This window comes from Leptidea sinapis, chromosome 43, assembly GCF_905404315.1.
Source record: "Leptidea sinapis chromosome 43, ilLepSina1.1, whole genome shotgun sequence".
Classification (NCBI taxonomy): Eukaryota; Metazoa; Arthropoda; class Insecta; order Lepidoptera; family Pieridae; genus Leptidea; species Leptidea sinapis.
In genome coordinates, this window is record NC_066307.1 from 5,408,928 (window position 1) to 5,668,381 (window position 259,454).

The following is a 259,454-nucleotide window of genomic DNA, read 5'->3' on the forward strand; positions in this document are numbered from 1 at the left end:
GAACGACCCGCCCCACGAATTTCCTATCACGTAGTTAAATGTTTCACAAAATAACACATCTTTATCTGTTTATCTTAAACATTTTTAAATCGTCAAAAATTTAAAGTACTCGAAACACTTTGTTATGTTTTTAAAGTGACAATCCTCACTTTTTTTTATATGAAAATAAGGGACGAGACGAGCAGGACTTTCAGCTGATGGTAATTGATACACCCTGCCCATTACAATGTAGTGCCGCTCAGGATTCTTGAAAAACCCCAAAAATTCTGAGTGACTCTTCAACTGCGCTCGTCACCTTGAGACATGAGATGTTAATGAGTCTCATTTGCCCAGAAATTTCACTAGCTACGGCGCCCTTCAGACCGATACACAGTAATGCTTATACATTTCTGCTTCACGGCAGAAATAAGCGCCGTTGTGGTACTCATAATCTAGCCGGCATCCTGTGCAAAGAAGCCTCCCACTGGTCAATCACTTCTGGGATTAATACACAAATAAAATTTGAAAACAAAATTTACATACAAAGCATACAAGATTTTATGACGATACGTCACTCGAACGGTTAGCTCAGTTAGATCAGTTGGAAGAGCACTCGCACGGAATACGAGAGGTCGTGGGTTCGACTCCCGCATCTATAATAAAATTTTGTTTTCATATTTTATTTGTGTAATAAAGTAATCGCTCAATCGAAAGTATAATGGACATGATTTCTGTTAGTTTCAACTTTCCTAGATTATCTCTAAACATCGACAGCTCAGCATGAGTTACGCGATATGGGTAATTCATATGCGGTATTCAAATGAACTAACAAAGAATATAAAACGGTTGTCAATACGATTGTTATTCATTACCAGTCTTTTTCCGTTTGTTCACTTTCTCGATCAGTTTGTGATAATGCAGCTCTTGGGTCTGTCCATCTTTGTGTTTATAGCATCTGCAAGCACAGGTATATTTTTATTAAAATAATATTTTTTGGTTTAATTTTGTGAAAAATATAAAAAATTGTGATAGTATGCGTAAAAACAAAATGTATTATTTTTAATTTACTTTCATGAAAAGTACCTTTAAAAATGGGTACACCGTTCTAAATTTAAAATCAAATATTTTTATCCAAAATAAGATTTTAAATCACTAATAGAAAGTCAAAAACTATCACTTCTTCGAAATAGGATGGCCGAAATTTAAACGTCCTGTGATTCCTGTGGTGCTGCAAGAGAATCTGGGCGACGGTGATCATTTTATACATAAAGAATAAAAATTAAGTAAAAATATAAATCTGAAAGTGATAAGTAGGAAGTGATGACATACGGTACGCAGACGTTGTCGCTAACTATAGGCCTTATGAGAAAGCTCATGGCCGCTCGGAGGGCAATGGAGAGGAGTTTCCCTGCGAAATAGCACAAATGATTGCGAAACTAAAGTGGCAGTGGGCAGGGTACATAGTTCGGCGAACAGATATCCGTTGGGGCAGTAAAGTCCTCGAATGGCGACCACGTACCGAAAGACGCAGTGTTGGACCGACGAGCTGGTCAAGATCGCAGGAATACGTTGGATGAGGGCAGCGCAGGACCGATCGTCGTGGAGATATTTGGGGCAGGTCTTTGTCCAGCAGTGGACGTCTTTTTTGTGGAGAATTTGTATTTGCAGTATCAAGGGTATGTTAATGTGTAGTTTTAGTTGCAGGCGATATCATTCTTTCGGAAAGAGTGCCAGTACATGGACCAGTCACTGAGAGTAGAGTTGATGTAGATAGCAGGATTGTGCAAGGACAGACTGCAGATATAGCTCATTATCCTCACCAGGTGTCATTTATCGTTAATAATTCCTATTTCTGTGGAGGTTTTATTGTTAGTGAGAACTACATACTAACAGCTGCGCATTGTGCACAAGAGTGAGTACTTTTTATGATCTTACAAAAAAAATGAAAGTGAAATTCTCGTGAATAAACTTTTTTTTTATGATAATAAGGGACGAGACGAGCAGGACCAGAAGCTGATGGGAATTGATACTCCCTTACCATTTCAATGCAGTGCCGCTCAGGATTCTTGAAAAACCCAAAAATCTGAGCGGCACTACAATTGCGCTCGTCACCTTTATACATAAGATGTCAAGTCTCATTTGCCCAGTAATTGTACTAGCTACAGCGCCCTTCAGACCGAAACACAATAACGCTTACCCATTACTGCTTCACGCCGTTGTGGTACCCATAATCCTGAGCAGCACTGCATTGTAATGGGCAGGGCGTATCAATTACCATCAGCTGCTCGTCTCGTCCCTAATTTTCATAAAAAAAATACATTCCGATAACATATACAACTAAACCAAACTGTATTTGTTATTTATTCTAAGTTATTAAATTCTGAAGCGAATATGCCCTTTATATAAGGCTTACGATTTTATAAGTAACTACAGTATGTAAATTAACACTTCTGTTTCTATTTCAGTGTTGATCCGAAAACCGTACTCCTACGAGCTGGAAGTTCTAATAGAAAGAACGGTACCATTATTGAAATTGCAGAAGTAACACCATTCCCAGACTACGATGACCCAGCTTTTGACAAAGACGTTGCTGTGATGAAGACAGCCAAACCCATCGTGTTTAATGAGTATATTCAGCCGATAGCTCTGCCTCCAGCAGGTAGACCAATGAAGGCTAACAGCATTTTCAAAGTGAGCGGCTGGGGAAGGACTAAGGTAGAGTTTCTTTCTTAAGTTTTAAATATTTTTTACCAACATGAACTAATTTTGAACGTTATAATTATTTTACTATTAAGTTTAAGTTTAGAAAGTTTAAGGAGTTTTATTGGATAGTTCAAATAAGTGATATAATGCAGAAAATAAATTGTATGATGCGCACGGACGAGTAAAAAAATAAGGACTCCGTGTCACCTCACATAACAGTGAGGCACCGAAACAAGCCGATAAACGTATAAATACATAGCCCCACGTGTTCACATACACTAATACAAGCCGATCAGCCGCTGTTATGAGATTTGCCATCGTCTGTGACAGATCAGTTTGCGTCGCAATAAAATATCGTGCGTTGTGAAAAAGTGTAAAAACAATACTATAAAAGTATTTGTGGATATATGATTATTTAAGTGAGAAAAAATTGTGTAACTAGTATACCCCGTAACCTCACACACACTAGCATAAAGGTGCTTCACTTGCTAATATCACGGCGCGGGGTCCTTTTTTTAGTAGTCCGTGTATGATGCGTTATTGAAAAATTTTGAAACCTTATAGCAAAAGATGATATTAGTTTAATAAAATATTTATAATGGTGTTAATGATTCGGTTAAGTTAAAGAAAGTTGAATAATATGAAATGGTCCAGTTTCTATATTTTTATTTTCTGTGAGCGACAATTAAAATGATATGTTTCTATTAATATTTACAGCAAGGAGCTTCTTCAATTCCAGAGACACTTATGCAAGTAGAACTACCTGTAGTGAGCCGTTATGCCTGTTTCTTGACATACCCGACTGTACTGACAAGCAACATGTTTTGTGGCGGCAACTTCTTCTTGGGAGGGGAAGGAACATGCCAGGTTAGTCAATAAAAATTATTTAAAAAAAGTATTTAAAGCCATAAATAATATTTTGTCTTTTCATGCACTGTCTGTGCCAATGCAATTGTAATTTTTACTAAATAACATTTCGTCTACTCGTTCTACTAAGATAAGTACTACACCAGAGTTTTTATATGAAACGAAAATACGTACCTTTTTCTTTGAAGACCAGCTGGATGAGGCGTCAGTGACCTTGGATCTAATAAATCCTAAAAAACTAGTGCAGAAGGCAAGGGGAAACCACTGCACTAGTTTCCCAAGAAATCAAAATAGAAAGTATGAAAGAGAACACTAACAAAAACTTTGAAATACCTTCAAAAATGATGAATGCGACTAAAGGGTCTTCCCGTTACGTTACAGCGAGCTGTTGTTTTCCATGCACGGCAACTGCATATAGAAGGGACAATATAAACTGAATTGAACCGCTTAATAAAACAAAATGAGGCAATCAAATTATAGAGCTGTTCTAATTTGCCTGTAATTTTGATCAATGTTGAAGTGAAAAATTGTTTAGCGGCATTGAGCAATTTTCTTGGGATGGATATAAAATGTTAAACTCGTGTTAGGACACGTGGCCTGGACCATTGTGATTGATTGATGATAATCACAATGATTTTTGAATCATTGTGATTGCAAAGCCGAAAAGCTGCGAGGTCGAGGGATTGAATGTCACCCGGAAATATTTATATAATTTACTAGCTGACCCAGCAAACGTTGTATTGCCACATAAGGTAATAAATAAAAAATTTAATCTAATTCTAGTTACGATTATTGTCATTTTTGGAATCGGTGTCCTTCCGCCGCGAATCGCTCTCGCCTTCTCACAACTCGAAGACTTCTCACCTATAACTATGTATATAGTTACAAACCTATCTTGGATGACACCGACTCCAAAAATTACAATAATCGTAACTAGAATTAGATTAATTAATTAGATTGTATAAAAATACGCAATTATTTATATACTTTTCAGTGCATATTATATCTATTGTTTTGAAATAGTGTTTGAGGTCGCTTGTTTTTTTGTTAAAAAAAAAAATATTTTATGATTTTTAGTAAATTTCAAGTACACTAACTAACAATTTGGCTAAATATGTGTAGATATACTAAATTTTTCAATGCAGCAATGAACGTAAGCGCTTTGCAATTTGATTACAGGCAGTTAGAAATTTTGCCACATATCGAACCCTTACTGTAAGTCGCTAAGGAGTCCCATTGATCATCATATTCGACTACGACAATTACTTGACCATAACTACGTTATGGTAGATGACTTAAATATCCGGATAGCATAAAAAAGATTCGGCCGAGTATCGTTAATTTGCTCCTAAGAATTGAAGAGTTCCGTTACTTTGTCATGGATTCCGTAATCAGAACCTAACCACACTCACCAAACTATCTTTGAAGTATATCCTTTCCAATAAAAAAAGAATCATCGAAATCGTTTGGCGCGATATTGAGTTATTCGTAAATTTATCATACACTTTACTATACGTATGCATAGCAAATTTAAGACTTTTATGGTTTTCTCATTGATGCCATTGTCAGATCTGGACCAAATTACAATGGGACTACAGGGCAAGCACCAGCTTTCAAATAAAAAAGAATTATCAAAATCAGTTCACCCAGTCGAAAGTTTTGAGGTCACAAACATAAAAAAAAAATACCGACGAATTGAGTACCTCTTCTTTTTTTGAAGTCGGCTAAAAATAGATTTAACTGATTTTTAGACTTTAACCAAATAAATCGTACTTCAGTTATTATATTTGATTGCCATCTTGCAACCCTAAAGCGGTTTTGTGGATGGAACAGTATAATATAAAAATCGCGAAACAAAAATAGTTGTAGATCGTAGAAGGGCGAAAATTTTAAGTTGTATGTATTTTTCAATGCTCAATGATAATAAAGTAAGTATGAAAAAATTGTCGCAAGAATTAAAAAAAAATATTAAGGGTGAACAACCCTTATCACTTAGGGGTATGAAAAATAGATAGTAGCCGATCCTCAGTCCAACTGAATATGCATATTAAATTTGGTAAAAATCAGTAAAGCCGTTCCGGAGGAGTAAGGTAACTAACATTGTGACACGAGAATTTTATATATAATATTATGGATGAATCTTGATTTTTCTGAGAGAGAAACTTTTTTAATCTAAAATAATTATAATAGTAAGAAGTGTTAAATATTTTATGTAATAAAATCGTCATATTTTATGTACGATAACGCAATAAATGAATATCGTATTTAACCACATAAATGCTAGTACTTTTATACTGATAAATAAAGCAATTGGTGCAAAATTATTCCCTAACCATTACAAAATATTTAAAAATGCACAACGTTAATATTCAAGTTTTCACTACTGACGGCACTTCCGGAGTGCAACCCGTATTTTTCTTTCATGGACGAAGTTATCGAGTATATAAGTGATGGAATTTCTGCCACCGTGCTTCTAACATTATATGCCTCAAAATTAGGGAGAGCATTAAGAACTAGGCACAATAACTAGAGAGTCAACATTATTTTTAACATTTCATAATGTTAACACGAGGAGCAAACATAATCTTGTTGTGCCTACTACTCGGTTGGGTCGAGTTAGTAAGTCTTTTGTTGGGCGATGTATATGCTTCTACAATAGGATCCCAGAAAATGTACAAAACAAATGTGTTACGAAATTTAAAAGAATTGTTAAAAAACGTTTGTGTGGGAAAGGTTATTATAGCATAAACGATTTTCTTAATGACACCACGGACTGGTTGGTGTGAAGGAAAGCGAACACCCTCAGGCTCTTTAATTATAAATGTTTATTGTACGATATTACATTGTAATCCATATTTTATATTAAAAAAAAAGCCCGCTGAGTTTCTTGCGCCCATTCTTCTCAGGTCTGAAGCAGTCTCTTTTGAATGGGTGGTAGATTTTGACGTTCAATAAGTGATTTTAAATCCTATTTTGAATAAAAATATTTGAATTTGAATTTGAATTAAATAATTGATATTTGTGCTTAACTATGAAAATCAGATGACCTCGCCAGAATATAATTATATTCTATTATTTTAGGTATTTATTTAGTTATGAACTACCAACAGAATTACATGTATTATTAACTTCCATTAACCTTAAACAAGTCTTAGATGCTAGCTAGGTTCCCTAGGTTCTAGTTTTCCTAGGGAAATACATAATTATATTTATAGGCAGTTACAGCATGTACCTACAAAAATACAAGTCGCACAAAAAGTTAAAATTGATAAAATAAGTAAAGGCTAAATAAAGTTATGTAAATGTTTAATTAAAAATTTAAAATACAAGAATAATAATAAAGAAAGAAATATTAACAATTTTAATATCTATGTGATATCTACGGCTGCAGAATCGAGTGTCTTAATAATTAGATACATTAAAAAGATTTTCCTCTTTCGGTTCTTTTCTGAAAAATGAGCGTAAGTTATTGTTATGACACTGAAAACGTTTGCAGAAAGTTTAAATTACTTGTTAAAGTGAGACTTTATCTAATAACCTTATTTGATTCGCTTGCATGGATTGCTCGCGTATTCTCCAGACAATTTTCTCGAAGAAATGAATTTCATTTCCTGATATAATATATTTCCGGAAACTTTCTTCAATATCAGTCGATCCGATTAGAATAATAATGTTATATTATTTCGTTTTCAATGGAAAATATTAGATATTATTGAAATAGATCTATTTTGCTTGTATCTTTAAAAAAGCTTTTTTTGATGTTTGTGAAAGCCTGTTTATTTACATACATACATACATACATAAAATCACGCCTCTTTCCCGTAGGGGTAGGCAGAGACCACTTCTTTCCACTTGCTACTATCCTTACATACTTCTTTCGCTTCGTCCACTTTCATTATTCCTTTCATACATGCTCTCCGGTTTAGGGTACTCTTGACCTAGCCTTTTTTCAAGACGTCCCTGATTTGATCTTGAAACATCCACCTAGGTCTACCCCTTCCAACACTTTCATTCACACTGGCCTTATACACTTTCTTCGTCAATCGTTCTTCATTCATTCTCTCGACATGTCCAAACCATCTCAGCATACCTTTCTCAATTTTTGTCACAGCATCTTCTTTCAGACCACAACGTTTTCTTATCTCACTATTTCTTATCCTGTCACTCAGTGTAACTCCTATCATACTTCTCAACGCTCTCATCTCAACTGCATTTATTCTGCTTTCATGTTTCTTCTGCCATACCCAACTTTCACTTCCGTACATGAGTGTTGGAACCAACACCCCCTCATGCACAGCCAAGCGAGCCTTATTAGACACCTTCTGACTGTCCATAAAGGAGTGCAAAGCTCCATTCACCATGTTTCCTGCATTCACTCTTCTTTCAATATCACTCTCATACTTTCCATCTCTTGTAAATTTAGAACCCAGATACACAAACTCATTCACCTGTTCAATTTTTTCATCTCCAATCACGATATTGCAGTCTGTCACTACCTCATCTCTTTCAAGCACCATCACTTTCGTCTTCTTTACATTCATCTTCATTCTCTTTCTACCAAAAGCTCCATTCATAGCAGTTACCATCTTTTGCAACTCCTCGGCTGTTTATTTAGTCCTTACAAATATAAGTTAAGTTCTATGAATAATGTCAATTACAATGAAAAGATTTCTATCTTTTGATGTAGGTAGCAATTTAATAGTCTTAGTATCAGAATGGTTGTCCTGCTCATTCATAAAAATCTAAATAAGAATGTACTAGAATAACCTCACAGTTGTCTAACAACGAGTAAGAAGTGATCTATCATTAATCGTAAAATAAGTACAAAATGTGACCTACGTCACACTAAAAGTTTTGCGTAACTTAAAAAACAACATGTTATAACCAAAATATGATATTTATTGCTTTACAAAATACTCTCCTTTTCATTGTAAACATTTTTTTTTAAGAGATCGAACCATTTTTTAAAACAGGAGGACCACATATCTGAAGACATGTTTTCTACGTGCTGATTGAACGCTATCACTGCCAATTCGAAATTGGTAAAAGTGAAACTTCTCATAAAATATTTGATTTTGGGGAAAATACAGAAATCACAGGGTGCTAGGTCCGTGTTGCACTTTATCGGAAGCTAAAAATGACTTAGTTTTGTTGGCCGTGTGTGAAGAAGCGTTGTCATGATGTAGGAGAACGCGGCTTTTTGGTCGTCTTTCGCGAAGTTACACCCTGGGTTAACAAATGGTAGAATACCACTCGGCATTAACAGTCTTTTGATCTTCAAGTTGAATTGTGCAGATATTTAAAAAAAATGCGATAATATTTTACCAACGTTTCTCGGCTGCCTCACTTTTGTTGGCCTGTTTCATTTTCAAACACCCATTCACAAGACTGCTGTTTTTTTTTCGAGTTCAAAACAATAAATCGAAGTGTCGTCTCATGTGACAATGTCAAAAATAGCATTAGAATGTCCGTGGTCGTACTTCATTAGCAGCTGTAAGCACCATTCCACGCGAGCCCGCTTCTTCTCCGCTGTCAGTTCATAAAGGATCCAACGACAACAAAGTTTCCGAACTTTCAATTCTTCGTGTAAAATTTTCTGAATTTGTCTAATACCAATCCCCAATAGTCTTAAAATTGTCTCATGGCTAATTTTATTCAATTAGCCGCTTAACAGTAGCCACATTATTTTCGTTGACGGCAGTTAAAGGCCGCCCTTCACCAAATTCGTCATGTAAAGAAACCCGACCTCTCTCAAATTCAGCAGACTATCGCCTCGCGGTGCTCAAGCAAGGTGCTTATCTCCCAAAAGCATTTTTAAGACGAGCGACACAGTCTTGCGGAGAGAGAGAACTTTTGAAATCATAAAAAATCATCCCTCCAAAATCTTTCCGACTTAATTCCATTTTCGTTGCGTACGTAGTACTTTCATGTGTGATAAAAAACAATTGACAAATGATTTCCCGCCTATTGATTTTTTTTATTCTCAGTAATAAGTAATAACGTTTCAAAAAATATAACATTCGAAATTCAAATAGTTCCGATTAGCTAGAAGTGCAAAACTTTTAATGTGCCCCATGTATATTTTTCAGACCGGAGAAGAGCGAGCGCAAGAATGTTACAATAAAATTGATTAGTTAAATACTTCTATAATTTATGCGTATCTAGAGCTAGAACCCCCTGCTATTTAATAAGCCAGGCACTATTACTATTTTTTATATTATTATACTTTAGTGTACATGACAGGTATGGCGGGTTTACACACGCGATACATCAGTCAGTTTCTTTAAGTGATCATGCGTTTGCTGAAACTAGTGGCAAAATTTTTTGGGATCTTGTTCTCAACCCAGTAGTAGGAGTAACAAGTTAATGTTTGTTCCTGGTGTTAACATTATGATTATCACAGTTCCTAGGAAATTTGCTAATGTGACAAACATTACAGTATTATCATTATAAATGAATAAAATCTAATATATAAAATTCTCGTGTCATGGTGTTAAACTTTGAACTGCTCCGAAACGACTTGACCGATTCTCATGAAATTTTGAGTGCATATTGGGTAGGTCTGAGAATCGGACAACATCTATTTTTCATCCCCCTAAGATGATAATATTAAGGATGATGGTCCACACGATTTTTATTTTTTTAATTTTTTTTTAATTTATTTGATTATGAGTCAGCATTAAAAAATACATACAACTTCAAATTTTCACCGATCTACGATCAACAGTTACTTTTGTATCGCGATTTTAATATCGGCAATACAACGTTTGCTGGGTCAGCTAGTTGTATATAAATATATAATTATATAAATTATATATTTACACTGGCAGCAAAAGCAACCAAACTTATTTTCATACATTTAATCATAAAAATTGATTCATATACATGTGAAAGGTACAATCATATTTCTTTTAAATAACAATTTAAATAATTGGTTGATACTCTCATGGGTTTACATTTGTAGAATATCTTTTTGTAATCCTATATACCGAATGTTCGACAGAACATCGTAGACGGAATGTATTGAATTCAATTTGTAAATTCCTTTATTGGATAAACTTCAACATTTACATTTGACACATTATTTCGATATCGCTGTTACGGACTGAATTCCCTTCCCATGCCATATGGAATTAAATGAAAATCGATGTTGGATGGTCAACTAGTAATTTGAATATGTATACATAAAATCTATTCTATAGTATAGAATGGATTTTGATTTTTTATGGAAAAGGAGGACAAACGAGCGTACGGGTCACCTGGTGTTAAGTGATCACCGCCGCCCACATTCTCTTGCAACACCAGAGGAATCACAGGAGCGTTGCCGGTATTATAGGAAGGTCTACGCGCTTTTTTTGAAGGTACCCATGTTGTAACGTCCTGGAAACACCGCACAAGGAAGTTCAATCCATAGCTTTGTAGTACGTGGAAAAAAGCTCCTTGAAAACCGTACTGTGGAGGACCGCCACACATCCAGATGGTGGGGATGATATCCTAACTTGTGGCGTGTCGTGCGAAGGTGAAATTCGGCGGCAGGAATCAGGTTAAGCAGCTCTTCGGAACACTCCCCGTGATAAATGCGGTAGAGGACACACAATTAATCGATGTCTCTACGCAACGCCAAGTGATCCAGCCGTTCACACAGCACTCGGTGCCCGACAATTCGAGCTGCTCTGCGTTTCACGCGGTCAAATGGATCGAGCTGATACTAGAGTGCGCCAGACCAGAGATGACAGCAATACTCCATATGTGGCTGGACCTGCGTTTTGTACAGCGCGAATGTGGGCCGGCTTGAAGTATTGCCGTGCTCAATTTATGACGCCCAGTTTCTTCGAAAGATACAGACTAGCAACTCATATATTATTATATAACATATTTTTTATTCAAAAAAGGGATTTAAAGTCACTTATTAGACATCAAAAACTAACATCCATTCGTAAAAGTGTACCACAGGCTTGAGAAGAACGGGAGCAAGAAACTCACTTGGCTTCTTTTTTAATTTATATAATTTCATCACAATAAACTTTATTGTTAAATAGCCTGAGGGTGGTGTCTCCATTGCAATATATACCTTGAAAGAATCACGTTACAGTAAAATTTAACACATAAACTTTTTTTTAACAATTTATTTGAATTAAGTAACACAATATACTTTTATTGCACATTTTCTGTGCTGTAATGTGCTGACGATGTAATGCTGTGAAAGCATTACATCGTCCAACAAAGTACTAACTAATCGATTTAACCGAGTAATAGGCATCACAAGTTTATGGTAGTTAGTTATAGATACTTTTACTTTCTTGTTTATACATTATTTTCCAATATCAGTGAAATTACGTTAGTCGTAACGCATATAATGAAATATAGGATATACTGCGATAATACTCCAAGCAATTAGACTGTAGCCATCACCGTGGGTCCTCAAGATGGAATGTTTCTTTTGTCTATTATTACTCTTGCTCCATTTTACACCTGAGTAGTGAGTGAGTTTTATCAAAAAACCTTTTTTTTTATTAAAAGCCATTTATATTTTGGAGGGTGTACCGACCCTTCCAAGTGTTTAAAATTTAGACCATCCGGAATTTACAGCCATAAAATATGATCTTTTTACTAATACAAAGTAATGCCCTAATATATTTAGTGAAATTCGAATTCGAATAAACTCATGTTATTCTGTAGTGACAAAGGTTCTTACCTTTTAAAAACAAAAAGTTTTAAACTTGGAATAACTTTAATTCGCGTTTATATATATCACAGATAATGTTGGGAAAAACTAGAGCTCGTGAAAAGAACTTACAAAAAAGTAAACCGCAACTCTTTTAAATCAATGAGAATTTTACAATAGTTGTAATATAATTACACTAGCCGTTCCAATTTTCGTTCGAATGTTCAAATTTCAAAAAGAAGGAACATTGGAATTCCATACCATCTAGGATAAATTTCGCATCGAATGGTGGTAGTTTCATGTCGATACGGTCAGTGGTGAAAAAGCCACAAGTAAGACCGTTTTCATTATATATATATATAGAGAATAAGAAATTAGTTTGTACGGTGTTGCATTCAATATTTGAATGATGTTCGGAGTTTAAAAGCGTTTTAAATATAAATCAAAAAGTAAGTGATAAAAATAAACTACATTAATAAAAATTATCCTATATATATCAACCTAGAGTAGTCTATGCGTAGCACCTTTATGGTATTAAAAGTATATAATTTTATTCTATGAAGGTATCCATTGCAAACGTAATAATATAAGGTCAGAATGAAAGAAGCACATTTGTGTTGACTTAAATGTGAGTGTGATTTTCCATATTAAGGCCAACGAGACGAGAAAAAGAATGTAAACAAACAGACCGTTATCGGCTATGGATAAATATGGCTGATCCGGACTCTTCCGCCGAATCTTTGTCTAATACCAGACGACAGCGATTAGAACATTCCTAGCACCACCCCGAAATCAACCCTTCACCAAAGAAGAATGGAGGCACTTACCTGTGGTCTTCTGCACAGCCTTCTTCACGTTTCGGGGCCCCGATTACGACTCCAGGCAGGCGAATTGTCCAAAATACGTCGTGTTTGGGACTGTAGCACTGTTATACGAATAAAACTAGCACCAAACCCACATTAATACACCAAAATTACTCAAATTGTATAATGTGCGTGTTTGCGTCTTAAACGTTCTTCAGAGATTTTAAGTGTCAAGTTTACACTCTAAACGTCATTGTCGAGTGACGTACGCGTGCGCGTCAACTTCAAATCAAAGTTCCTTTAAAGTTGGCTGAAGGCCTCCACTAAGGCTCAGGGAATCCTTCTTGAATTGTGTAAGTAAAACAAAATGGCCGAAACAATAGGGAATCCAAAATGATTATATAATTTATTCAAATAAAAATGTTTTGAACCCCAGCTGAAATCCCCATGCTTACATTATTTATCTTGTCTCGTTGGCCTGACTATAGATGTTAATTTGTTTCTACTGTTTAGGGTGACTCCGGCGGCGCGGCGACACAGGACAACATGGCGGTTGGCATCGTGTCGTTCGGACGCGGCTGTGGACAGGCGCTGTCTCCTTCTGTCTTCGCTGATATCGCGTCGCCACTGCTGCGAGACTTTATTACCGAAAAAACCGGACTATAGAGAGTTGTTATATTTTTACGAAACGTTTTCAAACATTCTACTAACATGCACGAAATATTAATATTATAAAAAGATATTGTAAAACTTTTTTTATTTATGTCGATTTGATTTCAGGTCCTGTTAGAAACGGACCCTAAATCTTACCAAGCTAAGATGCCAAATTATTATCAATTTTTTTATGATTAATTGACTTCATAAGATGCACCAGTATGCTGGCTAGGTGGAGGCACGGACGAGTAAACAATAAGGACTCCGTGTCACCTTACATATATAGTTGAATACACATACCATAGCTAATATTTAAGCACAATGTTGGGACTGTGGCCATAAATTCGTCTATCCGTTAATCGGATGGAAGATTAATTTAATTGAATGGCCTTTTTAAATAGATGATTATTTTGTTTTACAAAACTTACATGCTTCAAATACATATACGTACAGGACAGTTTTTAAGATATCTATATTTTTTTTTGACTGTACTCAAACGATTTTTGCATATTTTGAAAGATCAACTATTTGAGTATTCACCACCAAAATATCATAAATGTATATTTCATACTTACAAGTGTTTTAATAATAAAACGAAAAAAGGGATATATGGCCAAGGTACAACATTCCCTATGTACCTAGGCCAGTACTATGGTGTACCTAGTAATTGGGGGTAATTTATGGAAAATATGACTATTCATAACTAAAACTGTTTTATTCCTTTAAGTAACATATTTAAAAAAAAAGCTCATAAATTCTGAACAAAATCAAAATGATATTCATAGTTTCTTTTTTCTAATGTGACAAAGCTTTTTATATTTTATTAGGACTATTATACTTATTATGTGAATCTGAATTGATTAAAAAAAACATTCTCCTTGCCAATGTACAACATCCAAATGTACCTGGGCCACTGACCAACGTACAATTGATTGACAGTGACCGAGGTACAACACTACTCCAATTTCAACAAAACGGTGAATTTCAAATAATTTGGGGTTAATTATCTTGTAACTTACATACTTACGTAAATACTGGGCTCTGAAGGACATATTCAAAAGCAGCATGCCGATCAAAATTAAAACCAAAGTACTAAACACGTGCCTAATACCGTGCCTCACGTATGCTTGCCAAACATGGAAATTCAACAAATAAACAAAGGACGAAATAATTGCATGTCAGCGGGGTATAGAACGAAGTATGCTAAATATTAGAAAAATGCAAAAAAAATAAGGCACACCAAAATTAGAAACATAACCAAGGCAAGAGATGGATTAGAACACGCTCGGTCACTAAAATGGAGGTGGGCCGGACATGTGGCGCGTCTACGTGACAAGAGATGGACGAAAACGGTGACCACATGGGCGGGTCCACAGGGAAAAATAAAGAGAGGTAGACCTGTAGCTAGTTGGGAAGAACTGGATCCAAGTACCCCAATCTAGAGAGGACTGGCTATCTTTGGTGGAGACCTTCACCTTCAGAGGAGTTCTTACAGAATGAAGAATAATAATATAGGATTAAGGAAAAACTAACACAAGAAAATTTTAGGAACCAAATTTAATTACTAACAAAACTAATTATCGTATGTAGGTAAACTAACTTAATCTAATTAACTTAATTAACAGTGAGGCACCAAAACAAAGCCGGTTAACGTGTAAATACATAGCCCCACGCAAACACGTACACTAATACGGAAATACACGGTACAATAAGCCGATCGGTCGCCATTATGAGATTTGCCATCGTCTGTGACAGATCTGTTTGCGTCGCAATAAAATATTTTAAAAATGCCGTCGTGCGTTGTGAAAAAGTGTGAAAACAATATTATAAAAGTATTTGTGGATATATGATTATTTAAGGGAGAAAAAATTGTGTAACTGGTATACCCCGTAACCGCACACACTCTAGCATTAAGGTGGTTCACTTGCTAATATCACGGCGCGGAATCCTTCTTTTTATACTAGTCCGCGGGTGGAGGGTACCACAACTGCGTCATTTCTGCCGTTAGGCAGAATTGCTTTGTTTTGGTTTGAAGGATGTCAAAGCTAGTGAAATTACTGACATCTTGTGTCTCAAAGTTCGTCACTGCAATGTCACTTAGAATTGTGGCCTTTCCATGAATTGTGAGCGGCACTCTATTATCTCCGAATAAATCAATCATAATCAAAGTGCCTATTTGTAACCATTTTGCATATTCTTGGATTATTTTCAAGTATAACTTTATACCAAGTATATTTGTAAAGCCGTTTGTCTTTATCTTACCTTCGTCACTACAGAATTACATGACAGGGAGAAGTTATTTTAAACATGGAGTAACTTAACATTACATTTATTAATGAGACAGCATGAGGGTTACATATTATGTGTAGCAATAGTGCGTCAATAGAGGTTGGCCGAATAGAAATTGGCCGAATAGAGATTGGCCGAACAGAGATTGGCCAATAAAGATTGGCGGAATAGAGATTTCGGAGTGCTCTTTTTACAGGTCAGGTAAAAATAGCACTTCGGTATATTCCATTACATGTGAGGTTGTAGATGTTGTAGATTCATGTTTCAATAGGACAATCGGTACTTCAAAATCTGGCACATGTTATATCCAAAACTGTTGTGCCACTTATCAAAGATTATTATCATTTTATTAATATCAAATGAAATCCAAACATAGCGGTATATCTTATAAATATTTTATTATATACAAGTCAACTACAATCTAAATATCACAAGTTTTCCAAAAGCGTCATTATCGCGAACGTCACACCAGACACCATGGCTATTAACGAGAAGATAACAATTATTAAGTTCTTAATCAAGACCACATTATAACGTCCTAGGTCCTTGTCCCATTTCCATACGGTCTCTATGACTGCTGGTAACGTGAGCCCCATGACGGACAAACAGATAGCCCCCACCAGCTCCATGAAGAGTTCTAATTTTGGTATTGCGGACGCCAGACCAACTGCGAAAAATATATTTGTTTAGTATATTAGTACACAGGTTAAAAATATTAGTGACACCGAAATATTTAAATTGTCTTCTACCACTCATATTGTTTAGATTAGCAAGAGCGACATCTCAAGTCAATTTCCTAATATGTAAATATTGGGGTTAAGCAGGTTATCAACTGTAAAGTAGATCCTGTAGATGAAGCCACAACCTGAGAGTTGAACAAAGCAAACACAATTTTATATCAAGGTGGTACTCGAACGGTTAGCTCAGTTGGTTAGAGCAGCGGCACGGAACGCCGGAGGTCGTGAATTTTGTTTTTCAAATTTTATTTGAGAGCACAAAAATTTTAAAAGCAAACTTAGGCGCAATGTACGTTCCACGTTTGAATTTCGGAAGAAAAATCAACAAGACGGCGTTTATCATGTTATTTGAAGTCCATATATTACACCTTAGATCATTTATATGTCTAGATCCACTGTGAAAACGTTAAAAAAATTGAGGGTTACAGTTAACCTTTATTTTGAGTAATGGACGCACACTAACACAAAGTGATATACAAATCACGAGTGTAAGACGTAGCTTGTCACGCACGCTAAAGTAATATAAATTTACTTTTTCATCTGTTGTCTAGCAGGAAGAGGCTCTATTTAGACTGATAAATTATCTAAGTTTTATATATTACAAAAGAACATAATATTGCAAATGCGATGCGTAATTAAGGCGCGGTCATACCTCAATATCCACAAAAATTGGTTTCTTAGAGAGTCGATTACAATATAACGCAATGAAAATATTTTGACGCAAAAAATACAGTGCACAAAGAAGGACTTAAATAAAATTGTGAACCGAATAGAATATTTATACATAATTTGAAATATCCAATAAAAAATTCGAAGTTGCTTCCCAAAAATAAAGTCAAAAATCTCCGAATTTTCAGCTATAACAACATTCTATTTTTAAAGATTTTAATAGAATTAGTAATTTTCTAAAACTTAAACCGAACAATTTTTCAATTTAATATGTAAAGTTTGAATAAACAAAAGAAAATCAGTAAAATAAATGCCCATTTGCAGCTTAGCCACATGATCAACACAAATATTGTAGGGTTGGTTGTACCGTTTTCAATCCTAGTCAGTCCGCGCCTTAAATCAACTCGTACAGTTGAAGTAACTTTATTAATATGCTTGCTGTTTCGATACGAGGGTGAAAAGAACAGAAGTATATATAATAATTACCAGTTAATAGACATCCAATAAATCTCAAGAGAGCCAATGCCCACCGGTGTGAGCTCGAAGGGATTCTGTCGCTGATTCTTCTCCACGCGACATCCACCGGCACGTAGAAGATGAGCGCGTATGAGAGTATCATGACACAGGCCACCAATAACTTAGCTGCTTGGGCCAATCTGTAAGGATATATTAAAATTAGATTTAAAATTTTTTAATCAAAATAGGATATAATTTCACTTATTAAAAACTACCACCCCTTCGAATAAGTATGCCTCAGACCTAAGAAGAACGGGCGCAAGAAACTCAGCGGAATGGTTACAATGTAATTAATAATAAGAAAAGGTAACGAAACGTCGGATTAATAAAAATAATAATAAAAATGGTACTCGTCGCAAAAACTATTGTAGAATAGTGTTTTAATACTTTAAAAAGTGTTTTATATAAACTTGGGTTTCTTGGTGGTTGGGATCAAAAGCTATTCAGGTTCAAACATTTGCTACAAAGTAAAATCAGGTTTGTTCACCACAACGTACCAACTATGGCAGGAGACAAGGACCGACGAGCGGGTCGTCACTAGTTATGGAATAGTTCTGCTTCTTTTACCATGGGGAAGCTCCTTACCATGTCGGCTGGATGGGTATCACACTATATGTGTCTCGGTTTGAAGGGCGCCGAAGCTAGTTAAGTTACTGGAATACTCTTCATCCCAGTACTAATAAAAATTAACATCTTATATGTGAAAGTCGAGGGCAATGGCAGTGCCGGTGATATTTAGGGTTTTCCGAGAATCCTGCATCTCTATGCATTAAGCGTCAGGGCGTATCATTTACCCTCAGATTTTTTCTCATAAAAGGGAGATAAGTAGATACTCGGAAAAGATATGGAACATGTTTTAAGTGATTCAATTTATTCACTCGATGAATACACCGCTAAAATTGCGCTATATTCATTTCAGAGTTCCGTGATGCTTTTGTTGGGTAATGGAATGGATTTGTTTATATTTGTGTTGAGGAAATGAGCTATGGGAGCGATTCTTTGTTTAACCCCACAGGAGTTCGTTCGTAGTGAATAATATTAAATAATTAAACTTGATTGCGTGGACTTATTATGTAATTAAAAAACGGGTTATAGAAAGTGCTGTCAATCTACTGTTCGAAATATTTATATTTAAACTATTTTATTTTGTTCAATATCAAGTATTTTATTCAAACTAGATTATAAAATCGCTTATTCAGTATCAAGAACCAACCCAATCGAGAATTTATGGCTTAGATCGCCTAGGCTTCATAAAATAAGTAATTTGTTTCAAGTTGCGTCGTGTCCTTACATCTACCTAAATCGTGTACATTTCAATAAAATCTGTACGTTACACGAATGTTGATCGCAAAGGCTTTTTATTACACGCTTTTTATTAGCTTCACCTGTATGTATGTGTGTTTGTAACCGACTCATTATGGGCGCGATTTTGATCCACTTTAAACGGCCAGATTTGGTTCAAACTTCGTATATTTATCGAGGGCCGATGACAATATATTAATTTGATAAATTATTCCATTCTCAATTTGCAAAATAAGATTTTTGTTAATTTATATATATTTTTTTCATCTAACGTCGATAAGGCAGGAATCCATGTTCACTTTAGATTTCAGATATTATCTTTTCAAGCGTGTTTTTTAGTTTTTTCAAACTATTTTTATATTGTTGTAGATTATTGGAATTACAAGTGTAAATGTGTTCCTTCAGTCATATTAAGGAACTGAACGCCTGCCTGTTTACTATAAATAAAGTAAACAATTATGCATTTGAACGATCTTAACGTAACACAATAAAAGCCCAATAAGAGAAAAGAGAAGAAACAATTTGTTCATTTTTAAAGTGATAACCTACACTTCTGGGATTAATTACACAAATTAAATTTGAAGACAAGATTTATTAAAGATGCACGACTCGAACCCACGACCACTCGCGTTCCGTGCGAGTCCACTTCCACTGAGCCAATCGTTCGAGTGATGTATCCCAGATAAGTCTGCGCATAACGCGAGAGGTCGCGAGTCCTGCATCGTAAATAAAGTTTGTTTTCCAATGTACTTTGTGTAAAAAGAAGAAACATAGTTAGCATGGTATGTTATGTATGTATAGGTAAATGTTATGATGTAATAATATTTTTACCATATCATTTGGTGCATACTTACATTTCATCACGAGGTAAGTTGAGTGTGAGACTTCCTCTGACGTCCTCTCCGAAGCTCAGGTAGCCACTGAAGCCCACAAAGCCGTACAACGCGACGACAGCAGTCATCGCTGTATTAAGAACTCCAGGACAACCCAGAAACTTATGTGGTTTTATCATCTCATTCTCTATTGGCATCACAACGCCAATCCCCTCCATAGCAAACAGACTCGTGCTGAAATATATGAAGATTAAAAAATAAAATATTAACTTAGTGCGGGATTATAAAAATAAATTATCCTGGGCCTCTCAATTGAGGGTTTTTTTATAGAAAAGGAGGACAAACGAGCATTTGGGTCACCTGGTGTTAAGTGATCACCGCAGGCCATACATTCTTGTTACACCAGAGGAATCTCGAAAAAGGGGGCTCAATGGTGAGAGTCAACGGTTCAACAGACGCTTTCTTTCAATCCAGGGATCCACCCTTTCCACAAGGAAAGCAGAAAATAATTAAAAGTTTGCTAGGCACGTGGGTCTTGATGTCTAGCAACAAAATTCTATAATTGGAATCATTGGCATTTCCATAAACGATCTATAGAATGTTTTGGTGACATCTTTTTTCATGAGGAGGGGTATTGGTATTTTTGCTAGGTATTTGTATAAATGTGACCGATTATTGTTTTCTATTCTTTATAGATTTGGAAAACAACATTGACAAATTGAAATGTAGATTCAGAATCGACGGGTCACATATAATTAAATCTTAAGTAATCTTAAGTATTCGTTATTTATATAACTACTTTAATAGATCGGGTATTGAAATCCATAAGAGTGTCATTAATTTGATCAAAAAATTCTTTTTTGTCTCGAAATTGTTTTATAATTTCTATATTTTGCGTCTCTTATAATTTTTTTGACATTTCATATTTGTAATTATAAGTAAAAAATATATTTGGATACTCTTATCTCTTATGTGAGGTAACTCGAAGTTTAAAATTACTTCTCCGAATCATGTAATTCTGTAGAGACAAAGGTAAAATGAAGACCAAAAGTTTTAAATTTGGAATAACTTCATATCGCGTTTATCAATAACACAGTTAAGTTAATAAGTGTAAATAAATTATAAGTACCTTATAAAGCTAGGAATGCCCGATATGGATGTTGCAAGGCTTCTACTAGAAACTGGAGGGGGATCTCTCAGGCAGTAATATACAGAGATACATATAGAAGCTAGCCAGACGAAGTTCGCGAGGGCAGAGAAGGGCACCAGGTACTTCAGCTTTGTGATCTGGGTCAAGGGAAGGAGGATCACGAGCGTCAAGCCGCAGTATATAGTCACAGACCATGATGGACCGCCGTAGTAGTCCGAAACCTGCAAAGAGATATTGTAATAATAACAACTATGCGTATGCAAAGTGATGCCAAAAGATTAGAACCAGTGGGAGGCTCCTTTGCACAGGATGCCGGCTAGATTATGGGTACCACAACGGCGCCTATTTCTGCCGTGAAGTAGTAATGTGTAAGCATTACTGTGTTTCGGAATGAAGGGCGCCGTAGCTAGTGAAATTAGTGAGCAAATGAGACTTAACATCTTATGCCTCAAGGTGACGAGCGCAATTGTAGTGCCGCTTAGAATTTTTTAGGTGTTTCAAGAATCCTGAGCGGCACTGCATTGTAATGGGCAGGGCGTATCAATTACCATCAGCTGAACGTCCTGCTCGTCTCGTCCCTTATTATCATAAAAAAAATCGTGAACGTTTCGACTTCCTTGAAGCGAAAAAAGAAACAAATAATAATAAATTAAAACAAACTGTAAATTTATATGAAACCTTTAATTGCTGACAAAAGCAGAGTTGACCTCAAAGAGTGATATAAATCACTGACCTCTACTATATACCACTGTACTGGCGGCTGTCATAGTGCTTTTGTGCCTGTTTGATATTCGCCATTTTGGCGCTGTTGGCCATGTAGCTAAGAGTCTGCGGTACTAAAACTAGTAATGACAACCTCAGCAAACATCGATAGATGGTGGAAAACTATTTACAAAAAAAAAATATGTACTTTATAACGTTGATTCTTAAAGTATATATAACACGGAAAACGGAGGAAATTAATTCAAAATGCAAAAATACTTTAGAGTTTTTTTTTATGAAAATAAGGGACGAGACGAGCAGGACAATCAGCTGATGGTAATTGATACGCCCTACCCATTACAATGCAGTGACGTTCAGGATTCTTGAAAAACCTTAAAAAATTCTGAGCGGCACTACAATTGCCCTCGTCACCATATGACATTAGATGTTTAGTCTCATTTGCCCAGTAATTTCACTAGCTACGGCGCCTTTCAGACTGAAACACAGTAATGTTTAGACAATACTGCTTCACGGCATAAATAGGCGCCGTTGTGGTACCCATAATCTAGCCGACTGCCTGTGCAAAGGAGCTGGTACTGGTAAAAAGAGTACTGTACGTTCCTTCGTAGCCATTTGTATTATACTTCAAAATTAGTTCTCTAGACGCTCGCGAGTGGCGCTTCAAATAGGCACAAAGTTTGGTGTCAAACATATGGAACAGCCAGTCCAGTATTTATATCAGTGGATATTAATACTTAAGGAAGTTGACATGACATAACAGGATCACTTCAAGAATCGATAGCTGATGTCATTAGACCAAGAAATAAGTATAAGATACTAACATAGAAGGTATGTTTTCCAAAATATGATTTACTGACCTGTTTAAACGATTCGGCTACAACAACGATATAGACACAACAGGCGCCAATGTGAGTCACCGCTAAAGCCCAATCTGCCAGCTCCCTGAAAAAGGAACAATATGATCTTTATATTCATATATCTTTATTACGCTCTAACAATAGACAAATCACGTCATATAAAACTTCCCAGCGAATACTCCCAAAGAAGTGCCGCTTGCGCCTCTCTTCCCCAAGAGATGGTCGCCTCCGATGTAGGCTTAGAGGGCACACTGCACATAGCCAACCTCAGGTGGTGTTTAGTTTAGGCACTTAGATTCTTATGTGAGTCCCAAATAACCAACGCAGACTTAGGCTGCGTTGGTATGCATGAGCAATGACCACCTCCCTCCCGTCGTTATCGCGGAGGGTAGCCCTTTCCCATTAGTCTGGTAGGTAGTCTGAGCGCAAAAAAAAAGTCATATAAAAACAAAGCCGAAATATGGAATACACCACAAGTGACATCATAATAAGCTTCGATTCCTATATCTATACATTGTCGCATTTACTCCAGTTGTCTAAAATATTCTTGGCCTTATTGGCAGCAATGCAAAACATTTACTCAGTTAGGTTTTGATTCGGACAGTGACAGTTGACACACGACTAACGGCCGTTCCCAATATACTATCTACAGATAGAGATAAATTACTACCTTCTACTGTAAGTAATTAGCAGTCAATAATCTGAAGCTGTCCCAATATACCCGATACGTAATTCTTATCGCCTTATTTTGGGCCGCGTGATTTGCAATTTCCATACAAACTTCTATCGCTGGTAAGCTATACGTCCTCGCATAGACAGACAGTGTACGGATAAGGTAAGTTTATTGGAACAGAAAAGTCAACGTTAATTACGATTTTTATCTCATGTAGGCCACAACCGGAGATAGACTGAATATTGGGAACGGCCGTAAGGAGAAAAGTATGCTTTAATTGTCTTTAAGCACACTTTTGCCGTTCCGCTATCAAACTGCAAATGATATGTCCTTATAGGTGTATAGAATGTCATTGCACAGTAATGATTAAAATATAGCATATGAAATCATATTTAACACCGTACAGCACCATATAAACAAATTGCTTTTTACAAATACTATTCATATTTAAATCTTTTTCTTATAAAAAATTAAATTGTTATATTAAAGAACATACATACATACATACATAAACTCACGCATTGTTCCTGTCTGGGTAGGCGGAGACAATAGAATGCCATTTGCTTCTATCCTTACAAACCTCAGGCCCTTCCTCTACATTCATTACACTTTTCATACATGCTCGCCGGTTGCGGGTGCTTCGGACCTCACCTTTTCTCAAAACGTCCCCAATTTGGTCGACGAATGTTCTATGAGGTCTCCCGCGACCGACTTGCCTACACACACTTGCCTTATATATTTGATGCGTCATTCTTTCTTCACTCCCAAACACCTCACAAACCATTTCGGCAGATATTAAAGAACTTAATAAGATTAGACGTTGTAGAATTTTTGTAAAAGATATGTTTTTAGTTTTTGGATGAATAGATGGATTTTGGGTTCTGAATCGATTGAATCTTTCATTGTATAGAATCATGGTCGATGTGGATAGAGTGTGGGCGAGACAATTTTTACTTGTGTTAATAAATATGAATTTTCACGAACGAATTTTCAATTTTGTGTTAGCTTAAATTTGAATTCGTAAGTAGAATATTTGATATTCTATTCTCCTCCACTCCGCTAAGGTAAGAAATAACATTAGTTTGAAATAAAATATTCACATTTTAATAGATATTTCTTAATTCTTATGGCGCGTTTGGAAAACATGATGAGCGTTTCATTTGCATCTCAAGATATTCTTGATAATGTTTTTTATGTGTAGAAGCACATTAATGAATTTCGTAGACACTAGATTTGTAACAATTACAATGTTAACACGAGGAATAAACTGAAACTTCTTATGCCTACTACTCGATCTTTTACAACATGATTGTAGAAAATGCACAAAACAAAGGTGTTGCCAAATTCAAATGAAAATTCTCACCCGCGGATAGTGACAATCGAGGGTGGCAATGTCCTACTTATGTCACGTGATGCGTATACGATTTATTTTCCCACCTCGATGAAAAGCAGTCTTTTACTCCCTGGTACGAGGGACAAAAGTGGTCGATTCTCTCCCGGCAAGACGACTTTTATCCCTCGTACCAGGGACTAAAAGCGAGCTTCTCATCCAGTTGGGAAAATAAATCGTATACGCACCACGTGAGATAAGTAGGACATTGCCACCCTCGATTGTCACTATCCGCGGGTGAGAATGACCTACTTTTCTCCCTAGGTGCGCAATATACTATGATACCACAGACTTTCCCGACACCATTATAATAAGAACGACTGATAAGAAAAAACCGCCAGATATGGGAGTCGGCAACACTGGAGATTTAAAAGATGCCTTCAGGGTTCTCTGAGAATATACTCTTATATTGATGGTCGTTACAAAACTTATATCGGTTAGGGAGTACTGTAGCAATTATAGATAAAAAAGTCGCTTAAATTTCACCTGGATGCCTTTAATAAACAACCTTTAACAGGACCGCGATAAAGGGAGTAAAGCAGGGGAGGCTTTTACCCAGCAGTGGGATCAGATAGGCTTATAAAAAAAAAGTTTCAACGACTAATATCAAGTTTACCCGGGTTTTGCCATCGTCTGTTGTTTTTTAAAAAATAAGGGACGAGACGAGCAAGGCGTTCAGTTGATGGTAATTTATACGCCCTGCCAATTACAATGCAGTGCCGCTCAGGATTATTGAAAAACCCAAAAATTCTGACGGGACTACAATTGCGCTCGTCACCTTGAGACATAAGATGTTAATTCTCATTTGCCCAGTAATTGTAATAGCTACGGCGTTCTGTGCAAAGGAGCCTCCTACTGGTTAAACTTGTGAAGTGAAAGTGAAAACTCCGTGAAGCCTGAAAGACCTTTGACAATGTTTTTTGGACGTTCGTGTCGTACGTTATCCATTTTCATGACCAATTTTCAATCAATCATCAGATTTTCAATCTCTTCAAAAATAGTTCAATTCCATTACGTCAACAATCACAAATGAGTACATTAGGATTCTTTCAGTGAGCTCGTGTCTCACGTAAATATCGAGTTTTTTGTGTATCTATCTTTTTTCAAGTGGGTAGAAACTGTTTTCTGATAAATGTAAAGTTCTTCTTTGTCGTAACTACTGATATGCCGATCTTGCTCCAGATTATCGAAAATGGCGTCGATAATATCTGTAAAAGGGTCAGGATAAGACCAGATCGAGTGTTCCTTTAACTTCAAAATCGATATCAAATGTCTTGAGTTTTATATAAAGTATTTTTTAGCATAAAAAAGATTCGGCCTAGTATCGTAAATTAGCTCTGAAAAAAAAGAGAAGAAAAGAAAAAAATAACCAACGTAATCGAACTACACGGGAAGCACCAGCTTTCAAATAAAAAAAAATCAAATTCAGTTCACCCAATAGAAAGTTCTGAGGTAACAAACATAAAATGAAACCGACGAAATTTGAACCTCCTTTTTTGAAGACGGTTGAAAATACGATGATTAATACTTGTTTACAATAAACTAAATGTCAATAACGAAACTCACCGAACAAATGGTGCCAATCTTCGCACTGATTTGGGTCCGTTTTGAAATACAAGGTCACACGTATCTGCATAGCCCAAACAAGGTTTTTTGACCTCAGCGCAAAGTTGTTGCGACGTCTTGACCTGTAATAAAATATTTTATTAGGTGACTCAGTAGCTCCAAAACAGGTAACAAGATCTTTATTTTTTATCTTTGGCTGCTTATAAAAATATATGGTTATGTTTACAAAAGGCATAAAAGGCATTTATTTTCTCAAAATTGATTCCTTTAGAATTGTTTTTGATGTCATTTCTAATATACTAGATACAACTACCGCTTAGGAAACAAAAGGCGCTCTGAGAGAGAAGAAGCGGCGCAAGAAACTCTCCCAGCATTCTTTTTTTGCGCTCTTTTCAATAAAAATATACAACATTGTATAGTCATTTTTATTGCTATAAAATAATCATAATCTAGTCCCAGGCTGTCCGATCACTTAGATATTCAGCTGTAGTAATAGGAGTTACGACAGAGCCATTTTTTTACAAAACGTTTAAATTTATTTATTTATAATGCCTGAACAGTCTGGGACTTTCTTATAAAATGTATACATTTACCCTTAAAGCTATTATGTATCTGATGATAAATATGTAATCTATACTAATATTATAAAGCTGCAGTGTTTGTTTGTTTGTTTGTTTGAACGCGCTAATCTCTGGTACTACTGGTTTGAATGATTCTTTCAGTGTTGGGTAGTCCATTTATCGAGGAAGGCTATAGGCTATGTTTTTTTTTTCAAAATTAGGGATCCGTAATAAAATTGCTATTTTGTAACACAAGGTGTAAAATCGAAAACCTATTTTTGCGTGCGCTGCAAAAAATATTGACAATAGAACAAAATGATGATGGCTATAATATAGGCAATATTTTATTACTTATAAAACTATCGCGTGAATTATACTTTATATGGCAAAACAACGTTTGCCGGGTCAGCTAGTTATTTATATATGATTTAGACGATTGATCTATTAGGCGAAAATCTAACAGAATTATGAGATTAATGAATTAAAAAGACCTCTATTTTTACTCCTTATACCTGCTCGATTTCCGAAACTACAAGTCCTATGAAAAAAGGTTAAATACTAAAGTTGTAGGTAGTAAAAATATCTACAACTTTTGTATTAATTTTCATTTCACAAAACCACAAAATTTATGAGAAAAATTCAAATAACCGAGTTTTTGGTTTTTGTTTTCATGGAAAAGGAGGACAAACGAGCGTACCTGGTGTTAAGTAATCATTTCCGCATTTATTATATATATCACATCACTGCATTATTTTTACAAAAAAATATTTGCACGAAATTAGGTTCATCACTCGTTTTAAATAACCAAAAAAGGCCGACCATTGTAAAATTTGCTTTTTCACTGTAGAGTAACATACAAAACAGAATTATAACATTTATAACTACTTATTCGAAATTCCTGCCTAAAATTGTAGATGTTATAAGTAATACATACTGCTTTTTTTTTGACATGGCCTATTGACGTTTTTGTTCATTAATGTCTTCAGTAATGATTACCGATAAACTTGTTTTTTTTTTTTAAATATATTTCATGCGGATGGAATTCCGGTAGTCAGATAGTATTCATATTCATTCATTCATATTCATATTTATTTATTTGCTTTTAAATAGGTGGTACAAATTTGGCCTTACAATAGCTTAAAGTATCTCCTTTTTAGCCATTACCAATAGCATGCAAACTTGGTCTTGGGTAAAAATTGTATTACAATATAAATTAACTTATTTTATATAACACAAAATTATAATTTGATACAATACAAAAAAATATATTGAAGTCAAGATAAGAATAATTCACTTAGAATGCAATCTCAAAATCCTTTACTCTTTGTGTTCAAAAACTCTTCTATAGAATAAAATGTGTTTTGAAGAAGCCAACTGTGTAAGGATACCTTAAATCTTGAAAAAGGTAACGGAAGGGATCTTATTGAAAATTTTCATGCCCATCCAGAATCAATTTTTCTGAAATAAAGTGCTATGTGGAACGACTCTAGTCACTAATCTATCAGCTTTCCTAAGTATCTAGTACTGTTACATATTTACATATCCAAAAACTATACTACTTATTCTCTATAATTATTTGGTAGTATAGAATCTAAAATCTAAAATACCTCCTGTTACTGTTATATTTAGTAACAATTTTTAAGATTGTACATATATTATATTGTTGACACTAGTAACGTGATGAAACGGTGTGAAAATGAAAGTTTTTGTTCAGAAGATTATAATATGAAAATTATGCATTGTTGACACTCGGTGAAAGTATAATTTGTGATCAATAAGCATAAATGCGACATACTGACTACTGATGCTATCTATATTAAAATGAACTCAAGCTCCTTATGATAAAGTCGAAATTCTGTTGAATCCACTTGAGGAATACTTTATGCAAAAATATATTAACACAATGTAAATGTCAAAATGTGTTGTTACGTTGTTATGTAACAGTTTATTCAATATTTGTCTTAATTTACAAAATATTGTATTATAACTGTTTTTACATATATCGTTTCTTTTTAAAGTGAAACTTTTATTACATCGTCTCAAACTTTTTACACGAATCAAGTAAACCCAAGATCTGAATTCTAAATATTATATGCTATTATAGTTATTTCTAATCATAGTGATAATTATAAAAAATAAAATGTAATAGGTTCTAGTAATTACTAAAACAGAAATGTAGTTAAATAAATGTAATTCTTAAAATTGGGATATTTTTTGGCAGTCCATGTCGTTGGTAGCGCTTGTTAACACATCAACTAATAAATATAATAATATTGCTTACAATGTAATATTTTTTATGGAAGAGGAGGACAAACGACCGTACGGACGTACGACGTTTCGCGAGCGGTATTTTAGAAAAGTATACAAGCTTTTTTGAAGGTACTCATGTCGTATCGTCCAGAAAACACAGCACAAGAAAGCTTATTCAACAGCTTGGTTGTACGTGAACTGCCACACAGAAAGCTTTTCTTGTATATTTGTGTCTTTGAGCGATAAAATTGAAAGGTTAATGTGATCTAAGAATCATTTATGATAAAAAAAAAAAAAATTTTCGAATTGAAATTTTCAGCACAAAAATGCAACACATTTAAAGTGAAACTTTTATTTAATTTTAAAAAAAGTTTCACTTGCATCGTGGTTTCATAAAACCCCACAATTGCTTTTTTAGCAATAATTCCTTAGAAGCAATGAGCCATTTAATTGAATTTTAGATAAATTTGTTGGTGGCAGTATTTATATGCAGTGAAGTGCTGATTGGAACTTTATATTTAATGGCATGAAGTCAGAAGTTGAATACGTAATAAATTATGCAGCATAAACTGTGTTATATGATATCTTTAGTGTTTTTATATTGTCAACCATTCTGGGTATCATAACATAGAAGCAATACACTTTACATGTAGACTGTAAATAAGATAATATGGTTGAAATACTAAATCTTAGTATCTACTTTATTCTTTTGATATACTCATAAATGGGGCACACTAAAAGTTTTGCACTTCTAGCTAATTGGGAGTATTTGAATTTCGAATGTTATTTTTTTTGAAACGTGCAACCTTCTTAGTAATATAAAAAAACAATTGGCGGGAAATCATTTGTCAATTGTTTTTTATCACACATCAAAGTTCTATGTACGTAACGAAAAAATAGAATTAAGTCGAAAAGATTTTAGTGCTGTGACGCTACTGACCGACTGTGCCGTCTTCAAAATGCTTCTGGGAGAGAAGCACCTTGCTTTAGCACCGTGAGGGTTTCTTTGCATGACCATTTTCGTGAAAGGCGGCCTTTAGCTGCCGTCAACGAAAATAATGTAGCTTCTGTTAAGCGGAGATTTCTGTTTTCTGGAAGAAAACCCGCGGATTCCTATGAGACAATTCAAGGACTATTGAGGATTGGTATGAACCAAATTCAGAAGAAATTAAAGTTCGGAAACTTTGTTGTCTTTGGATACCTCATCAACTAACAGCAGAGCTGAAGCGGGCTCGCGTGGAATGGTGCTCACAGATGCTAATGGAGTACGACACGACCACGGACATTCTAATGCTGTTTATGACATTGTCACAGGAGACGAAACTTGGATTTATTATTTTGAACCCGAAAAAGCAACAATCTTGTGAATGGGTGTTTGAAAATGAGAACAGGCCAACGAAAGTGATGGAGGCGAGAAAAGTTGGTAAATAAATGATCGCATTTTTTTTCTCAGCTACGGTTCCCATCTGCACAATTTCGCTTGAAGATCAAAAGAGTGTTAATACCGAGTGGTACTCTACGATTTGTTTATCCAGGGTGTTAAAAAAAGTTCGCGAAAAACGACCAAAAAGCCGCGAGAGTATTTTGAAAAGCAATAAACATAATATTTTGGTTATAACATGTTGTTTTTTTACGTTACGCAAAACTTTTAGTGTGACCTACGTATTAGTGTTATTTTACGTGATTGTATATAGTTCCAAACCCAAATCATTAAAATTAATCATTATCATTACTATAGTGATAGATATGACCAGTTGGAGGCTCCATTGCACAAGATGCCGGCTAGATTATGGTAGTATAAGAATTATTGTGTGTCGGACTGAAGGGAGCCGTAGCTAGTGAAATTACTGGGCAAATGAGACTTAACATCTTACGTCTCAAGGTAACGAGGGCTATGTTATTGCTGCTCAGAATTTTCGTGTTTTTCAAGAACCCTGAGCGGCACTGCATTGTAATGGGCATGGCGTATAAATTACCACCGCGAAAAATCATCACATTAAGGAAAAAGACACATATTTGTCAGTTGGCGTTTCCATCTATTCGTTGAAAGATGGTAAGAAAGAAGAACGGCGCCATTCCATCGCCGCGGCAAACAATCGCCGCGGCGATGGAATGGTTTTCATACTGAATAATATTTTCATTTTTATTCCTATGATATTCTTAAGCATTTCGCTACCGTTGCTACGGTTAAAAATATTCATTTCAAATTAAACAATAAAATATTACCTTACTCTGAGCACTCGGTCTGCAAATACTTTCCAGTATACCTTAGTTAGATGTAATTTTAAGTAAACTCTACGCGAGAAAAGACCATTGAAAAATAGCGTTCCAACAGGAATATCGACAATTTACAGTCTCGACAGTTTTCAGTGTTAACCTTACTAAGCAAGAAGTTATTGGGACTATATTTGAGAAGAGTTGTTATATTGGAATTAAAATTTATAAATCCAGCTGTAGGATGTCGGTACTACGAATTTAAGCGTCTGCTTGTTAAAAAATCTTGGGAACGGTCCCAATATACTGTTTACAGATAGCGATAAATTACTTACTTCTGCTGTCAGTAATTAGCTGTCAATAATCTGAAGCTGTTGCAATATACCCGATAAGGCATTCTTATCGCCCTATATTGGGACGTATGAATTGCAATTTCCATACAAACTTCTATCCCTGGTAAGCTATACGGCTTCCCATTGACAGACATGTAAGGTGAGTTACCGTCGATAAGTTTATTGGGACAGAAAAGTCAACGATTATTAACCGTAGATAGACTGAATATTGGGAACGGCTGTAAATTTATTGTGCCCAATTTTAAACAGATCAATTCAATTATTTTTATATTATATTTACAAATGTGGTCCTAGTTCTATTAAAAGCCTTAATCACATTTCATTATCGGTCACTTTCGTTCTCAGTATTTGACTTCTGAATATTTTCCTTGAATAAAACTTGTAAATTACAATTACTCTTCGAGAGATAAGTTGCACCTTAAAATATGCAAATAAATTATCTTTTCAAATGTTAATAGTATAGTTAAAAGGTTACTTACCAAAATGTGTATGGTGTGTGCACAAATGAATCCAATTACAATAGTACCGATGCTTCCGACCAATAGACCGGCGTTTTTGAATGCGAGAGGCATCGCCAGCACTCCGGACCCCAGAGAGGCTTTTAGTAGATGTGCCAGCGCTCCCAGACTTCTATAATTTATAACAAATATATTGTAAATAATACATTGAAAGATTGGATTATTTTGTACGTTACAGAGTAAAAGTTAAAAACTACAAAATATAATAAAAATAATAAATTCTTTATTCTATTGTGAAGACTCCAACATTCATTAGCCAGAGTTTTGACATTATTTTTTCTTTCACTAGCATCAGATTATTCATATCATACATACATACATATAATCACGCCTCTTTCCCGTAGGGGTAGGCAGAGACCACTTCTTTCCACTTGTTACGATCCTTACATACTTGTTTCGCTTCATCCTCTTACATTATTCCTTTCACACATGTTCTTCGGTTTAGGGTACTCTTGACCTGGCCTATTTTCAAGATGTCCCTGATTTGGTCTAGCAACGTCCGCCTAGGTTCGTTTAGTTTAATGTTAATTTCATCAACGCCTACCTAAGAAATAGATTCTTGACAGACTTGAGATAATATGCTTCTAGAATTTGATTTGATTTTGAGTTCCGAACCCTAAAAATATATTGAAAAAATTGCTTACGAAGTACTGGTCTCAACTGGTCTGTGTTTGGCTGGTTCGTATGGATCTAAATCTTCTCGGGAGCCATTGCAAGCCAGTTCGATTCTGAAACATAAATAAAGTTGTCAGTCATAAAACCGTCACAATTAGTAAATTTAATCATAAAATCATTTTAATCATTAAAACTTTTTCTATAAATCAATATTGTTACTGCTATTTCAATATAAGAAACTAGAAAATAAAAACACTCGCGATGAAATAAAAGCAGTGTGGCATTAGGAAACAAATTATATAACATTTTTATTTTCATATTTAAATAATATTTTCTCTGAAATTAGCCCGTTAGTGTTACGTCAAAGGATAATTTTACTAGTAATAGTACAAGAGCATACCATTATAAAATATAAATACTCTTGTTTACAGATTGATACTTAATTACAGCCCGTACAAATTCGTGCATGTTTTCCTATGCGCTCACACTTACCTAAAGTGAGAATCGTTTATGGAAATATAGAATCATTAAGGAATTGAAAATAAATCAAAAAAAAATTGAAATTAAATAGTCTTTCGTCACGCATTTTTAAATTTGGACCGAAAATTGTTGTTTTAATTTCGAGAAATGATCAGTGTTTAATCGTTTTTATAAAACAGAAGAAAAAATTAAATTTAAATCGATACAATATTTCTTTTAAATAAATATTATGATGTTAGGAAATTTTGGCAATTTTTTTATAGGCAACCTACCGCTTATACTCCCTCAGTATTTAAATTAAGTATCATTTATAAGTATTAATAAAATAAGTATTATATATATCAAAATTATTTTTATCAAAAAACAGATAGCTGTAGAATCGAGCAGTGGGATCTTAAGGCTATTATAAAATGTACTAAACAAAATTTTAAAATTTAATTCTTTATTAAGAGAACAATTACGTGGCCATAAGATAAATTGATCTTTTTATGATTTTCTATCTTTTAAGAATACTTGATTATGACCTGGATTTATCTTTGAAGCAACTTACTCATTTTGGCAAATATTGGACAACGTTACCGCCATTGGCAAACAATTTATTTTTGGTTTATAATTTACTTGGAAATCTTATGACATGTCATGAAACACATCAATCCACACGTCAAATTATGCATTTGTGTTAAATCATGACTCTTATTATACAAATATATTGGCGTTCAATCAAATTGATCCCAATTTAACATCTTAAGTGATGAAATAGGTGTTTTTCATTGCATCATCTGTATATAGCAACTAAGAAGGGCTTTACTACGTAGTAGTGACTATATGAGAAATAAATTAACCCACATTTAATGCACAAACAATAGTATTATAGATTGAAATCAATGTAGCTCATATCTTTCATTTAAAAATAAAGTTACTCCTTTCTAAAAATGGAAAATTTGTAGGATCTTTATATTTACTTATCCATTGAGATAGCGTCAGTGAAATAAATGTCATAATTTATTATTTTTAAGGTAGAATGTTTCCATTGTGTACTAGATCTCGAGTTATTTAATAAATTACGTCTTGTAATTTCATATTCATGTCAACTACGTGACAGTAAACTATTTAAACTAAATGTGAATATTTTAATATTAGAATCTTATCTGTAGGAATGTAGTATGATGTTATATAATTTGATATGCTAATGTGGTTTTATAGCCGGTGAAATTTAGATATAAATTGTTATGAACGTTAGTATTTTTCTTCATAAGTTGGAATGCCTAAGATGTTGTTTTAGTTACTTTACAGTTTAAATATCGACCGATCGTCCTGGAGATCTTCGGGGGAGGCATTTGTCCAGTAGTAGATGTCTTTCGGCTGATGATGATGATGAATTATTTACATGATTTTATGATAAGAGATGATGAGATGATCAGTATTCTTGAAAAATCCAAAATTTGCTAAGATTATGGTATGGCGAAGTCCGAAATTCTTAAATACACATATCATTACAGTAATGAGCTGGAAGTAGAGCGCAAAGATATGCCACCATTCGTAAAACCTAAACTGTTTCAGTCAACTCGGCAAATACATTAATCGTATTCAAATATAGTTGGATTAGCAGGATAATAATTTTCATAGACATCTGTTAACCGATATTGAAGTTGTTATATAATATAATTTTCATAGACATCTGTTAACCGATATTAAAGTGCCACCTGAGGGATGTGCAAAATACATAAACTTGCAAATTTTCAACGTTGAACGTTGATCGTTCACTTCACGTTTTCTGCAGCCCCACGTGGCGAAGATCAACAAAATAGAGAATAGCAAGAAACCCTCCCAAAAGATAAACGAATTTAGATCCCAATTTTCATTTCGATCAGCTTGACGGTGTTGGAGTGCAACGAACATATTCTTAATATTGTATTATATTAATTAATAAAAAATGTGCCCATAAAATTACAATGTTGAGTAAAAATTTTAAAACAATCACAGAGGAATTCTAGGAGATTTGTGATTTGGAACAATTGAATATTTGATTTTGTATATGGATAACAAAACACAAAACCATAAAAATTTATAATCGCGTTCTTTGTCGCGTCGTGCATATAAATTTATTGAATATATAATTGTGCAGTTTATTGCATGTTTCGTTCAGGGACATCATGTAAAAGGAATTATATAGCTGCTTGCCTCGATCTAGCCTTTGTCAGAGTAGATTTATATGTTTTGCTGTAAATGTTACTGATGGTAACACAAAATTGGTAGAACTTTAGAATGAATTTGATTCTAGATGCTTTTTCTTCTTCTTCTTCTAGAAGTGCCATCTCCTACCGGAGGTCGGCTATCATTAGTGCTGTTTTTATCTTTGATACAGCAGCTCGGAACAGGGATTCTGTGCTAAGGTGTGTGAACCATGTGCGGAGATTCTTAAGCCACGAAGTACGCCTTCTTCCGGGTGGATGCTTTCCCTGGATTTTCCCTTGCATGTTGAGTTGGATCAGGTCATATTTAACATTACGCATTATGTGACCAAAGTAGTTATAATTTTCCTAAATAATAGAATGGACATTACCCTGTGACGTCAACATGGACGTGTTATTAGAGCGAACACGTGTACATATCGATGTATTTTCATCGAAATTTTTTTTGATCATGAACATATTGTAGGCCTGGATATTGATGAAGATTTTTATGGAGGGGTTTATGTTGTAATGTTGCTTGGCTTTCGCTTCCCTAAGATTTGGTGAGAGAAGCGATAGCTGATGTATGCTGATGAACGGGAGCTGCTTGGGTTGTCTGAAAGATCCTGTCATTGCGGACGATGGGTTGATATTATAACGGTACTCATATTCTGTTGACCTATTTTCTTGGTTTATTATCTTTACGTCCGTTACCAATGCGAGTATGAAACATATCAATATACCAAATTTGAAATGAATTGTAACGCGTATATTTGCTGCAAACAGCATTTCTTAAGTTACCTAATATAACATTTTTTACTCAAGAAATCCTCAAGAAAAGGTTTTCTTATTTTTGTTGCATCACATTGCTTAGATAATATACCTGCGATTTAAATATTTATTAGTTCTTCGTATGACTTTTTGATGTATAGATTATTTTCAAAACCAGTTCTAAGAGATGCTGATGATGCATTACGTTTTTTTTATAAGGAAAAATTACCACACGAACAAGAGGTGTACCTTATAGTATGTGATAATCATCGTCCATTTAATGCAGTGCCACTAAGGATTTGATTGGACCAAAATTCTAAGAAGCATCGCAATTATGTTCGTCATTTGATCTTAGCGAGCCATAATAATGCTTGCACATTACTGCTTCACTACACAAATGCCCTGTCCAAAGAAGCCATCAACTGGCAATTATGCGAATATAATCCTAATCATTGTCTAACTTGGTTTTGCATAAAAAGGCATAAAAGGCATTTATTTTCTCAAAATTTATTCCTTTAGAATTCTTTTTGATGTCATTTCTAATATACTAGATACTACTACCGCTTCGGAAACAAATGGCGCTCTGAGAGAGAAGAAGCGGCGCAAGAAACTCTCCCAGCATTCTTTTTTTGCGCTCTTTTCAATAAAAATATACAATATTGTACAGTCATTTCTATCGCTATAAAATAATCACAATCTAGTCCCAGGCTGTCCGATCATTTAGATATTCAGCTGTGGAGTAATAGCATTTACGATAGAGCCATTTTTTATAAAACATTTAAATTAATTTATATATAATGCCTGAACAGTGGCTGTTACTTTATTATAAAAGTGTATACATTTACCCTTATGCAGTTTCCTATCTCTACCTAGTTTCGATAAGCCGCAATTAGCTCAAAGACGTTCATTGTTATTATGTTAGTATTAACCAGTATTATCTTGTAACATGAATTAGATCCAGATATGATTACTTGTTTATTGTGATTACTTTACGAGGCTAAATCACTTATATTATATCCCTAAAGAAATTACTTTCCGTCGTGTTAATAGGTTCCGCTGCGCTCTTATTGTTATTTATTGTTAGTGTAACCAAAAAAATGGGACCTAAGTACCGAAAAATGTTAGTGTAAACATTGTTATAATGAAATAGTTATTTGAACAGACTTTAAAAATATGATAAAACTGAATATTTTAAGTAAATTCATATTGGTTAAAAAGTTTATTTTTATTCTTATTTTGTTAATAATATAATTCTATTTCTTAATGGGATTAATAGTTTAGCCCACGCTATTTTCCATGTATGGCATATTTTATTAAGGAAAGTATTATCAACCCAAATGCGTATTAATAAATCATTTGTCGATGGAAGCATTCTGATTCTGCTAACTATAAAGTACGTTTTAATAGTCAAATACCTCGATTTTGTTTACACTAACATTTTTCAGTACTCAGATCTCATTATTTTGTTTACACTAACATTTTTCAGTATTCAGATCTCATTATTATGTTTACATTAACATTTTTCAGTACATAGGTCTCAATATTTAGTTTACACTAACATTTTTCAGTACTCAGATCTCATTATTTTGTTTACACTAACATTTTTCAGTATTCAGATCTCATTATTATGTTTACATTAACATTTTTCAGTACATAGGTCTCAATATTTAGTTTACACTAACATTTTTCAGTACTTAGGTCTCATTCACTGATTTACTTACTTTGAACTGTATGGGTCTACCGCAGGCGGTCGCATCTTTTCCTGTCCTAATGTAAATTTCTCCATACTGCTGGTAGTAAAGGTTGGAAAATAATTTGAATCTTTTTATTTTCTTATTCGCATCGCCACCGATGTGTTCTGAAACAATATATAAATAAGTGTAAAAAAAGTTGCCAAGAATGTTCGTACACCCAAATACTCTACAGCAGGGGTGCTCAAGCTTGAACTGCCGGCAATCTACCTCAAAATTGTTAGACTACGATCGATCGGCTCTGAGAGACTTGAACTATGTGTGATGATGGATTGTCGTCTAGGTATAGTGTCACGATGACAAAGATATTAGTTTTGCGCAAAATATGCATTTTTTAGTCAAGGTAAGTGTAGGTCTGCTCTAAAATGTCAATGAAAAAACTCATAATTATTATTTAAAATTGCGAGTTTATTGGTTTTTACAAAACAAACGCGTTCTAAAATTCTAAGCATGACTAAAGAGCGACTTTGGATGTTGAATCTGCATGACACTGCATGTCCTGATTTTAGTTTATTTATGTTTAGACTCAAAAAGCACTCGCGATCGACCAGTCGATCCCGATCGACCGTTTGAGCACCCCTGCTCTACCGTCAATGTATTACTATGCTATGACTCACTGAGCACAAATTCAAGAAATATATTAAAGTGTCTTTGACAGAGAAGGCTTACTATAGTATAGTAGATTATGTAGAGGAAAATTATGCCTGATTCTTGTCTAGTTCAGCGCAGGCCACCTAAAACTGTACAATGTGATATTAAATAGGCTATGTTGTTATATGATTTAAAAGATGGGCTGGGAGTTTCTCATCAGTTCTTCTCCTATGTCATAGCTGTAGCTTCATGACGTTTAGCGAGTGTTGTTGCAATATGTATACACTTTTATTATAAATGTATACACTTTTATAATAAATGTATACACTTTTATAATAAAGTCCCAGCCACTGTTCAGGCATTATCTATCAATAAATTTAAATGTTTTATTAAAAATGGTTCTGTTGTAAATCCTATTACTCCATCGATGAATATCTTAGTGATCGGACAGCCTGGAACTAGATTTTGAATTATTTTATAGCGATAGAAATTACTGTACAATATTGTATACTTTTATTGAAGAGAGCGAAAAAAAAACGAATGCTGGGAGAGTGTCTTGCGCCGCCTCTTCGCTCTTAGAGCGCCATTTGTTTCCGAAGCGGTATTAGTATCTAGTATATTAGAAATGACATCAAAAAGAATTCTAAAGGAATCAATTTTGAGAAAATAAATGCCTTTTTATGTGATTGTCACTCCCTATGGTAAATAAATATATTTCTATCATAAATATACATTTTTGAAACTTAATATACTCTTTCTATTTTGATATTGCAACAAATAAGTCATTTAGACTGTCACTGGAATTGGAATAATATTTCTATAATCTCTATATTTTTTATTTAATATAAAGACAGACGAAAATACGAGTATATTTTGATGAATTTGTTTTATTTATTCCAATTCTAATGCGTCTTCACAATTAATCTTCGAAATCGTCAAACCAATTCGATTTACCACGGACCTAATCTTCCATTAATATTTCTAAGGGTTACAACAAAATTCAACCGCATTTGCTGGCGACCGAATGCTAAAGAGTTCTTCCTGTCATAATACCAATCTGCTTAAACTCCCGAAGACAGCAAACATCGCTAATATGTTGGTCTCAGTGAGTCTCTTACATACTTGTGCCGTTTGGTGACGACACACTTGGCACGTGGGGCCCAGAGGCGAGGAGAATGTACGAAGTACTATCTACACGCCTCAATAGGGCTACTAGCAAACCAACCGCTGGCAGCTATTTCGGTCAACGGATCAGCCTAGCTATCCAACGTGGAACTGCTTCCAGTGTTCTTGGTACGCTTCCCCGTAATGATAGTTTTTTTTTAATGTAATTATAGTATTCTAAATATAGCTATTTAAGATTTGTTTTGTTTAGGAAAATATACTATTTAATAGTATATTTTGGGCGGATTATATAGCAATAATGATCTATTAAGGTTTCCTTACTTTGTGATGAATTGAATGAAGTAACTACTTTGAAGAGGTTATTAAAAAAACCATAAGAAGTAACAGAAATATGAATGGTTTTACAATGTATTGAGTTATCATTTCACAAATGGTAATTAGATTTTACTACACATTTATTAACTTAATGACTTCTAATAACGTTTGCAGAAAATCACTTTTACAAAGATTATCTGCGACAGAATACAATTAATAGCACTGTCTTTTTCCTTCCATTCCATGTGTAGCGAATTTTTTAATACATTGAGCCCATTCAGCTGAATAATTGGCAATGTTAGTAAAAAATATTCTAAGACCACAGTATCTTCTTTCTTCCTAAAAACTTTAGGTGAGGTAGGTAGGATAGGAAAGTGACTGAGAATTTATTTCTATTAAAATGAGAAAAAAACCTTAAAAAAAATCCCAACGCGGCTAAAGAAGTTTATTTAAAAAAAAAAACTGGATACAGACACTGAAATGCGATATGCGACAGTTTTGCGATTGTTGTGATGCGATCGTAGAACATCGATATCATATAAAATTATTATGAACACGAGTATGTCGTATTTAAGGAGTAGCTTCTCGGAAATATTGTTTTTAACACCTGAGTAAATTGCTGTCAATGTGTTTTATTTAAATGTTACACAAACAATTAAAATTTGAATTGTTTTTTCATTTCAGTTAATTCATCACAGTTAAAGCGGAACTAATTAAATAAATTTGTATTGGAAATAAATAGTGTTTCAAGTTCGTTTTCATATTTTTGAATATTAATTTGTATTTGTCAAGCTCCCTGGCATTATTTTGCTAGTAGCATGACGAATGAAAATTAAACAAATAAAATTTGAAAAACAAAATTTTATGAGCGATGCGGGACTTGAACCCACGACCTCCGGCGTTCCGTGCTGGTGCTATAACCAACTGAGCCAACCGTTCGAGTAACGTATCGTCACAAGAACTTGTATGTTTGTTCAACTCTCAGATCGTGGCTTCATCTACAAACAATCATACAAGATTTTATGACGATACTTTACTCGAACGGTTGGCTCCGTTGGTTAGAGCACCAGCACGGAACACCGGAGGTCGTGGGTTTGAGTCCCGCATCGTTCATAAAATTTTGTTTTTCAAATTTTATTTGTGTATTAATCCTAGAACTGAGGGTTATCACTTTAAAAACATAACATATTGTGATAAAATTAATTAAATTATATTTAAAATTGAAATTCGTAAGCAAAATTTATGAACGATGTGGGACTCGAACCCGCGACCTCTCGAGCGCCTTCCAACTAAGCCAACCGTTCGAGCGACGTATGGTTCGTAAATTTTTGGTTATACATTTAATTTAATTAATAAAATTTGTGTGTATGTATATATCACTTTAAAAAACCGTTGAGTAAAGGCAAGAGATAGCTCTTACAAACATCAATAATTACCGGAAATACAATTGAATGACAGAATACGATCCAGGATATTGAATTTGTTACACGAAAATTCTGGTAATTTTGTTTTCACCTCTCCAACACGAAAAGGGCGCTAATACTACGTGAAAACTCGCAGAAAAAACCATTTTTGCTGCGAGCGTGAGGCAGTGATATAAATTTCGAACCCCACGTGACCATACATCCGGGAATTACTCCGCGTTAAAAAAATAAACAATGCGATCTGGTGTGTTCCGAAACTCATTTAAGCCTGGGGTATTATCACATTGTCACAAAAATTTATATGTTACTTATCGAAATTTAGATTTGTAAATTTTACTATTGCCTTTTTAAAGACTTAATATTTAAAATAGTAATGAACATTGTTAAATATTATCTTAATTGTTTCTCTCACTATATATAACCTATAACACTTATCTCACTAGTCGAGGTGAAAAGTTGTATGTTTCACACAAGAGCAAATTTTTTTTGTCTCGTGCATTTAATTAAATTATTCTGATCTAGTCTCAATTTAAATACTAAATTCTACAATTGCTCACTGACTAAAGTCTGTATTAATGTGAGGAAAATAAAATTACCCTTTCCGGCTTCTTTATTAGTGTAATAATATTAATATTAATTATTTTGTATTCCTTTAGGCAAACCCTTTCGTTTGATGCTCATATCATGAGAGTTCATTAATAATCTCTATGATTTCAACCGTTGCGGTGTTACTTTGAAACGAGCCTACCTTCAGCGAAAACCGTTCGTACAATTTCGTATTTAAGCTGATGAGTAATCCTGAAGCTGCTAAAATACAGATGTGTTTGTCGTTATGATGCATAATGAGTTAAAACCAAACATGTGTGGAAAATTTTAACTCCATCTGTGAATATATACAGACATCCGGCTCAAAACTGAGTTGAAAATTTGTCACACACGTAATTACGAACGAACTAGTTAACACGGCATGAAAGGCATTAAGCCTACCCAGAGACAGGGCTTAATTGAGAGATAAATGCGTCTGTTGGCTCCCTTTCTGTAGCTTTATTATTCAAGCTCTGGTAACTTATGAAATTGATTAACAAGATAGTTGAAAGATTCACACAATAAAAAACGTTCAAGATATGCTGGAAGATTTGCCTCGCCCTGGTAAGAAATCAACGTCTTCAACTGAAGCTAATATTTTAAAACTGAAGGAAATAGTGACTCATTCAAGTTTGAGAGAGATAGCTTCTGAATTTTCTCTGTCTCTCGAGTCAATTCGTATCATTTTACATGATCCCTTGGGTATGAAACATGTTGCCGCTGAGCTAGTTCTAAAAGACCTGAATTTTCTCAAAAAACTAAGACGCATGAGAGTCACTGAGGACATGCTAGAACGAATCAATTCCGGCCAAACATTGATGAAACGTCTTGTTTTTAGTGCTTAGACATGGGCTTACGAGTTTGACATGAAGACTTGTCAATAAGCTTATGAGCGGCGCCTTCCAACTCAACCGAAACCGAAAACCACGCCAAAGTCGATGAAAAGCCAAATTATGTTGGCTGTTTTATTTTATATCGCGGTGTTCTGCACTCGACATCTTTAGCGAAACGTCAAACGGTAAATAAAGTATATTATTTGAGCATTATAGGCCATTTAAGAGAGCAATTTCAACGAAAAAGGCCAGATTTGTGGAAAGAAAATTCGAGCGCCCTCACACAAGAGCATTTACTTGAATTAATAATTTACTTTGTATTACTTTTCTTGATTATGATTTTGGATCAAACATTAATTTAAATCTTCTTTCTTTGGGAATTATCGTTATAGAAAATATAAAACGGATTATTTAATATAATTTCTCTTCGATTACACACGAGGTGTACTTTTCTAGTTTAATAAGTCACATTGATATAATTTACTAATCACATTGAAAACACAAATAAAACTAAAAACAAAATTTTACGAACGATGCGGGACTTGAACCCGCGACCTCTCGCGTTCCGTGCGAGCGCTCTTTCCAACTGAGCCAACCGTTCGAGTGACGTCTCTTCATAAAATCTTGTATGCTTTGTTCAACTTTAAGGGGGTAAAATAGATCCTGAAGATGATGCCACAACGCGTGGCACGGGGTCGCGAGTTCGAGTCCCGTATCGTTCATAAAATTTGGTTTTCAGTTTTATTTGTGTAATTAATCCCAGAAGTGAGGGTTATCACTTTAAAAACATAACAAATCATCACATTGATTTTCATTCATACTTTTATCGAAGACAAAAGATATTTAACTTTAGCGTCCATTTTAAATAGCAAATTGCACGACACTTTCCAGAAAATTTAAAACGTTTCGTATTAAAATTAGCGGTTCATATTTACTCATACACACACAGACTTACGTTACTTACTTACTTACGGTCTCAAAGAGTTAAGATTACAAAGTAAATTTAATATTTTAAGTATAAAAGACATGATTATTGTTATGACAATAAATACATACAAAAAATCTATAAGGACAGTTGTTCCACTTGCTAATTTTTGCATACAAAATTTAATCTGATGTATTTAGTTACAAAGGCACAATTAATCACACAAATCACTCACCTTCTTTACTAATGATGTGTACTGAAGTGTGTGTTATCAACAAGGTATCTCTTATCAATTGTCAACACGCCTCATCAAATCTCTACTTAAAGATTATTAAAGTGTAAAGAACACGGGAGGTTAATAAAATGAGGTTCTTCAACAAACAAACAGCCTAAAATCTTAAGATAAAAAAATACAAAACATATGTATAGTATTATTGATAGTAACATTATTGTTTAATATAAATGGGAAAGTCAAAGTCAAAGTAAAATAAACTTTATTCAATTCGGCTTAAATTTAGAGGTTTTGAATATACATAGTCACTTTACGTAAGTCTTTTAAATTACTGAATCTACGTGTGAAGTGATGACAATGTCTATGTTTTATACCTAGAGTTGGTTCAGAAGTAAAAGATCTGTTTTACAAAACTGTTTGCACAAAATGTATAATAATAATGGTCTGATAGAAATGAACAATTGATAAATGTGGCAAGTAAGATTTGTCATTGAATTGTTTATAATTTGAGCCCTACAAAGATTAGTAATATAATGTATTTTATATATGTCTGGAATCGTGCGTTCACCTCAGAATTGTCACCGCAATGAACAAAATCGAATTGGTATTTGCACAGGATTAGCTTAAAATGTAACGAACTTAAATACGTACTATTAATGCCTACACAGATCTCTCATCTCATCATCATCCCTGATTAGTTAAATAAACAATTTCTATTAGAACAAATAATTAATATTCGTATGAAATTTAAATTAGAGGAAATTATTTAACATAAAGCAAATGTTCAAAAAATTTAAAAAATTATAAATTGACAAAATCTTTCAAATACATATCCTGTATATTTTTGTGGTTCACTTAATTCTTTGAAAAACATGCTTTCAGAAAAAAGTAAAATATCGTAAGATTTTACCTTTCTTTTGATTTTGACTTGACTAACAGCCATTCCCAATATACTATCTACTGATAGAAATAAATTACTAACTTCTGCTGTCAGTAATTAGCTGTCAATAATCGGAAGCGGTCCCAATATAGATAAGTCACTCTTATCGCCTTATATTGGGACCCGTGAATGTCAATTTCTATACAAACTTTATATCGCTGGTAAGTTATACATCGTCCCATTGACAGACAGCGTGCACGGATAAGGTGAGTTACCCTCGATAAGTTCATTGGGACAGAAAAGTCAACGATAGTTGCGATTTTTGTCTCAAGTAAGAGGTAGACTGAATATTGGGAATGGCCGTTAGTGAGTTGACTACAGCTGTCAACTCGTGTTACAATCAAGGTGAGATATCTAATCTAGCACGTTGAACATATTACCATAAAGGTGATGATCACAAATAAATAATTAGTAGTCGAAAAAGAGTCTTTTGCGCATATTTTTGTTTGGATAGTAAGCCAAAACAAATAATCGTTTAGTGTACGATACTGTTCAAAGTAACTTCAAGCATATAGTATCATTATCAAACAATCTATCATTAAAATTTTAAAATAGAATGCTTACATCAGTGGTTTTAATTTGAATGAATATTGATATAAACTAAAATAGTTTTTAATTTATATTAGGTTTTGAGTGACTTATTGAATGTCTGTCAATTTAAAAGGATGGTTAATCAAATCTCTTTTCATAAAAATATACTGTTTTAGATTCTAGCATAAGAAAATATAATTAAAATTGACTATGAGTAGTAGATGGAAAGAGCGACAAAGGAAACGTTGAGAAGATGAAGTCACAACAGTCGTTGGGCTTAAATGGATTCTAATAGTGAAATACAGAGAAGGCCTTGTACGAGAGATGAGTTTTACAAAACAAACCGACTCTATTTCAGCCGCAAGACGTCCACTGCACGGCCTCCCCCAAAGTTCGCCATGACGGTCAGTCATGCGCTGCCCTTATACAACGTATTCCGGCGATCCCATCCAGATTGCTGGTCTATCTTGGGGGCCTATCAACACAACGTCTTCCGGTACGTGGTCGCCATTCGAGGACTTTACTGCCACAACGTCCATCTGTCCGTTGAGCTATGTACCCTGCCTACTGCCACTCCAGTTTGGGCTATGTTAGTAACTTTGGTTCTCCCACGGATCTCCTCATTTCGTAGTCGATCTCGCAGTGAAACTCCGAGCATACCCCTCTCCATTGCTCTCAAAGGAAATAAACCAACCACCCGTAGATAATTTTAATGAAACACAGAGAAGGCCTTTTACGAGAGACGAGTTTTACAATACAAACTGACTAATCACTAATCGTAATTTAAATGTAGATTTAATTTTATGTCAAAACATAATACAACATTTTATTATTTTATATTCTACAAAGAGAGATAAAATGACAAACACACTTTGGCTCGATTTTTATCTTACTCCGCAATACAGAACATGCAGCATATTTTTAACGATTCTAGATTAAGTATTTACTTGAAGATTTGAGAGACAGTTCATCGATGCGTCACAGTTCTCGGATCTGCACAAGTTCACGTGATCTTTGGGGAAAACTGTCGCAGCATGTCAGCTACCTTGACGCGTTAAACCTTGACCTTATATCTACACTCCGTTGAAAATATTATAATGGATTTAAATTTGATACAGCTGCATTCAATCTATCGATCTATATACAAACTCACACATACACACACATTTATTTATTTAGTTATGAACTACCAACAGAATTACATGTGATACATTAACATTAAACAAGTCTTAGGTGCTAGGTATACACATAATTATATTTATAGGCAGTTACAGCATGTACACAAATACAAGTCGTTCAAAAAGTTAAAATTTATATAATAAATAAAGGCTAAATAAAGTTAGGTAAATGTTAAATTTATACAATGAAAGGTATATAAAAAATAAAAATACAATAATAAAGAAAAAAAATATTCACAATTTTAATATCTACGATTCTGCAGCGGTAGATTACGCTGCGGAATCGAGTGTCTTACTTAATTTATCTTTAAATTTTGTTATATTATCGCTGAACAGATCAATGGACTTGTCTCTACTAATAAATTCATTATATAGTCTACTTAATCGAGGTATTAGGGAATGATGACCGAGATTGGTCCTGTGGGTTGGGTACGTAAAAAGTGAAATAGGATGTGAGGACATCGTCACACACACAAACTTTCTATATCTATAATATGATATCCTCCTCCTCCCTGCGTCGTAATCCTCAGTACTGAGGGTCGTGACCACCCCTCTGTGTCACTTTCTCACGTATGATCGCTCTCCATCTATTCCATATGGAAATCGTGTGTTAGAGGACCACAAGTAGAGGATTGATCATCTAATACATAATCTTATTTTATCTCATTTGTAAATAATTGTTTGTACTCAATACGATCATCAAACAATAATAAAACTAGTGTTCAAAATTCACACAAATAAAAGCATAATAATTATTGTTGTAACTAAAAAACGAACCGTTCCTAAATTAAATTTAAGTAGAATAGTAAATTGCAGTTACCTACGAAACATCTTAACTGTTTGAAAATCAATAATGCAGTTGATTTTAGTTATACAGCCTCTATACTGAAAAATAATTGATTTGTATATTCTATTTTTTATTGAATTTATTTTAATGATTGAGTAGTTCAAACTAGAGAAAGTTTTAATAATGATAATTTTATATACGAGAAACCTATTTCCTTGAAGATCATAATTGCTAACAAATAAAGGTAATACTTGGATACAAGAAAATATTGTTACCGTTAAAATTTAAAGAAAAATTGTGTTTATTTTATGTTATAATCCTCGAGAAACTTACAGCTAGTGACTTAGTTGGCAAGCTTTTATGGTAAGAAAGGCCATTTGTAAGTTACCGCTTTTATACATCTTACGTACATATTTCATTTGCTAGATTACATAACATAATAATATGATAATATATCCAAATACAATATAAAAGTTGCACACGTAAATGGAAATATATCTCGGCGCACATATATATTTAAATTACACACACATATATTGAATACAATCTGCTTATCTACTCTAAACTATATACTTAATAATTTATATATTATGAGAGCAGGGAAATAGTTATATATAAGGGATTTTCATCTATATATTGACTCAACTCGAAATCTCCCGACCCATAAGACTTGATATTTGGTACGAATAATTCTTTCGCCGAGTAGAGGCCAGCAAAGAACGGATTTTAAGAAATTCCACACGTAAGAGTTTTTTTTATACTAAACAGAACAACATATGTCGGGTCAGCTAGTAAGTAGTCAGCTAGTATAATATATTAAAGTCTTATGAAACATACTGATAAACATCTATAAATATTCAATTAATATAAATAGAAAATGGTTCCATTAAAAATATATAAAATTCTTATAAGTTTCAAAATATCAATATCAATAAATCTTAAACATATTACCGTCCTTATTCATTTGTTATGTACTTATACCGAATCTTTTAATTTCACAGGATTTCAAATTGTCTTCAATGGCAAGTTTTATTTTCCAAGACAAGATTAAGTGGACTATCTGAAATACGCCGCAGACCATCAAATTACAACGAAACACCCAACAATCAACGAAAGGGACGACTTTGTTCTATTATAAGCCACGACTGGAAAAGCGTCGGGTGTTACTATGGTGAGAAATCATATAAATTCGGATAAATTAAAGACATTTTTGTTTTCACGCTCTATAAATCGGTTTACTAAAGATCATACGACAGAACTTTAGAATGTTACCATAGAAAATCATTATTTATTAATACAGTCCCACCTCTAACTTATCGTTATCGCGAACCCACACACTCACCCTGAAGAAGGACTTCCGAATGCTACGGAACTAGTCTGTAGCGACACCGACACAAACGTGAGTAAAGCCGTATTAATAAAATAACTTAATAATGACTCACGAAAGTTTTAATAATTTAAAAGTAAATCATTTTAATTCAAATTAAAAGCTACCAAAAAGTACCATATTATGTTTCCAAGCGATTAAAACCCAATTTAGAAATTAACGCCTTGAATTACTCAGAATAATCTTTCCCAAGCTTGATAAGGCTAAGGATAACCGTACGGTCGTTTGCCCTCCTCTTTCAAAATAAAGTTTAAAATAAAAATAATTTAAAAGTCATTTCATTGAGTTTGATTATGAAGTAGAAAGTTGTGATATGTATCTACAGCATCCCTAAATCCGGCTTCGCTTTTAATCTGAACAATTTTCGGCTAGCGTGTCATTAGAGAATACCTGAGATTCTAGCCTTTATGGAGAAATACCGTTCGATTTAATTAAACGAGAATTTCTCGGTCTCGTTTGATATGCGATTTTATTTGTAGCCGTAAAAAGATGTATGAAGTAACATAATACAATGTAGTTGTTTTTCTTGCTTGGTTTAATTCTCGTGGCAGGTTACGCTATGCTCACGTAATATCCTGTTCCGTTGGCCAAAATAGCTGCCAGTGCTTGGGTGTCCAGTAGCACTGAGCCCCGTGGATCTAGTGTTCAACATCAAACCTCATAAAGAGTACTAGTGAGTAGTAGTGAGAGGCTCCTTTGCACAGGCTGCCGGCTAGATTATGGGTACCAAAACGGCGCCTATTTCTGCGGTGAAGCAGTAATGAGTAAACATTATTGTTTCGGTCTGTAGGGTGCCGCAGCTAGTGAAATTTCTGGGTAAATGAGACTTAACATCTTATGTCTCAAAGTGACGGGCGCAATTGTAGTGCCACACAGAATTTTTGGGGTTTTTCAAGAATCCTGAGCGGCACTGTATTGTAATGGGCAGGGCGTATCAATTACCATTGGCTGAACGTCCTGCTCGTCTCGTCCCTAATTTTCATAAAAGAAAGATATAAGATTCACTGGGACCGACAAATTTCTGATGTTTACTGTTTTCAGCAGTCGAAGTAGCAGCCCCAGAGCCAAATGAGGTAGGCTGGATGTGGGAAGCCAGAATGTCAACTTAAGTTATGTCAGAGACAAGTTACCTCGAGCACACGTGCCTGTTCTGTATAAAATCCAAATAAACCGTCAAAGTGTGTATATGTTTAAAGGTTTTTTAAAACAGTGTAGAACATTACAAAGTAATATCCTTTTAATATTTCTTGTATGTTATAATGAAGAAAAGTGACAATAATCAGTAGTTTTAAAACGAATAATTGTAATCATACTTTGAATTGTACAAATAAAGCGAGAGTCAGTGTTCGCGTAAAAGGATTACTTCCTTAAACCAAAGGGAGGCCGCACTTGCCGGATACCACGCGCATAAAATTTTCTTTTTGGATTATTTAAATATGAATATTTGTCAAAAAAAATCGAAGGCGATAATTTACTTTCCTGTGTTAAATGTCACAATGAAAATCATTATATTTGCGCCAACTTTCACTCTGCCAAATGGAAATAAAAACAACAAGAGAAAAAGGAAACTGGATGTGTACAAAATGAAAGAAGCCCCCAACAAATTCCACAAAAGAATTGACCGTTACGGATGACTATGTAACAGCAAGTAGTCTTCGGAATGTTATGCGGCAGGGCTAGCTTCTTATTGCTATTAATCTAATTAAAATATTTAAAATACTTTAATTGATCTCATAATCATTAACACTGTTATTGGATTTAAATTTTACTGATTAACCAAACTGAAATATGTCTACTGTATCTATAATAGTCATGTGTAACAGTCTTTGTTCCTTTATTAACTCATTGATTGTTAAATATTTCATCGCTATTCCGTTTAAGGCGACACTAAATGCCAGCGACCTTGATATATCTTAGCGACCTTATATCTGAGTTCACGGCTACCGGCCCGCCATCTATGTAACAAAGCCAATTTTTTCAAAAATTCTTGCGTGGAAAACAGTTTATATGCTTACAATCCTCGTTATTCATTACTTATCTGAATAAATGAACCTACACAAAAAAGTACAAGCTATAGGAATAACTTTTCTGAGAAAAGTACCAAAAAAATGCGTCACGCCATGCCACAAAACTTGTTTAACTTCAAAGAAAAGTGGTTGTTCAAAAAGGCTCGGCAGTGTTATCTTTAACTAACAGCAAGCATTAGCAACCTACAAATAAGATTTAAGGGTATGTGTAACAGGATTAAGTAGTGTTCATAGCTCGAAATGCTATACTTTCACCACAAAACTTGTCTAAAACACCATGTTTGCGTGGAGTAAGTAAGAGTAAGCAGAAAGCTTACTCTTCGCCTTAATATACAAATTAGGTGCGTCCCAGACCAGACCTCTTCACCGTGTCCAAGGCACTAGGGACATGCCACCAGGACGCTTTTACCAATAATATACGATTATGCCCATAATATACTAGAACAAATATTTTGACAAACATTTTAAAGAATATAATATTATTATTTACTTCTTCTCCTAGGTGAAACTCTTAGGTCAACAACAATAAAATTGCATTGCTAAGACTAGTCTAGTTAGTACAATGAAGTGGTGAAAAATTTTGAAGCAGAGAAGGTTCATCATCAATGTAATATATAAAATAAAACAGGAATATGTATTTCCTGTTACTTGCAAGGTAAACATTGTATTTTCACGTGATTTTAACACATCGAGATAAGATTTTAAATAAATATGACAAGGGACTTTACAGAAGACTGTAACTCGAAAATTCATGTTATAAATTCCTGGTTATTATTTTGAGAACCTTCATTGAGAGACGTCGACCTTTTAGTGCTATCTAGTCTAATAGCTGACAGCAATGTTGTATGGAATTTCGTGGCTGGTAAGTATTAGGCATCCCTAATGTGTGGTATTAGCCACTAGATATTTCCTTTGAAATTCTATTGCTATAGTTTTAGTTGAGAAATATTTTATTCTGAATTTGTTATTCAATTATCAGTCTTTTTTTGTATAGGCATATGTTCAATTGGAAGCGATAATGGTGATTGAAATTTCAAGTCAAAGTAAGATCACGAAACAAAAAAGTCGTCATGGGAAAATATCTTTCTAGCTTCTTCAAGATTTTTAAGAAATATGAAGCTCTCATCCCCAGGGAGTACTCTATACTAAAGTGGATGGATCTGGTAAACATAATTTAATTTTTCTTCTTCCTTATCTATTATAGGGAGCGTTCCCATTGTATTTACTACACGCCGCAAATAAAAATGTTTATTTATTTATTTGGGTCGCTAGCGAATTTACAATATAATTAAAGTTTCATAAGGTAAAACATTCTAAAGCAAACACTGCATGCAATAAGTTGGAACTCAGAACTTATTTAGCTAAAGCTAACTTAACGTACTATATAGATTAAATACAGAAATTAATCTTACTATCAGATCAACTCAAGGTCAAGGAACTTCCAGCCACGTATTACCCATCTATGGGAAATACTTAATATCGAGGCAGATATCGAGGCGATTTTGGCGAGACAACACGTCCTGAGGATGCCTCGTGTAGAGGCGAAACACGTGTCGAATTGTTTTAAAAACAAATATTGGCGGAATTAACACTAAAGAAAACTTAAATCATTTGTATAATAAGGCATAGGTGGTGGTTATCATTTACAATCATGTGGTGACCAATACGCTTATTGTGTTGTCTTCATATTATAAAAATACATCTGTCAGAACTATAGGTACTCTTTAGTATACTCGTAATAGCGTATACACAATCAAAGCATGCCGGACAGAAGAACATCTTTAACGGAGATAGAAAAGGAAGGTGAATCTATCTAGGCACTTGAAAATACTTAAACCACAATCAGGCTGACTTATGAGATCATTAAATATGATAAATTAAGAAAAACAGAGTGAGTGAGTGAGTCGAATGTAGCACAAGACAGTTTCGCAAGGCTTTGAGGAAGTTGAAAGAGGATAAATTATTGTTGAGGTCTTTTTGTTTTCGCAGAAAAGGGCGTAAAATCCACTAAAAGCAAGTTCAATGTATATCGTTATTTTACATTATTTCTGAATTTTTTGGTAATTGGCTATATATACACTTATATTAAACATACGCGGAGACATGTAAATGGTTTTATTTTATTTTTATGTATATAGTTTTATTGTCTTCCAAATACAAAAAAAATCAATAAAATGTTGTATTAATGACCATTCATACATTAATTTGAAAAAGTAAAGTTTCAGCAAAGCCTTGAATTGAGACTATGTTGTATATCCAGCGCCGATCCGACGACTAGCCATAGTTTTGGAGAGCCTGTTACTCTACTGGTATCCGCCTTTCAAGCAACGGGTTATTAGTTTGATCCCCGCTAGACACATTTCACATTTTCTTACTTCTGGTAGAAGGAATGTTCAACTAATAAATTCCGATAGGGCAAAGACCAAACATTATCAAATACTGACTGTAATGATGTAGTAATGACAGAAGGTGATCCCTTATCTTAAAGCTATATTCCGAACCGTTACGACTGGAGACCTTCAAGTATAGTACAAACACCCACCTTAGAGGCTGGCGACGTATCTCTTGACCTATGGTTTTGCTGCCCATACGCGGTTTTCTCACCACTTCCCATAACGTGATTTCTCTGCCCTTTTGCCCCCTATTATATACAAAAAGGTATACCTATACGCTCTTGATTACTAATATTAAAACGTGCTTTATCTCATACTAGCTGACCCGACGGACGTTGTTCTGTATATACTAAAAAAACTCTTGTGGATAAAATTTCGTAAAAACCGTTCTTAGCTGACCTCTCAAAAGGAATATTCCTACCAAATTTTAAGTCTCTGCGCCTTATGGTTCCAGAGGTATCACATATAATCAAAATATAGGTGGAAATCTCTTATATAATAATGTATAAGATTGACAATTGACTGTATATACTTCACCACTAACGTCTCGATACTCCATGAACTAGGTATCAATTGGCGTTTATTCTTCCTATCAAAGTCCGTTACGCGATGAACTGACTAAATCAAATCTGCCATGGCCTGTACTGTACATGACTGTACTCGCATGACATGTAGGGGAAAGCGATGGCGAATAATTGTGAGGCGACTTACATTTGCCCTTCTTAGTAACCTCGAGCACTCTTTCAAGAGTGCATCGAACAAGAAAAAGACTTCACCGCATTAAGTCACGGTGGGTAAGTCATCATGAATTTCACGTAAAAAGTAATGGATTCATAAGCAGAATATTTGTACAAAAATGTCTGATTATTGTTAGCTTGGCAAATACAAGCCGTAAAGTATTAAATCGTGTCTTTTGTTAGAACAGAGATAAAACAGATACTATCAAGACCTTATCATATACTTGTATAGGTTTAAGACACGTACTAAAACAATATCCAACATTCGAAACGTAAATGCATCTTAATTGTACAGTTTCACTACGAGTTACGTTGAATGTCATATTGCAGTATGATTGACATTGATATAATGGTTCTACTAGACAGATTGCGACTCTGCGTTCTAGCGTTTGGCGTTTCCTATTAGAGTATGAGACATAGCTATGTGCATGCTATGAGCATAGGTATGTGCCGACTCCATAAAAAAACATTAAAATGTCGTCACTTATTATTCCTTCATACTCACTCCATATTATTACTATCTAAACTTACACACGCATCAAAATCTCTCAATTCAACTCAACAAAAATCTGATGGTCATCACCATTCACTATCAAATAGCATCTCTCTCTTGCACTCGTCACCTTGAGACGTAAGACGTCAAGTCTCATTTGCCCAGAAATTTCACTAGCTATGGCACCTTTCAGACCGAAACACAATAATGCTTACACATTACTACTTTACGGCTGAAATTGGCGCCGACCAATAACCTAGCCGGCATCCTGTGCAAAGGAGCCTCCCACTGGTAAAGCTTTCCACATGTTTTTCATACTGTTTTCAGCGCACAAGCTGCCATTTTAGATTCTTTATTTCAACAGGAGGCTCAAACGCATGATCACTCTGTGTCGGATTGAACAATTTTTTTTATACATATTGAATTTGAGCGTATGTCATTATAAAACTACTACCATGGGCACTTGGAAACTAGATTGTGTTTGAGAAGATTAGTAGATCTTTAATTGGGTAGTAAGTGACTGTTAGAAGAAACAATTTACTTACCTAACTTAGATTTATTACGTAACAATAGCGCGAACACTGAAACGCATGGCCGCTCTCTGTCTGACAGTACCATAAATTAGTAAGGTAACTATGTACCCTTGATGGTAACAATGCCACAAATTAAACTCTAAATGACTTCTGTGTTTTGGTTATCAAGGTGTATTTTTTTTAATTGTGTCACGTATAATATTGGTGACAGGATTTATATATATAAGATACATATAATATAGATAAAATAAATGCAAATTATAAATAGATAAACATCAATTTTAACTGCATTAACTGCTAAAAACAACACATTTTGTACATCTATTGTATCATTGTCTGGTTATGTGTAACCAGACCGCAAATACATTTGTTCTTATTTCTCAACTTCATATTTTGGCCGCTCAAACGAATTAGTGCCTCGTGCAGCAATCACAAATACGGAAGCCTTTCTCTATTTCGCAATTTTATAGATATTTGATCTCAGCGTATGTCTTAATAAAACTAGTACCTTCGGACACGAAACTATTACAAACTTATAGATTGTGTGTTTGAGAGAATTAGTAGATCTGTGATTAAGTAATAAGTTACGATTTGTAATTTTTAAAATATCACTTTTGAGATTCAGCACTTTAGAGATGACCTACGACCAGCTGTTGGTACCATTGTCGCTGAGTCTCCTATGTTGGAACTCTCAAATCCGATCTTAAACGGGGACTTTGGGATTTTTTGCCCCTGCTGAGTTGAACCAGTGAAAATGACACTTCTACCACACACACCGATAAGTTTACTGTTGTTCCGTGTACTGGGGTTTTGACGCCATCCCCTACCGGCAGGTTGACTCTGGGCCCACCACTGGTGCCTACCGACACTTTAGAGATGACCTGGGACCAGCTGTTGTGCCATTGTCGCTGAGTCTTCTATGTTGGAACTCTGTAATCCGATCTAAAACGGGGACTTTGAGATTTTTTGCCCCTGCTGAGTTGAACCAGTGATAATGACACTTCTACCACACGCACCGGTAAGTTTACTGCTGTTCCGTGCACTGGGGTTTTGACGCCATCCCCTACCGGCAGGTTGACTCTGGGCTCACCACTAGCGCCTACCGACACTTTAGAGATGACCTGGGACCAGCTGTTGTGCCATTGTCGCTGAGTCTCCTATGTTGGAACTCTGTAATCCGATCTAAAACGGTGACTTTGAGATTTTTTGCCCCTGCTGAGTTGAACCAGTGATAATGACACTTCTACCACACGCACCGGTAAGTTTACTGCTGTTCCGTGCACTGGGGTTTTGATGCCATCCCCTACCGGCAGGTTGACTCTGGGCTCACCACTGGCGCCTACTGACTCTGGGACACCTGTTGCCGTACGTCTCAAATTTTCCGCCTCCACGAAGACAAATGTCTCCTCAGTGGTAGGAGAGACTTCGTGTACTGTGTCTACCGGCTCAATGGCATCAAGGAAAGGGTATCGTCCTCCATGTCTTTGGTGAGTTCCTAACCATTGTGTGTCCTGGAGGCAACTCATGCAGAACTTGTCCGTCGATGGTGATAAAAAAGTTCCCCGCTACTATGCCTTCCTCCTCTGGAGGTGTCTAGTACAATCTCACTTTCGTACTGTTCTTGAGGAACGTTGCATGGAATCTCGCATCGTTCAAAAATGTTCGTATAAATTAAATTTATATAATAAATTACAGTTAAAAGAATAGTTAATAGCAATATAGTGCCAATTCTTAGCAAACAGATTGAATTGAGTAAAATAAATGTACTAAAATAATGATTACCATCTAACCGTGTCCGAACAAAAGAACATATTATTACAGATGAAGGTTAAATGTTTTAAACTAAAGTAATTGGATTGAAATTAACTAAACTAACTAATTAATGAGTTGTAAATATTGTAAGACTCTATATGGGAGGTGGGTGGTGAATGATCATAACGACTTAAATATAATATAAACGTACCTAATATAGAGATAATTCTCATTATAGTCTCAGCTATAAGCTTTTCACTTTACTCAAGGCACACGACATCCATTCAATGGTTCTATTTTTGTACAAAGGGCCATCAGATTTTAAATTATAATGCAAATACGTGTTTGTCGGCTACCGTACTTCATCCCGATTTCGTCCTATTTTCGGCAGAATCGGTGTTCCCTTAAGGACTATTGAGTAAACTGCTATAATTATCAGTTTTTTTTACTTTAAATAAGTTGACTATCCAAATTATATAAATTTTATTGCGTGTAAATTCCGCTTAGATATGTCTTTAATTAATTCGACATGTGTTTCGTCTCTATACGAGGCATACCAAGAAATGTTGACTCGCCAAGTTCTCGCTCGAGTCTCGTGTAGAGTCGAATTGATTAAAGTTAAATTTTTGCGGAATTTACACTCAAGAAAATTCACAAAATTTGTATAATTTTTAACAAATTGATTGTTTTGTCTACGGCTACCATCAACTGGTCGACTTCGAAAACTTAAACTGATGAGTGCTGTGACATGACCTTTTTATAACATAGGTTTTTTATTATTACATCAATATTTATTAATCATCAGAGCATGTGGTATGCATTCATCACCGTCACCCACATTATCCAGCCTTTTAGGTTTATGCATTTTTTTCAAGAGTCGTGTCGCCCAGGAAATAATGTGCAAGAAAGTCCACTAAACAATTTTGTTAAATACCAAGGTAAATACTAACTTAATTAATATAATATCATTTTTGTATTAATATTTTGAAAGCTTGTTACGCAACACTTGAAATGTATACTCCGTAAAAATTTAAAATTACTTGTTTCTTATTTGTCAGCGTAAAAGCTACACCAAAAACAATCAGGCAAATACTTTTTAAAATCTTAAAAAAAATTCAACTTTAAATTTACCCAATTAAATCAATTAGACATCGTTATTATCAGAAAAGATTTATTTATTATTCAAACAAAACAAATCTTATAACTATATTTACAATACTACGACTACATAAAATTAAAACTATCATTACGTGGAAGCGTACCAAGAATACTGGCAGCATTACCGCGTTGGATAGCAAGGCTGATCCGTTGACCGAAATAGCTGCCAGCGCTTGGGTTTCCAGTAGCCTTATTGAGGCGCGAAGATAGTATTTTGAACATTCTCCTCGCCTCTGGGCCCCACGGGCCAAGTGTCTCAACACCAAATGGCACAAAGATGTATGACTCACTGAGACCAACATATTTGCGACGCTTGCTGTCTTCGGCAGTCGAAGCAGCAGCCCCAGCACCAACTGACGTAACTTGGACATGAGAAGGAGCCAGAGTGTCGACGCAAGTAACGTCTCACACCAGCGCCCTTCCCCGTGCCCAAGCCACCAGCGTCATTCCATCAGGACGCTTGCCAAGATTTATTTTAAATGTTATTACCATTCGATTGCAATCATCCAATCGCATGTCCTACTTATTTCCCTTTAGTACCATCGAGGAAGTAATGGTAGTATCGTAACTAGGTACGGCATTCGAATGCGTGTCAATGTCATTGTATTGGAGAAAACTGTGTGAATCGTCTTTTTCTAAAAGGTCGTTGCTAATTGCCTGCAACAGTTAGCTCTCGTTTACTTTAATTGATAATTCTTTGTTACACTGATCTATTTACGGCCGTTCCCAATATACTATCTACAGATAGAGATAAATTACTACCTTCTACTGTCAATAATTAGCCGTCAATAATCTGAAGCTGTCCCAATATACCCGATAAGTCATTCTTATCGCCTTATATTGGGACGCGTGTTTTGGAATTTCCATACAAACTTTATATCGCTGGTAAGCTATACGTCGTCCCATTGACAGGCAGCGTGAACGGATAAGGTGAGTTACCGTCGATAAGTTTATTGGGACAGAAAAGTCAACGATAGTTACGATTTTTATCTCAAGTAAGAGATAGACTAAATGTTGGGAACTGCGGTAGATAAACTATCTATACTGATGACTATGAAACTTAAAACTAATAGGGACTTGTAACCAATAGGTAAGTGGAGGACTAATGGTTAGAGGTAGTTACCGACATAGCCCAGATAGTTTCGAAACTGAAGTGGCAGTGGGCAGGACACATAGCTCGACGGCAGATGGCCGTTGGTGCAGTAAAGTCCTCGAATGGCGACCACGTACCGGAAGACGCAGTGTTGGTAGGCCCCCCACAATATATACCGACGATCTGGTCAAGATCGCCGGAATACGTTGGATGAGGGTAGCGCAGGACCGATCGTCGTGGCGATCTTAGAGGGGGCTTTTGTCCAGCAGTGTACGTCTTCCGGCTGAAATGATGATGAAAATGAGACTAATGGGGTATTTCATTAATCCATAAACTTTCTTTTTTATATTTTCAAACGGTTATGAATACAGTAGCGACCAGCATTAACGATCATACTAAGGGTGGTCAGAAACTAATTCTTAAAATAAATCCAATCCATTGCGTATTTTCTAGATCGTGGTTCCGCATCAACTTACATATTATATTAAAGTAACGGCTATAGATAGTATTATTTAAAGGCAGATTTTTCGTAAAAGCACTAAAAGTAATAAACAAAGTATTTCAACAGAAAAACAGAAATAAACACATACCTTGCATAATATTTAAATAATACGACTAATTTCTTGTCTGAACGTGACGCGACGATGCAAATTTTTGCTTCATCGCGACAATGTGACAGAAACATTCTTAAATTTGCAACCTTACATTAAGGATTGATCTCTGCGCTCCAACTACATACCGCACTAGCTAAGAACAATAGCTTTTTTATTACGGCAACTATTATTTACTTGTGTGCGTGACATGTTTCAAATTTTGTTACATACGCTTCGTGTTGTTTTACATTGAAATTAATAAAATACTTACTGATGATTTAGGATCCCAGTGTCTTTATTATTTCTTGTAGTAGTATTATTTTTACAAAGTTTTCCTACGCAACCCGGCATTTTAGTTTCAATTATTAGCAAAGCTTAACAGAACATGTGGCACATCAACGTCACACATTGTTCGAGACTGGCTCGAGTACGCCCACAGAGCTAACCGTTCGAGTGACATACAGTTGATAAATTTTGTATGTCTTGATCAGCTCTCAAAAATCTTGTTTTTTTTTTCAAATTTGATTTGTGTTATTTTACCTATGTTTAGAATTTTTGAATTATAATTATATTGTTAGCTATTTACATGGAGATAAAAATGTCAATTTGAATTCAAGTTATCAAATAGCATTTTTAGATTTCTGTTTCATGTATTTATTTTTGTCTAAAACATGAGTCATTTAAATGGTTATCTTTGCACACAGTTAAATGTTTTCAATTCATCATTGAAAAGGTAATTAGAATAACATTATATCTTCATAATGTTGTCTGTATGTTACACATATACTGCGGATTAGCGTTTATCTAGCACTCAATATCATTTTCGGTTGTGTCCACATACACGAACCGCGAAAGAAAACTACAGAAAGAAAGAGAATCATATTTCATCATACCAGTGAGCTATTAAATATTTAATCCTCTTCAAAAAAGGAGGAGGTTCTCAATTCATTGGTAAGTTTTTTTTTGTTTGTGACACGTGAGATGTGCTTGTGTCGCACTCGCGACGTGAGGAGAGCCGAGGGTGGAGCCGCAGCGGGAGGGCACCGATTCCAAAAATAACAATAATTTATGAATGAACCAGTGGTCATGGGAATGAGTCAGGGGTTAAACGCGTCCGCCAACCAAGAACTCTCGACTGAACTGATCAACTGACACGTGCTTCGCTTCTATACAAGGCATCCTGACGAGTTGTTGTTCCAGCGTTCGTGGAGTCAACAAGTCGTAAATCATAAGTAGATACAGTCACAACCTGATAGTTGGAGGCTTCTTTGCAGAGGATGAAATTATGGGTACCACAACGACGCCTATCTCTGCCATGAAATAGAAATGTGTAAACATTATTGTGTTTCGGTCTGAAGGGCGCCGTAGCTAGTGAATGGGCATTCGGTAAGGGCAAATGAGACTTAGCATCTTATGCCTCAAGGTGACGAGCGCAATTGTAAAGCCGCTCAGGATTTTTGGGTTTTTCAAGAATCTTAAGCGGCACTGCATTGGAATGGGCGGGACGTATCAATTACCATCAGCGGTAAGTCCTGCTCGTCTCGTCCATATTCCAAAATTTCGGTCGATGCGTCACTCGGACAGTTGGCTCCCTTAGTAAGACGTCTCGGAAGGAACTTAGAGGCGCGGGTTCGAGATCTACATCGTCTATGAATTTTGGTACAAATTAGTATTAAATTACAAATTAAAATTTGCAAGTTCAGGTAAGTTTTTGTACATACTTTCTCAAGTTGAAACTTTCATCCGGTATTCCAATAAAGCTTTCATCGCGTTTTATTAAAAACTCTTCTAATGGTCAAATAAACTCAGGGTACTATTGTTTATGATCAGTTTAAAGGTATCATGTTACCTGAACGGACTTGACTATCTTGTGATATGTTTTAGGTCTCTTAGCAGTTTTGTAAAAGAACCAACAGCAGTTTCGTCAACTGTAAGGATAGAGGAATCATCAGCGATACTCAGTGTAAGTCGGTACCTACCTTGCATATTTTTCAGACCACAGTTGTATTATACCTCATGGTCATAGTAGAGACATGTTCTGATACATTAACAAGGTCATGACCTTGATGTGTCTGTAAATACACAATCACTTACAAACCGGAATACAACAATACAATCTGTTTTACGACAGAGGTAAGTGTAAGTAAGTTTTAAATTCAAGTAAGTAATATTAGATACACTAATAATCTTACACCAAATATTAATTAATTATTCTAAACTTTAACAATAAAAATTTGCAAATTTAATACGAACTGCTGAAAATTGTTAAATAATTTTAATATAATTACCATTTGTTTGTTGCTCTGGTATGATTCATGAATGGCAACAGTTTTGAGGCTTCCATACCTATTAAAATGTTGTCAGCCTTCATGAGTGTAATTTCCGCTAACATTCGTCTCCAATCAATTGGACACGTGTTTTCCTTTACACGAGGCATCCTTAGGAGATATTGACTTGCCAAATCCTAGCCGTTTTGCAGGTCAACATTAAAGGAGGATACGGGTTTTAATCCCTTAAGAGATATTCAAGCAATGTAATTAATATGCATCGATTCGAATTTTTTTCACTAGCCACAGTCGCAAAAACACAGCATGCTTTTGATAAGACAGGAATCGTCATTGAATCTATGTTCTACAATACAATTATTTTGTTTGGCCTTTGATTTAAACCAAATGTTTATATCATTTTGAGTAACAGAAAATTTTGACCGGGCTAGGATGAAGACCGGAGTATCTGAGGATACTGACTCTCCCCAATCTGATCCTCAGATACTTCGGACATATCACGCGACGTGGAGAGCATGCCATAGAGAGACTTGTTGTTCTGGGAAGGTGCAACGGCAGTAGATCAAGAGGACGCTTCCCTATGCGCTGGACAGACCAGATCAAAGCCCTAACCAACACTCCCCTCAACACATGTGCCAGAGAACAACAGCAGGGATAACTGGCATAGAATCGTTCGTCGTTCGACGTGACCATGACTAGAGCAGTCGTGGTCACGTCAAACGACGTCAAGAGTAATCCGAAGAAGAAGAAGAGAAGGATGAAGTACTAATAAATAATATCTGGATATGTCTGAGACCTCAGAAGAACGGGCGCAAGGAACTCAGCGGGCTTTTTTTAAATATAAATATGGATTTCAATGTAATATCTGGATATGACACGCAAATAATTATATCGTGCATTTAAGAGATCAAATCATACAAACTGTTTGGAATAAAAATTGACAAATTCAATAATTTGTGCCTTTGATAGAGTTTCGGTTTTGTTTTTTAGTCGTGAAATTTCGTTGCAACCAACACGTTGGTTTTGATAGTACTTTATTTGTAGTGTCAGCAATTTAAACAAAAAAGTCATATAAAGAAACGTGGTGTATAGAAACGTTCTGAACGGAAATCATTAAATATAATCTATAATACGTAAGTTAGATAAGAGTAATTTAAAATAATTTTACTCGTTGTAAAAATATTGAAAGCATAAGAGCAGCTGGATATGCGTTCGTGATAAAGTTTTTTTATGTCAATAAAGGACGAGAAGAGTAGGACGTTCAGCTGATGGTAATTCAATATTTTTGAAAAACTCATAAATTCTGAGCGTCACTACAATTGCGTTCGTCACCAGCAAATTCACTAACTACGGCGCCCTTCAGACCGAAATACAATAATATTTACACTTACATTTACAGTAATGTTCAGTAATTCACAACAGGAAAAGGTGCCATTGTGGTACTATAATCTATTTTTTTTTATGAAAATAAGGGACGAGACGAGCAGGACGTTCAGCTGATGGAAATTGATACGTCTTACCCATTACAATGCAGTGCCGCTTATGATTCTTGAAAAACCCAAAAGTTCTGAGCGGCACTTCAATTGCGCTCGTCACCTTGAGACATAAGATGTTAAGTCTATTTGCCCAGTAATTTCACTAGCTACGGCGCCCTTCAGACCGAAACACAGTTATGTTTACACATTACTGCTTCACGGCAGAAATAGGCGCCGTTGTGGTACCCATAATCTAGCCGGCTTCCTATGCAAAGAAGCCTCCCACTGTTAGTATATAATCTAGCCTGCATCCTGTGCAACAGAGCCTTCTACTGGTAGCAAAGAAGCCTCCCACTGGTAACGTACACGTGATAAAATATTACATAATATTAGAAATAATTTAAATAATGTTGTTTTAATAACCATAATTAGTATATTACTCAATCGTATCAAGTCAATTCTCATTATCATTCTCGAAACAGATGACAAGCTTGTCTAACATGTCATAATACTTTTAAAATTAGGCTACCTACTAAGCTAGAGGTCCCGGGTTCGAATCCCGGTAGGTGCAAGCATTTATATGATGAATATGGATGTTTGTTTCCAAATCATGGATGTTTAAATGTATTTATGTATGTTTTAGTAAGTATATTGTATTAAATATATCATTGGCTTGTAACCCATAACACAGGCTATATATGCTTAACTTGGGGCAAGATAATTTGTGTAAAAAGTGTGTCAATATTATTATTATTATTTGTCCATTTCTTGTGTACGCGCATGGCCACTCACTCCTTCATCCTAGGCTAGTATGATTGACAAAATATATCTAAGTTCAAACGGGTTTAACGATTATCTTATTTCATTATTGAGATATTTGGCAAACCTGTTGCTCGAGTGCTTATATATTACATATCTGCAGCATAGAATATAATATTAAATTATTATTAATTTGTTACGGATACATTGATGTCACCGTTTAATGACAAGATCTTATCTATCCATTGTTATGTCCAATATAGTTATAGTCCAATGCTTTATGTCGATAGGTTATTGAAATGTAAGTAAGCGTAAAAGGATAGATTTATCTACCTCTAGTAAGTTTAATTAGGGATAGATAGATTATTGAAAACGGCCGTTAAAAGAGTGACAATGAGTTTTTTGCCGATTATTCTTATCATAGCTCAACTTTTTCGAAGTGGAATCTAGGTGAAGGCTATTTCCTTTTTCGAGTATTTCCTGGTAATACGAATTATACATTCGTGTCTTGAATTCGTATTAAATGGTTAATTGGTATGTTATTATTAATGTTATATATTATTTTATTGTTCTACGAAACTTAAGTTTATTTTATTTGTTTGTTTAAACATGATAAATTATTTGGTTGATAAAATAGGATACTACTATTAAATAAGTATTTCTATATTAATATAGTCAAATCAAATCATCTTTATTTGCAAGATAAGGTAATAATAAGGTGTTGTTGGTTTATAATTAACAGGTGCTCTTATCCTAACCCATAGTTATTCATTTATACAGTTTGTATCTGAGATAAATACATGATATAGTTAGTGAGTCTTCTATCCCCCTTATTCATAATAGTCTGCTAACTTAAAGCATTGCTAATTCACATTCTGTCTTTTTCTATTGACCTAAGTCAGAATGAGAAAAAACACTCCTTAGCGGGTGTTTTAAGTTAGCGCACCATTATGAATAAGGGGGTATATCTTCAATCTCCAGTAAAACTAAGTAAAAATGAGATCAATGCGTTAATAATGTAAGATTGGACATTATCACCTATCACCAAGTGAATTCCAAGTCTTCAAGAATGAAGGAAATGTCATAATATTCATACAACATGAGAAACGGTATGTGGTTCACGCTCACTCCACTTCAACGTAAAGAGTGTTAAATATTAATCTTATTGGAGCAATGAACCTTTTGCTTGAAGTGGGTAAAACCCGACCCCAAGACAGTATAAAATCAAGTTCCTCTGTCGGCAGAACTACCAAAGAAAATTGATAAGGCGATAAATATGTCGGGATTGGGCTTTGAGAAGTTGCAAATTTAATACAATACCGCCGCAAAAGCAAGTCACAAAATAAATTTAGTTGAAACGGATTCTGGTCTGCTGTTTTTTATGTTCGTATATCTAAAACTAATATTGAAATAAGAAATAGTAAAAAACAGTAAAAATGATAAAATAATATTTCTTGGAATTAGGCATTATTTTAATATTGATTAAAATATCTAGGTATTGCTTTAATATCAAAGTATATATATAATCAGAAAAACTGTTTACTTACGATTCTCAAAAGCTTAATCAATCAACACTTAAATTGTACAGAACTATTTTCACTTAACTCGTCTTTATTTTCTTTAAGTATCTGTAAGATGCGCGTGCGCACCGAACGCAACCACTCTATACATTGAAAGTCAACAATTACTTTGTTTACTATCACCCCACTGCTGCCATGGATTGTCGCGTTATTTGAGACATTAATTTACTTTGTAATTAGGTCAATACTGCCACTTATACTAAATTGATTTAAAAGTATTCAATAATTAAAAAATAATTGGGGTCTTATCCACATACAATCTGATATTTATAAAAGTATTCTTTACAATTCTTGTTTAATGCTATTTCTGTCTGAATAAGATTGTCTTGTTCAGACAAACTTGGAGAGCTAAAATGTATTTAAATAAATAAATAAAAAGGCAAAAAAGGCATTTATTTTCTCAAAATTGATTCCTTTAGAATTCTTTTTGATGTCATTTCTAATAACTAACTACTAGATACTACTACCGCTTCGGAAACAAATGGCGCTCTGATAGAGCTCGGCGCAAGAAACTCTCCCAGCATTCTTTTTTGCACTCTTTTCAATAAAAATATACAATATTGTAAAGTCATTTCTATCGCTATAAAATAATCACAATCTAGTCCCAGGCTGTCCGATCATTTAGATATTCAGCAGTGGAGTAATAGGATTTACGACAGAGCCATTTTTTTATTAAACATTTAAATTGATTTATAGATAATGCCTGAACAGTTGCTTGCACTTTATTATAGAAGTACATTTACCCTTAAAAATCATCTATAATGTGTTACCCTTGTCAAAAAATAAAGATCTTACCTACTTACTTACTTGTAAATTATAACACATTAAAATACAATACAATTTCTTTTTTTATATTACTTATCATAAATTTAACCACTTCTGAACTAGTTTCGTGTGTCTTGATCATATTAGTTTCGGCACAAAAAAGGCCTTTAACATATTCATTGTATTAATATATGCGATACGCTTTAAATAGATGTATTATTTATGAATGATTGATTATAAAGGAAATTAATTGTATTTGGCATACAATATCCAATATAAGAGCTCTGTATCTAAGGGGAATCAACGGGAAACATGTTATAATGTCTCGCCGTCCGCTTAAGGCCGTTCCCAATATACTATGTAGATAGTATATTGGGAATATAGATAGAGATAAATTACTACCTTCTACTGTCAGTAATTAGCTATCAATAATCTGAAGCTGTCCCAATATACCCGATAAGTCATTCTTATCGCCTTATATTGGAACGGATGAATTGCAATTTCCATACAAACTTCTATCGCTGGTAAGCTATACGTCGTCCCATTGACAGGCAGCGTGAACGGATAAGGTGAGTTACCGTCGATAAGTTTATTGGGACAGAAAAGTCAACGATAGTTACGATTTTAATCTCAAGTAAGAGATAGACTTAATATTAGGAATGGCCGTTAGTCTGTTAGGAGGCTGTATCTCATAACAATTAAACAACTCATTTTAGACAGAGTGTGTATTATTACCATTACAGCTATAATAATAATGAAAACGGTCGAAAAATATGTTGAAATGCTAATTTCTTGACCTGTACAGGCACTTTGTGGAATCAATTACAGGCTGCAGTTATCCTGAACCTATGAACCTTCAAGATTACTTCCAACTAAAAGGCCGGCATCGCATCTCTTGGCCTCTGGTGCAGCGGAAGTCCATGGTAACTCACCGCGTTCCATCACGTAAGACTCTAGCAATATCACTAATATATAAAAGTATGAAAAAGTGAAGCAGTAATGTGTAAACATTACTGTGCTTCGGTCTGAAGGGTGTCGTAGCTAGTGAAATTACTGGGCTAATGAGACTTGACATCTTATGTCTCAGGGTGACGAGCGCAATTGTAGTGCCACTCAGAATTTTTAGGCTTTTCTAGAATCCGGAGCGGCACTGATATGTAATGGGCAGGGCGTATCAATTACCATCAGCTGAACGTCCTGCTCGTCTCGTCCCGTATTTTCATAAAAAAAATGTAGTTCATCTAGTTCCTAGTGCTATCTGTCTATTTCAGTATAAACCACTTTAATACTTATGTGTACAGTCTGTGTCAATAAATACTATTCGCCTTATGTTTCCAAAGCTAAGCAGTAAGCACATTGTTAAATTTTATGAACCTTAGAACTGCTTCAATCATATTAAAAACAAACCAAGATACCGAATTTCTAATTTACTAATTTATAAATATTGTTTCTTTTACATAAATATTTAAAAAGTATATAACGGTTTATCGCACAAACCGAAACATCATCCTTACTAGCTGTATGTGAGTTCCTCCGCAGTGCGGTTTCACGGAACATTTTCCACGCACATCCAATCTATGAAATGGACTTCCTTATGTTATGTTTCCAGGATAGTAGAACATTAGTTGTTTGTGACTAATTCTAGTAGGCTTCATAAGATACATAATAGCTTTAAGGGTAAATGTATACACTTTTACAATAAAATCCCAGCCACTGTTCAGGCATTATCTATAAATAAATTTAAATGTTTTATATAAAAAAATGCCTCTTTCGTAAATCCTATTACTCCACAGCTGAATATCAAAGTGATCGGACAGCCTGGGACTTGATTATGATTATTTTATAGCAGTAGCAATGAAAGTACAATATTGTATATTTTTATTAAAAAGAGCGCAAAAAAAGAATGCTGGGAGAGTTTGTTGCGCCGCTTCTTCTCTCTCAGAGCGCCATTTGTTTCCGAAGCGGTATTAGTATCTATTATATTAGAAATGACATGAAAACCTTTTCTAAAGGAATCAATTTTGAGAAAATATATGCCTTTTTATGCATTGGTACATTTGTAACAATCGTGAATGAATGAATCTTGAATGTGGAAGTCGGTTACCACCTTGTTACCACCTAACTGTACTCATGTTCACTCGTTAATTCAATTTATTCATTTAAGTTTGAAATAAAATTTATTGAATCAGGCCTTATTTTGGGGAAATCCATAATTATTATGCAAATGTAACGCTTTTTATTGTGTATAAAATCCGCTAAGTTTTATCTTTAATCAATTCGACACGTGTTTCGCCTTTACACGAGGTATCCTCAGGAGGTATTGCCAGTTTGAGTCTCGTGCCAGAATTTGGCGAGTCAACATCTCTTGAGAATAACAAACTCATGTAGAGGCTAAACACGTGTTAAATTGATTAAAGACAAAACATAGCGGAATTTATACACAATAAAAATCACATTATAAGTTTGAAAGGTCAAATTTTATTACAGATTTCAAAGCTTTCTTGTTTCGCTTCTCACCCGCCACGTATCAATGTATTTCCTGTTTTCGTATCGATGTGTATGTTTATTCCACGCTTTATAAGGTCGGCCATGTTCTTGAGATTCCTCGGGTGTTACAGAGGGTGTATCGGTGGGAGGCTGTGGTGATCCCATACCATCAGATGACCCATACTTATTTTCGCTTGTTTATCCACCTCTTTCATAAATAAAGATTTTCTTTTAATTTATTAAATCAATTATATTTAACATATTTTTAAACAAATACCTTTATTAAACTAATATATTCAATGAAAGATATTTGTTCTATCATTATCTAAATACTCTAACTTTGCGCAATGATACGCATTAATAAATTAGTATCAATTACTTAATTCGATTGCTGTATACCCCCCCCCCCCCTTCTTTAAGGAACCAACAACACAAGAATATAAAGTACTGGTAACCTTTCTGTATATAAGCTTAGTCTCAAACATTCTAAATAAACATTATTGAACAGTTTAAAGGTTTTATTCACAAGGTTATGAATGGTACAATTTAATATAGTATCGTTGTTTTAAATGATATTAGGTACATAAGTTTGCGTTTTTGTGCTGGCAGTAAGTCGTTACAACGCATGAAAATAATATGTACTTTTTAGGGTTTCGTAGCCAAAGCAAAAAACGGAACTCTTATAGATTCGACATGTCTGTCTGTATGTCTCCCCGTCCGTATGTCACAGCCACTTTTTTCCGAAACTATAAGAGCTGTTGAAACTTGGTAAGGAGATGTATTCTGAGAACCACATTAAGACTTTCACACAAAATAAGCAAAAAAGCTAGTATACTTTTTTTATCAAAGTTATAATAATAATAATAATTCTTTATTTGCATAATGTGTGTATACAAGTTAACAAAATGAGTCTATACGAATCAACACATTAGCCAAAAAGGGCATGCAAATTACATTACCTCCATGTCATTATATAATAATAAAATTCTATGATTACAGCACATAATATTTCATTGTTACATTATATTAGCATCTACACAAAATATACATGTCATATACATATTATGTAGTCAAAGTTAAACACAAGATTATAAAAAAAGAAAATCACAAATTTAAAAAGTCGGATACAGCATGAAACTTGTAACTAATTAGCCATTGATATAATTGAGTTTTAAAAGGACCGATATTCAATATTTTAATAGCATCGTTTCAATACAGTGCCGCTCAGGATTCTTGAAAAACCCCAAAAATTCTGAGCGGCACTACAACTGCGCTCGTTACCTTGAGACATAATGTTAAGTCTCATTTGCCTAGTAATTTCACTAGCTACGGTGCCCTTCAGGCCGAAACACAGAAATTCTGATCGAAGACGAACTAGACCAAATAATGAACTAAGTAAGATTAAGACTAAAAAATGACTTACAACTGAACAAGCTGTTCAAAATAAAGGGGAACATTATAGAAAATGTAAATTATCATGTAAAAATGAAGAACAAAAGAAGGCAGAAAGAAGAATAAACATAAGCCCGAAAAAGTTTTTTACCAAAAAACGTATTAAAAGAAAAGTAAAACTAAGGTTGCGGGAATAAACTTTTCATAAAAAGCCGCTTCAAAGTCGAGTCGACTCTGGAGGCGCATTCGTAAACAGACAACAAAGAAAAAGTTCAGCAGAAACACAAACATAATATAGTTTTTTATATTTGAGTTAGTTTCAGTCGTGAATTTATACAACATAAATGTTTTTGGGTATTTATTTTATACAAAATTCTATCTTAGCATAGTTGCGAAAGTTATAGCGTTCCTCTTCTAGGTTCTGTTACCGGTTGTAACTGGATTTAACTAAGAATTATAATATTTCGAAAGATTAGAATTAGCAAATTAGCTATCAAACTAGAGAAAACCGGCGTGAATACTGACAATCGTTGAACAGATTGAAAATGTTCATCGGGCGATTTAACGATCTCCTACGGCCGTTTTCAATAACCTATCTACCCTTACTTTAACTTACGGATACATTGCTGTCACCGTTGAATGACAAGATCTTATCTATCCATAGTTATGTCCAATACAGTTATAGTCCAATGCTATCTGTCAATAGGTTATTGAAATGTAAGTAAGCGTAAAAGGATAGATTTGTCTACGTCTAGTAAGTTAAACTAAGGATAGAAAAGTTATTGAAAACGGCAGCTAGACGGTCTGTTTGCAGGCATGCTTTCGCTGGTATGTCAGCTTGTTTCAAAAAATATTTCCATCCTTACCAAAATATTGGTGGTACTGGAATGGTCAGAGCTAGAAAACATTCTTCAATAAATTACACGCAACCTGCGTTATTACCTTACAATGTAATTTATGTTCTTCAGAATATGTATAATTGGAGTGACTCTAAAGACGTCCACTACTGTATAAAGGCCTCCCCCTAAAAGAAATGACTTCAACAGAAGAGAACTTCATAACATCAGAATCAGAGTTTGAAAAAAAAAGGTTTCAGTGCAAGTTACTGTAGAACGTTACTAGAAGATAATAAACATTCTCGTCCGAGCTCTTCTATATAAGGAGATTACTTTTAACAATATGGAACAGTAATATATAATATAATAATAATAATATTGATACACTTACACGAATTATCCTGCCCCAAATTAAGCATTTAGCCTGTGTTATGGGTTGCAAGACAACGATATATATAATACAATGTACTTACTTAAACATACATAAATACATATAAACATCCACGACTCGTAAACAAACATCAATATTCATCATATAACTGCTTGCACCTACCGGGATTCGAACCCGGGACCTCTAGCTTAGTAGGTAAGATGGCTAACCACTCGGCTAAACAGGTAATATAATATCGGATTAATATTGATGTTTTTAAACGACGTTTCAAAAAAGTAAAGTATAGCTTAGAGAACAGAACTATCTCCTGCCGTTATTATGTGTGTCAAAAATGCACGTAAACGTGAAACAATAATTACTACCCCGAGAGAAATGAAAATAAACAAAGGTCAAACAAAAAATGAAACAATGAGATAAACTACAAGAGAGTAACAAACCTTGAACTTCAAGTGGCGAAGGGCAGTTTACACTCTGTATAGATAATTAATCTAACCCAACCTTTTGTAACCACAAAGATGGAATCGACAAAAATTAGGAAAGTAAAAATGTTGCAAGAGTAAACCAATAGTGGACAGATGACTTAAGAAAAATTGCACCGCAATATTTTACAACCATAAAAAAATTTGGCCGTTGTAGAGACTGCTAATATAAGAGAAATCTTACAACTTGTAGTATAAAAAATTGAAATTACGTAATGTTTAAAAACAAATAAATTATTCGCAATTTACAAAAATAAAATTTGGTAAATTCCGTGCCGGTGCTCTAACCAACTGAGCTAACCGTTGGTTTCAAATTTTATTTGTGCATTAATCCTAGAAGTGAGGGTTATCAACTTAAAAACATAACAAATTATTAACAATTTATTTTTAAAACTTATTTTCAATAATATATATTTTATACAGATACCTTTATCGCATATTATAATAAAACACAGTATTTGGTCCCTACTCTAAGCATAGCCTGTCCTGTAGGCAACCAATTTACATTCTATGGTTACCAATGAGAAGTGAATGCTCAAAGAAATTTTCACATTCAACATTTCATAAAATCCATTCAATTTCACTTATAAGATATACACAGCACTAATGTTGCACAATATGTCCGCTGTATAGCTACAGATATACTGCTAGAAGCATTTCGATGTCGCGAATTCACGAGATTTCCCCAATCTAAAAAGTGTTTTATTATATATACATATTTTTTTTATTGTTTATTTATCGCGTGGGCTAGTCATAAACATGTCGGTGACTCTTATCTATAAGAGTTTCCTCTATCAAAAAATGCCCAATGCCGCTAGAGTAATTTTCACTTCAAAAATATCATTATAGAAAAAACGGCAGCGGTTTACTCATACATCATGATATACCTTCCAAAAGTAGAAATATAAACAACCAGTCATAATAAATGAAATTAAAATTTGAATTGTCGCATTAACCAAATTACAATCTTGAGGGCACAGCAATTAGTCATCTGTATGATGAAATTATCTTTTCACCTCAGGGCGCTATTGCTACGTGAAAATTGCTCACGCTCGCAGCAAAAACGGTTTTTGCTGCGAGCGTGAGGCAAAGTGATATAAATTTCGAAACCCACGTGACCATACAACCGGGAATTACTCCACGTTAAAAAAAAACAATGCGATCCGGTGCGTTCCGAAACTCATTTTAGCCAAGCGTATTATCTCATTGTCACATTGATATTTATAATAAACATTGTTAAATATTATCTTAATTGTTTCTCCTACCTATAACACTTTTCTCGCTAGACGAGGTGAAAAGTTGTGTTTAGCGTAACAAAACAAAGCCTTAAAATAATTAATTAGTCATGCTATTCTACGTTTATAGAAAGAACAATATTGTAAAATCGTGAAATAAATTATTGAATATTAACGAATACGGCTGAATTGGCTTGAACCCTTTGCCTGTCCTAATAATGGACGAGGAAACCAAAAAAATTAATTAATGTGGCAAACGTCAGAAACTTCCTGAAAACTTTTATTTTTTGATGTCGTTGTGCGCGCGTAACCTAATAGTCAAAGAAGTTTATCTTCAATAACATCAAAAATACAGACACACATTTCACTTCAAAAATTTACTGCTCTCTTGTCACAATATTTCTCGGGTCGGGCCCGTCTAATTGCCACTAGCGATTAATAGTAATATTTCTATTTAACTTTAGTGTCCTCTTCCCCTTTTCATAATTATAGTTTGCTAGTTAAACTAACGAAGATAACAATGACCTATGCAAAATCGCTGTGTGTAAATCTGTAATTTACTTATAACGTGGAAGTAATTGTTTTGTAAAATAGCCTTGGTTCATTACAATGATGTAGTAAATAAATGTTAGAATTGATCGTGTATGCGGATAAGACTGGATTGGAATCCGTGACAAATGACTGTTAACAGTATTGTGGTGAGACCATAGAACAGTTTGATCTAGTTCACTTTGTCACTACAATACATACTTACCTTCCGAGAAACAAAACTTAAGGACGCTTTTTATCTGACTTCAAAAAATGGAGGTTAGCTATTCGACTCAAATGTTTTTGTCTGTCTATTGTTTTTATCATAACCGATGACTTTGCAATTATTGCCAGTCGATTGTCATGTATTTTTTACGTTATAATTATTGTTATAAGAACTTAAAATGATAAGTCTTATTTTTTTTTATTAAGTTAATAAACAGTGTTGTCCTTTGAAACACTTGAATATAATTAACAAGATTTATAGGAGATACTTTGCATTAACTGGTTATATATTTGCATGAAGGACAATGTATGCACCTGTTTCATTTGCATGCATTTCTTATTGGATTTAGACCAAGGATCATGCTTACTTATCTTGAGTGTCCCACGTCGTTCTCTAACGGTACCGTTGGGGATTTAATTGAAACGTATTTGACCTTATTATTCAACCAATATGGCTTTTATAGATGAAATGTAGGACAGACAAATTTAAAGAGCAATTGTGTTTGGAAGGTTTTGATGTGAAAAATTGGTTAGGTACGTTGAGCAGTTTATTTTGTGGGTACTGACCGTTTGCATATGTAACTCGGCTTGAGTCGACGAACGGCCATTTTCAATAACCTGTCTATCCTTAGTTCAATTTACCAGTAGTAGGCAAATCTATCCTTTTACGCTAACTTACATTAAAATAACCTATTGACAGATAGCATTGGACTACAACTGTAATGGAGATATCTATGAATAGATAAGATCTTGTCATTAAGCGGTGACAGCTATCCTTAAGTTAAACTAAAGGTAGATTGGTTATTGAAAACGGCCGTATGAGAGAATTGCTCGCTGTGTATACTTGTTTTCGATTTAAATGCTTTTACAAAGACGGTCCCATAAATGTTCAAAACAATTATATTACGAAATTCAAAAGAATTGTTAAAAACGTTCGTGTGGTAATAAGACACTTTTCAGATGAGAAATCTCGTGTATTCGCGTCATCGAGCTTCTAGCAGTATATCTGTAGCTATACAGCTGACGTATTGTGCAACATTAGTGCTGTGTATATCTTATAAGTGAAATTGACTGGGTTACTTTAACATAAATGACTATCAGATTGGGATTGGAGGGACTGCCGTCACGTTAGTTAAATTTTAATTGTGATTGTAACAAGATTTAATACAAAAAAAATAAGCCCGCTGAGTTTCTTGCATTCGTTCTCCGGTCTAAGGCATACATTTTCGAATGGGTGGTAATTTTTGACATTCAACAAGTGATTTCATTAGGTTTTGGATAAAAATATTTGAATTTGAATTGATTAACCTGGTCTTGAAGTAGTTTTTACATTTTATGATCTAGGATACTCGTCATCTTTTTTATGAAATAGGATGATAACGAGTGGATGGGTCGGTCAGCCGATGGTAGGTGTTACCGACCACCCGCACTGTCTTATAAACCCAGGGCAATCATAGGAGCATTCTTGGCCTTTTTATGGAAACATATCGTTTCTTTCATGAAAGAGTAGGGAAAGGGTTAATATTCCATTTTCACGGATACGATGTGTAAGTTTTGAGTGCTCGATCTCAAAAACGACGGGCCGTAAGTAATTGTTATGCATGAAAATTATTTTAATATAATTAGTACTATTGGGTGTCTGTTAAGGCACTAATATAAAGATAGTTTCAACGAGATTTAGTTGTAGTTGATGAGAGTTCAAGAAGCCAGTGAAGAAATATATATTCATATGATTTGAATTCTTGTTTGTAATGAATACACTCAAAACCTATTTGGCCGATATAGAAAATTCTCTTATCAGTGTTAAAGGATATATTATATATTAGATTAAACTATTACAGATATCTAAGTAAACTGCAATAATGTAAAAATAGGTTTTGTTTTACAAAAAACCTTACTTCAAAAGAACCTTCAAGAACTTTCAGAAGGCCTTCAAAGGGACGTCGATTTGAAGCAAGCGTACGTCACTCGACAATGACGTTTGTGTGCAAACTTGAAACTTATAAAACCTCTGAAGAACGTTTAAGTTATTTTAGTAGCCAATGTTGGGATGCAACACGTTGATGTTAAAAAATACAGGGCGTTACATTTTTTACTTTTCTTTAATATCAAATTCAGCCTACTGGAAGTCTTAGTGAGCTAGTAGCATTAATTATATTCAAACAGTGCATTGACAGTAATATTGAAGGTAATACGGTGGTACCCTGTGTGGTTTGACTTTGTTATTAATAAAGTTTACATTTATACATTCATTTATTCATGTGAATCGCGTATTTATTACTTTTGGTACAATTCCACTTTACCAATGCGAGGCTTTCTTGAACAGTGGGCACCAAACGGCGACTTTTTCTGTTTTGAAAGGCGTGGCAGTCAGTCAAATTACTGGGCTAATGAAACTTAATGTCTTATATTTCAGTGACGAGTGATTGCGATGTCACTCAGAATTTTAGGTTCAATCAAGTACCTTGTGATGATCCCTCAATGATCAGGTGCAACAAGCTAAGAAAAACGCCCTTTTTTGAGGCTTGGAATCTGTCTTTCCATTCTTCAGTACTTCCATTTTTTTTGTCATTTTCAAATATTATTTTTTACATAATAATACTTATAAAGCTTTATTTTATTCTTTATTACATACAAGGTTAATTTCAGACTTATTAGCTACTAGCTGACCTGGCAAACGTTGTTTTGCCATATAAATTATATATGTAAACCTTCCTTGAGCATCAACGAATCTATTACAAAACAGATCGGTCGAATAGTTTAGGAGTTATTAGGGAACATACAAACATACATTCTCTTTTATATATATAGAAGATAGATTAAATGTGGCAAACAAAATAAAGTGAATTTACATTTTGAAAGCTTCAGTGGTAGCAATTAATTTCTATACAATATTGTTGTTATTAGAATTAGTAACGTTATATAAAACAATTCATGATAAATATGGCAAGTTTATATAATTACAGTAATTAAATCTGTATATCCTACCTATCCTACTGTAAAAAACGGGCGTCCTGCGTTGCATGCATATCCATATAACGCAGGGATTACCCATCCATATTTCTGTACTGTGAAATTTATAATCATTTGTACAGTTCATAATTAGCGGCGCCTACCTTTGCACATATTGTGTTATTACAAAATTAGATTATTTCATTAAATTTGTTCATTTAGGTGATTAATTATTATTATTACGAATTACGAGGTTGTAAAAACGCGTTAAACGGGGGATTACCTGTATAATCAAATCGTGACTTTACGTGCCTGGCATGAATAGTGTTCTAAGAAAGAGTACAATAACAGATCATATTAAGTATATTTTATTAGTCATATAATTTCTTCATTGTCGATAAATGAGTAACCGGAAAACTGAAAACACATTGATTTAAATCTCAATTGTAAAAATGCTGAGTGGGTGCTCTTTTCGTGAAATCATATTTTTATTTTATTATGTGTATACATAGGCTGCACTAAAAGTATCGGGAATGGAATATTTCCACTGTTCCTGTCATATTAAAATCTTTTTAATTGAAAACTCCTTGGTTTTAAAAATCGAATATCATTTATTTATTTAAAAAAAGATTCTCGGTCTTGTCACAAGGTCTTGTCAAACTTGTTTAGTCGTTGAGAAAATCGAATTGACTTGAGAAAATTCTAAAGCGATGATTTATTGTGACTTTCGAAGTGGTTTTACACAAAAACAATGTGTTGACCAGATGATTTCTGCATTTGGTGATGAAGCCCCATCCAAAACCACAATTTATCGATGGTTTGCTGAATTTCAACGTGGACGTGTCAAGATCAGTGATGATCCCCGTCAAGGTCGTCCAAAAACTGCAGTCACCAAAGAAAACGTTGATGCTGTGCGTAAGCTGATTGAGGAAGATCGACATGTGACAAACCGCGAAATTCAGGCAACTTTAGACATTGGCATGAGTCAAATACAAATAATCTTGCATGAACAATTAGGTGTAAAAAAGTTGTTTTTTCGGTGAATACCGCATTTGCTCTCCGCGTTACTTGGTGCGTCAGAACTCTCGAAAGATTCCACGCAGGATCCTCGCATGTTGCGACTATTCCTCTTGAGGGACAAAGAACGGTTAGTGCAGAATGGTATGCTAGCATTTGTTTGCCACAGGTCGTCTTTGAATTCCGTAAAGAGAACTGCAACCGCCGCATCATCCTCCATCATGACAATGCGAGTTCTCACACCGCGCACAGAACAAATGAGTTTTTAGAGCAAGAAAACATATAATTATTACATTATAAACATAACATCCGCCGTACAGCCCGGACCTAAGCCCTAATGATTTCTATACTTTCCTAAAATGAAGATGACCTGTGGACGCCTATAAAACGGCCATTTTGGAGAACTTCCGAATGGAATGGTTGCTTCAATGATTGGTTCCATCGTATGGGAAAATGTGTCAAATTTTGCGGAGAATACTTCGAAAAGCAATACATACATTTTTAAATAGTAATGTTGTGCCACTTCCTTGATTCCCAAAATTTTCAGTGCCGCCCTCGTGTGTAGTGTTGTATGTCATAAATAAATATTTTTTTTTACTTCTAGTAAATCTAAATTACATTCATAATACTTAAATACTCTATTGAAGCTATTGAAGAATAAACTTAAACTGCCTTATTCATAATAAAACGCATTTCGAAGGTATAAAGCTATATTAGTTAAAACGTGTCTTGAGCCTATCGAACGTTCGATAAAATTGCTTATTCATATTCGTTAGATAAATCACCCATAACTAATACGTCTCTATAGTACGCAATGTTGCCATTTCGTAAAACAACAAAAAACATGATTTTAACTAATTTAATGAGGAACTGTCAATGGAAACAGACATCTTTTTAATGTCAATGGTTTGTCAGTTGTCAAAAGTCGATGTCAAAATAATTTTTTATAGTCTGTCGGTTGTCAATCTATAACGGATATCCAACAACTTTGAGCGGGAAGCTATTTAACACATTATTTAACGAACAGCTGATCGACGTCGGCCATGTTTTTTTTGTGTTCGAGTGCTTAAAAATATATATAAAACAAAGTCGTGTTAGTTACACCATTTATAACTCAAGAACGGCTAGACTAATTTTTTCTATAGTTTGGTTTTTTGGATTTCTCTTAGTCCGGAATAGTATAATAAGTAGTAAAATATCGAAAAAATATTATTATAAAAAAGAAATACTATGTTACTTAAGAAGAGTTATTAGTTTTAAGCCATTCTTTCGATTGGCATCATAAAAGTAGGGATGTTTTTTTTTTACATTTAAGTCGGTTCGATTCCCAGACGAGGCAAGTAATTTTTAGAAAATCTTTGAATGCAGAATTACTAACTTTTAAAAATAACATAAAGTCTTCTTGCAGTAAAATAGCCTATCTTCGATATTTAAAGTACTTTCCCTTCATGTCCCATAACTTTGGGACAGCCTGTATATACTAAAATGTACCTACCGGAATTCAAACATATGACCTCTAGCTGTGGGAGAGTGTCAGTAACCACTCGGCTATAATATGGGCTACGCTCTAAATATAGAGATGAAATTGGAATCCAATTAAATAATTTATAATTTTGATAAAAGGCAATCTCTCGTAAAGGTTATAAATTACAGTGACTTTGAGGCCGTTCCAGTTCCGTCCGTTACGCAAGATAAATTATTGTTGCTTTCATAAAAATTGAATTCCAATTTAATAAGTACAATCATATGGTACTTCGATGATTCTTCTTTATAATTTCTATAATGTAACTATCAATCGCAAATTAATATGATATTTTTATTTCTGGTTATAAATTCGTTTATATCCGGATTTTGAACCTATTTCCTGCTGTATTCTGGTGTTTTGATCACGTGCTTTTTTATAAATGTTAGTTTTTTATATGAAAATACTTATTGCGTAAATATATGAAGATGGTGAAGATATTTAAATAAAATATGTTTCCATGACATGAAAGGAAGAAAAGTCTAGAATACATTTGTTTTGTACATTTAATGCTCTATTCAAATCAATGCTACTGCCCCATGCAATAACCCCCTTATTCATAATAGTCTGCTAACTTAAAGCATTGCTAATTCTCACTCTGTCTTCTTCTATTGACCTAAGTCAGAATGAGAAAAAATACTCCTAAGCGGCTGTTTAAAGTTAGCGCACCATTATGAATAAGAGGGTAAGTCTATAGCGTAAAATTGATCATAGTATGTAGGATTGGTTTACTATTATGACTATATTGAGATTTGCAACTTCTTTTATTTAACGTATTGCATAAACAAACTTATATTAACATATTAACATGTTCTTGCCAATTAAAATTTTGTACTAACTCTAACTGCCTTATTCATAATAAAACGCTTTTCGAAGGTATAAAGCTATATTAGTTAAAACATGTTTTAAGCCTATCGAACGTTCGATAAAATTCCTTATTTATATTTGTTAGATAAATCTCCCATAACTAATACGTCTCTATAGTACGCAATGTTGCCATTTCGTACAAAAGAACATGATTTTAACTAATTTAATGAGGAACTGTCAATGGAAACATACATCTTTTCAATGTCAATGGTTTGTCAGTTGTCAAAGGTCGATGTCAAAATAAATTCAAACTTCAAAAATCAAAGTTTTGAAGTCTGTCGGTTGTCAATCTATGACGGATATCCAACAACTTTGAGCGGAAAGCTATATAACACATTACTTAACGAACAGCTTATCGATGTCGGCCACGTTTTTTTGCGTTCGAGTGCTAGCTAGATAGGTTTATAGAAGGGCTCTAGCTACTATAAGTCACGTCAGCTTTATCGAAGAGATAATAAGCGTTTTAGCTCTAATATGCGATTATGAATACCATTTTTTGACAAGCGTATATTAGCGATGTTTTAAATCTCCGCTAAGTCATTATGACTTAGATAGTAATAATTTTGTGTGATTTTGACTTGTAATTACTTACTCCAAATACAAATCATGATCAAACCCCAAAAAAGATTTTTAATTCACAATAGACCAAGGAAGTGACAAGAATAATTCTATGTTATAAATTTAGGGCAAAGCTACTTCGAATTACTCTGATTAATATGTATAATCTCATACTGCCTAAAGCTTTTAACATTAAGAGAGTGTTCCCTCTTGTCTTATGTCTTACATATACGGTTTTCGTTTACGTATTCAAAATTAATCGCCAGGTTCACTGCTAAATAAGCATTCGTTGTTATCAGCAATTATAGAAAATTTTCAACATATTTAAGGTTTCTAACTTCCAAAATAAAAATACTTAAAGAGTCGCTTACTTTTGCGTATTTCCGTCTATCTCTGTATCTGTCAATAACCTTCTCTATCAGGAAAACCGAGTTTACTTAGGATACTGAGGCATGGAATAAATTCATACACAATTTTAATTGTGTATGAATTTATGTGTAGAGCCTTTAGGCTAAAGATAATATTTTACCTTTAAAAATGTCCGCTTGGGTGTAGTCTCAATAAAGATTCTGAGTTCAAACCACGTTATTATGAAAGTAAATTATTTTAAACTAGTATTCAAAACATTTCATATTAATCGTAAAAAATCGTTTTATTTAAATAAGGGGCTTTAGTCTTTATAAAATATATATTTGGGATTATAAAATCATTTTCATATATATTATTGAATAAGATTAACGTTTTAATTATTTGTAAATTGAAGAAGCTCTAAATATAGATTTAAAAGGTGTTGGTTAAAGATAAAATGTATAAATTTTAAAATTCATAAGTGTTATTACCTAAATCATAAAATCTAATTTTTCTAAATATGGTTGATTTGATATGATGTTTTTAACTTAATTTTCAGTTACATCACGTAGTCATAAACTTACCTAAACTATGTAATATGCTGGTAAATAAAATATTTTCTTCCAAGCACAAAGTTACAAAAGTTATTACTTACATATATTTTTTATTTTATTTTTATTTTATTTTATTTGCGCAGCTTATAACAGTAAAATTTACAATATAAACAATAGTAAACATAATTCTAAAAGCCGATTACAAGCTTCCACATATAGAAAGAAATAAGCTTAGTCTAACTTATAATATATAATAATAGAATAAGTATAGATTTAGAATAGAAACACTTATGATTTTTTATTACCACTAAAAAGATCAAATCGGCTATCACAATTATACATATTGAACAGTTTGGTGACGCGTGGTATGTAACTGCTTATTCTATATTGAGAATGACTGGTAGTTACGTAAAGTAAATCATGCTTTCTTAATGTTCGATTTGGAGTTCGTAACAAATATGTAATATAGATATAAATATATAATAGTAAGAAACAATTTCACCATAATAAAGTGATAAGGTAGAGACAAAATGTTAAGTTTACGAACAAGTTCTGTTCGTATACTCGATAATCAGTATCGCCATTTATATATTACTTTTGATCGATTTGTGTTCGATTTTGGACAAATATTAAAACGTACCTATAGCTGGTTTTATCGCCAAACATTCATTTACTGAATGAAGTGTATCCAATAACTGGTTACTTTGTTAATTCGCCTTCATGTTTGGTTTACTTTACGTAGGGCCGTGTATCTCAATTATCTAGTATTAAATCTACAGATCGTCTTTTTTATATAAATAAGTATATTTTTTGCCTCTTTATGTCACATTTCTTTATTAGGTTTTACTAATATTTGAGTCATATATCTAAGAGCTTGATAGTCCTTTATTAATTGCCATAGTTACTTCACAATTTTTTTTACCAAAAATAATCGTGACCTTACGTTTTGTCTCCTGAAGTTCTTAATCGTTCATGCAGGATTCTGTTTAACTATTTTCCATCTGACCGATATAACAATTATCTTTCTAACCGATTCAAAAAAGAGGTTCTCAATTCGATTGGTATTTTTTATGTATTAGTGTATTAGTGGTTAGGCTTAGATTTATGAATCGATTTACGTGTTCTAGACGAAGCTATCCCGCTCAAAGTTACGCGTGGTGAGTGTAGGTATTGGTACCTCTATTACATTTCGCTTGGCATCGACTTAAAACCTATCAATACGTAGCAAATTGGTGGTTTGCATAAGAGGTGTATTAAATTAAATCTTTATTATGTTATTTTATACTTTTTAGTTTTTGAAGTCGGTTTCTTTAACGTAGTTTTTTTTAACTTATTGATTTGTTTTGCACCAAGCACACAGCTTTTTTCATAAGAAAAATTAACCGCTTACTATTGATAGTATTACTTATCACATTGCTGTCATTCATCATTCATTCATTTAAGTTCCTGCATCCCTTAGCTGGGGCAGAGGGCATCCACAGTGCATCTCCATCGCGAACGGTCTTGAGCATCTCTCTTAATTTCATTCCATTTCACTCTAAATTCCTAATAATTATCGAATCATGATCTTCATTGCAATTGCTTTCAAAGGTCTTGGACAGTACAGTTCTCTATTGTTCCATAAAATGTATTACCAGTAGGATGCCGGCTACATTATGGGTACCACAACGGCGCCTATTTCTGCCGAGAAGCAGTAAGCATTACTGTGTCTCGGTCTGAAGGGCGCCGTAGCTAGTGAAATTACTGGGCAAATGAGTTTTGGCATGTTATGTCTCAAGGTGACGAGCGCAGTTGTAGTGTCGCTTTGAATTCTTGGGTATTTCAAGAATCCTGAGCGGCACTGCATTGTAATGGGAAGGGCGTATCAATTACCATCAGCTGAACGTCCTGCTCGTCTCGTCCCTTATTTTCATAAAAAAAACGCTCTATAGATATCAGCCTTAGTATTGGTCTTTATAGCTAAATAATTTATTAACTATAAAGTACCAAAACTACAAAACAAACTTTTCATTTAATCTACTAACTAACTGTGATAATCACAGTTTGAAAAAACCTTATTCGACACTTACTTAGATTACTTCCAAACGCTATTCCGTTTCAGTCTATTTTGAAGGCTCTAAAGCAAATCTTTAAAATCGATTGCCCTTGTCGCGTCACTCTGAGATTAAGAACTTTTTAAAACAGGATTGAATATATAACTTTCGAAAAGCAATAAGTGTTCACTAATTAACGACCAATTAACATTTAAATGTACAATTGGTGACAAAACCATGATGGTTTTTATGCGGAGAAATTCAATAAGAAGATTTGCATTTAATAATAAAAAAGGTAATTTAAATCATAAAACAGGAAATGAAAGTATGTTTATAAAAAACGGGATCTTCTTAAGATCACTATATAAATACAACAAAAAAAAATTGCAAAAAAAATTGCTCCTTGAAACACGACTTGAATCGACTTTACCCGAAAGAGTGTGCACGAAATACCCACATAATTGTTTTTTGGGCATTGAAAGAGCCCTTACACGTCTTGGAGGCATATGAATGTAGTACTGGGCACGATTAAAATCATACCATTTAATACGACAAGTTTGCGTGTTTATCACAAAAAAAACTATTTGTCGTATCACCACTCTTTGACAACACTTCCCTTAAAGCCTCGCTTAGTATCGGAATACTGGGTCTCGAAATCTCGAGTGATAGCCAATGCCGCGGCCAACTGGAGGGTAAAGCGAAATTGGCTTAAAAAATAGCTGGGAGTCACACAGAGCACGGTAACACTTCAAGCCCGCTTTTCTAGCTCTCTATAAAGCGCACATCCGGCCACATTATGTAGTATTGCTGTCATCGCTGATCTGGCGCACCCCACCATCAGCTCGATCCATTTGACCGCGAGCAACGCAGAGCAGCTTGAATTATGCGCGACCTAGTGCTCTGTGAACAGCTGGATCACTCGGCGTATAGAGACGCTTCGCTTCATTGTGTGTCTTCTCCCGCATTTATCACGGGGAGTGTTCCGGAGAGCTGTTTAATCAGATTCCTGCCGCCGAATTCCACCTTCGCACGATACGCCACAATTAAGGATATCATCCTCACCACCTGGATGTGCGGCGGTCCTCCACAGTGCGGTTTACAAGGAACTTTCTTAGACTTACTACATGTGTTATTCTTCTGGTGTTGCAAGAGAATGTGGGCGGCGGTGATCACTTAAAACCAGGTTAGCCGTACCCTCGTTTGTCCCGTTTTGCATAAGAAAATATAACGAAAAAGCTCTGGAAGGGAGCTATTTTATATAATTATCAAGACACCGTAAATATCTCAGGTGATACCTGTATCGTATGATATTTGTGATCTCTGAGTATTTTGCCCATATTGACAGTATGAGTAATATGTAATGTCATAATCTGATCTATGTTCCCAGAGGTTTATTAAATGACAATTGAGTCTTCGGTAAGAGATAGCCAACGAAATTTTTATTGGGACAATTAATATTTTCGTCACCTTTTTTTGGCTTATCTTTCACATTTTTCTTTTTTTATATTATGTCTTGTTAATGCGGTGAAGTCGTAATAACCATGGATCGGACTTTCCTTGTTTAAAATATATCAGCTGGAACTATAAACGAGACCGAGGGGTTGCTAAACCTTGGAAATGCTTTTGTTTAGGCCGGGTAGGTTCCAAAGGTAGGGGAAAATCATCTACCGTAGATTCCTAGAACGACAGACCTAAATATCGTGTCGGGGCTGATATTATTCTAATTTTTGGGGACGATATTAAGAATATGTAAAATTTGTTGATATCATCTACTAAATCAGAACCACAACGCATAACTTAAAAAAAATCAATTGATTTAAATCTTAGTACCTAATAACAACAATCGAACATTTCATTACAATATGTTAAATATATCCACATTTTAAAGAGTATCCATAGTATCTGAATTAAAAAATCTCCACAGATTTTTCTATTTTTAAATATCTTAAGACAGGAGTTACGTGTCACCGCCAAACTTGCAATTGCTAACTGACTTAACAAACTCAAGATTTGATGAATTAAAACCACAGAATAGGTAAAAGACTGTGACTTCTGTGATCAAAGCTAGAGCACGTCATCTAGAAATAAAGATACCGACGGGGACGTTTGGCGACGGTACCCTGCAATAAATTCAAATTTAAAAATTTCTATTTCTAGTTACATTAATACAAAGTTTTGGTACTATGTGTGTAGGTGAATAATATGTGTCGCAATATTATGTGAGACAAACAAAAAAAAAGAAATTACTTTTACGAATAATATTTAAAATAAACTTCTAAACACTTAATATAAACATCCATGACGGAAAAAATCATATTCATCACGTACATGTTTGTCCCTTGACGGGATTTGAACCCGGGACCTCTAGCTCAGTTGGCTGGATTAACCATAATATAGAAACATGCACTGGATGCCGGCTAGATTATGGGTACCACAATGGCGCCTATTTGTGCCGTGAAGCAATAGTGTGTAAGCATTACTGTGTTTCGGTCTGAAGGGCGCCGTAGCTAGTCAATCACTGAAAAATATTACTACCACACCTATAACCCCTACAGCTCAATGGTAAGGAGGAAGTAGACTTAGTAGCTCCTCGGCCCTGGAACGTAAGTTGCCAGGGATGGTAGGCCACTAGTTTAAAAAAAAAACTAACCTCTCTTCCCCCTACCCTCTGAAGCGAGAACACGCAACCATAGTTGCTCCGCGTTTCTAAGTGTTTGAAATAAATTACTTAAAATCCAGCGTGGAAAAATTTTCGTGAACATAGACGTGTTATGTATGAAAAGACGCAGGAATGTGAGCTCTATTCGGTGTAAAGTTTTTGAAAATCGCTTATCATTTCGAAGTGAAAAACCGAAATTAAAAAAAAAAATCATCTTTAAAAAATAACGTTGCCGAAACAAGATCGGTGACATATACTTTTCTTGGTGTATTCGGAAGCGTTTCATCGATTTCTACATTCCTGACATCAGTTTGGATTTTTACCGCTAGAAATCGAGGAAATAATCAAAGAAAAATAACTTCCACGTGGCCACGAGGTCGGGGATCCACGTGTGCTAGACAGCTTCTGACGACACCAGACACGCGCCAAAGGAAGATAAGACGTCTGCAATTTAGAAAACTGAAAACAGATTGGTAGTTTTTAAGATATTGAAATTCAAAATTTTTGCAAATTTTCAACAATTCATAACTCTTAAAATGAATAGATAACACAACTTTTAAAAAATTGCCTTATAAAGATAATAGTAAGATTAACAATGACTTGACAACTTATGTCTCAAGGTGACGAGTGCAGTTCGCATTTTTGGATTTATCAATAACCCTGAGCGGCACTGCATTGTAATGGGTAGGGCGTATCAGCTACCATCAGCTGAACGTCCTGCTTGTCTCGAGCCTTATTTTCAAAATAAAATAAAAATAATAAACCTATTTTTTTAATATGGTTAAAAAAATTGAGTTAGATTACAGAAGCACTGTTCAACTAAATATTTTAAAGGTTACTGCTAAACATGGAAGGCTTTTCTTTATATTCGCTACAATTTGGGATATTATGAATAATTATTTAAATTGCCATTTTCCTTTTTAATAACAAAACTTCCAGAAGTCCTTTCTTAGCATACGTAAGTTTTCTTCAATCATTCATATTATTGCTGTGCGCTAAGATTCAGTCGAAACGAAATATTCAATATTTATCATTTTAAGTACTCCTACAAATCAATTTGCTTTTAACTAATTACGCAGTTCATTTGAAAACCAATCAGGCACTTTGAAGAGTAATTAGTAATTTAAATATAACCTAATTTTCTAAGCCCTCTATCAAGCGAGAATTAAGTTGATTAACATAGAAATCTGGAACTTTGTATCTCGTGGTAGACATTATTCGTATCCTTAAAGAAAGTCAAGTTTATTCTACATAGGTAGTTTCTAAAACAACATTTTGGACGGGAATGATTTTAATCCGTTGTATTTTATGTTTCTTACTAAATTTGACCAATTTGGAACACTATTGTTGAAGTGAAAACTTCTTTATCATCGTTGTGATTTGAAAGTCAGTGAAACGAAGAAGCGAGACAGTAAAGAGAGACAGGACACATAAATTCATTAAATTTAACGAAGGAGAAAATGAGATAGGAAGCATTATAGAGGGTTTTGGTACCAGGCGATTTTAGTAGAAGAAAAGAGTGTCTTATGTATGATGCGGGCATACCTTAAAATATACTGACTTCATGCGCACGACGCATTACTACATAGACACCAGGAGAACATAAGTATGGTAGCGGTGATAGTAATGTCTTTCATAGGTGTTGAAATCATGTGTCATCCGAGCAACATGTACCAGGACTTAAAATGCAGCTTAGAGATTTACCCCCTTATTTAAAATGGTCCGCTAACTTAAAACAGTCGCTAAGGAGTGTTTTTTCTCATTCTGACTTAGGTCAATAGAAGAAGACAGAGTGAGAATTAGCAATGCTTTAAGTTAGACTACAGACTATTATGAATAAGGGGGTTAAGGTAAATTTTGCATCAGATACAGCGATACCGTTGATTGTGTTTGTGTGGACGCCATTTTTTTTTAAATTTGCAGCAGTCGCATTGTATCAACAACAAGATCAAAAACAGTTATTGACGCAGTATTCCAAAGATATATTGAACATATTAAGACCAAAGTATTTACTTCATAGTTTAGTTACCATAAGTCTCTTGTATCATTTATCGAAAATGTAAGCTCTGAGTCACAATAAATGTATGTAATATATTTGAATAAAATTTAAAATAAAATAATTATCAAACTTTGTATCACTATGATCATTATTAAAACCAACAATTATCCTCTTACCGAAATTTTACTTTCGTCAATTTATCTTGAATCCAAAATTTTTGAAGGTTACACTTATACCATGTGCTAATCACACACATGATTTTTTATTCAGTAATTGTTTTTCCAGATTCATCTACTTATTATTTTTATTATTGCTACTTGTAATATTTTCCTTTCACATAGTCTCGACTTCTATCTGGAACATACTTGTATAACAGATTTTCATTGAATCGATTCTCATATTATTTCTAACTTTCTTGATACAGCATAAGTCTTGTTCGTCCTTCTTGAATGCGAAAATAGGCCTCATTAATATCAGTAATTAGTAATCTTTTAGGTAAAGAAGCTAAATTGTCACATTCCTGTTAATTGAAATTGATTATGTCGGGTGGCTAATTTGAGTTTAAGATGTTTATCATCAAGCTCCTAATTGCAGGCTGTTAAGTAAGTTTAGTAATTAGACGGGGCCAAACTGTTCTGCTGATAAGATAGTTAACGATATTGAAACTTTATGAGGCTGGTTTACTTGACTTGTATTGATTTTAATGATCAAATTAAGATTATCTCGAAAGCATTAAAGAAGATATTGTAAACGTAAAGCAAGACTTTACGGGTCATCAAATCATATTTTTCTAAATATTATTTGAGACGATAATTTGAGTCATGGCGCATTACAGACCACTTTGATGACATAGCTTTGCGCTCGTCACCCTGAGGGAAAACCTCAACATTATTATAATTCTGGTCGTGGTTAAATTTTATATCTTTGTTAGTGCTAATATTGTTAAAGATAATATTGTAAAAATATATTATTATTCGAGCCCAAATGATTGCAAAACTGAAGTGGCAGCGGACAAGGCACATAGTGCTATGGACATATGGTCGGTGAGGCAGAAAAGTCCTCAAGGCCTAGTACCGGAAAGCGCAGTGTTCGTAGCTCTTTACAAGAGGTACAGACGTTAAAGGAATAAAAATAAATTAGTTACAAGCAATCCCTTAATTATAATGTTATAATATTGAAAATCTCTATTAAGGTGAAATGATGCAGAAAGGTGACAATTTTTGTGAACGTACAGTAAAGTCCGTTTATAATGACATCGAAAGAAATTGACAAACAAGTCATAATAAGCGGACGTCATACAAAGCGTTTTGTGAAATGAAAAACCTTTTTTATGTAAATATGAATGTACTTAAGTAGTTTAATACATTAACATAGTAATTACATATGTATACATACATATTAAATCAAAATCAAAATTGCACGTAATCACAAAAGCACATTATAACACATACAAGTGTATTTTTATTGTAAGTAATCTGTAATTTTTGTCTGCTTTTGTTTTTTCATTTTATTGTATAAACAATCTCTAATGCTATTGTGTATAGAAGACATAGCTATGGCCAAATTATCATTTTCAATATTGCTGTGAACAAATCGTGATAATAATTCTGCAGCTTTTAATGCCTCTTCTGCGGTAGGTAATGGTTCTTCCTCGACTTCTTCTTCCCCATCACTTTCGAGTTGTTCCTTAGCACAAATGTTCTGTACGATATTTTCATCGGTGGGTTCTTCGGATGTGAGGAGAGCACTATCGATGTCAACATAATCTTCCCACATTTCCGGTGCTGCTAAAGAATCTGAATGTAGGTTTCGTGACCACAAAGATAAAGGAATGTCATCTCCTTCACCGAATTCATGGTCTGATATTTGAATAGGTAAACCGTCGTGGTTTTCAATGAATCCTGCATGTTTGAAACAGTTATGAATGGTACTTTGTGACATTTTATTCCAGGCATCAAGACAATTAATCATTTTGAGCACAAGGTTCTTCCTGAAATTCGTTTTGAGTGATCGTATTATTCCCTGATCCATTGGCTGTAGTACTGATGTTGTATTCGGCGGAAGGAAAGCAAGTGTTATAGACTAAAATCAGTAACATTTGGATGGGCCGGGCAATTATCAACCAGCAATAGAATCTTTTTCTTCTTCTTCACCAAATCACGATCCCAATCACGAAGCCACTTTTCAAAAAGTTCTGACGTCATCCAAGCTTTACGATTGTTAGCATAATCGACAGGTAATGATTTGACACTTTTAAAATATCTTGGTTTTTGTGACTTTCCAATAATGAGCAATTTCTTTTTCTCTGTGCTACTCATATTAGCTGCTACCATGACAGTTATTCTATCTTTCGACAACTTACGTCCACTACAATTTTCACTACAATTGTTTAAATTTTAAAGTTTTATCCGGCATTAATTTGTAAAAAAGTCCAGTTTCATCAGCATTAAATATCTCATCATCAGAAAATTGTCTTCGTAAATTTGGCCACACAGATATTAACCAGTTTTTTGTTGAATTTTGATCAACAGACGATGATTCACCGACAATTTTTCCTGCCACAATGTTATGTTGAACTTTAAAACGGCTGATCCAGCTTGCAGAAAAATTGGAGTCGAGATTACCAAAACGCGCGGCAAAACCATTTGCCTTTTCCTGTAGCACAGGGCCGCTGACAGGAATTCCTTTGTTTCTCATGTTTTTAAACCACTGAATTAATGCTTGATCAACATTTTCTTGTCGTGATTTTCGAAGTCTCTTCGGTTTCAAAACATTTGAATTGAACGACTGCTTAATGCGGTTCTTGTTTTTAAAAATCATTGAAATTGTCGAATGACCCACGCCAAATTCCTTTGCGAGACATGAGTTAGATTCTCCATTTTCTAATCTGCATATTATTGCACCTTTCTCCTCAATTGTAAATGCTTTCCGTCGTTGAGATGACATTTTTTTCACAGTAACAAACGAAAAACAACGTGTGACCTTCAAGCGTCAATTACCCACTGAGATTCAAAACAAAAACGAGCCACGTGCCGAACGTCGTCGGGAATCAACGAACATTACCGAAGGTGTACAGAATCATGTCGGTCATTATAACCGGACATAATTTATTAAAAATGGGTCATAATAAGCGACATGTCACTGTAAGGGAAGTCATTATATCCGACTATTTATAAAGAATTTCATATGAAAACCAAACTTCGTAGTATAGTTACGTCATAATAACCGGTTGGTCAATATAGGCGGAGTCATAATAAACGGATTCTACTGTATATTAAATTAACATAATTAATGTACTGACAATGAACAGTCATAATATTAATTTCTTGAGACAATTAATTAAGACAATTAATTTATTAAGTTTTTCATTGAGACACCAACCAAGCTGATATATAGGTCTGGTCTAGATCGCCGGAATACGTTGGATGAGGTCAGCGCAGGACCGATCGTCGTGGAGATCTTTGGGGGAAGCCATTGTCCAGCAGTGGACGTCTTTTATCTGATGATGATGATGAATATGAGAAAATACATACTAAACATACATATTTATTAGGTATAGATTTAATTTGATTTGTCCGTGCAATTAATTTCTTTTTGCCATCGATTCCAAATTCAATCACTTAGATTAAGAGATTGATCATATTGTAATCTGCAGAATAGACATATTTCTCCGTCAATTTATCACAGGTGTAGTTATAACCTCAATTCAATTCGCGTATTTATGAGACTTGACGGATTTTCGAGGTTATTGTTGTGTGGAACGAGATTTATCTGAAACTTTAATCCGAATTAGGTTTACTACACGAATATACTGTTATTTTATTATTTTTCTTAGTGTATCACTCTTATCGAATACTGGCCAGTATTTTGTTACAAGTCATTTAGTAATAATCAAATTTAACATTAAAACAGGCTTATTTTAACACAACCACAATTTGAGTTGTGCTTTATGAAACGAAATATTATATTTCTGTTTTTAATCACGGTGTCCAACCGTTAATATCGTGTTAATTAGTTTATTATATCTGTTTGTATTTGGGATGAGATATGGTTGATTCAGTGATATTAATTAGTACATTTATATTATTAATAAATTTCAATAATTACCACATATATCAATATCACTTTCTAATCATTCCCTCAAATTAAAAATGAAAAAATATCTATTATATGAATGTCAAAATCAGTATTCCAGCATTAGTTGTGTTCAAAGAGACTAGGAGGTTTTTGTTTTGTTTTATCTTATTATTTGTCATTATTAGGAATTTTAATTATACTTACTCTTTCTATGTTTGTTCATGTTTTTGAGTTTAGTTTAGTAGTTAATTGTTTTTAAGTTTACTTAAGTAGTTAATTGATGTAAGTTTAATTATTATAGTTATACTGTCATTCAGGCGTGGTGTTGTTACACATGCTGAGTTTAGACACCACACTTTTTTATATTTGTATATTTTTAAGTTACTTCTTTTTGTTATTTGTGTGTATTAAAATAAATGTTTTTTCTTTCTTTCTAATCAAATTCACTTTAATCATGTTTGTCGGATTATGAATGTCAGAAGTTTTCTCTTTTTTTACATTTACCGCAACTTCAGAAAATATGAAGAAGGGGTAAGAAACGAAGTTACTGATGTAACGACATGTCGGGTAAATGGTAAATGAAATAATAAGAAAAATGTGACTTTTCCGCAAAAACTTACTGTAATAATAAAGTTACAATTACATGCGCTTTAATCCTTTAATTTAAATGTTTAACACTCGCATTAATCAAAGAAGTAACAGTATTTACAGCTTCGTCATTTTATAAAGAATTTCAATTAAAAAATATGTAAAGTGATGCAACAAAAATACTCAAACGACAAATACTTAATGCCTTACATCAGTCAAGTTATAAAAAGTAAATGTAAATTAATTAGTTACAACACATTGTTATTGAGTACAGTAAATGTATCAATACACACATACCGTAAATTAAAGGTGTTATGCGAGAATTTTATTAGCAACTGGCTGACCCGACAGACATTGTTCTGTATATAATTAATAAAATAATGTTTTTATGAATTTGTCGTTGCTATAATGAAATTGTTTCAAATATTGGAAATAAAAATAATTGTTTGAACGAAATCTTGCCTTTTTTAATGGGTCGCGCCCAAATGAGTCTAGCCCAAATGTCAAATATTATGGTTGCGAAATTTAATTTGTGACAAAACTTAAGATTTATCAATTTATTTCAAATAATCTGATAGATAGTTAACAACTGCACTTAATCTAGCAACTATAGTATAAATTAAGTTTAAGTTTATTTTTATCTTCCTGAGAAAGTTAGAAAGAAATGTAAAAACTCCAATTAGTTACTCATTTGAAACTATTCTATCAATTTGATTTCTGAACGACATCAAAGTAAAAACAAAATTGTTGTTTTTAATTAATTCCGAGCATTTTCATATTTATTCATTCATTTCTGGACATCCACAAATAATTGAAAACCAAAATTAGCCAAATCGTTCCAGCCGTTCTCGAGTTTTAGCGAGTCTAACGAACAGCAAATCATTTTTATATATATATAGATTATAAAAAATATAATAACTTTAATAAACATGAAGCATAGTTTCTGGTAGTATGATCTTCCAGCCACCAAAAGTAGTATAGTAGTACAAGAATGTTCAATGTAAACTATTTTAGAACATTTTCCCTTTATAACTCCATCTTGTTGGTATCTCTTCTCTTCAATGTTTAATATTGAGGATGTCCTGACTAAGCTAGGTTTTTATTAAACAGAATCCCTAGGGATTAAAATGGATTTGAAATTGGAATGTCGAAATTGTTTGTTAGTTTCAGTCACCAAAAAGTTTAATCACGAAAATTTAATGAACAAGTAACAGGCTGAATGAATAGCAAACCGAGCGCGAGACAAATTAAAAAAAAGTTTGTCAATGGAGTTAAAAATGGCATGGATTCATGCTGGGTTCCGACTCCGTTCGCAATTGTTTTCTCAAATCCGGATTTTACGTGGCTTAACAAAAGTGAACATGCCTTCCAGCGGAGAACTTTGTATGGGACCTTTATATGTGATACAGAGTTAGTCTTTTACCTATATCCCTTGAATTTCATTCAATAGAAGTTGCAAATTAATATATTATTATCTATAAATAATTATTAAATCTACTTTTATTCAGTGTCGGCAGGCAGTAATAAAACTGTTACCTTGATATTCATAATAGTTCAAATAAAAACATTGCAAGCCTCTTCTATTTCTGTTTCTTATTGTACCTAAATGTATGTTAATAAATAAACGTCATTAATTGCACGTACTTAATTTTTCACAGAGTTGATAAAAAGTAGGTAACCTCCGGAGCTACACTACTTTTAAACTCAAGTGACGTATTTTGAATACCTCGCTCCACATTAGACACAAAAAAACACACAATACTACAGTAGAATTCATTTATAACGACTTCGCTTATAACAACTAATCGGTTTTAGCGACGATAATCTTTACTCAAGTTTGGTTTCGTAGATAGGTACTAAGAAAATATAACCGTTTAGTGCGACTCCGGTTTAAGCGACCAACTGCTTATTAAACAACCAATATTTATGATAATACGTCCGGTTAAAACGACACACGCGCAATGTTTTGTTTACCTACGCACTTCACTTCCTTATTGGCTCACAGTTCGTGTTTGTGACGTGTTATGACAAGTTCATAAAGCTCGACAAAATGAGTTTAGTGAAGCGAAAGTGTTTTACAATTGAAGAAAAAAGTGCAATATTACACCGATTGGAAGCCGGTGAATCAAAGGCAACCCTCGCAAAGGAGTTTGGCGTATCTCATTCTACAATATCCACAATAAAGATAAGATTGAGCCGCTATTTAATGCCAATGTTTTGAAATGCAAACGTGTAAGGACGTGTACTCATGATCAGGTGGATAAGGCATTGTTACAGTGGTTCAAACTTCAGCGCGACCGGGGAATACCTGTTAATGGGCCCTTGCTACAAGAGAAACTTTTTTGCTAGACAGTTAGACATGCAAAATTTCACATGTTCCATGAGTTGGATAAACCGTTTAAAGTAAGACACAACATTGTTAGTGGTAAGATTGCTGGCGAATCTTTGTTAGTTCAACAAAGCGATGTAACCGATTGGCTAGAAAAAGTTTGGCCTACTTTACGTGCACAATTTACAGATGATGAAATTTTTAATGCAGATGAGACCGGGCTGTTTTATAAATTAACCCCTTACAAAACGTTGAAATTTATAAATGAAAAATGTAAAGGAGGAAAATTATCAAAGGAGAGAATAACTGTGATGGTGGCAGCTAACATGAGTGGTACAGTTAAAAAAACTTCTCGTAATCGGAAAATCTCAACGCCCCAGATGTTTTAAAAATGTACGGCATTTGCCAGTGGATTATGAAAGCAATCTAAGAGCCTGGATGACTGCTGACATTTTTACTAAATGGGTTCGCGCTTGGGATCGTCAACTTGCAAAAAAGAACAAGAAAATCCTGCTGTTAGTTGACAACTGTCCTGCACATCGCCACATAGCAGACTTGAAAAGCATAACTCTGGTTTTTCTGCCTCCAAATACGACATCAGTGTTGCAACCCATGGATCAAGGGATTATTCGAGCTTTGAAAACACATTTTCGTAAAAACCTTGTCCTGAAAATAATCCAGCTTCTAGATGGCTGCCAAAGCACTAGTTTTGAGTACCCAAATATTACTGTTCTTGATGGTATTCTAATGATTCAAGATGCCTGGACCCATCTCAAGCAAGGCACGATTTTTAACTGTTACAAACACGCTGGTTTTGTCCGAAGCAACGTAGAATGTACCATATCTTCAAACGCAGATGATTTTAACGAAGAATGTACGATACCTTCAAACGCAGATGATTTTAACGAAGAAGACGACGTACCGCTGAGTGTTTGGGCAAGGGCTATTGGTAGGCATCACTTACCCATAACAAATGAGGACTTTGAACAATACGTGTTTGTCGATGATGCTGTCGCCACTTGTGATGAACCGTCTGATGAAAACATTGTGGAAAATATCATCGCCAACGACGCGAATAGCAAAGATAGCGACGATGATGATGGCGAACCAGAGGAGATTCATCCAACTTTGAGTGTGTCTGAGGCGTTGAAAGCTGCAGAAACACTCAGTGTATATGTTCAGACTAACTTTGATGATGATCTTATGAAAACAATGATGTCACAAATTCACAATGCCGTACGAAGTTCTTACTACCGAACAAAAGTTTGTCAAAAACAAACACAAATAACAGACTTTCTACGTTAGTAATACAGAGCTTTGCCTGTAGTGATTGTGGACATATGTATTTTATTTATTTGTATTACAGTACATTATGTACCTATGTTTGTAATCGGTAATGTTTAAGAACTATCAAAATAAAGCATTTGTGATTTCTATGAAATATTTTATTTAATTTCGCGTAATTAATACATATGTTTGTATTCGTAAGTTATATATGTATGTACATATGTACAAGTTAAGTTATGTATGTACTTATGAGATAATCCGTCCGTTTTGTGCGTCGTTCGGTTAGTACGACATAGTATCGCCGGTCCCTTGATGGTCGTTATATCCGGATTCAACTGTATATTGTAATTATTATAGCTTGTACTCACGATATACTACTTTTATTATATTTATTTATTAATTTGGTGCCGATATTTCGATCCAATTGCACGAATATTGGTCGCGGCGGAACTGGGGTGGTGTTAGCGAGAAACTCTTGACACATCGGCACTAAATTATTAAAATATAATATATCTTGTGTACCCGTCATAAAAATTTTAATGATAAAGTTCCGCGATGATAAAAGTTTAAAAACAGCGAAGATCATTTTTGTTGGATTCTCTTCCACGTTTACATTTAGCATACAAACGTGCAAATATAGAATTCGGTATAAATTCATAATTAAGTGTTTATTATTCATAAGTATCATAGTTCTTGATTAACTGTTTCCTTACGGGAATTTTTCGAGCACAGTTATTTAATGACCGCACGTAATGCAATATTTCCATTTTCGACAATTTGAATGAACAAACTAAAAAAACACTTCCATTTCTAACTAAAGGTTTTCTTACTATTTTTTTTTTTATTCTAATCAATATTCTAGCCTTGCATAAAGTGCTTTTGGTTCCCAACAGTTTGCACTTTATTCTCACAATTTATTGAAGGGCACTCGTATACTTATGTATAAATTATATTATTTGTGATATGATCATTAAGATTATTCAAACTTGTATATTATTTTACTGATGGATTCAATGAATTAAACAGCAAAAGAAGTATTTTCTCAAAAATGCATGGGTGTTTGAGCATTTTTTTTTCCAACCTTCTTCGAGATATATCGAATTTGCTGTACTGGCCAAATACATGGGAGCAGCGGCCGACAAAAATTGTATGAAAATCCATATCTGTCGTGTAATTTAAAAATGGAACGATCTTATACTTCAACCTCATTTAATCCAGATTTCAAAGTGGCCTACAAATAGAAAGCTGTTAAAAAAAATGAACATTTTAACGCAGGAAAAAATATTGTTGTTCGTCATTGATTTTTGAAAGTGTTTGAAATTTCAATTTCAAATTCAAGAGGCAGCAAAATTCGATAGCAAGAAGAAAAGTAGTGTACAAGCCTTGACCACGGCAAGGCATTGATGGACTTACGTATGTGTCGCGTGGCTTCGCCTCGGACCATATTTACACATCAGTCTATGAATGTTTCTTTTGCTGACCACTGCAATACTATTACTGTTATATGTTATGAATTTAATAATGAATGTCTGTGATACCAGAAGTACGAGGCATGTAACACAAGAACATCGAAATGTTTCATTAAGCTTCAGGTACTGCCTAGCCAAGTATATTTATTCAAAATCAAATTCAAATATTTTTATTCAAAATATGATTTAAAATCACTTATTGAACGTCAAAAAGTATCATCCATTTAAAATAGTGTGCTTCAGACCTGAGAAGAACGGGAATTTTGTATATTTTCTGGGATCATGTTGTAAAAATATATACATCGCCCAATAAAAGACTTAATAACTCGAGTTAACCGAGTAGTAGGCATAACAAATTTATGTTTGTTCACATTATGATTGTCGCAGCTTTTAGCACATTCCTTAATGTACTTTTGAACATATAGAATATTATCAAGAATATATATGGAGATGCAACAGTCTACATGATTATTTCATTAAGTTTTTCTCTTAATGATTCTTTAGGACCTAGGTTATAAATAGCGAAGCACAAAGATGGTATTATTAACGTAATACCAACATAAAAACTATATATAAAATCACTTATTGAAAGTCAAAAACTATACATTCCAAAAGGTATGCCTCCGACCCTAGAACCCTAGAAGAACGGGCGCAACAAACTCAGCGGGCTTTTTTTATATAAAAATATGGTTACAATGTAAAATCGTACACTAAAATTTACTATTTAATATTCTGTGGGCGGTCGCCTCAATTCCCAGTCAGTGGTAGTAGTATATATATATATATATATACATATATATATGTATATATATATGTGGTTACTATACATATATATATATATGTATAGTAACCATTACCACACAAACGATTTTTAAAAATTATTTTGAATTTCATAATACATTTGTTTTGAACATTAGCTGGGAGCTTATTGTAAAAGCATATACAACGCCTCACATAAGACTTACTAACTCAACGTTGTCGAGTAAAAGGCAATATAAGTCTATGTTTGTTCCTGGTGTTAACATTATGTTATGACAGTTTCTAGCAAATTCACTTATGTGCTTATGTACATACATAATATTATCAAGAATATATTGAGAGGCAACAGTCAAGATATTTATATCTTTAAACTAATCTCTCAATGATTCTTTAGGACCTAGGTTATAAATAGCGCGAATAGCCCCCTTCTGCAGCACAAAGTTGGTATTGATAGCGGCAGCATTGCAGCATAGCAATATACCGTAAGACATTTTAATCTATCCTTAGGAATCCTTAACACTGTAAAGTGTTTTCCCTTGATATCGTTAAAGAGCTTCCCGCGTCTAATATACTGACGCCGTTATTTCTGCAATCAGATGCCTCCACCCTATTACGTACTCGTTACAGCTTTACTCTGTCATGTAGTAAATTATGGTTATTATAAGTACTACTTATATATACTTTCTCACTGTATACTACCTCTATATTTGGCTAGGCTAGAAGTAGGCTTAAGAGTTGAGGCTGTTAAAATATTATTCATATTACTATTTTTTTTATCAAATTAGCATGTCATAGAGTGCTGAGGATTTTAGCACAGAGTAGTACAGTGAAGTACAGTGGCTACTTCAAACCAAAATATTTTTTTTGTGGCAAAAATGTGAAAAAGCAAAATCAACAAAGAGCCTTAAATAATTCACAGTCCTCAGCTAACGTCACAATTTCCTTCATTCTTTTCCTATTGAGTCGTACAATTAAACTTATTCTGTTTTATCAATAAACGGGAAGTAAAGTTTTTCCTGAGTCCTTATCTTACCTTTGTCACTACAGAATTGCATGGCAGGGAGATGTAATTCTAAACTTGAAATAACTTTTGCGTTTATCAATAAGACAGATACTGTAGATGATAGATATATAATCAAGACACTTAACTCTCAAACGATTTTGTTACTATCACTTTTCAGGATTTCATCACAATAGTAAAGCAATTTTTTTATGAAAATAAGAGACGAAACGAGCAGGACGTTCAGCTTATGGTAATTAATACGCCCTGCGCATTACAATGCCACTCAGGATTCTTGAAAAACCCCAAAAATTCTGAGTGGCACTGCAAATGCGCTCATCTCCTTGAGACATAAGATGTTAAGTCTCATTTGCCTAGTAATTTCACTAGTTAAGGCGCCCTTCAGACTGAAACACAGTAATGCTTACACATTACTGCTTTCGTTGTGGTAACCATAATCTAGTCGGCACTGGTTAGAAGACGCACCACATGCGAAAATATATAGGTCGACATGGATAAATAACGAAGAAAGGTCAGGATAATAAAACCACAACATTATTTGAGTATATATTTAATATTATGTACACAAACTCAAATAGTATTTATAGTCCGAAATATAATTTAATCATTTTTGTACTTTATTATAACGAATTATTATCATACACTTTTATGTCAACATATCACAAGAGACTCACAACATATTACTAACCACTGACCTCAACTATATACCACTAAACTGGCGGCTGTCAAAGTGTACCTGTTTGATATTCGCCATTTTGGAGCTGTTGGCCATCTAGCTAGTCTGCTGTACTAAAACTAGTAATGACAACCTCAGCAAACATCGATAGATGGTGGAAAAGTATTTACATAACAAAGTGTACTTTATAACGTTGATTCTTAAAGTATATATAATACGGAAAACGGAGGAAATTAATTCAATTTGCAAAAATTGTTCAGAGTATTTTACGTCACTTAGCAGCCATCTATATTATACCTCAAAATTAGTTCTCTGGACGTTCGCGAGTGACACTTCAAATAGGCACAAAAAATTTACTGTCAAACATATAGAACAGCCTGTCCAGTGGTATTTATCCAGGCCAGTGTTACTAACTTACTATTATTATGACATCATACAAATATTATCATTTCTCCCATATTTCAGAATATCTTCCAGCGGCGTCTCATCCATGCATCTAAGCACTTGAGAGTGTTCGCTTACATTATATGAACAAACTTTGGAAATTGAAGAAGTTGAGGAAATATCGAAGATTAAACTGATAATATCATGGAAGCCTTAAGTTAAACGAAGTGTTAACAAGCAAAGATGTAAAGTCAAAGCAAACTCAAACTTATAAGACATTTTTCACGTATTTTTTTATATGTTACACAGGGTCTTCCAGTGTTCCGATTTATAAACTCTTTAACACTTAACCTTGTTTTTTAATGAAAATAAGGGACAAGACGAGCAGGACGTTTAGCTGATGGTAATTAATACGCCATGCCCATGATGTTATGTCTCATTTGTAAAATTATTATTAGCATAAATTATTATGCATATGCCTTATTGAAGGTTTCGATCAAAGAAGTTATGTTTAATTTTTTTACCTGACCTATATACTGCTCGGGAAATTGAACGAAGTTGAGAAAAGTGAATAGTACAGCGGGGTAGTTCCGTGAATATCGGCTGACTCAAAAGAAATTGGGTGTATTCACAATGTTTAAATGTATTTAAAATTAAGGCTAGGGTGCATATACGGGAAGCTTTCTTCTAGTTTTGATATTTTTTTTATTAATTATTGCCAATGTACATAAAATTCATATTGGAAAATAATTCTGTCATTATTATTGTCATAGTTAGTTGTGTCTTATACTCTATCCCCCTTATTCATAATGGTCCGCTAACTTTAAACAGCCGCTTAGGACTGTTTTTTTCTCATTCTGACTTAGGTCAATAGAAGAAGACAGAGTGAGAATTGGCAATGCTTTAAGTTAGCAGACTATTATGAATAAGGGGGTATATCTTATACGTCTAAATGTCTCTCTTTTCCATTAAAAGTCCTAAGTATAATAAGTCCACTATTGATATGGAAACGATTTATTAACGAATCTTATTGAGACTTATATTAAAGCTATTTTTTATTTCTTGCCTTTGCCAATTATGTCACTAGATATTCAACACCTTAAAGGGAACCTAAAATGATTTTGCTTTGCCTAAGAAACCTATACTGATAGGTTATAAGTACCATCATCATTCAATACCAGTTGTACAATTTAGCACCATTCAATCATTATATACAATGCATAGAAATACTTAGCAAAGTAAGGAGAAACTTCTATTTCAGGTCTTATTGTATTGGCACGTATTAATGTAATTTTTATTAAAAATACTAAAGATTGTAAGCTTTTGGCAGTATTAAAGCGCCAATTAACAGAAAGTAAATTCAGCGAGTAAACAATTATATTGATGAAGTTTGCAAGTAACATGGGTACGTAAAATAGCTGATGATTTTAGCATAATTTCATTTCCGAAGCTCGTTTACGATATTGCTTTAAGATAAAAAGAACCATATGTAACATAGTCCATATCTTGTTACGGCCGTTCGCAATATGCTCCTATCTACAGATAGAATTAAATTACTAACTTCTACTGTCACTAATTAGCTGTCAATAATCTGAAGCTGTCCCAATATACCCGATAAGACATTCTTATCGCCTTATATTGGGACGCTTGAATTGCAATTTTCATACAAACTTTTTATCTCATGTAAGAGATAGACTGAAAATTGGGAACGGCCGTAAGTCTATTAAATACTTGCTTAATCCTAAATTATTCTGAAGAATGCAAGCGAATGTAAATTCTTCTAGTATCGAAGGTAATTCATAAAATAAAACTATTCCTGTCTTAGATCTAATCTCGTTTTGAGTTATTAGACAGTAACTATTAGTTTCACTTCCTGCTTGATGTTAGAATATGTATGAACAGCTTACATTGTATTTCACGCAGTTCCGCACTAACTAGTTCTAAACTTGTTTCATGCATTTCTATACACTGTTTAGCACAGCCTCTATTCTCTTACGGCCGTTCCCAATATACTACTGTCAGTAATTAGCTGTCAATAATCTGAAGCTGTCCCAATATACCCGATAAATCATTCTTATCGCCTTATATTGGGCCGCGTGATTTGCAATTTCTATACAAACTTCTATCGCTGGTAAGCTATACGTCCTTCCATTGACAGACAGCGTGTACGGATAAGGTGAATTACCGTCGATAAGTTTATTAGGACAGAAAAGTCAACGATAGCTACAATTTTTATCTCATGTAGGCCACAACCGGAGATAGACTGAATATTGGGAACGGCTGTTAGACCAATGTATCATTGAAGTTTGTACTTGTCAAATTTGCAATATTCAGTGGTGCTTGATACTTAGATAACATTCCTTTAACCGATGTGTAAGAGCCAGCAAATAAAGCAATCAATGATATCAATGCAATAAAGATGTTCTTGATTAAAATCCAATTACAAAATCCGAGGCCTCGGTCCCATTTGTGAACAGTATCAACAATAACTGGTGTTAGAAGACCCAGGCTGGACAAGAAGATGGCACCGCACAGATTAATGAAGAGCTCCAAGTCGGGAAAAGCGGCAGCTAAAGCAACTGTTGACAAAGATTATAATTAAAATTATAACTTTTTAACACGATTTAATAATATTACCATTAACAATATTTTATCTCAGAAACGTAAAGATTTCATAATATATGCTTGATAGATTAGTGGGCGGCTCCTTTGCCTGAAGGGCACCGTAGCTAGTGAAATTACTGGCCAAATGAGACTTATAACGTTTTCTGTCTCAAGGTGTAGACAGGACAAATGTCCTGAGCGGCACTACATTGTAATGGGCAGGGCGTATCAATTATCATCAGCTGGACGTCCTGCTCGTCTCATTCCTTATTGTCATAAAAAAAAGACGAGGTAGGTTGAGATGACAAGTAATGGATTTTACATGCATATACAAAAATAAATAAAGGTAATTAGAGTTTTTGAAGTGAAAACTTTTTTAGGCACACTGAGCACTTGGCTCTAGTGTCTTGGGTCTAGATTTTTAAATAAAAAAAAAAAAAATTACCTGAGCCAATAACAGCTACCGTTCTGATTGTGATCTGAGTGATGTTGTGATAACGGACTGCGATCTTGCGATGCAACTGTCTCCAAATCATCTCCATTGGGACGTAAAACTGCAAGCTATATGTGAAGAGTATTGCCAATGCCATCAGGATCTTAGCACTTTGTGCGAGTCTGAAAACAAACGAAAGTATTTGGTATTGTTTTGCAAAGCGGCTTTAGTACAGTTCAGTGTACCCCCGTTTCATTGCGAACAATGTGATCTATTGTGATACCCACTGTTAACTATAGCTCACTGTTAAGATTAATTCTTTTCATGAATCTTATAAAGAGCGTGTAAGTTCTCGATGCTAATTTAATAAATAGTATCTTTATGTTATTAATAAGATAACAAGTATTGAGCCTTAAACGACTTCATCGTATCTTCTTTGATTAAAACGAGTGTTATGTAACTCGTTTTAATCAAAGAAAAATTTATAACACAAATAAAATATTTTTTATGGATTAAAACGCGACCTTTTTACGACCTTTGCAGGCTCATATTGTCAAGGGGACTGCGGAATTAATATATGTCATGTTATCTACATAACTCACCGATGATAGAAATATCAAAAATATGTACCTATTTGCCATATTGTATAGATGTCTGATATGAGAGCAACGAACGAACAAACGTAAAGAATTTCAAAACTAAATTTTTTTGTAATTTTGTAATTTCGTGCTATTGCAAGAATTTACGGCACTTAATAATGTAGAAGTTATCTTTTAAAATTATATAACGGACTTTTTTGCAAGGGATTATTATAGTGAGTGACTCAATGTTCGTATAGTGGATTAAATGAACAAATTCAATTCAAATTCATAAGATACATAATAATAGCTTTAAGGGTAAATGTATACACTTTTATAATAAAGTCCCAGCCACTGTTCAGGAATTATCTATAAATAAATTTTAATGTTTTATTAAAAATGGCTCTGTCGTAAGTCCTACTACTCCACAGCTGAATATCTAAGTAATCCGACAGCCTGGGACTAGATTATGATTATTTTATAGGAATAGTAAAACAATGACAGTATAATATTGTATATTTCACTAAAAAGAGCGCAAAAAAAGAATGCTGGGAGAGTTTCTTGCGCCGTTTCTTCTCTCTCAGAGCTCCATTTGTTTCCGAAGCGGTAGTAGTATCTAGTATATTAGACATGACATTAAAAACAATTCTAAAGGAACCAATTTTGAGAAAATAAATGCTTTTTTATGAAAAGCAAATTGATCAACAATCAATATGAAGTCTTTTCAATAAATATGACGAGATATATGAAGAGGTAAAAGTTATTTAAATAAAGATATTTTCAAATCGAACAACTGCGTCTTAATACATGGTTATCGTAATCAGAACTACATGTATTTGATAAGTGGAAATGAAGGATGGAGCAATAAATCTTACAACCCTTTACTTTTATATTATCACGACCTTGTATGTCGAGAAACAGCTGATTATGGAGTGTGACCGGTAAGTCAAGCGACTTATTTGAAGATAAAATGGAAAAATGAATAATGTATTTGAGCGAAAGTTGTGTGGGGAAGAACAAGAGGGAAGTCGGATAAATTTTTGTGAAAGTGATAGTGACAGTCGGAATGCGTATGATAGGAATCAAATGAAATTTTTTGTTTTATGATAATAAGGGACGAGACGAGCATGACGCTCAGCTGATGGTTATCGATACGCCCTGCCCATTACAATGCAGTGCCGCTCAGGATTCTCGAAAAACCCAAAAATTCTGAGACATGAGATGTTAAGTCTCATTTGCCCAGTAATTTCACTAGCTACGGCTACCTTTAAATTCAAATTCAAATATTTTTATTCAAAATAGGATTCTAAATCACTTATTGAACGTCAAAAACTACCACCCATTCAAAAAAGATCTTCAGACCGAAACACAGTAATGTTTTCACATTACTGCTTTACAGCAGAAAAAGGGCGCCGTTGTGATACCCATACTCTAGTCAACAAATCTTGTGTAAAGGAGCCTCCCACTGGTAATTTAGACCCCAACTAAGCCGTCCATGTGTCATTCATTACGTACAAATATGGGAGCGTAAAAGTTGAAATAATGACTATTACTATCGTGTTCATTGTTGTTGTTTTGTTTGGAAATTAAATATTTGAGGAAATACGATTCAGGCTTTTTTGACAGCCTATGAAAAAGCTTAAAGTAATTCCCTGCGTTCAATTTATAAAATTAATATTTCTAATCATATTCTGCAATATAATTGCTAAATGTGATATAATAATTTATGATCATTTTCCTCGTATGTGTTTTTTTAATGGAAAAGGAGGACAAACGAAAGTACGGGTCACCTGGTGTTAGGTGATCACCGCTGCCCACATTCTCTTGCCACACCAGAGGAATCACAGGAGCGTTGCTGGCCTTTAAGGAAGGTGTACGCGCTTTTTTTGAAGGTACCTGTTTATGGTACGGGTGTGTTTAGGTCCTCGACTTAGTCTCAAGTGACAAATCGCACCTTTGTAAGAATTTGCTAAACTTTAAATTAATTGTAGCGCTAAAATTAATTTTGTTCACACTTTAAATAAAATCGATATTCTTTTTGATGTAATTTCTAATATACTAGATACTACTACCGCTTCGGAAACATATGGCACTCCGAGAGAGAAGAAGCGGTGCAAGAAACTCTCCCAGCATTGTTTTTTGCGTTGTTTTTAATAAAAATATACAATATTGCTCTGTCATTGCTATTGCTATATACTAATTGATATCTGATAACTCGATTCTAAGAAAAAAGGTAACAGAAAACAAGTAAAGGTGGACATAGGAACTTGGCATATCTTTTAATATTGGCAGCGGAAGATGGGAGGTAGAATGTGGAAATGGACCTTCTCTCAACCAAGAAGAGTGTGAAATTCAGTAACTGGTCATCATGGGTGTAATATCACTCTTATCGACATAGTATTAAGACTTATAGTAATATATATCTGCTTGGTCCTTCTATGGAAGAGGACCAAAGACATTTTCCTGCAACACCAGAGGAATGATACGTTGCCATTTTTGTGATTATAGAACATTTTCTCAAACATGCATGGAAATATTGTCATTATTTTCGAAAAAAGATCACGTGAAGTATCAAATTTTCGGACAAAGAAAATCTATTGCAGGAGCGTTTTTTGAATTTGGAACATTACAAGGCGGAGCAATGTTGTATGAACCGGCGTGCTGGGGTTATTAAATACTCTTTGATCGGATTTCTTTTGTTATTCTTGGCATACCATAGTCTCATTGCATAAATGCATAGCCATAAATGCGTTTGCCTGTCGGCACAGATGATAAAAAAAAATTGACGGCAGAGCTGAAAATTCGTCTTGATTTGTTATTTATATACCTACTTAATAAATATAAATTAAATAATAATTAAAATGAGTTCCAATGGTTCAGAAAGTGAAATGGAGATTGATTGTACTCCACCAGATTGAAGATCAGAACTCAAATTGGCAATGGAAAACGCTTCCAGTGAAATCAATGTAATGTATAATATAAAAAGTGTGTTTTATTTCCCTGCATTCTTTTGAGAAAAGCACTATAAAGCCTCTTCGGGAAATGGCAATTGCCTGTCTTGTATTTAGTGAAGTCCTCGGCTACGGCTCGGCGTTCAAACTCATACTCGACCTGCAATTGCCTATTTCCAATGGCCTTTGCAATAATGTACTATTATTAGTACACGAGGGAAAGTTATACTGTTATCATAAGCCCGTAAAACATTATCCACAGGGTGATCTACACTATTAACATTTCCAATAACAAGGCAAGTTTCTATATTATTTCTGTAATTGACTTTGTAGTGATTTATAAATACTTACATTTCATCTTGTGGAAGATTGAGAGTAACGCTTCCCCTGACGTCGTCACCGAACTTCATATAACCGAAGAATCCAACAATTCCATAGAGAGCTATGACTATTGTCATGGCTACGTTTAGTACTCCTGGACAGCCAAGAAACTGTTCTGGCTTGGCCATTTCATTTTCGACAGGCATCACCACTCCAATACCCTCCATAGCAAATATGACGGTACTGAAATAATTGTAAAATATTGACAAGTTTTTTTTATAAAAATAACAGAAGACACGAGCAGCACTTCTGCCAGATGGTAATTGATACACACTGCCCATTATAATGCAGTGCCGCTCAGGATTCTTAAAAAATCCAAAAATTCTTAGCGGCACTACAATTGCGCTCATCACCTTGAGACGTAAGATGCTGTCTCATTTGCCCAGTAATTTCACTAGCTATGGCGCCCTTCAGACCGAAACACAGTAATGTTTACACATTACTGCTGAACGGCAGATATAGGCGCCGTTGTGGTACCCATAATCAAGCCAGCATCCTGTGCAAAGGAGCCTCCTACTGGCGATCTTAAATATTTGGAAACTATTACATACTTGTCTATCATTGGCACTTGATTTATCAAGTCTTATACCTTAACTTTAATTCTTATGGCAAGTATATCAATTTTATGTGATTGCACACAAATTTCATAATGCATCCTACGGAAAATGTAGCTATGTCATGTGTATAAAAATATTTAATAAACTCCCTCCAAGCTTACGCGTATTACCCGTCCAACGATTTAAAAAGGATCTTTTTACATGGCTTATAGATAAATGTTTTTATTCCATAAATGAAATGTTGACACATTAGATTTAATTAAATTGACTTTAAAATATATATTAATTCTAGTCATTAAATAATGACATTTAAAAATAATAATTATAATTTAAATTGACTTAAGTGCTTAAAATATAGAGTTTATTAATGTTAAATCAATTATAATAATAACTAGAATTTTGTAAATAATAATTTTGCATGCCAGAAATGGCCGATAACATTGATACATTAAAACTATTTACACCCATTGTTACATGTTTTCTAGCAAAATAAATAATTTATTATTTATTATTATATAAATATGCTATGTTCGATTGTCTTTAAAATCTGTGAAATAATGATTAATGTGATCAAAAGCGTTTCATTTAAGTGGCTACGCACTCGCTAAAGATTTTATCATTGAAATTGGGTCTCCGTGAGTTAGTTGGACATAATGAACTTAATAATAATTAATGTACTGAACATCAGATCACAATACAAAAGTTTAAGTAGAGATTTGAATTTGTGAGTTATTTTATAATTTATTAAGATTAATTTCGTTAATGTGGAATAGTTGGAGTAGTACTTATTGTGGTCTATATTAATAAATATACTAAAGTAGTTGATATCGAAAAGTCTACAGCATATCCTTTGATACAATTTGAAAGTTACAAGTGATAATTTGAGATCCACACAATTTTATTCAAGCATTCGTATAATACGGGAAAAAGATTTCTTTTAATCAACTATTTTCATTTAGGTTTCTAAGCGATGGCTTATAAAAAAAAGGTCCGTGTAATGGACGATAACTGTCGTTAACACATTCTATAACTTAGTGTGAGTACTATATATCGAGAAGTTCTTCTTATTTCGTATGTATCCTTTCAAAAGTAGCGAATAAAAATTATTATTATTATTACTCATGGTTCTCTCAAGGAATTATATTTGTACTAGTGGACCCGACAGACGTTCTCCTGTACACATGTCTTAAATTTGAAAAATCGGTCCAGCCGTTAGGAGGAGTTCACTAACATACACATGAGCAGGAGAGTTATATTATATGGACGGAATTGAGAATCTAAACCAATCTCAAATTCACTGGAAAAAATCATCAAAATCGGTCCAGCCGTTTAGGAGGGAGTTCAATTGTGTATTTAAACTATTCTCAAATTCACCTGAAGACACACAGAAAGTTTCATTAAAATCGGTCCAGCCAGGTTTAGGAGGAGTTCAGTTACAACAGACGCACAAAATAAATATATATATTAAGATATAGTAAATCTAATAGGGTTACTACATATGTTTAAATTGATAAGCATTTACCTAATAAAGAGCGGCCACTGAGCAATACCGGCAACCATTTCTCTTTCCTTGGGACTTGGCAAATCAGTGAAGATATAATACATGGTGATGGAGAAGCAGATGACGAGTAGAACGTTGGCAATAGCTGAGAACGGAACCAGCCACTTGAGGTTCCTTATCTGGCAGATCAGCACTAAGGGCACGAGAGTCAAGGCACAGTAGGCTTCCACGGATAGCTTGTAACTTGGCACGTACTCATCTAGAACCTGCAATGGAGAATTGATTCTAGGATTTGTATATTAATCAACTATTAACGTATTTTTGAAAAAAAAAAAAAATTTTTTTTTGTGATACAAACAAACACATGGATCAACTGGTGTTATTTGATCACTATATTTAGCCCATATTCTCCTCACAACACCAGAGGAATCCAAGAGGGCTTAACGAAGAGAAGACGCATTAATTTAGGTGTATGTCCGGCTTATCAGGTATCTATGTCGTATGGTTCCAGAACTCCACCTGAAGTGGCGCAAGGATGCTCGTTCTACAATTTGAAGATTGCAGAGAGTTTCATGAAAACTGCACTTTAGAGGAACGCCATAGATATGCTTATCTCCCTCCTATCTAGATGAGTCTCAGAAATCTTAATTCCCCATCTGCAGCTATGATCATAACCATTCCCTTTACAACAATCATCAGCTGTTTTACGATGTGTGAAAGCCATATATAGTGCAAAATACAGATTAAAGGCTATTAGCCTATAAAATAATTGTTAATACATAACTGTTATTTACTTACCTCTTTAAAATTCTCAGCAATAAACACAATATAAACACAAAGAGCAGCCAAGTATGTACACGTCAGGGCCCAGTCTATGAATGTCCTGAAATTATAAAGTTTTATATAGACACCCAGTAGCTTATCAGACAACTTCTTATAGAATGACACACTGTCTATCGGATATATTTTGACCCCCGTGACTTAAAGTCTATTAAACTTACACATTAATATTAATTTATTTATTCAGAAAGGCATAAAAGGCATTTATTTTCTCAAAATTGATTCCTTTGGTATTATTTTTGATGTCATTTCTAATAACTACTAGATACTACTACCGCTTCGGAAACAAATGGCTCTCTGAGAGAGAAGAAACGGCGCAAGAAACTCTCCCAGCATTCTTTTTTTGCGCTCGTTTCAATAAAAATATACAATATTGTACAATCATTTCTATCGCTATAAAATAATCACAATCTAGTCCCAGGCTGTCCGATCATTTAGATATTCAGCAGTGGAGTTAAATTTACGACAGAGCCATTTTTTTATAAAACATTTAAATTTATTTATAGATAAAGCCTGAACAGTGGCTGGGACTTTATTATAGAAGTGTATACATTTACCCTTAAAGCTATTTTGTATCTTATGAAGCCTACTAGAATTAGTCACAAGCAATCCTTTATTTCTAGTGTTATAATAATAAAAATCACTATTAAAAGTTGACGATTTTTGTGAACGTATATTTTTTTTTTATCATTTATCATGTATAGGAAACAAACAGTATTATGATAAATATTAACAAATCTTAAGACTCACACTTTTACCAGTGAAAAAGGTAATCAACGTAGAGATAAAAACCACACACCCCGTGATAAATGCGATAGAGGACACACAATGAAGCGATGTTGCACCTGATTCCTACTGCCGAATTCTACCTTCGCACGACACGCCACAAGTTAGGATATCATCCACACCATCTGGATGTGTGGCGGTCCTCCACAGTACGGTTTTCAAGGAGCTTTCTTCCACGTACTACAAAGCTGTGGAATTTGTGCGGTGTTTCCTGGACGATACGACATGGGTACCTTCAAAAAAAGCGCGTACACCTTCCTTAAAGGCCGGCAATGCTCTTGTGATTCCTCTGGTGTTGTAAGAGAATGTGGGCGGCTGTGATCACTTAACACCAGGTGACCCGTACACTCGTTTGTCCTTCTGTCCCATAAAACAAAAACCACAAATGAAAGTAATACAAATTAACAAATAATTTCAAGCTATATAAGTTACACAAAACTACACACCTCTATAATACAATATTACAATGAAGTAGTTAATATTGTGCGTGTATTAAAACTGTTACTTATAATATGCAAAAACTCTCAAATTTTATTAAAAAATATAGATAGTGACACCCCTAATTCGCTATTCTTATAGCGTTTATCAAGTTTATAGATTATTTCCGAATGACTTAGAAAGTTACTCAAATTTTATAAGTATACTGCTCTTTTGGTTCTTTAACCAGTAAATCATACATGTGTATTATTATCAATATTATTTGTCGAGATACAGGTGACCTCAAATGAATACCCGAATTTTTCAGTAAAATGTAATTGTAATAAAATTGTATTTCACACGAAAATACCATTGAATCTATCTGGTGATGAGACTGGATGGTAGGCAATAGAACCTTATATCTTAGACGTGTTAGGGCTATTTCGAATTGTTACGAGACATTCTTATACAATTTGTAATTTCCTTTCTTAAGATTTTAATGGTATTGCCCCTTATAAAATTGTAAGAAATAATTATTCTTAACTTAGTCTCTTTGTTTTACAGCGTATTATATATATATATATATATATGTATGCATGTTTGAAGTACTTTTTTTTTGTAAATCGTTCTTATGTTCCAATATTCGATTGAAAGTAAAGATTAGCTCGTGTATTCTTACTCAATTCCATCGACAATGTCGTGTTGAGTACAGAGTGTATGCTTACAAAGGTACCATTTCGCGATTCTAAGAATTCTTTCCTTTTAAAAGGATGCCTTGTGAAATACGAATGCTAAAAATTTTGTGAGTAATTCTAAAACTCTTGAAATCCTACAATCCGTCACTTCTTTAATAACAAAACTTTGGTGGATTAAATGACATGAATTTTACCAGTGGGAGACTCCTTTGCAGAGGAAGCCAGCTAGAATATGGGTACCACAACGGCGCCTATTTCTGCCGTAAAGCAGTAATGTGTGAACATTACTATGTTTCGGTCTGAAGGGCGCCGTAGCTAGTGAAATTAGGTGACGAGCGCAATTCTAGTGAAGCTCAGAATTTTTGGGGTTTTCAAGAATCCTGAGCGGCACCGCAATGTAATGGGTAGGGCGTTTCAATCCCTTATTTTCATAAAAAAAATAATCTAAAATTGATATAATCTATCATAATAAATCTAGAATTAAAATCCCAATGTAAATATAGACACAATATAATGTTTTGTTATATTATGGAAACTTCTATGAGTATTTCATGAACAACACGAGATCATAAATATTGATAGGGCCTATCGCCCCCGTCTCGGTCGGAGATTCGAAAGCACTTATTAAGGAGCTTCACTTAAAATATTTATAATTTGTTTCTGCTAAACATTGTGTTTCTCAAACAATGGAAAGAGGCAATTGCTCTCGGAATTCATAAAACTAGGAAAAGTAAATCAGACCACAGCATCTCGGGATAGATAATTTTATCCTACTGTTCCCTTGGTATATTTTACGAAAGAGACATACTTACACAGACATATTAAAAAAAAACACACACACAAACCAAAGTCTTTGAGTTTGCTAAATATATACGTAGGTCACACTAGTTCTGCGTAACTTAAAAAAACAACATGTTATAACCAAAATATTACTTTTATTGCTTTTCAACTCTCCAAAATACTCTCCTTTACATTGTAAACATTTTTTCATGCGATCGAACCATATTTGAAAACTGGAGGACCATAGATCTGAAGGCATGTTTTCTAAGTGCTGATTGAACGCTATCACTGCCTCTTCGAAATTGGTAAAAGTAAAACCTATCATCAAATCTTTGATTTTTGGGAAAATACACAAATCACAGGTCGGGGCTATGTGCAGGATGGGTGATGAGTTGTACTTTATCGGAATAAAAATGACTTAGTTTTGTTGGCCGTGTCTGAATAAGCGTTGTCATGATGTAGGAGAACGCAGCTTTTTGGTCATCTCTCGCGAACTTTTTTAACACCCTGGATAAGCAAATGTTTTGTTTTATCACTAAGAAGGTCACATCCCAAAAAATATAACATTCGAAATTCAAATAGTTCCGATTAGAAGTGCAAAGCTTTTAGTGTATAATCTTAATTCATATATATAAATTACGTGACACGTAGTTTGTCCGCGATGGACTCCTAAACTAATGAACGGATTTTAATAGGGATTACTTCATCAAGTGCAGTTTAGTCCAACTTGAGAGAAAGGATAGTTTTTATTTCGATTTGAGACCCATAATTATTTTTAATTCCAATATTTGTTTTGTATGGACATATTTTCTATGAGAAAAATTGACGCACGGCTTGACAGTTCTGCTGTGAAACAATTTCATTATAACAACAGGAAGCATATTTTACGAAACAATTCTTGATGTTATGAAATATTATTGACAAATTCATAAAAAACAGTATTTTATTTATTATGTACAGACCAACGTCTGTCGGGTAATGTATAAGCTATCGGAAGGACCTAGCCTCTGCAACTGCCTCTGTCCAGAGACAGACGGTCGACAGACTACCGCAGACGGTAGGATACCCTGTATTCTACCGCAGAGGGTAGGGCACAAAGATTCTGTACCATATATTATTAGACTTGAAAAAATGATTATTATTATTATTGATTATCATATTCAAATGCGAACATAACGACGTTACGGTGGGTGACTCAAATATCCCGATTTCGTGTATTTTTGTTTCTAAAATAAGGATTTGTTTCTAAGTTTACAGATATTTATTACAAAGATCGCGAATATCTAAAACATATTAGGTATATCTATATACATCAACTTTATACATAGATAATAATTTGCTTTTGCCTATTAAAATATGAGAAAAATTTAATATAGTATAACGAAGTAAAATGTGAAAAAATCTATAAATTTCAAGGTGGTTGGCAAGATAAGAGTGCTGCCATAACAAAATTAAGGTTTGCTGTAAACCTAAAAAAATTCTATAAACAAATAAATATAACTTTAATTTTTGATGAAATTGATGTATTGTTTGGCAGACATAATATAATTGTATAATAATTAGTTGTCAGTTATCTATAACAGATGATGAGAAATAATAAGAGGATTACAGATACAGAAATGTACTTAAGATTCTGAATTGAGATGGGAAAGATTGGCCATTACCGGATCTTAGGAATAACGGTAGGCTTAACTTTAAAGCTGATTGGAAAGGCAACCTTGAAAAAGATTACGTTAAAAATAATTACGCATTAAAAATCTATGAAGCGACGCCGCTAAATTGAAAAAGTTGTTTAATCAGTAAAAGTTACATCCCATTTGTGAAACTGTTTTAGCATTGGTAAAGTGAAATTTACTTATAATATGATGATATGATTTATGGTGTATGTGGATGATGCAGCTACTGCCCGCAATAACTTTTGTATTAATTTACATTTACATTTTTGACTTACTCGTGTAAGACATTGACTATTTGACGTTTGAGTGTGTTTGTTGCATCATTTTACATTTTACATATTATATATTGTAATTGAAATGATCTGTAAATCTTGATATAAATGAGTGGCAATGAGTTTCTTGCTACTTCTTCTCATTAGCTCAACCCTTTACGAAGTAGCGGTAAACTCAATAAGAAAAATATATATTTTTTTTGACATTCATAAGTGTCATTTCCGTGATCTACGTGAATAAACTGATTTTGATTTGATTTGAATTCATACGGCGTTCAATAAGCAATGCGACCAAAAAGTAAATATTAACTGATAAATATATAATAAGAATATCTTTTGTTTTTTTTTTAATGGATGTCTTATGTTTTCAGTTTGTGGAGCGTGTTGTCGAAAATTTATATAATTGGATTGCGTGCGGTTTTAAGTATCTATGCTTGATCTTTTTAAAAATGGAATACTTTAATCAAGATTTACAGTATACTTTAGGTGCAAATGCTCCAACTTACTCTACAGATGCACATTGTTATGCCAAACGTGACACTATACACCTACACCATGATAATGACCTTCGTTCGGGTCGCCCAGCAACTGTAGTCACCCAACAAATGCTATTATTACGTAAGTACAATAATTTTATTATAAATCCTTAAATAATAACCTAAAAAAGTTTGCCCAAGGCCGTAGCCTCTTTGGTCCAAATTTAAAAGCAGCGCCGCATGTCTCCGCAAATCCCATTGAAGGCTGTTTTGCTTCTACACATACTTCTTGTGATGTTTTTACCTGTAAGTTTATTGATATTTTTATTTATTTATTTATCACCAACAAAACACACTAACAAAAGCATAGTAATATTATTACAATAAATAATAAATTCTAAGGGTTGGCTTAATATTAAAGGTGTTACACACATTGCAAAAATATATACACAAACAAGTATTGAATTAAATAGTATGCAAAAAACATTGAAATATTATACAAATTGAATGAAATATAAATGAATAAGAAATAATAATAATATTTTATAATCATTAAAACACGCATTATAAAATTATAGATTTTGACTTATATTTTTCCAGTATCGTATTATTACACTTAAATATGTCGGTGTCCAGGAAATCAACTTGGAATTAATTAATAATAATAAAAATTTCTCAGGATTGGAAAAGGATTAGAATTTGAAATACTAGCTTTGTCATTTCACTAACTTGTGCCTGGACGACAGAGCCTTGCTCGGATTTTTATGAAGGTACACTTGAACAAAAAGAAAATAATGGGACATCTGGATTCGAACTGGAGTCTGCTGCTTTTTGGATCACCCAATGAGCTATTATAGTCTTGTATATAATGGCGAAATTTACCTTTGTATTCTAATGTTACTGTAGCAGTTTCTCATTAAAACACGGATAAAAATACATTTTTTCAAATTGAAAACTATTTTCTTTTTGATTTGATTTTATTATTTGATTTCTCGCCCCCGAAACTACCTGTATACTAAATTTCATTAAAATCGTTGGAGCCGTTTCCGAGATTCAGATTATATGTATATATATATATATATATATTTATTTATACAAGAATTGCTCGTTTAAAGATAGGAGTATAAGATAAATAAAAGTAAAAACGCCGTTGACTCACATGTATATTCGTCACTGTATTCTGTAAGTCAATGTTAATATCACAGATACAACTATTTTAATAAGAAATATTTTTTATCGAACACAAGGGTAAACCAGCGTACCCTGATGGTAAGTGATAGCTGCCGCATACATTCTCTTGCATCAACAGAGCAATAACAGGACCACTGCCGTCCTTTAAGGCGATAATTTTGAGGGTACCCATATCGTATCGTGCTGGGTAGATTTTCATCATCATCACTTCTGCTGGAAGACGTCCACTGCTGGACAAAGGCCTCCCCCAAAGATCGCCATGACGATCGGTCCTGCGCTGCCCTCATCCAACCTACTCCGGCGATCTTGACCACAACATCGGTCCATCTTGTGGGGGGCCTACCAACACTACGCCTTCCGGTACGTGGTCGCCATTCGAAGATCTTACTGCCCCAACGGCCATCTGTCCGCCGAGCTATGTGCCCCGCCCACTGCCTTTTCAGTTTTGCAATCATTTGGGCTATGTCGGTGACTTTGGTTCTGCTACGGATATCCTCATTTCTGATTCGATCTCGCAAGGAAACTCCGAGTATAGCCCTCTCCAATGCCCGCTGAGCAACAGTGAGCTTCCTCATAAGGCCCATAGTTAGCGACCACGTTTGTGTTCCGTATGACATTACTGGCAACACACATAGGTTAAAAACCTTCGTCTTCAGACACTGTGGTATTTTGGACGAGAAGATTTTACGGAGCTTTCCGAACGCTGCCCATACGAGTTGGATTTGTCGAGTACATTTTACCATATTATAAGAATACATTTTACCAACTTCGGAGAATCTGAGCTTCAGTGAGAAGAAGTAGAAAGAAGCTTACTGTCATACTATTATTGTATTAAAACTACAGTTTTCAGATTAAGCATTATCTCACCAATATATAAATGCAGTGTGTACAGATGAATCCAATAATGAGAGTACCAAATGCTCCTGCTGCCAGACCAGCATTCCTGAACGCTGCAGGCATTGCCAGGATTCCAGAGCCCAGAGATGACTTGAGGAGATGCACCAGAGAACCTAGTGTACTAAAAATCAAGTTTCGTTAGTTGAAGTAGAAAAGTAATTAAAATAAGAAATTTTATACCTATATTTAAAATACTATGATAACATTAAATTAAAATTTATCGTTACGGGGAAGTATACCAGAATATTGACAGAATTTCCGCGTTGGACAGCTAGGATTAAATGTAAATGCAGTATTTATTTTGGGCAGAGATATATTTGGCGTCCAGAAATTCTAAGTACTTTTCATTTCGGTTTGAAAATATTTATAAGAGAGAGAGAGAGACTGATAAGATGATAATTTTGGTCACAAGCACACTGGAATAACAGTGTAACCATATTCGATGTTGTTCCAAAGCTATAAAAATATATAAAAAACAATAATATATCTCTCATCATTACGGCAGCGATCGTTAAAAACATTTTCGTTCGAGCGTTTTTTCTCTAACTTACTTTGAAAATCTGACTACCACGACAAAGAATTTTCATTTTTCTGGTTATTTATGGAGCCTATGAGTCCTATGACACTCATTAATCACGTGGCTTTCCAATGATAACAGAATTTTCGAAATTAGTTCAGAAGATCCAGAGATTTTGTCCTACAACCTCTTAAACTATCCTTTACAATATAAGTAGAGATTAATTCTAAAACAGGTGTTTGATATAATATTATAATGATGCGTGTTATTATAGATTCGTCAACATTCATTAAAAATATATTTTTTATATGCACATATTACTACTCATCAAAAGGAAAGACAAGGTACGACTAACACAAATCAAGAAGAAAACGAAATTAGAAAGGATAGACAACACTATAAAAAGATTAAAATGGCGATGGGCAGGACACACCTTGAGAAGCAATATTGATAAATGGACAAAAAATATTATAGACTGGTATCCAAGACAAGGGTAAAGAAATCAAGGAAGACAACCCATTAGATGGGAAGATGATTTAAAAAAAGTGGCTGGACCAACGTGGAGACGATCTGCTCTGGACTGATCACAATGGAAATTTCTGGAGGAGGCCTATGTCGGAAGACAAGCGAACGATGTAGAAGATTAAGAATATCACTTATATTAGATTATTACTTAGATAAGAATATTACTTAGATTATTATTACTTAGCTTAGAATATTACTTAGATTAGAATATTACTTAGTTTACAATATTATTTAGATTAGATTAGACTATATATATTGTATGAATCTTACATTGTTTGCAATAAAGGCTTATTCATTCATTCATTCATTACTACTCATTATAAATGTAATGTGATGTTACCGTAACAAACGAGAACCTTTTACTTTTAGAGAAGCTTTAATATTAAGAACAGCAACAACAACACAATGAAACAATGAACAAGAAAATTAGCTAATAAAGAAAGATAATATTATAAAACAAAGTCCTCCGCGGCGTCTGTTTGTCTGTCTGTTCGCGATAAACTCAAAAACTACTGCACCAATTTTCATTTTATATTTAGCAATGGATAGCGAGGTTCTCGAGGAAGGTTTTTATATGATTTGCTAAGTTTTTGTATTCGTTATAATATACATTAATAATTTGTAGTAAATGTCGGAAAAAAATAAGCCATCTGGGAGCTTTCAACGAAAACGCTGTCCTGTCCTGTAAACCCTTTGAGATATAACATAATAATGTATGGTGGAACTGTGTATCTTATATAGGTCTACAGAAAAGTCTGCGATGTCATATGTCTGTCTCTTAAGGATAATGTAATGTTAGTACATAAAAAAATCGGCAATTAAAAAAAAATATTACACATTTACGACGGCTTATACATGTAGACAACTAGTAGGTGACAAAGAATTTCATCTGACAACTTTCATAGAAATTTTGTCTACGCCAAGTTTTATGTTTTTGTATTTTGAAAACATGTATTTGAAATTTGCATGAAACTTGTCAAATACATGTAAAATACCTTGGTGTGAACGAGGGGTAGACTATACTTGTCCCGAATATTTTTTTGTTTATTGACAGGACAGGTCTGTCAGATCAGCTAGTATTATATGATATAACTTGAATTGAAAAATACAGAATATAAAAATTTAGATAAAGAATTTATATTACAAATACTTAATTTCTGATGGACATGACTTGAGTAAAGATAAGGCGATCCGTTAGTAATTAGATATAGAAGTTTTATTTCGGAAAGTGTGGATTGTATCACTTAACTTTACCTTTAAAAGTTACACCGAACTGTTTAAAAATCTGAGCACGCTTTGCAATAAAATTCTTTTATTTAGATACTAGTGATTGGAACTGCTGAACCTCGTATTTTGTGTACGGGCAAATATTACTCAGGGTTGGCGGCAGCATTGATATTTCAGCGAACATTTTTAAATTCAAATTCAAATATTTTTATTCGAAATAGGATGTGACATCACTTATTGAAAGTCATAAAAACTACCAACCATTCCTGAGAAGAATGGGCGCAACAAACTCAGCGGGCTTTTTTTTCATCAAAAAATATGTAAACAAAGTAATATTGTACAATTAAACTTATTATTTAATAGCCTGAGGGCGGTCGCTCCATTTCCAATTCGTGGTATCATTAAGAAAGTCATATATGTTATAGTAACCTTTACCACACAAACGTTTTTTAACAATTCTTTCGAATAACGTAATAGGTACTTTTGTTTGAACATTTTCTGGGATCTTGTTGTAAAAGCATATACATCGCTCCACAAAAGACTTACTTACTCGACTTAGCCGAGTAGTTGGTATTATAAGCTTATGTCTGTTCCCGGTGTTAACATTATGGTTATGGCAGTTTCTAGCAAATTCACTTATGCTTATGAACATAATAACATTATCAAGAATAATTTAAATTTTAATAAGAGGATATAAATATAATCCTTTAAGTGAGTACTAGAAATTATTCTAGCTGCAAAATAATTGAATTTTCATCGTTTTTGAGGACATCTGCAAATTTTAAATTAATCGGAAGACTTGAAAACTTTTGACACACACAAGTGTCGTTTCCTTGATCTACATGAATGTATTGATTTTGATTTGAAATCGATGGAAGATTCTATTCCCGGTCAAGTTAGCGGCAATTATTAAAAACATGTTAAAAGATTGTCGTACTTGTATCACGACGTTGGGTTTCCATAATATAAATTCCCTCTTGAGTTGTTTCCTGCTATTATTTCGATTGTAATACTCTTATGCACAATATGGCATATTCAGTCTATCTCTTACTTGAGATAAAATGGTAACTATCGTTGACTTTTCTGTCCCAGTAAACTTATCAACTGTCTGTCAATAGGACGACGTATAGCTTACCAGCGATATAAAGTTTGTATGGAAATTGCAATTCACGCGTCCCAATATAAGACGATAAGAATGTCTTATCGGGTATATAGATTGATTAATTCCTGACGGTAGAAGGTAGTAATTTATCTCTATCTGTAGATAGTATATTGGGAACTGTGTATAATTTAGCTTGGTTAAAGTTAATATGAAAATGAAATTATAATTTTGTATCGCTCAATACATTACAAAAAAAATTGCAATACAAATATTTTTGGCGTATAAAAATTTATTACTACCTATTCCCAAACCTACTTAAGTTTCATAAACATCGTTCAATCCGTTTCGTATGGCAACTAACTTTGTGACACGAGAATTTTATACAAGATAATTTTTAAAAATGTAAACTGTATTAAAATAGATTCTGGAAATTTTATTTATTTATTTACTATTCCAACAGCTTTATATACCATTACAATAGACTTACAAATAATTTTACAAATATGCCAATTTAGGATTAAGAATAATAGTTACAAAACTTTAATAGGTATACATCTAATATTCGTTAATAATAATATTATTTAAGAGGTGTGTGTGTGTGTGTATAGTGTAGGTGAGTGAGGGTGTAGGTGATTGAGTGTTTTCGTGTTTATGTTTTACAATTTTATTTTCGTGTGTTTTAAGTATTGAGATTTCGTGTAAAAAGCGTTGCTTAGACAGTCGCAAAAATGTCAGTACCTGCGTACTCGGTATTTTATAAGTATGTTATACGTTTTAAAATAAAATTTGTAGTTACTTGGGGGACGTGAAACAAGGAAGTGTGACGGGTTCTGTAGTCCGGTACGCTTAGATATATAGATTCTAATAATACCGAACAGTCTATAAGGTTATTCCATAACATATGGAGTAACAGTATATCGCTTTTTTTCCACCGTATAAACAAAGGTTCCATTCTAAAGCGTACACAGACATCGTCATAGGTGTCGAAATAAGAGTAATCCTTGAAGCACAAGAATCTGACAAACTTCTTCTGTATAGACTCAATTTTGTTTATATGTACTGCATAGTGAGGTGACCAAATATATGATGCATAATCAAGAATACTCCTTACGTATGTTGAGTACAGAGTTTTTATACATGTTATATTTGTAAAAGATCTACATGTACGTTTGATAAATCCGAGTCGTTTAAGAGCTCCATTAGTTATAATTTCAATGTGTTCAGACATAGTTAATTTAGAGTCCAGTATAACACCAAGATCCCGAACTGACTTTACTTCTTTTATTAAGGAGTCACCTATCTTGTACGTAAATTTAATCGGACATTTTTGCCTCGTGAATATTTTTTTGGCATTTGCTGCCATTTATACATATGCGATTCTTCGTGTAATATACTGCCGGATTATTCAAATCCTTTTGTATGAGATGACAGTCTGCAGTTGAATCAATGGCATAGTCAATTTTTTTATCATCTGCATACATCAAGAAACGTGCGTGTTTAAAACAGGTAAATATGTCAAATAAGTATGCGTTATACAGCAATGGTCCTAAAATAGATCCCTGTGGAACTCTAGATAATGCATATATAAAATCACTTTTGGCACCACCCAGAACTACAGCCTGTCTTCTGTTTATTATGTAGGAGTAACGCCATCTATGTAAAGCACCTCTTATACCAAGCGCATATAATTTTTTTTGCAGAATAATGTGATCCACGCGGTCAAAAGCCTTTTCAAAATCCGTATAGATAACATCCACCTGTTTTCCTTTACAGTGTAATTAACAAGCACAGACAAGTTTGTAACAGTAGAGCGCCTCTTCATGAAACCATGTTGTTCTGGTGGTATAAATTTATGTACGAGAGGTGTAATACGCTTCTGTATTACAATCTCGAAAATTTTTGCCATCGAGTTGAGGATTGATATAGGTCTGTAGTTAACGATCTGGTTTCGTTGTCCAGTTTTGTATATTGGCACAATGAGGGCCTCATTCTATTTTGCAGGGAACTCTCCGTAACGATTAACAGACAAGGAAAATATTATTGATAAAGGTAAACTATCGGCACAATTTTTAAGAAACACTGGAGGTATTCCATCTCTGCCCGCGCCCTTATTAATTTTGAGTGATTTCAGAATGCGTTTTTAGGCAACCCGATGGAAGTTCATAATCATCATAGGAATCTGCGGGATTTTCAAAAACACTTTCGAAGTGTTGACTAAAAGCAGAGCATATCTCGGTCTCATTATTGAAATCTTTTCCGTTGTATGACATAGTGTTAGGATGACCTATATTACCCGTTCTTAGGGATTTAACGTAAGACCATAAACGGGTAGGATCTTTATTGATATATTCTTGCATACGATCGATATAAAATTTATAACATTTTTTTTGTAAAAGTTTTTGTCTTGAACGAAGTAAGCAAAATTCTTTTTATTTTTTTATTTTTTTATGGAATAGGAGGACAAACGAGCGTAAGGGTCACCTGTTGTTAAGTGATCACCGCCGCCCATACTCTCTTGCAACACCAGAGGAATCACAGGAGCGTTGCCGGCCTTTAAGGAAGGTGTACGCGCTTTTTTTCATCGAAATCTAGCGGATTTTTATACTTTTTCCATTTTTTGTGATGTTTTAATTTATCTTTTACCACGTGTTTAAGTGCTCTACTATACCAGCATAGAAATTTTTTTGATGATTTATTTGTAATTCTAGGTGTGAACAGAGCTATCAGAGCATTAACCTGCTTATAGAATATATCAAGTATGTCGTTGATGTTGTCTCCTTGTAGAGTGTTATGCCAGTTTATTTTGGGGAAGCCTTCATTTATTTCAATAAAGTTTCATCTATGAAAATTAAAGCGAGAGATAGATTTATTTTTCAAAAATTTAATATTAAGATCAGTTGTATCTATTTCTAAGGACGGTTGATAATTATCTTCTGGAACGAGTGGCTGTTTAGCTCTCAGTATATCAATTTGGAAATTGCAAAATATTAAGTCAAGAGTATTATGTGCTGTATTAGTCAGAAAGTTGTATTGCTCCAGCCCAGCTATGCTGCACATATCCAAAAATTCTATGGCAGCATTTTGAAGACCTATTGAACCTTTTTTTAAGTGACTTACCCCCTGTTGAGACCATTCCACGTGAGATAGATTGAAGTCCCCACATAAAAGTACATTATCGTTTTGATTGTTAACTAAATAATTAGAGAGTGCTGCTGTAAATGTCACAAGATTTGTGGCCTGATTTTTATCAGGTGGCATATAAACAACACCGACATGAAGCTGACGGTGATAACGGGATCCCAGTGTACTACTAATGTGGTATACGGTATGGTAATCCAAAGTGATTCTAGGCCAATACATGACCATACCGATTTCTCTTGAGCAAGTAGATTTCTTTTACAACAAATCATGACACCACCGCCAATTTTCTTTGCAGTTGCACTAAAATCACGATCGCACCTAAAAACGTCATAACGGCCATCACATAATTCTCCATTATGAAAATAATCTGTAAGCCAGGTTATCATAGCAATGATAATGTCATAGTCATTACACAAAATGTTAAGTTTAAGATCGCTTGTTTTTGTACGTAGTCCACGAACATTTTGGTAAAACACTTTTAGCGCTTTAATCATTTGTTACCGGTACAAATAGTTTCAAAATTATAGTTAAAATTATTTTAGTTAATTTATGACAGCAGATAACTTTTATTACTAAGCAATACGACGCTTTATCTATTAATATGTGTGGTGTGTGTGATGTATTATGTAAGATGCATTTAGTGAGAAAAACATTAAATAAATTTTGATTAACAAATTCCACGAAATAGAAACCAGTAGTTGATGTATTAAAATTACAATACAATAAGTTAGATATTTTCATATGTGAGGCATAAAAGGTCACAGTTGTTGAAGTTATACAATTTTTAATAAATCTTTTTTTGTATTTATAGTTATGGCAGGTGATTCCTCGTTTTTCCTTAAAAAAATCTGACAATTTCTCACCCAAACAAATTTGTAGGACTTTTTTCCTGCCAAATCTTTCGATTCTTTCAAAAGAGATTTATTATCCGGGGTCAAATGCTCAAAGACAAAGAATCTGGTAGGTGAACCGCTCAATCCAATATCCTTTGTTGTGATACCTTTAGTTTTCCGCAAGCCAGATAGTATTCTATCCTTAGTGATGCGGTCTTTTAACTTTATCACAAGTGGTTTTGGGCGTTTGGGCGTACTTTTAAAAGGCTGAACTCGGTGTGCAAATTCTATTTCATCAAAAGACAGGATTAAACCAGCATGTTTGGCGATTTCCACTATAAGTGTCTTGGGGTTTTCATATGGCGCTTCCGGTAAACCAACAATTTCAATATTTGATTGCCGGCACCATTGCTGCTGCTTATTAATTGAACGACGTAATTCCGATATCTGATCTTGCTTAAGGTCATGGTGTTCATTTTGAAGGACCTGATATGATTCTTGAATTAAATTAAACTGTGATGAAATAGCTTTTACTTCATCCTTTATCTGTTTCAAAAGAGAACTTTTTATTTCCGCCACTATCTCTTCCTTAATAGTTTTTAATTTTTTGTCTAACAACTGTTCCAAATGAGGCAATAAATCAGATATTTCAGATGGATTACACATGTTGATAGATGGCTGAGTAATGGACCCCTGAGGTTTGGAGCTACGGACTGGCGTCTTGCTATTATCTTCCACTTTCCGCTGTTTTATCAGGCATGATGGGCATTTCCACTGGTTACGTGACAACGAGGAAGTGTCATCAAAGTTAACACATTCAGAATGGTATAAAAGTGCGCATGAAGTGCATTTTATACGTTTTTGAGTAACATTTATACTATTGCTGCACGCCTCACACTGTAAACCCATGGTGTATTTATTTTGCTTTAGTAATTTATTATAATCTCCAAAAAAATTAAATTAAGTAAATCTTGTTGAAATAAATTGGGTAAATTTTATTATTTAATATGGCAACACTTCCGATGTCGAAGTCATGATGGCAGCTGTCAAACTATTCAGAATATGTCATTTGTCATTGACGTCGAACATTCCGATGTTGAAATCACGATGAGAACTGTCAAACTATTCAGAATATGTCATTCGTCGCTTTTTGTGTTGACTTCAAACATTCAGGTTTTTTATCACCTACCTCCAACTTAATTTCTAAATTATCAGAACTGGAGGAAGAAATTCTGTGTTTCTTCAGCTAAAACGGAGGTAAAGCACTGATTTTAATTCTTCACTATGATCTACACACTTAGTTTTAGTAATTTAACACTTTTTATACTGTAAAAGACACGTATTTTAAATTTTTATCACATTAAATAGTTGCAGCTAATGTAACCGTGTATACGTTTTGTCATAACATTATTATTTAAATTTATTTATATTAAAATATTTGATGAAAATATGTCATATATAACCATTACAGAGGTTGTACTCATTGACCACAATACCGCTAAAACTAAATTATTAACAATAAAATATATTGTGTTTAATATATATTGTTAATAATCTAGTTGATATACGGCTCGTGTATACGGCATCACCAGTACTGTCGTCTACTTAGCAATGTATGTTAGAGGCAGGGGCATGCATATCATATAGTTAATTAGGCAATGCCTAATGTTATAAACCTAGTTAAATATAATGTTTAAGTTAATTCAGTGTAATTTGGTTTTGTATTTTATAACTAAACTTCTATTGAAACCTCAATCATAAATTTCCTAACTACCTACGGTAAGCAATATCAGGCTCAACTACGACTAGTTAGATCTACAGTGCCTACCTTGCTAGAAAACTAATGCACGCCCCTGGTTGGAGGCGTCCCACATATCATTGACATGGAAAAGAAAGAGTGTAGGATATAGCACAAAGACTGGGGTCCTCGACAGTCCTCAAAACTGTCTATGATTTCAGATACTCTTATTATCTCTATAATTTTCTAATCAGGCCATGTAATTAGGTTATTTTATGTTACGCAAACAAGTAGAATTAATACAGCGAGCAATTGATTCATTGTCACGGTTCACTCGACCAGAAGGATTTTGTCAGCTATTTGGTTAATAATTGAATTTGATGCTGTTTGTTGTTTCAAATTAGGTATTTATTAAGTGGCCTTATATACTAAACAACTAACTACACTGTATAGTGCTTTTAACAATACGGACTTTGAGGAAACAATAATTCTTGGCCTGTCTGTTTGTCAAAGAGACCTTTTTTACTGGTTGTAAGTATCAGAAATCATTATCTAATTTATGGTAGGTAGTAGTAGTAGGCTTTGAAATAAAATGCTTTCTAAAGGATTAAAACGCATGTAATTTTAAATGTATTTTACATGAGGTGTTGCGTAGAAGGAGCAAACTATTTGGTCGGGTAAAATGTTACTTTTATGCAAAAACCTAATGTAAAAATACTGTTACATTTACACACGTCTTAATTCTTTAAAACGTATTTTATTTAAATGTGTAACACTCGCGTTTAAAAGAGCTTTGAGCGATACATGGATCGTAAATCTTGATATGTCTTGTTCAACTCTCAGGTTGTGGCTTCATCTACAGGATCTTCTTTACAGTTGATAACCTGCTCCACCCCAATAATTGTCGCTCTTTGAAATCTGCGTTACCATAGATCCATGTTACCTTTCCTTGAGTTAATCTTTATAAAAACTTTGTTAAAAATAATAAGTATATATAATAATAATACTAAATAAATAAATATAATAAAAATAAATAAAAATTATAGTAATTCATTTTATATAATATAAACTTACGAATTAGGATGTTGAACTTTTCTGTGCTGGAATGGAACATAAGCCTTTTCGTTAATGACCTCCTTGGAACCCAAACTTAGTGTGGATTGAAAGCCTGGGTTTGATGCAAGGTTCGCTCTGAAACATTAATTAAATAAATCAATATTTAAATATTGAAAAATGCTGTTTTACGATTTGGTGATATAGCTTAAAGAAATACCATGCGGCATTCTAAAAACCATGGTGTTGGCTAGCAAAATTGTTTTACAAGTATAAGATTCTACGAGACAATATTTCATAAACAAAATTGAAGTAGTTTCTTTTGTTTCCATCTTTTGCTCTCATATTTTGCTATTCATAATAAAAGAGTATCATTCATACAATATTGTAAGCAAAAAGCTTAGGACTTATTCTATTGTATCAAAAGAAGTTCTATCTTCTAAAAAGGCTTTTTCGGATAAGGTAATCTTCCCTGAAATTTTGCTTTTTATTTTTTGAAAAACAAAAACAAAGAAAATGTATAAGCCAGCGTCCAGAATTTTATTTAAATTAACTATAAAATTTATGTAACGAAGATATTAATTTTATATGAAGTATATATGTTACGGGCAACGTGATTAACTGGGCATTATTAATAAGGACCGGCCATTATTAATAATGCCCAAGAGTGATGGGCAAAGTGATTAATTTATCACTTTGCCCATCTCGACGGCTCGTGGTCCATGTAATAAGTCAGTGTTTGAGATAGCTTGAATTTATCACTTGGACCGGGCAATGTAATAAAATGTTGGCGCGTTCAAATGCAAAATTTCCAATTGCAGAAATAGGTTCGAGTAAGGATACCAGTGTAGATCGGGCCAAGATGTATAGTCGTAATATCCTTGCTATTATTATATCTGTCGAAAAAGAAAAACTTTACAAACTTGGAACTAAACATGATATTTTAAACCAACTGTACTCCAGAAATCAGTTTACTGTGTGTTAAGGAAAGTTCATTTCGATCAACGATGTTCCAAAAGTTGATATTACTCTTCGGGAATGTGCGCGAAGAGACATGTCCAACAAACTGAGAGTCTCTGAGCAAGAATAAATAATTCTAAACTTAATAACTTTCTTGCACAGTCTTTAATTATTAGATATTTTAGTTGATTTTTCTCAGTTTACTAATTTTTAAACTATTGTTCTTGAGTAATATTTTTGTCCAAATAAAAGTAGGCAACTAATGATGTTATTACATTTTTAAATGTTTATTTTTTAACTACTATGTTCAATAGTTTAAATTTTTGTTAACTTTTCATGATAATTTTGTGAGTTTTATTTCATTTATTAAACAAAACACTACAGTTCACCTATTTTATTACTTTGCCCAAGATAGGGTGGGTATTATTCATAATGGCCGGGATAAGTGAATAATCATGCTGTTTTAATCACATTGTCCAATTGACTCGGGCATTATGAATACAGACCGGCCATTACTAATAGTGCCCGGACTTATCAAATTGCCCGTAACATAAATATTAGGTTTGATTCCTCATTTTTTAGCTAAGCGTTTTTACCTGATAAGTAAGTATATGTTATATTCATTTTGTAACTCTGGTTGATGAAAGTAGTTTCTACAAGAAAAAAAAACATCTTCTTCTTCTTGTTTATTAATATAAACAATTTTAACTAAAATTGACTCAGAAGGTTGGGATTTAGAATTACTATTAATTCGTTTTTTTCTTCTTCTTCTTACATCGTCTTCATCGTGATTAATATTCATTGTATAATTATTATGTTAGCGATTATACTATCTGCGATGTCCCAGAAAGATAAGTAAAGGTTTATAGCAAATATTATTTAGCATGTCATCATTGTTCGGTAGTAGGCAGTTTGAGAATTTGTGTAACTGTATCAATACTATACATAGGTTTTATATTTATTCTCACCGGGAAATCTGATTTATGTTTTTTTATTTTATTTTATTTATTTTTTAAATTAAAGTTATTAATATATTTATTCATATAATAGCTAATAAAATGCTCACATAACATCTTTATTTTGTTGTTAGATGCAACATGCTCGCACGTCGCTTCGCAACGTGCAATGACGAAGTAAAGGTGACATTGTTTAGAGCATATTGTTTATGTTTCTTTACATGTAAACTTTGGGTCAAGTTCACCAGGCGTGCTGTCAACAACATCAGGGTGCAATACAATGACGCGTATCGTATCCTGACGAAGTTGCCACGGTACTGCAGCGCGACGGACATGTTCGCTAAGGCCGGAGTACCAGACTTCTTCGCGATCATATAAGATCACGAACAGCATCTTTTTGGAGTCGTCTCCGTACTTTTAGTAACGAGATTCTCAGTACATTGGCGGAGGATTTGAAGTGTTCCATTTTCAGACACTGGCACTCAGTGCACCGGGTGGCGAACAAAAAATAGCCCTGATACGACAGGTACCAAACAGGTACGACCAATTTGCATTAAGAGTGACGACAAAATGTTAATTAATAATATAAATGATAAGCTTATTACCATCGGCAATTTTTTATTATTAATTTTTATTTAATTTTTAAGTTACATACATTGTATTGGGTACATACCTTTTAATAAAGACTATTATTATTATTTTATTTACGGTATGTGAGGATTGATGCATCTTCTGTATTGTATTTTAAGTATGTACTCATTTACTATAACTATGTTTTTACTTATTAATTTACATTTTTTTGACTTACTCGTGTAAGGCATTTAGTTATTTATTTTTGAGTATTTTTGTTGCATCACTTTGCATATATTGTAATTGAAATGATTTGTAAATTTAATTGAAAATAAGAACTTGTAATTCCATTGTGTTTTGAAAAGAGCAACCTTAGAGTTTCTTCCTCGTTCTTCTCTAAGGAAATCTGCCTTCCGAACGAGCTGTATGGAAAAGTGGCATACTTCAAGCAATTTACCTACGAAATAAAATATTTTTGATTTAATTTGATGTTTTGTAGATGATATGAGAGACGTAAGCTCCTTTTCACCGTAACTCATTGCACAGTCTCCTATGAAATGATTTTCTTTGACAGTCGTACACTTTATTGCACATCTACGTCATCATATAATTTTCTCATGTTTGCATAATTAAAATAAAACTTACGTTGAATTGAAATTGTCCATGTAAATCGTGCCTTTTTTCTCGTTTTGCCCCATTTTGATGATTTATCTGAAACAAATTCAATTAACTTATATAGTTCAAAAATGTAAGAATACATGCTATTTTTATCCATACCGGCTAAATTTTAATTTAAAGGTCATTTTCACTCTTCAGGGCTTAATCTTCAATTTATTTTTTATGAATGGGACGAGACGAGCAGGAGATTCAGTTGTTGGTAACTGATACGCCTGCCCATTATAATACAGTGCCACTCAGGATTCTTGAAAAACCCAAATATTCTGAGCAGCACTACAAATGCGCTCGTCACCTTGAGCCAAGATGTTAAGTCTTATTTGCTCAGTAATTTCACTAGCTACGGCGCCCTTGAGTTCAAAACACAATAATATTTACACATTACTGCTTCACGGCAGAAATAGGCGCCGTTGTGGTACCCATAATCTAGCTGGCATCCTATGCAAGGGAGCTTCCCACTGGTCAATTCATAAATTCATTGCATGTTGTTGATTACTTCATTGTAACTTTAGTAGTTTTAATTTTGCGATGATGAAGCCGGCAATCAGGCTCAGGACAATTCTTTCAAACATTATTAAGATAATGTCAACATTTTGTCGACGATTCACTTTGAAAGTAAGAATGTTAAGTTCCTCAAGGAAAGATGACTCTAGTAGATTAACTGAAGAATTTTAATCTTGTTACAAGAGTTACTGCAGGGATTATATAAACTCAAATAGCTAATACGAAACGTATATTTGTAAATATTTTAGCTACCTTTTTGTTTTTGGCTATGGAATTTTGACTGATCCAGCCGGCATCATTCATATTATACTCCGTTATTTTATAAATGACTGTTTGTCAAATTTGCAGACTTAAAAACACTATCAAATATCGTTTAGTCCTCTTTGTTTGAAATGTATTAAAGGCATTTATTTTCTAAAAATGGATTCCTCTAGAATTCTTTATGATGTCATTTCTAGCACTAAGTATGTAGATAATATATAACTACTTATATATTTATTACACTAAATAACATGCGCTTAATTAACGCCGTTTAAACTAGGAATACCTCCAGGCCCTTTTTGGTCGGAATCGAGCGGCAAAATGTACCCAATTACTGATGTGGAGATTGATGGCTTGTCTTTTTTGGCAGTGAGTTTCGTCTGGCCAAGTTTTTGTTAAGAACCTGTCCGCAATTTGAGGTCAAAGAACCGGTAGCAATCAAGTAACATTATCTCAATGGAAATGTGCAGTTGTTATATTGAAAATGATTTCACACATAACTCATAAATCTGAGTTGACTAAGGTGATCCTAAGATCTTAAATAAAATGCATACGCTTAAGCTATCAAAATAAATTGGGATAGTAAGACAATAGTTACGTATAATGGTCTCTTTGAATTCTTCATATAATCTTAATATATATTATATTTCTTTTGTGCGTCTGATTTTAATGAAACTTGCTGTGTGTCTTCAGGTGGATTCGAGAATGGTTTAGATTCACAATTGAACTACCTCCTAAGCGGCTGGACTAATTATGATGATTTTTTTGTGTGTTGTAGTGAATTTGAGATTGGTGTGTGTCTTTAGGTGGATTCAAAAATGGTTTATATTCACAATAGACTACCTCTTAAGCGGCTGGACCGATTTTGATGATGTTTTTGTGTGTTCTAGCGAATTTGAGATTGGTTTAGATTCTCAATTCCGTCCATATAATATAATTTTCCTGCTCATGTGTATGTTAGTGAACTTACGGCTGGACCGATTTTTCAAATTTAAGACGTGTGTACAGGACAACGTCTGTCGGGTCCACTAGTAATGATATAATTTCATTATTAGATCTGACTTTGCAAATCAGTCCATAATCGGCACAGATCAGAGACTGAGGATAAGGAATAGAAATACCTGAGATAAATAAGATTAACGATAATGTAACAAACGTTAGATTTTTCAAAGTCAAATATAAAATATATGTTTTGTGTAGAGCAGCTATCGACATTTAGCAGGAACTAACAAACAGACAATGCGTCTCAAATTGCCTTTGTACTCACAATATGTATTAAAAAAGCAATAGGAATAAAACTTCTACATACAGTTCAATTTCGTATGTATTGAGGTTTTTTTTTTATTAAATCAATGGACCTAGGGTTGTTTGTACCTTAACTTTCATCGCAATGATTGATTTTATGAGTTTAATTTACGCAGTACAAATTTGACCTTGATTATTGAAATTATTAGATTTATGTTATGAATTATTCAATTATTATCACTGCTAGCATTAACTGTTTGTGCAATTTAAATTTTATAGATTTACAAATAACTCGTGTGTCACGTTGTTATGAATTAAGATTTGTCGTAAGGTTTTGTGATGAGCTAATTAGCCTAAAATGCTCAATGTTTGTTATGTTGTGTCTGGTGTATGCTTAATGTCGAGTCAGTTATACAGTGGTCATTGCACTTATGAATAACAATAAACTGTGTCTTTTGAAATACAAATAACAACATAAACATGGCGAGATTATTTTAATTGTTGGGATTTTATATTGAGAGAGACTTTGAGAGCAAAATTAAAAGAAATAAGTATCTCAACTGTTGCTTTTAAATATATTCTTGATAATATTATGTATGTTCAAGGCACATAAGTGAATAAGCTAGAAACTGTCATAACCACAATGTTAACACCAGGAATAGATTTAAACTTATAATGCCTACTACACGGCTAAGTTGAGTAAGTAAGTCTTTTGTGGGGCGATGTATATGCTTTTACAACAAGATCCCAGAAAATATTTAAAACAAAAGTATTACACAATATTCAATAGAATCCTTAAAAAACGCTTGTGTGGTAAAGGTTACTATAACATAAATGACTTTCTTAATGATGACACAGATTATAGGAATGGAGCGACTGCCCTCAGGCTGTTAATTAATAAGTTTAATTGTACGATATTACTATGTTACCATATTTTTTATGAAAAAAAGAAGAAGCCCGCTGAGTTCCTTGCGCCCGTTCTTCTCAGGTCTGAGGCATACTTTTTCGAATGGGTGGTAGTTTTTAACTTTCAACGAGTGATATCATATCCTAGTAAGTATAAAAATATTTGTATCTATTTGAATTGTATACATTTGCGTTTTTAATATTTTTTCTAGGAATTAATAATCATAATAATTTGACAAAATAACGCGTTTCCGTGATTGAAAACAGATTAGGTTAATCATTGAGTGTTTTTATGACTATGTCGTTATGTTCGAGAAAGAATGCCATAAATTAAGTTTCCGCTAATTTCTTTCCGATGTTTCTGGAAATGTGTAAAAATCGTTCATAATAAAAATAAAATAACACAATTTGAAAAGATAATCGGCCTTTGAATGTGTCTTTACCGCAAAATAATATGTTACTTTCTCCGGTTTGAAGGACATTAAAGCTAGTTGATCTACTGGACTTTTGAGATGGTGACGGTATCAAGGTATGAGCACAATCACCGTGCCTCTTAAAATAGGTATTGAGTTTTTCAAGAACTCTGAGCGTTACTAGACTGTAGTGAGCAGGGAGTACACTAAGATCTTGCGTAAGGTTATTTACCATCATGAGAAAGTACTGCTCGTCTCTTGACTAAAGTAACTACTCTCAAGACATTCTTACTTGTCAAACTAATGACAGCCTGCGACATTGCTTGCGTAAATGACAATTTGATGATTCATTCGAATTTTATTCATACTATTTCACAACTTGTGTGGGCAAGTCGATCGCGGGAGACCTCGTAAAACATTCGTTGACCAAATTGGGAACTTTTTGAGAAAGGAAAGGACCGAAGCACCCGCAACCGGCGAGCATGTATGAAAAGTGTAATGAATGTAGAGGAAGCGCGTGAGGTTTGTAAGGATAGAAGCAAGTGGCATTCTATTGTCTCTGTCTACCCCGATGGGAACAAGGCGTGAGTGTATGTATGTATGCATATATTTCTTAGTTTCTTGTCCACGAAGTTAAACTTATTTTTAAAGCCCACAATGTTTTATAAAATATAACCTACCTACTGTCTGCATTGAGTTCATTTAAAAATGTAAAAATAATTAAGTTTTTGATTTTTAATTGTTATTTATTCCAAATTTTATTTATATTTATAAAAAACTACTGACATTAATATTGTATAAGCGAAAGGAATGACAAATTGGTTCTCAGTAAGGTCTTGAATGTAGGAAGCAAAATAGTGATTGTGCGTTCGTTGATTGCAAACTAAAGATAATTTTATAATGTATTCAATTCCGGGTCATAAGCAATAATTAATATACCTGTAAATGTGGGCCGAGACGAAGCCGAAGCACACAAACGCAAGTCCAACAATGATTTGTTGTAGTATATTTATTTATTTATTATTACAAAGAAACAAAACAAGTCGTTCTGGAGTCGCGGCGCTCAGAATCGTATCCTTCGAACCATCGGTAATTGCCCGGATAGTTATTTCTTCAGGCATTGGTTGTCCGTGTACCACAGCGAGAACCAAAAAAGACCGTGTGTAATTTTGTTACTTTTAATTGTACACTTTTGTTTTATATTTTATATCTTATTTGTAATTTTATTTCCAATATGGACTTGCTCTGCAATAAATGAATTATTATTATTATTATCATAACAAACACATCACAAGAACTGAACAATATAGGAGGAGATACAAAATATAAATACAAATGTGGACTTACACATGTTTCACAGATACAATACTGACAAAGCGACAAATCAAAGGTATACAGTTACAAACGCAAACATTCACAGAAATAATTAATTTGATTATGAGCATTGATACAACAAATTAAATTAAATTAAACTTGGGGCAGCGATAATAACGATTTTAATTTTAATTCTAAACCGTGTCTGAACACAGCATCAACAACAGCACGTAAATATGTCGATGTCAAGAAAACAATTGTTATAAGATTTACACATAACCCAATGTTCGTTCTTGGGGATGATAGCTCAAAAATAATGCCTGCATACTTTTCTCATTGTTTAAGAAAATAATGGACGAGACGAGCAGGACGTTCGGCTGATGGTAATTGATACGCTCTGCCCATTACAACGCAGTGCCGCTCAGGATTCTTGAGAAACCCATGTGAAGTCTCATTTGCTCAGTAATTTAGTGAAATTACTGAGCAAATGAGACTTCACTAAATTTAAATTACTAGCCACGGCGCCCTTTAGACCGAAACACACTAATGCTTACACATTACTGCTTCACGGCAGAAATAGACGCCGTTATCGTATCCATAATCTAGCCGGCATCCTGTGCAAAGGAGCCTCCCACTGGTTAAAACTTAACGGATCTTGCTGCCTCTTGCATTTCGGATGCAGTGTGAAGTAAGTTCATCACACTCATCATTATTTCAAATACAAATTTCTTTTCAAAATCAATGACAGACAATGAGCAACAAATATTTTTTCATTAAACAGCTTACTATTTGCAAGCCAGTTCCAAATTTTCAGAGTAAAAGATTGTTCTATTTTTCAATAACACGACATATATAAGTTTATTTTGTAATTCTTTTGGCCGCAAAACGACGACATATATGGACTTTCATACAGCAATTATGATTTATCAACAAGAAGGTTGTCATAATAGTGCTTAAATTTCCAAGCTTGTTTGAGAAAATATAATTAATAGGTCAAAAAGAACAAAATATAGAGAAACAGTAACATTACATAAGACAAAGACCAGGTTCCCGCGAACGCCAATTTTACCTTTTAATTTTTGTATGCTGCCGAAAAATGGATACAAAGAGAGGTCGAAATGAAGAAGATAGGAGCTTTGGAAATCTAGCACTGTAGAAGAATGCTTTGTGTATCGTGGACCGAATTTCGCACAAATCAACATTTCGCAAAAATCATGATAAGTTTGGAATTTCTGATTGCAAACATGCTATAATATATTTAAAGAGCAGAAAAAACATAAGCATAGAACAAACTTTTAATTTTTAAATAAAAAGACATTAAGTATCTATATTGTAATTTATTATGTTAATTTGTTTTATTAGAAAAAACAAACAAATAATAAAACAAATCTAATAACTATATTTGCAATACTATGACTACATATAATTAAAACAATCATTACGTGGAAGCGTACAAAGAATACTGGCAGCATTACCGCGTTGGATAGCTAGGCTGATCCGTTGACCGAGATAGCTGCCAGCGCTTGGGCTCTCAGTAAATTAATTAATTAATTGATTAAATTGCATTATTACCTTGTATTGTTATCATTAAATTAACGTGTCTTTGTATTATTAGCATCTAATTTTGGCACGCTCTCCAATATAACGCTCGTTCTGGTCGGCTAAAGTCGATCACGGCTGTATTTTATCCCCCTCATTCATAATAGTCTGCTAACTTAAAGCATTGCTAATTCTCACTATGTCTTCTTCTATTGACGTAAGTCAGAATGAGAAAAAACACTCCTAAGCGGCTGTTTAAGTTTAGCGGACCATTATGAATAAGGGGGTTAATGTTTAACCTCGTCTTGTGTAAAATTGTCACATCTAACGTGTGGTTTTAATAGGCATAATAGTATTTTCTTTGTAACGCGAGTGTTACACATTTAAATAATACTTTTGAATGGATTCAGTTTTTGCATAAAAGTTACATTTATATTATTGTTTTATTTAACCCTTTCCGGACGTTGCAGAGTACGTTGTCAGGGGAACTGTTATGCACATACCTATAAGAGCGGTAGTTGAATAAAATGACTAGATATACTACTGGTAACAAATACATTATAATATTTACTGCAACTATTATCTTATTTACCATCTTGAATTCTTTAATTATTCTTTGTAACAAAGTTTTAATTTGTAATGCCTTTTATGTAGTCGGTATGAGTCGTATAGGAAGTCTTATGATGCGGGTGTGAGAACAATTATTGTTAACTTACGTTTTCAAACCTAATGAACTCATACAAAAGAAGAACAAAAGGCGTATTCCCAAATTAATATTACTACTAAACCAAATGTATTTCAAATAAAATAGATTTTACTGCCTTAAGACGTGTTTGGGGTCGTACTTTTTAGGAAAAAGAATTCACACTTGCTACACGCAGGCAGTCTCTCAGATAACGCAAATAATAAATGATGACCAATTAAGAGACCTAAATAGATTGTTGATAAAGCCGGCACGCCTAACTTTATTCAGAGAGCTTGAAAAGAACTGGAGCGACAAACAGAGATCGCTACTGATACTGAAAAACGAAGATATTCAGATAACGTCACCAAGAAAAGTTTGTTTTTTCGTATTGCTGATAAAAAGATTTGGTACAAAGACCTCGAGTTTGAAGCGCTTAAGCGCAACTTAATATACAATAAATATAAATAGAGCCGAATCACTAATATTCACAGAAATATTTGCAAGATTTCATCAAGAGTATGCACTGAATTCCAATTCAGAATGGATAATGCCATTTTTCAAAGATACTCGTTGTGAAGTTTTATAAAGATGAATATAAAATGAGAAAACTGAAAACGAAGTTATAATTCAAAAATAATACTCAATTATAATAATTATATACAAACTGTTTATTGGATTTTAATCTCGCTGAATGAATTGTGTACATTATCGACTGATTATTCTCATTTAAAATGAGTTTTTTTAGAATACCCGACAGACTTTGTTCTGTTCATAATAAAAAAACGGTTCAGCTGAACCCCTACCCCGTTTATCCCCTCCAATTTAAAAAGAAACAGTATGAGGTTGTTTCGTAAATACGGCTATATGTTTTACTTTTACCATCGTTGCCTTTTACCTTCGTTGCCTTTTACCATCGTTGCCTTTTACCATCGCAGCAAATCTAAAAATGTATCGTAAAAATTTTAAGTACTGTTAAAGAATATACAACTACAGAAGACTCACTCCGCAAAATCAATTAAAGAAATGGGAACTCTTGCGGCTATACAATAAGGTGTAATTCAGATCACACAGCACTATCAACTTACATTTTTTAGAACACCTAGAAGTTGCCTCTATTTCTATAGCGTGATTTTTACCTGTTCTGACGACGTTAGGGTTGTCTTCTTTACCTAAAACGGTGACCTAGATAAGGTCACCGTAATTTTAAATCAAGATTATTTCGTTGTCAAACCTACATTTCTCTCGGCTCTTGATAGATCAAGAGCCGTTTTGTGTTTCGTGTTTCGTGTTTCGTTTTTTGTACTTAGAAGTACAAAACACGACACACAACCATTGAAACTACTTAGTATAGGTAACAAATAGGTAGCTATCATAAATGGTGATTTCGTCATAATAAGAAATTTTTTAATTAGATTGTTTCAGCGTCTTGAAGAAGGTTAATAAATTTAAATATGGATCACAATGGCCTTTAATGTGCTTTGCTTTTTTATGTTTTTCCATTTTTTAAACTCGCTTACGAAGCTCGCGCGAGCGTCACTGCTCGTGAGTCCCTACTGGTTGGCCTACTCTGTAGAGGCCTCCGCATGTACTTACGATTTCGATACATACACGGGGAGTGAGACAACCCTGGTACTGTCTAAAAGTCTCGGTTTTTATGATGGCACACAGTGACTGAGGTAGGGTGATTAATATATAAAAAAATTGTATGTAGGAGAGATTATTTATTAATAAAATCTTTTATATACAGTATAAAATATATTTTATTCTATATTATTATTAATGAATATGTACATTAGAATTTTGTGTATGTACATTATTAGAAGGAATCATTATTACATCCTATAAAAGCGATTAGATTAGATATTGGCTTATGATAGCTAAATTTTTACGTATGGCATCTAAAAACCTTGCAAAGACGGCTTTGGCAATTAATACGAGTATTGAATATTTAAACGAATGTGGCTGTATCGGCTTGAACACTTTTTCCTGTCCTTAAAATGAACAAAGAAATAAAAAAAATTAACGGATGTCGTAAACGTAAGAAAATTTCTGCAAAATTTATTTTTTATTTATTACAAAAATAGAATTATGTAAACATATACTTTCAGTTTCATATGATTTTATATCTGATGGAAGTATAGCGTTACGTACGTTCAAAAAAATTTGTATTAAATTTAACAAATTTGCGTTAAAACGCTTGCCGCTGTGAATTGGGTTTGCTCGTCAGACTATTAACTCATTACTTCAGTCATTTCTACTCGTATATTAATACATTCATCAGTATTTTCTGTGTTTGTCAATAAAATACTATGATTGTTTTAAGCCGTTTTGTGCTACCGACTATTTTAGTATAATCTTAGGTAATGTATGAAATAATGTTCAATACAATGTGATCAAATTTATACAAAAAATACGTGAATTAATTGAATTAAAGTCAGAATGAGAAAGGCAAGCCTATATTTCAGTTTTGCACTGATACTGTCGTTGCGGAAATGTAAACTTTCTTTCATCTATTTCTTGTTTCCTATAAAGGTACGAAAGTTATTTTTATGCTTGATTCAATTCCGACGGAGAAATGAACACCTTGTTAAATATAATGAGGTAAGGTGAATAGAAATTACGTTATACATTTGCGTTTCGGTTTCATTCAATTTTCCTCTTTTCCAAGTTTTTCACTGTCCAATGTTTTTATTGAGCTTATTAGTTACGTCAACTGAGCTGTAATTGTATTATAAATTAGATTTATATATGATACAACTACATATACTTGTATCCATACATATTTTAATTTAATATTATTTTGAGTTAAGCGGAACAAACATTTTAGATTGATACGAAAAATATATACTTTCTTGTAGAAAGTTCACATCGAAAACTTCAATAGTGTCCTAATTGTTCAAACATAAAAGAGTATCTTAGTCATATGATATAATCCTAATGATTGTTTATTCAAGCTAGGGGTGATAAGGGCGATCCCTGAAAAAGAATCCTCGCAGGTGAAGTCACAGGCCGAGTGCCTGTTACATAAATATCTGTCAAGCGTTAAGAGAAACAAATAATCATTCAGAATTCGTCGACCTTTCGAATCACTGAGCATAACGAACGATGTAAACTAAAAAAACTGTTGCCTCACTTACGTATACGAAAACATTTGACATTTACGAACCTCTTTTATAGGCTCAATTTACTTGAGTAAAATCTCACGTAGCGAGACATAATTCCACGTTCTCTGCTTATTTTGAGTCAGGTTATGTACATATAGAACGTGATTTAATTTTACATGTTGTTTTGGTTCAAGCTTGGTCATATGATTTCCTTGTTATAAAATCAACGTGAAGTATTTGTTTTGTTGAGTTTGATATTGTTTGTGTCTATAATAGTTCGTATTCAAATGCTTTTCATTTTTTTTTAATGCCAAGAAACATAGCAGATTCCACCAGTTTTAACACCTAACAAAACATTTGCATCTACATTTTTGGTACATATAGTACGTCATGTAAGATAAAGAATATGAGTGAAGTGTTATCCGTAAATAAAATTATGTTTTGATCTACAAGGTAAGGTAAATCATTTATGTAAATAAGAAAGAGGAACGATCCTAGAATTGACCCTTGTGGTACCCCCATATCAAGAAGAGTCACTGGAGGATCTCTTGCCATTCACTTCAACATTCTGATTTCTATTATTAAAATATTAATTCAAAAGATTGAGCGCAGATCCTTTTATACTATAGTGACATACATGGCTTCCTCACCAGCGTTGAATGTTCAACACAATCGAAAGCCTTATATAAGTTACAGAAGATACCAAATGAAAGTATGTGATTCCTTCCAGGCTCCAAAGATATTCTTGATTAGCTCAATACCTCTGCATCCGTCGTTGTATGAAGTAACTTATGAGTATAAAATATGAGTAATCATTTGACTTAAATTTATTATTTCAATATTTTCACTACAGGTAGGCAACACCGAAACAGGATAATAGTTATTCGGGTTAGAAGTGCGTTCCGATTTAAATATTGGTGTTATTTTACTTTATTTCAGAAGATCAGGAAACACGCTATGTTTAAAAGAACTATTAAAAACTATTGCAAGATATGGTGCTATGAGAATAATTACTGAACCTACTATTTTTACACATATATATGTGGAGCACTCAGAAAGTTTTGAGAAACTTAAATATCACCTTATGAGTTTTCAAACAATTAAATCCCTTCAAAGTACTCTCCACCAGCCTCTATACAAAGTCTCATGCGCCTAAATTAGTTTTCAAAATACACTTCTTCTACGGTCTTTTCGAGCGCTGATAATTTACGTTTTTATTTTTTATTTTAGTGAATAATAAGGAAGTCACAGGGTTCTAGATCAGGACTATAAGGAGACTCCATTATGACTTTGACCAGTGTGGAGTTCAGGACGTCCCTTGTTTGGGTGCGTTGTTGTGGTGAAGTAGTAGCCCGCGGAGCCTGTCGCTTATAACAGTGAAAACTTAAAGTATATAAACATATAAAGGTAATTTAAAGTCAAAAAAAGATTTTTCCGGATAACTTATCACAAACAAACATATACTAAGACCTTCTGTTAAACAAGTAATAATAATTAAGTAAATAATAATAAGTATAATATATATCCGAACGGTTCAATAGTTTTCGGAGTAAAACCGAAGGAAAAAACAGCTCTCCATCTATTACTTTAATAATAATAATATTGACACACTTTTACACAAATTATCTTGCCCAAATTAGGCATAGCCTGTGTTATGGGTTGCAAGACAACGACATATTTAATACAATATACTTACTTAAACATACAAAAATACATATAAACATCCATGACTCGGAAACAAACATCCATGTTCATTATAGAAATGCTTGCACCTACCGGGATTCGAACCCGGGACCTCTAGTAGGAAGGATCGCTAACCACTCGGCTATACAGGTCGTCTGTAGATGAATGTTCTGACTTAAGATACGGGACCAATAGTTAAAAGCCTGATTTTTTATTTAAATAAATTTAATTGAGTTCATTGAATGACATAGCTTATTTGTATGCAAACTATGATAAGGTCACTAGCATCAAGGCTGTTTAAACATGTCCTTTACGATATCGTAGAGCTAGCTGTAAATTTATTTTTAAGGGTACCGTACTATAAGACCAACCAACGGGAACCCTTCTGCTAAGTTGCGCTGTCTGTCAGCAAACTGCGTCAAATAAACTCCATTAACTAGACAAAACAACTTTTGATAGCTAGATACATTACTTAAAAACTAAAAATGATTTCTTTACAAAAGTATTTGAAAGGTTTTTTATACGTTTTTTATACAGGAATTTCAAAGCAAATGATCATATTATCGTCAATTATTATTGCAGGGTTCCAGATCTCTAAAAGAAAAAATTGGCGTGTGCTAATAAACACAAGACATATATAAACTATATATATATAGGCTATAAACTTTATGGCTTATATTACGCAATACAACCTTTTGCTATCGTTCTACATCATTTATTTTTAAGTTTATGCTACTTTGTTTGCATGAACTTAAAACTATTCTAGCATTTCAATCTAAGCTAAAACACAACATACCCTTGTTCGTTAGTAGGACAATTTACACCGTGATAAAATAATGACATGCGTACTTGAAGCGCAACCAATGCTAGATATTACAACAACACTTCTCTCTATTTAAAATAGCTGTTGAATTCCAAGAATGTGCACATGAAAGTTGCTTTAGTAAAATACAAGAGCACAGAAAGTAAATCAAATCTAAGCCTGTTATGGAAAGAATTAGTCCTTTTTTATGATTACTGCGTAATATAAGCTCACGAAAACTACTCATTTTAAATTAAATTGGAAATTCCTTGCAAATTCCTTTTTGTATCACATAACAAGACAATCTACTGTGCTGCTACCTGTAAATAATCTGTTAAAACTTGTATTTGAATATAATTTAATTTTAAGAAATCTTATGTTGACAAATCAAACCAAAAACACAGTTTTTTTGAGTTTAGTAGAGAATTTTTTTTTTTGCTAATATAATCAACAAGTGACAATATCTGACATGTAACCTGGATGGGGAAAAACCACGACAACATTGGAACACTTAATATTATGTGTTCACTCACCACATACACATGGAATGATGAAAATAGATACTATAGCACATAAAAATAACGATGAGAAATGCAGTCCAAACGATTCAAATATATGTCTTAAAAATACTATTATTTCACGCCTAAAATTTCTTCACCAATTTTCTAATTATTCGAAGAGGTTGGAATTCGTTTCGTATAATTACGATAAGTAGCGGGCGAATGTATCTGTTTTCTTTTTAACTTGAAGATAACATTGCAAAATAAAGCTCAAATATTTAATATTAAAATAGTTTGTATATTTCTATTCGGAGCCCTAGTAACCAAGAATAAAACAAGCCTGAATCGTTTAACTGAAGATGTGAATACAATCAATGTGAACTCAACTCAAAATGTAAGCAAAGTGTAAATTTACTTTTAAAACATAATCGACATGAACGAAACTATAACTAACGATTTTTTTGTTTTCGTTTTGTAATAATTAATTAATTATAATAATTTGTTATATTTCTAAGAAATGGAAACTAGAATCGATATTTTCTAAAATGAAATAAATATGTATCAAAGTTTTAAATGTCAATAAGTTTGAAGTTTTCGAAACTTACTGATAGATTAAGTTACAAAGGTTAGAGGTTCTGAAGCCTGATAAGTTCTGTTATATGTAAATATGATTTTGGGTTAAAGTATGAAATAGCTGATTTGTACTGAAAAGTTGATTTTCGTTTTTTTTTTATTGAACATATATATTTAATCAAAATAAATATCATTATTATCCATGCATTGCTGTCATCGAATAGGAAGGTCATTTATTACTTTACGATAGAACTGTGGTGATCTAGATTCGACAAGCTGTGTGAAAGAATTTTGTACTGCCTCCTGACAAGAAAACTTTTATCACGTTGAAAATTGTCTAAATTACGAAAAAAAAGTAACGAATTATTTAATAAGTAAATATTAATATTTTGCAATACAATTTTGTTAGTATTTAAATATGGTATTGAATTGTACTGAACAAATTTAAAATGATAGGGACGTATAATAATCATGAGCTGATCCATGCTTGGTGATAGTTGCAGGTATTATAATATTATTGCATTATCATGAACCAATAAGACCAGTTTGAAATGTTAATGTTTCGGTTTGAATACATTAAAATCTATAGTATTGATAAATATTACATTGATTATTTGTGTATCTAGCATATTTTATTGCAGCAAAGTATGATACTCTCGCCTCGTTGACGCGGACGGCGACATCTATATGAAGTACATTCGTACTACTGAGTTAAATTTCTTTGCGTGAACACGTTCTGTTCGATGGCTCCTCCCCACATCCTACTAATACTCTACACATGAAAATTTGTCAGAATGTATGTATGTATGATTGTTACTCTTTCACGCAAAAACTATTAAATAGATTTTGATGATACTTTACTAAAATATTACTTTACACATCAGAATAACATATCATAATTTATATAGATATTGTGTAAGTTATCTCAAAAATAACGATAGGTGTCAAGTAAGTAGGAAGAAAAAACGCGATATATCATTTGGACAAATATTTGAATAGTTATTACGATGATGATGAACAACCGAATGCGCGATACTATGGTGCGGTCCGGCGGCGGGCGCACTACTCAATAGATTTTAATCGAATATCGAAATTTTAACAAGAGGTCGGACCAACATTTTGGCATGCCGTGCCAAGACGCTGGATTGCCGCGGTTTCTCAACGGCTAGTGGTCGCTGACTGACAGCAATCCTTTTGAAGCTTTTCCATCCCATCCCGATCTCTGTAGGCCCTAATTAGTTGACAAATCGAGAAAAAATAACAAACTCGTCATCATGTCATCGTTAATGATCGTCAGAACTGTTTTCTTGGACATGAACTCACGTATATTAATATTAATGCGGTGGTGACAAACTTACATTGACGTAAACAATAATCAATATATTATAATGATATTCCGTTTTAAAATTATTGTTTGATTTGAATATAATATATAAAAATAGATTGATTTTTTGATATGTCCAAAATAGAAGGCCGACGGGCTTAATCAGTTCAAGGATTTATGTAAATGTGTCAGTTTATGTTATATTACTTGAAAATTCAGATGCTAAGGTATTTTTTCTTTAGTTTTCCGTCATAAATTTCACCTTTGTAAAATTAAATCATCTTATTAAATTCCATCACATCTTTTTTTAAATAAATTTTTGGCAAGTTAAAACAATTCTTAATATCCAGTAATTATGTCACTAACTAGTTTCATTTCATTATTTCCATTGCGTAAAATTACTCAATGGAAATTTATCCGTAATTTAACGGATATCTTTCTTACAAAAAAAAGTAGATCAGGGAATATAGAAAACTTTCAAATTGCTATTTTAATTTATAAAACCAGGCTATGTACGACTAGATTAGTCACATGAAATATTATTTATTTAATCAATAAAAAGGGCAAAACAGAACTCAATGGTCTTCATTCTTCAACGTACAACCAAGTTGTGGAATGATGTTCCATGTGCGGTGTTTCCAGGATAATATGACATGGGAACCTTTCTTAAAGGCCAGCAACGCTCTTGTGATTCCTCCGGTGTGTTTCTTATTTATTTATTTCTCTAGGAAATCTAACAGTTTTTCACACGATAGAGTGAAATTTAAATTTAACACAAACTGAAAGTTTCATAAAATTTAACACAAACTTAAAATAAAAGGACGGTCGTTAAATATATTTCACAAATACTCACTTAAATACTCACATTTACATTCTTACCTACATTAAATATCTAAGTAATAAAATAAGAAGAAGAAAAAACATTTTAAACAAACATCACTTCACTTACTTTTCTTTTATATAAACTAATACTTAGTGAGAATATATCAATATTATTATATTTTTGTTCTAAAAGTCACATGAGTGTCTAAAACATGTATTTTTTGCATAATTTGTGTTAAAATTAAAGATTTGAATATAAAAAGTTGTGAGAGAATATGGGCGGCGGTGATCACTTAACAACAGTTTTTGGCCTCCTCTTCCATAAAAATGATGAAATCAAAACATTAACAACACAATAAACAGAAATTTTTATAATACAAAGTATTATTATAAATAAATCTACAACAAAGATTGATTGCAATTACAGACCACGATCACAGAAAAGTATAAGATTTACATAATTTTAAAATTCTAATTTAAATTGTGCGACTTTATAAATACATTAAAACTTTATCAGGATAAAATAAATGGAATTTTATTCTAACTACTAATAAAAACAATTTGAATAACATTAGAATTTAAAATATTATTTTTAAGGCCTTATTAGCAATGTTCCCAATCTGTATTTAATATTAAATTTGAGCGCTCTGTCTAATGAGATGCCCAAATCGAGACTAGAATCCCCTGGAGTCAAAAAACTGACAAACAAATAATAGAAATCGTGAACATTTTCTTACCAAATATTTTCAATTATTCATAATTATATCAGCCTACTAATCTGTTTAAATATTCTTGCAATAACACAGAATCGGGAATATAATCGTGTTTTTTCATTAAAAGACGTTCACCTAATAGGTACCTAGGTGTCTTAAGGTGTGCTTGCGACTACAGGGTCCCTAGTGGTATATAAATAATTAGATCAGATATTTAAAATATATTTTCCATGTAATAGTGTGAATCTCTCAAGAGATGCACTGCATCTGTGCGCTGTACAGATTACCGACGAGGTTGGTAATATTTCTTTTTTGCTAATTATGCAGCCATTAAGTCAATTTGCAAATTCTATAATTGGAGATTGCACGTTTAGGCCTCAATTTGTAAATCTCCCCTGGGCTTAAATTTAAACTTGACTCTTTATGATCACTCAACAATAAATTATCCTCTTTATCTTTCACTTTTATGTCGATTGCGCAATAAATAATACCTTAAAAAGAGTTTATTATCCAAAACGCATCATGCAAGATGATTGCGAAATTTAACCTCAACACTACCAAAACATAAATAGCAAATATTTATGATGTTAATATTAAATCAACACAGTACTAAGTAGGCCAACCACTTTACTAGTTATCCTTGACTTTTTGTCTAACCGCACCTAAGAAACGTTCTATCTAGGCTGGTTTATATATCTATACCACTTTATAAATCTGCAGCCTCCGCCTGTTATTATAACTTTTGTGATATATGCGACTTATGACTGACTCACACCAATTCTACGATTGTTGAAAGTCTTTTGTCTGCCTGAATGTCCTTCTATAACTCGAGAACTATACACAATCTTGCTAAAAATTAATATGTATTAGACCTGTCATAGGTTAACTGGTATAGGTTATCACAGGCTACTATCCGCAAATCGACGACTATGGCGCGCCTATTTTGCGTGGTGAGGTGGGCGGATAATCCTGCCAGCCTAGCTCCTCAAGGTAGTTAATCAAACCTATGATGTCACCCATGACCTCGGGGAGATTCCTCGGTGACCCAAGGTGTTTCTCATGACTGGTTATAGTTAAGTTATATTTATTAGCATTTAATTTACGCATATTCTGAAAATTTAAGACATTTCTGGATAAAATGTACTCGATGTGTGTAAAATTCTAGATTTGCAGAGTTATTTAGGCGTGAAAGCGTACCAAACAAACTAACGTATGTAATATTCAATATTTTGAACTCTTTTTTGCACTAATATAGTTTTCGCGTATAACAGCCTTGCCTTGGATCAAAAACAAAACAGATTGTATAATATTTTGTAAATTACTAAAACTGTACATATTATTAATTAAAAAAACTAGCGACAAGTTTCTTGACACTTGATCTCAAGTTTTCTGAAGTAGTGATAATTGGTTAAATAAATTCCATCCAAAAATTTCATAAACATGTGTTATTTTTTACATAAACGAGCTTTTTTTACTGGAAGAGGTGGACAAACGAGCATACGAACGATTCAACTGACGTATGAGTTCCTAAGCCGAAAACACATAGATACTTGACGGGCGAGAATCGAACCTGGGGCTCCGTGATGTGTGTCAATGGGAGTACCTACTGCACCGCCAATGATAGTAATGTTAATATGGTTATCTTAAAACCATAATAGTTTTATCAGAATTTATTATTAAAAGCTTAATGTACTTTCGTTTTTAATACATAATTATATAGTAAAATACAAAATATTTAAAAAGAGAAAAATAGTTATTATACAATGTTTATGAACAAACTTCAATGAATGTCACTATAATCTTGGCACAAAAGAATTTAGATTTCTTACTCTTTAAATAATTTCAGTTCGTTAACATTAATTAAACATCACCAAGAATGCTATTAAAAATAATACCTACTGCTTCATAAAATAATCACTAATTAATTAATTAAGCTATTTAACTTTTAAAATCACTCCATAAAAATAATAAATTGTTTAGATTTGAAAGAGCGACATCTTAAGTCAATTTTCTAATTTTGTTTTCAATTTTAATTTAAGTTTAAATAGTTGTAGAATTTACTTACATCCTACTTATTAGTAACCTTGCGTTTAATTAAAATTTCCGCATAAAGTCGCATTTTTTTCTGTAAAATTGAATTAATGAATATAGTTTCGACTACACTTGAATTATTGTCCTCGTGACATCAATACGTTAACTAATTTTTGTAGATACAATTAAAGTGTTTTCCTCTTATCTAGGTCAAGTTGTATTTATCTGAAATTTGTTGTATTTAACACTCGTTATAATGTCGATAAATGCTATAATTATTTACATTAGGATTACTATATTAGTAGAAGAGCTAGGTAGTCAAAAATTGGTTGACGTTTTGTTAAATATTTAACACTTCTATTTTCAAATGTCATATGATACTGTTCAGCAAAAATAATAACATAATAATATTATATTTGATTCGCAGAAGTCTAAATTTTAAAAAACAATACCTTTTTGTTTTAAGTTGATTGTAATATCAACACTGTGGTAGAATAATGAAGTATTTTTAGTTTTATAGCATTAATTAAATAAGCAATGATAAAATTTATCTAATTGTAACAATTTAAACGACTTAAACTCTTATTCTATTCTATTCTTACTACTATGGCTCCTGTGGAAGGTATACCACAAGTTTGCCAATGTCACGTTAAGGTAGACCACCAAGCTTAGAGTATTCTTTTACTAATTTTAATGGTAGTTATCGGTGCTTAAGATTGAAACAAGTTTTATTTTCATATACCTGAAACAAATATACATGCTGTTATCATGAAATAATAAATCTGACAACTAACAAAAGTCGGGATGTAACAATTAAATATTCTATGTAAGACTATAGGGCACAATATTATGCTTGACTGAGCATTTTATGAGGCCAGAGGTCGGACATGGTATGTACGTATATAAAGACCATGTTTATCTAACGGGTAATGATGTACAATTATAACCATAGATTTCATTCAATGTGGTTTATGTATGCATCCTAACTACAGAGCGTAAGCATAGTTATTTGAAAGCAACAGAGTGTAAAATCGCTTGTGGTGAATACAACCTTTAAATCACAGGTCATGGAAAGCCGCTTGAATAAAGATGAGTAAGACCCGGTGTTAATTGATACGCCTACAGCTACTCTCGCAATAAGTCTTGCAGACTTCGGAACATGCGGATAGAAGCCTCATTAGCTTATTGAAGTCATTAATATTGTTGCACAAATAATAAGGTGAATAGTCAGAAAAGATCGAGCTCAGCTAAATTTATGCGTAGTTCTTCAAATTATAGTTCTAGCTGTTACTGTGTATATTGTAAATCAGTGTTGTAGTGTAGGTATGATAGCAGAAACTTACATAGCATTAAGGATTTTTACATTGTGTTTAAAAATCGTCGAAGTGGATTTCAATTTTAGTCTCACTTACTTTTCTTTGAGTCTTTGAGTTACTTTTATAGAAGTATAAACTTATATAAAAATAGCAGGGCCCCAAGGGTTACCTGATGCCAAAATATCACTGACTGAAATTACAAACAAATGTTCAGCGTTTGAATAGTTATTCATTCTATAATAACACAATACTTACAAAACCGACTTTATTTAATCTGAAGCGAAAATGTCGAGTATAATATATTGATTTCTTACCTCAATCATTCTACTCTAAAGAAAGATATTCTTACAATAAGATATTAATGGGCGATCCGTAGATATATCCTAATAATTGTAATAAATATAATAAATTTGAAGTCGGTAATAAATAATTCACGATATCTCGTATAAATATTTATCACTATCTCTAAGACTAATATTATCGGTCAAATTCTTCATAGACAACTACAGAGCTTACTATCAAAGTATTTCATATGTTTACAAGTAGCGAAACAGTTCATCATCAGTCAAGATAGGGCATTGTACTCTGTGCTAATCAACATATTTATAATTTCTTATTATTTTAAAAACACTTTTGATAATATGAAAATATATTCAAATAAAATCTGAATACGGATTGCTTTATGAGTTTCATTTCAGAAAAGTTGAGCTTTAATTTTCATAAAATATTTTAAAAAATAAGCAAGCAAGCAATATGCAAGCATACTAGAAATAAGGGTAGACTTGAATTGCCTTCCATAAGACTCCATAAAGTCAGTCTTCTTTTTTATCCTCGCACTATCCCCATTTTAGTTGGTGTCAGCTCTCCTAATCAGTCTTCGCGAGAACGTTCTGTCCTGGGTCGTCTGCGGATCTATTTGGGCTTTTTGTAGATATTTGTCTATTACTGATTTCCATGTTAATCGGAGTCTTCCGCGTCCTCTTGGTCCGGTGTTAATATCAAGCACTCTCTTGGTCATTTGATCTTTTAGACGCCTAATGACATGCCCATACCACCTCAATCTAGTCTCCAACAGCTTTTCTGGGATTGGCCTGACTCTAAAAGAGCCGCGGATGTGCTCATTTCTCACTTTGTCCTAGCAAGTGACGCCATAAAGTCAGTAATTATTTTAAATGTAAATGTATTTGTTTCTATAATAGACTCCCCGGACAGATAGCAAATATGTCTAAAAACAAATTCAAAGCCTGCACAAAAAGTAAATTAAGCAGCAAAGGTTATTACAATATCCACATGTGATTTGTTTTTAATTGTGTTGTGTTATTTTATTTGATTTGTTTGATATTAATTTTATCTGTTTGATACTATTTATTTATTGTTATGAAATTAAGTACATGACTCAACGTAAGCCATTGTTATTAAATGTTATGAGTTCAATAAACGTTTTGATTTGATTTGATATTAAAAAGAAGCAAGAAAATCATTGGCAATCTTTTAAATCTAAATTTACAGCTTTATAATTTTACAATTAATATTTACTCCCGTTGCATAATTTACTCGGTGTTTGGTGGTGATCATTCCAAACCTGTCAACTGTATTACAGTGAAAACAATTTTAATAGTTTCACGGGATTGGCTACAAAAATTCAGTGCACGATTAAGACTTAACGTAATTGTTTTCTTTAAAGATATAAAAAGCTGTCAATTTAATATAAAATTTTAAATCTTATCAGCACCTAAATAAATATATTTTATACGAATTAAATTTGTAACCGAAATAAATGAACGATACGGGAATCGTGCCTCTCGGCTTTCGTCCGAACGGTCTTACCAACTGAGTCAAAAGTTTGAGTGATGCACGGTTCGTAAATCTTGGTTACAAATTTTATTAGTATACTTAATCTCAGAAGTAAGGGATATCACTTTAAAATAACAAATTGTTTAAATATATTTTAATTTCTTTCATGGCTTAGAAAACGTATCTTACAAGTACCACTTTTGTGCAGCTTATTTTGCTTTTTGGCTTCATCTCATGGCACGATATTTTAGTGTGGCACTCATTACTTGGCAGTGGCATAAAAACTTATAAATTACAATTTCTGCAAAGTGATACTACAAAAATTGTCAAACGTTACGACTGTAGGTCAAAAAATAAAAAAGACGTGTGGCACTCGGGGACTGCCGCGGTAAAGCTATTGCATAGCATTTTTTATCAACTTATGCAATTATAATTTTTTATTTATTTTATTTATTCACTATTTTAGTTTTGATAAAATAAATTTAATAAAATCATCTATACAAAAATTTTCAATGCAGCAATGAACGTAAGCGCTTAATTGAAGAGTTCCGTTACTTTGCCATGGATTCCGTAATCAGAACCTAACCAAACTGTCACCAAACTATCTTTGAAGTATATCCTTTCCAATAAAAAAGAATCATCGAAATTGGTTGGCGCGATATTGAGTTATTCGTAAATTTATCATCCAATTTGCTATACGTATGAATAGCAAATTTAAGACTTTTATGATTTTTCACATGGATGTCATTGTTAGATCTAGACCAAATCACAATTGGACCATACGGGAAACACCAGCTTTCAAATAAAAAAAGAATTTTCAAAATCGGTTAACCCAGTCGTAAGTTTTGACGTAACAACCATAAAAAAAAGATAAAAAAACCGACGAATTGAGAACCTCCTCCTTTTTTGAAGTCGGTAAAAAATTGGATGTTTGTTTTTCCTCTTCTTCCATAAAAAAAAATTACATAATTGCCGTGACTAATTTATTTATTTGTACACAAGCAGCTGTGTAAGGAACAATGCTTGCCGTACCAATCGTATATTCTCTGCTTTTTGACTGCAAATTACTTCATTATCTCCAAAGACAATCCCGCCTTAGATAATAGATTGACACACGTGAGCAATCAAAGAGCTACAACAAACTTGGTTTAGAAATTGTCATTAAAACTATACCTACCTTAACACAGGTAAAGGGTCAATACTCGATCTCTAGTTTAAGATTACTTAGAATCCAGATTTATGGTACCATTTAAAGTGCTAAAAGTGCAAATGTTCAAGGTGGCCCCAACAGTTATGATTTCTCATGAAGTTCATATTATAGTTGTAGCAACAACTAACACAACTGCATGCTATGAGATACTTGAGTGTGATATTGGCATCAAGGCTAAGACATTGCTGGAGCAAATCGCTAATAAACCTCACAAGGTAATTGTTGCCAAATGTTGGAGGACCAATGAGGTTCTTTGCTGATCTTGAGCATATCCAGCGTGTTGAGCAATCGATACAACAGAGAAGTACATTTAGAGTAGCTTATGGTGGTCATGAAAGGTGTGATTCCCAACAATATTCAATCAATCGTTTGGAGGTGACTTGAAGGATCGTCAAACAAATCAATAACGACAGGAGCCGAAAATCGAAGAAATGTAGATTTTAATTTTAGAATTATTAGCTCGAGTAATATAATTACTTATTTGTAGTGTGTGCGCATAGATACATAGCTACTGTACTCAATAACTTATTCTACATTTTTAAGCTAGTGCATAGCTTCTATCGCGGGCCTTGAGCGTGGAGACCGAATCCAGAAATTCCGTAACGAAAATAACCTAAAACTTACTTACTAGATCTTATAAATATTTCGCCACGGTTATTTCGTCACAGGTTCGAGCCTGGGGTACATCTAGATTTTTTTTAATTTCTTTATTTTTTGTATCACGTTTTTTTAATTTTTATTATTATGACAAGCATTTTTATTTAGATCCACCTGCCCGTTGTCTGTAATCAAATCTTGCAAGTTAAATTTTACTCACTTCCCGTTTGTTTTTTTTTTAATTTATTTTATTATGCACATGCACATATTTGGACAAGTTGTTAGTTAGTGTACTTCAAATTCACTAAAAATCAAAAAACAAAAATAAAATAATAAAAAAACAACCGACTTCTAAAATATTATTCCAAAACAATAGATATAATGTGCACTAAATATATAAAAATAATTGCGTATTTTTATACAATCTAATTCTAGTTACGATTATTGTAATTTTTGGAGTCGGTGTCAACCAAGATAGGCTTGTAACTACATACATAGTTATAGGTGCGATGTGCTTGAGTCGTAAGGAGGTGAGAGGCGAGAGCGGCTCGCGGCGCGCGCGGCGGAAGGACACCGATTCCAAAAATTGAAATAATTGTAACTAGAATTATATTGAATAAAAATACGCATTTATTTTTATACTTTTTAGTGCATATTATATCTATAGTTTTGAATAGTATTTTTGAAGTCGGTTGTTCTTTTGTTAAAATTTTTTTTTGTTACTTTTTAAAAGTGATAACCCTCACTTCTTAGATTTGAAAGAGAGACATCTCAAATCAATTTCCAAATATGCAAATATTGGGGTTGAGCAGGTTATTAAACTGTTAAGTAGATACTATACATGAAGCCACAACCTGAGAGTCGAGAAACGTCACTCGAATTGTTAGCTCAGTTGAAGAGCGCATGCACGGAACGTGAGAGGACGCGTGTTTGAATCCCGCATCGTTTTGTTTTTCAAATTTAATTTGTGTAACAAACATACATACACACCAGAGGAATTCCAAGAGCGATACCAACCTTAAGCGTCAAATAACCGTTCATATATGAATTCGGAAACTGAAAACACATTGATACGTGGCGGGAGAAAATTGAACCGAACGCGGTGGTGACAGTTCATGCTTGTACCTATTGCGCCAAACCGGATTTTAAATTATGATGGTGAGTAGAGTTATATTGATATAAGCCTGTATATATACCAGGAATTGATTTACAAGCCTCAGAACTGCAATTTGCATTAAGTTATCTTAGAAATACCAATAGTATGAGCAGCAAAAATACCTAATTTAGAGACCCGTACTCTATTACACTTCGAGGGTGAGTGGTTATAACGTTTTTACAAGTCGGTGGTTTGGTGTGTAACTAAGTAATCCGAGTGGTTAACTCCTACCTACTATTTTCTAAAATATGTCAAGGTCTCCACAAACAAGCTGCATTTTATTTGATTTTGTGGTTTTGAATAAAACTTCATCCATAACTTTCTCAAAAAGTTCAAAGTTAGCACAGGGTTATCTATAAACAGATACAACAATGAATTGCTCTAATTCAATTGAGGCTAGTTCAATTATCCGCTCAATAGACAGACAGACAATATTATTTTGAATTTTAATCCTTTTTTTTTCAGTAAAATTTATTATAAGCTACCAAACTGTTAATTGTTAATATTAAAAATACATTCATAACTTTATAACCAGTGTCCAATGAAACATATGATATCAATATGAAAGTTATTCAACAAATAAAATTATGTGAATTATACAATATAAGGGGTTCATGAAAGATGATTTGCTGTCCTAGAATGGGTATAATATAGTGAAGATGCCCAATACTCGTGTAAGTCGAGTTAGTAACCCCCTTATTTATAATAGTCTGCTAACTTAAAGCATTGCTAATTCTCACTCTGTCTTCTTCTATTGACCTACGTCAGAATGAGAAAAAACACTCCTAAGTGGCTGTTTAAAGATAGCGGACCATTATGAATAAGGGAGTAAGTCTTGTGTGGGGCGATGTATATTATGCTTTCACAACCAGATGACAGATAATGTTCAAAACCACAAATAAGAATTGTTAAGAAACCTTTGTGTGGTAAAGGTTACTATAACATAAGTAAATGACTTTCTTAATGATGACACAGATTGGGAATGGTGCGACCTACCTCAGTCTATTAAATAATAAGTTTAATTGTACGGTATTACTTTGTTACCATGTAATCATTTTTATGAAGAAAAAAAGCCCGCTGAGTTTGTTGCGCCCGTTCTTCTCAGGTGTGAGGCATTCTTTTGGAATGAGTGGTAGTTTTTGACTTTCAAAAAGTGAATTTATTGGAGTAGGCGTTACTTTGCGGAAATCCATAATTACACATATGATTTAAGTTTTCTTTAGTGTTAATTGCGCCAATATTTGTTTTTAAACAATTCGACACGTGTCTCGCCTCTACACGAGACTCAGTCTCGTGCCAGATTTTGGCGAGACAACACGTCCTGAGGATGCCTCGTGTAGAGGCGAAACACGTGTCGAATTGTTTAAAAACAAATATTGGCGGAATTACCACTAAAGAAAACTTAAATCATTTGTATTTGAATAAGTGATTTAAAAATATTTGAATTTGATGCCTGAGCTTGTCAAACCTGAAAATCAATTAGAATCATAATACAAAGCTAATATACACTTGTATTAATAATATACAATAGGAACATAAAAAGATAAGGTGACACTAAAATTTATTTTATGACTTTGTTAATAGTTATGCGTCTTATCTATAAAAGTAAGAAGTAATAATGAGTTTTGTTCATCATAAATACATTTACATCATATTTCTTCCAGTTAGTTTGACGGCGGTATTCCACATCTCTCTAGACGAAATAAACAACTGTTATTTTTTTTTTTAAAAACTTACCAACAAAATACTTTGTCTTTAATTTGGAGTTCTGGTCTTTTGATAAAGCCTTTAAGTTAAAGTATTAAAAAGCGTCGGTGGTGCGATAGGTCTAACCTTTCCAGTGGCTTCTTTGCACAGGATGCCGGCTAGATTATGGGTACAACAACGGCGCCTATTTCTGCCGTGAAGCAGTAATGTGCTAACAATACTGTGTTTCGGTCTGAAGGGCGCCGTAGCTAGTGTCTCAAGGTAACGAGCGCAGTTGTGGTGCCGCTGAGAATTATTGAGTCATGGGCAAGGCGTATCAATTACCATCATTTGAACATTCTGCTCGTCTCGTCTCTTACTTTCAAAAAAAAAAACCTTCTCGTCACAGAGCTCCAGGTTTGTTTATCGCCTGCCACGTACTAATGTGTTTTCGGTTCTCGAATTCATAATATATTCGTTTATTCGACGTTTTATAAGTTCGGCAACGCTCTGGTGATTCCTCTCGTCTTACGGGAGAGTATAGGCTGCGGTGATCACATACCATAAGGTGATACGCAAGCTCTTTTGTATTCCACTTCCACAAAAAAATACGGGTTGCACTCCAGGAGTGCCGGCAGAAGTGAAAACTTGAACATTAACGTTGTGTATTTTTGAATATTTTGGAATGGTTTGGGAATAATTTCGCACGAAATGCTTTATTTATCAGTATAAAAGTACTAGTAGTTATGTGGATAAATACAATATTAATTTATTGCGCTATCGTACACAAAAATGACACTTTATATTATTTAAAAAATTTAACTCTTCAGAACTATTGCAATTATTTTACATTAAAATGCTGGTCTCTTAGAAAAATACACATTCATCCATAATTTCCACGACTGTCTTACGAATAGTCGACCAAGCTCACGTGTCCTGACGTGAGTTTAACATTTTATACCCATCCCAAGAAAAGTGCTCAAGGCCAAGAAGTTTTCACTTAGGAAAATAATTTTTTGTTTAGTAGAATTTTATAAATGATATGATCTTATAATAAAATATACTAAACAGCAACTTTACAATTTTAGATTTTCACTAAGTATTATATTACTTTATTATACTTCACATGAAAAAATGTTAAGCCACGCCTATACCGCTTCAATCTAACTTCATTATAGTTACTTAAGAATCTGACTTAAAAATTATCTTATTGACCCTGCTGATAATAAATACATTTTGAAATTTATTCATTTAGTCGATATTTTCTATGCATGGTAGACTCTTGTTAAGAAATACAACAACTAGATTTTTTATATTAATTAATTTATGTTAATATATATATTAAATTATAATCTTTATGTTAACGAACAAGCGTTATGATTAATTACGGAATTTAAATATTTATCTATGGAGGCAACAAGTAAGATTTTCATCTAGTGAAACAAGTATTTAAAAAATAAACTTTAAGGTCTCATGGGCAACTCGCGATTGTCTTTTTTTATGTTAATAAGGGAAGAGACGAGCAGTACATTCAGCCGATAGTAATTGATACGCCCTGCCCATCACAATGCAGTACCGATCAGGATTATTGAAAACCCCAAAAATTCTGAGCGGCACTACAACTGCGCTCGTCACCTTGAGACATTATGCTACGTCTCATTTGCCCAGTAATTTCACTAGTTAAGGCGCCCTTCAGACCGAAACACAGAAATTCTTACAGGTTACTGCTTCATGGCAGAAATAGACGCCATTGTGGTACCCATAATCTAGCCGGCATCCTGTGCAAAGGAGCCTCCTATTTGCGTCTTCCAGCTATTAAAGTTATTGTTACATCGCACTAAACAATTGATATATAACGTCTGGTTTCCATAATTGTTCGTTGCACATCGGCAGTTACCTAAAAGCCTTTTTCCGGTTTCGCCAATGACGCAAGAATGAGTCACCTAAGTTTAAACACAACCTTCATACTCGTGTACATGTCAACAAATAAAAGTGGCTCCGGTATTTCGTTTCGTACATTTAATGTTCGCAAACATTGCCAGCTGTACACTAAAGTGTTTATTCGTGAGCCGGAACTAAACGAATTTCTGAAACACTTAAAATGGATCGATTTGTTTCTTAATTTTTGAAGTTTTACTTCTATAGGCGAGTTATGAAAAAATGATGAGAGTGAAATTTTAAGATGCGCGCGCATCACTGTTACACAAAAGTACCAGTTTGAAGTTGGTTCCTAAAATTACCTGACGTTTGCGTCGTTCGTTATTTTTTTTTTGGTTTCTTTGTACATTATTAGGACAGGCAAAGGGTTCAAGCTCATACAGCCGTTTGAGTCTCGTGCCAGATTTTGGCGACTCAACATGTCCTGAGGATGTCTCGTATAGAGGCGAAACACGTGTCAAATTGTTTAAAGAACAATATTGGCGGAATTAACACTAAACTTAAATCATTTGAATCATACAGCCGTATTCGTTATTTAATAATTAATTGTCAAAGCGATGTGTGCAAGATTTTTACAAAATTTTTCTTTCGAAAAACGTAGAATAGCACGACGAATAAATCGTTTTAATGATTTTTGCTTCGTTAGGCCAAAGAATTATAACTTCTTGCGTACATACATAACTACACACACACTTTTTTTACTTCTTGTTTTATCTTTTTGTCTCTTAACACGCTTGTGTACCAACATAATGGTAAGTCACAGCAGTTATGAATGTTTAAATTTGTATGGAATCGGAGGACAAATAACCGATGGTAAGTGATCACTTCCTTCTAAACCTAGCAGCATCGGGGAGGCACAGGAGCTGCCAGCCTTAAAGATAATCCAATAATAATATGATGAGGACATCTACATCTAGTTGGGGATGATTTAATTAGTTAAGGGACGAGACCAGCAGTTCCGGCAATGGTTATTGATACACCTTGCCCATTACAATGCAGTGCCGCTCAGTATTCTTGAAAATCCCAAAAATTCTGAGCTACACTACAATTGCGCTCGTCACCTTGAGACAGACGTCGATATTAAGTTTCATTGACACAGTAATTTCACTAGCTACGGCGCTCTTCAGACCGAAACACAATACTGTCTCAGGGTAGTAAAATGCGCTGTTGTCGTACTCATAACCTAGCGGGCATCCTGTGCAAAGAAGCCTCCCACTGGTAAATCCTTAAGTAGTCTCTTACGACACCCTTGTGACTTTTTTATTTTTTTATGTCCCAGGGAAGCTCATTTTAATATCAGTGACTATTCGTATCATGAGGTAATATTTCAACCTAAACTGGATAGCTTATGTGTCAAAGTGAGCGATTCAAAAAAAGTTGCTACTTCCTTAGAGGAAAGTGAATCGTGTTGTTAATAACTTTTAAAAAATAGTGAAAACACAGAAAAGGAAAATTTATTGATGTAAGATGAGGTGAGAATACTTTATTGGACTTATTTGTAAAACAAAATTATGAAAATAAATAACAAAATTGAAAATAGTAAAGACGAGGCATTAAGGGCCCGGGCTATAGCCTGTTCGCAAGAACGAATTAAAAAAAAATCTACTCTGTGGTCCTGTCAAATCAAACATCAATGGGGTTGTGTTCGTAACTTGTTATGTTTACAAAAACACCTAAGCAAACATTTAATTTGTAATTCAAAGAACTATAATTATTTATATTACTATTATTTAATAAGTACAAAAAAAGGGCTTAATGGTATATGTTATAAAGCACAATTTTAAAATGTATTTTAAGTATTTTCAATGACAAAAAAAACCGCTAAAATCATACCTATCATTTTAGGTTTCGAAAAGCAACGCATATGGTTCGAGTAAGAGAGACAAAACTTATGAACGACTGTAGAGCGTCATCTCTTTCTCACACCGCGGACCACAGACAAATTTCTTTCGTTCATTCTTCATAAGCTATCCAAACGCCATTCGGTAAAAGGCACTTCATAGTACGAATTTTAGTGATTCAGTTTAGGTACCTAAACTAAACTGCATCCGAATCGCATCGCTTATTAAAAGTTGATGGTAGACCCTCTGACGTCTACTTAAATTATATAGATCTAATCACGTCGTGTTACGAAATAGCGATGCAGTTCATTTTTTAGGTTGTCAATTGAATCGCAATAAGAGTTCATGGTAGGCCCGCAGATTATAAATGTCATAAATAAATTTCTGTCACCAGTAATATCATGAATTGACCTTGCTAGCTGAAAAATTTTTGAAGCGAGGTGACCAATACATTTACTTTTTTTCATTTTAACAAATTTTCACTTTATAGAAACTAATTATATAATTGTATTGTACCTTATTATTTGTATGTACTTATTATATATTTATATTATTATCTTAGTATTAGTTCTAATGTTGCACAATTAAACATCAAAAATTATGTCAGGTCGTTGACTGTAAATGCAATAACACTTAGACTTATTTAGAATAATACAAGTACATTACAAGTAGAAACATAAAATTATACATATAAGTTTTTAGTAAAGTATTAATTTCTCGTTATGTTAATAGACTTGCTAAAATAACTTTTATCTTATTTAATTATATATTTAGCGTGACGTCACCAAATTGCCCAATGGAAGACCAGCGTTGGTTTTCACACCAGCACACATGCGGAGTTGGGACCATTTTTGTAACGCATGATCACGGACGAGTAAAAAAAGAAGGACTCCGTGTCAACTTATATAACAGTGAAGCACCAAAACAAGCCGGTAAACGAGTAAATACATAGCCCCACGCACACATTTACACTAATACAAGCCGATCGGCCGCCATTATGAGATTTGCCATCGTATGACAGACCAGTTTGCGTCGCAATAAAATATTTTAAAAATACCGTTGTGCGTTGTGGAAAAGTGTAAAAATGATAATATAAAAGTATTTTGTAGCCATTTAAGATTATTCTAGGGAGAAAAAGTTGTGTATATGGTATCCCCCGTAACACACACTAGCATAAAGGTGCTTCACTTGTTAATATCACGGCGCGGAGTCCTTTTTTGTGTGCGTAAAAGTAGTATTATTTCTTTATGATTTTGTTTGTTTATTGTTTGTGTTATTCATAAGTTTATTTTAAGTTATTTGTATATCTTTGTGTACTATACGTTTCAAATAAACATTTTCCATTTCATTCATTTCATTTCATACTATTTAATGTAATTAGTGAGTGATTATTGTGTTGGCAATGCGATTAAATGAATAAATAGGTACATGAAATTTTTAAAAACATCTTAAAAGTATGACATGCGTTTTATTTCTGTTAAAATTTATTTTTAAACTTAACTATGTTTGAAAGTTTGGAAAGTATTAGAGTGATATTGAAAGAAGAGTGAATGCAGGAAACATGGTGAATGAAGCTTTGCACTCCTTTATAAACAGGCAGAAGGTGTCTAATAAGGCTCGTTTGGCTGCGAATGAGGGCATGGGTATGGCAGAAGAAACATGAAAGCAGAATAAATGCAGTTGAGAATATGCAGAGAGTATGATAGGAGTTAAAATTAGTGACAGGATAAGAAATAGTGAGATAAGGAAACGTTGTGGTCTGAAAGAATATGTTGTGACAAAAATTGAGAAAGGTATGCTGAGATGGTTTGGACATGTCGAGATAATGAATGAAGAACGATTAACGAAGAAAGTGTATAAGGCCAGTGTTAATGAAAGTGTTAGAAGGGGAAGAACTAGGCGGACGTTTCACGATCAAATCAGGGACGTCTTGGAAAAAGGCCAGGTCAAGAGTACCCTAAACTGAAGAGCATGTATGAAAGGAATAATGAAAGTGGACGAAGCGAAACAAGTATGTAAGGATCGTAGCAAGTGGAAAGAAGTGGTCTCTGCCTACCCCTACGGGAAAGAGGCGTGGTTATATGTATGTATATACTATCTTTGAAATTAACTTACTATTGAATTCCTTGATAGAGGGACTTGTCACTCGACCATCAAACGCTGTGTTATGCTCTAGTTATCTAGGACACCTATTGTTTGTTTTGCAAGGTACGACTAAATAAATGCGGATATTACGCTATTAAACACAATTAAATCAATTCCCACGGTACACGGTAGAAGTAATGTAATCTGATTCGAAGCGAAACTAAATTACTTTTGTATTTTCATGTTTTAAGTGAGTTGGCGTAGATTTTGGTGGGAGCAGTTTTATTTAAAGTGAAACTATCTTGAGTGCCACAATATTAAATAAGACTGAGCTGTCACGCTCGATTATGTAACTCTAGAGATATCGATTAGTGAGAGCAAAAAGTATCATAGAAATTAGTTACTTTATGAATATAGAAGAAATAAATATTGTTATTCTCATTATTGAATGTGCTTGGAAGGTGTAATCAATTCTGAGCACTTTGTTTTGAGAGCACTGAATATGACCGAGCGGTCACGATCAGATATGTTACTTTCGTTTCATTAAAGTCGACTCAACTATGGCTACGGCTTGATGAACTTTTCATATCTGACGTATGGTCTTAATCACGCATTTTTTATTTTAAATGAAACAGAACGTGTAAGTGGTATCACTTATTTTTTAGCGATATATGTCCAGTGAAAGTGGCAATATTAACGTATTACATAAAGATTATACAAAGAGAATAGACCCCGATCACACCGAACTGCCCCCGTCACCTTTATATTTAACATGGAAAGTAATTATTCGAGTACACGTAATTACAGCGATCGTGTTTGTCCTCGCTAAATGCCCGATCGTGTAAGTTCTGCATTATGCTGCATCGTCTATGTCTTATTGTAAACAAACAAATTACAACAATATGCAGTCGTGGGATATCCTCAACAAAGCGGATTTACCTTCTAAATACGGTAGAATACAGCACTAGCAATGGTAGAACGTATGGATGGTAATTGGCGTGACGTATAGTTCGTAAATCTTGGTTTGTCTTGTTCAACTCTCAGGTTGTGGCTCCATCTACAGGATCTACATTTTATTTGAAAACCTGCTCAACCACAATAATTGCAAATTAGGGAATTGACTTGATTGAATTTGATTTTTAATAGTCCCGTTTCGTACATAAAATTAGGTTACAAATTAAATTTAATTAATCCCAGAAGTGAGGGATATCGCTTTTAAAAACAGTAGATTGCTCGGTATTAGATGATGCACCCTTCTAATTTAGCATTACTATTAAAAGCGTCGATGACTTAATTCCGAGAAGCACCCAGTGGGAGGCTTCCTTGCACAGCATGCCGGCTAAATTATGGGTACCACAGTGACGCCTATTTCTACCGTGAAGCAGTAGGTAATGTGTAAACATTATTGTGTTTCGGTGTCAATGGCGCCGTAGCTAGTGAAATTCCTGGGTAAATGAGACTTGACAACTTGTCTCAAGGTGACGAGCGCAATTGTAGTGCCTCCCAGAATTTATAGGTTTTTCAAGCATCCTGAGTGGCACTGCATTGTAAGGGCGTATCAATTACCATCAGCTGAACGTCCAGCTATTGTCTCTTATTTTCATAAAAAAAACCCTCGGATAATCCCCTCCACGCCACCCCATGTACCAATGTGTTTTCGATTTCCAAATTCATATTATTCGTTTATTCGACGCCTTTACGGTTAAAGAAAACATCGTGAGGAAACTAACACACCGACAGAGAAATTCAAAGGATGTGCGAAAAGTTAATCAACTCGCACTGGGCTCAAAAGGACTTGAATTCCGGGCGCTTTTACGCGAAATACGCAAACAGTTGATGTCGTGTTGCGGAGAATAGCCCACGGTAATCTTATACCTAAGCATATAATATATTTTTTTTATTTATAATCGCTTATAAAATGCTCACAGAATACCTTTATTTATTTACGAAGTGTGTGGATGATGCAGCTACTCTACTCAATAACTTATGTTTTGTATTAATTTACAATTACTTTTTTGACTTACTCGTGTAAGGAATTGACTATTTGACGTTTGAGTATGTTGCATAACTTTACATATTACAATATTATATTGTAATTGAAACGATTTATAAAACGATGAATATGTAAATCATGATTTAAAAGAGTGGCAATGAGTTTCTTGCTATTTCTTCTCATTAGCTCAACCCATTACGAAGTAGCAGTAGATTCAATAAGATTTTTTTTTTATGCAAATGATTTAAGTTTTCTTTAGCGTTAATTCCGCCAATATTTGTCAGATTTTGGCGAGACAACACGTCCTGAGGATGCCTCGTGTAGAGGCGAAAAACGTGTCGAATTGTTTTATAAACAAATATTGGCGGAATTAACACTAAAGAAAACTTAAATCATCTCTATAATAATGGATTTCCGCAAAGTAACGCCTAATTAAATAATTTTTTTTTGACATTCATAAGTGTCATTTCCGTAACCTACATGAATAAAGTGATTTTGATTTGATTGGATTAAGCTTCGATACACGGGCATGGTATTTTTGGCCCGATAGACCAAATTCCACTTTTTATTCTCAGAGTAAACAACGGATGTTTCAACGTGTACAAGGTTCTCGCTCTGCAGACTTTTAACTTTTACTTTCACTAACTATTTGTCACAGTTGCGACACTACAATAGACATAGTATGTACCCATGTTTTAGTTGTCTTCAACGCCTTTCAAACTAATCATTATTGTTCGCACTATAAGAGTTTATTCTTTTATTTTATTTTGGCAGCAAACATTCATGTACAAAAAAATTCTTATTTTAATTCTTAATAGATAAGGACTTTGAGTGCCCACAAATTTTAATAAAGTTAATAATAATAAATATAAATACTCAGAAAGTATTAGGAAATTAACAATAACAGAACGCAATATACAAAAGGAAAACAACAAAGAGAAAAATAAACATTAATTGTATTTTGTAACAAATCGTTAATTATCATGGCGTATAAGAATGTATAAAATGTATAAGACTTATTTATTTTATGTATAACATTGCTGTACCCTACTGTCTACCCATTAAAGTACCTACCACCCTACTGTAAAATGTGACTTGCAATAAAATATTTTGATTTGATTTGATTTGATTTGATTTAATGATTTTTTGAAGGTCCTATATTAGTTGATTTATGTAAAGGGGTATTTAGTAAAAGGGCAAGACGTTAAAGTAGGTTACTTGGTTAGTGAATCATTATGTAAATTTATTGAAGGCCTTACTTTACCGAAATCCATAATAATCCAAATGTTTTGAGTTTTCGTTTTTAAACAATTTAACACGTGTTTCGCCTCTACACGAGGCATCCTCAGAAGATGTTGACTCGCTAAATTCTGCCGCTAAAGTATAGTCGAACAGGCGAAATGATACATCAAGTTGACCAAGCTTCAGCGTCTGGCAGCACAAGCCGTGTGGTTCAATCAACAGTGTAAACATATAAAAGTCATTCTTAACTACATCAATATCCAATCTAACACACATTTAGAGAGTCTCCAGAGTTTGGCGAGTCAACATCTCCTGAGGATGCCTCATGTAGAGGCGAAACACGTGTCGTCTTGTTTAAAGACGAATATTTGCGGAATTGACACTAAAGAAAACTAAAAACATTTGGATAAACATTATGTATTGGAAAAATATCAAATTCTGAGCGGCATGCACCGAGAATATACGAGTTACCTTGAGGCTTAAGATATTATCTATCATATACTTATAATATATAACTAACTACGACGCCCTTTGAAGAGAAACACAATTGCTTGACAGGGGGAACCCCATTGTTGTACCGTCGCCGCTGTGGTACCCAGATTAATACCACCACTAAATACCCAGCATGCTATGCTAAGAAGCCTCCCAATATTTTATGAAGTCTTATTCGTAACAACGGTTTGTATAGCGAACCGTTAAGTCGCGCAATTTGAATCAATAATTTAAGTAATTTTGTGGAATAAAAGAGGAGGTACTGACTGTTATTGAGAACAATATTGCGGTAGTTGGTAATGTGGTGGAGATGATGTCAGTTATATTCATAAAATGTTCAGATACAGTTTGTGAACTGTAATCATGGTATGTTAATCCGGCAGTAGGTTGAACTGTTGACTCTCATCACGGAGCCCCCGGTTCGATCTAAAATTCCCGTAGTGATTATACAGAGACGGACCGTCTCATGGACTACCTTTTTTTTATCGTATTTACATAAAAGTTTACAAAAGAAAATACTTATAGCTAACATCAGAAAACCACACGGGCTTGTAACATATGCTAAGAAAGAGTTTAATCTAGGTACATTAACTAAAGAATATTAATGACAGTTGAAAAATATTGTGTATAAGTTATTATATTATGTGACTTAAAAAGTAGGATTTCCGGTTTTTCTTAATATTACGAGGATTTATACGTTCCTGTACATTAGTGGGTAATTCATTAATTAGGCGAGGAACTAGCCTTCCTAAATCGACAGTGCCCCAGAGCACTAGATTATTCAGATACACCAAATCCGAGTGTGCCGTACGGCACCCTACTCCCTCACTAAATTCTGACCCTTATTTTGCTTAAGGGATAGTTTATTTTGAATAGTATTATAGTTTATTTCAATACCTTTCTGATACATTCACTCAAATCTTCCTTATTATAAGCAATCTATTGCTACAAGTAAAATAATACGCATTCATAGAACGCTGCGCGAGCGCCAAATTCGCGCCAATTTGAGGCATACCGCGCGATCAGAGTTTCCCGGAACGGAAAGGTTAGGTTAGCGTTTGTGCGTTCGCCACATCTATTGAGCGCTTTCGGAGTGCATAAATGGCCCCGTGTGATGGCCCGCATGCATACAGGTTGTTGTACTTTATCCTAGTATATAAAAAGCTTTCAGTCAAGTTCAATCAGCTCATTGCGGAGCTGTATTTTAGAAGCACTCTCTTAACTCGATCCCTTACAGCATTTACCAGTGGGAGACTCCTTAGCACAGGATGCTGGCTAGATTATGGCTATCACAACGGCGCCTATTTCTGTCGTGAAGCAGTAATGTGTACACAGTATTGTGTTTCGGTGTGAAATAGTAATTAATAATAATAGCTAGTGAAATTACTGGGTAAATTAGACTTAACATCTTATATCTCAAGTTGATGAGCGCAGTTGTAGTACCACTCAGAAGTTTGGGGTTTTACAAGAAGCCTGAGCGGCACCGCATTATTATGGGCGGGGCGAATCAATTACCTTCAGCTGAAGCCGTCCCGTCCCATATTTTCATAAAAAAAAAAGTTAGGTGTATTGAATCGCTAATTGTTATTGCCATTAGCATAAATCATCATCATAAATTAATTATAATCAATTTAATATCTGTTTGCAGATTAACCTTCTTCCAGATTTAATACTAAATAGCATCATTAAATCGAATTGGAACTGAAACAGTTTTAACAATGGAAAATCCTTTTCTTTTAACAATTACAAGATGACACCGTTTTCTTGGCCTTGCAATCACTTTTTAGTTCGTCACCTAAAGATAATTGATCGGAGCCACAGCAACACCAAGATAATTACAAGACTATTAGATCTACAGTTTCCTTTTACAGTTCTACAAATCTTCATAGTGAATGATTTATAACGCGTATTCACGAAGGTAGTAATTAATAAGTTGAATATTAAATAAGTATTAAATCTTAAAATTATTACAAGTTTATCTATTATCAGAAAATTTTTAGAGAGAATAATGGAATGAAATATTACTGACTACAATAATTATTTTTATGATCAATTTCAACTTGTAGATTTATTTATTTATTTATTAAGGAAATAAACAGATACATAACTATAGTAAAAAATGAACTTAAATAAAATATAAAAATTAAAATATCTGATATATTCTAGAATAGTTTCAATGAGAACACAAAAGAATACATAAAGTGTGTTCTGATTTCGTTACGTTACGTCTAGATAGAGTCCCTTGCTGTTAGACAACCGATAAAAACAGGCCAGGAATATTAGTTTAGTGTGTGCTACGTCTTACACTCGTGACGCGTGTAAGTGTGCGTGATATGCTCAAAATAGAGGTTAGTTCTTTAGAACTAACCTCTATTTTGATTGTCTATCATTATTGATTATATTGTCGCAAAAAATAGACTTTAGTCTATTTTTTGCGACGATTTCACAGCTGTCATAGTCTATCTAGACGTATAAATGATTAAACAATGCCACTCATGGTATATTTTGATGCTGCCAGAGAATGATAGCTCCCGTTCAGTGATATTTAGACAATCTCCTCAAATAACTGTTATTAATGAAACTATATTTGATTAAAGGTAGTTCGTTTTTCGCTGTCCTCAAAAAAATAATACGCTCTCAAATCTTCTGTATTTTTGCGGGTAATTCTTCCCGCTTACTCAACCAATTGGAACTGATTTAAATTATTACTTTTTATATTATTATAATTTAATAAATTTATCTAAAAGTATCAATTGTATTGTTATGAACTGTCTTAACTTTAACTTGTAATTGCTTTTGTAATTGATAATACTATTATTAATGACTTACTTATTAATGACTACATGAACGACATTACAATATGGAACTAAAAAGAATTACAGTTATTACTTTTTACACATTTTATGGCTTAACCTTGTATTATTTTACTAGATTGCATTATTTTAAATTAGTAGGTACATTATGGTCATATATTGCTTAAAATATACATACGTAAATACATTACATAAACTTTTGTGATATTTGGATGTATATAAATTGTATTTTAGTGATGATTATCCGTTTGATTTTATGTCAATAAAGTATTTTTCAGTTCGACTTTGGCTATTACTGGTATTGTTTTGATACAAATTTATATAAAACAATTATTAATTTTTTTTCAGGTTACCCTCAAAACAAGTTTCACATAATGTTAGATGTTGCGTTAAATGTTATTTACAATTTATAAAGAATATTTTGGAAATTCTTTAAAAATATTTGGATACAACTTTATTGATAATTTATATTTTATTTATGATCCCCCCTCGAAAAATAGGAAATTAAATTGCATATACCTCGATATTTGCACTTAATTAAGAAAGGATAAGTTTATAATTGAGCTTAATCTTAATCTTTACCAGTGGGAGGCTGTGTACAGAATGCCGGGTAGGGTATGGGTACCACAACGTCGTCTATTTCTGCCGTGAAGCAGTAATGTGTAAGCATTATTGTGTTTCGGTCTACATCGCGCCGTAGCTAGTGAAATTACTGCGCAAATGAGACTTAACATCTTATGTCTCGAGGTGAGGAGCGCTATTGCATTGCCGATCAGAATTTTGTAATGTTATGGGCAGGGCGTATGAAATACCATCAACTGAACGTCCTGCTCGTCTCGACCCTTAATTTCTTAACAAAATAATAATAATTGGTCAACACATTAAATATTGTTCATGTTAATGTGTTAGGTACCTGATCTCTCCGCCAATAGTGAATTGATTTTAATAATTTATTTTTATCACGTGTAGGCTAAGGCGTCATGTTAATAAGGATACTATACCGAAGGTCAAAGAATAGGAGATCAATTTCATAATATCTTCGTCAGCTATGAACAGATTATAAATAGCTACCTACTATTTACGACGACCTGTTTAGCCGAGTGGTTAGCGATCTTACCTACTAAGCTAGAGGTCCCGGGGTCAAATCCTGGTAGGTGCAAGCATTTATATGATGAATATGGATGTTTGTTTCCGAGTCATGGATGAAGGACATTCAAATTACATATAAACTTACATAAATACCTACATTTAGTATTTATGTATGTTTATATGTATTTATGTATGTTTAAGTAAACATATTGTATTCAATATATCGTTGTCTTGCAACCCATAACACAGACAATAGATGCCTAATTTGGGGCAAAATAATTTGTGTGAAAAGTGTGTCAATATTATTATTATTATTTTGTTTTAGATATATAGTCTGTTTTTCCTTGCAAAAAGTTTTTGATTATAATTGGGTTAAAAATGTTATTGTTCAAAACGAATTATGCTGGCCAATATTATCTCTTAAAGTCAGTCTTTAGATTGTTTTAACAATAATCCATAGTATCCGAATTATTTCACAGTACATATTTTGTAAACGGTAACAAATTGCAAAACTATGGAAATTAGCAAAATTTTAAACTTTTATTGTGCGATCTTATTAAGTATAAGTATATATATGTATATAACAGAAGAGAAAACTAAAAACTAATGGGTATTTTATTCAAACTTATGTCGTTATTTAAGAACAGATATTTGAAAAGTTCCTTTATTAAAAATAGTAGTTATTTTTTACTACCTACACGTCTTATAAAAGAGGGAAACAAATTTTTTTTCAATATTCGTCATAAATCAAAAATTTACGTTATAAAAATCTTTTTAAACATGTGCCAATAAGGCCCTTTGAGGTACGAAACCCTAAAAATTTACTTAAAATTCAAGTGTCTATCATACTATCATAATTTATTAATGTATTTATAATATTATTTTTAATATAAAAAATATGTGATAAATACTATCTTTTAGGGCGGTGCGGCCACACCGTAAAGGCGCGGTGAAACCTAATCCCAGCGTTCAATTTAAATTTTAAGTATTAGAAGTAGTGATTTTTTTTCTTTCTCAAATTTCCAAATCTTTTCATTTATTTTAAAAATATAAATAGTTTTACTAATCATTTTCGAATGTGTGGTAGTTTTAGTTTATGACTTTTAATAAGTGATATCATATCCTATTTTGAATAAAAATATTTGAAGTTGAAACTTGAATGAACGAAAAACGAAATTCCATCTTTTCTTCATCATCATTTCTTAAATAAAATTTAACATAATAAATAAACATATACTAGTCGTCATTCCAAAACGTTCGCTTTTGCTCATATTTTAAAGAACTTTATCAAGAATTAACATATTTTTGGATTTATGTAATTACGTTACTTTTCTAGAAAAAGTATAAAAATTATTAATTCATGAGTGTATTGATGATTTGGTAATAATCAATCGTTAATTTAATAGATATTATTTTTAAAATTATAATTTTGAACATTAATTTCAGATCAATTACTACAAAAAAAGGAATTATTTGGTGCACGTGTTTGAAGTCTGCTATCTTAAAATAAAATTATTTATTTTTTATTTCAATTGCAAATTAATTCAATTACTAGTAGCGAAGCAATTTGCATTTAATAATGATCTCACAATTCATAACATAAAATATCTACACACGTTTTAAAAACAACTTGATTATTTATTTTCATGTACTCTTCGAATTAATTAAGAATTAAATAGTAAAAGACAAGAATATTATTGGCATCATAATGTTGTTATTAATTAATTTAAATATTTCCATATTTATTTTTTATTTTAATTTTTTTTACAATTATTCGGTTAAAACTGTGCCTTAAAAGCGAGCAAGTAAGTTTTTTTGTCAATAAATGTTTGGTTGTCAAACTAAAGTATTAACTTCAGAATGATTTTGACACTAATAGTAAAATGTTATTTGTAAATATTAAATATTTATGCTTTAATCATTTCATACAAAAAGGGTTTTCACAAAAACAATGAACCATTGTTAACATTTAGTCCTAATCCTTTAATAACTAAACAATATTTTTAGAAAGTAATAGTACTTACATATGTTATCACTCAATGAATATCTGTCGAGTATCCTTTATCCATTTATCACTAATGCACTTTTCCTGCGTGTGTCACAATCGATCTTCGTACAAGCACTGCACTCAACCTCAACAGCCTTTGCGAAATGCGTTTACGCAGCGGCCATTTCCACCGAAATAAGACCTTTACCCAAGTATTACTAAATGCGAGAACATTAACGTTTACCCGAATATATATTGAATATAAATTAACTTTACTAATTAAATTATAAAGTTATGTAGCCATTAGTTAGATAATTTGACAAATTCACTGACAAAATACTATATTATTATATATTTAGCCTGACTTATCGAATGTTATAAAGATTTTACGTAAAAGTATAAGGTAAAAAACACTCGCGCGCTCAATAGTTTTTGTTAAAATGGTAACTTAGTCAAATGTACTCTCAAGTTTAACGAGCACAGCAAAATGAAGGCTATATTTATAAAGATGTAGTCTTATGTAGGTATGCATTTAGGTTCTATATATGATTTATAAGATGATATTATTGCTTTAAGACAAATAATGGCAAACGACAAATCTGAAAGGTTGACTCAGAAATGGTTTGATTAGAAACTAATTAAAGTTTTATTTTGATTTTGTGCAAGTATCAGGCACAAAAATATTTTTGAGGGTAATTAAAAAATTTGATTTATTTAATATAACAAATTCAACTAATGAGGGAATGTTGAATTTGTATGATACAAAAAATAAACAGGTTTTTGTTTTACTTATTATCACTGAGATTTCCGCTGTCATAATATTATGAAGAACGTTAGAACACAAATATATAAGTTTTAATGTGAATTTATTACGTTGTTTCTCTTTATAATAATAATAATAATGATTTGCTTATAATAATCATTTGGAGAACTTTTTTTCTTTCTGTATCCTGCGTCTTGGCAATCCTGCTGACTGAATATGATTGTATTTTGGTGTTCTATTTGGAGAGGATTTACCAATTAGAAGTCTCTCAATCTTTGTCCAAGAATCTTGCTGCTAGTCCCTGAATACTGCGGCACTTCGTCCTAGTGAATTTAAGATTCCCATAACCCTGAAGTTGAGTAGGAAGTTTGTTTCTGTGACTGTTAAGTCTCTCTGGTAACTCTTACTAAATTGTTATATTTCTTGCTTAATAGTTTCCAGTTTTATGTCTGCATACATTAGTTTGTTGCTAACATGCCTAGGAATAAGAAAAACTAATAATAATATAGTTAACTTATGAAATAATATAAATAAATAATTTTGTTTGGAATAATAATATTACGCGCTAGTTAAGGGTGCTCACCCTATAGATTTATGGTTTGTCAACGAACCAAAAATAAATTTGTCAAGAGAAGACACGGCGCGGAGCAAGCTGACCAGAATCACTGATCCCAGAAGTAGAGCGGAGAAGCGGGTTATGTGAGTAAATCTTTTCACTATCCTGTCAAATTTCCTTTTATATTTTCCTGGTGATCTTTATATGTGTTTCGTGTAATAATAGGGATTAGAAAAAAGCCCGTCCAGCACGTTGCATATATAATTTAGTTAGTAAAGTGATTAAAATCTCACGTTAGTTACTTATTTTGTATTTGAATTTTATTTAATAAATAAAAATGGAAGGAATCGTAGTTGTACCTTCGGAAGTTTTGAAAATAATTCCAGTATTCAGTGGAGAGACAAGACTCTTATCGTTGTTCATCCGCAAAACGGAATACATTATTAGTTTATATAGAGGAACTGAAGTACAAAATGAATATCTTTTTAATGCAATTACTAGTAGATTAGGCGGGGAAGCAGCTAACTTAATTGGTGAAAGAGAATCAATACAGACTTGGGTTGAATTTAAACAAATATTACAGGATCATTTTGGGGATCCAAGGATGGAGGATTGCCGTGTCCTTGAGTTAGAAAGTTTGAAAATAAATAGAGGCGAAAGTTATTTAGATTTTTGTAACCGAATACAACAAATAAGGAGTATTTTAATAGCCATAATCAATGAAACTGTCGATGATGCAGCTGTTAGGTTATCTAAACAAAATATATACACGGATCTTTCTATGAAAGTTTTCTTGTTTAATTTGCCGAAATATTTAGTAAGGTTAGTGCGATTGAAAAATGTCTCAACATTAGAAGACGCATTAAAAGCTGTTTTAGAGGAACAATATTTTCAAGAAGTTAATGATCAAAAACAAACAAGGTCCACTCAAATTAATCAAAGCTTTCAACGGCGAAACAATCACCAATATAATTTTGATGAGCAAGCATCGAAAAGTACATACGATAACTCGCCGAAAATGCAACGGTATATTAATAATTTCACCCCTCATCGTAATAATTCACCACATTATGAAGAAACAATAATAGGTACCAGAATAATCCTTTGAATCAAAATAATCCATCCTATAATAATTATAATACATTGGAACAAGCGAGGCCGCAGTTCCCACATCGGCAATTTGCTGACAACGCTCGTCGCGGCTCGCAACACGCACAGCCAGCACCGGCGACGGGATCAGGTTGCAATACCGATGTAACCATGAGAACAGCTAGTTCGAGACGTGTAAACTATACCGTAATCGGTATAGTTTACACTATTTTAGTTAGTTAGTTTACTAACGATAATGAAAATAATGTGTTATCAAGTACTTTTCATGATAATGAACAAGTAGGAAATTTTTACATAAGGACACACGAGAACGGATAAAATTAAATTGTAATATATTAAATCTCCCACATAAACGTTTACCAGAAATTAATGCTATCTTTATGATTGATACCGGTAGTCAACGCTCGTTTATAAGCCCAAAGTTAGCGAATCAATATTTTGCGACTTCAAGCGAAACGAAAATTTTGAAGTAGTTAGTACTCATGCTAGCAGTAAGCATAATGAAGAATGGCACAAATTTTATATTTACTGTGTTGATGATAGGTATGACGGCTTAATTGGTAGTGATTTATTGACTCAACTTAACGCAAATATCGATATGGAGAATAAAAAATTATTTACAAAGGGCACTTGCATACCGATTATTTATAGTCCGCCAATACGTGAAATTTATGTGTTACCTCCACGTAGCGAATTAAGGGTCAAACTTCCAGTAAATTTGTTACATGGTGAGGGCATATTAAACTTCACAGAATTTACTAAAGGTGTTAGAATGCCAACAGCTTTAGTAAACTGTATACATGGTTACGCGACAACAGTTATTCAAAATTCCAGATCTGAGCAAATGGAATTAACAGTGACTTCTTCTTTTAAAGTCGAACAGTACTCAGGAACGAATTTAGAATTTGATTGGGTAAATTAAAATTTTATTGATAAGTTTAATTATAACATAGTTAACAGATAATCTCTCAAAGTTAAGGTTTAAAATATTTGCAAAGAATTTAAAGATATTTTTTATTGCGAGGACGTACCTCTTTCTTTTACTAATGAGGTAAAGCACAAAATTAGGACTAAAAATGAAGATCCAATACATATTAAAGCCCATAGGTTACCGCCTACACAAACAGCAGAAATTAGGAACCAAGTAGAGAAAATGCTCAAAGATAACAAAGTAGAATAGTAAGTAGATAATTCAGGCATAAAGAAATGGAGGATGGTCATAGACTACAGACGTCTTAATGAAATAACTATTGAAGATAAATACCCTCTTCCATGATCTTTTTGATATATTAGGCAAGAGTACATATTTCACAACTTTAAATTTAGCGAGTGGACACCATCAAGTAGAGGTGGAAAATGAGGATAGAGCCAAAACAGGTTTTAGCACCCCTTTGGTCACTACGAATTTAGCAGAATGCCATTTGGCCTAAAAATGGCACCGGCTACATTCCAGCGAGCAATAGACAACGTTCTAAGGGGATTACAAGGTATCCATTGCCTGGTATACCTTGATGACGTAATAATCTTTGCTAAAAGTATTCAAGAGCATAACGAAAAACTTAGGGCTGTATTTGAAAGATTTAACTTAAAAGTGCAACTAGATAAATCAAATTTTTTACGTAACGAAGTGATATATTTAGGGCACACGATAACTAGCGAGGGCTTAAAACCTAATAATGATAAGATAGAAGCCGTACTAAAATATCCTATACCGAAAACCACAACAATCAAAAGTTTTCTTGGCCTTCTACGATATTATAGGAAATTTATTAAAGACTTTGCGAAAATTACAAGGCCGCTTACAGTCTGTTTGAAAAATGGTAAATGTATTGTTTTAAATGCTGATTATATAGAAAGCTTTGAAACTTGTAAAAAACTTCTCACAAACGCCCCATTATTACAATTCCCAGATTTCAATAAGCCTTTTATTTTGACCACCGATGCATCAAACTATGCAATCGGGGCAGTACTTTCACAAGGCACTATAGGCTCAGACAAACCTGTGGCATATGCTAGTCGAACTTTGAGTGATACAGAGTCTAGGTATAGCACCATAGAGAAGGAACTTTTAGCAGTCATCTGGGCAGTAAAGCATTTCAGACCGTATTTGTGGGGTAAAAAGTTCCACATTTATACAGACCATAGGCCCTTAGCCTGGCTTTATTTACTTAACGAACCAAATAGTAAACTCACTAGATGGCGCCTTAGACTTGAGGAATATGATTTTGAAATTAATTATAAAAAAGGGTCACAGAACTCAAATGCAGATGCTTTATCTCGTGTAAAAATAAACAGCATAAGAGCGGATAGTAATAATATCGTAGTTAGTTTAAATGGTAGACAAATTAGAGAAATAAAGGTTAATATGTTACATAATGACAGCGAATCAATGCAAGTTAATATACATGATAAAGAAACTACTAGAACTTTAGAAGATAAAAATGAAAGTGAAGTAACAATTTGCTTATCAGAATCGGATTCAGATAGAATGAGTATAGATAGAAAAGAGATTCCTATCATAGACATATCGGAATCAGATGACGGAGCTACTGCTCACTCAATAACGAATAGGGAACATGAAGGCATACCAATTTTAAATGAAGCCATTGATACCAAACCTAGACAAATACTTATCTACATTTGGTATAAAAATGACATCAGTGTAAAAGACATTTCTAATAATAGCCAAAAAATAATTGAGGTTCACATGCCTGCTATTAATAATGAACATTTAGTTAAACAGTTTTTAAAAGAGAATATAGACTTTAAACAAAAGTATTTCATTTATTTCGAAGAGGAAATATTTAGGAAAATCTTTAATAAAGTAGTAACAGCTTTATATAAAAAAGGCTCTCAAAATTTAATAGAATGTACAGAGAGAGTAGTTAATGTAACAAATGAAGAAGAGCAAAGAGAGATTGTTATTAAATAACATGAGGGCAAAACTGTTCATCGGGGTATACGAGAAACATTCACAAAGGTTAGAAGACACAATTGGTGGTCTAACATGAAAGTTATGATTTCTGCCATAATAAATGCATGCGAGCAGTGTAGGAAAATGAAATATGATAGAAAACCCATACAGCCCCCAATACAACTCACTCAAACACAGTGTATGCCATTTGAAGAAGTTTTTATGGATCTTTTGTATATAGAAAATAATTATTATTTAACTATAGTGGACGCGTTTAGTAAGATAGCACAAGCATTTAATGTACCCAATAGAAGTACGCCGGAAATTGTTAAAGCATTAATTAAGTACTTTAGTATCTATGGAGTCCCAAAAAAGATAAATAGCGACACCGGCACCGAATTCAATAATAATCTAATTAAAGAATTACTGAACTTGTACAAAATTGAAATGCATGTAGGGACACCAAACAACCCCAATTCAATGGGTATTGTTGAACGTTTTCATTCGACAGTTCTTGAAATTTATAGGTTAGCAAAATATGAAAAAAGCGACCAAGATGCAGCATCAGTAATGACATATGCTATTATGGCATATAACAACTCTATTCATAGCGTAACGAATTTCACACCTTTTGAAATAGTATTTGGACATACAGAATCAGGAAAAGCGTTTGATATAGATAGAGATAAAAATTTATTACAGAAATTAGTTCAGGATCATAGGAAAAGACTCAAGTATACATGCTTATATATTCATATAAGTATCACTTATATGAATATGTAAGCGAAAAGATTATAGAGAATAAAAGTAAAGAGGTAGAGAAAAAAGGCGGTGAAAAGCCTCCAGAAATACAGGAAGGCAACGAAGTTTTCATGAAAACAACTAGGAATCGAAAAGGCAAGGAAATGCCACGGTACGAAAAAGCCAAAGTTATAGGGAAAATTAATAGGAATATTGTACCGGTAAAATTAGGGAAAAGGAATACAAAAGTAGCAATAAAAAACGCAAAACGCCCTCCACAGGTGGTGGCAAGCAGTCTTGACGCTCCTGTTCCTAGTGAAATCAGCAAGCAGCGTAAACCTGCAAGATATGAATCAGAATCCGGGAATAGCGCCGTTACGGATAAGTACAGCAGTGATTCAGAATAGCCAGTGGACTATTTTTAAGACGTTAGATTTAGAAACTTTAGCTAAATACTTAGAAACTAATATAAACCAGTATTTTAGATTAAAAGATATGATTTACTCGCAAAATGATTACTCGCCCAGTAAAAGGCTAAAAAGAGGCTTAATAAATCCGTTAGGTTCTATTATTAAATTAATTTCAGGCAATTTAGACAATGATGATGCTATTAGATATAATTCCGAGATTACTCATCTCAAGGACAGAGAACATTCGGTAGAAAGAAAACTGTCACTTATGCAAAAGGCTTTTGATAAGCTTGTTAATGTTTCAGATGATTTAAAACATAACTTACTTCGACTGAATATTAAAACTTCGCAGCTACGAACATTGCAGTATAATCAGTCAACAATACATAATATAGTCAGTCAAATGAATACTCTTTATCAAATCTTAAATAACTTTCGAACTATCTATAATGTAATACAAGAGATAGAAACAGCAATAGCTTTTATTAAAATACATATACTTCACCAATCTTTAATCAATTCTACAGAATTATTTAATATATTATTAGAAATAGAAAAATATCATAGATTAGTGTATATTGTAGGTAAAGACAACCTAATGAAATTAGAAAGTACTATAGTTCTTAAATCGTATTCTGATAATAATAAGTTAGTTTTTGTGTTGGAAGTTCCCCTGTTAGACACGATAATTATTACAAAATTATCCCGATACCTATATATAATCCTATTTCTATAAAAACATCTGTTATAATTCCCGAGTATCCTTACCTCATAGTGAATGGATTGAAATACAGACCCGTGTCAACTCCATGCCAGCAAATAGAGAATGATCAAGTACTTTGTAAGGAAGATAACATCGTGCAATACGCTGACACTACGTGCATAGAACAAATAATGTGGAATCACAAGAATATGGTTACTTTTCACAAAGAAAAACATAATTCTTACTGAGACCTGCAAAGAGGAAGTCAGGAAATACAACCTAAAAGGAACATTTTTGGTAATTCCCTATGGAAGCTGTGAAACACAAATCGGCGACAAGATTATCAGTAAAGTAGCTGAAACAAGGACACCCGAGGTGAAATTGCTGCTAAATCCTGTAACGATGCCAGAGCTGCAACAAGAAATCAGAATAGAAGACAGCCAGGTCGACCTTCGCGGTGTAGACCTTAACGATATCAAAGATATTCTCAATAGTGCAAAATACAATAGTGAAAGTGGTGATAAAAATAAAATTTCAGTGACCCAGGATATAAGTGTATGGACAATAAGTATCATATCGTGTTTTAATAGCCTTTGTAATTGTTAAATTAAAGTTGTTTAAGAATATCCTTCAGATACGTCGAAATCATCTGGAACCAAAATATTCGTCTCCAGCTGATTTCTCTCTTAAGGGGGGAGGAGTTAAGCGTGCTCACCCTATAGATTTATGCTTTGTCAGCCAAAGTAGAGCATAGCAACAAGTTGTAGGTACATTTACTTTACACGTGTAGAACCTCCTGGAAACAATATTGCTGATGTACCAAATTACTTTCCGACAGAAATATGACTCTCTTTGTTAGAATAAGCTATATATTGTAAGTTTCCGTAAAATTAAGTATTCTGTGTTTAGTCTTAGCTCCGTAAACATTGTAAATCGGGTTTATTGAATAAAGTAATTTTTTAATAAGGTAACATTCAGTTATTCCTTGACTCGCTCGTTTGAGAACACTTTGACATAAAAGTGATAGAAGGACACACTCTGTGGTCATGTTGTTGCCTGTACCCTTGACGTGATTTGACGTGTGTTCGAAATTTCGTTCATGATGATCGGTTTTAGCACGTTTAAGGCCCGACGGCACAAACAAACAACGCATTGTAATTTAAAATATTTTGTTAAGATTTATGTTTGCAAAACTACACACCTTACGAGTAGGAGGCTCAGGTCGTTTCTCCCGAACTTTTACAAGACAAATAGCAAACAATTGTTAGTCTACTGCTAAACTGATTCACCTGATCACTCTCGCCAAATTTCACCTTCACACGACACGCCACAAATTACAATATCATCGACATATTGTAAGCTGTTATTGTAAGTATTGCCAGTGGGAGGCGCATTATTTTGGTTTCAGTGAGTGGAATTTGGTGTCGAGACACCTTGGCCCGTGGGTCCCAGAGGCGCGGAGAATGTACAAAGTACTATCTCGCGCCTCAATAGGGCTATAACTGGTAACCCAGGCCCTGGCAGAGCTATTTCGGTCAACGGATCAGCCTAGCTATCCAACGTGGAAATGGTGCCAGTATTCTTGTTTCTTTTTCGTTATGAAAATAAGGGACGAGACGAGCAGGTCGATCAGCTGATGGTTGTTGATACGCCCTGCCCATTACAATGCAGTGCCGCTCAGGATTCTTGAAAAATCCCAAAAATTCTGAGCGGCACTACAACTACGCTCTTCACCTTGAGACATGAGATGTTAAGTCTCATTTGCCAAGTAATTTCACTAGCTACGGCGCCCTTCAGACCGAAACACAATAATGCTTACACATTACTGCTTCATGGCAGAAATAGGCGCCGTTGTGGTACCCATAATCTCGCCGGCATCGTGTGCAAAGGAGCTTCCCACTGGTTTCATTTCCCCGTAACGATAGTTTAAATTTAATGTAATCATAGTATTGTTAATATTAAGTTAAGTATAAGATTCGTTTTGTTGTTGTCACTATTTTTCTCTCTCTGCTATATTCTTTGTTCCTATCAAAAAGGTTATGAATTTAAGATTTTTTTTTGTTTTGCTTATAATCTTAATATATATATTTATTTTGTGCGTCTGTTGTAACTGAACTCCTCATAAACGGCCGGACCGATTTTAATGAAACTTTCTGTTGCCTTCAGGTGGATTCGAGAATGGTTTAGATTCACAATTGAACTACCTCCTAAAGGGCTGGGCGGATTATAATGATTTCTTTGTGTGTTCCAGTGAATTTGAGATTGGTTAAGAACCCAATTCCGTCGTTATAATATAATTCTCCTGCTCATGTGTATGTTAGTGAACTCCTCCTACCGGCTAAACCGATTTTTCAAATTTAAGACACACTTACAGGACAACGTCTGTCAGGTCCACTAGTATACCTAATATAAAGAGCGACTACGATCATTACTTGAATCAAAGGATTGATTGCTTGAAATAAATTCCATTTAATTGTCCAATACTCAGTCAAGATACAAGAAATTACTTAAATTCAATTACTCTTGTAAATGAATTTTTTATATCGCTTAAAACATTTTAACGTGTTTATGTAATGTTACATGTACTTATTTTAAGGTGAAAGAAGATGGCATAGATACGTAAGTATCTATCCCTACTCTGCACTATCAGATAAAAAAAAAAATTTAGGAAAACGGTTGACCCTAAAGGCCATCCCTGCAACTTCTAAACATTTCAAATTGTATTTTTTTTTATGGAATAAGAAGTCAAACGAGCGTACGGGTCACCTGGTGTTAAGTGATCATCGTCGCCCACAATCTCCTGCAACACCAGAGGAATCACAGGAGCGTTGTCGGCCTTTAAAGCCTTCCTTAGGGAAAAAGTACGCGCTTATTTATGACTACTACTTATGACGATTTTGACTTCTTCGAGCTCAAAGAGTAAGCTGTTCTATATTTTTGTTAAAAGTCTGATAAGAGTTAAATAAACCATTATTTTATAAAATTTTAAACCGCAATTATTTTTAATCGGTAAAGCCATTTAAAACATATTAAAAAAAGGGATTTACTTTTTTTTTTCTCTGAGATTTCTCAAACAAAAATCATGTCAAAGTACAGGTTAAGCAAATAATGTGTTGCACCATTTGAGAAATTTTAGATGACGTCATAACTTTAACTGTTAACCGTAACCGTTCAGTCTTCGCCGGTAAAGTTAAACTTAATGCTAAATAGCGGCCTGTCAAAAATTTCAAATAAATATTCGATTTAAACTTGATAGTCTAAGATCCCACTGCTAGATTTTACAGGTATGTGTTCATTTGATAAAACTGGTCATTTGTTTAAAATTGTTTATTGTAAAAAGTTAATACATAGCTTCAATTTTGTATTAAAATTTAAAAAAAAATCTGGTGACAGTAACTAATTAGCAATAAAAGGTATACCTGTCTACACCTGACAACCCTAATGTTGCGACTAACTGAGAGCTGGATACCATATTTTTTCAATTCTTTACATAAATTCCTTTCAAATGGCGTAAAATTTATTAAAAAACATATTATAGTTGCAATTAATATCAGATAATCAATTATACTAAGATATACACACACAAAATTACAGGTAATTTCGGACAAATTTTTATAGGTAACCTATCGCTAATATATTGCATACTTCATCAACGTTCATTAAAATTAGTTTATCGAAACCTGAGGATTGCGAGTACTAATCTGTGAACCTACCCGTCAGAATAATCTGTAAATAAATTAATCTGTAATGTCTGAATAATTCTTCTTGGCATGATATACTATGTACATAATTATCTTTAGTAAATTAATGGAATGAAAAGACCACAATGATGAAAGAAAGCCTATAATGAAAAATCATATATACCTTTTAAGAAAGGTGTATAAGAATCATTTACCTCTACTATATACCACTGGTCTGGCGGCTGTCATAGTACTTTTGTGCCTGATTGATATTAGCCATTTTGGCGCTGTTGGCCATGTAGCGAGAGTCTGCGGTACTAAAACTAGTGATGACAACCTAGTGGACAACATAGATGGTGGGAAACTATGTAATAAAATGTGTTCTTTATAACGTTGATTCTTGAAGAATAAATAACACGGAAAACGAACGAAATTAATTAAAAATGTAACAATACTTCAGAGCATTGTACGTTCATTTTATATATATATATATTAATTAAGTATTATACGTCAAAATTAGTTCTCTGGATGCTCGCGAGGGGCGCTTCAAATAGGCACACAAAATTTGCTGTCAAACATATGGAACAACCTGTCCGGTGGTATTTATATAGGGCAGTGATAAGAATACATAAGCCAAAATAGTAGATTTATGAAAATACAGTTATATGCGTGGGTGAACCTGCAGGGAACAATTAGGATATACATATATAATACTAGCTGCCCCGACAGACGTTGTTCTGTTGATATAAAAAAATACTGTTTTATAAGAAATTGCCATTAATATTTCAAAACATCAAGAATTATTTCTGTTGTTATAATGAAATTGTTTCACAGCGGAACTGTCAAACCGTGCGTCAGTTAATTCTCTCATAGAAAATACGTCCATACAAAACAAATATTGAAAATAAAAATAATTATGGGTCCCAAATCGAAATAAAAACTATCCTATCTCTCAAGTTGAACCAAACTGCACTCCATGAAGTAATCCCCATTAAAATCCATTCATTAGTTTAGGAGTCCATCGTGGACAAACAACGTGTCACGTAATTTATATATATATTATATTAAGATTATATAGAGTTATGGTAATACAAGATACTATATCAGTTATAGGGTATTATTTATAAATCAAACGTGTAGTGTCCTTTGCGGCGTGTCTAGTGTTCTGCTACGTGTGTGTTTGATGGGTACTACACTCCTGATTGATTAATGGTTGGTCTTACTAACGGCCGTTCCCAATATTCGGTCTATCTCTCACTCGAGATGAAAATAGTAACTATCGTTGACGTTTCTGTCCCAATAAACTTATCGACGGTTACTCACCTTATCCGTACGCGCTGTCTGTCAATGGGACGACGCATAGCTTAACAGCGATAGAAGTTTGTATGGAAATTGCAATTCACGCGTCCCAATATAAGGCGATAAGAATGACTTATCGGGTATATTGGGACAGCTTCAGATTATCGACATTGGAAACGGCCGTAAAAGGGATAGTGAGAAGTCATATCATTAAATAAAATCTTCCCTTTAAGTAACTGCTCTTCTTGAAGGAAAACCAATTGCAGGGACTGCCTAGAACAGAAGGAATAGTATTTTATTATTAAAATATGTTCTTATTTTGACAGTTAGTTAATTGTTTATGAAATGAGAGAATCGAGCCGGAGACTCATTTTATATTCTTATTATTACATTACATATTACTTACCTATCAAATGACTCAAAAATTCCATGAGACTTTCGTAACACTATGGGTCCTTGTCGAAATTTTTATATTAATTACTAGCTGACCCAGCAAACGTTGTATTGCCGATATTAAAATCGCGATACAAAAGTAACTGTTGATCGTAGATGGGTGAAAATTTGAAGTTGTATGTATTTTTTAATTCTGACTCATAATCAAACTAATTTAAAAAAAAAATGTAAAAAAAATTAAAAAAAAATATTTCTTCCCTTAACATTTAGGGGGATGAAAAATAGATGTTGTCCGATTCTCAGACCTACTCAATATGCACTCAAAATTTCATGAGAATCGGTCAAGCCATTTCGGAGGAGTTCAATCTTTAACACCATGACACGAGAATTTTATATATTAGACAAGTACCGGGGAGTTATACAAGCAATCTTTTATGAAATTCAATCCTCTTATATGCTATATATTTTTTTTAATATATTATGACTAAATGTAGTTTATTAATTGCTTATAAGGATATGCGTAAGATACTATATATTTTAATCAGGCCACTATATTAATAGTAAAACAAATTGTTTTTTAATCAAATTTTATTCAACAAAACAGTTCCAAATCAACAACTTCTGAATGCACTTATTTTATGCGTTTGAATCATTTTACTCTTAACTAACTAATAATAAAATATAATTAAATTACTTGTAATCTTCTGATGAACAATTAATAGTCACAAAATATTTATTTAGAAGTTACCTACAAATAAATAGCCCACACAATTCTGATAGCTGTGACCTTAAAACTAGACATATATATAATCTTATATAATAGCAAGCACCAATATTTTGTAAGTGTTTATTTATTATAAATGAATTGAATCATATATCTTACGATTGAATGGACCTTGTTTTTACAAGGTTATCTTATTTCAATCGGCAACTATCAATCGAAGTAGAGATAGCAAAAAAAATTCTAAAATGAAAGCAAACGTTTGCAACAATTGCAATCTTTAAATTCACTTAATATTATCTTGTCGAGTCCCTATTTGACAATTATTTATATATATATATATATATGACGCAGAAAATTAGGTTAGTAATGCCACAATCTTAATTTGATACTCTCGTTCATTCAAATAACATCACTTTACTCCCATTTTCATTGAAATTATGATTAAGGATTTTTTTTGAAGTAGGCGTTATTTTGCGGAAGTCCATAATTATCCAAATGTTTTAAGTTTTCTTAAGTCTCTTGTTGACTGTCGACATCTCCTGAGGATGCCTCGTGTAGAGGCGAAACACTTGTCGAATTGTTTGAAGAGGAATATTAGCAGAATTAAAACGAAAACTTAAAACAATTGGATAAGTTTAAGGACATAATTCTATGTTAATGCAAGTATGCATATTTAATAATCCATATTCTCGTACCGATGTACTCTTCGAAAGGTCCACTACTATTGTAAATTCTATAAAAGTTAAAGCATTAAGTGTGGACCTGTGTATATCTGACGATTATCAATATACGATATGCATATCAAATAAAATTTAATTTCACAGGAAAATAAGGTATTTTTTTTAGTTTTTAAACGAATTGCGCTTTTAATATAACAAAGATTTTACTAAATCTAGTACCACATTATATTTCTTAATATATTCGCTGCCAATTTATAAAAACAATTTGATAAACCTATCTACACACATACCATCTAATAAATATCTATCTGATTATCTAATATTAGAAAATTTTACATCAAGTAAACGATTTATTTTTGTTTACAATATTCATATATATTTTATATACATTGGTACACTAACTTCTATTTATATAACTACTCTTAATAACAATGTTGTGACATCTTCAGAGCTGTTACACACTTGAAAATTTTATTTATAATCTTCACATTATTTCATATTTATATGACTTGTCAATTGTTTTAAATATTTACAGATATAATATAAACATATATTCCATCAAGGGTAGGCAGGGATTATAGATTTCCACCTGCCATGGTCCTAAAATACTTTTCTTGCTTCTCCCGTTAGCATTTAGGTTTCATATTTGTTCTATTTTATCTTTCCTCTTTTATAAACGTACTCTATCTGATCGTAGAATATCGATCGATATTGATATATATGCTTCGATCTTTCCCATCACTTCCAATTTGTCTTATAAATTTTTACAGTTTCATCTATCATCTGTACATGACCTTACCTTCCAAACATTTATCTTGTCTTACTCCTCATTGCTTTTGTTAATAATTTTAATGCTGTTGCCCGCGACCTCATCCGCGTAGATAAAGGCTTTTTAAGAATAAAAAGTAAATATGGAATTGGAGATTGTCTCATATCCTATTCCAGTTCCGATTCCCGTTTTCGCTCCCGTTCCAAACATATTATATGAATCTTATTTCGAGGAGGCTTGCTATGGCAAATTAAACCTACTATTGGTAAAGTTACACCTCATTTAGCGATTTACAGTTTTTCATGAATCCCGCGGGAACTATAGATTTTTCCGGGATAATATGTAGCCTATGTCCTTTCCCAAGCTCCAGTCTATCGCTGTACCAAATTTCATCACAATCGGTTCAGTAGCTCTGTCGTAAAGGCGTAAAAAACAAACTTACATTCACATTTATAATTTTAAGTAGGGATTTAAGTTTAATAATATGCTTAATTGATAAAATATAAAACAAGTTTTTCGTCATGGCTAGATTGAAAATATACACCATCAATTCCTGTAAAGTTTAAAAAAGCTTAAAGTACACAAATTAAATTTGTAACAAAATTTATGAACGATGTGGTACTTGAACCCGCAACCTCTCGCGTTCCGTGCGCATGGTTCATGAATTTTGTTTTCAAATTAAATTTGTGTAATTAATCCCAGAAGTGAGGGTTATTACTTTAAAAAATAACAAACTGATGCCGCCCTAAATTTAACTTCAGGAAGTTAAATTTAGGGCGGAAATTTAAGAATCAGGATTCTTAAATTTTTAAATCATAATGCTGTGTAATAACGTAACAATTCTTTATTAAGCTAAACTTAAATTAATTTAAGCGCCTTCCAAGTGTGTGATATTATATTAAATCTCAAATCTAACTTATTTATTTATACTACGTGTATTCTTTTTAAAAGAATATTTTATCATTAATAATAATAATTTTAACATTAATACGAAGATCACAGAAAATATTTACTGCAATGAACGCAATATTCCGTTGAAAATAACAATTACTTATTACGAAAAATACTTGAAATTGTTGTTTTTTTTTTATTTATTTTTTGTTTTGTACGTCCTATCAGAACAGAGCAGCAATTTTAACACAAAAACAATCACGATTGTTTTAGCATATAAACAAAAACAAATACTCAATAGTATGTTAAAATTAATATACCATAATAAAAGAAGTTTAAATAAACTAAAAGACACGCTTTTACTGACCAGATAATGGTTGAAATTTAAATGAACATCAATTCCATTTAGACGATAGATGAAAAAGTTATATAAATTAACAAAAATCATATTTTGCAAAATTTTATCAAATTAATGTATTGTCATCGGTCCTCGATAAATCTACGAAGTTTGAACCAAATCTGGCCGTTTAAAGTGACACAAACAAACATACATGTACAGGTAAAGCTAATAAAAATAATATAGGTGCGGAATATCAGAGAATTATTACACTATCAATACCAATAATAACTAGAATTACGTTAAAGTCATAATATCTATGTAACTTCTATCACAATGAATTAAAGCTGATCGAATGATACCCGTTGTACTTATTAAACGTATGAAATTTAAGTTTACATTACTTGCCACAGATCTTACTAATACATTATTTTAGTACTTACATCATACCGCAACTATTTTCTTTATAGATTTATTTCGATTTAAAAGCTCAAGGCTTACCCATAATATAAGAATCTAATTATATAGAAATTATATTCTATAGAAAGATATGATTTTCAATGAAAGTGAAATGAGAATAATTAAGTCATTAAAATTGAAATTACGAAAAACTCTTGCCATTAGCTTGTCTTAATGTAGATTAGTATAATTATTATATTGAGAAAAATAACGTTTCATGCTTAAGGTTGAGTTACATACCGACTGTGCTTTGAAGAATATTGTTATTATTTGTTTAGTGGATAAAGCCCCTTTTCAGCCTACCCTATAATATAATAGAAAATAGCATATGGTTCATAGAACAACAATATTGCGCAATGCCTTGTACCTACTCGGCTATGTCGAGTTAGTAAGTCTTTTGTAGGACGATGTATTTGATTTTACACCAAGATCCCAGAAAATGTTTAAAACAAAGTATTACCATAGTCAAAAGAATTGTTTAGAAACGTTTATGTGGTAAAGGTTACTATAACATAAATGACCCTTAATGATGCCACAGATTGTGAATGGGCGGCTATTAAATAATAAGTTTGATTGTACAATATTACTTAATAAACATATTTTTTTATGACAAAAAAAAAAGCCCGCTGAGTTTGTTGCGCCCATTCTTCTCAGGTCTGATGCATTATTTTTGGAAAGGATGGTAGTTTTTGACGTTCAATAAGTGATACACCTATTTTGAATAAAAATATTTGAATTTGAAACATAGGTATATAGGACACATTCACACTTCACTGTACGATATATTATTGGCTTACTATAAGTATAAAGCATAAAGCTATACTATATTATATTACAATTGTATAGCGTAGTGTAAAAAGAGCTTTATAATAAAAACGTATTAAAACTATTTTTTTGATGATAGATGTAAATGTGCCTTAGAATTAATACTCTTTTGATGATAAACTCATCGTCCCAACCAAAACAATTTTAATTCAATGTTTACCTCAAGTTTGGTAAACAATAATTGCAAGTGCAATAAAATGTTTAGTTTTGCTCGAAAAATTAAAGCAGAGTTTTACTACTAGTTAAAATATCAGTTAAGGCGAATAGTAAGCAGAAAACACGCAAACATGGTGTTTTTAGACAAGTTTTGTGGTAAAAGTATAGCATTTGGAGCTATGAAAACTACTTTACCCTGTTACGCATATCCTTTAGTCTTATTTGTAGGTTGTTAATGCTTGCTGTTGGTTATAGTTAACACTGCCGAGCCTTTTTGATCTATCACTTTTCTTTGAGGTTAAACAAGTTTTTTCGCATGGCGAGACGCATTTTTTTGGTACTTCTCTCAGAAAAGTTATTCTTATAGCTTGTACTTTTTTGTGTAGTTTCATTTATTCAGATTAGTAGTGAATAACGAGGATTGTAAGCATATAAACTGTTTTCCACGCGAGAATTTTGAAAATATTGGCTTTGTTACATAGATGGCGGGCCGGCAGCCGTGAACTCATATGGCTCAAGGTCGCTGGCATTTAGTGTCGCCTTAATAGATCTCTTTGATTGTCCTTTACAAAGGATGCGGCCTAGATGCCACAGCGGTACCTATTTTAGCCGTTTCAATAAATACAATTTGAATTTGAGTTTGACGGGTGCCGTAGCACAAAGCGTATCAGTAAATATCCGTCAATCAAGTTTTTTTTGTTACTCATACATCTTATGTCTCAAGGTGATGAGCGCAATTTTAGTGCCGCTCAGAATTTTTGGTTTTATCTAAAAACCCCAGTTGCACTGCATTGTAATGGGCAAGGCGTATCAATTTCCATCAGCTGAATGTCCTTCTCGTCTCGTCCCTTATTTTCATAAAAAAAACACATCTTTATAACTGTGCATAAAAGAGACAATTGTTGAACGTTCAGAATAAAATACAATGATTTCCACTTATCTTGAGAAAATTTAGAATCTTATAACATAGAAATGAACCCCCAAAAAGTTTGTATGTTGGGACTGTATAGCGTTTGACTAGTATTCAATTACTCATGGATGTGTCAAAAGAGCAGGGATCACATAGACATAGTTGTAGGTTCACAAACTAATTTCGGGGACATAAATGCTTTTAATGGAATGACGGCTATTCTTACCACAAAAGTTTAGAAATAGTTATACTTTCAAAGACAAGTTTTAAATGGTGAATGGTATTAGGGAAGGTCTTAAATTAATGAGAGATCTATTGGATTCTAGCTGGAATCTCATTATTTATGTAGCCTTAACAACGTAACATTTTAATAATACGGTAAAATTTTCTTCATGAGCTTTGATTTTATAAAAAATGGTTGATTCTTAAAACTTTAATAAATTTATATTAAACGAAGATATTGTATTTTTTTTCAAATAAAAGCCAAGTGTCTATGGAATTAAACTTAGAAGACTAAATTGAAATCTATACAATTCTTTTACCGTGATTCGCGCACAAACTATAAAACCTTTACCACTTGATTCATATAAACATTATCAATCGAGCAATTATTCTTAATATATTGTGCGTTTCTCGAAAATATTTCCGTTTATGGGTGCGACAAACTTATCTAGCCAGGTTTTATATACCAGTCCCAAGAGGCTAAAGAAAGCAATTCTGGTTGAGTACAATATGAATTTGTTGAAAATGTGTAATTCTAAATGTGAATAGTAAGACTCATTTTCACTTATCTAATATGACAACTAAAGTGTCAACATAATCTATCATTGTCATTAATAAACACAATTTGGTTATGAAACATTTGTAAGGTTCTTAAACCTTTAAGCAGCAAAAGAAACCAAGCTGTTATTCGAGGCGCATTTCCAAATAGAGTATATTTGTCAAGCGAGGTTATTACATAAAATTTTTTTTTCGCTAAGAAACTAAATGAAAATATTATCATTCTCGAAATATATAATCTATTCTACAGAGCAAACCTTTACATAGCACCAACTACCGTTCAATAAAAGACTCGTTTATATAATACAATATACACTAATAGCTACACCTATTGAAAACACACTTGTAGTCGCATTATTGAATGAATTAGCTTCCTTTTCATCTCATATACAATACATACGGCTTCTAGCCTAGAGTAAAACATCCTATGTTTATCTTATACATACAAATATAGTCTGTTATGTAGTCTTGGTCTTCAGGAGTAACACAGGCCAGTACAGTGTTACAAACAGCAGGAATAGTGCAGGAAACACGACTCTTGATAGTTTGTCTATCTCTCGCCAAAGCACTCTTTCTTGTCCCGTATCTGCATCCAACCATGCAACCTGCACAAAAATCTTAAAAATACTTAAGATATTCTTTATATACACAGAGTGGGTGATATAAGTGACTAAAATCAATTATTTCTAAGCTATGCAATATCAAGATGATCTTCCAAATGATATCACACCTGCTCTTCTGCGTTCACAGTGCTCTCTGAACGGCTGGATCACTTGGCGTTGCGTAGAGACCTCACTTCATTGTGTGTCTTCTTCCGCATTTATCACGGGGAGAGTTCCGAATAGCTGTTTATCCTGATTCCTGCCGCCGAATTCCACCTTCGCACGACACGCCACAAGTTAGGTTATCATCCCCACCATCTGGATGTGTGGTGGTCCTCCACAGTGCCGTTTTCAAGGAGCTTTCTTCCACGTGCAACAAAGCTGTGGAATGAGCTTACTTGTGAGGTGTTTCCGGGACGAAACGACGTGGGTACCTTCAAAAAAAGCGCGTACACCTTCCTTAAAGGCCGGCAACGCTCTTGTGATTCCTCTGGTGTTGCAAGAGAATGTGAGCGGCGGTGATCACTTAACACCAGGTGACCCGTACGCTCGTTTGTCCTCCTATTCCATAAAAAAAAACCTGGGGAATGCAGCTAACGCCGCCAGGCTATTATACCAAAACTTATAATGAAATGGTAAGATTGAAACAAAAAGTCGATACGTATTTCCTTATTTAAGTTTTATTTATTCTGTTTGAAATTTAGGACATAAACACAAATTTAGTTGTTGTTACATCAATACGGGTTTATAGGAAAACACAGCTAGAGCGATTTGCTAAAAGTTTCCAGCAGGCGTTAAATTTTCTTATTATAATAGTTGATAATAAACTATCACTATTTAAATAAAAATTATTCGTTTTTCCAAACATCTTTCCTTTTGAAACACTCATCTTACAACTACTAGTTTGTTTTTAAGTTATAGTACCAACAGTATGTTTTATAAGCCTTTTGAATAATATAATTTTGATGTGTTAAAAATCAAACAAATTTTCAAAATGTATAATATAATGCCATAATTGTGAAGTCACAAAATAAGCTTAACGCTAAGTATCTTTTTAAATAACAATCGAATAACATAAATCATGTGCCTTAACGAAGCCTGATAACTAACAATGAACATGAAAATATTTTTTCATTTCTCATACTCGGAAAGTAATGTTCTTTTGATCTGATTATTGAGAGGGAAAAACTCATACAAATTACTTTCCACCTAAGGGCCAGAATGAACTTTAAAAATAGAACTGCTGTCAGCTGTGAAGAATTTTATGTAAAAAAAACTATTTCAAATAATGTTGCGGCCATGTGACTTTCTAAACAGCCAGTGTGAATTTAGCGCAAACTTCTTTGAGCGGAATAAGCCGCAACAATTCCGTTCCATATTTAAAATTTACAAACTAATTTGACAATTAATTTTAAATATCAATAAATAGTTTAGATAAAAAACTAATATTATTTTCCTCATATTCAAAATGAAAAGTAGAGTGTTTAACACGGGTAAAAGAATCAATTCCTACTCGTACTAGCCGCCCTCGCTGCGCTCGGGTATCTAAATACCTCGGGAATTGATTCTTTCGACCTAACATCTACTATTACTAAATAAGTATGATGAGGATGTAAATACTACGTAATAGTCATGACTTTCTTTAACGAGCTTGATCATTACTTTATCAGTTTAGTTTTAAAACTTATAACTCAATTTAAAAAGTTTCTGAGCAAGGAGTTTTCATACATAAAATTAGGTCGGATAGATTTTGTGCGAAGGACAATGAATGTTTTCGTACGTCTTAGAATTGAATTCGCAAAATTCTTTTAAATGGTTGTTTATTATATTAATTAATAATTAGTTTTAATAGTATTTTCTTTAATTAACGCGAGTGTTACACATTTAAATGAAACACTTTTAAAGGATTAAAACGCGTGTAATTGTAACGGAAGTCCGCTTGTAAACGAGATCTGGAAAGGTCTCGAAACGTCGGGTTAACTAAAATAATAATGTAACTTTAACGCAATCATCTAATGTTAAACCGTTACAATTACACGCGTTTTAATCCTTCAAAAGTGTTTTATTCAAACCAGTTTTAATTTAGTTACTGTCACATCAACATTTGTCAAAATTGAATAAACTGTACTCAAATTCAAATTCAAATATTTTTATTCAAAATAGGATTTAAAATCACTTATTGAACGTCAAAAACTACCACTCATTCAAAAGAGACTGCCTCAGACCTGAGAAGAATGGGCGCAAGAAACTCAGCGGGCTTTTTTTTTAAATTAAAAATATGGATTACAATGTGATGTCGTACAATAAACATTTATAATTAAAGAGCCTGAGGGTGTTCGCTTTATTCCCAGTCATACATATCATAGTCGTAGAAGCATATACATCGCCCAACAAAATACTTACTAACTCGACCCAACCGAGTGGTAGGCATAACAAGTTTATGTTTGTTCCTCGTGTTAACATTATGATCGTCACAGTTTCTAGAGAATTCCTCAATGTGCTTATGAACATACAGAACATTTTCAAAAATGTATTGACAAGCAACAGTCAAAATGTTTATTTCTTTAAATTTTTCTCTTAATGATTCTCTAGGACCTAGGTTATAAATCGCGCGAATAGCCCTCTTCTGCAGCACAAAGATGGTATTAATATCGGCTGCACTGCCCCATAGCAATATACCATAGGACATAATACTATGAAAATAACTAAAGTATACTAATCTCGCCGTATATATGTCAGTTAACCGTCTAATTTTCTTAACCCCATATGCTGCAGAACTAAGCCTATTCGCCAATCCTTGAATATCCCCCACTGCAATTTATCATACAATATTATATATATCAATGTATACGCGTATGATCCCGTTGCCTAGCTTCGTTGTAAAAAAAAGTCCAGTTGCAATAAAGTGCCATTTTAAGAAATGATGTTGATATAAACAGAATATTCAATTCTTTGATTTGTTTTAAACTATTTCCCACAACTGTATTGTAGAACTGCGTATGATACACGGGTGTGTAGATTATTACACCCTGGTGACTTTCTCTAAGAATTAATTTGCCGTGCATATTGTGATGTGACTGGAGCCCACAGACAATTGTTGGAGGCGCATCATGGTACGCTGATCATCATCATCATGGCCATCAAATTGGCCATAGGCAAAGCGATAATATATTAACTATTCCATTAATTATTTCCATCAAAAAACTGTAGCCAAATCCTTATAATCACAGATTAGAATCTTCGTGCATCTCATAAAATAATATGTAATAACTTACACAAATAATTTTCATACAGCTACTAGTGTTATAACACAAATAATATTCGGATTCCTGAGAGTGTTTGATAAAGACGTGAGGAAATAAAAACATTTGTGTTATTGTGACCCAGGTAATGAACGAGAAAGATTCTATCGTGGGACTACATAAAATATATTGGACTATTGCAAAGGCGCAAAACTGTTGACAAAATAGTATAGCTATGAAGTAGGTACCAACGAAACTGTTTGTTAATCTCAGATAATTTTTATGTCTAGTTCTCTTGCATTAAGAAAACCGATGAAAACAGGCTATAAATTTAGTGATCAGCTACGTCTTACACTCACGATTTACATGCCACTTTGTGTTAGTGTGCATGCATTGCTCAAAATAGAGGTTATCTGTTAAGCTCAATTTTTCACAGCTGTCACTAGACGTAATAATGACCTAAGGTTACCTCATTATTATATTATCGAAATACAAACGTAAGGACCATATTGTCTTAAAACAGCAGCGGAATCACATCAGTATTGCCAGCCTTCTAAAGTGGGTGAATATGTATTGAATGTATATAATATATTGTATGTGTGTATAAATGTGTCGTTTCGGTCTGCAACAGCTAAAAAATCAAAGAAATCGTTTCTTTGACTTACAACTGTGTCTTTCACCCTCGGTGGAGGGGCCATATTTTTAAATATTTTCGCTGCGTCGTGTCTTATACTAAACGCTTACAACATTTGAGTTAGCTATGGTTTTTCTATTTCCTATAGTCAAATAAATAATAAATATTTGACGGCCTGGCCTTTTCAAACAGCCACTACAACTTATATATAGATTTAAAAATTGAAGCAGCAATTGTATACCTGCAGAATGCTCTGCCTTCGTTCAATTCCCAGCAAAGAGGGGGGTGCCGGGGTAGTAGAAGGGGGTGAGGCGGGGGACGCCATTTCCACCTTCCGACATCGCACTCCACTGCCCTCCCATGCAGCCACAGTACCGCATGAACCCTTTTCACCGTTTATACGCTGTGAAGGGACGACACAAATGTGAATTTATTAAAGTTTGACCACTTTGCAAATATGAACCTCGCAAGCGGGCGTGGCTCATCCTAAAATATCTCCGAGCTTCCTGTGAGGATATTTTCCTATCTACAGATAAAATAAAAGCGATGTTATTCAATTTAATTACTTACCATTATTGCTTACCTTTCGAAAATAATTAATTCCGTTTCATTTGATATAAAACAATCTGTGTTTTTTAACTATTGTGATTGATGGTCAAGAATTTCGTTTCAAATTAGTTGGATATTGTAATATCATAAAGAATTGTGATACCAGAAGAAATATATGAGCTTTGTGCGTATATACACAGCTATTACGCATTATTTTTTGCTTCTAACGTACCCTTACATTATGTCAAAATGTAAAATACCACCCGCATCAGGTTGACGTCTGGCATTCCACGGCAATTTCTTGCCTAGCACAGCCACTTTGTGGAATCAATTACCGGCTGCTGTTTCCCGAACCGATACGACTTAGGACCTAACCTTCAATAAAAGAGCATACTCCCACCTTTAAGGCCGGAAACGCATCTCTTGACACTTGTTGTTGCGGATGTCCATGGGCGGTTGCCTCACCTCTCCCCATCCCGTGAGCCTCATTACACATTGTTTCATTAATTATATATCTACTGTTAACTTTACTGTATCATATACCCAGAACAATTTTGTACGCGTAATTGCTTATTCGTGCGATGTTCAAGTAATATTCTTATACGAACAATCGAAGTATTTTTATTGGATAGAATAATAAAGTTCAAGTCACAACACTATAAGTGATTAACACTGCCCATGCCTACGTGTAACATCAGAGAAATCACAGAACTGTTTTACGTACGTAACTACGTGTGAGAAAGGTCCTTTATAATCCCACTGTGAACAGAACCAAAAATGCCGGCACCTTTTTTTATAACTTTTAAGGAACAAACGTGGTCGTGGTCGTTATCTTGGGAATATTGAAAATTTGCGCATTCCGCGTTTCACGGAAAAGTTATCTCGCTATAAATGATTTTGTTAATAAATGAGTGGGTAGAACTTTCCAATAGCTTACCCATACATATATCGTGTGTGCTGGTATTGATACAAGCAGATGGCATCTTATCTTATTTTTTACGGAACTTAATTAATGGACGCAGTGCGATTTGATCAGGCGCTTAAGCTTTAGGCATTTGCAGTGCAATCTTTATAAAGCAATCTTTCACATAGTCTTTTTATATTTTTTCATGTTTATTACACCTCCTTATATAACCTCTGATCCTTATTTTAACCTAAGCGCTGCGCGCGGTACCGTTTAGTTCGGCGCGATTTTGGCGGTCTCGCTGCGTTCTGTCGATGCGTTTTATTTTACGTATAGCAATAGATTACCTATAGTTAGGATTTATCAAGTGAATGTTCTATTAAAAACAACCTAAAAGACTATGCAGAATAAACCATCTTATAAACAAAATAAGGGCCAGAACTTGGTAAGGAAATAGTGTGCCGTACGGCACACTCGGTTTTAGTGTATCTGAAAAATCTTATGACCTTGTTTTTATTTGCCCTTAAATATAAAAATAACATTTTAATCTTATTCACTTAACATGATATTGTTAAATTTTTCTGGACTATTTTATATAAGTAAAACTATTTTACCACAGGTATTATCCGAGGACAGGCCTCCTGCGATTTCGACTTATTCATTTGGTATTGCTTGTCCAACACTTTGACTACCACAAATTCTCCGAGAGCCGAGAATACAAACATCATACACCCAGCCATCCAGATGTCGAGAGCCTGAAATCATTTATAATTTTTAAAGTCAAAGTCAATTAAATTAAATTTAATTAGGTTTAAACTAAGCGCTTTTAAATCTTAAAATAAATTTTAAAATAAATCCCCTAAATTACTGAATTTAACATAATAATTATGTTCGTAAAAAGTTGAGCTCGTGAGAAGAAACTCAACGGCCACTCTTTTCAATTAAATAAAGTAATTTACAATGGCTGTAATATACAAAACAAATTAGTTTGTAAGGTGGTGCATCTAATATATGAGTCGTGTTTAAATAGTATAAACTATTTCATAAAAAGTAATAAAGAATTAACTCTATAAATATAAATTATCGTATATTGGATGCATCAACCTTTAGAGTTTGAATTCATTGTTTGTGTAAGGATACTTCGTGAACATGATAGTCGTGATTACTGTCACAATTAGTAATAGCATCCAATAAATATAGTTTAAAATCCAGATTATTAACATTTAATTGTTTATTGGCTGTTGTGAAATAATTAAATAATCATTTTAAACTAAATAAAGACACACCAATATTACATTACTCAAAACACATTTACGATTAATTTATTGATAAGCTGTAGAATATTCAAATTAGATTCATTAAATCTTTAGTGAAAAAAAAAAATACAAGACATAGGCAGTACAATGTAGTACCGCTCAGGATTCTTGAAAATCCCAAAAATTCTGATCGGCACCACAATTGAGCTCGTCTCCTTGAGACATAAGATGTTAAGTCTCATTTACCCAGTAATTTCACTAGCTACGGCACGATTCAGACCGAAACACAATAATGCTTAAGCATTACAGCTTCACGGCAGAAATAGGGACCGTTGTGGTACCCATAATCTAGCCAGCATCCTGTGCAAAGGCACGTCCCACTGGTAGTTATATAGTATATATATTTTAACCCCCTACACAAAAAGACTATATAAAAAATAAGTAAAAAAACGTCTCTCGGCATTTTAACTTCACTAAAGCATCATCTTTAGCTGGAGAGCCACGTACGTTGCGTGATAAGTGGGCGTCACTATTATATATTTTTTTATTATAATTGAAAGTGTCAGTATTAAAATGGATTACCTTGACGTAAGCAACAGGAGGAATATCAGCTCGTAGCCCCGTAAACATTGTGACCAAAGTCAGCATACACGTCACGAGTAACGTGACTCTGCCGGGAATCGCATCCAAGTCCAGCCAGAAACTGAACCAGGACAGCATAACTACCAGGGAAGAAGGAGCGAAGGTTTGTATCAAATGATGGCCAATTTGTCTTTCGAACTTGAAGTAGACGACTATACGAGAGAAGTTTCCTGCAAGTGTAATAAAAAATTTTATAAATTAGAAAAATTTGACATAGTGGAAACAGATAAGTTTGTTTAAGGTTCGCCTAAAACACCCAAACCGACGTTGAAGACAACAATGAGACTAGAATGGGCCTAGAATATCATCTACAGATAACGGACCACAGAGAAGATTTCTATGAGAATTATGACGTTATAGTTATTTATGCAACTGTTATGCAATAAGGGATATTAAAACACGAATGTGGGTTTATCTACACCCATAATATCCTATATATCCTCTATAAAAGATTCTGAAACAGTTAGCTTACTGCTAACATTAAAAAAGTCAGTCCTAGTAACCATTACATAATCCAATGATGGATGGAGAGGATGATGTAATGGATAATAGGACATTGGGTGTTTTAATGTTGGCAATAAGCTAACTGTTTTAGAATCTTTAATAGATGATTTAAAGCATGGGTGTAGATAAAGTAACAAAAATGATCAGATATAAAAATACAGATTTAATTTTTAACTAAAATTTATGATGATCTCTCGGGTTCCGTCCGATTGCTCTTACCAACTGAGCTAACCGATTGAGTGATGCAAGGTTCGAAAATCTAGTATGTCTGGTTCAACTCTCAGGTTCTAACTCCATGAACAGGATCTACTTTACAGTTGATAACCTGCTCAACACCAATATTTGCATATTAGGAAATTGACTTGAGATGTCGCCCTTTCAAATCCAAGCAATTTGTTTTTTTTTGTTAAGTAAAGAAGTGAAAGATATCACTTTAAAAATAATAAATTCTTTAGATATAAAAATGTCAACTGTCCAGTTAAATCCACACAGTAATAATTCGATGAAACTAGTTTCAACAAACATTTATAATTCGCTTGTTTCAAATTACCATCTTTATCAGCCATGTAGCCATTAGTCTCTTCAAGTCTCAGCGGTTCCCCAATGTGATACTGTAACAGCTTTAGTTCTGGATTTATCGTTACCCCTGCGTCACTCCACTTGAATCGTACTTTTTGATTACTGTAGGAAACTGAAAGTTTTAAACAGAAATATTTGAGTACGATACTTCTGTTTTATTTAAATGTTTATTTAAAAGGCCATTGCAGAAACTGATATTAAATGAGAAATCAACACATTTTAAACTTTAGTGAAAGACTTCACACAGAGACTTCTTGATCTTGTTATTAAGCCACAATCAACCATAAATATGAATAGTTAAATCGTTTAATAATTTCATCAATACAATTTTCTTTGATAAACTCGCGTGTACACATTTAAATAAAACACTTTTAAAGGATTAAAACGCGTGTAATTGTAACTGTGTTTTTATATTAAACGTCGGGTTAACTAAAGTAAAATAAAAAATGTAACTTTTACGCAAAAATCTTATGTAAAAAACAGTTACAATTACATGAATTCCTCAAATACTCCTTATATAAAAAAGGGTATAATTTTGCAAAATACTATCATCGTTTAAAAGTTGCAGTTTTAATAATAAAATAAATGAATATTAATGTAGGTTTCATAATATTATGTTCAATAAGACGATTAAAAAACACAATACCCCCAATATATTATTTAAACTTGAATTTATCAGCACACTAACATCAAGAGGTAAAGTTTATGAGGTTGTAGCAGGTCATCTCTGGATCTACTGAACTGATTTTGAAAACTCTGTAATAACTAATAATAATTGTAAATATCAATAAAATGCCACATTTTATTTTGTGAGTGGCTATATTATATTATGAAAATACTTTCGTCGTATTTGGATTTCCAAAGTAAGGTCGAACGAAAACATTTTATACGAACGCTGCCTTTAGGATGAGAGATATATGATTGTTGTTTAAATATGAATTTGGCAGCATTGGAATAACAAGTAATATGGTTCGACTTGTAAATGCGGATAAAGTCGCGGGTAACAGCTAGTAGGCCTTAATGTAAAATCCTATTTATCACGTGTGTAAGCCTTATCTTAAAAACATTTAGAATTTTGAAAAATAACCCATTAGAGCCTGTACTGCACTAAAAGCTATCACGTGTTCTAAATTCATTCGGAAAAATATGAAGTGCCATTTTAGTACTTACAGCTTTCTATATAAATCGGGCACGACTGTATGTCCATTGGATACAGTTGGAATTCCATTTGACAAGCGATTATTGCATGCATTCTTGCGGCATAACGAACGGTCTGATTTCTGTAGAGTGTCACAGAGGAGAATTTATGTGTCAGCTCTGCTATCTCTGTGAATTGAAATGTCCAATAGTTTGGTAAAATTATATCACAATATCTACAAACGAACTGTTCTCGCAAACTCAATCTTAATCCGAAATATAAGATAATGTTTGATTATATTATAAATCTTGGACAACAAGTGCTATAATTTAGTTAACTTATTTTAGTTAAGTTACAGCTATAAATGTTCGGGATTATGTTGTAACAGTTTCAAACTCAGATATTTTATACGCCTAGATAGTCTCTTGCTGTTAGACATCCGATTAAATAGGCCAGGAATATTAGTGTAGTGTGCGTGACAAGCTACGTCTTACACTCGCGATTTGTATGAATCTTTGTGTTAATGTGCGTGAATTACTCAAAATACTGGTTAGTTCTAAAGTTTATTTCTTTCGACGTTTTCACAGCTGTCATAGTTTATCTTGACGTATAAATGATCTAAGTTTTCAAAGAAGCTTGAGAAATCAATAGTCTATGGTGGATGTCCTTCCAAATTTAATTTCGGCGCACCGACGTGCAACTGTTGGTGGAGCATTTGCACCTAAATTATCCGATAATTAAGTTAATCTTGACTAACTTGTTCTCATCTGAAATTTTCCAAGCACATATACCGACTTCAAAAAAGGAGGAGGTTCGCAATTCGTCGGCATGTTATTTTTTTGTTTGTTACCGAACTTTCGGCTGGGTGAACCGATTTTGATAATTCTTTTTTAATTTGGAAGTGGAGTCGGATTCAGCCAAGGTAGATTTGTACCTACATACATAGCTACAGGTGAGATGTGCTTGAGTCCCACACGCGACGTGAGGAGTCGCGAAGCGAGAGCGGGGCCGCGGCGGGAGGACACCGATTCCAAAAATAACCAAAACTTTTACTAGAATTTTATTTTTCCACCGTCCTTAACTTCTAATTTACTTATCAACAATTTGTTGCATTTGGCTCTTGAATGATATTCATGCCTTCTGTAGTCGATTACAAACTAAATCAAAGAAAGTTATTTCATAGGTCCATCCCAGAAATCAATTTCAATAATAGGGTAGCCATTGATATCGGAATCGCTTGAGAGGATTGTACTTCAGAGGATTCGTCCTGCTCGTTATAATGTTTTGGTTCATATTTGCTAAAATAAACGAGAAATATCTGAATATCTTAATTGAATACTTAGATTAAGGATTGGTCTTCGCTGCGCTCCAAATAGATGCCGCACTACCTAAGAGCAATAGCCCTTTAATTACGGAAGCTATAAAAAGCTTGTGTACGAGGCATCTTGACTGAAATTAATAAAATACAAAATTCTTACTGATGATTTTTGATCCCAGTGTCTTTATTTTTTCTTTTGTAGGTATTATTTTTACAAATTTATTATTCTTATAACAATTTTTTTTTCCCAATACTATGAAGCTTAATAAGATCAACAGTTACCACAAAATAATTAACTAAATTTGTAAGAAAAATATTTTAAATTCACGCTTGCCATTTTAAAATTCGTCATATTTAACAAGACCAACTGTTTTACGAGTTGAAAAGGGAAATCCAGCCTACGGGTGACAAGGACATAAGATATTTCCACACTTTGCCAGCCTTTTAAGTGAGTGAACGTTTTGTTTTATGACAACTTAAGTCGTCTATAAATACGGCACAAGAAAGGTCACTCTGTAATTTGTTTGTACGTGGAAGATTATGCTAAGAAAAAATAAGTGTGGAAGAAGGATAAGCATTCTGAAGGTGGGGGCGATGTTTAAGTTTGTGATGTGTACTAAGTAAATGTTATACACTTTTATAATTTTATTATATAATATACCAGTGTATAACAGTGGCTGGGTCTTATAATATAATTTTATTATTTTATAAGACCCAGCCACTGTTCAGGCAGTATCTATAAATAAATTTAAATGTTTTATTAAAAAATGGTCTGTCGTAAATCCTATCACTCCACAGCTGAATATCTAAGTGATCGGACAGCCTTATTGTTTTATAGCGATAGAAGTGACTGTACAATATTGTATATTATTATTGAAAGGAGCGCAAAAAAGAATGCTGGGAAAGTTTCTTGCACCGCTTCTTCTCTCTCAGAGCGCCAGTTGTTTCCGAAGCGGTAGTAGTATCTAGAATATTAGAGATGATATCAAAAAGAATTCTAACAATCAGTAAAAAAACAAAACAATGGCATATGAAGCATTTAGGTGCTAAGACAAATTATGACCAACATTACAAACTAAAGAATTTACGAAACAAAAAAAAAATGCATGGCTTGTCCATGTTCGTTTAGTATTAGTAGTTTAGTTTTAGTTTCGCAATGTCTAAAGAGTGTTGAATGCTAAACAACAGAAATACACAGATTTGTTAGAGAACTTTTTTAAAACAAGTGTTCAACTCATGTTTAACTTTTTTGTAATAACACAGCTTATGTTTTTTCAAGTTCCACAAGTTATGTTCATCACTATTTTTTTTTAAATTGGCTATTATGTTTATGAGCGTAGGTACAGGTGGTTCTCGTATATGTACTGGCAGTGTACTGTCAAAATATTAATTTCATTAAGCTTTTCTCACAATGATTCCCGCATGAACGCATTTTATAGACTAAATTGCCCTTTACTGCAGCACAAATATGTTGTCAATATCTGCGGCTCTACACTACAATATAATTCCGTAGGACATGACACTATAAAAGTAGATGAAATACATAAGTCTAGCCGTTTCAACATCTGTCAGCATCTATTTTTTTATCGCAAATACTGCAGTATTTATACAAAGCTTAGTATATTACATAAGTTTTTTATATGAGCTCCCCATTGTAGTTTAAAGTTTAATCTTGTTCCTTGGAATGTTCTCGTTTCTACTACATCATGTTTGTCATTATTAATTTTTATAGGTATTGGTTGGTGCTTTACATTTGGAAGTCTAAACCTAATAAATTTTGTTTTCCTTTCGTTTAAAAGTTAGTTATTAACTCTACAATTTACCTACTTCAGCAATGTCCTTGTCAAACTGCCATTTTTTTTTGCTGGTTTTTATTTTAAATTACAAAGATATATCGTCAGCAAACAGTTTAATATCATGTTTATTTTGAATAAGATATGGTAAATCTAAAAACCAGGAATAAAAAAGGACCCAATATTGAGCCCTGTGGTACACCCATTGATATTATAGAGCCAGTTGATCTTTTTCCAACACAAAATTTTATTTAATATACCGATTGAAAAACAAAGACTTGACCATATCTTTACAAAAACAATTACAAATGTTTTAGTTTAATAATATAAAAAGTTATAAGAAGTTTTGAAGTAGTAGTTTTCTTCCTAATGTTATTAACACAAACTCGCGTGTAACTTTAACGTAGATAATTATATTGTTGGACCATTGTTATTCTACTATCATATATATATAAAAATGAATTGCTGTTCGTTAGTCTCGCTAAAACTCGAGAACAGCTGGACCGATTTGGCTAATTTTGGTCTGGAATTATTTGTGGAAGTCCAGAGAAGGTTTAAAAGGTGAATAAATATGGAAATGCTTAGAATTAAATAAAAACAACAATTTTCTTTCACCATGGTTCAGCATTGAAAAATACGTACAACTTTTTCGCCCTTCTACGATCTACAACTATTTTTGTATCCATTCACAAATCCGCTTTAGAGTTGCAAAATGGCAATCTTATAAAATAATTGTAGTACGATATATTTGGTAAGCCTGAGAATCGGTCGTCATCTATTTTTATACCCCAAAATTTTAATTATTTATTTTTTTCTTATTACTTTATATGGCAATACAACGTTTGCTGGGTCTGCTAGTTTCAAATAATTAAAGCAAAAAATAGACATGTAATAAAAATAAGGTAAATGGATTAACGACACACAAAATTTAAGCTTGTAACTAATTAGACAAGAAAAAAATTGCTCTAACTGCCTGAGACTACAGACTGTTAAACATAATGTAGGACATAACAATAAATTCATGACCTTGCAAGGAAGCGTAATATACTATGTCGCCTCGTTAACTCACAATATACTAGCGTATAGACAAACAAAGCGTGCGAGAGAGAAGAACCTCTAGTGACAGTACCTATTTTGATTGACAAGACTTAAACAGTCAGCTAGGTTGAAGATTAGATCCTCAGTAATTTGAATATTCAACCCTTAGATTAAAAATTGGTCTCCGCTGCGCTCCAAGTAGATACAGCAGGCGTAGTCGCAAAGTGCGACTGTTAATACTACGCCCAAGTTGGCGTACTCGAGCCAATCGCGAAAAATGTGCGACGTTGACGTGCCGCATATTCTGTTAAACATTGCTAATAATCGAAACTAAAATGCCAAGTTGCGTAGTAAAAAGTTTGTAAAAATTATACTACAAGAAATAAAAAAGACACTGAAATCACATATCATCAGTAAGTATTTTGTGTTTTATTAATTTCAATGTAAAATAACACGAAATGTATGTTACAAAATTTAATGATTCCATGGATTGTCAAGATGACACGCAGACAAGCATTTACTCGTAAAAGTTGCCGTAATAAAAAAGCTATTGTTCTTAGGTAGTGCGGTATCCTGTTGGAGCACAGCGGAGACCAATCCTTAATCTAAGTTTAAACCACTAGCTATCGCACATATTTACAACTCATAATTGATCACACATTATTGGGCTGTCAGGTTATATATTCTAAGCCTGTGCTCGTAACTACTGTGAGCGAGTGGAACACTAAAAACAGTGCCAGTGTTAAAATAAAAATCATACCAATTGAATGTTGACAAAAGTGGCAAGCGCCTCCTAAAATCAAATTATTCTATTAGCTTCTCTAATATAAATACTACACGTACACTATATATACGGCCACATTATCTCTGGACCTCTCTGGAACGTGAAGCCCCTTCTCATTCCCCTTTCACCCCCTCGCGCTCGTCCTGTGGTGTCAGTACGGTTTGCAGTTTCATTACCGTTAGATAAATATCGTGATATTTTCGTGCTATCACTGCCTTGTTTTTGATGTTTTAATTGTTAACTCTTTAATATTTGTTCTTAATAATAGTTGTTCTGTAGTAACCCTGACTCTTCCATTGAATTTTCATCATTGTAATAATAATCAGCGTCACAACACAATACCTTTCAATCAATATATAATACTACAAAAATTAATCGTTTTTTAGTTATTTAATAATATCCTAGTGATGATTGTTTTGCGCACCGTATCAAAGCGACGATGTGACGTCATCGACGTCAGGTCCACAGATGATAAAACCGTGTACAACTAAATCTTAACCATGCTGTTGTCTGTACATTAAATGGAAACAAATTATTTGCAAAATAATATGCTTAATGTACTTATCTAACCAAGGCATTAAAGAAAGTTTTATGGAATTGTCAATAAATCCGTAATAATTACAAATAGTTTTTTTTTTTGTGTGTGTGCGTTTTTTTGTCGCTTGTGCCAGCTAATCTTAGTCATGGCTAAGCCTTTTTGAATTCAGTTTTAATTTGTGGTTTGCACGTGTATGTTACATGTATTATTTTTTTAATATATATCGGCTCTCAAACAGAAAAGTAAAAGTAGTAAGGAAAAGTAGAAAATGAAGCAGGGTTCTATAAAAAAATTTTTAATTTTTTGAAAAAAAAAATTCAGCAGTTATGAGTGCCACGTAACAGAAGTCATGCGGGTCTAGTAGTGGGTGCCCCATTGTATTCTTCACTATATACAGGTTAAGATTTTCTACTAAAATAATTGGTTTGTGATTTGATCTACTTGACTATTATTAATTATTTAAAATATTTATTGACACAAATACTTATTGAATATGTTTATTATGGAAAAGGTGGACAAGCGAGCATACGGGTCACCTGGTGTTAAATGATCACCCCTGCCCATATTCTCCTGCCACACCAGAGGGATCACAGGAGCGTTGTTGGCTTTTAATACAAGTTCTTTGAGGCTACCCATGTCATATATTTCTTGTAACGCTGTGCAAGAAAGATTATTTCATAGTTTAGTTGTAAAAGGAGGAAATTTCCTTAACAACCTCACTTAGAGGAACACCAAACACCCTGATGGTGGTGATGATATCCAAGTTGGTGGCGTGTCTATGTAGTAGTAGGTCTGATTAGCGAGTAAGATAGATATATCTTACTACTTCTCTAACTTTCATGTCACAGATATTTTCAGTTCTTCTATGAGTCGGTTTGTCTCTCTAATTGGCTTGCCAGATCTATTCTTCTTAACCAAATCTATATAGATTGTACATATAGAATTTGATGTATTGTGTATGAATGTACGTTCCCCGTGCACTCCGAAATTGATGGATCAGATTTCATGACATTTTGAGAAAATCTTGAGATAAGCCCGGGAAGTTTGATAGCAATGAGTAATAATAATAAATTATAAACATATTTTTGGTTTTCGGTAAGGCTTCCAAAGAGATCACTAAAACTTCATCAACATATTTAAATTGCTGGAGTGGTGAGGTATATTCAGTTTGTGTTTGCAAGCTATAGCACCTATTTGTAAGAGTGGGTCAACTTTAATATATTGTTATATACATAAAATAAAAATGAAATAAAATACGTAAATTTATAAAAGCATTTTTAAATAGTTATAGAAAATTAAAAAAATAATAATCTGATCAAAATCTGAATCCTGTGGTGCAATACTAAAATTATGAACGTATAGACAATCTATCGAACGATCTAAAATTTGATCAACCTTAATAATTGCATGAAGCGGATTAAACTAAATCTGCCGATAATAGTTTATAATTGAGTTGCCTATATTGTTTACTAGGCAAATATAAATTTAAGCTCGATTGTATTTAAGGTTTCATAAGCTTTAACTAGGAAGCATAATGCTTTTTATATAAATATATCGTGTTAAATACATCACCGTCTTGTAACCATAGTATGTTTGGAGCCAAGATAATTTGCGTGTCATTATTAACAAAAATACTTTACTATATTATGTTTAAAATAAATACTCTGAAAGAATTATGAAAAATATCGTCCCGTTCATAAAGAACTATTTAAATAGACGACTTTAAGAAATTGCACGAAAGCCTTACAATTGGCAAGTTGATATGGATTTCAGTATATGGCGTGCTATTATTGGAATATGTTGTTTCATGTTAGTAAATTTGTTAGTATTTGTGTTACAAACACACTCTCTTTATTTAATATCACATTTCTGTTCAGTTCTCTTTTAATTACTAATTTTAAAACATGTTTTAGAATTAACTTTGCTAGTTTCTTTCTTGAGCTTCATCAATAGAAAAACTGATTTTATTATTTTATTTGCAAATTATAGCTAATTTCACGTTGAACGGTTTGACACGAACAGGATGGAGACTGTACAATGGTTCAATATATATTTAAATAAGAGAACCAAACTGCTGTTACTAATGATGATGGTAATTATAAATCGTCAAGTCCTAACTTATCAACTGAGGAATATCTCAGGGGTCAATTCTGGGACCTCTGCTTATAAATTTGTACAGTGCAGATACAATGTGTAATATTAAAAATAGTAATTATCACATGTACTCTGACTCTACCCAACTACATATTTAATTCAAACCCAAGGATACTTCACATGCAATAAATCTTTTCAATTCTATCCTAAATCAAATTTCTTCTTGGTCCGATCCTTATTTCTTAATTATATATCCTTCTTAAACAAAATCTTAAATCTTTAACAAATGGCAGCCTGTGTAATAGGATAATCCGGAGGTGAACTACAATGCAACGATAGTATAGCGAATATAAAAACCAAGTATGCCTCGCAGATATTAGCAGTGCTTAGGAATTATTCCATTTCTAATACATGTATAATAATTTAAGTATAAATTGTTAATATTAAGATTGAAAGATATAAATATATTTTTAACTACATAAGATATAAAATTCTCGAGTCACAGTGTTTGTTGCCATACTCTTCCGTAATAGCTTGATCGATTTTTATGAAATTTAAATTATTTGTAAATTTGGTGGGTCTGAGAGAAGGTCGTTATCTTTTTTTATTCCCTAAAAATTTTTTATTGCAATTGTTTTTACAATGGGGAGCAACAGCTGTCTACTCCAAATATCACGATGGTCTAATGAAAACTAGGGCTGTGTTGTTGGCTCAAGCACTAACCAACTTAGTACTGAGCCAGCTGCTTGTTCATTGCTATGAATCACGTCTTTTAACTACATACTATTTATTTTTCTGTTTCAGTGAGTATTTAATGATGTTTTTCCTATTGATAAAATTATGTGTGGCGTTATATTATATTGCTGAAAAAGTTATTTGAATTTCTAATTTACCTGTTACTTTAGAATTTAAGAAGTAAGGATCTGGATGCCACAGATTATCGAAGAATTCTGGAGGTAAAGTGACGTGGTCATCACCTTCTTCAAATATGTCTTCTGGTAGCTGGAGACGACTTTCTTTCCACGTCTGTCTAATGAACATATCTACCCTGAAAATATGATATTTTTTCACATATACAAATCTAAAATACAGTACTTGCAGAGATTAATCACAGCTTCTCTTTACCGAAATGTGTTTATGACGCTTAGAATTAAATTGTATCGCAAGCAAACTCTCACATGATATTTTAATACTTCGCCACTTACCCTAAAAAACACCATACGACACACACACATACACACACGATCAAGATATTAATCTGCTTTTAGTGAGCTTGCATATAATCATATCATAAGCATTCCAAAGGACCTAGCCTTTGCATCTCAGGGTATCCTACCGCAGAAAGTATGGCATTAAACATTCAGTAACTGTAATATATTGTTGAGTACTTCCAATTTTTCTCACCATACGTAAGTCCTCAGTTTCCTCCACAATAAATTATAAAATCACAAATTACGCAGTATCTTAATACCTAAAGTCCATATCTTCGACATTAATCGAATTAACATCCACGACGTATATGCTGAACTCCACATTCACGGGTTGACCCTTGCGAGACGGTGGTCGTATTTCTGTAGAAAATTTAATTCAATTACATTATTTATATTAACTCAAGTCAAACCGTTGTTATCAACGTGTACAATCATCTTTATGTTGTTTCTTTAGAAAATTTCTGTATGATCTTCAAGTCAGCTGTATAATTTAAAAACAAATGAATTTAAATAGCTTTTATAAAAAAAATACAGTTAGTTATCATTTTATTACCTTTAACATAATTTTCAGGTAGTACAACTCTTGGTTTCAATGTGTGATTTCGCTTTGAAGAGACATCATTGCACAACCTGCAAAAAATTGAATTTTAATTAATTGATGCAAAACTCACAACAAAATATCTAGCCTCAATTATGATATAGTCTGCCGAGGATACCAGACTCCGATATATTATGTAAAACTGAAATGTACACAGATGCATAAATAATAAATATATATTAAAGATTCATGGCTCTGATACAAAATTTAATATGCATTATACAACTAATAGTTAACCACTGGGCTATTCTAATTGAATTAGTTATTTAAATAAAAGAAAAATTCTTTTATAAATCGTTGCTCATATCCGAAGACTTTGTAAGGCTAAGCACGCGCAGATAAAAATCTATTGTAAGAAATGGATAAACAGTTTTGCAACTATCGGCTATATCTCGCCTACAAACAATCTACTCAGACAAAGAGGACAAACTAATTAATTTCTTTTATTTTCTCTTATACGTGATAGAATTTGATGTAAAGGTGAAAGGAGAATTGATTTTAAGAATTTCACTGGATTCGTGTCCGAATTATTTTAATAAATCACTTCGACGCGAGACATTTTTGAGTCTAAGGCTTGGCTTTAGTCTACTAGATAACATATCACCCAGAATTATGAGGGACATCATTAAACGTCAAGATTCTTATAAGAATTTTCAATGAAATTTTAACATGCACTTGAATTATTTAGCATTATATTTAAAAGAAAAACATAATATTATGTTGCTTGTTAGTAAATATTTGACTTTTACAGTTAATAAAGCACTTATGTTAAATTCAGGATTATTTTTAAATAAAGTTTTGGCACAGCCTGACCTCTTTGTTATATGAAATTCGCATGACACGAAACATAGCATGAAACGAATAATTGTGTTCTAAAAATAGGAAAGTCTGCTAAATTGTGACGTCAATGAAGCATTATTTGTCGCGTGCGGATTATTGCACCTTATGGTGGCCATGAATTTTATATATGTAGTAAAAAGGTGAAGACGAACATGTCAAATAAAACTATTGTTTAAAATTGATGCCATTTTTTTATTACTTTTGTCTATAATTAACTTAGTCTATATCATGTAAAGTGCTTTAATTGCTGCAGTACTTTTTTTATGAAAATAAGGGACGAGACGAGTAGGACGCTCAGATGATGTCAACTGACACGCCCCGCCCATTACAATGCAGTGCCGCTCAGGATTCTTGAAAAACTTCAAAAACTCTGCGCTCATCACCCTGAGACATAAGATGTCAAGAGACTTTCGCTCAGTAATTATACTAAATTCGGCGCCCCCCAGACTGAAACACAGTAATTCTTACATATAACTGCTTCACGGCAGAAATAGGCGCCGCTGTGGTACCCACAATCTAGTCGAAATCCTGCGCAAAAGAGCCTCCCACTGGTACATAGTAGCGTACTTAGGCTTTGCTCAGACTTACGAAAACTTAGCTAAGTATAATAGTGTAAGTAGTGTAAAAAACTTAGCAAATACTTCATTTATATAGTCATTTGACAGCTGAAATTCTGCTGAGATAAAGCTGTCTTGACCCTATTCAAAATTCAAGTTTGCAGTATATCCCAGTCGACCTAAGATTAATGATTTTTCTCCGCTGCACTCCAACTAGATATTGCAGGCGTAGTCGCAAAGTGCGGCAACTGACTCATCGCTCAAGTGGGCATAGTCGAGCCTGCCTCGAATTTGACGTGCCACATGTTCTGTTTAACTTGCAAATAATTGAAACTAAAATGCCGGGTTGCGTAGTAAAACTTTGGAAAAATAATACTACAAGAAATAATAAAGACAATGGAATCACATAATATCATCAGAAAGTATTTTGTATTTTATTAATTTCAATGTAAAAAACACGAAGCATGTGTTACAAAATTTGAAAGATGCCATTGAATATCAAGATGCCACTGATTTGCCGTGATAAAAAAGCTATTGTTCTTAGGTAGTGCGGTATCTAGTCGGAACGTAGCAGAGACCAATCCTTAATCTAAACACTCAGCTAAGTTATATTCAAATTCAAATATTTTTATTCAAAATAGGATTTAAAATCACTTATTGAACGTCAAAAACTACCACCCATTCAAAAGAGACTGCCTCAGACCTGAGAAGAATGGGCGCAAGAAACTCAGCGGGCTTTTTTTTTAATATACGCGAGTAAACTCTTAATACGCTGTATAGACCTTAGATTCACCTAGTCCTGATGTTGTGCTTAACAATAGTTAATGAGCTTTGTTAAACATACTCAAAAAATTTTTTGAATGAAAATCATTACCCGTGTTAAATAAAAAGGACAGCTGTTGTTAATTAAGCGCCCGAGGCACCATCAAAATAATTATCTTTTACTATTTCATTTCCTCGTAATTTTTTTTTCTTACAAACAGGCTTGTAATATAATTTGCCCTAGATATCTCTTCACAGTAAAACAAAAGATTTCACGGTACAGTTGGTTTCGTCACGAATTTCAAGCTAACTTGTATACATTGATAATATCAGATCCTTGAACATGCAAGGAGTTGAACTTTTAATACTCATTATTAAGTTATGTGAGTCATCAACAGATTGGATTTGTTATAATGTTAAAAGGTTTATTAGAACAATGGCAATGTAAATAGGTACTTACTTGAAACAAAAAGTAACTGTGATTACTGTTGTGTTTATATATATATGTCGTAGTGAAAAACTTCGAGCTACGAGCGAGTATGAAGATGTGTCGGTACTCGTCTTGGCTCGGGTGTAATCAGCGTGCGGTGCGAGTGCGGTCGAAATAGCGCACTGCCCGCTGGGCGAGCGCGAAGCGGTCAGTCAGCGAGGAGCTATCGAGCGAAGCGGTTGTGCCGCACGCGCATGCCGTGAACACAACGTTCTTATAATGTTTCATCATAAGACTTTGTGAAGTGTACCTACCATTACAATTGTAACGTTTTTAAGACTGTGTTTTACTTTACGAAGATTCTGATTAAATTAAGATAAATGAATTAGATGTGCTTTCTTTGAATTGTACACAATGAAGAAATTTGTACAATTCTAAGAAAGTCCTGTTGAATAAAGAGAATTGTCTACACTAGTTAGGTAAAAGCAAGAGAATGAAAATTGATGAAAGGCACAAACATAAAGAAACTATCAAAAGTTTCAAGAGACTTTGCTCGCATTTGATGATAAAAATAATGATGTGGTTAATAATTGAAAAATCGTTATATTATTTAAGGGGCAAGATTATGATACAGCATATCATTATCAAAAGCATACATAATATACTATAGACTGCCATTTATAGAATTACAGATTACATTTACAGTAGACATACACCGGAAATATTTTTATAAAAATATTTTAGTTTAAAAGTGTTATATTTATATAATATGTGTATTGTTATTACACTGGAACGCAAAGTTAATCGAACGTTGTTGCGAAGAGTTATTTGTCACAAGTTCTGTCGCCGATTCCCACCATCGCACAACACTCTACGAATATCACCATCAGGATACATTTTTTATGGCTATAGGGGACGAGACGAGCAGGACGTTCAGCTGATGGTTATTGATACGCCATGCCCATTACAATGCATTGCCGCTCAGGATTCCCAACAATTCTGAGCGGCACTACAATTGCTCACGTCACCTTGAGATATGAGATATGAAATGATATATAAAAGAATATGCTAAGTCTCATTTGCCCAGTAATTTCACTGGCTACGGCGCCCTTCCAATAAATAAATAGAATAATATTAGTTTATTTTCCGGTATATTAGTTATATTAATCTCAAATAAAAAGCTGTTGAAAACACAAAAATGTACAACCTTTTAAGAATATTTAAAATATTTCACAACTGCTCATAAAATTTATTCCTTTGAGCGTAAACATTCCAGGGGATGACAGCATTCACAAATAACGGGCCATTATTCAGAGATTTTAACAAATATTAGAATATCATGAAGGACTCGAATCAGCGCGTTTTTATATTAATGGCTTTTGTTTTATGCGAGAACAGATTTAAGTATTTTAATTAATACGAACAACTCTCGAAATGGTGTCACAAATTTTACTTTTTTAAGACTGTATGTTTTTAGGATTGTGAAAAATTGTATAAATTGTATTTATTAAATCGCCTTATTTTTTTGTGTCCAACTTTTACTCTAGCCATAATTGTTACCAGACATTTATAATAGATTTACAAGGTATTTAAAAAAAAAATCTATCATAAAATTATGTCATTTATCTAATAATCTGAACCTTATTTAACACATCACACATGTATGTGACAATGTTGTAAATTTTTTCTTTCTATACTACTTCTCTATGTAAACTTTAACTTTGCTTAAATTAAAAGCAGCCTAAGTAATACTTTTATGCTAACTATTACTTGCTGGCTTTTATAATATAAATCTTAAGATTGGTACTGTGCGCGATCTTAATTTATTTTGACACACGGGCAGAAGATATATAGAAATAGCGGACCCGACACACGTTGTCCTCCTATACACACGTGGTGGTACACACAAACGTGGAGTTCGCATGGAATAGAAGAATAAGTCCATATATATGACTGAATTCTAAAATCTAAACCATTTTCGAATTCAGTGGAACACACAAAAATTTCACCATAACCAGTGCAGCCGATTATGAATAGTTTAATTATGAATCTAAACCATTCTCAAATCCACCTGAAGACACAAAAATCGTTGCAGCCGTCTAGGAAGAGAAAGATAAAATCGAGTGTTGGAATGCGATCAGTCTCCGTAGCTGCTTAACGAATCGAAATGTATTAATTAAGGCCTACTTTATATACCGTCTCGTAATTGTTTTAATTCAAATTTATTTTTAGATTTACATTGCAATTAAAGTCAAATTTGATATCGTATTTGTAGTCTGCCCCTAGGTCTCTTTTTGCCCGAAAGCTTCCATTCAGCAGTACTTTATTGCCCCATGGGGCAATAAAGTACTGTCATGACTCATGTTGGCTGTGTGTTCTACCCGCTGGCCACATTAGACTTGCCACTCGTTTGATGGCATCACTCTGCTGTTTGTCTTGCGTTCTCTTAACTAATCCCTACGATTTTCCTTTCTAGTTTTCTATGAGCAATACATACTTTATTATTACTCTCCTCTGTCAAGATTTCTTGATGATGATTCAGGGTTAATTTAATTCATGTATTTTTAATTACTTTAAATATCTAAGTGTTCACAGGTTTCCGAATCTTTATTTATTTCAAAAAGAATTACAAATTCACTTACTGAGATATTGCTATTCTAGTAACAGATAAAACATAATTTATGCTACATAAATTACATAATGGAACATAAATTAAAAATAAAAACAATAGCACATTTACTGTCTAAGTGATTACAATTACCTACTTAAAAGGACCAACGTATCTTATTATTATTTTTATCTATTAATACAAAAGTATCCTACTCTGTGCTAATCTAACCTAATCCTTTGATTGGTGTGTTTTTAGCAATTTTTTAAGTGTGTTAAAAACTTACATAGCTTCTTTTATAATTTATTATTTATCTGCGTACCATCGGACGTAATATATCTTCTCCCGCATTTAGTTCTTGTCTGAGTGCTTAGAGAAATATTATGTTTTGCTTGAGTAGTCAAAAAGCTTTTTACGTTTATCATTTTTGTGTAAGTTATTTGTGTATTTATATCTTTAATTGAAATTTTATATTACGATGCATGTGTTAGTTCCATAAATTTTGATTTAATTTCTGTGCATGTTTTTGTAGTACGGGTTACAAAGTCATAGTGAAATGAAGTTTTCGTGATTTTGTTTTGAGTTATTTGTAAGATCTTAAGATTGAAATTTTATGGGTGGAATGGTGGAAAAATATTTTTTTAATTCCATTCAGTGTGTAAAAAATGCTTATATTCCATCCACCAGAGGTAAGCACCATAAGGTAAGCTACACAGCCTAGAGTTGATTTTGGAAATTCTGGGATAATTGTATACATACGTGTTTATGTATATAAATATGGCCTTAAGCTTTAATAAAAGCCAGAATTTTCTCTCAAGAAGTTGTTTATTTTAATTATGACTTATATATAAAAACCAACCAACCATCATGTCTAATATTGCGATACCTATGGGTGGTTGCCTGATCACTTTCCAGCATATAAGCCTATTTCCCGTTCGCCCCTACTTACATAAAAAAAATATTTACAATTATAAAGATAAATCGTTAAATATAAGCTATATTTTTATTACTATGCTTTATACACGTTAATACACACTAGTACTAGACTTTAATTGAACTTCGGTGGCACAAAGAGCAACTGAATATCATTCAGGAAGCGCTGGTTCAATCACTGCCAGTAACCAATATGTATCCGTCTTTCCAAGTCACATGTACGTTTACTCGTTGCTTTTACGATGAAAGAATTTAATTGAAACCTACACACTACTGATAAATAAATACGATTTATTGGGTGTGAAGTATACAGACGATTCACAACGTTTGAGAAGACTTTGATTGTCTTAACATCTTTCTATATACAATGTGTTAAAAAGGCGTATAATCGTATCAAGTAGTGAGAACAAATAAATATTGAATTTTAGGAAATAAGCACATAAAAAATGGAAAAAAAAGATCACTAACGTACCCAATTATATAGGCATTGACACCTCTGTCTGCGGCTATTTTAATTTTTCCCCGCCCACACACCCATTTCATTCATATACCCTGCAAACGGCGCAAGGGGAGCGGGCGGGTGGCTCAGTATAGAAGTTTTGTATTAATAATATGCCTCGCACGTCTTATTCGTTTGACTCGCCGCACCGAGCAGCTGACGCTATACTCCATTGGACCGAAGCCAGGTCAATGTTTACTGACTTATTTATTATTTTATCATTATTGATTATTAATATTTATATCAGTAAACTAAGGTTTAAAAAGTTAAGTTAAACTAAGGTTTAGTAAGTCAGGGGTTCTCAAGATTTTTGAAAACATTTAATATGAAAGGTTCTTTTTATTGTAGCATTAAATCTAAGGGGTTTTATTCTACTTCATATCCATGTCAATTATCGTACAGGGTTTTCTTAACATAGTGTATATTTTTCTTAAATCTTTTGACATTGTTTAAAGTTTATTGTTGTAATTTAAAAAATATATATTGTTATTTGGATTATTTTAATGCTTTATTTATTTTTATTTATAAACAATATTATTTTCGCGGTAAATAAGTGGAATTGGTTATAGGCCGTTCTTATAAGTTATAAATATAAACACCTGGATGAGCTCAAAATCGATTTAACCCAGGGAGTTTAAACTCAAAATTGGCACATAGTACGTAAGCGTATAGTTAGAGAAAATAGCCCCTGAATGTAATATAATGTATTGGCTATCTGTATTATACCAATACCAACACCAAGCTAAAAATACCAATACGTCACCACATGAATTAATTGGAAAAAATAGATCCACAAAACGTTTAATATACTACCTTTACTACTTGGTTTTATACGGTTGGTTACGGATATGGTAAATATATTTAAATAAATTCAGTTCATAGCTTACTAGGAGTAAGAAAAAAATATTTGTATAGTATCTATAAGAAACCATAAATTTTCTTGGAAATAACGACGTGTAAAGTGAGTGATGTAATTTTATTACGAGTATGTTTAGACTTATTTTGAGACCTACGTGACAGGCAGATTAAAACATAATATAGGAGACACAATTCGATATTACACTGTTAACACCTCATTATAATACAATTAGATACCTTCAAACGCAAGCCTGACTGGCTCATCGAGTGTTCCGTGATGCTAATAAGTGCAGTGCTAATAAGAAAAAATATACAGAAAAATGCATTAGTCCCAAGACGTTTAGTGCTGAACATACGTTCTACCCTATAAGACTTCTACGATGACCATTCATGGGCAGTCTGTAACATCAGTCTATTTTATGGGAGACTCGACTACTTTCTGCACCCATCAATGATCTGTTCAGCGAGTGATTTGGCCTGCACATTACTGTTTGAACTTACTGACGTTTTACTCTGACCCAAGAGTAGGTTGAGTTGATGAGGTGTTCAACCGCCTATAGAATATTTCGATCTCATTCAGTATCTAGGACAGTTGATATTGTAGTCTTCAGATTTATCAGCAGGCTATACCCGAATGATAAGCTTCTAGCTTCTAGCTAATAGTTAATTATTTATTTTTATTGAGCCTTTATTCCTCTATATCGCTGCCTACAAACTTTTTGCATTGCTGTAAACATTTGTCAATTGTGTTTACGATTATCTGATATTTAACTGAATACTGTAATCTCAATCTGCTAAGAAGCGTAGTCTGCTAAGAAGATTGAGCGTCTGATCTAAGGGTATTTGAATTCATGAACTTGTTCTTCTCTATCTACTAAAATCGAAGAAGAAGGGTATCTTCGAGGTGTTTGAAGCGACTCGGTATTCGGTACTCGGTCGAGTTGGAATCGCTCAGGGTCTAGAATTTAGCTTTCAGAATTTGGCGAACAAGGCTTTCCAGTCTTATTTGAAAATTTATTGTTTCCATTGCATACGATTATTGCTTCCGTTTTCACCGTGTATATCATAGAGATATTATGAAATATTTACTGCTTAGTCTTTAAGATGAAGTCATTTTCATTCCAGGAAGACCAATACTTTAATTTCAATTTCTTGAAAATAGAATTCATTTTTAAAAGTTCCTGTTCTTTAAAGTCATCATCTATTGCCCACTAAGGTTCCTCTACTCGTCAGCTCGTCATTTCTGGCCTAAATTTGCATAGAAGTCGTCCATCAGAACTTTGTAGTTTATAGTGAAGACATAAATGGCTCAATATATGCCCTCAAATATTGCTTCCACCTTGTCATCCTTTATCGAATACGGTTTTGTAATTTTGGGTATCAGATATGCAATCTTATTTGACACACTTTAGATCTTAATAATGTTGTTTATCAGAATCTTGCGGGCAATAAGATAATAGACAGACGGTTGCGGTTACCGGGCTTCAAGAAAGTAGTGTTCTCCATCTCCAAGTAAATATAAACTATGTAATTATTTTCATTATTATTGAGAAATTCATAAACTAGGATGTAAAATCGAATATAGTATATAGTTTATATTCACTTTTAACGAAATTTGAAAGTGTAAATAACATTTGGTTTCGCATAGGGTAAAGGCTTACACACCTGACACTACCGCAAGCTCAAGGCAAACTGTCTTAGTATATAAACCAATAGACTCCATACAAAAATGTATTTACACAAATTTTATTCATGTCATAGTCAAGAACATATTTTACACAATTGTTTTTGTCGTGTTTGTTGCTAATAATAATACCGTATGTACTGTGTTTTACTTGCTGTCGTGATCCCCGAACACAACAATGGACAGCCACGAGGATCCTGACCATGTGATCTGTCATATAAATATCCTTTTCTATTCTTATGTTGAAATTATCGTTACTTTCGCTCAAAGAAATTATTCACAAAAAACTTATTGTTTGTCACGGCTGTCAAATTTGTATTTGCAGTATGTATCTTATCATCTTTATATATATATATATATATATATATATATAATATTTAACATTCAAAGAAATGATAATAGAATGTAAACTCTATTAGTTGCTAGATATCGTAAGCAATCGTGGTATAAACTGGGCCAATACAAGTGACGGTCAATATTAATTCAAATTCAAATATCTTTATTCAAAATAGGATGTGATATCACTTATTGAAAGTCAAAAACTACCACCCATTCCAAAACGAATGACTCAGACCTGAGAAGAATGGGCGCAACACTCAGCGGGGTTTGTTTTTTCATCAAAAAATATGTTTACAAAGTTATTTGTACAATTAAACTTATTATTTAATAGCCTGATGGCGATCGCTCCATTTCCAATCTGTGGTATCATTAGGAAAGTCATTTATGTTATAGTAACCTTTACCACACAAACGTTTTTTAACAAATCTTTTGAATAACTTAATACTTTTGTTTTGAACAGTTTCTGGGATCTTGTTGTAAAAGCATATACATCGCCTCACAAAACACTTACTAACTCGACTTAGCTAAGGCATTAAGCTGCCCTTACAAATAAAATAAATGTTATTCAACAATTCAATTCACATCTGTAGAAATATCATGAATCCGTGACAGATAAAACGAACTTTCCATCGCGTCGTTTAATTATTATACATATAATAGTAATAGAAATACATGAACTGTGAAAATTACAACTGTGTAACAGCCTGGTCTTAGTAATACGGTTCCGTTGTTACCCTTTGTGTACGGCACTCTAAAATAATTAATTTGTAAAATATATTAAATAAAATAAATAACTAATTTAAAATTATAGATTAGGCCCGATATTAAGTAATACGTTGCTAAAACAAGTAATACAAGTAATTTTACTATTAAAATGGAAAATATTGCGAAGACAGAGCCGAACAGAATAGCGCGTTCATCAAGCGATTTTCCAAGTTATTTAAGCTTTATGCCGTTATTATTCTAGCTTGATTCACAACTAGTTCAAACTAATACAATTGTAAACTTTCCACAGATTGCCTACTTTTCGTTTGTTTTGCACTATTTCATATAAATTCCATGAATATCCGGGCCAAGGTGACATTATTGATTTTATTACTAGCACGCTATTCTTATATTTGGTTTTCGTTATACAGAGTAATTCCATTCCCGTCCGTAAATTGTTGTTTGTCTCAGCAAATTGTATACGTATTGATAACATATAAAAGAGTCCTGTTTCTATAAATTCATTATCATTATAATTTTCCTGTCCGTATTCAAAAATGATTCAATACGTTATCTGTAATCAAGTCGTGTGTTTTAGTACTGCCTTGCGTACAAAAAAGAGATAAAAGATAAAGTATCTGTCTGTCTTTCTGTTCGCCATGAACTCAAAAACTACTGCACCGATTGTCATGTTGTTTTCACCGATAGATAGCGTGATTCTCAAGGAAGGTTTTAGTGCAAAATTTGTTTAGTTTTTGTATATATTTTGCACAGATATTTTGGAGGTGTCGGAAAAAATAATAACAACCTATGTATTGTGTTTCAATCGTGTATGAACAGTATCAACAAAATTATATTATATTGCTAATAAATGAATAGCAATACATTCACTTAACTATTTTGCAAAATTTTAAAGAGAATATATATAGTATATAGGGACTGCAGCGCGTCGGGGATGTTTGCTGAGGCACACGTAGATTGTTTTTACTCAACTATTCGTAAGCGGTGTACGTCCCTGTTGCGTAGGGTCCGAGCTAGCCCCAATGGTATTCTGAGGGCATTTTCTCACAGGTTCGATTGTCAGTACCTGAATCACTGCTGTGTGATACATGTGCTGACAAGTCGGTCCTGTCCTAAGTAAGGAAGGTTTAGATTTTAAGATATCTTTTACTAGCACTAGGTTTTAAGTTACTTTGTTACTAACACATTATGATCCTTTGTTGGTCGAAATAAAGAATTTATTATTATTATTATTATATTAAGATAACGTTACATTTACACAAGTTAATAAAAATATCCTGTCTTAAATTCTATTCCGTTTTTTTTGTTTTTATTTTGTGTTTACTGCTAACCTCAAAGTTTTAATTTGTTTCCAAGTTTAACAAATAATAAAGTCCACTTAGATATAAGCGTTTTCCAATAAAACTTTGATCATTAATCATCTTCAGAAATGACCGGTTCAGGAGTCCTTAAACATAGTCTTCCGGTGTTTAGTAATTGTTGTGAATAACATTTAAATACAATGTTTCAATGCTTCCAACGGAATATAATATTTGTTGCTAAAACTATCACTACGTGGAAGTGTACCAAGAATACTAAAGAGTCTAATATGGAAATATGTCATAAAAAGTATTTCAATTCTATTCAGATTGTATCTAGATGTACTTACAAAAGCGATAATTTCAGATTATACTGATAACTATTCGCATGGTCGTTCGATTTATGGATGATTTAGCTTAGTTTATTGAAACTAAACCTGGGAGTGTAAGTATTAATAATATAATATTAGTATTTACCAACAATTTGATTAAACTTTATTTACAGATAAGATTGTTTGATTTTATTACCAAATATTATATTGATTTTAATATAGTTTTAACTATTTCTATGTCTTCCATTTTTGGTTAGTTTAGTAGTTCTCTAGATAACCGGCTTTCAAAGATGGACGCCTAGATTAAGGATTCGGCTCCGCTGAGCTCCAACTAGATACCGCACTACCTAAGAACAACAGCTTTTTTATTAAGGCAACTTTTAGAGCCATTTGTCTTGACACTCAATGGCATCTTTCAAATTTTGTAATATACGCTTCGTGTTATTTTACATTGGAATTGATAAAATACAAAATATTTAGTGATGATAATATATGATCCCAGTGTCTTTCTTATTTCTTGTAGTATTATTTTTACAAAGTTTTACTAGCTAACCCGGCATTTTAGTTTAAATTATTAAGAAAGTTAAACAGAACATGTGGCACGTCATCGTCACAGTCGTTCGAGACTGGCTCGTGTAGGTACGCCCACTTGGGCGTAGTATTAGTTGCCGTAAGACCAATTCTTAATCGGAAGTTTATGGTTTTATGCCACATAGATTGATAAACTTATCGGTTTTCTCACAGACCAAAGCCATCGTCACGTCGTAAGAATAATAATATTTATAACATTGTTAGAATATTTTTAATGGTAGGCTTTTTTAGCAACAAATACGTTAAATTCGTTATAGTTATAATGTTTTAGCCAGTCTTCAATTTTACCCCAGTGTGAATAAAAAATTAATCTACTGACACTATTACAACATAACAAAGCCAGACATAAAAATGTTTGTGAACCTTGGCATGAAACTAATAAATATAATAGATGCTGCCTCTTAGTAACATTATTAGGGAATCTCTTTTTAAACTGAAATATTTAGATCCATAAGATTATGGCTAGATTGGCTCGTAGCGTGATTGTATAAATGTTTTTATGGAAAAGGAAGACAAACGAGCGTATGGGTTACCTAGTGTTAAGTGATCACCGCCACCCACTTTCTCTTTGCAAGAGAGCTATAATATATAAATTTAAGAAAGGTGTACGCGCCTATTTTGAATGTACCCATGCCATATCGTCCCAGGAACACCGCACAAGGAAGTTCATTCGACAGCTTCGTAGTACGTGGCTGTGTTCTATACCTAATTTGGTATGGTTTGGGAATATCAAGAGAATGAATATTTTAGTCCTTAATCATTCTCTCCTCTGTGAGAGACCAAATATTGTGTAATTTGCTTCTACATTAGTATGGGTACATGGTACATAGTACTACATGGGTACCTTCAAAAAAAGCGCGTACACCTTCCTTAAACGCCGGCAACGCCCCTGTGATTCCTTTGGTGGGCGGCGGTGATAACTTAACACCAGGTGACCCGTAGGCTCGTATGTCCTCCTTTTCCATAAAAAAAAGTATTTATAGCACTAGCATTCTCCTTGCCAAACTATACTTTTTATGGAATGACATACCGTTTAGGTTACCTTATAGGAATTTATCATACACTGGACCGTGTATAAAAGGTTTGATTCTAGTGAGAGAAGACAGGCAACATGAGCTTAATTTTTTAATTTGATCATTAGTTCGTAGTTATGTATGTTCAAAGGTAACCATTATGTTAACACCATGAACAGACATAAACTTATAATGCCTACTACTCGGCTAAGTCGAGTTAGTGTATTTTGTGGGGCGATGTAAATGCTTTTACAACAAGATCCCAGAAAATGTTCAAAATAAAAGTATCACGTTACTCAAAAGAATTGTTAAAAAACCAAACCGTTTCTTAATGGTACCACAGATTGGGAATGAGGCGACCGCCCTCAGACTATTAAATAATAAGTTTAATTGATATGAATGAAAAATTTTAATATAATTACTTTGTAAACATATTTTTGTGATGAAAAAAAGCCCGCTGAGTTTGTTGCGCCCATTCTTCTCAGGTCTGAGGCATTCGTTTTGTAATGAGTCGTAGTTTTTGACTTGTAATAAGTGATGTCACATCGTATTTTGAATAAAAATATTTTAATTTGAATTTGAGTACTTGGAAGCAGAATAAATTCATTGTACAGAATAAGATGTATTACAATCATGAAGATTCCACCATATTTTTATTGCCTACACCAAAAATGAACACGGCAATCAGGTAAGTGGTTGTTAACCTTTCTTGAGTAAGCACGCAATATTTATATTCACCGCAATATTTCCTTTACACATTTGTTTACAAGTAACACTTTGATGATATTAAACATATGTTAATGCTTCGATAAAAATATATAATACTAGCTGACCCGGCACGTCTGACGTTGTTTTGCCATATAAAGTATAATTCACGCGATAGTTTTATAAGTAATAAATAGCCTATGTGTTATTCTGGTGTGTAAACTATATTATTGTAAAGTTTCATGAAAATCCAATCAGTAGTTTTTGCGTTAAAGAAGTTCAAACATACATCCAGACATACAAACTTTCACATTTATAATATTAATAGGATATATAATGTTATATATGTTCGAATCAAAACCAGGTTTACCTGGAGCCAATTTTTAGGACACAAAAATGGTTAGCGTTCCTTATTTTCAGTTCATACGAGTATTATTTATTTTTGAAGTTATACTTCTTTAGGCGCGTTATGAAAAAATAATGAGAGTGGAATTTTAAGATGCGCGCAAATCACTGTAACACAAAAGTAACTGGTTGAAGTTGGTTCCTAAAATTTTCTGACGTTTGCGTCATTCGTTATTATATTTTGGTTTCTTCGTCCATTATTAGGACAGGCAAAGGGTTCAAGCCCATACAGCCGTATACATTATTTAATAAGTAATTGTCAAAGCCATCTTTGAAAGTTTTTTACAAAATTGTTCTTTCTAAAAACGTAAAAAAGCACGAGGAATAAATCTTTCAAATAATTTTTGCTTCGTTAGGCCAAAGAAGTATAACTTCTTGGGTGAATACATAAGTACACGCACATTTTTTTTTTGTATTATTTCGAAATTAAGAGCGCAACATTCTGAGCCTCACTAAATGAACACTTTGCACGTTGCTCAGAATGATTCTTCATAATATTACGGACAGTGAAGTTATTTTAAATTAAAAAAAACTGGTTGATACTGAACACAATTATAAAGAAATCAAAACAAAATCAAAGAAGTATCCTTCGAAAATAGCAAGTCTTTACTTATATACTCAACACAAAAGAACAAAAAATATACAATTCACATTCTTATTTATAAATCGGTACGCAAACATAACCCAGCCCAATCCTGGCTTCTCACTACCACCTATATTGATAAACAAAACGTAGTATTTTCATTTCTTACTGAAAAGTATTTTTATTTTATTTATTTATTTTTATTTTACATTTTTTGGAAAACTTACAGCTAGGTTAAAAAATATAAGTTACATACATAATTACAGAAGGACAATTAAAGGTTTTCACAGATAGGAATCCATATATAATGTAAGAGTTAAGTGGACAACAAATACGAAAATTATATAAAATGATTAAGAGACAAAAAAAAATTAACAAAATAACTCAAATTTACAATTACACCTGATTGAAAAAGTTCTCGGTAAGGAGCTGTTTTACCTGCCTAATTGGAGTGGTGAACAAATCCAGGTCTAAGCTTAGACAAGTCGTTGAAAGACCGACCAGCCCGCAGTAGATAAATTTGGTCTATAATTAATTCTAGCTCCGGGAACATGCAGGCAGCATGGTCTCCGGAGTGAAGCAGTATAACAATACTACTAGTATTATAAATGCAAAAGATCGTGTGTGTGTCTGTAAGTTTGTTAATTCTTCACGCAAAAACTGTGAAATGTATTTTAACGAAACTTTTAATACTAAACATTTTGCTTATTCTTGGTTTATTCTCAGGTATTCATACCAATCAGGTATAAATACCAAGCTTATTTGTCCTTATATTACCTGACAGAGAGAAGTAATTTTAATCTTGGAGTAACTTTACAATGCGTTCATTAATAAGACAAGTGTATATTGATACACCAATAACTTTGTTAATACAAATTCAATAACATAACCAAGATTATCTTCAAAACAGAAGACAGTAGACGTGATCACGTGAATGCCACCACAATGTTATTATCCCACAAGGTCGTAGTCGTTTAGATAATGTCTTGATAGTCTACCCTTGCCCGTTCATTAGTCGCCCGGTAGTTACAACGTCAGGGCAGCCATTATACTGTAATATTGTAACAAAATACTATTCTATTGGAAGATACACGTGACACTTATAAGAATAGAACACATGTTTCATTAAAACTTACCTTACCTTATTAAAACATACTTTATCAGTGGGAGGTTCCTTTGCACAGGATGCTGACTACATTATGGGTACCACAACGGCGCCTATTTCTGTCGTGAAGTTGTAATGTGTTAACATTACTGTTTCGGTCTGAAGGACGCAGTAGCTAGTGAAATTACTGGGCAAATGAGACGTAACATCTTATGTCTCAAGGTGACCAGCGCAGTTGTAGTGCCGCTCAGAATTTTTGTGTTTTTCGAGAATCCTGAGCGGCACTGCATTGTTATGGGCAGGGCGTATCAAATGCCATCAGCTGAACGGTCTGCTCGTCCCTTATTATCATAAAAAATACTTTGAATTTTTGTGTTACATATTATGTTTGGAAACCAATCTACTTTTACTACTGTCACGGATTATTATCCGTGTTTATAAGCTATTCATCGTATAAAAAGGCTTGGTTGTAAAGTAAATTTTGAGGTTGGACAAAGCTATGGAATGAGCTTCCGCGTGCGGTGTTTTCAGGATGATACGACATGGATAATTTCAAAAAAATCGCGTACACCTTTTTTAAAGACTGACAAGGCTTCTGTGATTCCTCTGGTGTTGCAAGAAAATGTGGGCGGCGGTGATCACTTAACACCGGATGACGCTCTTTTATTCTCCTTTTCCATAAAAATAAAATATTATCCCATTTATATTGACAGACATCAATAATATAGAAAAAGACCGTTAGATATTGCCGTTCTAACGTCTGCAAAGAGAGGCTTTTATTGAGAAAAATGCCTATTTATATAGGAACAACTTACATAGCATAATCAAAATTGCTACTAACATATTGTTACAAATAATATAAATACTTCTTTGTATGTAGTACTAGTATTCTAATTATATTAATTAATAAAATAACAGAGACTTATAATTAAAGTTGCCCGCGAACAAATAAGAATTACAAAACAAACAAATCTAAACCACGTCAAGTTAATTAGGGCGCTTCCGGCGTTCTGGCGTAACATCTTCATAATATCGCAGAATAATTCTATAAGGTTTAAATAGCATTGAATATGCTACAGCCTATAAGTATGTATGTATACTTAATACAGCTTATGGTATCAAGTTGTATTGCGCTCCGTCGGGAATTCTTCAGTGTGAGGCTCCTTTGCACATGGGTACCACACCCATAAACTAGCCGGCATCAGCGGCGCCTATTTCTGCCGTGAAGCAGTAATGTGTAAATATTACTGAATTTTGGTCTGAACGGCGTCTTAGCTAGTGAAATTACTGGGCAAATGAGATAAGACAACTTATGTCTCAATCGAGTACCGCTCAGAATTTTTGGGTTTTTCAAATCAAGAATTCTAAGCGGTTGGCAAACAGGCAAAATGTGCATGGAATGGGAACAGGTCGTATTGGCACATTAAAGTTAATCAAACTCAATAGATTACTATCCATATCATCAATCCCAATTTTTTGTTAAAAGCATATTTCCAATATCCATCTTCGCTTCTCAAGACTATGCAATTAACGCAAGCATTCCAAGTATTCGAGAATTTTACATCGAACTATTCTACCACGGTGATCATTATAAATAAGTGACCAAATAAATGAACTTAAATACTGCAGGGTCTCACCCCTCCTCCCTGGGTCGTAATCCTCAGTACTGAGGGTCGTGACCACCCCTCTGTATCACTTTTTCACGTATGATCGCTCTCCATCTATTCCTGTCTCTGGCGGTGTGAAAGGCATTGTGAACCTTAGAGTCGAGGGCGGAGCGGATCTGGTCGGACCATCGTGTTGGACTGCGTCCACGAAGCCTTTTCCCATCTATTTTGCCCACCACGATGAGCCTCTCAAGGTTTCCATCGTCCTTCCTTGCGATGTGACCGAAGTATTCTAAAACTCTTCGCAGACATTCGGAAGACAATCGGGAAGAGATCCTGAGTTCACGCAGTATGGAGAGATTCGATCGAAATGCTGTCCAGGGGATACGGAACATCTTTTTCCAGCACCACATCTCAAAGGCGTCAATGCGTTTGCGGTCTGCAGCTTTCAGTGTCCAAGTCTCAGAGCCGTACGAAAATATCGAGAAGACTAGGGTCCGTACCAGTTTGGTCTTAGTTTTAACGGAAATGTTGCGATCTCTCCAGATTCTTCCAAGCTGAGACATAGCGCTCTTAGCCATGCCAATTCTCCTGCGTACTTCCCTCGTGCAGGGTCTCACTAAGCCAGTGTATAATAATAATATCCGAGAGTTTTCCTATTTAAATGGTCTAGTAATTCTAACGTAGCGTAACCTACGCGTAGGTTAGTATCCTATTTGACATCATGATATCCCTGAAACCGCGAGGCGCAGAGACTTGCCGGAGGAGGTCAGCTAAGAACGGATTTTACCAAATTTAACAAGAGTTTTTTTTATTATGACCAGAACAAAGTCTGTTGGGTCAGCTAGTTATTCAAAAAGAAAGGACACTTACGAGGTTGTCGATTTTGGAGATATTAAAAATAATCGTTGCTTTAGTAACAATAGCACCTCTGTAATTTATACTTCCTATCTACAAAAGTTTTCAGCTGTAATTTGTATTACTTATTACAAGACGTGGGACGGAATTAATATCTCAATTTCGAATAGTGCTTATTTAAGTGCTTAAATATTCTGTTTTAGCAAAGACGATTAAAGTGTTTTGGAGAACATTAAACACACAGATCCGTTATTTGTTATTCATTCATAATAATTATATTAATTCAAATGAAATCAACAATATTTTATTTCATAGGTAAATCACATTACACATATGTAAATTTTTTCATACAGATCATTCGGAAGGCGAAAAACGAGCAAGAAATTCTAAGGTTGCTCTTTTTAAAAAAGGTTAGGTATTACAAATTCTTTCAATGCAATTTACAAATCATTTGAATTACAATATATGCAATGTTGCAACAAAATACACAAATGTCAATCACTAAATGCCTTACACGAGTAAGTCACAAACGGAAATGTAAATTAATAAGTAAAATAAACACAAGAGTTATTGAGTAGAGTAGATACATCGATCAACACATATTGTAAATAAATAATAGTTTCTCTACCTCCTGGATAATGAAGAAAGTAACAACTTACCATATTAAAAAGAAAAATATAGTTTGATATAAACATTGAATCATTTTCTCCCGTAGTAGAGTGCGTAGGAAGCTTGTGGGCGGACATCACAATGCCGCTGAGAAATCTGAAAGCATCAAATAAATTTGTCTTTAGAATATGAAGATATTCATGATAAGAATCAATTTTAGATCATAAAGTTATGAATTATAATTCATGGACATTTTGCCTATTAAATTTCAAATGAGTTGATATTCGATAATTTGAAACAAGTATTTATACCTGGAGGGCTAGCAATGTTTATGATATTCTAGTACTACTAGTGTTGCTATAGAGTATGGGTAGAAGTGATCACTTAACATCAAATGACCAGCATATTTGTTTACCCTCCAAATCAATAAAATATCTATGATCATCATCATATCAGTCGGAAGATGTCCAATAAATAATATAACATCATCATCATCAACCGGAAGAAAGGCTTCCCCCAAAGATCTCCATGACGATCAGTCCTACGCTGCCCGCATCCAACGTATTCCGGCGATCTTGACCAGATCTTTGGTCCATCTTGTGGGAGGCCTACCACAACTACGTCTTCCGTTACGTGGTCGCCATTCGAGGACTTTTCTGCCCCACCGGCCATCAGTCTGTCGAACGATTTGCCCTGCCCACTGCCATTAATCTTCGCAATCATTTGGGCTATATCGGTGATTTTGGTTGTCCTATGGATCTCCTCATTTCTGATTCGATCACATATATATCTCTATATATTAAATAATATATAGTTTAATGTTTTTAAAACACTATTAACGAAATACTAGGTAAATGGCCATATGAACGATTTTTAAGCAGAGCTTTCAGGTTCCGTGACAGTTAAGCAATTTTTCAAGTTGCGTTAAGAAAAAGAAAACCTTATAACATTACTTCATTGTTAGTGTGACCATTTTTCCCACTATTTTTATGTCTATTATATTCAAAATATGATTTTATAATCACTTATTAAACGACAATTTCCATTCCCATTCGAAAAGATATGCCTTGTTATGAGTAGAACGGGCGAAAGACACTTCAATTATTATATATTTTTTTTCTTTGTATAAAAAAATTCTGGGTAGACCATTGGTAGAGCCAGGCATTACTAACGCCGCAATGATAGAGTAGGTGCCTAAAATCCAGGAACTCAGTACCCTAGTAACACAACGGTTCCTATTGCTGCCGTGAAACAATAACGTGTAAGCATTATTGTGTTTTGGTCTGTAGGGCGCCGTAGTTAGTGAAATTACTAGGCAAATGAGACTTAACACCTCATGTCCTGTCATGATGACGAGCATAATTGTAGTGCCTCTCAGAATTTTTGGGTTTTTGGTTGGCTTTTTATTTATATTTTTATTAATATCCGCGGTATACCATACATATATGGAGGTGTAGCGCGTCGGGTATGTTTGCGATGCACAGGGTTGACGATTTTTATGCTGTAATGCGTAGGGCTAGAGCGGGATTTCTGACGAGATTATATAATAATCGTAAAAATTGTATATTGAAAACGGTAAAACATTACCACCGAAATATACCAAAATTTTTTCTTATATAATAATGTTATTTTTAATTTTCCATTTGTAATTTTAATTTATACTTTTTAATTCTAATTTATATAAATTTTCTTTTTACTAATTAACGTTATCTAATTAAGTAATGTTGTATACCTTTTTTAATGCAAAATTGGCTATGGATGATATAATCTGTCCGAAATAAAATATTTTTATTTTATTTATTTATTTATATAGAAAAGGAGTATCATCATCAACGTCATCACCATTATCATCATTTTAGCCGGAAGACGTCCACTGCTGCAGAAAAGCCTCTCCCACAGATCGCTTTTATCCTTATTCCTGTTCTTATTATAATTATCTTATATCTTTAAACGAGCAATTCTTGTATATATATAATCTGAATCTCGGAAACGGCTCCAACGATTTTTATACAGCAGATTTCGGGGGCGATAAATCTAACTAGGTTTCAACTTAAAAAAAATGTAGTTTTATCCATGTTTTAATGAGAAACAGCTACAATAACATTAGAATACAAAGGTAAATTTCTCAGATGGGACATTGGGTGATCCGGAAAGCAGAAGACCCCGGTTCGAATCCAGATGTCCTATAAGTTTTTTTTTGTTCAAGTTTTGTACATTCTTAAAAATCCTAGCAAGACTGTCGTCCGGATATTTATTCCTTATTACTGATCTTTGAAAAGGAGTATAAAAATAGAATAAAACTATTTTACCTCTATGAACTACTTATGAACTATTCACACAGAAATCAAAACAAAACAACGATTAAGTATTTAGTTGTAAATTATAATTAATATTTGTTTTGTATAAGGAATTGAATTCGATGATTGCCGAGAAACCTTAAGAAAACAAAAGTCTTGTATGTGCCTATTAAATCCTATTTAACGACACTTGACGAACGAAGTTGAGGTCTTCCGGCTAATTTGATGATGATGATGACGATGGACAAACGAAATCTAAAAAAAGTATATTTTAAATACTATTGCAGTTATTACAATAATTAAACAAAACAAGAAATAGTTTACATAACAATAAGAATATTTTAAATTTTAAATTTATTTATTTATTTGTTAAGGAAACAAACAGAAACATCACTATAGTAAAATATGAAGTTAAATAAAATATAAAAATTACAATATTGGATATATCCTAGAATAGTTTCACAAATAACATAAAATAAATCAAATATATAGAAATGACAACCGAACGTTAATATAAGTAAGCAATAGAATATTTAGGCAAATACACAATATTATATAAATTCAAGACGACGACAGACATACTAGTGGGTAAAATAATAAAAAAAGACACAAGCTTAAGGTAAGGACAGTAATTGTGGCTGTGGAGTCCCTGAGAGGGACATTAAATGGCAAAAGCTCGAGAAGTTCGGGACAAGTTAGTAACTAGTTTTGTGAAAATAATGCATACTAAGATATGAATAAATATAAGAATCAGCATTTTCGTTACGTCATTAATGTTTTGTCTGACAGTTGAAACTGGGCCACTTGAAAATCGATCATACGCCATCGATTACATACATATTAAATGATCATTCTGCTTAAGCAGTCACTTTTCCGCTAAGCCTGAAAATGTTTTGTTTCAAACTGACCTACAGTCAAAAGAAATTCATAGACAGTCATAATCTATCATCGTGGTCTTCGCCTTCGTCATATTCTGTACATAATATAATAAAGTCATAGATTGTGAGATAAACACGCTGTCTCATCCTTAAGATGTTTTTAATTAAAATAATTGTTCTTATGAAGCCGATACCAAATTTTAGAATTATCATTGTCCGTCTATCTGTTTAATATGTGCTGTATAATAAAGCGGATATTTATGTATACACATTCTTCTTTCATTTTAATATCAAATTCCGTACTTTGATTCTTTTGTATGCATTTTTTATGGAATAGGAGGACAATCGAGCGTACGGGTCACCTGGTGTTGAGTGATCGCCGCCGCCCACATTCTCTTGCAACACCAGAGGAATCACAAGAGCGTTGCCGGCCTTTAAGGAAGGTGTACGCGCTTTTTTTGGCGTATCGTCCCGGAAACACCGTACAAAGAAGCTCAATCCACAGCTTTGTAGTACGAGGAAGAAAGATCTTTGAAAACCGCACTGTGGAGGACCGCCACACATACAGATGATATCCTAACTTTTGGCGTGTCGTGCGAATGCTTGATAATCTTTGAATAAAAGCTCATGTAAATTGGCTGGTGATTTTATATCCTTTTTCCCTTATGCGGTCGAATAAGTTTAATTTATTCCTTAAATGTAAACATAATATTAGGAGACGCCCAAGCGAAATTATTCGGTAATAATATTACTTTGGCAAAAATTTTAAAAATATTCCCCTTAACGTTTTTTGTTTATAATTTCTTGCTATCACAGGTTTATGGAAAAAAAATAATGCACAGATTAGGAGATACATCAATTTCATTACATGTATAGATAGATGAAATAGATTCATATAGTTAATTATGCTATCATCCCGTCTGCTCATATAAATGTTATTCAAATCTCAGTGACTGGTGTCCTGTGACAGTTTATTCAATTAGCTCCTCGGGCGCTTCTCCCGAGTGATTTGGTAACGGAACGCTCCTGTATCTTATAACATCTCCTTATTTCAATTACTTACGACCGTTCCCAATATACTACCTACAGATAGAGATAAATTACTACCTTCTACTTACAGTAATTAGCCTTCAAAAATCTGAAGATGTCCCAATATACCCGATAAGTCATTCTTATCGCCTTATATTGGGAAGCATGAATTGAAATTTTCATTTAAACTTCTATCGCGGGTAAGCTATACGTCGTCCCATTGACAGACAGCGTGTATGGATAAGGTGAGTTACCGTCGATAAGTTTATTGGGACAGAAAAGTCAACGATAGTTACGATTTTTATCTCAAGTAAGAGATAGACTGAATATTGGGAACGGCCGCTTATCACATCTGTTACGAACACGTATTTCACACAGATTTGTACGTCACTATTATACGAACTTAAATAATTAATGTATTACAGCAAAATAAATTGGATTACGCAAGTTTTATTTGATATTTATTGTACATTTTAAGTTCACGTATTTTGTTAACATGTTGATTGGAATTAGTTGTAAATGGAGTGTAAATTTAAGCATTAATTTGTGTACACAGGGACACTGTTTTCGAGATATCCTTGTATATTTATTTCAAATTTTATCTAATTCATGTATATGGATGTAAATGTATTTGTTTTCAAATAAATAAATATCCCACTGTTTTTATTTTTAAATTATAGTTAAATCATTTAAAAGGTGTAAGTGTGTGAAATTTAATATTATTTATGTGTTCAATTATTGTACCATTATATTTTATGTTCAAATTATTATTTTTAATTTCTGTTAGTATTAAAATGGATTATTTTAGTTTTTAATAAGTTTAAATTTAAGTTATTATTATTAAGCCAACGGGTAATGTCATTAAGTGAAATAATAATTGTATTTTTAGTGTAATTATGTCTTTTTATTTAATAATTAATGTGGTATCATCGGCAAAAAGCACACATTAATTAATTGTAGGGTCTGGGAGGTCATTGATATAATATGATAGAAATAGCAAAGGACCGATTATACTTCCTTGTGGAATGGCGCAAATCTGATTTTCTCTAAATTCCGAAGTGTAAACAATTATATTTTCGAGCTTATACAATAAATTTTCTGATGTTAAAGTTAAACTATGAGTCTTATACAGTGAGAACATTTAATGGTAATATCATTTAAGAGGTCTGTAATTAGTTTAAATATTTGTCTTAAAAACTTCGTATCTAATAAACTTAGCATAACTAGATTGGGATTAATTAAGCCAAATAGGATGTATTTTAACGCTACATACGTCATATGATAGAACTTTAAAAAAATTTTTTAAACAAACAAACATTTACCATGCTTACTGTCAAATATATATGTTTACAGAATGAGGAGTTCATGTAAAAGGTTGCCTTGTAAATATCAACTAAAATGAAGGTTATTAAGTTATAAAAAATAATCAAAACATACGCTGAAACATACACACAAGTGTAGTATGATAGAAGAACGCTGAACGAAAAGACCATGCCAGGCTAAAAGCCGCCTTATGGACAGGTCATGGTGTTCCACATAACGTTATTCCTTCCATCCAAACCAATTATTTTACTTTTATTTTTATATACAAAAAACAAATTAAAATAATTGACGAATAAAAAACAGAGACAATGACGACGTTCCGTTAAGAGCGAGTGAACACGCGATATTGGTAATACCACTCCCCCGCTTTGTACCTTCGCGTGCCCAAAGCTTAAGTGATAACTATTATAACAATTTTTTACCCACGCAATCAAATGGTAATGTTTATCCTTCGAATACTTGATTTATAATTCTAAAATTCATGTACCCATTTGTACATTTTATTGAACAATGCATTAAATTAATTATAAAATTACCAACTTGTCTAACTTTTGCTCTGGCTTAGTTAATCGTCAAATTTCATATAAATTATATAAAAGGGTTTTAATTCCTTCAAAGGATTTCAATAATCTGTTTATTTAGTACGGCTATTTAACTTATTAAGATCTTAACCTTGTTTTCTCGGTTTTATTATTAATTTATCTTTCTTCATTAAATTTATGTTGTTCTTTTTCTCTCTTGTAACTTGGGAACTACTTTTTTTCAGGCCATTACTTATTTTATGTAGTTAAATAAATAGATAGAGAATTTATATATTTATACTTCGTTTTGTTATTTTATTGTTTTTTTTAAGTATGTATGTTTCAATAATAAAAATGACAAATAACGGCCACCGGGTTATTTCAATTACAAGTATTAGGAATTATTATAAGATTATAAATAATAAAAAAAATATTGAAATATGTTGTTAAAATAATGAAGATTAATTAATTTTATATTAATTTTTTTTAGTTTCAAACCTTACATTTAACTTGACTTGATATTCTTTTATCTATAAAAGTTGATTGTGATTTTAACGTTAGGCCTTTATTTATAGAATTAGACGTTATTGCGGAAATAAATAACTATCCAATTTTTGTGAGTTTTGTCTTGAGTGTTAATTCCGCTAAGTTATGTCTTTCACCAATTCGACACGTGTCTTCCTCAACACGAAGCATCTTCAGGAGATGTTGACTCACTAAGTTTTGAAACGAAACATCAGTCTCAGAGATGACAGTCTCGTTTGAGAGTTTGGAATCGCGTTTCAGAAGGATACTTAAGCCTTTAAACGACAATACATGTGTTTGAATAAGTTTTGAAAAGCCTCATTTTATTTTTTAAAAAGATATTCGGTCTTCAGACAAAATCTGTAAATAGTTTGACACTAATCTTGAGCGTTTTTGATAATGATAAGAAGTACGAAAGTTCACCTCATGTTAAGAGATAAACCACTGAAGATTTTTGGAATCCCAAAATTCTGAGCAGCATTGATATCGTCACCTTCTGATGTTAAGTTGGGCTACTAAGTCCAGAAAGTTTAGTAGCTATGGACTATTCAAACTGACATAAAACTGTTTTAATACACTTCAAAATTCTTAGCGACATAGTTTGGCATTAGTTATCCAACAAGCGCGCATCTTGAACAAGCCCGCACCGGTAATTACCGTAGCCAGGACTGTTGTTCCTTCAATATGTACTCCGTGATCAAGTGTGTTTTGTCACTGTCTTCAAAGCTGCGCAGGAGAGAGACAACAATACAATTGACCACGAATTGCGTATTGAGAAGCGTTCTGGAATATGGACCTAAGTGAGAAGTCAAAAGTACAGTCTCAATATTAATGTTCTTTATATTGCATTAGCATTATTATCGATTACCTCCCAATAGAAACGCTTGTCTTTTTATTTTTTAACAATATATATTTTATTTATTACTACGGCTTTACTCACGTTTTTGTCGGTGTCGGTACCGAGTAGTTTCGGACCATTCGGAAGTCTTTCATCAGGGTGAGTGTGGTGGGTTCGCGATAACATCCCACCTCTTAAGTATCTGTGTAAGAACCCACCACACTCACCCTGATGAAGGACTTGCGAATGGTCCGAAACTAATCGGTACCGACACCGACAAAAACGTGAGTAAAGCCGTATTAATAAATAATTTAATAATGACTTACGAAAGTTTTAATAATTTAATATATTTTAATTATTATTTGACAATAACTATACACAAACATATTGCAACAGCACTTGGTACACATCATGAAGGTACATCAGATCGTAATGGGGGTTTAACATCGAGAGAAGAACTGAAAAGACACTCACAGTCCATCTTTGAAATCATATAACAACTCAGCCTATTAACTATAATATTATACAATTTTAGATGGCCTTCGCAGAACCTGACGAGAACCATGCATCATTATGCTACCTACTACAGTAAGTTCTTCACCTTTTTATCGATTGGTTTATGTTATTTCCATATATAAGTATGTTTGTCTCATCAGTTAATATTTTATATTCTAATTGAAATCATTTTGTAAAACGATGTAAGTGTAAATCTTGATTTAAAAGAGTGTCAATGAGTTTCGTGCATCTTCTTCTCATGACCTACACGAATAAAGTGATTTTGATTTCATTTGATTTAAGAATTTTCTCTATCTAATATCAAGAAACACATTTCAAGAATACGGTAAGTAATTTTCATAAAACCATTGGCGCCCAAAAAACCACAAAGAAACTGTAAGTAAAGTTGTAAATGAAAGTGAACAACTTTCTTATCTAATTTACTGCAAAGTCTTTGGTCGTCTTGTGGCTCCTTTATGTATGATTATTTGCAGATAACGTCGAACACTCTTTGTTAGCTTAGATCATTACTAGTTCCATTCACGCGAAGGTTAATTCCCACAAATGGATACGTCCTTTGAATGAGTAGGATCATCAGGATGGAGTTATAAAAGACGTTTGGAGAACTTATCATTAATGTACTTATTTAGAATACTATGTGGTATACAAATGATTTGAGTTTTCTTTAGTGTTAATTCCGCCAATATTTGTATTTAAACAATTCGACACGTGTTTCGCCTCTACACGAGGCATCCTCAGGACGTGTTGTCTCGCCAAAATCTGGCACGAGACTACGTGAGTCTACAAATATTGGCAGAATTAAGACTAAAGAAAACTAAAATCATTTGTATAATTATGGATTTCCGCAAAGTAACGCCTACTTCAATATTTTTTTTACTATGTGGTAATCTAGTGCCTGAATTTCAGAGTCAAAATAAATAAATTCCATACAATATTTTAAAATCTTTATAAGCTTATTAACTACTACCGGTTATAAACAAGAAACTTATAACTGTTTAAATTAAAATACTATTACTTTGAATTATTATTATTTTAAATTATTACGTATTTAATTCAATAAAATTTTAGGTAAGACTTAATTTCAATAACAATTTAAATTTTTTTTCATTAATTAATTATCATACATACAGGTTTTTAAAATGATAAATTTAAGCAAAATATGACAACAAGTCTAAAAAGTACGTTTATAACATATTCGCAAATATTAATTGTATTCATAGTACATATTATTCATAGTAAATTGTAATAAATCAATAATTCTGTACTAATTTAATAAAATAATAGTAATATTTGAATATTAAACAATTAATTTGCTTACCAATATAATATATTTCCAAAATATTGAAACATTATTCACACAATGTCACGCACATTTTTTCTAACAAATCTTAAATGGAATTATATCTGTAGATATTAGCGGCATGGATGACGCCCGCGGTAGTTTGAACTGAAAAGTAGCTGCAGAACGGCTTGCGTGTTTGGTTGTACACTCACCATGCCTTGCCAGTGCTTGTCAACATTTTTAGCAAATTCAGTTAGAAAAGTAATTTTTATTAATTTAAATTGAAATTGTTTTAACTTTAATTATAATTGATTCTGTTTTTTTATTATAACCAACTAATAGTTACAATAATAATTTTTACTAATGATATTTTTTTACGATCCCTTAGACCGCCTAAAGCGAAGGATAAGGGATCGAATGTCGGGTATAGAGAACATTAATTGTATGATGCATACGAATGTTTCCTTGTGAGTCTTGGATGTTTATGTTTAATGGTTGGTTGTATAATGTTTTCAGGTATATTGTTGCCTCGCATCGATATTGTAGGCTTTATATAGGCTAGGCTTAGTAGGTTTAATTTTTTTGCGAGAAAAGTAGTGTCAAAGTGCGTTATTTACGAAACTTGTAAATTATTATTATGATTTACTCTATTCAGAATTGTATTGATAAATATGTATTTTAAGAGATAACCCAATATAATTGAGTAGTTTATTTGAAAAACAATTTCTATAGCAAAACTTTGATTGATATTTTTGCAATGTTATATAATATTATAATGATATAATTCAGATTATGTAGAAATATGTGGTCTATTCGCAGAGCAACGAATACACAATCGAATAAACTGCTACATAGATAAATAACCTAATAATAACCACCAATATACAAAAATTAATTTCGAAAATAAAATTTATTTATTCGTTTAAAGTATATATTAATAAAACTACGAGTTTAAGACCTTTTTTTTCTGAAATATCACTTTTATAATGTGATTCCAAAGGTTTTTAGTCTCTTATGTAAACATAGCCTTTTACTATTATTATATGACTAATTAATACTGAGTCCTTTGAGAATGTAAAATGGGTACTTCTCTATCAGAGGTTTAATAACAATGTGACTCCGGTTTTTTATAAAAAAAAAAAAATAAGAACTTATTTATGTCTTCTCTTGTCCATGAAATATGTTTGTACTATATTTTATTTATTCTATAGTGTGCGTGGAAGACAGCTGTATTTACGGTACAGTCATAAATCCTGCTGTGGTTATTATTTCAATCAAGACTGAATTTCCAACTTCTATATAAAATAAGTATATATTAACCATAAATTTGTAGAAATATTAGTAATATTTTTGTTGGTTAATATATTTATAGAAATAAAAAATTTATAGAGAGTAGTAATAACCCCAAAAATGTATCAAAATGTTGACGACCTCTTTAGACCCATTTGTAATGTTGCAGCGTGTTACGTCACACCTGACAGCGAAGGACGACATTGACCATAACGTAACCTTGAGCTGGGACTAGATAGTTCCCTAATAACCCTTATATCCTGTAATTCCACTGGATGTTGATGTTATCCTGGTCACTTATTGTCAAATGACCAGGATGTTCGTTTGTCCGTCTCTCACCATAAGTTGAATTGCATACTCACGTCTTTATTCAAAACACTTTTTTTATGACAATAAAGGAAGAGACGAGCAGCATGTTCATCTCATGGTAACTGATACGCCCTGTCCATTACAATGCATTGCCGCTCAGGATTCTCGATGAACCCAAAAATTCTGAGCGGCACTACGATGCCGATGATACTAGAGATGTAAAGTCTCATTTGACCAGTAATTTCACTAGCTACGACGCCCTTTGGACCGAAACACAATATTGCTTACACATTACTGCTTCACGGCAGAAATAGGTGCCGTTGTGGTATTCATAATCTAGCCGGCGTCCTGTGCAATGGAGCCACTGGTAAACTCTATTTATATCTGAAAGGTTGGAAAAAATGCGGAATAAATCAAGTCTGGTAACGGACCGTGAGTTCCGCGAAATAAAAATTGACACACTATATGGGTGGTCAAATATATCCGGAACATAGAAAAAATAGCGTATAAAAAGTAAAAAAAATAAAATAAAATATAGCATTTTTAAGAATTTCGAAATCAATATTTATATATGTGTGTGTGGTCTTAAACCACACTTAAGGCAAGGTAATACAAAATATTACAATTTTTAATTGTTTAATATTTTTATTCATAAGATTTACAATATAATATTCTTTTTAGTATGTATAAATTACTCTACTAAATATCGTTTTAACCGATAATGTGCTCAGTATTTATTTAGTAAGTATTTTTTTAGTATTAAAATTCAAACCGAAATTTTATCAAGGAATTTTGTAAAATAACCTTTTTACTTCGTTACAGGATATAAAATTCATATATATTATATATTTCAGTATCTAATTTAGTTTAAACTCTTAAAGGAAATTGGTTACTCTCGTTAACACATGCAATGTTATTGCGTGAGTACAAGCGATTTTAGTAAGCAACAATAAGTTCGCAAATAGTTGTGTTGATTTATTTCTGTCCGCACTATTGTACGAATGTATGTCAGCTTGATGTGTTTACAAGCGCTACCAACGTCAAGAACTGAACTCAACGTCAGACATTTGACATATTTGACATTGTTAGACATTTTAAGTTCACGATATATGATTGAGTAGATTAGACATCCCAATTAAATATAAAAATTTATTTTACGACTTACTTTGTTCGTACTGTTTTATATAATTATAACTATAATTTTAGAAATAATCATAATAGCGTATTGATGTTTGGTTAACTTGATTGGTGTAAGTTAGCTGGCACTACAGTAGTGCCAACTAACAAGTGGTAGCATAATCACTGTGACGGTCGTGCCCTATATAAGCCAGAGCGCTGAGTTCAAGAGAACATTCCTCCTTCCCTTTCCCAAGATCCCCCCCCCACCCCACACCCCTTTCATATTTATATATTATATATGTATGTTTACATATCTATGTATTTATTTACCTTAGTTTTTAAGTTAGTTTTAAGTTCTAGTCATTAGTCTTAAGTTAGGTTAAGTGATAGGTTACGATTAATATTACGTTATATCAATAGCAAATAGGCAGGTTTTCCCAGTTTCCTAGATCCCCCCCCCCCCACAAACCTCATGTTTCGCTCACCTCACTCTATTAGTTTTTAAGCATAATAAAGTTTTATCCCTCAATAAGTAGATAGGGTTGTAGAAATAAGTTTTCTGATACCTACATATATAAGCCTTAATTGTAAATTGCTTTAATAAGTAGATTTAAGTAATTTTGTATATATACTTTAAGATCAAATATAGAAATTTGGAATTTGATTTTTTTTTTCGAGAGAACATTACTTATCGTGAATTGTAACGGGTAACACAGCCCAAATTGTATTGAGTTATTTATAATAATAATTATTGTTAGTGGAAACTGTAAAATACAGATATTTCTATTTTAAGTGAAGATAGTATAATAAATTAATCTATAACTTGTATTACTGCAAGCAAGTTACAACTCCATGCTAGATTATTGAAACTACAAATGGAAAAAACATAACGTATTAAATACGAAATTATTATATAGTCTTGCCATAAATACTGATACAAAGATTTTTTTTTGCAAATAACATTTATTACTTACAATACAGTTCAACATTGAGGCCAGTTATCAATAGAAGCACGTACTCTTTTCAAGGGAAGATTCTTCACTGCCAATCGTACGGATGCCCTACTCTATAAACTCACCATAAATCATAATCCAGAAGATTAAGATCGGGACTAGATGACGGCTAGTGTTCAATTGAATGATGAAGTCCGAAACGTTCGTCTCCAACCAAGACTGCGTAGACCGAGCTCTATGACCCAGCGCCGAGTCTTGCTGGAAGGACCATTCTTGGTTATTGAACATGGTGTTGTTTAGGAGCTACCTTTTCAAGAGTGGGATCTTGATACACTTATGCCAATGTTTTGATACCTTTTTCACAAAAGTATGGCTCAGTCCCTCCTTCATACCCCACCAAAACATCACTGAAGTCGGATAGTGCCCACGTTGCACTCTGTCGACTAATTTGAAAGCTTTCTAGGAGCTTTGAGCATAAAGACGGTCATTTTGTTTTTTAAAATGTTGCTCAATTGTAAAAATCTTCTTAAATGTAAACAAAAATTTTCTGTAACCTACCTTAGCGTACCGCTTTAGATGTTGTTTCGATTTTACCACCCTATCCTTTTTTTTAATTATCAGTTAAGAAATGACAAGTACATCTCTTATAGGCTGCAAGTCCTAATTCATCTTTTAGAATACACGACATGGTTCGAGGTGCTAACTTCATCTCCCGAGATAGAATCTTTTGCTTTTGGTTAACCCTGGTCGGCCAGGGTTTATTCGAATTCTTCCCCTTACTGCTTTGACCACCTTTTTCATAGGAACACTACGTAGACGGCAAGATTTTTCTGACACAAACAGCCGACGTCTCATTGTACCTATTAATAGCCCGGTACACAAATATTTTACTAATACCAAGCGCATGGAGAGTTTTTAAAATTGCATATAGCTCGTCACTTTGTATTCACATAAGTGAAGTTTCATCCGCAAACAATACTTGTAACTTGTTTATAAGGTCCAAGAATAGACCCTTGTGGTACGCCTATACTGAGAGAAGTCCCAGGAGATCTCCTGCTCTTTATTTTGACCTTCTGAATTCTATTGATTATTTAAATCAAATCAAAATTGTTGATTAAGTACCCACTTACTTATAAGAGTCATTAACTTTGGTGAGTAATTAAAGACACAAAGAGATGAGCGTAATTGTAGTGCCGCTCAGAATTTTCGGTTTTTTCATGAATTCTGAGCGGCACAGGATTGTAATGGGCAGGGCGTATCAATTACCATCAGCTGAACGTTCTGCTCCTCTCGTCCCTTAGAGTCATAATAAAAATTCAAATTCATAGTATTATTTTATTCAAAATATGATTTTAAATCACTTATTGAGCGTCAATATCTGCTAATCATTAAAAATGTATGCACACGATCTGACAACGGAAAAAATCAGCGGCCCTCTTTTTTAATTATGTTTCGTTAAAATAAAATTTATTGATTAAGTAGCCATAGGTATGGTAGTCGCTTCATTCCAGGTATGAAATTATTAAGTATAATCTATTGGAGCTATTGGAGTTAATACTGAGAGAAAAAAAGAAAGTTAAAGTGTTCGTGGCATTATTTAATTACTTAGGCTGAGATCTATAGAGTGTACTTACACTTTGTTTAGACTTTTACGTAAAACATAGCAGAGTGTAAGCTATAGTATAAACTGTGATTTCATTATCGGTATGTTCTTTGATTAACGCGAGTGTTACACATTTAATTAAAACACTGTTAAAGGATTAAAACGCGTGTAATTGTAACTATATTTATAACACTTGATTTTTGCGTAAAAGTTACATTTTTATTTTTAATTTAGTTAACCCGATCTTATTTTGACCGTTTCAAGACCTTTCCAGATCTCGTCTTCAGGGGGACTGCAGATGAAAATATAATGTAAAAACACACAATTACACACGATTTAATCTTTTAAAAGTATTTTATTTAAATTCATTATCATAGTCATTTGACAGCTGAAATTTTGCTGAGCTTTAGGTTAAGCTAAGACAACCCAATGCAAAAGTCAAGTTTGCCTTTTATCACACTCAGCTAAGTTTTAAATAAGTTAAATCTGATCAAAGTCTAAGTACGCTCTAAGGATTTCAGCGTGATTTTATGTTAAATTTGGTTTAGAATTGTAAATATTTGCTTAAGCTTAGTGGCAGTAATTTTTCCTGCCGCTATTTTTCATTTAAACTGCCAAGTTCGGAAGTGGTGTGAGTAAACTGTGGATCTAGTTTAAAAAAATATTACTTCGACTGATATTGAGTTGGTGAATGCAGGAGTTATTCTATTATATTCTATGAGGCTACTTGCTAACTATTTTTTTCAAATAAATAATTTTTCGTTTTGTAAGTAAAATGCAAATTTAGGTAACAATATTTTATAGCTATAATTTTTACCATATGTAGCGGAGCAATATTAATGTGGATTGAGACTTTATCTATTATAATGCATCATATAGACCTACATATTTACAAAGAGAATGGCTTTTGTGATTTCTACAATAGAATTACTACATAGTTGCCTTACGAAAAATATATGAACATTCTTGGTTTTCTTTAGTAACTTCGATCCTTCATTGTTTCCCTACATGTTGTCCCTCATTCTCGAAAGGCAATTAGAAAATTCTCACATGCCTTATATTATAACAGTTAAGTCCAAATGAAATTTAAAATATAATACACTCGAATCTAATATCTCAAGAGTTAACAATAATGTTGCTGGTATTTTTTCATGGCAGATTCTACAAATCGCCAGCCTGTCATAATTAATGTACAAGATGGGAGTAATCACCTTAATTAAAGTGACTCTTATTCTTACATTCAATAATTTCTCATAATAATAAAATAAATAAATCGAGGTAAATTTCTTAAGAGCATCGCAAGATTTAAAGATAAGAATACAACAATAAGTCACCGCAGTGCTGCAGTATTTAACATCGTAAAATTGTTAACGTCAATCATATATACTTTCAAGGTTACTGAACTTAGAGTTAAGCTTTATAGACACGGTAGCATGTGTTTGTTGTAAATCAATATGTTGAAAATGCATTGATTATATTTATTTATTGTGATAAAAAAGAAAGGATAACATTATTATTATAATCAATTATATCCGACATATTTGTTTTATATAAGAGAGGGCAAACGGGCAAGAGGTTCACAGGATGGGGAGAGGTGAGGCAACCGCCCATGGAGATCCGCAACAACAGGTGTCAAGAGATGCATTGAGGGCCTTTACGGTGGGAGTATGCTCTTTTATCGAAGGTCCTTAAGTCGTATCGGTTCGGGAAAACCGCAGCCGGTAATTCATTCCACAAAGTGGCTGTGCGAGGCAAGAAATTTCTCGCAAAACGCGCGGTTGTGGAATGCCAGACGTCAACATGATGATGCTGGTGGTACTTTCTTGTCTGTAATGTTTTATCTCGGGGGGATTAGCCATAATCGCCAAGCCTTGCAGGCGGGTTGGCGATGGCAGTTGATGGTGGTGTTCTCTCGGAAGGATGCTACCCATTCTCTGTTCTTTTTTTCCTTTAGTCGCGAGCATCAAAAATCTGATTAACATTATTTCAAATGTAGCATCTGAAAGCATCCTTTATTATGCGTCTTGGCGATGGGTGATAAGGTTAATGCAACGCACAATAAATCTGCTTTGAGTTTTTGTACCGCGATAGCGCCCTTCACCTTGTACCTTTTTCTCAAAAGCCTGTAATTTTTCATAGTGTACGTGACCAAACCACTAATTTTATCAAAATTAATCGAATAGGTATAATTATAAGTACATATGGTACGCTACCAAGGAGCTTAATTAATAAACAAAATTAATGTCATGTCTACATACACGAAGGCTGTTAGAGGTTAGCGTGACCTTGGCTTCTATCGATCGTCGCAAACATGCCTTGTACCATAGCTAACCTTGCATTATAATATTCAGTTCCCTCACTATATCTGCAGACATAACAGTTAATGAACAAGTATCATCCTATGGAAGAATACAATGTTTTCAACACCTTTCAGATGATTATCCTGTTTCAATGTTTGCTTATGTCAGTCATCAACAAATATTCATAGAGGTCACATATTATGACAGCTAAACTAAGAATGATATTGAGTTTATTAAAAGCTTTTATGCTTGTTTCATTTCAATCAGAAGACGTCCACTGCTGGACGAAGGCATCCCCCAAAGATCGCCATGACGATCGGTCCTGCGCTGCCCATCCAATCTATTCCAGCGATCTTGGCCAGATCGCCGGTCCATCTTGTGTGGGGCCTACCACCACTTCGCCTTCCTGTACCATGGTCGCCATTCGAGTACTTTACCCAACAGCCATCTGTCCATCGAGCTATGCCCTACCCACTTCACTTTCGCAACCATCCGGATTATGTCAGTGACTTTGGTTCACCTACAGACCTCCTCATTTCTGATTCGATCTTGCAGGGAAACTCCTAGCCCTCTTGCACATATTGACCTCTGAGCGACTTTCACAACATGTTTGTTTGCTTAACTCAAATCTTGCAAGCTGAACAAGAGCCGATTTTTCTTCTTCTACAGTTTTTAATTTTAAGACGTTGGTTAATACCAGTGGCAGTAGATTTTGATGACTAGCGTTACTTGAAAATCTAAGATTAGCTCCAGCTAAGAACTCTTCTACGGTTAGTTAATTGCGATGGCTGATATTAGTGCCTCAATGACAGGACTACTAAAACGTGACTTCAAACGAGAGTACCCCTAAACTCAACACATTTTTGTTCAAAGCACTCCACTTACCGTTAGCAATAGAAATTAAACTTTGCACACATGTAAACAAAGACATGACAACTCCGACGAACGTAGGTCGCGCTGGTGTAGTGGTAGATTTTTATGATTAAAAAGAAGCGCACCAAGCACCAGCTATGACTTTTAAATTAGTTTAGGAGTTTAGATTGTGATAACTTGTCAGTCTTCTAAGGAAGTTTTAAACTAATTTAGAGTGTATGTATGAAAATTTTGTCTTATAATTATCAGTACAGAATTAGTGTCCCGTTTTCATCGAGGAAGAGTTTTGTGAATAGACAATGAAACAGAACACAATTATAAAAAACTAAATGTCATAGACATGTCAGTATGTTTGACAGACCGCCTTTTTCTACACCCTCTGACTACAGCGTCTCACAGTCTCAAATTTAATTTTATTTAGAGGCTTTTAAAAAATAGGTAATTTACAGGTAAAGTTCTTCATTTTTCATTAATCCCTTCGTGGAGACCTTCTACACAAACCAAATTTAAATTGTTTTTGACTGAAAGAAATAGAAGACGAAGAATAAAAAGAAACATATGTGCATCCACATGTGCAATGTGAATGAATGTGAATCCTGCACATCGTAATGTATGGTGCACAGACATGGTCACTCACAGAAAATCGGAAGTCCAAACTCGAGGTTTGTCAGTGACCTATGGAGTGCAATATTCTGGGAGTCAAACGAATCTATCGCATTTAAAATACGGAACTGCGTTCCAGAACTTGCATTGCTGATGTAGGAGAAAAACTGCCAGTCTAAAGTAGAACTGGGCTGGGCATGTATGCCGGATGCACACAGACCAATGGGCACAGGTTGTAATGCCGTGGGTACCCCTGGACGGGCAAAGACGTTAAGGTAGACCCCGAAAACGATGGCGTGACGATCTGGATTCCTGTAATAAGACCTGGTTAGCTCCAAATTTGTTTTTGAACAACTTCAAATAACGCATATTTATACTCTTTATATTGTGCTCAGTACTTATCATCGTACTAGATTATATTACACTAAGTAATTTTTAATACTTTTATAAGAAACAATAGAATGAGCTCCAACATATGTAAATATTTTCAAATACTACCATTTGTTGGTTTCATTTAATTTCCGTTATTCCTGAGCGCGTTATGAGAATCTGACTGACAGATGGACAAACGGAAATTGTATCAGTAGTGATAACCTATTACTTTCGTTGGTTACCCTTTGGGTACGGAATCCTAAAAGTCTAGCATGAGAAATGTTACTAAAGTCTTGTAATTATGCTGCATAAGCTCTATCTGTCTCTTGCTGTGCCCTGCCAACTGCCAACTGAAGTGGCAGTAGGCAGGTCACATAGTTCGATGTACAGATGGCTGGTTGAACAGAAAAGTTGACATTGAACCAACGTCTGTGGAAGAAGAAAATCGGTTCTTGTTCAGCTTGCAAGATTTGACTTAAACAAACAAACATGTTGTCAAAGTCGCTCAGAGGGCAAAATGTGAAAGAGGGCTATGCTTGGAGTTTCCCTGCAAGATCGAATCAGAAATGAAGAGGCCCATAGTTGAACCAAAGTTACCGACATAGCCTGGCTGATTGCGAAACTGAAGTGCCAGTGGGCAGGGCATAGCTCGACGGACTGATGGCCGTTGGGGCAGTAAATTCCTCGAATAGCCACCACGTATCAGAAGATACGTTGATGGCAGGCCCCCCACAACGATCTGGTCAAGATCGCTGGAATATGTTGGATGAGGGTAGTGCAGGTACGATCGTCGTGGAGATCTTTGGGCCTACCAAGGCCTTTGTCGAGCAGTGGACGTCTTCCGGCTGATTTTTTTTTTGACAATACGGGACGCGACGAGCAGGACGTTCAGCTGATGGTAATTGATGAAGCTCTCTGTTTTTCGTTTATTTCAAATATTTCCAAAAATACGATACTCCATACACACAATGATTCTATTGTCCGTGAACTAGACATTTGTTCAGCGTATTTCACGCTTCCATTTGATGACGGGAAGCGTTTGATTGGTCGTTTAAAACGTACAATCTACGGATATAACAAGATACACTGCACAAGGTCATTTGTAAAAATGTTACCAGTGGGAAGCTCCTTTGCACAGAATGCCGACAGCAGTAATGTGTAAGCATTATTTTGTTTTGGTCTGAAGGGCGCCGTTGCTAGTAAAACTATTGGGCAAATGAGACTTAACATCTTATGTCTCAAGGAGACGAGTGCAATTGTAGTGCCGCTCAGAATTATTGGGTTTTTCAAGAAACCCGAGCTGCGCTGCATTGTTATGGGCAGGGCGTATCAATTACCATCAGCTGAAAGTCCTGCTCGTCTCGTCCCTTAATGTCATTAAAAATGAGAACGAGTACGAGTAGGGTCAGCCGTTCAGTCAAACCGTTTCTTGGACATTGCAACATTACTTTATTTTTGTAAAATAAAAGATTTTTTCTAAAATAAACTTAGCCTAATTTACTCCTTATTACATCAGCTACCTGCCAATACAAGTCCCGTCGAAATCGGTCCAGCGTTTTCAGAGATTAGCCGGAACAAACAGATAGGCAGACAGACAAAAATTGTTAAAAATGTTATTTTGGTGTATGTAGCGCATATATATATTCATATACATGTAGTAAAAAACGGTTATTTCAATATTACAAACAGACACTCCAATTTTATTTATACAGAACAACGTCTGTCGGGTCAGTTAAAATTATTATAAAATGGTCAATATTTATGTTCGCTAAATGTTTGAAATCAAAGGAATTTCGTTTCGTTTCGACCACAAAACGACATGGCACGAATGTACAGTAATAAGGATATGGCGTCGGTTCTATTAAATGTCAATTAGAGTGACCACTAACTGACGTGTGGCTTTTACGTATGCTTTGAGAATTAATTGAGATTTTTGGTATTAAGCGTACCTTTTATTGAATTCAAATAAAAGTCAACCTTTTGTTGCAGTAGTATCATGATTTTCTTTTATTAAATTCTTCTCGGTATATACAGTCTTGACTGAGCGGTCGTGGTTATCATGTAGTTATGTGTGTGATAACATAATAATATAGTAGATTCAGAATTAATTAGTTTTATAGAAATAAATATTTATAATAACGATTAAAAATCACCTACTTTAGCCTAGCTAGACTTTAAGCTTATTTTGATAAACAACTTGAGAGTTCAACAAAGCATACAAGATTTTATGACGATACGTCACTTGAACGGTTAGCTCAGTTGGGAGAGCACTCGCACGGAATGTCGAGGGTTCGAGTCCCGCATCATTCATAAAATTTTGTAGTCAAATTATATTCGTGTATTTTAATAAAGTTTATATTTTATCTTTGAAATTGACTTTCATAATATTTAAAATAATCTTTATGGAAAATTAATTTATTGAAATGCATATTCTACCAATTACAACGATTTGAAAACATATAACACCAGGGTCAATAATTTGTAAAACCAAAAAAATAGAAATAGGTGGAAAAAGAAGAAATAGGTGGAAAACATTGGAAAAGGAAGCGGATATAACATAAATTTAAAGTAAAATATATTACGGGCGAATCGAGGTCGGTAAGGGGAAAAGGGGGGTGTTTAAGGGTAAAAAAACCAAAAACTTGGTTATTTTAATTTTAAGATACATTTTTTCGACGTTCGACGAGATGAGCAGGACGTTCTGTTAATGGTAACTGATACACGCCCCGCCCATTACAAATACCCAGTGCCACTCAGATTCTTGAAAAACCTAAAATTCTGAGCGGCACAACAATTAATGCGCTCGTCCGATTGAGACAAGATGTTAAGTCTCATTTGCCCAGTAATTTCACTGGTACGTACTTTACGGTGCCCTTCAGACCGAAACACATTAATGCTTACACATAACTGTTTCACGGCAGAAATAGGCGCCGTCGTGGTACCCAAAATCTTGCCGGAATCCTGTGTAAAGGAGCCTCCCACTGGTTTACACACATTTTTACATACATTTTGAGATTATGTCGTACCTTGAGATGAACAAAAGCATAAGTGGTCTATGTCGATTTGTTGATTTTTACGTCATCGTAAAGAGCAACACAAATTACATTAGCCCAATTTTTTTCAGATTTTTCTTACAAGTAGTAAGGGAGAAGTGATGAAATTTGATATTTGTGTATTTTTACGTTTGAACAAAATTTATTGACTAAAAAAGTAGTTTTATGGATTACACAGAAAAAAATTGTTAATATCCACGTAAATAGTTTGACACCTTTTTATACCTAAAGAAATGTTTTTATTAATTTTAGTAAACTTTTTGTCACAAAATTTTAAATATTGACTACAACACATACTTAAACTATAAAGTAAACATTATAACAACACTTTACCTTGTTCGAAATTATTGTGCCTCACAAACTATCAAGTTTACCACTCAATGTGCTGTAAACTTAACTACATTTTTAAGCGTTATATAGATTACGGCTTTGTTCCTAAAAAAATAAAAATGTTTGATTCAAGTAAGCTTGCATACTTAAGAATTGCTTGTAAGGAATCCGAGTTATGTTCGAGTACGATTGGAGTGCGGGACTGGTGTTGTTGCAGATTGAATTGCATAGCCTTTAGTTATTTACCCAAATAAGAACACTATCGATGATTTAAAAGTATTGTCAGCTGATGGTATTGATTTAAGGTATCGAGTTAGTTATAATAATATTTTCAAAGGAGTAAGACCATTGTCACCCTCAACAGATATTTTATATTCTATCCAGAGAAAATGCTCTCAATTTGAATAAGTGATATACCTCGAAACGTAGATGAATGCGCAGAACAAATTTACGAGCACCAAAATATAATCCCATTATTTTTAACTACTGGTCTAATTATTATTGGTATTACATATTATAATGTTACGGATACGAATAAGGTTGATCTAGTGAAGCTACTAAGTCTCCACCTTTGCTTATAGACAAAGGAAACGTTAAACCTAGGAAAAAGAAAGCAAATACTTGTAATACTTGTGTAATTATTTTATTAATTAATTAAGTAATTTTCCCGTAACAACTTATAGTTCCGCCGTAAGAAAAAAATATCTAGAGGGAAAAGTTGTTGATGCTTTTGACCACATTACACATTATATTTTTTCAAAGAGAACGAAGGGATATAGAGTAATTATTTTTATGATTCAATAAAAAAAAAATTGTGAAAAAAGGCGTAATATTACTTCCGTTTCAGTCTGATTCCATTGCATGGCGATGTATTAAATGCTTACTTACTTTAACTCTCATAAGTTACTTCATTTGAAATAATTTGGCTTTACTAGGGGACGTTCAACAACGGATGCACTTAGCATCTTCTGTGATTTATCTAAGGCTTTTGATTGTGTTCAACATTCAACGCTGGTCAGGAAGCTATACCACTATGGCATAAAAGGAACTGCGCTCGATCTTCTGACTTCATATCTAAACAATAGAATTCAGAGGGTCGACGTGAATAGCAAGAGATCTCCTGGGACTCTTCTCAGTATGGGGGTACCACAAGGGTCTATTCTTGGACCGTTCCTCTTCCTTATCTATATAAATGATCTTCCTAATCTTATAGAGAAAAAACATAAGGTAGTATTGTTTGCGGACGACACTTCACTGATTTTCAAAATAAAAAGAAACCAAGCTATGTATGACGAAGTGAACGATATTTTATCTGACATCGTGTACTGGTTTAGTGCTAATAACCTATTGTTTAATAGCAAGAAAACTAAATACATTAAATTTACCGTACCGTGTCAAAAATGTAAATGCAAATGTTTTGTTAAACGGAGAGGTGATAGAACCGGTGGAATCTGCTATATTTCTTGGCATAACTCTAGATTCCAAATTACAATGGGGAACCCATATTGAAGGATTGGCGAACAGACTTAGTTCTGCAGCATACGCGGTTAAAAAGATTAGCCAATTAACTGACTTAGATACGGCGCGACTAGTATACTTTAGTTATTTCCATAGTATTATGTCCTATGGTATATTGCTATGGGGCAACGCTGCCGATATTAATGCAATATTTGTGCTGCAGAAGAGGGCTATTCGCGCTATTTATAACCTAGGTCCTAAAGAATCATATCATCATAGAATCATATATATATATATATATATATATATATATATTCTTGATAATGTAATGTATGTTCATAGGCACATAAGTGAATTTGCCAGAAACTGTCATAACCATAAGGAACAGACATAAACTTATGATTCCTACTACTCGGCTAAGTCGAGTTAGTGAGTCTTTTGTGGGGTTATGTATATGCTTTTACAACAAGATCCCAGAAAATGTTCAATACAAAAGTATAACGTTATTCAAAAGAATTGTTAAAAAACGTTTGTGTGGTAAAGGTTACTATAACATAAATGACTTTCTTAATAATACCACAGATTGGGCATGGAGTGACTGCCCTCAGGCTATTAAATAATAAGTTTAATTGTACAATATTACTTTGTAAACATATTTATTCGATGAAAAAAAAAAGCCCGCTGAGTTTGTTGCGCCCATTCTTCTCAGGTCTGAGGCATTCATTTTGGAATGGGTGGTAGTTTTTGACTTTCAATAAGTGATGTCACATCCTATTTTGAATAAAAATATTTGAATTTGAATTTGAATTCACGATTATTTTTTCTGTAAATATTATTTTTTTAATGAACATTGACGTATCTATTCATGCACATTTCTTAAAAAAAAAACTGTCTAATGAAGAGTCGCGTTATTTACAAAATAGAAAATTTCTAAATAAGTATTAACGTAAGTGAAAAGAAGATTTTTTGACATATTTTTTAATAAAAAAGTCGATCCGACAAATAACTAAATAAAAACACTTTTTATCATTTTCAAAGGCTTCAGAACTGGCCTAATACGTCTTAGCTCTAAAAAGAAGAGGCCTTTTTGATACCTTTTTTATATTATTTATATCTATTTGTATGTTAAATGTACCCACTATAAGATATTTTCATTAATTTGGTCTGACCTTGTATCTGAATCAGGATAATTAAATTTAAAAAATCAACCCACGAACTATACAAGAATAAATGGAGCCTTTCAATTATAACAAATTTCGTAGCTATTCCATTCATAAATAATTCTCCATTCTTTATTAGTTTCTAGTTTGTTAGAATTTATTGTATAATTATTTTATATATTTATTTTACTTATTAAAAAATGTCTAAACTAAGTTAAGACATAATACCTATTTTGAAATATTACCTTTTCGTTGCTTGGAGTACCACAATCTAGGACTAATCCGGGTCAAAACGCATCTATTTCTAGGCTCTGTAGGTCATATAACTCACTGGCCAAATCGCAGAACATTGATTTATTCATTCCGCTTGCTCAATATAAAAATAAAATACTTAATTTACACACGTTTCGAAACCATGTTTTCATAGTTCATATTTATTTTAAATGATATATTACAATATTTATAGATTTTAGTTTTTAAATTGTTAAAATTACTGTCTTATAAACTTAATGAAAATTATGAATGCTGTGGTAGCTTATAAGTGAATTAACTCTTATCCATATTATTATTATATTTTAGGTTTAAGCATGTAAAGAGTGTAATTTGTTAGTTGCCCAAATAAAGAAATAAATAAATAATACTCTCAAAATAACAATTATACCTAATATTGCCAAACAAAAACTAACCTTATATACCAGCAACGCGCTTGTGAGTTCTCTGGTGTTGCAGAAGCATATGTACGTAGGTGATCACTTACCATAAAGTGTACCCACAGGCACATTTGTTCATATTCCATATTTAGTTGTATGTCGGTAAAGCACACGTTAGACTCTGTTGAATAATAGAAAACCAAATTATTTTTAAACTATAGCTTAAATTATAAACAGTACTTATTTATTTACTCTGTTAATCAAACTTTACAGCATTTCTATTTTACAAATCAATTAATATTTTATATAACGTTGACCGGGGATATAAGGTATCATTATGCCAAATTTCAATTAAATTGGTCCAGTAGTTTCAGAGATTAGCCTGCAGAAACAGACAACCAGACAAACGTCTGTTTGCAGACAGAGAAACAATAAATTCAAAAAAATCGGGACTTGTTCTATTTCTCTTCTTACATCCCCCTGACTCGGTTTTGATCCTTTTTTTTTCTTTGTAAAGAAATTTGATCTCTACAGATTTATTATAAGTATGTATGTGTGTGTGATGTAATTATATGAGTGAGTATGTTAGTACTGTTCTGAGTATGTGAGAGTGTTGTGTGTAGTATTCAGTCTAATGGGCATGGTTCTCAACTTGGGACATGTGCTATATCACTGTGTAAATAAATTTATTACGGCTAAGGGAAAAAAAATAAATATCTTTCAATTTGTTTTTGTATCTTACTATCCTATGCAGAACAGAATGTCGGCCATAATTATTACGTGGCTGGCCAACATCGAGTGGCGTCTACTCCGTGTACATGCTGTACTAGCCCACACTCCGATCCGTTTGGTCAGGAGCGAACAATCTATTACAGAGCTAGCCATATCGTATAATAATTTCACATCTGTCATGTTCCGTTTATCTTCAAGTGTAAGAACGCTTTCGCACTACGTCCGATCTGATTCCGATCTGTAGCCGTGAAAACCAGTTTGCCAGTGGGAGGCTTCTTTGTACAGGATGCCGGCTCGATTATGGGTACCACAACAGCGCCTATTTCTGCCGTGACGCAGTAATGTGTAATTATTACTGTGTTTCGGTCTGAAGGAAGCCGTAGCTAGTGAAACTTCTTGGCAAATGAAACTTCACGACGAGCGCAATTGTAGTTTCGCTCAGCATTTTTGGGTTTTTCTAGAATCCTGAGTGGCACTTCATTATAATGAGCACGGCGTATCAATTACCATCAGCTGAACGTCTAGCTCGTCTCGTCCCTTATTTTCATAACCAAAAATATTATTACAAATGTAATTCTATCGCAACAATTCTAAGCCCACTTATTTAATATAAACCTTACCCAGTCGAGATCTGCAGTAAGTTCTTTCCTTGAATGTACACCTAGCAGATTGAACAATGCAGATGAGTGTTAGAGACGGACTTATCAAAAGAGAAACAAAATACACTTGAAAACAAATTATGTAGTGTAATACCTTCTGAAATATAATATAAGGCAATAGCTTAAGAACAACTTTTTTATTACGGCAAGTATAAGATCTTGACATTCAATGGCAACTTTCAAATTTTATTCAAATTCAAATCTTTTTATTCAAAATAGGATGTGAAATCACTTTTTGAATGTCAAAAATAAACTACCACTTAAACTTATTATTTAATAGCCTGAGGGCGGTCGCTCCATTCCCAATCTGTGGTATCATTAAGAAAGTCATTTATGTTATAGTAACCTTTATCACACAAACGTTTTTTAACAATTCTTTTCAATAACGTAACACCTTTGTTTTGAACATTTTCTGGGATCTTGTTGTAAAAGCATATACATCACCCCACAAAAGACTTACTAACTCGACTAAGCCGAGTAGTAGGCATCATCAGTTTATGTCTGTTCCTGGTAAAATACGTTACGTGTTATTTTACATTGAAATTAATAAAATACTTTCTGATGATATGTGATCCCAGTGTCCTTCTTATTTCTTGTAGCATTAATTTTACATTGTTTTACTACGGAAACCACCATTTTAGTTTCAATTATCAGCGAAGTTTAACAGAACATCTGGCACGTCAACGTCACACATTGTTCGATACTGGCTCGAGTGCCCCCACTTGGGCGTAGTATTAGTTGCTGCACTTTGCGACTACGCCTGCGGTATCTAGTTCCTTAATCTAAGGCAAAGTTTAGGTTTAGAAAGTGACAAAAGTCACAGACAATCATGCCAAGACAAGTTGTCATGAGTCGATATCAAATATTGCTGCTCAATAAATACGTCAAACAATTCACATTAAATGAACTGGAGCCTGGCCGAAAACAATGGATCCAATATATTCGACTCAATAGGACACGTGCTGCATAAATCTCAATAATAATTAATATTTCTCACAATGTAAGCAATTAAATTGGGACCCTCTGGCGTTCTGACGCGTTATATTATGGAAATAATTATTCTTAGAATAATAACAACCATTGCGAGGGTGACTTTTAAGGACTGGCCACTTGTAGCAATTTATTAAGAAAAATAGGTTAAATTTTGAAAATGGAATTCTTTGCCAGAATGCATTTTATTCAATCGTCATTTGTGTTACGATTTGGCGTTAACTTGTAAATTAACTGTGTAACGTCAGCTGGAATTTGACGCGAGAAAATTTTCGTGCAATTATTTTTTATCATTTTCAATGTCACCAAGAAAGTAATGATGACGATGATCATCAACATCGGGTGGAAGACGTCCCCTGCTGGCCAATGGATTCCCCCAAAGATCTCTACTAGGGCCTACCAACACTTCGCCTTCCGGTACGTGTCGCCATTCGAGGAATTTACTGCCCCATCGGCCATCTCTCCATCGAACTATATGCCTCGCAATCATTTAGGCTTATGTCACTAACTCGCAGGGAAACTCTATGCTATTTCTCCTCTCTCCCTTTCCATTGCCCTCTGAGTGAGCATGAGCCTTCTCATCATCAGGCCCATAGTTAGTAAGTTAGTAAAGTCATCATTGGCAATACACACTGGTTGAAAACCTTCGTGTCCAGACACTGTGGTATTTGGGAGGAGATGATTTAAAGGAGCTTCCCGAACACTGCC

General features: G+C 33.5%; 6 protein-coding genes across 8 annotated transcripts; 2 read left to right on the forward strand and 4 right to left on the reverse strand.

The window, feature by feature from the left end:
- The first annotated feature begins 815 nt into the window (after window positions 1–815).
- LOC126977026 (trypsin-3-like) lies at window positions 816–13,767 on the forward strand. Its single transcript, XM_050825681.1, has 5 exons — window positions 816–946; window positions 1,678–1,891; window positions 2,445–2,694; window positions 3,400–3,549; window positions 13,531–13,767. Exons 1-5 carry the CDS (start codon window positions 895–897, stop codon window positions 13,681–13,683), a joined length of 819 nt encoding a protein of 272 aa, XP_050681638.1. The 5' UTR covers window positions 816–894; the 3' UTR covers window positions 13,684–13,767.
- A 2,566-nt stretch (window positions 13,768–16,333) lies between these two features.
- LOC126977016 (proton-coupled amino acid transporter-like protein CG1139) lies at window positions 16,334–65,874 on the reverse strand. 2 transcript variants are annotated; one of them, XM_050825665.1, is made up of 10 exons: window positions 65,758–65,874; window positions 38,030–38,166; window positions 32,916–32,999; window positions 32,233–32,383; window positions 26,377–26,498; window positions 22,748–22,832; window positions 21,147–21,388; window positions 20,039–20,251; window positions 17,853–18,022; window positions 16,334–16,627 (listed from the first exon to the last, which is right to left on the reverse strand). In XM_050825665.1, exons 2-10 carry the CDS (start codon window positions 38,092–38,094, stop codon window positions 16,389–16,391), a joined length of 1,371 nt encoding a protein of 456 aa, XP_050681622.1. In that variant the 5' UTR covers window positions 38,095–38,166; window positions 65,758–65,874; the 3' UTR covers window positions 16,334–16,388. The 2 variants fall into 2 exon arrangements, with proteins under 2 accessions (XP_050681622.1, XP_050681624.1); XM_050825667.1 differs by lacking the exon at window positions 65,758–65,874 and adding an exon at window positions 44,093–44,215.
- A 24,224-nt stretch (window positions 65,875–90,098) lies between these two features.
- LOC126977144 (tigger transposable element-derived protein 4-like) lies at window positions 90,099–91,583 on the reverse strand. Its single transcript, XM_050825846.1, has 3 exons — window positions 91,141–91,583; window positions 90,761–91,004; window positions 90,099–90,719 (listed from the first exon to the last, which is right to left on the reverse strand). Exons 1-3 carry the CDS (start codon window positions 91,581–91,583, stop codon window positions 90,099–90,101), a joined length of 1,308 nt encoding a protein of 435 aa, XP_050681803.1.
- Window positions 91,584–96,069: 4,486 nt separating this feature from the next.
- On the forward strand, window positions 96,070–96,936 carry LOC126977145 (tigger transposable element-derived protein 4-like). Its single transcript, XM_050825847.1, has one exon. It carries the CDS (start codon window positions 96,070–96,072, stop codon window positions 96,934–96,936), a length of 867 nt encoding a protein of 288 aa, XP_050681804.1.
- Window positions 96,937–100,701: 3,765 nt separating this feature from the next.
- On the reverse strand, window positions 100,702–173,558 carry LOC126977012 (proton-coupled amino acid transporter-like protein CG1139). The gene is made up of 10 exons (XM_050825656.1): window positions 173,255–173,558; window positions 131,530–131,595; window positions 128,420–128,536; window positions 118,233–118,383; window positions 116,357–116,478; window positions 111,031–111,115; window positions 110,254–110,498; window positions 108,145–108,357; window positions 104,277–104,446; window positions 100,702–103,806 (listed from the first exon to the last, which is right to left on the reverse strand). Exons 2-10 carry the CDS (start codon window positions 131,580–131,582, stop codon window positions 103,511–103,513), a joined length of 1,452 nt encoding a protein of 483 aa, XP_050681613.1. The 5' UTR covers window positions 131,583–131,595; window positions 173,255–173,558; the 3' UTR covers window positions 100,702–103,510.
- Window positions 173,559–192,539: 18,981 nt separating this feature from the next.
- On the reverse strand, window positions 192,540–240,453 carry LOC126977017 (glycine receptor subunit alpha-1). 2 transcript variants are annotated; one of them, XM_050825669.1, is made up of 11 exons: window positions 240,329–240,453; window positions 231,134–231,239; window positions 211,697–211,773; window positions 211,404–211,503; window positions 210,826–210,980; window positions 202,400–202,555; window positions 201,201–201,341; window positions 200,087–200,316; window positions 198,863–199,003; window positions 197,037–197,198; window positions 192,540–192,922 (listed from the first exon to the last, which is right to left on the reverse strand). In XM_050825669.1, the coding sequence occupies exons 2-11, from the start codon at window positions 231,175–231,177 to the stop codon at window positions 192,776–192,778; spliced, it is 1,353 nt and encodes a 450-aa protein (XP_050681626.1). In that variant the 5' UTR covers window positions 231,178–231,239; window positions 240,329–240,453; the 3' UTR covers window positions 192,540–192,775. The 2 variants fall into 2 exon arrangements, with proteins under 2 accessions (XP_050681626.1, XP_050681625.1); XM_050825668.1 differs by having other exon boundaries at window positions 192,540–192,934.
- Window positions 240,454–259,454: the final 19,001 nt, after the last annotated feature.

What these genes read in the sequence shown, in the direction of transcription:
- LOC126977145 (XM_050825847.1), top strand. Translation starts at nt 96,070, where the DNA reads ATGACTGCTGACATTTTTACTAAATGGGTTCGCGCTTGGGATCGTCAA.
- LOC126977017 (XM_050825668.1), bottom strand. Translation starts at nt 231,177, where the DNA reads ATGATTCAATGTTTATATCAAACTATATTTTTCTTTTTAATATG. An exon ending in GTCGAAGATATGGACTTTAG is followed by an intron (nt 210,981 to 211,403) that starts GTATTAAGATAC and finishes TCATATTTTCAG; the next exon opens with GGTAGATATGTTCATTAGAC. An exon ending in GAAGGCAGAGCATTCTGCAG is followed by an intron (nt 192,935 to 197,036) that starts GTATACAATTGC and finishes AGTATTTTTAAG; the next exon opens with ATTTTTGTGCAGGTTGCATG.
- LOC126977016 (XM_050825665.1), bottom strand. Translation starts at nt 38,094, where the DNA reads ATGGAGAAATTTACATTAGGACAGGAAAAGATGCGACCGCCTGCGGTA. An exon ending in GTAGACCCATACAGTTCAAA is followed by an intron (nt 33,000 to 38,029) that starts GTAAGTAAATCA and finishes TTTATGTTTCAG; the next exon opens with AATCGAACTGGCTTGCAATG. An exon ending in CCAGTTGAGACCAGTACTTC is followed by an intron (nt 32,384 to 32,915) that starts GTAAGCAATTTT and finishes TATAAATTATAG; the next exon opens with AAGTCTGGGAGCGCTGGCAC.
- LOC126977012 (XM_050825656.1), bottom strand. Translation starts at nt 131,582, where the DNA reads ATGGGGCAAAACGAGAAAAAAGGCACGATTTACATGGACAATTTCAAT. An exon ending in CCTTGGGCAAACTTTTTTAG is followed by an intron (nt 111,116 to 116,356) that starts GTTATTATTTAA and finishes TTATAATTTCAG; the next exon opens with GACATTCATAGACTGGGCCC. An exon ending in CAGTGGCCGCTCTTTATTAG is followed by an intron (nt 108,358 to 110,253) that starts GTAAATGCTTAT and finishes CAATTATTTCAG; the next exon opens with TACCGTCATATTTGCTATGG.
- LOC126977144 (XM_050825846.1), bottom strand. Translation starts at nt 91,583, where the DNA reads ATGTCATCTCAACGACGGAAAGCATTTACAATTGAGGAGAAAGGTGCA. An exon ending in CAAAATTCAACAAAAAACTG is followed by an intron (nt 91,005 to 91,140) that starts GTTAATATCTGT and finishes TGAAAATTGTAG; the next exon opens with TGGACGTAAGTTGTCGAAAG. An exon ending in AGAAAAAGATTCTATTGCTG is followed by an intron (nt 90,720 to 90,760) that starts GTTGATAATTGC and finishes TACTGATTTTAG; the next exon opens with TCTATAACACTTGCTTTCCT.
- LOC126977026 (XM_050825681.1), top strand. Translation starts at nt 895, where the DNA reads ATGCAGCTCTTGGGTCTGTCCATCTTTGTGTTTATAGCATCTGCAAGC. An exon ending in TATAGCATCTGCAAGCACAG is followed by an intron (nt 947 to 1,677) that starts GTATATTTTTAT and finishes GTGTAGTTTTAG; the next exon opens with TTGCAGGCGATATCATTCTT. An exon ending in GCTGCGCATTGTGCACAAGA is followed by an intron (nt 1,892 to 2,444) that starts GTGAGTACTTTT and finishes TTTCTATTTCAG; the next exon opens with TGTTGATCCGAAAACCGTAC.